Source organism: Oncorhynchus kisutch, linkage group LG7 (genome assembly GCF_002021735.2).
Source record: "Oncorhynchus kisutch isolate 150728-3 linkage group LG7, Okis_V2, whole genome shotgun sequence".
Classification (NCBI taxonomy): domain Eukaryota; kingdom Metazoa; phylum Chordata; class Actinopteri; order Salmoniformes; family Salmonidae; genus Oncorhynchus; species Oncorhynchus kisutch.
In genome coordinates, this window is record NC_034180.2 from 3,339,416 (window position 1) to 3,627,773 (window position 288,358).

Consider the following 288,358-nt stretch of genomic DNA (forward strand, 5'->3'; position numbering starts at 1 on the left):
GATTCTGAACTCAATTTCAAATCACACATTAGGAATGTGACCATAATAGGTTTCTACCACCTGAGGAATATTGCCAAGCTGTGGTTGTTTCTATACCAGGCTGACACAGAGAAACTCATCCATGCTTTTATTACAAGCAGGCTTGACTACTGTAATGCTCTCCTGTCTGGTCCACTCAAGAAAGCCATTGGTCAACTGTAAAACATACAGAATGCTACAGCACGGGTACTGACCAAGACCAGACAGTGAGGACACATTACACCGGTTTTAAGGTCTCTGTACTGTAAAACATACAGAATGCTACAGCACGGGTACTGACCAAGACCAGACGGTGAGGACACATTACCCCGGTTTTAAGGTCTCTGCACTGTAAAACATACAGAATGCTGCAGCACGGGTACTGACCAAGACCAGATGGAGAGGACACATTACACTGGTTTTAAGGTCTCTGTACTGTAAAACATACAGAATGCTGCAGCACGGGTACTGACCAAGACCAGACGGTGAGGACACATTACACCGGTTTTAAGGTCTCTGCACTGTAAAACATACAGAATGCTGCAGCACGGGTACTGACCAAGACCAGATGGAGAGGACACATTACACTGGTTTTAAGGTCTCTGTACTGTAAAACATACAGAATGCTGCAGCACGGGTACTGACCAAGACCAGATGGAGAGGACACATTACACTGGTTTTAAGGTCTCTGTACTGTAAAACATACAGAATGCTGCAGCACGGGTACTGACCAAGACCAGACGGTGAGGACACATTACACCGGTTTTAAGGTCTCTGCACTGTAAAACATACAGAATGCTGCAGCACGGGTACTGACCAAGACCAGATGGAGAGGACACATTACACTGGTTTTAAGGTCTCTGTACTGTAAAACATACAGAATGCTGCAGCACGGGTACTGACCAAGACCAGACGGTGAGGACACATTACACTGGTTTTAAGGTCTCTGTACTGTAAAACATACAGAATGCTACAGCACGGGTACTGACCAAGACCAGATGGTGAGGACACATTACACCCGTTTTAAGGTCTCTGTACTGTAAAACATACAGAATGCTACAGCACGGGTACTGACCAAGACCAGACGGTGAGGACACATTACACCGGTTTTAAGGTCTCTGCACTGTAAAACATACAGAATGCTGCAGCACGGGTACTGACCAAGACCAGATGGAGAGGACACATTACACTGGTTTTAAGGTCTCTGTACTGTAAAACATACAGAATGCTGCAGCACGGGTACTGACCAAGACCAGATGGAGAGGACACATTACACTGGTTTTAAGGTCTCTGTACTGTAAAACATACAGAATGCTGCAGCACGGGTACTGACCAAGACCAGACGGTGAGGACACATTACACCGGTTTTAAGGTCTCTGCACTGTAAAACATACAGAATGCTGCAGCACGGGTACTGACCAAGACCAGATGGAGAGGACACATTACACTGGTTTTAAGGTCTCTGTACTGTAAAACATACAGAATGCTGCAGCACGGGTACTGACCAAGACCAGACGGTGAGGACACATTACACTGGTTTTAAGGTCTCTGTACTGTAAAACATACAGAATGCTACAGCACGGGTACTGACCAAGACCAGATGGTGAGGACACATTACACCGGTTTTAAGGTCTCTGTACTGTAAAACATACAGAATGCTACAGCACGGGTACTGACCAAGACCAGACGGTGAGGACACATTACACCGGTTTTAAGGTCTCTGCACTGTAAAACATACAGAATGCTGCAGCACGGGTACTGACCAAGACCAGATGGAGAGGACACATTACACTGGTTTTAAGGTCTCTGTACTGTAAAACATACAGAATGCTGCAGCACGGGTACTGACCAAGACCAGACGGTGAGGACACATTACACCGGTTTTAAGGTCTCTGTACTGTAAAACATACAGAATGCTGCAGCACGGGTACTGACCAAGACCAGACGGTGAGGACACATTACACTGGTTTTAAGGTCTCTGTACTGTAAAACATACAGAATGCTGCAGCACGGGTACTGACCAAGACCAGATGGAGAGGACACATTACACTGGTTTTAAGGTCTCTGTACTGTAAAACATACAGAATGCTGCAGCACGGGTACTGACCAAGACCAGACGGTGAGGACACATTACACCGGTTTTAAGGTCTCTGTACTGTAAAACATACAGAATGCTACAGCACGGGTACTGACCAAGACCAGACGGTGAGGACACATTACACCGGTTTTAAGGTCTCTGCACTGTAAAACATACAGAATGCTGCAGCACGGGTACTGACCAAGACCAGATGGAGAGGACACATTACACTGGTTTTAAGGTCTCTGTACTGTAAAACATACAGAATGCTGCAGCACGGGTACTGACCAAGACCAGACGGTGAGGACACATTACACTGGTTTTAAGGTCTCTGTACTGTAAAACATACAGAATGCTACAGCACGGGTACTGACCAAGACCAGATGGTGAGGACACATTACACCGGTTTTAAGGTCTCTGTACTGTAAAACATACAGAATGCTACAGCACGGGTACTGACCAAGACCAGACGGTGAGGACACATTACACCGGTTTTAAGGTCTCTGCACTGTAAAACATACAGAATGCTGCAGCACGGGTACTGACCAAGACCAGATGGAGAGGACACATTACACTGGTTTTAAGGTCTCTGTACTGTAAAACATACAGAATGCTGCAGCACGGGTACTGACCAAGACCAGACGGTGAGGACACATTACACCGGTTTTAAGGTCTCTGTACTGTAAAACATACAGAATGCTGCAGCACGGGTACTGACCAAGACCAGACGGTGAGGACACATTACACTGGTTTTAAGGTCTCTGTACTGTAAAACATACAGAATGCTACAGCACGGGTACTGACCAAGACCAGATGGTGAGGACACATTACACCGGTTTTAAGGTCTCTGTACTGTAAAACATACAGAATGCTACAGCACGGGTACTGACCAAGACCAGACGGTGAGGACACATTACACCGGTTTTAAGGTCTCTGCACTGGCTGCCTGTGAGTTTAAGAATTTATTTGCAGATTCTTCTATTGGTTTTTGAATCAATCTACGATTGTGTACCCCTTTTAAGTTATATACCCAGTAGGTTCCTCAGGTTCTCTGGCACTGGCCTTTTAACTATCCCAAAGCCTAGGACCAAGAGGCATGGAGAGACAGCCTTTTAAATATCCCAAAGCCTAGGACCAAGAGGCATGGAGAGACAGCCTTTTAAATATCCCAAAGCCTAGGACCAAGAGGCATGGAGAGGTAGCCTTTTAAATATCCCAAAGCCTAGGACCAAGAGGCATGGAGAGACAGCCTTTTAAATATCCCAAAGCCTAGGACCAAGAGGCATGGAGAGGTAGCCTTTTAACTATCCCAAAGCCTAGGACCAAGAGGCATGGAGAGGTAGCCTTTTAACTATCCCAAAGCCTAGGACCAAGAGGCATGGAGAGACAGCATTTTAAATATCCCAAAGCCTAGGACCAAGAGGCATGGAGAGACAGCCTTTTAAATATCCCAAAGCCTAGGACCAAGAGGCATGGAGAGTTAGCCTTTTAAATATCCCAAAGCCTAGGACCAAGAGGCATGGAGAGGTAGCCTTTTAAATATCCCAAAGCCTAGGACCAAGAGGCATGGAGAGGTAGCCTTTTAACTATCCCAAAGCCTAGGACCAAGAGGCATGGAGAGGTAGCCTTTTAAATATCCCAAAGCCTAGGACCAAGAGGCATGGAGAGGTAGCCTTTTAACTATCCCAAAGCCTAGGACCAAGAGGCATGGAGAGGTAGCCTTTTAAATATCCCAAAGCCTAGGACCAAGAGGCATGGAGAGGTAGCCTTTTAAATATCCCAAAGCCTAGGACCAAGAGGCATGGAGAGACAGCCTTTTAAATATCCCAAAGCCTAGGACCAAGAGGCATGGAGAGGTAGCCTTTTAAATATCCCAAAGCCTAGGACCAAGAGGCATGGAGAGGTAGCCTTTTAACTATCCCAAAGCCTAGGACCAAGAGGCATGGAGAGGTAGCCTTTTAAATATCCCAAAGCCTAGGACCAAGAGGCATGGAGAGGTAGCCTGCCTCTGGAATAGCCTGCCAGAGAACCTGCGGGGGCCGAAACTGTGGATATATTTAAAAGAGATCTTAAAACACAGCTTTTCAGCTTTGCTTTTCCACTGGGTGCTTTTTTAGTTTTTTATCCTCTTATGTTTCTTGTGTAGTAAACATTTCAGTTTTTCTTTTCATTGTTTGTTTTTTCCTGTGAAATACACTGTGTTGTCTGAAATGTGCTATATAAATAAAGCTGGATTTGGTTTTATTTGATATCTCTGCCCAACCTGTATCCTGTCTTTCTAACTCTAGTCTTGCCATGTGTTGACAGTCTGCCCTGCCTGTCTATGTGCTGTCTTCCTATCTCTGCCCTGCCTGTCTATCTCTGCTCTACATGTCTATGTGATGTCTTTCTATCTCTGCTCTACATGTCTATGTGATGTCTTTCTATCTCTGCTCTACATGGCTATGTGATGTCTTTCTATCTCTGCCCTACCTGTCTATGTGCTGTCTTTCTATCTCTGCCCTACCTGTCTATGTGCTGTCTTTCTATCTCTGACCTACCTGTCTATGTGCCGTCTTTCTATTTGCCGTCTTTCTATCTCTCCCTTTGAAGTTCACAAGCTTTCCTTTCAACACTCTTGATGTACTCGTCATTAATAGCCGAAACTCCCTCCATCTGCTTTCACTCAGGGTGCATGTCCTAAATGGTACCCTATTCCCTATATAGTGCACTACTTTTGACCAGATGCCTATGGGCCCTGGTCAAAGGTAGTGCACTACATAGGGAATAGGATGCTATTTGGGGCACAGGCCAGGGATCTCAGCTCATAATAATGACTCGTTGATCAAGTCCCTGAGGTACCAAGTATGATATTAATACGCTAGCTTTCAACACTGCAGTCGCGAACAAAAGCGCCCCAGTCTTTTTCATTAGCGGCCAATTTCAAAATCCTGTCAGAAAGTAGAACGGATCCCCTTATTCACCCATCACACACACACTTATTCACCTCCAATTCATTCATTGAGACTGCTGAAGAGGTGAAACACATACAGCCCCCAAGAATGAGCAGGAAAGCAAGACAAGAGTTGAAATAAAATATATTCTCCATATAAAAGAAATATGAACATCACAAATGCAGGAGAAATGTCTACAGTAATTATGGTGTCGTACCTCATATGTATTGGTGAGCCGTTTGTTTTCAGTTTGGAGAGGAAAACCTCAAAATCAATAGTTACCACGCAGTCCAGTATCTATACTGAACAAAAATATTTAAAATGCAACATGGAACAATTTCAAAGATTTTGCTGAGTTACAGTTCATATATGGAAAAAAGTCAATTGAAATCAATTCATTAGGCCCTAATCTATGGATTTCACATGACTGGGCAGGGGTGCAGCCATTGGTGGCTCTGAGAGGGCATAGGCCCACCCACTTGGAAGCCAGGTTCACCCACTGTAGAGCCAGGCCCAGCTAATCAGAATGAGTTTTTCCCCACAAAAGGGTTTTATTACAGACAGAAATACTCCTCAGCACCCCTTCTTTCTGCCCTCTGATGATCCCGCAAGTGAAGAACGTTGAGGTCCTGGGCTGGCGTGGTTACACGTGGTCTGCTGTTGTGAGGCCTGTTGGACGTACTGCCAAATTCTCTAAAACTACGTTGGATGTGGCTTATGGTAGAGAAATTAACATTAAATTATCTAGAAACAGCTCTAGTGGACATTTCTGCAGTCAGCATGCCAATTGCGTGCTCCCTTAAAACTTGAGGCGTCTGTAGATTTGTGTTGCATGACAAAACAACACATTTTAGAATGGCCTTTTATTGTCCCCAGCACAAGGTGCACCTGTGTAATGATCATGCTGTTTAATCAGCTTGTTTAAATGCCACACCTGTCAGGTGGATGGATAACCTTGGCAAATGAGAAAATGCTCACTAACACGGATGTAAACAAATTTGTGCACAAAATTTGAGAGAATTTTTTTTGTGTGTATGTAACATTTCTGGGATATTTTCTTTGAGCTCATGAAACCAACATTTCACATGTTGAGTTTTTATTTTTGTTTCAGTATAGCAGTCAGACAGCATTTTGCATGTAAGAAACCTCGTTACCCTGTTGGACTGGGACTATAATGAAAAGGTGCTAATGAGGGGTCATGAAAAGGTCAAACTAATCTATTCTCTTGATAAATATCTGCTTCTGACCTCTGACCTTTCCCCATCAGCCCTGAGATAACACAGCATTGGTCACAATGTATAGTTAATGCCGTGTTGACATTGCCTGATGAGCATTTTTGCTACACCCGCGATAACATCTGCTAAATATATGTACGTGACCAATACAATTTGATTTGACTGACCCTGAATTGAATTCTGCTGCTCGATTGATCTCTACATACATTCAGTCTGAATCTGCCATCCTAGAAGTGGTTTGTGTGACTTCAAAATAACGGGACGTTGCACAAAACAAATGAGTCAGTGATTGGATCAAGTCTAACCAATCAACAGTGGTGTAAAGTACTTAAGTAGTACTTTAAAGTATTTTTACTAAAGTTGTTTTTTAGGGTATCTGTACTTCACTTTATTATTTATATTTTTGCCAACTTTTACTTTTACTTCACTACATTCCGAAAGAAAAGAATGTACTTTTTACTGCATGCATTTACCCCAAAACACTCAAAAGTACATTTTGACAGGAAAATTGTCAAATTCACACCCTTAACAAGGGAACATCCCTGGTCATCCCTACTGTCTCCGATCTGGCAGATTCATTAAACACAAATGCTTCGTTTGTAAATGATGTCTGAGTGTTGGAGTGTACCCCTGGCTATCCGTCAATATAAAAAAAGATCATAAAATTAGGCCGTCTGGTATGCTTAATATAAGGAATTTGAAATTATTTTTGACTTTTGATACTTAAATACATTTTAGCTATTACATTTACTTTTGATACTTAAGTATATTTTAAACCAAATACTTTTAGACTTTTACTCAAGTAGTATTTTACTGGGTGACTTTCACTTTTACTTGAGTCATTTTCTATCAAGGTATCTTTACTTTTACTCAAGTATGACAATTGAGTACTTTTTCCACCACTGCCAATCAGAGTATCAAAGTTGACAACATCATCATAGAGGCTGGCTCTGATCAAATCCATTGGTTTCTCGGACCAATCAGAACGGTCAGAATGTGTTTGCATTCTAGAAATCGTAGGGCAGGGAGGCAAATCCAGACACATCGTGGAGAAGTAATATCAGTTTGGCCAGAGCCATGTGGATGGGTATTCAGGCACGTGATGTCACAACCCGCCATAAAAGTTAATTAAACCTTAAATAACGGAGTGACATAACTCATGCTCGTGGCTACACTCTCAGGGGAAAAAAGTGCCTTCTAGAACATAACATGGGTCTTCAGCTGTCCCCCTGGGAGAACTCTTTGTGGTTCCAGGTAGAACCATTTCCACAGAGGGTTCTACTTAGAAACAAAAAGGGTTCTCCTATGGGGACAGCTGGAGAACCCTTTTGGAACCGTTTTTTCTTAGAGTGTAAGATGGCAAGTGCCCCTAAGTAGTGGGCAAGTGAGAGTGTCATCCGAAATCAGATAGTAATATATAACTACAGTACTATACCAGGAGTGAGGTTGACCACAGTCATTAGTATTCTCTTATTAAATACAAGTTAGAGATAAACTGTTTCCCCCCAGGGTGAGGTATGCTGTTGAACGTATATTAACATAGATGTCTTGGGAATCATCTAGCGATGTGTTACAGATGGTGGATATAATTAGTGTCCTTGTATTGGAGGCACTTCTCCCTGTAATTGCTGAATGGTCTCTCTCGCTCCCCCCCCCCATCTCAAGCCTCTCTCTCTTTCTCCTCATCTCTTCTTTTCTGTGTACCTCAAGCTTCTCCTGTCTCTCTTTATTTCTCTCTCTCCCTTCCTGTCTCTCTGCTCGAGTTGTGAGCAGTGCCCCAGAAGGGTTTGTTCTGCCATAGCTGTGCCTGTGGCGCTTGCCTCTTCAGGAACTGTCAGTAGCACTGTTTTCCTGCCAAGGTATAGAGGGCAAAGACACACACACACACACACACACACACACACACACACACACACACACACACACACACACACACACACACAGGTGCATGCATAGACACACACAGGTGCATGCATAGACACGAACGCATGCACGCGCGTAAGGTCACACCCTGTTCTTACATTTTTAAGACAAGCATCGACCCAAGAGTAATATAGTGTACAGTATAAACCCACACACACACTTAACAGTGCAGTCACGCACTCACCCACTGAAACACACACACTGCAGTCTGACCAGTCAGGTAGAGAATATTGAGTGAGTAACACAAATTTGAGGGGGAGAACAAAATAGATGACTCATTTCCTCTACGACACACACACACATACACACACACACACCTCATGTGCTGACCAGCTGGCAAGTGTCTTCACTGACAGTCTGTAATACCTTTCTAATCTCAATGTGTCTTACCTGGTTAAATAATGTTTCATGCAGACCATAGTTTCTGTGCCCAAGAACGCCAAGGTAACCGGTCTAAATTACTATCACCATATAGCACTCACATATGTAGCCATGAAATGCTTTGAAATACTGGTGATGGCTCACATCAACACCATTATCCCAGACATCCTGGACCCACTCCAATTCACATACCGCCCCAACAGATCCACAGATGATGCTCTTGTTAACGTCTTGTTAAGCACATTACCAAATTAATTTCCCCCTGGTGGGATAATAAAGTTGATCTGAATCTATTGCACTACACACTGCCCTTTCCTACCTGGACAAAATAACACCCACGTGAGAATGCTGTTCATTGACGACAGCTCAGCGTTCAACATCATAGTGCCCTTCAAGCTCAACACCAAGCTAAGGACCCTGGGACCGAACACCTCCCTCTGCAACTGGATCCTAGACTTGCTGACGGGCCGCCCCCAGGTGGTGAGAGTAGGCAACAACACATCAGCCACGCTGACCCTCAACACAGGGGCCCCTCAGGGGTGCGTGCTTAGTCCCCTCCTGTACTCCCTATTCACCCACGACATCATTAAGTCTGCTGACGACACGACGGTGGCAGGCTTAATCACTGATGACGAGGCAGCCTATAGGGAGGACAACCTCTCCCTCAACGTCAACAAGACAAAGTAGCTGATCGTGGGCGACAGGAAACGGAGGGCCGAGCACACCCCCATTCACATGGATGGGGCTGAAGAGAAGCAGGTCGAGAGACAACACATCTTCCCCCTCGGGAGGCTGAAAATATTTGGCATGGGCCCTCAGATGCTCCAAAGGTTCTACAGCTGCACCATTGAGAACATCTTGACTGGCTGCATCACAGCTTGGTATGGCAAATGCTTGGCATCTGACCGCAAATCAGTACAGAGGGTAGTGTCGATGTCCCAGTACATCACTGGGGCCGAGTTTCCTGCCATCCAGGACCTCTATACCAGGCGGTGTCAGAGGAAGGCCCTAAGAATTGTCAAAGACTCCATCCACCCAAGTCTCTGTTACCACACGACAAGCGGTACCGATGAACCAAGTCTGGAACCAACAGCACGCTGAACAGATTCTACCCCCCAAGCCACAACACTGCTAACTAGTTAGTGAAATAGTTAACCAAATAGCTACCCTGGATATGTGCATTGACCATTTTTGCGCCAACTTTTTTGTCTCATCACATACGCTGCTGCTACTGTTTACTATCTGTCACTTTATTCTTAGTTATATGTAGATATCTACGTCAATTACCTCGTTCTCCTGCATATCAACTGCTACTGTTTACTATCTGTCACTTTATTCATAGTTATATGTAGATATCTACCTCAATTACCTCGTTCTCCTGCATATCAACTGGTACTGTTTACTATCTGTCACTTTATTCTTAGTTATATGTAGATATCTACCTCAATTACCTCGTACCCCTACACATCAACTGGTACTGTTTACTATCTCTTACTTTATTCTTAGTTATATGTAGATATCTACCTCAATTACCTCGTACCCCTACATATCAATTCAGTACTGGTACCTTGTGTATATAGTCAAGTTATTGTTATTCATTGTGTATTTATTACTGGTTTCACTTTTCCATTATTTCTCTATTTTCTTTCTCTCTGCGTTGTTGGGAAGGGCCTGTAAGTAAACATTTCACTGTTCGTCTACACCGGTTGTTTACTAAGCATGTGATTTGACCTTAATTATCAAACACACAAGGTTCTCTCATGGACAGGTGGTCCTCCATCATCAGATGCTGTGACTATACATATCAGTGTGTGTGTGTGTGCCCTCCCTGTGGCAGCATGTCCCCTGCCACTCTCCACCCACGCACAGTAGTGCTGTACAGATGGGCTCTGGCGTAGTGCGAGTGTGTATGCTCATTTCAAGTCCCCCACACTGAGAGAACACACACACCTCAGCTTGCTGTTCCACCTCCAAGTTCTCAACTCCAAAGGTCAGTCAAACTAAACCAGGTGGGTGGATTTAACAGTCCAATAACTACTCAAACTAAATGAGTAAACATACTGCTGTGTCAGTGTTCCAAACCATTGGTGATACTCAAATGAATCAGTAAACATACTGTGTCTGTGTTCCAAACCATTGGTGATACTCAAATGAATCAGTAAACATACTGTGTCTGTGTTCCAAACCATTGGTGATACTCAAATGAATCAGTAAACATACTGTGTCTGTGTTCCAAACCATTGGTGATACTCAAATGAATCAGTAAACATACTGTGTCTGTGTTCCAAACCATTGGTGATAGACTAGAGGACATCTTGAGAGCAGCTTAGTTTGACTGTGAAATTAGTTCATGTATCTCAGCCCTAGAGTTGTTGGGATTATTGGAAAGCAGGTCACCATAACCGTGTGTGTGTGGGGGTATACCCGAGTAGCCTAGCTCCCATCCTAGCTCTAAATGTTACTGCACTTGAGGGCTTTTGGAAAATAGAGCAGATGAATTGAGAAAAGCCACTCTTTCCCTCTCCGTATGCATGCCAACCATTGTGCCCAGTTCTAGATATGCCAGAAGGCCAAGGTCGTCCCTTGTGCGCCAATCAATCATGAATCCCAACAGATCAAAGAGGCTATAAGCCAAGCTGGAGACCGACGGTTACTCTCCTGAGATTAGTGATGCCTGGCATGCCGCTGGGTATACTATCAGCCATGCCTGCCACGCCACACAAGGGAAGGGAAGTGCACAACTGTGAATATGAATGTGTTGGAGCCTTCACATGCAATTGTTCTCAAAATCTAGGCCCTATTCATTAGGCACCAAACGGAAGAAAACTGATTGAAACAGGACGGGACAACCTGAAGTTCTCCAATAAGAAACGCTCGGTTTAGTCTTCTGTTGCAAAGTATTTTGCTACCGTGTGCCCTAATGAACACGGCCCGCCTTGTGAATCGTCTCATTGTGCGGTGCTCTATCAGATGTGATGTGACCCTCCATCTTGTCTTTCCTGAACCCAAGAAGTCAGAAACTCATTCTAAAAGGCCAATTAGAGAAATTACAAACCTAACTAGCATCACAATGGGGTTTTCAATATCTTGTTAGAGTCCAACCTTGCCAGGGCAAAAAGAGGGGAAGGTCAGGAAAGTCAAACACACACCTCTGGTTTCCCAGCAACAAGGGAGTGTTGGGTGGCGATTACCCTCATGTCAACCTCAGTGTGTGTGTCGTGTTCATTCACAACTGGTCTCCATAGGGCCACCCTAGGTGACAAGATGAACGACTAGCACGTTAGCTTCAGTGTGTGTGTCGTGTTCATTCACAACTAGTCTCCATAGGGCCACCCTAGGTGACAAGAAGAACGACTAGCACATCAGCTTCGGTGTGTGTGTCCATTCACAACTAGTCTCCATAGGGCCACCCTAGGTGACAAGATGAATGACTAGCACATCAGCTTCGGTGTGTGTCCATTCACAACTAGTCTCCATAGGGCCACCCTAGGTGACAAGATGAACGACTAGCACATCAGCTCCCAAAGGAATCAGGGCTATATGGTTCTCTATTTATTCCCATCTCAAATGGCTCTGAGGAACTACATCATGTTCCCTTTATGGAGCTCTGCTAGTTAGCACTTTCCCCACGAAGGAAAGATACCCAACCCCCCACTGGGGTCTCCCCTGCCTGGGTAAAATAAGTATAGCAGGGCCCCTTAGATGGAGGCTAGCTACGGAGCTGTGTCGCATAGAGTTAGCCTAGCCTAGCACTGGCCAGTTTACAGGCCCTGGTTTTGAGCATCTCCTGGCACTAGTACACTAGTGATAGAACTATCCCTGCAGGGCAGGATTACTGAACAAAGGGACGAGAGGGAGGAGAGGGAGCAGGGATCCTCCTTCCAACCCCTCCATCCCAACTCCTTTACATTAAACCCTTCATCTTTTCCCCCTCCTCCACCCTCCAAACACAAGACCTCATCCCCCCATCAAAACCAATCTATATCACTGTAAAACAGTAGCACCCCTCCCCCTTCCCTTCCCACCAAACCTTTCCAGCCCCATCTCTTATTTTATCACCCCTAGCTGGGTCTAGCGATGTATCCCAAATGCACCCCATTCCCTGCAGAGACCCACGAGCCCTGGTCAAAAGTAGTGCACTATAAAGGGAATAGGGTGCTATTGATCTCTCCTGTTTATTTTACCACCCCTGGTTAGCACACCAGGCTATGTTTTGTGTGAGTGGATGGGAATAGGATACATCCATCAATGGGCACTGGCTGCACTGCATATATGCAGAGTGAATTACAAGGCAGAGAAATGAATCCTGCCTGGGGGGTAGGAGAAGGGGGGGGGGGGGGGGTAGAAGGTAGATTAATAGCTAATAACTTGAAGGAATAGAGCCGATTCATCACGTCCCAAAATGAAGTGCTTTAAGAGTGGCTGTGGATCTACATCAGTGTCTTGTAATGAAGCTACTGTATCTTTGCTATCCACTCAGAAACCTGTCGGCCTCAACTTCCATTGGTTGAAATGTACCTGCAGGGAGGCTTTTCAGAATGACTTTTCGTTGCGTGTTACCTTTCACTATATATCCTGTCAGTAAAATGAGTGTAGAATGTATGAAACTTGTTCCAGTGCTGTTGCCGGTCTTAAAAATATAAATAGTGTTGTCTTGTCTTTACAGGTATGAAACTGAAGCCCAAACATCACAAAAACCTTTAGAGATTCATATCAGGAAATATCACCAAATCTTACTAAATTGCACTCAGGCATATAAGAGTACATCTATCTTCCCCCCTGTCCCCAAATCATCATTCTTTAAAGAAAAAATAAATCGCAACTACAACCACAGTCTGTATGCATCACAACAACTGCAGTCTCAGATGGAATAGGCATGAAGGGATACTTTACCTACAGTCTTCTTGCCTTCATAGGCCGTCATTGTAAAATAGGAATTTGTTCTTAACTGACTTGCCTAGTTAAAAATAAAATATTTATTTTTAGTCTTTTATAATGCAGCCTGAATAAGAAAAGGAGATATCACTAGCCAACATGCAGATGAGAAACCACAGCTTTAAAACTGGAAGTTGCCTGAACAAACGAACCACTCTGGATTTCAACAGTGCAGGTGCATATTAGATGTCCATAGTGGAACACAGTGAAGTTGAGGAGGTAGTCCATGTTCCCATAGGAATACATTAGTTTTATATGCTAACAGGTTCTAATGTGGAGGTCAAGTGCTAGATAGCAAAACGGGATACAGAATGAAACTAGTGATATAGGTGCGGTTAGGCGCTTCTGTCGTCACGGTAAATTAAATACTGTGGAGACTTCCGACACCACAAGGAACACTGGTGCGGAGAAGAACCAAGCACCAGCACGCTACTTAACCGTGACTGCAGTTCCGTGAACCTCATTTGTTCAACATGCTAGTAATCTCAAACTTGATCTCTTACATGTTGTCGTGGTTACCGGGTTTCATTTGCGATGCGAATGTGTGTGTGTTGAAACGTGCGCCCAAGACAAAGTACTTGAAAGTATTCCTCTCAGTAATGTAATAAACCGAAGAGGCTTTATTGAACACATAACACAGTGAAAAACAGACAACTGAAATGCTTGAAATTAAAATAAAAAAGAACGCACATTTTATTGCACTTAAGTTATAAGAAAATAAAAATTCTAAGTTGAATCAAACAAATACACAATCCCTTTCAGGTTTTTTTTCTCTGTCCGTTTTCTTTTAGCCAGGCAGTTACATGAATGAACTGAAAAAATAAAAACACCTGCGGCATCTGATTTCTCAAACCAGATCATAAATTAAAACAGATTCAAGAATAAAACGAGAGAGGAGAAAGAACAAGATTGGTTTTTTTTTAATATACAGTGTTAAACCACTTTCACAGTTCTGCTTGAGTTGTGTGTGACTCCTTTCTTGGGAGATTGAGTTTAACTAATCGTTTTGGCTGCAATGTTCTGTTCTGTTCACTTGAAGCCAGGTTGCCTGTAGGTACTTTTTCCATTCACAAACCATTAGACTGCTAACTGCTATGCGAGCTAGCTAGCGCTTAACAGTTTGACTGTAACGTGTAATATGTCATATTTATAACACTAAGACTGTCCCGCCTTCTACTGTAGTTGTCAGTTTGCACCCATTCAACAATGTTGCTTCAAACATTTGAATGGAAACAAATCACATATGGATGGACAGTTTTCTTTCATTCACTCTTTAAAAAAACAAACAAACCAAACAAATTTGCTATTTTCTTTTTTCTCTTTGCCAGTCCACACAGCATCTAGACAGTTCCCCACAAAACAGGCTGAAAGCGCTTTGTCCCAAGGAATGTGTTAACAATTTGCCCAAAAACACACACACACGCACGCACACACACTACACCCAATCGTTTAGCCTATGCAGGCAGACCTGTCTTTGTCCAACTCTCTCTCCTCTCAGCCTGGCTGAGGCATGTTTGGCTCAAAGTTTCAGTGGCAGAAACAAAACCACGGTTGTTATTGTCATGTTTCTCTCTCTCTCTCTCTTTTGTGTGTCGTCTGTTTAAAACATTAGAAGAGTCCATTTTGGAATTTAGTCTGGGACTAAAACGTCACAGCGAGTAAAAGTTCCATCTTTATTTCAGTTTTATCTAGCAGCATAAATACAGTTTACCCACTGGGAAAACAGTACTGGGAGGGAGGGAGGACACTATTCCACACGAAGCGCTCCGAGAAGAGAACCCCTAGAACCCCAACCCCCCCCCCCCCCACGTAAGAACCAGCATTGAGGAACCAACCCAGCCAGACTCGTTGAAAAACACAGGACAGCATCGTGTCTAAATCTGGAGATGTCTTCAGATTTCAGCTATGAAGAAGAAAAGAAGAATGTAAAGAACAACCCAAACAGAAATAAAACGTGGTGAGTTAACAAAAGCAAAGAAGTGAGTGGAACAGGTTAATACTGGGACTTGTTGCTGTTGGCAACAACAGGCAACCAAAAAACAAACGAACAACAAAAATCCTTGTCTTTGAACTGATTGAAAGAACAGCTACAAAAGGAAAGCAAATTCACAGTTGTACGTGTGCTCCTATGTGTTTTTTGAAGAAATCAAACCCTGGAACTAAAAGACTGAAGAACAATAAGACTGGAACAAACAGAGAACAGGATATAGGGCCTGATGTTATAGGCTCATACCTGGTTTGGGGACCAATCAGATTCTTGGCATGTCGTTTCTCTCATTCTCTCCCCGACGACAAGAACCTCCTTATTTAGCTAATATTGTGTGTCTGTGTGTTCTAAGAAAACCCTTTTTCCAATACACTTAATTTCATCAGATGAGAATTTATGTTTCCCTGTGTCTTTGCCTTGTGTACTGTATACAGTGTTGTTCTTCTATTAAATAGTCGGTTGGCGCTTTATGTGGGGGATAAAAAATGATATATCTTTATACATCTGAACAAATGCTTGAGTCAGGCTTGAGTGAACAAGTCTCTGTTTTGCGAAGAAGCTGCCTCTAAAGCCGCAGAGTTATTTCTTCAAGAGTTCCTGTCTTTCTTCTCTTCCTCCTTTATTGGACGAGTCTGTTCCTCCCCCTCTTCCTCCCAGTCTACCGCAGAGGTGCGGGCAAGCCACACCCCTGTTCCAAGCCACACCCACTTCCACCCCTTCGGATTCGGACCCCACCCCCTTAAGGTGGGAGGGGTAACAAGTACGGGTGCTGGCCGGCGAGGTTGGCGACTGTGGCTTTGTCAGAAACGGCCACCGACGGGGGGAGGGGAGAGGCAAGGAGGGGGTTGAGGGTAGGGTGGGGCGGGGCTGTTTCTGAGTGTGGGAGTGAAGAGTTTAGGGCACGTTCACCCTCGATGTTGAGCCATCTCATCCTCGTCTCCCTTTAACCCTCCCCTCACTTCTCCCCATCTCGACCGGTTCCTCTCCTCTCATTTCATGTCCACGTCAAAGTCTAGCACCAGTAGTTTTGTCTCCTCGGTGCCGTTGCGGCTTCCCACGGCACACACCAGCTTGGTGTTGGAGGCGCGGATACGCCACACCACCCCGCCGCTGCCGCCGCTCTCCAGCGTCACCAGGTTACGGATGAACTCGCCCGTCTTCAGGTCCCACAGCTTCACCGTGCCGTCGTCCGAGCTGGTGATGACAAAGTTCTTGTTGAACTGCAGGCACGTCACGGCGCTCTGGTGCTTGTGGGGACCTGGTGGTAGAGAGGGAGAGAGAGAGAGGAGGGGGAGAAGAGTGAGCGAATGTGTGAAAGAGATAAATAGCTAGTTTCTCATTTTCACTGTAGTGTCCCTTTAACGTCTACTTCCCCAGAGTCAGATGAACTCAGATACCATTTTTGTGTCTCTGAAGTTGCTAACTAGCGTTAGCACAATTAATTGAAGTCGATGTGACTTGCCTCAATTGCGCTAACGCTAGTTAGCATTGGGTGGCGAAACTACCTCTAACTTCCTTCATACTGGACACAGAGACATAAAAATGGCACCAATGAGTTCATCCGACTCTCGGAAAGTAGATGAAGGGCCCAGTTGACAAAATCCCGTAATATCCCTTCACGAACGTAGAGAGAGGCAGAGAGTTAGATGGACTCAACGAGTGAGGGGAGAAAAGGAAACCAACAAAGAGAAAAGGCGTGATAGAAAGAGATCATTGGTTGCGAGGTCATTGGTGGAAGACCTGGTAGAGATGGTAAACACTATACTGTTTATTTCTGAAGAGTGTTAAGGCAGGGGAATAAGGCACCCTGCCTGGTCCTCGTCTGCCATGGAAAATCCTGGGCTAGTAGAGAGGAGCCCAGGGTATAGAGCTGTAACCATCTACAGCTGCTGACTAGCTCTGCTGACTGCAGCCTTCTGGCACTACAGCGGTGTGTGGTGAGTGTGTGGTGAGTGTGTGGTGTGTGTGTGTGTGGCAGCATCACCCATTTGGTATGCAGATTGTAGTGTCTGTGGCCTCCTCTTCCGATGAGATGCCCCTGTGTGTGTATGTGTGCCTGTGTGACTGACTAATATTCCCTTAGGATATGCAGATGATAAATCCCCCACATATACACTATTAAAACAAACCCAGAATCCCAGTTTCAGAGATGTGGCTGGCAACATTAAAATACCTTCTAGCAGTTATTCCACAACTCTAAACAGTGAGTACTAATCAGGATGAAATCTCTAATATGATGAACTACAGTCCACAATGTGTTCATTATGAATGCAAAATCATTCGTTGTATGAAGTACACTAGGAATTGTGTTCATTAGCCTACCAACAGATCTCATTTGAACAGAGCTCTAGTGGCAGCCAGCAGTGTAAACCCTCATCCCCTCCCTTCGTCTGTCTCTAGTGTTTTCAAAGGGCTAGACATTTTGCACTGCGCGTTTCTTGCAAAGATTGGGCAATGTACCCGGCCAACCCCCACATCTCTCCCCCATTTCATTTCCACAACAAAGCAGCTGTCTACATCGTTACCTATCCTCTCAGCTTAAGTACCTCATCTGTGTCTGCCAGTGAGTTGCCTGTTAGGCTATTGTCTTATCTAAATGCCCTAATGAATGAATGGCAGAAATTGCCCATTGACCCAATAACATGACCTACATAATCCCTGCCCCACCCCCCTCCATACCCCCTTAGCCTAACGTCACCCCCCCCTTGTCATGCCCCTCATGGGCCAGGCTCCCGACAAGACAGGACCTGGGCCAGGCTCCCCGACAAGACAGGACCTGGGCCAGGCTCCCCGACAAGACAGGACCTGGGCCAGGCTCCCCGACAAGACAGGACCTGGGCCAGGCTCCCCGACAAGACAGGACCTGGGCCAGGCTCCCCGACAAGACAGGACCTGGGCCAGGCTCCCCGACAAGACAGGACCTGGGCCAGGCTCCCCGACAAGACAGGACCTGGGCCAGGCTCCCCGACAAGACAGGACCTGGGCCAGGCTCCCCGACAAGACAGGACCTGGGCCAGGCTCCCCGACAAGACAGGACCCCATCCACTTTTCTTCATCCCTCATCCTCCTTTCAATTCAATTACATTTCAATGTAAGGGGCTTTATTGGCATGGGACACATATGCAAGTGAAATAGATAACAAAAAATGAACTCACAAAAGTTCCAAAAGAATAAAGACATTTCAAATGTCATGTCTATATACAGTGTTGTAAAGATGTGCAAATAGTTCAACTACAAAAGGGAAAATAAATATAGGTTGTATTTGTTCTTCACTGGTTGGCCTTTTCTTGCAGCAATATGTTACAAATATTGCTGCTGTGATGGCACACTGTAGTATTTCACCCAACAGATATGGGAGTTTATCAAAATTGGGTTTGTTCTCAAATTCTTTGTGGGTCTGTGTAATCAGAGGGAAATATGTCTCTCTAATATGGTCATACATTTGGCAGGAGGTTAGGAAGTACAGCTCAGTTTCCACCTCATTTTGTGGTCAGGTCTGCCTTTAGTGGCCTTTCTCAATAGCAAGGCTATGCTCACAGAGTCTGTACAAAATCAAATATTTCCTTAAGTTTGGGTCAGTCACAGTGTTCAGGTATTCTGCCACTGTGTAGTCTCTGTTCAGGGCCAAACACCATTCTAGTCCGCAGTTTTTTTGTAAAGTCATTCCAACGTGTCAAGTAATTAGCTTTTTGTTTTCTCATGATTTGGTTGGGTCTAATTGTGTTGCTGTCCTGGGGATCTGTTTGTGTTTGTGAGCAGAGCCCCAGGACCAGCTTGCTTAAGGGGCTCTTCTCTAGATTTATTTCTCTGTCGGGGAAGGCTTTGTTATGGAAGGTTTGGGAATCGCTTCCTTTTAGGTGGTTGTAGAATTTAACGTCTCTTTTCTGGATTTTGATAATTAGCGGTTATTGGCCTAATTCTGCTCTGCATGCATTATTTGGTGTTTTACGTTGTACACAGAGGATATTTTTGTAGAATTCTGCATGCAGTCTCAATTTGGTGTTTGTCCCATTTTGTGAATTCTTGGTTAGTGAGTGGACCCCAGACCTCACAACCATAAAAGGAAATGGGTTCCATTACTGATTCAAGTACTTTTTTTTAGCTAGATCCTAATTGGAATGTCGAATTTTATGTTCCTTTTGATAGCATAGAATGCTCTTCTTGCCTTCTCTCATCCTCATGCAGGACCATCACCCCTTCTTTCACCTCTCTCACATACTCCCCTCTTCTCTCTCATCCTCATGCAGGGCCATCACCCCTTCTTTCACCCCTCTCATATCCTCCCTTTTCTCGCTCATTCTAAAACAGGGCGATATCTATTCCCTTTGTTCCAAGGGGAGGGGACACGTGTGAGTTGTAGTTCCATGGGAATCGTTGGGTTTGTAGTTCACTAATAAGGCCATTTGGGGGGGGAAATTAGCATTGGCAGAAAACAGTGCAGCTGCACAGTAAGTGTTTCTCCATTTCTCCCCATTCAAGGTAACAGTACTTAGTGCTAATGGCTGAGAGAACTGTTACACTAACATCCTGAGCCAGGGAAATGATCCCTATCTGGAGAGTGGCTGGCCGGCTGGCCCACGTGTTGGCTCTGTTTGGCCATGCACAGCCAAGCACATCATTGAGTGAATATCTCGGAGCAACAGCCTTTTGCTCGGGTCCAAAATTGGCCAATTCCAGACATTTTCCCCACTTACAGATAAAAGGGGGAGTTTGTAGAGTTGTCTGTGGTAGAGTTTGAAGGGAGTTTCCCCCCATACAATGTAAAGCATTTTGAGAGTCAAGAACGCACTATATAAGTCATATCAAATCAACCAATCAATCAAACATGGTTGTATTTACAAACCACCAAACAGAAGAAAACGATTCAGTGGCAGACGTTCCATTGCAAAGCGTTTTACTTCGTTGTTCCTTAATGAATACAACCCTGTTCCAACGAGGGCGTTGACGACCCGGCGACAGACACGCCTTGCAACGTCTGCAGGCACTATGTGTGTCTGTGGGAAGGACGAAGACTCACCTTGCAACGTCTGCAGGCACTACGTGTGTGTGTGTGTGTGTGTGTGTGTGTGTGTGTGTGTGTGTGTGTGTGGGAAGGACGAAGACTCACCTTGCAACGTCTGCAGGCACTGTCCCGTCTTGATGTCCCAGATCTTGACGGTGGAGTCGGCGTTGCCCGAGACCAGGATGTTGTCTTTGAGCTCCATGCCGCTGGTGAGGGACTGGTGACCCGTCAGAGTGTGGATGCAGTTACCCGTCTCCACATCCCACACCCGGATAGACGTGTCCAGGCTACCACTCACCACGTGGATCCCATCAAACTGGAGGGGTGGAAGGATGATCCAGTTATTGAAATTCATTCCGTTTGACACCAACAGATTCCAGTCATTTCTATTCTAGCATGGAATCAATCAATAGAATGTATTCATGAAGCCCTTTTTCCATCAGCAGTTATCAGAGAGACTGGGACAGAGACCCTGGGACAGAACACAAAGAGCAAACCAAACAGAGGAGGAAAGAGGAGGATCCAGTTACATGTTACAATAAAATGTTGTGTAAAATAATTAATTGCACATTGAAATTCAGATCAGATGTGTCTGATGAATCCATTGAAACGGAGTCAAATAAAGCTTTTCTAGATTATATTCCATTAGATATAATGAATTCAATTCATTAGCATTCATTTAATATAGCATTAATTCATTAGATCTAATTAATTGTACAGATATGCACAGCTTTTTCAAAGTCCGTGTCACAGAGTATATAGAGTGGAGGGCATCTGTCCATCTGAACAGTAAACCTCTCTCTCCTATTCCCTATTCAGATGAACTACCTTTGAGCCTGGTCTAAAGCAGTGCACTATGAAGGGAAAAGGGAGCCATTTGGGATGCAGCCTCTCTCGCTGAAGGTGATAGTTGTGGCTCTAAACTGCTCCGTCATCACAGAGCGAGAGATGTAAAGGGAGAGGACATCTTCGAGGACACGAGGCAGAGGAATCCATTAGCCTTCTAACACTACTACTGCTGTGTGTGTGTGTGTGACCCAGACTCACACCAATGTTCTGTTTATATAATGTTACTGCAACGTAGAAAGAGAAGGAGTTGAGAAAAACACATCGTACTGCTGCCTTGGATACAACAGACAGTGGGACTATTTTGTTGTGGCTCTTTCCCAACCAGTGTGGTTCACATGGCAACCACCTTATTATATTGTGGAATGACGGCTCAAAGCACCAACTGCAAACACTATTTTAAAGGGCTCTGGGTTCTCTAAGTACTCCGAGCTCTATCGTTCTTGTTTTATGGACGAGTTAGGCACTGTAGGAACCAGATGAGACCCAGTTGTACACTTTCAAAAGAGATTATCATCATTTACACCGAACTGTACAGTGGATATATGAAGGGATTTGATTTGAGTAGAGGACTTCTATGACGGCGTGTTAAATTGATTCGTTTCGTGTTTTATTCCTAGAGGGCTGCCAAATAGTGGGTCATAAAAGGAATGTAAAAATAGTGAAGTTTGAGTTTGGGCGGGGCGCTCTTTGATGAGAAGGGCTTGATTTTGCAGAGTTTAAATGCACAGTTTAAATACACGGTTCAATTAAAGGACTGTAGATTAAAATCCAATAGACTAAGTCACTATACAAATCTTCAGACGAATTCAGATGAAATGATGGACTCTGTGGTGTGTATAAGTGTAAGTGAGCGTGTGCGGCAGGTAGCCTAGCGGTTAAGAGCGTTTGGCAAATAACTGAAAGGTTGCTGGTTCAAATCCCCGAGTCGACTAGGTGAAAAATATGCCGATGTGCCCTTGAGCAAGGCACGTAACCCTAATTGCTCCTGTAAGTCTCTGGATACGAGCGTCTGCTAAATGACTCAAATGTAAATAAATACGAGACAGCGCGTGTACACAGACCTGTAGTGAGTAGACTCTGTTGGTGTGGCCCTGCAGCGTGTGGAGGCAGGTCTCAGTCTCGGGGTCCCAGACCTTGACCATGAAGTCGTAGGCCCCGCTGACCACCCTGCGGCCGTCGTACTGGACGCAGCGCACCGCCGCCACGTGGCCCATGAGGACGTGTAAACACTGGCCCGTCTCCACGTTCCACACGCGCAGCGTGGCGTCGCGAGAACCACTCACCACCCTTGGAGAAGAAAGAGGAGACGGATTGACGAGACATTCAAAACACTAGTCTATTCTTGCGGGACTTTATTAAAGCTAGCTGGCTGGCAGGCTGGCTGGCTCAATGTCTGAGAATTACACGCTGAGAGTTGTTACTGGTTAGATTGGATTCATATAGGATCAAGGCAATTTCTTTCATGTTTACCAGAGTTAATGACAGCTTTGATGGGAATCTTGACAAACTTAATAGTGTTTTTTCCAGGGCCTTGCAGACACGTAACCTTCATGGTTGTGATTTACTGGCAGTAAATTCAAGAGGTTGACCTCTAGCCCTCATTCCCATGATGACAGTTGATGAAAGCAAAACAGGAAATACATAAATAAGATAGTAGCCTTCTCATTCTCAAGACCATATTGGAGTTTCGCCATCGTCATGCTGGTAACATGAACATACACAAAATCTCCAGGACACAATACCAACCCCTCCTACACCTGCAACCCCTCCTACACCTGCAACCCCTCCTACACCTGCAACCCCTCCTACACCTGCAACCCCTCCTACACCTGCAACCCCTCCTACACCTGCAACCCCTCCTACACCTGCAACCCCTCCTACACCTGCAACCCCTCCTACACCTGCAACCCCTCCTACACCTGCAACCCCTCCTACACCTGCAACCCCTCCTACACCTGCAACCCATCCTAAACTTGCAACCCCGCCAGCACAGAAAGCGGAAAAACAGGTTCATAAAGAATTGGGAGGCGTACTCCACGAGTTACAAAACGGCTTCCGGCATCAAGCACTGACAAAGATGGAAATCACCGTTCTTCCACTGTCAAGCCCTGCAGCCGCCAGAGGCCCTTCACTTCCTCTGAGTGAGTAATCTAAATGTTACACAAAACCTCATCGGCCCCGAGGCAGGAAGAGCACTAGAGAGGAGTGGCGGATCACTTCGACGGCCACTTTGGTTCTATTCAGGGTTCTATTCAGTCCCTATGAGACCCTAAGTACACTTCATGAGGCACATTGGCATGTTGTGGTGTTGAGGCTGATGTGTTTTTTTTACTGCCTGGGTACAGTATACTTGTAGTACATGCTGTTTTGATACCAGGAATAGAATAGGAATGTTTCTCAACTCGTGTCGGACAACGACTGGTCCATTTGAAAGATCACAACCTGTTGGGTAAACAGTCACTCAGTACATACGTTTTCTCGTGCAGGTGCATACAGCGCACCGTTGAGGTATGCCCGTACAGGGTGTGGATACAGTCGCCCGTCTCCGCGTTCCAGACCTTGAGCGTCCGGTCGGTGGAGCCGCTGATGATGATGTTGTCCCTCATCTGGGACGACCACACGCCCCCCGTGTGGCCCACCAACGTCCTCAGACACTGCAGAGAGACCAGAGAGAGATGTCTCAGTCTAGATACTTCACAATGACAAACAGAAAACACACCTCATTATGCATACTCCATACTATGACATATTCAGATAGATGGGAGCCACACATTGGTGGAGGACGTGGTGAAGTTCCCCTCCCTTCCCATGTAATTATATAAATCCATTCAAACAAGTTTGACATACCTCTGCTCTTTAAAAAAAAACTCCAAAACATCACCTCAGTCTCATATACATACACTGCTAAAAAAATAAAGGGAACACTTAAACAACACAATGTAACTCCAAGTCAATCGCACTTCTGTGAAATCAAACTGTCCACTTAGGAAGCAACACTGATTGACAATAAATTTCACATGCTGTTGTGCAAATGGAAGACAACAGGTGGAAATTATAGGCATTAGCAAGACACCCCCAATAAAGGAGTGGTTCTGCAGGTGGTGACCACAGACCACTTCTCAGTTCCTATGCTTCTTGGCTGATGTTTTGGTCACTTTTGAATGCTGGCGGTGCTTTCACTCTAGTGGTAGCATGAGACGGAGTCTACAACCCACACAAGTGGCTCAGGTAGTGCAGCTCATCCAGGATGGCACATCAATGCGAGCTGTGGCAAGAAGGTTTGCTGTGTGTCAGCGTAGTGTCCAGAGCATGGAGGCGCTACCAGGAGACAGGCCAGTACATCAGGAGACGTGGAGGAGGCCATAAGCAGGAACCCAGCAGCAGGACCGCTACCTCCACCTTTGTGCAAGGAGGAGCACTGCCAGAACCCTGCAAAATGACCTCCAGCGGGCCACAAATGTGCACGTGTCTGCTCAAACGGTCAGAAACAGACTCCATGAGGGTGGTATGAGGGCCCGAGGTCCACAGGTGGGGGTTGTGCTTACAGCCCAACACCGTGCAGGAGGTTTGGCATTTGCCAGAGAACACCAAGATTGGCAAATTCGCCACTGGTTGCCCTGTGCTCTTCACAGATGAAAGCAGGTTCACACTGAGCACATGTGACAGACGTGACAGAGTCTGGAGACGCGGTGGAGAACATTCTGCTGCCTGCAACATCCTCCAGCATGACCGGTTTGGCGGTGGGTCAGTCATGGTGTGGGGTGGCATTTCTTTGGGGTGCCGCACAGCCCTCCATGTGCTCGCCAGAGGTAGCCTGACTGCCATTAGGTACCGAGATGAGATCCTCAGACCCCTTGTGAGACCATATGCTGGTGCGGTTGGCCCTGGGTTCCTCCTAATGCAAGACAATGCTAGACCTCATGTGGCTGGAGTGTGTCAGCAGTTCCTGCAAGAGGAAGGCATTGATGCTATGGACTGGCCCGCCCGTTCCCCAGACCTGAATCCAATTGAGCACATCATGTCTCGCTCCATCCACCAACGCCACGTTGCACCACAGACTGTCCAGGAGTTGGCGGATGCTTTAGTCCAGGTCTGGGAGGAGATCCCTCAGGAGACCATCCGCCACCTAATCAGGAGCATGCCCAGGCGTTGTAGGGAGGTCATAAAGGCACGTGGAGGCCACACACACTACTGAGCCTCATTTGGACTTGTTTTAAGGACATTACATCAAAGTTGGATCAGCCTGTAGTGTGGTTTTCCACTTTAATTTAGAGTGTGACTCCAAATCCAGACCTCCATAGGTTGATACATTTGATTTTGTGCTGAATGTGCTGATTTTGTTGTCAGCACATTCAACTATGTAAAGAAAAAAGTATTTAATAAGAATATTTCATTCATTCAGATCTAGGATTATTTTAGTGTTCCCTTTATTTTTTTGAGGAGAGTATTTTATATATATATACCCTCCGATGACCCTCCGATGATTGGATGAAAGTCTAGTTGAAGACAGGATGGGATATCAGGCTGAGATCACGTTCCATTCAGAAGGTATAACAAAGTGAATTTAAATTGTTCTGACCTTTCCTAAAAACCTTTAGTCAAGTCAATCCACATGTAACTGCAGAACAGGAGGGGGATAAAATGTATTATATTGACCTTTCCTCCGTCTAAGGGAATTGATTTGTACTCATCTACAGTTGAATGAGGAGCCATTTCCTTCTGTTGTTCCAAGAAGATGGAAGTCCTGGGGTTCAAATACTTTCTCTGGGCTTTGCTGGTGCAATCTAACCAACACATTAGCTGGAAACGTGTAAAACCCGACCGTCTGACACGCTAGGCAGACTCGAGCAACCACTAAGTATTTGAAAGAGTTCAAATAGTATTTGAACCCAAGTCTGGAGTACAGGTGGTGACAAAGCCTTCACAAAAAAGAGACCCATTCTTCCTAATTTGCAAAGCTAGATTAGCTATTGATTACAGTACAGTGATTAAAGAAATCTTTCCAATCTATTCTATTCAATTTGTAACGGCCTCCATAGCCATTATCCCGCTAAACGTAATTATCCCTCGAATTTAATTAGATTTTTTGGGGTGGGATGGTAAACCGGAGGAACCGGTCTGTTCCCGGGGGCGTTATGACGGGACGTGTCGCGGAGGGTGTAAAACACGTGACCTCCTGACTGAAGCTGATAAAGTGGTGAGCGTCTAGCGACCGTCAAGGCAAGGCGGGGGCAGGGGTTTTATTGAGGTGAGTGAGTTGGGTGTAACTGCAGTCTCTCTCTCACTCTCCCATCTCAGTTCCACTCTCCATCCATCTCCCTTGCTCTCCTGTGATAAACAGGGACGCTTCATTAACTTTGGGACGTAACCTTTTCTCGCCAATGTCACAAGCTATTTATCTAACTGCAGTCAGGCCTCCATTTGCTCAGCTTCATAACGGTTATATTGTGGGAAGAGGAGGAGAGGGGGGGGGGGGCAATTAGTAATGGTTCAAATCAGGATATAATGAGATGAAAGCTTCTGCTACGACTGAGCAAGTTGATCACCAACTAACAGTGACTGTCAACAACAGTAAACTGTCAAATAAATAGTGGGTAAAATACAGTGGAGTTTCTTGGCATGTTGTTCGTTCAGCTGTCAACATAGTACCAGGCTGGGGTCATGAATGCATTGAATGAGATCAGTATTATATGTATACATATTTTCGACTGCATCACATCAAAACACAGTCCTGAGTCAATGTACTCAACACACAGCAAGTCTGTTACCAGGGTGATGGATTCCCAAGCAAAACAAGCCCAGGGTTCTGACATTCGGGTTCCAAGAACGTGGAAGCTTTCTCTCCTGCTCTCGGGTGATTACAGCCTACTTCAGAGTCAAGGAGGGAAGGACCCCTGGAAGTGGAGGCTAAGGTGACTATTTATCTGCCTGTGTTGAACAAATATTAAGAGGTATCTCTCTGCGTCTCAGAGGAAGATTGGACATTCTTCCTCGAGGGCCTGTTAGGGGCTGTTTTGAAGACCAAGGGTTTGATCAAGTGCTCCATTTTTGCATTACACTTCCTTCCTGAATCCTTTGATCCTTGGTGTTAAAATGTTGGAAAAGTACCCTGTATTGCTCTTCCCCACAGTTATCTTTCAATTGGGGAGACCATGTTGTTTTTCTACTGCGACTGCTGACAGTTGTCTCCTTCCCATAATGGTCACCTTTCCCAGAACAAGTCTTCAGAACACAAAATAAAACAACAAAACCAGGTCGGCTGACTGACTAAGCGAGGATGCCAACAGACAGGTGATGCTAACTGAAGGTAAAAGGCTAGCCCGCTAGCCCCGGGAGATAAACAAACAGGGTCTATTACAAGGCTATGAGAAAGCTGCACAGTGCAAAATAACAAGATGGTCACATATACGAGGCTAGACGACGTTAGCGGGAAACTCAGACAGAGCTCACAGCCCAGCAGAGGTCGGATGTAAGGAGCCTATATGCTGGAGAGGAATGTTTGTGAACTGAGGTGTTTTTCTTGCTGCCGCCTGCATTTGAACAGACCTGGTGGTTACCCAAGATCTCATTATGACTCAGAGGTACAGAGAGAGTGAGAGAGAGAGTGGGGGAGGGAGAGGGAGGGAGAAGGTGGGAGGGAGAGGGAGGGAGAAGGAGAGGGAGGGAGAGGGTGGGAGAGGGAGAGAGTGGGGGAGGGAGAGAGTGGGGGAGGGAGAGGGTGGGGGAGGGAGAGGGTGGGGGGGAGGGAGAGGGTGGGGAGGGAGAGAGAGGGTGGGGAGGGAGAGAGGGTGGGGAGGGAGAGAGGGTGGGGAGGGAGAGAGGGTGGGAGGGAGAGAGGGTGGGGAGGGAGAGGGTGGGGGAGGGGGAGGGTGGGGGAGGGAGAGGGTGGGAGAGGGGGGAGAGGGTGGGGGAGGGAGGGGGGGGGAGAGGGTGGGGGAGGGAGAGGGTGGGGGAGGGAGAGGGTGGGGGAGGGAGAGGGAGAGGGAGGGAGAGGGTGGGGGAGGGAGAGGGAGAGGGAGGGAGAGGGTGGGGGAGGGAGAGGGTGGGGGAGGGAGAGGGTGGGGAGGGAGAGAGGGAGAGAGGGTGGGGAGGGAGAGAGGGTGGGGAGGGAGAGGGTGGGGGAGGGAGAGGGTGGGGAGGGAGAGGGTGGGGGAGGGAGAGGGTGGGGGAGGGAGAGGGTGGGGGAGGGAGAGGGAGAGGGAGGGAGAGGGTGGGGGAGGGGGAGGGTGGGGGAGGGAGAGGGTGGGAGAGGGGGGAGAGGGTGGGGGAGGGAGGGTGGGGGAGAGGGTGGGGGAGGGAGAGGGTGGGGGAGGGAGAGGGTGGGGAGGGAGAGGGAGAGGGAGGGAGAGGGTGGGGGAGGGAGAGGGAGAGGGAGGGAGAGGGTGGGGGAGGGAGAGGGTGGGGGAGGGAGAGGGTGGGGAGGGAGAGAGGGAGAGAGGGTGGGGAGGGAGAGAGGGTGGGGAGGGAGAGGGTGGGGGAGGGAGAGGGTGGGGGAGGGAGAGGGTGGGGGAGGGAGAGGGTGGGGGAGGGAGAGGGTGGGGGAGGGAGAGGGTGGGGGAGGGAGAGGGTGGGGGAGGGAGAGGGAGAGGGAGGGAGAGGGTGGGGGAGGGAGAGGGTGGGGGAGGGAGAGGGTGGGGGAGGGGGAGGGAGAGGGTGGGGAGGGAGGGAGAGAGAGGGTGGGGGAGGGAGAGAGTGGGAGAGAGAGAGAGTGGAGAGAGTGGGGGAGGGAGGGAAAACATGAAAAAGAGAGATGTCCTTTCAAGGACAATGAGGGAGGGATAAAGTGAATAAACCGAGGAGAACAAGGTTTTCCCAGCACTGTGCAAATGGCCCCGTGACACACAGGAGAAGGGTGTAAACTCTACGTGATAAGACCTCCGCATGCATTCCTGGGTCTTGATGATACGGCCTCAGAAGTTTCTGTTTTGACGGTCAACACAGACCTGGCGTTGATCTATATTAGTCACACTCTCAGCTGTGATTCCACATCTAGCTTGTGGGGACATGCCAGGTCTGGATACAACAATTAGTATGAACATAATAACATAGGCTAACAGTTTCTCACAACGACACACATGTCAAAACACAGTCTACAAAGATGAGACATGACCCCAACCAGAACAATCCATTTAGATTTCAATCAAATAAACATTGAATGTAGAAAGAGGAGGAAGGGAAGCGCGACTAAGGTACACAATAGTACATTTTGGTAGACAGAAGGTGCTCTTTGGTAAAAGGGTAAATTGGTCATCAAAAAGAAAGGAGGACCAAGGCACTCTTCATATCATTAATTAAAATGCCTTTATTTGTATGGCATGTTCGACCTTTTTAAGTGTTCCTATACTTCTAGCTTGGAGTTGTATTTTTATGATAACTTAGCTACAGTATTTCACTTTTTAATGTGTATAGTATTGCTTACTAGGTGTTGTCCAATACATTTTCTAACCACTCCTTCTTCCAATTAGGGCTAATTGGAAAAGCTGTTCAAAAGAGGACATTGTATTATTTCTTTGTACTCCCTGACAAAAGGCCATGCAGCCGAAACTGATTTTTAAAAACATTGAATGTGTTGCTTCAGTTCAATACATGTAGTTCTCATATACAAGGAGATCAATGGCCTCATTATGAGGCATACACTCAATTAGTAATGTCTGGAGCTCCTCATGTTATTATCTGAGGTGAAGGTGAACCAGGAATACACAGCTAGAGTGTGTGTGTGTGTGTGTGTGTTGCCTTTCCTCTCTGTGATAGAGGGAATCTGCCTGCCATTTCAGATCAGCCTGACAGGCAGCGGAGTGTGTGTGACAGGCAGCAGAGTTGTCTGTTGACGGGCACAAGGACTTTCACTGCTCCAGCTCACAGACAGACAGCCTTTGAAGCACTGGCTGCGTGTACAGTGTGTGTGTACCGTGTGTGGAGATCGAAGCTTGACAGCTCTCATTGAAAGCGAAGGGCAGCAAAGACAAAGGTGCAGGCCTCAGACGGACTCAGCAGCCAGCACCATATTCCACGACAACATCCGATCGCTAGGCTACTGAAGACAGACAGACTGAGGAAAACTAACAGACAATTTAAAAGTCTGGGGCTGCAGTAAGCAAAATGCTAATATGTAAAAAAAAAAGATCTAAGAAAGAGCATCAACAATGAAGCCAAACCGAAGCAGCTCTCAGTCTAAGCCCAGACCATCATTTCACGGCATTGTGGTTTCTAGCCTCCTCTTCTTCAGTCTCAAAGCAAACGGTCTTAACAGAACTCCAATGGCATCCTGTTATCTTACTTAGCCGCAGAGCAATGCGGAATTCCAGGTGTGTACTTCCCAAATGGCACCCTACGGTGGGCCCTGGTCAAAAGTAGTGCACTATAAAGGGCATAGGTTGCCATTTGGGACGCAAGCCAGTCTCTCAAGGAGATGAGTAAGGAAGCGTTTGTTGAGTAATCTGCTGGTGCAATCATGTCTTGATTGCTCACAGTTGGGGTGTCCTGAATCACTCCCATACTGTATGATAGTACTGACGGAGTGAGAGAGAAACCCCTCTGGTATCTAAAGGACAAGAATAACAATCCTAGTCTTAGATAATGATGGAATCTTTCATTGGCGACATGAAAGGCTACATTCCACAACAGTGGAAGATCCATTATCTGATCTGAAGAATGTCTGCTGGATGGGATACGCTGTACATGCGAGCCATGTCTAACAGGGAAAATCTATGGAGGACATGGCAGCACCAGACACGTGTCTTGTTTCATTTTGTTCCAAGTGATGTATCAATGCCAGGTGCTACTTTGAGAAATGCAACTGTTGGACTGAACATGCCATAAAAGGAATAGAGGTCCATCACATTCGTTCTAAACAGTAGGCTTTGCACTGTGTTTGTTCTCTACATTAGAACATGTTCAGCAGAATATTTCATTCACTTGACTACTCCCCTCTCTACCGGTCAGGGACAGAACCCTCGCCAAAAGTAGTGCACTATATACGGAATAGGGTGCCATTTTGGACACAAGCTTGGTCTAATCACTGAATCCAGTGGCTGGGATAACGAAGTCATATTCAGACTGCACATCCTCTTTGGGACAGAGGAATTCAAAGCACTCGGGTTGTGACATTCCTGTCTGTGCCAGCTCATCTTTATCAAAATAAAAGCGTTCCCAAACCAAACAGTCCGGACCGAGACCTTGTGGGCCGCAGCTGAAGGACAACAGAACTAAAAAAAATACAAATGAATTGGGGATAGATGCTTCAGACGGACATGGAGGCCAGTCTAGAGAGGGGAGTCAACATTGTCTCTCTGTAATATCCCAGTAAAACAACAACGGAAGAGCGAAAACCTTCTCAAAGGAGCACCTGGCATTGACACATCACTTTGAAAAAGAGTGAAAAGCATGTCTTTCGAGGTCCATTTTCAAGCGTGGGTTTCTCTCTATCTCCTATTGATCCAGTGGTGAATAAAGCCCTTAGTCTGGATGTTAGCTGCTGAAAGCTGGGCAGGAATAGGCTTCCCTGAGCTCCTGTGAGGCTGAAGGTTTACGCCACTTAAGCTGGGACTTGGAGTGGAACACCAAGGTAGGAGAGGAAACACACAAGCGAGGGCACACACACATACACTCCGACGCATGTACTCCCACACACGCGCGCACTCACCCCCACGCGCGCACTCACCCCCACGCGCGCACTCACCCCCACGTACTCCCACACCCATGTTCTCCCACACGTACTCCTACGCACTCCCACACACACACACTCCCGTACACACTCCTGCGCGCACACACACACTCCCACCCACCCACACGTACGTACTCCCACACGTACGTACTCCCACCCACCCACACGTACGTACTCCCACCCACACACACACACGCAAGAATAAATAAGAACACCCACAACCCAAGGTCAGACAATCTGTAAAGAAAGAGGAGAGAGAGAAGCTAAAGTCCTGTCTGGCAGCCAGGCAGACATTTTGGCTATTTGCTGTGGAAACAGAAGCAGGATCAGGAAGAAGAATCCGGTAGCAGCTCTGGACTATTCTTTGGCAGGGGTCATCCAGGGGTCAGGTCAAAACAAGCCTGGCTTGTCACGGCGAGAGATGATTGATGGTGAATGTAAGGGCACTGCAGAGAGCGAGAGCGGGCAAAAGAGCGAGAGAGTGAGCGCGAGAGAGCAAAAGAGAGAGCGAGAGAGCAAAAGAGAGAGCGCGAGAGAGCAAAAGAGAGAGCGCGAGAGAGCAAAAGAGAGAGCGCAAAAGAGAGAGCGAGAGAGCAAAAGAGAGAGCGAGAGAGCAAAAGAGAGAGCGAGAGAGAACAAAAGAGAGCGCGAGAGAGCAAAAGAGAGCGCGAGAGAGCAAAAGAGAGCGCGAGAGAGCAAAAGAGAGCGCGAGAGAGCAAAAGAGAGCGCGAGAGAGAGAGCAAGAGAGCACAAATAAAGGAAATCTGTTTTTTCCTCTTCTTGCAATGGAGATCTATCCACCAGCGGTTTAAAGACTGATCTAGGATCAGCTCAAATTGCTTCAGTCCTGACTTCAACAAACAAGAGCAAACTTACTAATCTGGCTCAGGCGAAGATGGTCTCTAGATTCTTCTAAACTGATTTAGGATCAGCACACCTTTCTACAGCTCTGACCTCGACTGTCATAGTGAAATTAACAAATCTGGCACACGAACAGCTGGTTGGGGCATAAAAGGTAACCAACCACACGGCAGGGAGGGAGGGGTGGGGGCGGTGTTTGTGGATCCAGCCCAGGTGCATCGTGGGACGTGGGAAAAGAATGGCCTCGGGCCAGCCTGCTGGGTTACGATGACTAATCACGCACACACCTGTTCTGACCTCTGTCGTCACAGCATGGTGTGAGCAAGTCACTGCAGCACTAACCTGAGAGTTACAAGTCATCCGGATGGACATTACCCTAATGTTGGTGGTGTGAAGAGAGACAATCCGCATGGCTTCACGATCAGATGCCTTTGGTACTGATCTGTTCACATCAGCACAACGCTGAGAGAGACCGACAGACTGTATAATCACTGCTTGGCTGAGTGCCCAATTCAATCAACAGGGAGGAAGCTTTTCTGCTATGAGACACGATGCTGCCTCTTTTTTCAGTGTTTCATGCACCTGGGCACCACTGACGCATTCAGAGTGAATTTGTAATTGTCCATGCAAGGATAGAACCATGTCTAAAACGTGTTGTTCCTTCCCTTTAGTCGTTCTCCTTGCACTTTAAAAAGCCAGAGAGCTTTGTCCTAAAGGAGAAATTTCATTAAGAGCTCCAGTGAAAATGGAGTCGGCGAAGACCAGGGAAGAGGTGATTTACAATACTCCCTGAGACTCCCTACCTCTTGCTCTCCCTCTCTCAGCGAGGCCCACACCAACACCACCATTTTAGTAGACCCTATAAACCATCAACACAAGGCACGTGTCCCGCATCAGTCCCAGCCATGAATACCATCAGCCCCTCCCTCGCCTGTCTGACGACACAGATCTTTCACTGGCTCTCCGCACAATGGCTAAGGCTGGATCTCCAACGGTACCCTGTCCCCTATGTAGTGCACTACTTTTGACCAGGGCCCATAGGTGGCTGGTCAAAAGTAGTGCACTACATAGAGAATAGGGTGACATTTGGGACAAAAACAAAATGCAGGAGGAGGGAAGAGAGAACAAAATGGATTCCAGACAATATGCTGCAGTATTGCAGGACAGGTGGTGTTATGTGCCAATGTTGAATGATGTCACTAATCAATTGCAATCTGGTCAGGGTCTCAGGGAGATTCTGGAGCATCAAGCTGTATCATTTGTATAAAATCTCCAGTATGCAGTATACTGTAGCCTATGAATTTGAGTAAACCTTAAATGCAAAAATCAATACAAACCCATGATCATGAATCTGAGGTATTGAGTGAAGACACACTCAGACATTTAAAGAGCTGCCATAGCATGTGGATTGACTTCCTGCTAACATGCTTCATTACAGATCAATGAGACGGTAATGAGAAATAGACCAGCTGTAATGTGTTCCTTCAGAACAGGAACTCATTACAATGTGTATTGTATTCCACATAACACTGAGATGCAGTGGGATGGAACAACCAATGAGACTTAGAGACACTATCCCTTTTTAAACTCCTATTCATAATCTCCAGAACCAAACAATACCAATCTACATACCAGCACCATACCAGTCTACAACTGAGACAAAGGCGATTTTCTACATTCTGTGGTCAAAAAGGTTTGGACTAGTTTCAATGTGGGGGTTGGAGAGCGAGGGATGAGTGACAGTCGTACCTTTCCTGTGACAGCCGACCAGACCTTGAGCGAGTTGTCGTCGGAGCCGCTGACGATGCGGTTACCACAGAACTGGAGGCAGGTGATGACATGGTCATCATGACCCTTAAGCACCTAGAGAGGACAGAGGGATGGAGAGGAGAAGAGGGAGGGAAGGAGAGAGAGATGGATGACAGGGAGAAGGAGAGGACGGAGTGAAGGAGAATAAGATAAAATGTCAAGAACCAAACAGGAACAATGACAAGGCTGCATTTCTCCAGAGATCAAAGACTTGAGGTAAATGTCACGACGGCGCTTTGCAGGTGTACAAAGACCCCATGTTCAAAAATAATTGTGAGTGTATGTGTGTGTAAACTCAGCTGTGCGTGTATGTGTGTGTAAACTCAGCTGTGAGTGTATGTGTGTGTAAACTCAGCTGTGCGTGTATGTGTGTGTAAACTCAGCTATGAGTGTATGTGTGTGTGTAAACTCAGCTGTGAGTGTGTGTGTGTGTGTAAACTCAGCTGTGAGTGTGTGTGTGTGTGTAAACTCAGCTGTGAGTGTATGTGTGTGTAAACTCAGCTGACGGACACGGGGGCCACAGAACTGCAGACTCGGCCAATGACAGAGCGCCTTACAGACAGACACAGGGGAGTGTGAAGAGCAAGCGGGGTAACCACGGTTATGTCAGCCACTACTCCGTCTACAGTCACAAAAGGACCTGAGGGCTTTTTGAAATGAGCTAAATTAGCCATACGAGGCATATTAGGAAGATCACTCTCCCTTGCTAGTCAAGCTCAATTTAAACTCTGAAAACACTCAAGAAACAGCAGGTTGATGTAGAAGTAGAATTGAGGTCATGTCGAGCTCTAGAGAAGAACAACCATAAAAAATAACTATCTATAAGAACTGTCACTACCAAAATCTTCTTTAGGAGAGGTTGAGAACTGACCCACCTATGGCTTCTAATAAAACCCAGCATAAGAGCCTTATCGACTTGGACGTCTGATCTAATTCAAAGCCGCTTTATATAAGATCCATACGAGTCTCAAGGGAGTGTTAAGATATAATGAAACCGTCTAATAAGGAACGAAGAAAGGCTTTAGATTCTAAGTTTTATACAAAACCACCAACTCCAAAGTTGAGAACTGAAGCGGAATTAAATACTGTGGGCTAATGATATTTTTATTTGCCACACAGTATTATCTATATTATAAACTGGGTGGTTTTAGCCCTAAATGTTGATTGGCTGACAGCTGTGGTATATCAGACTGCATACCCCGGGTATGACAAAACATGCATTTTTACATTGGTAATCAGTTTATAATAGCAATAAGGCAACTCGGGGGTTTGTGGTATACGGCCAATACACAACGGCTAAAGGCTGTATCCAGGCACTCCGCGTTGCGTTGTGCATAAGAACAGCCCTTAGCCGTGGTATATTGGCCGTACACCACAAACCCCCGAGGTGCCTTACTGCTTAATTATATAAAATGTTGAGAATAAGGGGAAGCAAAGACAAAATGTCTACCTTGGGTGATCGGAGGTCTCCTCTCCTCCAGTTGGTGTCTATCCTATGCTGCCTGATGTACGCACACTTCCAGGGGCTGTGGGTGAAGCCCGGCTTGGTGATTTTCCTCTTCTTGAAGGCTAGAGGCTCATCAATGCCTGCTTGTGGAGAGATGAGAGGAGAGGAGCAGTGTTAGTCCGAGACTGCGTCAGAACGCAGAATATCTACCGTTTGCTCAAGGCCATGGTCAATCTAGTCTGACCATTGTTCAAGATTGATCATATTGGCCAATGCTGGTGTCAATCATGGTCTGAAACTACTTCAGCATGTTCCTTTTGGCCAGTGCTTGTGCCTGTCATGCCTGTATACCGGTTCAGTGATTCCTATTGGCTAAGTGCGTCTAGACTGACCCTCCTCCCGGCACTTCTCCCTCCAGAGGAGGTTGTCCTCAGCCAGGATCCTCCAGTAACGACAGGTCTGAGCGGCCTGCAGCAGGTCCTTGGGCTCAAGGAATGACAGCACGTACAGGGCCAACTGACGGAGGAGAGGAAGGAGAGAGAGAAAGGAAGAGAGAATGTTATTTTACAGCGTAAGGGCGTGGCCGTGGTTGAGTGGGTGGTCTGGGTCTAGTTGACCAGCCCCACACCTCCTAAAATACCAGTGCTCTATAATTCAATAGCAGTGCTCTACAACTCAAACATACCTCATCCCCAAGCCATTATTGACGATCCAGAGCAATTGAGAGCATTAGAAAGTGTTTCATCGATGCAGCACAGCAGAACCCCTGATTGTGTATTGAGTTGGTTACATAACAGGGTACTACAGGGTGTCTTCGTCTTACTACATGTCTCAGTCTCATCCATATATGGATACCACTGAACTGCCCCCAGGGCTTGTTCTGTTGCCGCTTCTTTACTCTGCCTAGTGCCTACCACACCCTATCACACTCCAGCCTGAGAGACTGAGAAAAACGAGAGAAAGAGCGAGAGAGAAAAAGAGCGAGAGAAAAAGAGCGAGAGAGGAGAGAAAAGAGTGAGAGAGAAAAAGAGCGAGAGAGAAAAAGAGCGAGAGGAGAGAAGAGCAAGAAAAAAGTGAAGAGCGAGGAGAAACAGAGGAGAAAAGAGTGAGAGAAAAGAGTGAGAGAAAAGAGTGAGAGTGAGAGAAAAGAGAAAAAATGGGGAGCAAAGCAGAAACAGCTTAAATGGGAAGAAACAAGTTAACAGTGAGAGGGAACAAGACAGGTTGGCTCATGCTCCAACCTCTGCTAAACAAGGCAACAGTGAGAGGGAGCAAGACAGGCTGCCTCATGCTCCAACCTCTGCTAAACAAGGCAACAGTGAGAGGGAGCAAGACAGGTTGCCTCATGCTCCAACCTCTGCTAAACAAACAGTCTGAAGGGGCTTGGCCACTGGAGCAAGCTGAGGGGAGGCTATTTAGACCATTATGGAACATTCCAGACTACTTCCCACACATCTCCCTTCACACACTCCCTCCCCCATTACAGACTACTTCCCACACATCTCCCTTCACTCACTCCCTCCCCCATTACAGACGATTCCACATTTTGCCTTTCTCTCCCCTCCCGGGCCAGACCTCCCTCACACCTGACAGACAGGAGGCAGGTGCCAGACTGAGACAGTCACTGATAAGGACCTCTCTGAGGAGTGACAGGAGGCTGTTTAAGATAGATCCCCCTGAGACCATAAAGTCCTGAACAGACACATTGGCCTGGTGTTATTAGTCCTCAGTTTGAGCAAAGGGTGACACACCCACCGAAAGGTGCCATTATGGCTATTTCCAATGAGTTAAGTGGAGATAAGAAGACAGCTCAGGGAGCTTTCAGTTCTCACCTCTTTGGGCAACAGGGATGGATGGGGAGATGGGAGCCTGCAGTTGGGGGAGTTAAATAGGTGGTAAGGGAGCTTTGGTTCTCACTTCTTTAGGGATTAGAAAGCGAGAGGGAGGAGGAAGGGGCTAGAAAGCGAGAGGGAGGAGGAAGGGGCTAGAAAGCGAGAGGGAGGAGGAAGGGGTTAGAAAGCGAGAGGGAGGAGGAAGGGGCTAGAAAGCGAGAGGGAGGAGGAAGGGGCTAGAAAGCGAGAGGGAGGAGGAAGGGGCTAGAAAGCGAGAGTGAGGAGGAAGGGGCTAGAAAGCGAGAGGGAGGAGGAAGGGGCTAGAAAGCGAGAGGGAGGAGGAAGGGGCTAGAAAGCGAGAGGGAGGAGGAAGGGGCTAGAAAGCGAGAGGGAGGAGGAAGGGGCTAGAAAGCGAGAGGGAGGAGGAAGGGGCTAGAAAGCGAGAGGGAGGAGGAAGGGGCTAGAAAGCGAGAGGGAGGAGGAAGGGGCTAGAAAGCGAGAGGGAGGAGGAAGGGGCTAGAAAGCGAGAGGGAGGAGGAAGGGGCTAGAAAGCGAGAGGGAGGAGGAAGGGGATAGAAAGCGAGAGGGAGGAGGAAGGGGCTAGAAAGCGAGAGGGAGGAGGAAGGGGCTAGAAAGCGAGAGCTATAAAGGGGTTGTCACCTCTTTGGGCAGCAGGGAGATGAAGTCGCGTTGGAACTGCGGCTCAATGACCTGCATCATGTGTTTGACATGCGTGGGCTCACAGCTGTCGATCAACTCATCCAGCGCCATCAGCTTCTCTGGGCCACTCCAGCTCTGAAAAACACACAGGAGGACGAGGGAGAGCAGGGTTAGATGGGATGTGTTGATGGTACACTACTCCAGCTGTGGAATACACAGGACTGGTCAGGAGAGAAGTACATGGAGAGGACTTTATATGTTGGTTATGTTGATGGTACTTGATTGTAAAAGTAGTTGTTTTTAGTGTGTTGCATTGTATTGGCATACAAGGGTGCTTGCTGTAAGTGTGGTGGAATGTAAAAGTGTTTGAAGCCAATTTGCATAGGTGTAGAAGTGTGTATATTTGTGTGCCAATGCATACACTATATATACAAAAGTATATGGACATCCCTTCAAATGAGTGGACTCGGCTATTTCAGCCACACCCGTTGCTGACAGGTGTATAAAGTCGAGAACACCGCCATGCAATCTCCATAGACAAATACTGGCAGTAGAATGGCCTGACTGAAGAGCTGTGACTTAACGTGGCACACTGTCATAGGATGCCACCTTCCCAACAAGTCAGTTCATCAAATTTCTGCCCTGGTCAACTGTAAGTTCTGTTACTGCGAATTGGAAACATCTAGGAGCAACAACGGCTTAGCCACAAAGTGGTAGGCCACACAAGAACGGGACCGCCGTTCACAGAACGGGACCGACCGAGTGATGAAGCATGTAGTGTGTAAAAATAGTCTGTCCTTGGTTGCAACACTCAATACCTAGTTCCAAACGGCCTCTGGAAGCAACGTCAGCACAAGAACAGCTTCATGAAATGGGTTTCCATGGCCGAGCAGCGGCACACAAGCGTAAGATCACCATGCTCAATGCCAAGCGTCAGCTGGAGTGGTGTAAAGCTTGCTGCCATTGGACTCTGGAGCAGTGGAAGCATGTTCTCTGGAGTGATGAATCACGTTATCCGGCAGTCCGACAGACAAATCTGGGTTTGGAAGATACCATGAGAGCACCACCTGCCCCAATGAATAGTGCCAACTGTAACGTTTGGTGGAGGAGGAATAATGGGCTGGGGCTGTTTTTCATGGTTTCAGGCCCCTTAATTCCAGTGAAGGGATTATCTTAACACTACAGCATACAATGACATTCTAAACGATTCTGTGCTTCCAACTTTGTGGCAGTTTGGTCCATAGAGAAATGGAATTTGACTGGTCTGCACAGAGCCCTGAACTCAAACCCATCGAACACCTTTGGGATGAATTGGAACGCCGACTGTGAGCTGGGCCTAATCGCCCAACAACAGTGCACGACCTCACGAATGCCGTTTTGGCTAAATGGAAACAAGTCCCCGCAGCAATGTTCCAACATCTAGTGGAAAACCTTTCCAGATGAGTGGAGGCTGTTAAAGCAGCAAAGGGGGGGACCAACTCCATATTAATGCTCATGATTTTGGAATAAAATGTTTGACAAGCAGGTGTCCACATACTTTTGGTCATGTGTACGCAAGTGAATAACACATTCCCTCAACAGAAGCCAGTTAGCCCAAGGCACCTCGCCACTAACTACACTGGCAACAGGCACATTAAAAGGCCATTTCCACGTCAAGCGCCTGGCCTTCATCAGCACTGTTATTACCTAGCTATGCTCCGTTGGGGATTTCTCCTGGCTGAATATTCAGCACCACTCACAGCCTGAAGCTCAAAGCCAAACTGTTGAGCTTAGCTAGCAAAGGCTGTAGTTGTAACTAGACCAAGTGTCTAGATGCTGGGGCCAACGTTGTTTTCCTTTTGGGAGAGCGCTCAAATGTAACACAGTGATTATAAGAGAGAAGGATGGAGGATGGAAAGCATTGGGCATGTAAAGCATCTGTAATTTGGCAGTTAGACTGACGCCACCGGAGGAGCTGGCGGTGCCGGTAGTTAGGAAGGTAATCAGGGAGTTGGGTTCAAAGCAGTACTTCTCGAACCAGGGCAAAGGGTTGGATTACTGAATGGTTACTCAGCGCTGGCTGGCAGGCGACTTAACACCCTTTGGTTATGCCTCTGGGAATTAGCTTTCTGGGTAGAAACACTGCTAGCTACAAAGCTTGCTTATGCTTGGCGGGTAACGCACCGAATGAAGGCACTGATTACAAAGCATGGGTCAGTCAACCCTGGTTTTCAACCAGACGACATAAAACCATGTTTCTTTCCAGTGTTATGACATTTGGATAGCATTATCGTCTGGCTTCACTCATCTTAAAACCTCTTAAAGAGGATTCATTGAATTTCTCTCTCACTCCACAGGAAGCACAAAAGGGGCTGAGCATGCCAGGACAGGAAAGAGAATGTACAGAATGCACGTTGGTGGGTTTAGCTGCGTCTAATACAGGCTGTCAGACGAAAGGCAAAAATGGGGCCATAGCAGGTGAACTACGTCAATAGTCTCCCCCCCCCCACACACACACACACACACAGAGGGCGAGTTCTCACATGGACAAGCTATTTCACAGGATTAGTGGTTTTTGGGAACGATTAAGCGATAAATGCAATGTTACAATATTTGACAACGGATGTCTGACTGAATTGTTTGATGCCGTGCCATGTCCCGGAGAGGCAGGTACTGATCTTACAGGTAGTTGTTGCAGAAGTAAACAGAGCGGAAAAGCCCGACCATGAACACAACATTGTTCCAAACAGCTGCGGAATCTTAACATCCTGAAGTAAGACTTACAGGCATCCAATTGTTAAATGAACTTGGCCTGAAATCTCTATGCTGCAGTCTGGCTTCTGTGGCTGGAAATCTCTACAGGATGGGATTACATTTCACAATAGCAGTAAACTGGTTTATTCACCAAACAGAGACGTGAAGAAAGTTAATCACCGCAATATTAGCAGAAAGATGTTGCCGACAGGAATGTTATTAGCAAATTGCCATTTTTCGAATAAAAGATTTCTTGACATTTTGTGGCAGTTATGCAGCCATTACCTTCAGAGAATGCTTTGAAGACGGAGCTAAAGCTCTAATTTCTTTCCTGTTTATTTCCCCAAAGATTTGGCCTTTATGACGGGCAAAGTCAATACAGTCACAAAGCCTGCTGTAAAACACACTTCAACGAAGAAGGCAGCAGCATTACAGCGAGTTGGTTGCCAAGTCAAATAAACTCAGCATTGTTCCCATTTCGGATGAAAGTGGTGCTTACTGACGATGAATTTGATATTAACAAAATGCTAGAAACAAATCTCTGATGTCTGACCACTAGTCATCATTGTGGAGTTGCCTCAACAAGGCTTTTGTTGCCCTATCAAACAGCAGAGAAGGAACATTACGGCCGTGCCTGAAATGGCAACCTATTCCCTATATAATAAACTATTTCTGACCTGAGGCACTACAGGAAGTACCTGAAAGACAAAAGGATTTCTCTATCGACTATTGGCTGTGACGTTAGAACTCGACCATAGGCTAATATGTCATACGAAGCTGACTGGCCTAAAATACTATGTGGCTTTGAAAGATTTACCTGAACAAAGATCACACCTGTTCAACTGTTGACATAGTATACATCGGGCGTTGGCTGCACAAATACAATATTGGAGCCTGTATTCTAAACAGGTAGGCTAAATCCTATCCCATGCTACAGTGCATATGGTAATGTGTGGGCCAAAACATCAAGGCAGCAATTACCTTCAAGGCTTGAGGAAACATTGATTGGGCGCAACGTCAGCTTTTTGATGAGCTCGCGCTCCAGGGCTTCGAAGGAAGGCGGCCAAGGGAGGGGGAGGGGAGACATATGTAACAAAGGAGTTGGGAGGAACTCTGGAGCAACTAGGAACTACCTACTTAATTAGCTACTTAGTTAGAACCATCACTCCTCAGGGAGCAGAGGCCAATTAGGAACAGAGCTAGTGGGTAGGAACTAACTCACCTGAAATGACCACTAGGAAGGGGAGGATGAACGTGACAGGAAGACATTGGAGGAGCTAAGTGGGAACTAATCACCTGAAATTACCACTAGGAAGGGGAGGTTGGACGTGACAGGAAGACATTGGAGGAGCTAAGTGGGAACTAACTCACCTGAAATGACCACTAGGAAGGGGAGGATGGACGTGACAGGAAGACATTGGAGGAGCTAAGTGGGAACTAATCACCTGAAATTACCACTAGGAAGGAGAGGATGGACGTGACAGGAAGATATTGGAGGAGCTAAGTGGGAACTAACTCACCTGAAATGACCACTAGGAAGGGGAGGATGGACGTGACAGGAAGACATTGGAGGAGCGAAGGGGGAACTCACCTGAAATGTCCGGAGCCATTCCTGGAGACCTGTGGGAGAAGGGATGGAGGTGATACGTCGCCTGTGCTGCCCCTGACCGTTAGCTGTCCTGATGTGCCCAAACGTGGTGGGGGTGGCTGGGTAGGGGACCAGCCCTGTAGCACTGTGGGGAGAAATATGGAGAGATGGGGAGGGAAATTTACATTTAAATTTTTCATGAGAAAAGATAACCAGACACTATACTGAAGAAAAACAATTTCTCCTGTTCTTCTGAGGAGAAGGATGAGGGTTATATTGATAGCGAGGAACACGGAGGTCATTATGAATAGTTTCAAATGCGGGCAAAGTGCAGGTGCTGCAGCAGTAGCAGCTTCTGCAGTTATCTTCCACGCCGCTCACTAATTACAATAGCAGTGAGAAGGAGTACAAAAGTTGGGTGTGGAGAAGCAAACAAAAGATACTAATGAGAGAAACAGCCCTGGGACTAACTGGGTTTCTATAGCTGGGGTGTGTTCATTGGTGCACAACGTAGCAAAACATTTTGCAATGAAAACAGCGTGATCTATTGGGCAACTGCAGGTAGGTTCCTACCCGTTTGATTTAGTTTGCTTCCGTTTGGTTCCTAGTGAATACCCCTGCGCTCTTCTCAATGTAACAGTTTCTCTGGAATTGAACTGGAACCAAGGTCGTATTCACTAGGCACAAACGGGAAGGTACTACCTGAAAGTCAATTAAGAAACGTGCATTAAAAATGTCCGTTGCTAAACGTTTCAGCACGCCGTGCATGAATAAATATGTACCTGCTCTCATCAAGAGTTTCTCTGGAACTGAAACCCGCTGTTCATTCCCATGTTTCCATTATCAATAATCAACTAAATGCATCTGCACACAAGCTTGATTCAATTTGGTTTGGGATACTAACTTGTTAACTTATTCAACAAAAAATATTTTAAAAGAGACTTGATTTAGGGGAAAGAGAACTGCTATTGGAATGTGAATTTTAGGGGTATTTCTATCAGTGTGCCTCTCGCCCTCAGACTTCAAAGTGCACATAGTTCCAAAGAATTAAGTTCAATGTCAACCCCCCCCAAAGGGAAGCCACAAGGCGTGCGCTCATTCGGTACTAGCCAAACGCCACACCAACCATTCAGCAGTTCCTCACACCGTACTGCTTAGTGACAAAAGTATGAGGCAAGAGAATGAGGTCTGTTTCATAACGGGTTTATTTTTAACGGGATTGAGAGCTAGACCAACGTGTGGCAATTACAAGTCTGCAGAAGCAGCACAGTGCTGCCAGTGAGTGAGGCAGCAGTGCTTCGTCAGGGTCCTCAGGAAGGCATGAAGTACACTTTAATGGGCAAGGAACACGCTGCGGTGAGCACTTCTTATGAGGATTATGTCTTAGTGTGAATAACTCCATAATATTCTGACTTACAGGGACAACGGGGGCTGCCTGCTGGATCCTGTCTGTGATACAACAGAACTGGGTCAGGGTTTCTTTACTATTTGCATTGCTGGGTCTACTGGGTAGGAAGGCTAAATCTATTCGTTAACTGGTAGGAAGGTGGGAACAGGGGTTGGTTCTTTACCTTGGATACTGGATAACAGGGTAGGGGTCTTTACCTTGGATACTGGATAACAGGGTAGGGGAGGTAGGTACGGGGGGAGGGGGTCTTTACCTTGGATACTGCATAACAGGGTAGGGGTGGTAGGTACGGGGGGGAGGGGGTCTTTACCTTGGATACTCAGAGCCTTTGCAGGGCTTTTTTCCTGAAGGGAAAGATCGGACCTCTGGGCCATGGTCCAACTTTCTCTTCATCTGCAAAACAAGAGAGGTGAAAGGAGAGAAAGGAGAAGAGATGTTAGGAGGCAGTAGAGCAAGACAGACACCACAGAGGTAGACCCTTGTGTGCGTGTGCACGTTCCTTCGTTCTTGCACCTCTCTATAAGAAAATAATGACAGGGCCCAAAACTAAAAACCTCCCTGCAGCAACCTAGCATTTGGTGAAAGATGAGACCTGGCTCGAGTGTAAATGATAATTCCTGCCTCACTCTCCAGATTACTTCTCCTCAAAGACAGAAGATATGAGTCATCTCTGCCATTAACATTTGCAGGCTGTACTCCTGAGGAGAACGAAGCAGCGCCTCACTTTGAGAACAGGGAAAGAACTATTTTGTTGTTGAGTAACTGGTATTGCAAACAAACGCAGACTTGAATGCTTTTGAGGCTCACAGCAGGAAAGCACTGACTGTTTACTTCAGAAAATGATTTGAACACAACTGTTGTCCTTTTTGTGCCCACGGCACAGATCCTCACAAGAATAAAACAAAATGAAGATAGTTCTCTTGCCTCGCCACGTGAACCAACCATTTCCACGTGAGCAAACGTAAATTATGAGCAAAAGCCGAAGGTTCCCAACTTATTAAGCCTATAGATAAAAAGACAAAAGAATTTTGAAGTTTTCATTCATTCTCAATGCAGATGATAGGAGCTGCATAACACAGGCTAGGCTGGCTCCAGCTGAGAGAAAGAACAGGGTGAGGTGTGGTAGAGGTTGGCTAAAACTGAAAGAAATGATGATTTATTTTTATTAGGCTCCCCATTAGCCAACTCCAAATGAAAAGGCAGGGCTGAGGTGTGGTCGTTTTTTATTTATTTTTTTAACACTGATGAGCTTCACTCCAATAGGTTTGCATTCCATACTGAGAGCCTCTGACAGGTGTGGAGGATTCCAAAAAAGAGCGGGGGACGCAAACACACACTCACTGAAACAATCATTGGGGAGCAGCTATATGCTACAGGATGGGCAACGACTGGATCCTTCGCTAGAAAGCACACCTTGATTAGAATAGCTCGATTTATACATGGGTGGTTCAAGGGAAACCACACACACACACACACCACAACCTCTCCTGCCTCAGTGGGTGCATAGTCAGAGCCTGGATAATGAACATCATTGTACAGTGAGTCTCAAATGGATTTTTATGCACTTGGTGAATTGAATGCCCGATTAGGAAGGAGCACTGGGGGGTTTCAAAAGACAAAGCCTCTTTCGTGTTGTGTTTGCTTTACTCCACTTTGGTAGTGTCTGTGACTGGTACATCGTGACATAAACAGACATTTAGCCTATTTTATATGGGACGTTAACCCACATCGATGCAATGTCCACCACACACTGGACTATAATAACAGACCAAGAATACCTATTAACTATTCATATCACTGCACTCTGACCGTCGGGACTCACACATGCATGGAACACTAGCAAGATGCACTGAGAGACAGACAGAAACTACACCAAGGACAAGTTCAGAATGCAAAATATTTCATTTGTTGCCAATTCTGGAGCCACAGAAAAATAGACAATATGGCCTAGCCTGCAATGTGGCTATAGAACTGCAATGAGGTCTGTATGGAGGGAGGCCTACTTTAAAAAATTAACTTTGCCTATACCTGAATAAAGTTTGACTGATAAACAATGATCGTTTAACTTCTACCCAACACCAGATTATTTGACAGCTGGGGATGTGGCCTAGTTGATTGGAGGACCAACCAACGATACTGATATCAAAGACTATTGATTATAGTTGAATTTCCACCAGATCAATTGGCACCGAGTGTGTGTGTGGTGGTCTAACTGAGCTGAGGGAAGTGGTTCTGGTTTCTCATTCTTGTGAGGAGCTGGCTGGGTTTTGATTAGGGGCCCCGTAGTGGGATGGTTCCCAGCGCGTTGACGAGACAGTCGGGTCAGATCAAGAACTGTTCAAATAAATGAAAGCCATCTCTCTGGGAGAGAGAGAGACAGGAGAGACAAATGAATCAGATTTTGATGGGATGCACTGCAGAGAAGGCAATGAAAAGGGATTCTGGAAGAGAAATGGCAGATAGAAATAAAATAAGTCTAGAATGACAACATTCCAAATTTAGGTGAAGAACAGAAGATTTATCATCAATGTGTTTTCCATCTAGTTAAAATATTCTCTCTCAAGGAAGCAGTTGGGTTGGATATAGCAGTTGGATATTCTCTGATTGTTAGGGGGTTCATTCTCAACCCCAATCCCTTGTTCTCCAAGGAATGACCTCACTGCAATGGCAGTTCAAGTACTAGGGAGAGTTTGGGTGTGTGTGTGGGGGCGCGCGTGCGCGGGGGGGGTACAGGGGGTGGTGGCTGACGAGGGAATCTCCCAAGCGCAGGCGTTGAAAACACAGAGCGCAACCAGTCTCTTGTGTTTCAGCCGTGGGAAAAGGTAACCCAAGACGAGACGGAGAATGTTGTGTGTAGACAGCTACTAATCAGTCACTGTGTCTCACACCTCTGACCTCCCTAACTGTGAGAAGGAGGACAAGAGCTGGATAGAGAGATAAGGACATTTTGAAAAGCAGTGTGAGAGCGTGAGAGAGAATGAAAGCGAGAATGAAAGCGTACCTCATAAGATCTGAGGAAATCATTCTCTTATTATAAACTGGGTGGTGAATGAATGCCGATTGGCTGACAGCAGTGGGAAATCAGACCATACCACGGGTATGACAAAACATTCATTTTTACTGCTCTAAATACATTGGTACCCAGTTTATAATAGACAAAAATAAAGATTTGCTCCCCGTCGGTCTGAAAAGACAGATAAACCAACTGTAATGTGTTATTACTCATTGGAATGTAGACCTTATGAAAATATTGCTAATTGGAATAATGTTCTCCGTGCACGCCACAGTTATTCAATTACCATGTCAAGCAGCCATGAAATCATTTCAAGATCTCCATTGGAGAAACAAATAGAATTGCAACATAACTAGAAAGAGATGGGGCACCCGTAACATCCATTTGCACAGAACAGATAGCAAAGGGACCTATTGAGAAATTAATGTCAAACTGGATTTTCTATTAGGCTTTGAAAAAGCAGCTTGTCTCCCACTCTGTGCCTATGGGGATGTTAAAAAAAACAATTCTTACAACACTGAGACTACCTTCCCTTCAGAGTAGAACACGCTCCCTATAACAGCAGCTGAGTGGATGGCAGAGAAAGAGCATCGACTCTGTAGAATAGCCGATTGAATGTGAGAGAATATGAAATGAGAGGAAGAGTCGGCTACTCACTGAGAAGAATTTGCTACAACAGGAGCTCACAGTGAATGACAGAAAAATATAATTTGGGTATGAAATTATAGCCGCCTACTTGATACCTCTTGAAATGGAAATAACAAACGATAATGAGCCTATCTGAATAGAGGTGGGAAACGCCTTGCCCGGCTGAACACAACAGTTCACATTTTAATCCCACTAATTAAAAACGTGAAATGCATCCAAAACCCAGCAGCCCAGTCAATTTGACTAGCCGGCACTTTTCTCCTTGGATTTTGTGCAAATGAATTTGAAGTGATTACCCAATTTGTTTACATAATATGATCCACTATAAATCATCAACAGCTGCACGTTCCCTTTCGTAGTTTCGGGAGGACGTGCCGAAACTGTTTAACGGTAACCGATGGTGGACACGGACACAGGAGGTGTGGGACGTTCCGCTGCCCGGTAACAGACGTTATTCAGATTTCCCGGTGTGCTCAGTTCATACCGGTTGATTGCCTCTCATAGGGCTCGCTTTCCACACAGCCAAGATATTAAGCGGATCAGCAACCGCATTCGTCAATGTTATCCGCACTTGAAACCGTAATCGCTTTTAAGAGACGCTGTGATGCTGGTTGCAGCAAACGACTTGCAGTCTTTCAACCTCATCACCAAAGTCTATGAAAAAGTCCACCACAATAAGCGTGCATTTCTGGATGACATTCTATGATGGATAACAATCTGTCATAAACGCTGTTTTGCCTTATACACAGCAGTCTGACACAGTGACCCATAATTTGTGCTTGAAGCCTCAAGCAAGTCTACAGTGTAAGGAATATAGTCTCTTCAACAGGCAATTGAACAGACACAAATCAGATAGCCTACAGGTAACTATGCAGTGAGACACTTGGCAACACAAGATGCCCACAACTGCATATGTAATAGCCTGATGCATAACACATAGGCAGACCAAGGGAAATATTTGGAATAGGTTAACAGAATAGCTACAAACTAACCTAAAAGCACTGATTAAAAATACAACATATTGCTCACTATAACCTGGAAATGGAGGTTATATTCTATGCGGAAATGGGAGGAAAATTCCATCCGCCATAAACACATCAAAAAACAAAGTATCTAGTCGAATCATTCCTTCTGATGTTAGAGCACTCTGTGCGGGTAAATAATGAAGCATTGTAGCCTATTGGTTAATATGCCGTGATGCAAAGGAACACACTGCTCACACGGTCAGTGTGACACGCAAGTGCAGTTAATTGATGGGCAGATAGGCTGGGTCACCGCGTTTTCAACAACGGGCATAATCCATGGTAAAGGAATGAATGCTCATTGCTCAAATATTACAGTGGGAAAATCTGAAGCTACGACAGCAAACCTCACGTGTAATTATTATGCAATAGGCCTATGCATAAAACCCAATGTATTTCATAAGCAACATTGATTTGTTCTGTTGCCGACATCCCTGTACCCTGAATGTCATAACGAAAACGAGGACCGATGTGCTCAGTATGAATCTCTCAGTCATTCTAATATATTAATCAAATCGGCTTTGATATGAGCCCCGCATAATTTCCCTGCTGTTCCCCGTTCATCCTCTGCAGTGCCTGCCCATTCAATCTGCTGATGTACACAGCGGCGCGTCATTTTCAGCCATTCGATTCGCAACTGGCAGAAAATGATTTCCCAGGCGCTCGGTCAATATGCCAACCATGCAACGATATGACAGCAAGATTGTGCGGCATGATGATGCATATAGACGTAGAAATCCTACTCACTTTATAGAAAATCATCTTTAAAGTGCCGTAGAACCCCATGTTTGGTAATCCGGCTGTGGGTTCCTATTCCTTCACTGCGAATCGTTGAATCCCCAATATGTCAGAGTGGTAGAATCGCAGTGCAAAGGGGAGCAGGGCAGGGTGCTCGCGGGTAGATCCGTGACAATCTCTGATGTGGACATGCTCGAGCACGTCACCGAACGGGCGTGCGTGCTTGACGGTAGGTGTAGTAGAATTATCTGTATGGAATAGCTCCGTCCGTGCCACACCGACTGATTTTTCTCAGTAACGATTCAAATACAGAACGATGAAGCTAGGCGGCTCTCACTACCGATTGCCCCACAGGACTGCACAAGCAAGGATAATGAGCAAGGAGAGAGGGATGATAAAAAAGGGGAAGTTGCAACTCGGGAGAAAGGGGAGGGCCATGCCCTCTTCAGAGCCTTTACAACGCTAGCTTCTGTGTAGAGCTCGGATTACATTTTCCCCGGCGGTGAGGAGCCGAATGGTGCAGTCCAACAATCAACAGTATGCGCAGCGCATCAATTATTGGTGCGAATACACAGCAGCCAGGCAGGAAAAGGGAGGGGAAATCACGGATGTGACTAGATGGCGTACAGCTACGACCGGAAGTGACTTTTCGTTGAGATATTGAGGTTGAGAGATGTGTTTCACCAACCAACCTAATTATCCTAACCTGCCGTGTTAATTATTCCAACTTGCTGTGCAAATTCGTGTAAATTCTCCTAACCTGCTATGAAAAAGTCACTTTCTGGTCATAGCTGTATACCATCTAGTCCCCCCCCCCCCTCACTTGTTGCAGTCCACCCACACACCCCATGGTATGGCAGCTAATGTTCTTTCCCCATCACTGGGCAGGAGGTATTTATCACAACTTGCTTTGAATAGGATATTCTGTATAATCAGTGCTCTGCTTAGGGCAGTCAGACAAATTACATCCCGAAAAGTGAGAAACTAATATAAATATTAGAGGGAGAATGTGATATTGAATAAACAATTTAAAAAAAACTTTATTATGCATGGGCTGAAATATTAACGCATAACATTCATATATTATATTCCACACTTCATTCAGCCCGGGGATAAAGAGAAATCCATTATTCTCTAGTCGGCAGCGGTACATAATATGCACTTCAGGTGCAGCACCTGATTTACACACGAAATGAACGCTAATTCCTTTTCAATATGGGCAAAAACAATGATAGGCCTTTGTTAACATAACTAGAACATAGATGGCTTCACAACTGGGAAAGGGCTATCACATGCAAATTATACTGCTGTCGAGGGGAAATAAAAACAACTAAACTACTGGTTTGGGTCCAAAACAAAACAAAGTCACAGCTGAACAAACTAATCAATAATAATGGTTGAGGTGAATAAACATTGTTAAAAGAAAATACTTTATAGTATTTGTCACCTCCAAGGTAAGAGGGAAGCTTTTCACAGGGATATCCAGCTATCTGGTAAACAAATCCTGCACTGGCAGGTAGCTAGCTCAACTATTGTTATTCAAATAATGCCTTGTGTAGAAAATAAATACACATGAAAAGCCCTTTCGCTTACGTTGATCAATTTGGACAAATGGGAAACTAGTCTGGGGATCTTGCATTAGGTCTGCAAACACCTGCAAGGTAAAAGCAACGAGCCTGCAGTCCTGCAATTCTCTGAACATGTTGAGACTTGTTCTCTATAGGGGCCGATTCACAAAAAAGCTGTTGCAGTGGCCATATTTCCTATTGTGAGTGTCATTGGCAACATGGGAGCTACATTGTTTTATTATCTTGTTAGAACATCTCTTTAGACATCTGTCAGCACATTACCAGTGAAGGTTGATAAAAAAAAAAAAAACTATCCATTTCCCTCTCATCAACACCTTGGAGATTCCCTGAAAACACACCACTTCGATTCAGCTACGACCGGAAATGACTTTTTCATAGCAGGTTACGGGAACTTACGCAGCAGGTTAGGAGAATTAGGTTAAGGTTAAGAAACATTTTTTTGTTATACTTTTGTTTTTATCCTGTGATTGTTGTGTAGTAATTATTTCTGGTTTAATTTCATTGTTATTTATCAACGTTTTTTCCTGTGAAGCGCGTTGCATTCCTGTCTGAAATGTGTATATAAATAAAGCCGGATTATGATTTGATTAGGGTTAGCAAAAATACTCTCCTAAACTGCTACGAAAAGTCACTTCCACGAGGGTTCCCGAGTGCACTGCAGTGAAAGAGTTTTTACTACAGACCCTGGTTTGATCCCAGGCTGTATCACAACCGGCCGTGATTGGAAGTCCCATAGGGCGACGGCCCAGCATCAGCCGGGTTAGGGTTTGGCTGAGGTAGGCCGTCACTGTAAATAAGAATGTGTTCTTAACTGACTTGCTAGGTTAAATAAAAAAAAATCCCATCGTAGATGTATTGAAGTGCTGTGTTTTTTTAGGGAGTCTCCAACACCTTGAGTTCTTGCCCCTGTTCCACAGTCCACCTCCCTAACAGCCTCTGTATTAGTCAGTCAAGATGATAACCACACAGAGATAATGGAGGAGGATCACAGGAAGGCCCTCTTCACAGGTTACTGACTGGGAATCAGATTTACCAGCTCTAAAGGCCATTAAGACACTCGACACCTGTCATTATCCAATCATCTGGATTCAGGTGGGAAATCGGGGGTTTGGAGGGGAGAGGTGAGGAGAGGCACTTGTCGAATTGGTGAGACAAGAAAGAGAGGAGAGAAAATGTGCCAGTATCCCAAAACCATTTGAAGGAAATCAGAAAACTCATACAAGGCAGGCCATAGAGCAACGCCTTAGAAAAGCAAGCCACCTTGATAATCAGATGTTAGTTTAATAGAGATAGTAAACCATGTACACACACAGCTATTTATGTTTTATGACAAGGACTTGCATGTATGACACAAACTACCTTTAAAGGGTACAATTGAGGCCTTAGAGAGGGGCCTCACTGCAGCCTCACCTGCTCCCCATGTAATCTAGTGTTGGAGGGGTTAAAGGTGGCAAGGTGCAGTATAACTAAGATAGTCTGGAGCGCCGTGTGTGTGTGTGTGTGTGTGTCCCTTCTCCCTGCACTGAAAATCTTTCCTCGTTTGTTTTTGTTGCCACAGCAACAGCAAGCAGCACACGAGACAATGTGTGTGTATGTGTGTGTGTTGGGGCCTCTTGAGAACAACCCCCTCGCTGCCCAACCTTAACACAGTACATTGGAATGCGTGGAACGCGAGAGCGGTGGCGCCCCAGCCTTTGAAGAGCCTGTGACCTCTGTTGCTCCCCTTCTGCCGCTCGGTAAAGCATTAACAGACAGCGGCGCTAGGCTCTTACCTCATAACACTTATCAAAACCTCTTAAAAACCCTCCCCACCCAGACATGGGGCTTCCACAAATCAAATCAAAGTTTATTTGTCAAGTGCACCGAATACAACAGGTGTAGACCTTACATTGAAATGCTTACTTACAGGCTCCAACAGTGCAAAATACCAACAGTGCAAAAAAAGGTGTTAGGTGACAATAGGTAAGTAAAGAAAGGCTATAAGAGTAGCGAGGCTATAACAGTAGCGAGGCTACACACAGACACCATTTAGTCAGGCTGATTGAGGTAGTATATACACATGTAGATATTGTTAAAGTGAAAACGCATATATGATGAACAGAGAGTAGCAGTAGCATAAAAGAGGGGTTGTCAGGTGGGACACAATGCAGATATCCCAGTTAGCAAATGTGCGGGAGCACTGGTTGGTCAGCCCAATTGAGGTAGTATGTACATGAATGTATCGTTAGTGACTATGCATATATGATAAACAGAGAGTAGCAGCAGTGTAAAAAGGGGGGTTGGGGGGGGCACACAATGCAAATACTCCCGGTAACCATTTGGTTACCTGTTCAGGAGTCTTATGGCTTGGGGGTAAAAACTGTAGAGATGCCTTTTTGTCCTAGACTTGGCACTCCGGTACAGGTGTCCTCCGAAGTAAACTCATTTCAGACTGATATCTCAGCCTTGTCTGCGTTTTGTCTTCTCGTCTTTAAGTGATAGACCTCCGGGAGAGAGACGGACAGATCTCTCTCTCTATAGATCTATAAATATATCTAGATATAGATCTATCTATATAGAGAGCGATATATAGAGACAGAGAGAGGAGCGAGAGCGAGAAGGATAATATATGATGAATGGTTCTCGGTGTTGGAATATATATTGGGAACTAGAATGGAGAATGTAGTAAAATTACTATCTTGTAACAGCGCAGTGGTATGTCTGGAGGGCAAATGCAAATGCTCGGTTCCCTTTGTCTCTCCTCTCTCTCTCTCGTATGGAGCTTCCTACACAAACAGTAGGCTACAGCATGTGGATGTATGAATTTCTATGGCAGTGTTTCAGCCAACAGAATAGAAATTCGCTTATGAGTTCTTCAGGAAAAACTGAGCACCCATGACTGTTTTTTTTATTTTATGTACGTGACACTGCAGTATTTAAAAAGAGAAAAGGAACTGCAGAACTGATTCAACGGAACTCATCATTCTTCATGAGGTTTCATTACATAAAGGGTAAGAACTTAACCCTCTCTATAGGTGGATTAGATGGACTTGGACATTGAGCTTTTCAAAGGCAACAGATAGGTGGGAAAATACCCTGGCTCAAGCTATAGGAGAATGGCCTCCTTGATCAAATGTTTCAACGTGGGGCCTTGTTGAACTTGAAGCAGCAAATACGTCTTGGGCAGTGGTGCGTCGCTGAACAACCGCCGTGTCATTGTCCTGGCGGTGACAAAATAGGGGACCGTGGGCGGGGGGCCTTCGATCTCAATGGCCGCTCACCGAGAGAGCAATAGCAGGGTGCAATTCCAACCAGACATATGACATGCGATCGACGGACGACCACGGGGAGAGGTGTGACGAATAGAACCTTGGTCCATCGGTGCAGCATTCCATTCTGGGGATCATTATTCTGAATAATGACATCTGCCTGTGGCTGCTTGGGGCCATTAGCATAACAGCCTTTAGCCACCCACGCGACTGCAACCCAAGAGTCCAGGCCTCTATTGGGGTCAGGTCAACAAGGAAATTAAAGTGAGGAGGACTGACATCTCCTATTGTGACATCACGAGTGTTCCATGGGAAATGACATGGACAGAATAGAGGATAGAAGGGCAATGTCCATTACTGCCAATCACACGCTGTTAAGAGTCAAATAGTAACTTAACCTGGACCCAAGGTTGTTCTCAGGCTTGATATCTGGCTTCCTGAAAGTCTGGGAAGCCCATCGGAAATTCCAGAGACCAATAGTCTCCACTACAGTGAGTTTTGGAGAGGAGAAAGTGTATAAAACTCTGTACTATGGAGAACAAAAGTTGAACTCCCCTTAGACAACCTACTGGCCAGGGTACGCACCCCCCCCCCCCTCCCCTCCAAGACACCAGGGGCGACTGGGTGTGCTATGGACCCGTGATAATAACACCATAAATTACTGTGACAAAACTAATATCGAGCTTTATTAGTTGTTTATCCACCATCAGGATCTAAAATTGGACTTTCTATTTCCCTGCTGAAAGCCATTGAAGGTCAGGCTTCACAATAACACCACGAGGCATTCCCACTTCCTGGAAGGAATACTTAATAAGTAAGTAAATAAGAAATCAAACCGCTGACTAAAGACTTTGATATTTTTCTGCCCCGGGGTTCAAGTGAGAAGAGAGACGTCGGACGTCACTGTGACATTCATCTAACCAACTGTGCCTCTCTTTGGATTACAACCGAGAGAAACGGAACTAAACCCCTGGCTGACAAAAAGGTCACCTGGACTATTTTCCTAATCAAAAGAAACCAGTGCTTTATCTATTAGCAGGAACCAGGTAGCAGGCTCGTGTTTAACTTCCAGCGGCATTGTAGGAAAAAGTATATCTGGGTGGTGGGCTCCTGCAGTTTCTCAGTGGATGGGGGGGGCTAGAGGCTTCTTCCTGAACTCCCATCTGGAGCCTTCCCTTGTGGGGTTGGCCAGGCACGGCACCTCCCAGCTATGGAGGCCCGGCCAGATCTGAGAACAGCAACCATCGCTTACCTCGTATTTTCCCACTGCCTACTGATATAGTGCATCACTGATCTGTGACCTGCCTTTAGAGAGGGATTTCAAATGAAAATGGGGGAGGAGGAAGCTGTTGACCTTGTCGAGTAGTGCGAATAAATCAGACAGCAGGAAGTGTTGTGTCCTTTGTGAATGGGTTGAATTAACCCTTTGGCACTGAACTACAGCAAAGCCGACACGCACGCATACAGAGTTAGAAGGCCGAACACGAGGGCTCCCTCGGATTCTTCAAAGCCAGTCTTGACCTTTACCCATCGTCAATTAATACAGAGATCTTCTGCTAGCTACGAACGGCGGCTATAAGCAAGATCAGTCAGAGCATGACTTATGTACCAGACAGCCACGCAGGAAAACAATGTCAGGGGTTGATAATGTTTCTGGGAGCATTTATATAACATCGTTATATGATTTAGGTGCAGGCCTGTACCATGAACAGGGAACTTACTGACACTGCCACTCTAATAACGCAGTTAACGTGAATAATACCCCTCTGTCCCATCCCTACTGTGTTGCGGTTTAGCATGTTTTGCATTTACCGCATCAATATTTCACATGGACATGAACACGGAGAGAAGAGGGTTACAGAACTGGCAGCCGTAAGCCAGGTGAAACTTGGCCTGCGCGGGTGTCAACATTTACAGAGGAACGGATAAACCCCCTTTAATTATTCAAAAGTGCCACTCCACAGCCCAGATTAGGCAGAACGAGCCAAATTGCAAAAAAGCAGCGGTGGTTTGCTGGCTGTTGGCTCTGGGTGTCTGGATGAGCTAGTTGGAGGAGGAGGAGTGTGAGGAGCCCAACTGTGTCTGAGTTACCTTGGACCTTCCTGGGTCTCTGGGTTCTGCCCAGTGCTCAATAGGGGACCATAGCTCCACCTCCTTTTTCACATCACATATTTTTCAGATCTCAACCTCTCCTAACCACAGTCCCACAACACCCCACCTCTCCCAACACAGGAACAGGCCTCTATGGGGAACTATTGCCCTCTCCTAATAGGATCAGAAAGAGCAGGCTATTCAATCCAGACCTCTGCAAATAACAGATATGAAGCAGGAAGCCAGACTCTGTTGCGCTCCATCTTTCTGTTGTCAACATGGGGGAATGGGGAAATAGGCATGTATATTGGTCACCCTCCCACCACCAAGGCGTTTACCTTCATCTGGAGAATAATTTATAAAGCCAGTATCTCGGCGTGTAGTAAAATGCCATGGGAGAATGCAGATCGGCTGGCCATGTCCATATTATCAAGCTTCAGCATCTTAATAAACGGTGACCTTTAAATGCAGAGTGGTGTGTGGGTGTGAAGCACTTTGCCAAGATGTGGGACTGTTCATTGAGTTATGAATGCGTGGCCGTGGCTCTGTACATCCGGAGCGCACACAACACACACACACACACACTGAGTATCTCCCACCCACGCTCACACTTCAGCAGATGTCACTTTCTCCTTTAAAAATAGCTCCAAATTACACCCCTGCTGCTCCCCTAACAATACCCAAGGACTAATAGGCATTCTCCTAGACCCTGCACTGGAAGGGGCAAGGCAGGGAAGAAGGAGGAGGAGGAAGAGGAGATGCCAGGGTAAAGGAATCTCACTAGAACACACAGCATGATTCTCATGTACAGTTTTCTAGAAAAAGCCACAACTACACCATACCGGAGCCAACTCCATACTACAAAACATCCCTCTCAAAAGGAGAAGATAACTATATAGGGTCCGAACCGGAGCAAAATCTATTCTCTGAGATGTAATTGGAGTGGATGGAGCAGCTGGCAACTTAGGGCTTGGGATCTCAGAAAAGCTTGAGAGTGGGATAGTTTTCTCCAGAGTAGAGGAAAAAGAAAGACATAGGACTCAAAAGCTGAGGCTAGCAGAGAAGACACGAAACTGAACGAGGACGGAGAAGCAATTTGGAGCGGAGAGGGTGAGGTAGCCGTTGTTTTTCATTTTGCGGTCTTTTTGAAGATTACGGCGTGATGAATCAGGAAGACAGGTGAGCCTGAAGGACGGTGTAACATGGAAGGAATGCAGGTGGAGGATCCAGGAACGTCTTGACGTGTTTAGCTGAGCTACGACCAGCAACAACAGCTCTTTGTACCAGAAAACCCATTGTACTTGCAGTCCGGAAGCATTGCTATATTTCAATACCGCTGTTCTCCCATACTTGACAGTTTACTTACCCAATGTCCTAAATGCCATCTCCACAGCATCCAGCTACAAATAGAGGAGGCAAAGTCAAACACATAAACAAGGGTCTCATGATAAGAAGGATAAGAAGGAGGTCAATATGAAAGAAGCAGCCATTTTTAACCTCTGTCCAATTACCAGAGACTCGGGGGACAACGCTTGATCTTGTTTAGATGTTGGCCATTGGCTTAGCCTTTGAAAAGTACAGGCTCTTTGTCTAAATGGAATTTGAGGAATTAGACTTATCTATAACAGGCTAACAGCAGGAGTGAGTGATAGTGTTGTGATGAGTCAGGTGGTAAAAATGCTGCCGCCACACACACACACACACACACACACACACACACACACGTTGCCATGTCTTGTGTTCAAAGTGAAAGAGACATAAATGGAATTTGTTTTGGGTGGTTTGTCAGTGGAATGTGACTGACGCAACTCAACAGCAATGCAACCTGGTCTGAGTAGTTGAGGAATGCCCCTAACCCCAGCCATGTTTGAAATATTCTCCTCCACTCCTGAGTATGCAAGTACAGTATATTAACATGACAGTGTATGCTTGTGTAAGGAAGCATGTGTGTGTTTGTCAGTTAGTGAGAAGGTGTGTGTGTCGGTGAGAGTTTATGCATGAATGCGTTTGTGTGTGTACTGTAGCTGAACCTGAAGCAGTAATCTGCTAGTGTGTGTGTACGTGTGAACGTTTGGTGGGTTTTAACACATGCTCCCTGATAGCGGAATCCTGCCGTCTTTCTGCATGACTGGCTGAGCCAGCAGTGGTGTGGAAGAGCATCCTCCCGTTCTGGGAACACACTCGTCACACTTCCTCGGTTAACCCGGTTAGCATCACCACACATGAACGCAGACACACACAATCACACACACACACTCGGTGGTCTGCCCTTCAGGTGCATCGCTCCCTTACACAGTACGCAATCCTCCCTTTTTCCACACGTCTCAGACTCAAGTAGTCACCATATCCCCTGAGGAGAAGCTAGGTAGAACCCAAAAACATCTCTATGTTGAGAGCACCTGGGTCTGTATCCATGCTGCCTGTAGCCTAGCGGTTAGAGAGGTGAGTCAGCAACCGTTTGAATCCCGGGTACGACAGAAAAAAAATCTGGCAGGAAGTGACCCGGTATTAAATCCTAGATGCCTTCACCTGCCTTTGTGCCCTTGCACCCAGTGTGGAAGCCTCCAGAAGCGGTACGTGTCTTTGGTAGGGGTTGGGTTTAAAGCAGAGGTCAAATTTCTGACTGCCCAATAGTGACGTTAAATCATATTTAGAGTGGCCGGCCAGACCTCGCAGGTCTTTCACCACCTCCACTATTCATCCTCTGCCCTGCGGCTGCAGTGCTACAGTCAGCTAACAGTCTGCTAGAGTATTCCAGCCCAACACTACACTACAGCTATAATATTACAGTACTACAGTCAGCTAACACTCTGCTAGAGTATTCCAGCCCAACACTACAGCTATAATATTACAGTACTACAGTCAGCTAACACTCTGCTAGAGTATTCCAGCCCAACACTACAGCTATAATATTGCAGTACTACAGTCAGCTAACACTCTGCTAGAGTATTCCAGCCCAACACTACAGCTATAATATTGCAGTACTACAGTCAGCTAACACTCTGCTAGAGTATTCCAGCCCAACACTACAGCTATAATATTGCAGTACTACAGTCAGCTAACACTCTGCTAGAGTATTCCAGCCCAACACTACAGCTATAATATTGCAGTACTACAGTCAGCTAACACTCTGCTAGAGTATTCCAGCCCAACACTACAGCTATAATATTGCAGTACTACAGTCAGCTAACACTCTGCAAGAGTATTCCAGCCCAACACTACAGCTATAATATTACAGTACTACAGTCAGCTAACACTCTGCTAGAGTATTCCAGCCCAACACTACACTACAGCTATAATATTACAGTACTACAGTCAGCTAACAGTCTGCTAGAGTATTCCAGCCCAACACTACACTACAGCTATAATATTACAGTACTACAGTCAGCTAACAGTCTGCTAGAGTATTCCAGCCCAACACTACACTACAGCTATAATATTACAGTACTACAGTCAGCTAACACTCTGCTAGAGTATTCCAGCCCAACACTACAGCTATAATATTACAGTACTACAGTCAGCTAACACTCTGCTAGAGTATTCCAGCCCAACACTACAGCTATAATATTACAGTACTAGTCAGCTAACACTCTGCTAGAGTATTCCAGCCCAACACTACAGCTATAATATTACAGTACTACAGTCAGCTAACAGTCTGCTAGAGTATTCCAGCCCAACACTACAGCTATAATATTACAGTACTACAGTCAGCTAACACTCTGCTAGAGTATTCCAGCCCAACACTACAGCTATAATATTACAGTACTACAGTCAGCTAACAGTCTGCTAGAGTATTCCAGCCCAACACTACAGCTATAATATTACAGTACTACAGTCAGCTAACAGTCTGCTAGAGTATTCCAGCCCAACACTACACTACAGCTATAATATTACAGTACTACAGTCAGCTAACACTCTGCTAGAGTATTCCAGCCCAACACTACACTACAGCTATAATATTACAGTACAACAGTCAGCTAACACTCTGCTAGAGTATTCCAGCCCAACACTACAGCTATAATATTACAGTACTACAGTCAGCTAACACTCTGCTAGAGTATTCCAGCCCAACACTACACTACAGCTATAATATTACAGTACTACAGTCAGCTAACAGTCTGCTAGAGTATTCCAGCCCAACACTACAGCTATAATATTACAGTACTACAGTCAGCTAACACTCTGCTAGAGTATTCCAGCCCAACACTACAGCTATAATATTACAGTACTACAGTCAGCTAACACTCTGCTAGAGTATTCCAGCCCAACACTACACTACAGCTATAATATTGCAGTACTACAGTCAGCTAACACTCTGCTAGAGTATTCCAGCCCAACACTACAGCTATAATATTACAGTACTACAGTCAGCTAACAGTCTGCTAGAGTATTCCAGCCCAACACTACACTACAGCTATAATATTACAGTACTACAGTCAGCTAACAGTCTGCTAGAGTATTCCAGCCCAACCCTACACTACAGCTATAATATTACAGTACTACAGTCAGCTAACACTCTGCTAGAGTATTCCAGCCCAACACTACACTACAGCTATAATATTACAGTACTACAGTCAGCTAACAGTCTGCTAGAGTATTCCAGCCCAACACTACAGCTATAATATTGCAGTACTACAGTCAGCTAACACTCTGCTAGAGTATTCCAGCCCAACACTACAGCTATAATATTGCAGTACTACAGTCAGCTAACACTCTCCTAGAGTATTCCAGCCCAACACTACACTACAGCTATAATATTACAGTACTACAGTCAGCTAACAGTCTGCTAGAGTATTCCAGCCCAACACTACACTACAGCTATAATATTACAGTACTACAGTCAGCTAACAGTCTGCTAGAGTATTCCAGCCCAACACTACACTACAGCTATAATATTACAGTACTACAGTCAGCTAACACTCTGCTAGAGTATTCCAGCCCAACACTACAGCTATAATATTACAGTACTACAGTCAGCTAACACTCTGCTAGAGTATTCCAGCCCAACACTACAGCTATAATATTACAGTACTAGTCAGCTAACACTCTGCTAGAGTATTCCAGCCCAACACTACAGCTATAATATTACAGTACTACAGTCAGCTAACAGTCTGCTAGAGTATTCCAGCCCAACACTACAGCTATAATATTACAGTACTACAGTCAGCTAACACACTGCTAGAGTATTCCAGCCCAACACTACAGCTATAATATTACAGTACTACAGTCAGCTAACAGTCTGCTAGAGTATTCCAGCCCAACACTACAGCTATAATATTACAGTACTACAGTCAGCTAACAGTCTGCTAGAGTATTCCAGCCCAACACTACACTACAGCTATAATATTACAGTACTACAGTCAGCTAACACTCTGCTAGAGTATTCCAGCCCAACACTACACTACAGCTATAATATTACAGTACAACAGTCAGCTAACACTCTGCTAGAGTATTCCAGCCCAACACTACAGCTATAATATTACAGTACTACAGTCAGCTAACACTCTGCTAGAGTATTCCAGCCCAACACTACACTACAGCTATAATATTACAGTACTACAGTCAGCTAACAGTCTGCTAGAGTATTCCAGCCCAACACTACAGCTATAATATTACAGTACTACAGTCAGCTAACACTCTGCTAGAGTATTCCAGCCCAACACTACAGCTATAATATTACAGTACTACAGTCAGCTAACACTCTGCTAGAGTATTCCAGCCCAACACTACACTACAGCTATAATATTGCAGTACTACAGTCAGCTAACACTCTGCTAGAGTATTCCAGCCCAACACTACAGCTATAATATTACAGTACTACAGTCAGCTAACAGTCTGCTAGAGTATTCCAGCCCAACACTACACTACAGCTATAATATTACAGTACTACAGTCAGCTAACAGTCTGCTAGAGTATTCCAGCCCAACCCTACACTACAGCTATAATATTACAGTACTACAGTCAGCTAACACTCTGCTAGAGTATTCCAGCCCAACACTACACTACAGCTATAATATTACAGTACTACAGTCAGCTAACAGTCTGCTAGAGTATTCCAGCCCAACACTACAGCTATAATATTGCAGTACTACAGTCAGCTAACACTCTGCTAGAGTATTCCAGCCCAACACTACAGCTATAATATTGCAGTACTACAGTCAGCTAACACTCTGCTAGAGTATTCCAGCCCAACACTACAGCTATAATATTGCAGTACTACAGTCAGCTAACACTCTCCTAGAGTATTCCAGCCCAACACTACACTACAGCTATAATATTACAGTACTACAGTCAGCTAACAGTCTGCTAGAGTATTCCAGCCCAACACTACAGCTATAATATTACAGTACTACAGTCAGCTAACAGTCTGCTAGAGTATTCCAGCCCAACACTACACTACAGCTATAATATTACAGTACTACAGTCAGCTAACAGTCTGCTAGAGTATTCCAGCCCAACACTACAGCTATAATATTACAGTACTACAGTCAGCTAACAGTCTGCTAGAGTATTCCAGCCCAACACTACAGCTATAATATTACAGTACTACAGTCAGCTAACACTCTGCTAGAGTATTCCAGCCCAACACTACACTACAGCTATAATATTACAGTACTACAGTCAGCTAACACTCTGCTAGAGTATTCCAGCCCAACACTACACTACAGCTATAATATTACAGTACTACAGTCAGCTAACACTCTGCTAGAGTATTCCAGCCCAACACTACACTACAGCTATAATATTACAGTACTACAGTCAGCTAACACTCTGCTAGAGTATTCCAGCCCAACACTACAGCTATAATATTACAGTACTACAGTCAGCTAACACTCTGCTAGAGTATTCCAGCCCAACACTACACTACAGCTATAATATTACAGTACTACAGTCAGCTAACAGTCTGCTAGAGTATTCCAGCCCAACACTACAGCTATAATATTACAGTACTACAGTCAGCTAACACTCTGCTAGAGTATTCCAGCCCAACACTACAGCTATAATATTACAGTACTACAGTCAGCTAACACTCTGCTAGAGTATTCCAGCCCAACACTACAGCTATAATATTGCAGTACTACAGTCAGCTAACACTCTGCTAGAGTATTCCAGCCCAACACTACAGCTATAATATTACAGTACTACAGTCAGCTAACACTCTGCTAGAGTATTCCAGCCCAACACTACAGCTATAATATTGCAGTACTACAGTCAGCTAACACTCTGCTAGAGTATTCCAGCCCAACACTAGCTATAATATTGCAGTACTACAGTCAGCTAACACTCTGCTAGAGTATTCCAGCCCGACACTACAGCTATAATATTGCAGTACTACAGTCAGCTAACACTCTGCTAGAGTATTCCAGCCCGACACTACAGCTATAATATTGCAGTACTACAGTCAGCTAACACTCTGCTAGAGTATTCCAGCCCAACACTACACTACAGCTATAATATTACAGTACTACAGTCAGCTAACAGTCTGCTAGAGTATTCCAGCCCAACACTACACTACAGCTATAATATTACAGTACTACAGTCAGCTAACAGTCTGCTAGAGTATTCCAGCCCAACACTACACTACAGCTATAATATTACAGTACTACAGTCAGCTAACACTCTGCTAGAGTATTCCAGCCCAACACTACAGCTATAATATTACAGTACTACAGTCAGCTAACACTCTGCTAGAGTATTCCAGCCCAACACTACAGCTATAATATTACAGTACTAGTCAGCTAACACTCTGCTAGAGTATTCCAGCCCAACACTACAGCTATAATATTACAGTACTACAGTCAGCTAACAGTCTGCTAGAGTATTCCAGCCCAACACTACAGCTATAATATTACAGTACTACAGTCAGCTAACACTCTGCTAGAGTATTCCAGCCCAACACTACAGCTATAATATTACAGTACTACAGTCAGCTAACAGTCTGCTAGAGTATTCCAGCCCAACACTACAGCTATAATATTACAGTACTACAGTCAGCTAACAGTCTGCTAGAGTATTCCAGCCCAACACTACACTACAGCTATAATATTACAGTACTACAGTCAGCTAACACTCTGCTAGAGTATTCCAGCCCAACACTACACTACAGCTATAATATTACAGTACAACAGTCAGCTAACACTCTGCTAGAGTATTCCAGCCCAACACTACAGCTATAATATTACAGTACTACAGTCAGCTAACACTCTGCTAGAGTATTCCAGCCCAACACTACACTACAGCTATAATATTACAGTACTACAGTCAGCTAACAGTCTGCTAGAGTATTCCAGCCCAACACTACAGCTATAATATTACAGTACTACAGTCAGCTAACACTCTGCTAGAGTATTCCAGCCCAACACTACAGCTATAATATTACAGTACTACAGTCAGCTAACACTCTGCTAGAGTATTCCAGCCCAACACTACACTACAGCTATAATATTGCAGTACTACAGTCAGCTAACACTCTGCTAGAGTATTCCAGCCCAACACTACAGCTATAATATTACAGTACTACAGTCAGCTAACAGTCTGCTAGAGTATTCCAGCCCAACACTACACTACAGCTATAATATTACAGTACTACAGTCAGCTAACAGTCTGCTAGAGTATTCCAGCCCAACCCTACACTACAGCTATAATATTACAGTACTACAGTCAGCTAACACTCTGCTAGAGTATTCCAGCCCAACACTACACTACAGCTATAATATTACAGTACTACAGTCAGCTAACAGTCTGCTAGAGTATTCCAGCCCAACACTACAGCTATAATATTGCAGTACTACAGTCAGCTAACACTCTGCTAGAGTATTCCAGCCCAACACTACAGCTATAATATTGCAGTACTACAGTCAGCTAACACTCTGCTAGAGTATTCCAGCCCAACACTACAGCTATAATATTGCAGTACTACAGTCAGCTAACACTCTCCTAGAGTATTCCAGCCCAACACTACACTACAGCTATAATATTACAGTACTACAGTCAGCTAACAGTCTGCTAGAGTATTCCAGCCCAACACTACAGCTATAATATTACAGTACTACAGTCAGCTAACAGTCTGCTAGAGTATTCCAGCCCAACACTACACTACAGCTATAATATTACAGTACTACAGTCAGCTAACAGTCTGCTAGAGTATTCCAGCCCAACACTACAGCTATAATATTACAGTACTACAGTCAGCTAACAGTCTGCTAGAGTATTCCAGCCCAACACTACAGCTATAATATTACAGTACTACAGTCAGCTAACACTCTGCTAGAGTATTCCAGCCCAACACTACACTACAGCTATAATATTACAGTACTACAGTCAGCTAACACTCTGCTAGAGTATTCCAGCCCAACACTACACTACAGCTATAATATTACAGTACTACAGTCAGCTAACACTCTGCTAGAGTATTCCAGCCCAACACTACACTACAGCTATAATATTACAGTACTACAGTCAGCTAACACTCTGCTAGAGTATTCCAGCCCAACACTACAGCTATAATATTACAGTACTACAGTCAGCTAACACTCTGCTAGAGTATTCCAGCCCAACACTACACTACAGCTATAATATTACAGTACTACAGTCAGCTAACAGTCTGCTAGAGTATTCCAGCCCAACACTACAGCTATAATATTACAGTACTACAGTCAGCTAACACTCTGCTAGAGTATTCCAGCCCAACACTACAGCTATAATATTGCAGTACTACAGTCAGCTAACACTCTGCTAGAGTATTCCAGCCCAACACTACAGCTATAATATTACAGTACTACAGTCAGCTAACACTCTGCTAGAGTATTCCAGCCCAACACTACAGCTATAATATTACAGTACTACAGTCAGCTAACAGTCTGCTAGAGTATTCCAGCCCAACACTACACTACAGCTATAATATTACAGTACTACAGTCAGCTAACACTCTGCTAGAGTATTCCAGCCCAACACTACACTACAGCTATAATATTACAGTACAACAGTCAGCTAACACTCTGCTAGAGTATTCCAGCCCAACACTACAGCTATAATATTACAGTACTACAGTCAGCTAACACTCTGCTAGAGTATTCCAGCCCAACACTACACTACAGCTATAATATTACAGTACTACAGTCAGCTAACAGTCTGCTAGAGTATTCCAGCCCAACACTACAGCTATAATATTACAGTACTACAGTCAGCTAACACTCTGCTAGAGTATTCCAGCCCAACACTACAGCTATAATATTACAGTACTACAGTCAGCTAACACTCTGCTAGAGTATTCCAGCCCAACACTACACTACAGCTATAATATTGCAGTACTACAGTCAGCTAACACTCTGCTAGAGTATTCCAGCCCAACACTACAGCTATAATATTACAGTACTACAGTCAGCTAACAGTCTGCTAGAGTATTCCAGCCCAACACTACACTACAGCTATAATATTACAGTACTACAGTCAGCTAACAGTCTGCTAGAGTATTCCAGCCCAACCCTACACTACAGCTATAATATTACAGTACTACAGTCAGCTAACACTCTGCTAGAGTATTCCAGCCCAACACTACACTACAGCTATAATATTACAGTACTACAGTCAGCTAACAGTCTGCTAGAGTATTCCAGCCCAACACTACAGCTATAATATTGCAGTACTACAGTCAGCTAACACTCTGCTAGAGTATTCCAGCCCAACACTACAGCTATAATATTGCAGTACTACAGTCAGCTAACACTCTGCTAGAGTATTCCAGCCCAACACTACAGCTATAATATTGCAGTACTACAGTCAGCTAACACTCTCCTAGAGTATTCCAGCCCAACACTACACTACAGCTATAATATTACAGTACTACAGTCAGCTAACAGTCTGCTAGAGTATTCCAGCCCAACACTACAGCTATAATATTACAGTACTACAGTCAGCTAACAGTCTGCTAGAGTATTCCAGCCCAACACTACACTACAGCTATAATATTACAGTACTACAGTCAGCTAACAGTCTGCTAGAGTATTCCAGCCCAACACTACAGCTATAATATTACAGTACTACAGTCAGCTAACAGTCTGCTAGAGTATTCCAGCCCAACACTACAGCTATAATATTACAGTACTACAGTCAGCTAACACTCTGCTAGAGTATTCCAGCCCAACACTACACTACAGCTATAATATTACAGTACTACAGTCAGCTAACACTCTGCTAGAGTATTCCAGCCCAACACTACACTACAGCTATAATATTACAGTACTACAGTCAGCTAACACTCTGCTAGAGTATTCCAGCCCAACACTACACTACAGCTATAATATTACAGTACTACAGTCAGCTAACACTCTGCTAGAGTATTCCAGCCCAACACTACAGCTATAATATTACAGTACTACAGTCAGCTAACACTCTGCTAGAGTATTCCAGCCCAACACTACACTACAGCTATAATATTACAGTACTACAGTCAGCTAACAGTCTGCTAGAGTATTCCAGCCCAACACTACAGCTATAATATTACAGTACTACAGTCAGCTAACACTCTGCTAGAGTATTCCAGCCCAACACTACAGCTATAATATTACAGTACTACAGTCAGCTAACACTCTGCTAGAGTATTCCAGCCCAACACTACAGCTATAATATTGCAGTACTACAGTCAGCTAACACTCTGCTAGAGTATTCCAGCCCAACACTACAGCTATAATATTACAGTACTACAGTCAGCTAACACTCTGCTAGAGTATTCCAGCCCAACACTACAGCTATAATATTGCAGTACTACAGTCAGCTAACACTCTGCTAGAGTATTCCAGCCCAACACTAGCTATAATATTGCAGTACTACAGTCAGCTAACACTCTGCTAGAGTATTCCAGCCCGACACTACAGCTATAATATTGCAGTACTACAGTCAGCTAACACTCTGCTAGAGTATTCCAGCCCGACACTACAGCTATAATATTGCAGTACTACAGTCAGCTAACACTCTGCTAGAGTATTCCAGCCCAACACTACACTACAGCTATAATATTACAGTACTACAGTCAGCTAACAGTCTGCTAGAGTATTCCAGCCCAACACTACACTACAGCTATAATATTACAGTACTACAGTCAGCTAACAGTCTGCTAGAGTATTCCAGCCCAACACTACACTACAGCTATAATATTACAGTACTACAGTCAGCTAACACTCTGCTAGAGTATTCCAGCCCAACACTACAGCTATAATATTACAGTACTACAGTCAGCTAACACTCTGCTAGAGTATTCCAGCCCAACACTACAGCTATAATATTACAGTACTAGTCAGCTAACACTCTGCTAGAGTATTCCAGCCCAACACTACAGCTATAATATTACAGTACTACAGTCAGCTAACAGTCTGCTAGAGTATTCCAGCCCAACACTACAGCTATAATATTACAGTACTACAGTCAGCTAACACTCTGCTAGAGTATTCCAGCCCAACACTACAGCTATAATATTACAGTACTACAGTCAGCTAACAGTCTGCTAGAGTATTCCAGCCCAACACTACAGCTATAATATTACAGTACTACAGTCAGCTAACAGTCTGCTAGAGTATTCCAGCCCAACACTACACTACAGCTATAATATTACAGTACTACAGTCAGCTAACACTCTGCTAGAGTATTCCAGCCCAACACTACACTACAGCTATAATATTACAGTACAACAGTCAGCTAACACTCTGCTAGAGTATTCCAGCCCAACACTACAGCTATAATATTACAGTACTACAGTCAGCTAACACTCTGCTAGAGTATTCCAGCCCAACACTACACTACAGCTATAATATTACAGTACTACAGTCAGCTAACAGTCTGCTAGAGTATTCCAGCCCAACACTACAGCTATAATATTACAGTACTACAGTCAGCTAACACTCTGCTAGAGTATTCCAGCCCAACACTACAGCTATAATATTACAGTACTACAGTCAGCTAACACTCTGCTAGAGTATTCCAGCCCAACACTACACTACAGCTATAATATTGCAGTACTACAGTCAGCTAACACTCTGCTAGAGTATTCCAGCCCAACACTACAGCTATAATATTACAGTACTACAGTCAGCTAACAGTCTGCTAGAGTATTCCAGCCCAACACTACACTACAGCTATAATATTACAGTACTACAGTCAGCTAACAGTCTGCTAGAGTATTCCAGCCCAACCCTACACTACAGCTATAATATTACAGTACTACAGTCAGCTAACACTCTGCTAGAGTATTCCAGCCCAACACTACACTACAGCTATAATATTACAGTACTACAGTCAGCTAACAGTCTGCTAGAGTATTCCAGCCCAACACTACAGCTATAATATTGCAGTACTACAGTCAGCTAACACTCTGCTAGAGTATTCCAGCCCAACACTACAGCTATAATATTGCAGTACTACAGTCAGCTAACACTCTGCTAGAGTATTCCAGCCCAACACTACAGCTATAATATTGCAGTACTACAGTCAGCTAACACTCTCCTAGAGTATTCCAGCCCAACACTACACTACAGCTATAATATTACAGTACTACAGTCAGCTAACAGTCTGCTAGAGTATTCCAGCCCAACACTACAGCTATAATATTACAGTACTACAGTCAGCTAACAGTCTGCTAGAGTATTCCAGCCCAACACTACACTACAGCTATAATATTACAGTACTACAGTCAGCTAACAGTCTGCTAGAGTATTCCAGCCCAACACTACAGCTATAATATTACAGTACTACAGTCAGCTAACAGTCTGCTAGAGTATTCCAGCCCAACACTACAGCTATAATATTACAGTACTACAGTCAGCTAACACTCTGCTAGAGTATTCCAGCCCAACACTACACTACAGCTATAATATTACAGTACTACAGTCAGCTAACACTCTGCTAGAGTATTCCAGCCCAACACTACACTACAGCTATAATATTACAGTACTACAGTCAGCTAACACTCTGCTAGAGTATTCCAGCCCAACACTACACTACAGCTATAATATTGCAGTACTACAGTCAGCTAACACTCTGCTAGAGTATTCCAGCCCAACACTACAGCTATAATATTACAGTACTACAGTCAGCTAACAGTCTGCTAGAGTATTCCAGCCCAACACTACACTACAGCTATAATATTACAGTACTACAGTCAGCTAACAGTCTGCTAGAGTATTCCAGCCCAACCCTACACTACAGCTATAATATTACAGTACTACAGTCAGCTAACACTCTGCTAGAGTATTCCAGCCCAACACTACACTACAGCTATAATATTACAGTACTACAGTCAGCTAACAGTCTGCTAGAGTATTCCAGCCCAACACTACAGCTATAATATTGCAGTACTACAGTCAGCTAACACTCTGCTAGAGTATTCCAGCCCAACACTACAGCTATAATATTGCAGTACTACAGTCAGCTAACACTCTGCTAGAGTATTCCAGCCCAACACTACAGCTATAATATTGCAGTACTACAGTCAGCTAACACTCTCCTAGAGTATTCCAGCCCAACACTACACTACAGCTATAATATTACAGTACTACAGTCAGCTAACAGTCTGCTAGAGTATTCCAGCCCAACACTACAGCTATAATATTACAGTACTACAGTCAGCTAACAGTCTGCTAGAGTATTCCAGCCCAACACTACACTACAGCTATAATATTACAGTACTACAGTCAGCTAACAGTCTGCTAGAGTATTCCAGCCCAACACTACAGCTATAATATTACAGTACTACAGTCAGCTAACAGTCTGCTAGAGTATTCCAGCCCAACACTACAGCTATAATATTACAGTACTACAGTCAGCTAACACTCTGCTAGAGTATTCCAGCCCAACACTACACTACAGCTATAATATTACAGTACTACAGTCAGCTAACACTCTGCTAGAGTATTCCAGCCCAACACTACACTACAGCTATAATATTACAGTACTACAGTCAGCTAACACTCTGCTAGAGTATTCCAGCCCAACACTACACTACAGCTATAATATTACAGTACTACAGTCAGCTAACACTCTGCTAGAGTATTCCAGCCCAACACTACAGCTATAATATTACAGTACTACAGTCAGCTAACACTCTGCTAGAGTATTCCAGCCCAACACTACACTACAGCTATAATATTACAGTACTACAGTCAGCTAACAGTCTGCTAGAGTATTCCAGCCCAACACTACAGCTATAATATTACAGTACTACAGTCAGCTAACACTCTGCTAGAGTATTCCAGCCCAACACTACAGCTATAATATTACAGTACTACAGTCAGCTAACACTCTGCTAGAGTATTCCAGCCCAACACTACAGCTATAATATTGCAGTACTACAGTCAGCTAACACTCTGCTAGAGTATTCCAGCCCAACACTACAGCTATAATATTACAGTACTACAGTCAGCTAACACTCTGCTAGAGTATTCCAGCCCAACACTACAGCTATAATATTGCAGTACTACAGTCAGCTAACACTCTGCTAGAGTATTCCAGCCCAACACTAGCTATAATATTGCAGTACTACAGTCAGCTAACACTCTGCTAGAGTATTCCAGCCCGACACTACAGCTATAATATTGCAGTACTACAGTCAGCTAACACTCTGCTAGAGTATTCCAGCCCGACACTACAGCTATAATATTGCAGTACTACAGTCAGCTAACACTCTGCTAGAGTATTCCAGCCCAACACTACACTACAGCTATAATATTGCAGTACTACAGTCAGCTAACACTCTGCTAGAGTATTCCAGCCCAACACTACAGCTATAATATTACAGTACTACAGTCAGCTAACACTCTGCTAGAGTATTCCAGCCCAACACTACAGCTATAATATTACAGTACTACAGTCAGCTAACACTCTGCTAGAGTATTCCAGCCCAACACTACAGCTATAATATTACAGTACTACAGTCAGCTAACACTCTGCTAGAGTATTCCAGCCCAACACTACAGCTATAATATTGCAGTACTACAGTCAGCTAACACTCTGCTAGAGTATTCCAGCCCAACACTAGCTATAATATTGCAGTACTACAGTCAGCTAACACTCTGCTAGAGTATTCCAGCCCGACACTACAGCTATAATATTGCAGTACTACAGTCAGCTAACACTCTGCTAGAGTATTCCAGCCCGACACTACAGCTATAATATTGCAGTACTACAGTCAGCTAACACTCTGCTAGAGTATTCCAGCCCAACACTACACTACAGCTATAATATTGCAGTACTACAGTCAGCTAACACTCTGCTAGAGTATTCCAGCCCAACACTACAGCTATAATATTACAGTACTACAGTCAGCTAACAGTCTGCTAGAGTATTCCAGCCCAACACTACACTACAGCTATAATATTGCAGTACTACAGTCAGCTAACACTCTGCTAGAGTATTCCAGCCCAACACTACAGCTATAATATTACAGTACTACAGTCAGCTAACAGTATGCTAGAGTATTCCAGCCCAACACTACAGCTATAATATTACAGTACTACAGTCAGCTAACACTCTGCTAGAGTATTCCAGCCCAACACTACAGCTATAATATTACAGTACTACAGTCAGCTAACAGTATGCTAGAGTATTCCAGCCCAACACTACAGCTATAATATTACAGTACTACAGTCAGCTAACAGTCTGCTAGAGTATTCCAGCCCAACACTACACTACAGCTATAATATTACAGTACTACAGTCAGCTAACAGTCTGCTAGAGTATTCCAGCCCAACACTACACTACAGCTATAATATTACAGTACTACAGTCAGCTAACACTCTGCTAGAGTATTCCAGCCCAACACTACACTACAGCTATAATATGACAGTACTACAGTCAGCTAACAGTCTGCTAGAGTATTCCAGCCCAACACTACAGCTATAATATTGCAGTACTACAGTCAGCTAACACTCTGCTAGAGTATTCCATCCCAACACAACAGTTATAATATTGCAGTACTACAGTCAGCTAACACACTGCTAGAGTATTCCAGCCCAACACTACAGCTATAATATTGCAGTACTACAGTCAGCTAACACTCTGCTAGAGTATTCCAGCCCAACACTACAGCTATAATATTGCAGTAGTACAGTCAGCTAACACTCTGCTAGAGTATTCCAGCCCAACACTACACTACAGCTATAATATTGCAGTACTACAGTCAGCTAAGTCTGCTAGAGTATTCCAGCCCAACACTACAGCTATAATATTACAGTACTACAGTCAGCTAACACTCTCCTAGAGTATTCCAGCCCAACACTACACTACAGCTATAATATTACAGTACTACAGTCAGCTAACACTCTGCTAGAGTATTCCAGCCCAACACTACACTACAGCTATAATATTACAGTACTACAGTCAGCTAACAGTCTGCTAAAGTATTCCAGCCCAACACTACAGCTATAATATTGCAGTACTACAGTCAGCTAACACTCTGCTAGAGTATTCCAGCCCAACACTACAGCTATAATATTACAGTACTACAGTCAGCTAACAGTCTGCTAGAGTATTCCAGCCCAACACTACAGCTATAATATTACAGTACTACAGTCAGCTAACACTCTGCTAGAGTATTCCAGCCCAACACTACAGCTATAATATTACAGTACTACAGTCAGCTAACACTCTGCTAGAGTATTCCAGCCCAACACTACACTACAGCTATAATATTACAGTACTACAGTCAGCTAACAGTCTGCTAGAGTATTCCAGCCCAACACTACACTACAGCTATAATATTACAGTACTACAGTCAGCTAACACTCTGCTAGAGTATTCCAGCCCGACACTACAGCTATAATATTGCAGTACTACAGTCAGCTAACACTCTGCTAGAGTATTCCAGCCCGACACTACAGCTATAATATTGCAGTACTACAGTCAGCTAACACTCTGCTAGAGTATTCCAGCCCAACACTACACTACAGCTATAATATTGCAGTACTACAGTCAGCTAACACTCTGCTAGAGTATTCCAGCCCAACACTACAGCTATAATATTACAGTACTACAGTCAGCTAACACTCTGCTAGAGTATTCCAGCCCAACACTACAGCTATAATATTACAGTACTACAGTCAGCTAACACTCTGCTAGAGTATTCCAGCCCAACACTACAGCTATAATATTACAGTACTACAGTCAGCTAACACTCTGCTAGAGTATTCCAGCCCAACACTACAGCTATAATATTGCAGTACTACAGTCAGCTAACACTCTGCTAGAGTATTCCAGCCCAACACTAGCTATAATATTGCAGTACTACAGTCAGCTAACACTCTGCTAGAGTATTCCAGCCCGACACTACAGCTATAATATTGCAGTACTACAGTCAGCTAACACTCTGCTAGAGTATTCCAGCCCGACACTACAGCTATAATATTGCAGTACTACAGTCAGCTAACACTCTGCTAGAGTATTCCAGCCCAACACTACACTACAGCTATAATATTGCAGTACTACAGTCAGCTAACACTCTGCTAGAGTATTCCAGCCCAACACTACAGCTATAATATTACAGTACTACAGTCAGCTAACACTCTGCTAGAGTATTCCAGCCCAACACTACAGCTATAATATTACAGTACTACAGTCAGCTAACAGTCTGCTAGAGTATTCCAGCCCAACACTACACTACAGCTATAATATTGCAGTACTACAGTCAGCTAACACTCTGCTAGAGTATTCCAGCCCAACACTACAGCTATAATATTACAGTACTACAGTCAGCTAACAGTATGCTAGAGTATTCCAGCCCAACACTACAGCTATAATATTACAGTACTACAGTCAGCTAACACTCTGCTAGAGTATTCCAGCCCAACACTACAGCTATAATATTACAGTACTACAGTCAGCTAACAGTATGCTAGAGTATTCCAGCCCAACACTACAGCTATAATATTACAGTACTACAGTCAGCTAACAGTCTGCTAGAGTATTCCAGCCCAACACTACACTACAGCTATAATATTACAGTACTACAGTCAGCTAACAGTCTGCTAGAGTATTCCAGCCCAACACTACACTACAGCTATAATATTACAGTACTACAGTCAGCTAACACTCTGCTAGAGTATTCCAGCCCAACACTACACTACAGCTATAATATGACAGTACTACAGTCAGCTAACAGTCTGCTAGAGTATTCCAGCCCAACACTACAGCTATAATATTGCAGTACTACAGTCAGCTAACACTCTGCTAGAGTATTCCATCCCAACACAACAGTTATAATATTGCAGTACTACAGTCAGCTAACACACTGCTAGAGTATTCCAGCCCAACACTACAGCTATAATATTGCAGTACTACAGTCAGCTAACACTCTGCTAGAGTATTCCAGCCCAACACTACAGCTATAATATTGCAGTAGTACAGTCAGCTAACACTCTGCTAGAGTATTCCAGCCCAACACTACACTACAGCTATAATATTGCAGTACTACAGTCAGCTAAGTCTGCTAGAGTATTCCAGCCCAACACTACAGCTATAATATTACAGTACTACAGTCAGCTAACACTCTCCTAGAGTATTCCAGCCCAACACTACACTACAGCTATAATATTACAGTACTACAGTCAGCTAACACTCTGCTAGAGTATTCCAGCCCAACACTACACTACAGCTATAATATTACAGTACTACAGTCAGCTAACAGTCTGCTAAAGTATTCCAGCCCAACACTACAGCTATAATATTGCAGTACTACAGTCAGCTAACACTCTGCTAGAGTATTCCAGCCCAACACTACAGCTATAATATTACAGTACTACAGTCAGCTAACAGTCTGCTAGAGTATTCCAGCCCAACACTACAGCTATAATATTACAGTACTACAGTCAGCTAACACTCTGCTAGAGTATTCCAGCCCAACACTACAGCTATAATATTACAGTACTACAGTCAGCTAACAGTCTGCTAGAGTATTCCAGCCCAACACTACAGCTATAATATTACAGTACTACAGTCAGCTAACAGTCTGCTAGAGTATTCCAGCCCAACACTACACTACAGCTATAATATTACAGTACTACAGTCAGCTAACACTCTGCTAGAGTATTCCAGCCCAACACTACACTACAGCTATAATATTACAGTACTACAGTCAGCTAACACTCTGCTAGAGTATTCCAGCCCAACACTACAGCTATAATATTACAGTACTACAGTCAGCTAACACTCTGCTAGAGTATTCCAGCCCAACACTACAGCTATAATATTACAGTACTACAGTCAGCTAACACTCTGCTAGAGTATTCCAGCCCAACACTACAGCTATAATATTACAGTACTACAGTCAGCTAACAGTCTGCTAGAGTATTCCAGCCCAACACTACAGCTATAATATTACAGTACTACAGTCAGCTAACAGTCTGCTAGAGTATTCCAGCCCAACACTACAGCTATAATATTACAGTACTACAGTCAGCTAACACTCTGCTAGAGTATTCCAGCCCAACACTACACTACAGCTATAATATTACAGTACTACAGTCAGCTAACACTCTGCTAGAGTATTCCAGCCCAACACTACAGCTATAATATTGCAGTACTACAGTCAGCTAACACTCTGCTAGAGTATTCCATCCCAACACAACAGTTATAATATTGCAGTACTACAGTCAGCTAACACTCTGCTAGAGTATTCCAGCCCAACACTACAGCTATAATATTACAGTACTACAGTCAGCTAACACTCTGCTAGAGTATTCCAGCCCAACACTACAGCTATAATATTACAGTACTACAGTCTCTATGCTCCAAACACTTACCCCTCTAATGGACAAATAATAGTGTGATAGTGTTTCAGTTTGGTTCAAATTGCCCAGAGGGGGCTGTGTGGCTTCCAAAACTTTAATGGATGCATTTCATAAACAGATACATTTTTACAAGCACAACAAACACTGGTCCATCGTTTAGGAGGCATGAGCTGAGGTGTGTGTGTGTGTGAGTGAGGGGGGTGACTTGCTTGACTCAACAGCCTGAGGCAAACAGAGTGCCACTAGGGGAGGAAGTGTGTGTAAACAGCAGCATTGACAAGGCTCAATGGCCTGCCATGTGTCATGGGACTCTCCTCATGTAACATGTTTAAGTCTACCGTGAGGAGGGGTTAGATTAGGGAGGACAGAAGGTCACAGTGAACGTACGACATATTGGTTTTAATATGAGGAAGCAGAAATAACAAGTGTGGGTACACAAATGTCTAGGTAAGTGTGTTGGTTGGGAAATAAACTGTAAATAAAATGGTTGAGCATTGTGTGTGTTTACAGTCCTACAGTCCTATTAACCAACTGAACTGAGACAGTTGAGGGCAGGGATGGCTGGGAGGGAGGGAGGGATGGCTGGGAGGGGAGGGAGGGATGGCTGGGAGGGATGGCTGAGAGGGAGGTTGAGACTGAGGCCTTGAGAGAGGTGAGGTGTCTTGCTGGGATTCAGAGTGCTGGATGTGAGAGTAGAGGGTCAGAGTTGGGGCTGTTACGGTGACTAGGCTTCTCCAAAACGGCATTCCTAATATTAAGAACATTGCTTCGCTTTACAACAGGATTATAGTAGGCTTGTCATGATACCAACATTTTACAAACATGATACCAGGCCAAGTATGACCATACCGATTTAGTATCGGGATACCAAGGTGGGATTATTTTATTTTTTTAAATCAGTGGCTTAGCATCCTGTTCGGCTTGTGAAATGATATAAAATGTGTAAAAATCCTGATAGAAAGACCAAAAAAAGGAACCTCCGGTAATATGGGTCATATTTTTTAAAGTTTAGGTTAAAGAAGATTTTTTTGCTGTAAAGCTACAAGCATGCCTGTCGCGAAGCGGTGCTCCACTTACTCAGACTGGTCAGTGCGCTTGGTTTTAACAGGCGATGAAATTATACAATTTCGAGCTGCTCCAATGTAACAAATGTATAAATCAGGGTCTGGATCCCAGCTCGCCATCACAGGTAAATTCTATTTTTTTTTTTTACGGATGGAGGAATACACTCATGAAGAGAGAACGGAGAGAAGCAGGTGAGTGAAGGCTGGTAGGGGATGAGGCTGGCTGATCACAGCTGCCACACCTGATATGCGCATGAAAGTGAAGTGGATATTATTGGACAAGTGCAGACAAGAGACTAGTGGCTGTTAACAATTTATAAACAAAATTGACTTGATAAACATTTTATAACAGGTGCCAGGAGGTTCTTGAGATCAGCAGGGCTGAAAAAGTCGGTAGTATCATATGTAATGGTACTATGGGGTTCTAAAATGTTGGTATCATAAGTATCATGACGTTTTGGTACCTGGCTGGCATGAAAACGAACCACGGGAAAAGCGTCCTCCGTTCGTTATTTAAGTGCACAGATGACATTTGTTTTCCCCCTGCCCTTGTTCAGTCCGGTCCGATTCATTTCACACATATATTAGTTAGTATATGTAAAGACGAGACTAAATGAAGAATAGTCTGATGCGTGACAATATCACTTGGGAATGTTGCCCAGCGTGTGCAGTAAGGCAAGAAACAGCGCCTGCCTTTCTTTGCAGTTTTTCAAATCATAGTTGCCCACATGTAGCCTGGCCCATAGGCCTATATGTTCTGATGAGGTTTGTATCAACTAAAATGGCCAAATAACTTCAAACGTAGCCTGTAGACCTAGGACCTATACGGTTAGAGTACAGAACCTACAGAGCCTAGTGACACGCGTTCTTAGAGACCCAGTCACTGCGTAATCACATGTGAAAACAGAGTTTTGACTGACCACTTTTGAGAGTTTTGAGGATCCCAGCTTTCTCATGCTACTATATTTATTCATTGCTAAAGCCCACAGCCATATGGCTCAGCCAGATCAGGACCTAACATAAGGACAACTCAGAGTATGCTATTCTGTTCTTCTGAAATAGACTACATTTTCTTCATACCATGATTATTCACACCTGTAAAATAAATAAGGGATTCATTGTGATGTGTCGGCTATATTACATGGACTTAGTGGACTGTTTGAAAATGTAGATGCTCCAAAAGGTGTGGATCAGTGACTTGTAGGTCAAGCGTGGGAAGCTACGGGATGCTAAACGGGCTTATGTTCATTAATGGTCACTTACCGTGAGACCAGCAGTTATTTGCATGACAATTACCTGCTGACAAAATTTCAGGACTGCTACAGCCCTAGGTCAGAGCCAGTTAATTTGAGAGAAGGTAGATAGAGGTCCCTGCAGCATGTGTACAGTGTGTGTAGCACACATTGTGTACACACACACACCTGTCAAGTCCTCTGAGACCAGATAGACCAGGGATGGGCAACTCCATTCCTCAGGGCCGGAGTGTTGTCGCCCTTCCCCCACATCCCTAGCAAACACAGCTGACTACACTGCATTCTAAACTGAAGACCAAGATTAGTTGAATATTGGAGTCAGGTGTGTTAACTGGGGCAAAACTGTGACACCAATCAGCCCCCCCCCCCCCCCCCCCCCGAGGACTGGTGTTGCACGTCCCCGAAATAGAGCAAGCAGCAAGAGGAAAGTGGCAGACTGCAGGGGAAAATATTAGTGATGTGTGTGTTAGTGGGAAAAGGGGACAAAGGGAGAGAGAGAGAAAGAAAGAGAGAGAGCATTGCTGACATGTCACCCAGGCAACAAAACCTAGCAGAGAGTTCTCTTATGACTATAAAAAGCCCTTGGCTATAGTCACCACAGCACAGATCGAGCACCACTCAGAGAAACCGGTTACTACCCACAGGCAGAGACAGAGAAACACTGGTTACTACCCACAGGCAGACAGAGACAGAGAGACAGAGAGACAGAGAGAGAGAGGAGGGAGAGAAACACTGGTTACTACCCACAGGCAGAGAGAGAGGAGGGAGAGAAACACTGGTTACTACCCACAGGCAGAGAGAGGAGGTAGAGAAACACTGGTTACTACCCACAGGCAGAGAGAGGAGGGAGAGAAACACTGGTTACGACCCACAGGCGCACAGAGAGAGAGACAGAGAGAGAGAGAGAGGAGGGAGAGAAACACTGGCTACTACCCACAGGCAGAGAGAGAGAGAGGGAGAGAAACACTGGTTACTACCCACAGGCAGAGAGAGAGAGAGGAGGGAGAGAAACACTGGTTACTACCCACAGGCAGAGAGAGAGAGAGCGAGAGGAGGGAGAGAAACACTGGTTTACTACCCACAGGCAGAGAGAGAGAGGGGAGGGAGAGAAACACTGGTTACTACCCACGGGCAGAGAGAGAGAGGAGGGAGCGCAAGATAGAGAAGAGAGGCCATGCTCCAACGCTCCATGCTGTCAGTCCTGCTTGGAGTCTGAGGTAAGCAGAGATTTGTGATTGGCAGGTAGAGAGACTGGAGTTAAACCTGAAGCAGCGGTAATGTGACCAGCCTGGTGGAGGTGAACACTGCCCTGAAATAGACACCGGTAAGGAGCAGACTGGAGATGCCAAGCAACATATGGGAGAGAGAAGAAACTGCTACAGCTACTGTCAAGTAGCTACCAGTTAGTAAAGTCACAGATACTAGACCTTGACAGTAAGATGAAAACGACAAGAATGAACGTTGAAGGATTGTTACACCCACAGAAACATTGACTTGAAATGGAAATTCCCATTCTAGCCTAGTCTATTTCTATGGTTATTGCAACTGTCTCTGTTGGTGGTTCCCTCTTGCTTTCCAGAGCTGATAGGGCTGACCAGACGTTAACAGTTACAAACCTGGGGTGTATTCAAATTGGCGCCCTATTCCCTATATAGTGCACTACTTTTGACCAGAGCCCTAGTTGAATGTAGTGCACTATGACACAGCCCTGGACTGAGACAGTGCAGAGGAAGACCCCAGCTGCTGCATGGGGAGAACATGGGGTCTGGATTTAGGATATCCTGTTGAGGAGAGCCAAGGGCTGAGGTGAAGAGGATTCTCCTCCCCTCTTCCTATTTGTCCCTCCCCCTCTCTCCTTTTTGTCAGCAGCGAAAGGTCAGCGTTAGACAACCCCTTGCTATTCTCCCCCTCTCAGTTCCTCCTTTTAGTACAGCAGTGGAGAGACAACCATCTTGCTTTCCCTCCATTTCTTCTTGCAAGAAACTTTTACGTAGCTCATTAATTTCTTTGCCCATCTCAATTTGGGAGAATAAATGCCGGCCCACCGGAAGGACATTTTTCCAATTAAGCCGCTTAGATAACTGCTGTGTTTTAATGTAGTTATCGGAAATGACACCGGGCACAACAGCGACTTTAATAATGTGTCTTTCATTATCATGAGGAAGGGGATGAGTTCTTTCTGTCCTTCAGAACAAGTCTCCAACTGGGCCTCAATTAATGCTGTAGATAAACACCAGAAAAACCTGTTTCTAACATTGAAAAAGTTAACAAGGCTGAAATTCTCATGCAGTTAATGCGGAGCATGAGTCAGCGTTTGAGTCAGAGTCTTGGTGGAGAAAGCGCTGGGACAGGGCTGGTTGGGTAGGCCTCGCAGGTCGAGAGGGGCTGCTGAAGGGCTCAGGAGGTGGGACAGGGCAGGTATGGTAGGCCTCGCAGGTCCAGAATGGCTGAACGAGGCCCCCAAGGACAAGCCTGAGGCGGGGAAGGCGGGGCTGCAGTGCGGCAAACACGGCTACACAACAAGCCCTTGTATTATTGAGAATGGCAATCTGCTGGTCATTATTTATACATGTGGGGCTGGTGGATACAGAAATTTAAGTGCTCATGTATACTTAGAGGCCCATGGGGTTGATGAGCCACCTCACTCTCCTAAACGGCCGCCCCTGTGGGAGAAGCAGTAATGATTCCACGTTAGTACACTTGATTTCATTCCGCCACCCCTACTGCCACCCCCTCCCCTTCTTTCAGCACTCAGTAGATAGTCCATAGCGGTACTGTACACAGCCCACACAGCTCTCAGAAAGACTGCAGGAGAAGACCGCATCATCAGGAACACTCATACACTCCCTCCATCTTGTGTTTCTAAGTGTGTGTGTGTGCCTTTCTTTCTATCTGGAGTGGTATTCAAACATCCAACCAGAGCCAAGCCCCTTGGAATTCTAATCAGTTGTTCATCTTTGACTTCTCCCATCTCTCCATATTGGTCTTCTCTTCATTCTTTGCAGTGTTTTCCACAGGCTGCCCGTTTTGCTTGTCTTTTCACTCTGACAGCTCCCCTCAGTCCGTATTGTGCGGAGGGCATTTTGTTTTCAGAGTGAGGCTGTTGCTACGAGTCCAACGAACTTCAATAGCCGGCGTCATTCAAAGCTACAGCCTACGTCTTTGGGGAGAGGGACGGGAAGAGGGTGACGAATAAAGAAGTGAAACAAACAAACATCGAAGGATGTCCATTGTTGAAAAACCGCAGAGCGGCTGGCAGTTAATTCACTCGTTTCATTGTTGTGGCGACCATTTTCTCACCTTGTCCTCAGAAAAATGTGACGGGACTGCAAACACTGAATACTGCTACCCCTTCTCTCCTTAGCCATTCATACTAGACTGCTGTAATCAGTGAGAATAATCAGCCTTTCAATCCAAGGTTACAATGTCAAGGATGCTGCATTGACTACGAACCTGGTCATAATTTGTAAAGTAATTTGCTATTCATCTTCATACGCACTATTGTATGCAGAAAATGTCAGGGTAGTAAGAATACAAACATCACTTAAAGGGGTACACAAACAGAGTTCTTTGAGCGTCATACTCCCTTGTAAGAATGTTTTTGTTATTTAGTACAATGCAAAATCAATTCCATTGTGGAGAAATGACAATACCAGTCCTTTCACACACAATCTTTTTATCAGGACAGGGCAAGAGACAGGAGGGACTGAGCAGCCCATCTTTCTTGCTAGTGACTCTGGGGTTGAAAAGATGCAGCAACTCAATGGACGTTTTCTTTAAAAAAAAAAATCACGCTAAGCGATTCCAGGGTTCAAATCCCTGCGTAAGATTGCCTCTGGGTTAGTTTGGTCACAGTGACCCAACAGCACCCAAGGACACAGAGGAACGTGTGACATGACCCAGCTAGGCCTGTGAGGGAAAGGAAGCTGGCATGCGTGCTGACAAGCTAGAGGACACAGCAAGCGTTCACGCCGACCGTGTCACCGCCACACTGCTGTAGTGACGTCGGGGCATGTCACAACACGTGTCATATCCTTCAGCTGTAGAATGGCTCAACGGGTTGCCCACCCTTTCTACAATCAAAACGTCAGCTACTCCGACCCCGGCAAACCATTCTTGGACCTTCCCCACTCTATACATTAATCATCGCTATTCATAAGCATGCCCAGTGTAAGTTTCTCACCCATTCCACGCTGAGGTGTAGACCTGAACCCATTGGCAATAAAAGCCTTTTTGACAAAATATTTTAACATTAGCTACAGAACAGAAAAGCCATTTCAAAAACGACGGCCGTCATAATGGAAACTAACGAACAGAGAAACAAAACAAGCAGTCATTTTAAGAGACTGTCTCTTTTGGTCTCTCCCCTTCCCTAAATCCCATGCTTTGCGTAGATGAGATGGTTGGTGGAGCCTTTCCAGCGCAGAGCTCTAAAAATAAAGCCTTTAAAATGCTACTCCGTGTCACAGTGTATTCTCATCATGGTGGGGAGGCCAGGCCTCTGCTGAGAGGACCGTCTGTGTGGCAGCAATCTCTTCAGGGCAAAAAACAAAAGCAAAAAAAATGCCAGTTTCACTGTGGACAGTGTTGCTCTGTACTGATGTCATTTCATCTTCTCGCTCTATGGTCCAGCTGTGAAGCGACCTTAGCTGTGACCTCCAAAGGAGAAGGGCAGAACATTGTCCAGCAAGCTTTCAGTTCAAGCCGTGCTCTGCAGTCCGCACGCACCTGTAATCCGTACGGATGTGGGGCATCACTACGAGTAAAAGCATTGCTTGTGCAGAGGGACTGAATAACAGAGATGCTGATGATATGTTGAGTGGTGGCGTGTTCCTAAATGCAGGGAAAGAGCATGCATTATGTGGCAAGAATTATTAGTCTGTCAGCGCTAGGGAGTCTGCAGCGTCGCTTCCCTTTCTCTGAAAACAACCAGCTGTTTTTTCCCTTCTCTCTCTCCCTCTATCGTCTCCACCCAAAGTAGCGCGTCTACCGTGAGTCTTGATAAATCATGTCAAATTCCAATTTGGTCTCTTAGCAGGGAAACGATTGCCTTTGGAACGACTTTCAGTCAATTACGTCCAAAACGATTGAAGTTGTCAGGTCTATACAGAGCTCAGTTTTCCTTCGTTTGGTGCGAAACACAACATGACCCCTTTCAACCTGCCTCTGACGGGAGACTGAAGGGTTGCTGCGACAACTTACGTAAGGCTCAATGACAGTGAGTTTTACTCCACTCTCCACCCTGCAGAAGTCAGAACATCCCTCCGCACCTCCTGAGCCAGCTGACCTCTGAGAATGAGATCTAGAGACGCTGCTGGAAACGGGGAAGGAGTGAGGTTGGTTGGACTAGCAGACGGAGTCTTGCCTCATACCACAACAGCAGTACATTTTCCGAAGGAGGATCCTGAGGTTTTCCGGCTCTGGTGCCACACTCACTGCCTTCTTAGTGGTCGTGGTTACTGCTGCATTTCAAGACCAGCGGAACAGAGCCGGAGGGGGGCAACAGTCAGTCCTCTTTCTCAGGTAGAGAGAAAAAGCTAGAAAGACATTTTCTACGATTTTAATAATCTAAGAGGGTAGTCACTCCCGTTATATCCTGGCCCCTATATTTCCTCTCCGCTCTCCACAGGGCTTTAGGTCTGAGGGTGAACAGACCTTGAGTGGGCGTTGACACTGCATTTGTTTTGCACACAGCACAGGTCAGAGTCCGCCCCTCGGCAGGTCGGACAGGGCTACTAACGGGTGATCATTATCACACCAGTCAAAAAGACCAATCTGTTGCCTTTGGCACTAGTCAATAGTGCTGTTTAAGGATCAATACTCTCTGGAAAGGTCCAATAGCAGCAAGCAGTAATACAACAGCCAGTCCATCTCAGCTTGCTTCCCCCTCAGGCTATGGAAACAACCAGGGCAAACAAGCTGGGGTCAAGAATGATGATTCTGACCTCTAACTCCTGGGGTATGACCTTTGATTTTTTAAGTCATGCCCCCCTCGGTCCTTGACTTTTCATAAATAAGCCTATATAACAAGCCGCCATTGTCAGAATCTTAATATCAAGAACAGAACCAGTTTTAGGAGGGCAAGTCATTTTAAAAATTGGTTTACCCCCATTCCCCCTCCCAACAGTAGGGCCTGCTCCATTCCCCCTCCCGACAGTAGGGCCTGCTCCATTCCCTCTCCCGACAGTAGGGCCTGCTCCATTCCCCCTCCCGACAGTAGGGCCTGCTCCATTCCCCCTCCCGACAGTAGGGCCTGCTCCATTCCCTCTCCCGACAGTAGGGCCTGCTCCATTCCCTCTCCCGACAGTAGGGCCTGCTCCACTCCTTCTCCCAAAAGTAGGGCCTGCTCCACTCCTTCTCCCAACAGTAGGGCCCGCTCCACTCCTTCTCCCAACAGTAGGGCCCGCTCCACTCCTTCTCCCAACAGTAGGGCCCGCTCCACTCCTTTTCCCAACAGTAGGGCCCGCTCCATTCCTTCTCCCAACAGTAGGGCCTGCTCCATTCCTTCTCCCAACAGTAGGGCCTGCTCCACTCCTTCTCCTGACAGTTGAAAGTGCAGTGCCCAGCTGATAATCACTCCAATAATTGCCTCGAAACTGAACCTAAACTAACCCAAAACTAATTTCACACATAACAGAGGAAATAAATGAAGCAAAGTATGAAGGGGAGAAAAGGGGGAGAATGGGTGAGTTGAGCAGCGAGTGGAAGCGAATGAGGCATAATTATGTAATCACCAATTGAAGAACAGTGCGGACCATTCTATTGTATTAATCGAGTCTAATTATAGGCCTAATCTCAAAATGGTATGTACCCTATATTAGTTCACCCAATCAAAGCAGTCTTATCGGTCTCCTCTGGCCTCCTTGGAGTAGGCTACACAGTGAGAGAGTGCGTAATTGTACACGCTGAACGGCTTTCAATGTCTGGGAAAATATCCACACCGGCATTCGGTGCGAATGTGGTGATGATGCTTGTGGAACCTCACATTGGCAAGGGAAGCAATGTCACCACGGACATTTTCTTCACTTCACTGTCATTGGCGAACAAGTTGCTTGAAAAGAAAACCAGTCTGGCCGGCACCATGAACAAAGTGAGACGAGAGCTCCCTCCCTCTATGGAAAATAAGGCACCTGCACAGCCGCTGTGGTACAAATGTCAACGGGACACAATAAAAGGAGACTATTCCGCACTGAAACCAAACAAAGGTACATTCTGGAGAGGCAACTGAAGGAGACAGCCAACCTGTTGGTTGTTTGATCAATAGGACTCAAGGTCACAAAAGTAAGACTTGTGTGGTATTTACATATTTGCACGAAACCATTTGAGTTTCTTGTGACTTTTGCTTGCAACTGCTTTCTAAACAATGACCTGAACAGAACGGTGCTGTACTGGCTGCCTGTACAGTGGAGCTCAACATCAAAGTGACAGGCATATGACCATATGGCACAGCTATTTGCATAATAGGCCAACTCTAGCTGTGATTGGTTGACGCACCAGTCTGTGTAGAGTCCAGGCCTGGACAAGACTGACAATCTATGAATGTATATATAAAAAAAATATTCGTATGCATTTGCTCTTTGATCACAAAATTTGAAGTGAAAATAATTGAGTCATATTCTGAGGGTGGATATGAACATATTTTAATAAGATGGTGCTAAATCTGTGTCAGTAGCCTTCCTCAGTCTTCCGAGGAACTAACAGGTGATCATTATCATACCAGTCAAATAGACCCAATCTGTTGCTTTTAGCACATTCAACAGTGCCGTTTAATGATCAATACTCTCTGGAAAGGTCCAATAGCAACAAGTAGTAATACCACAGCCAGTCCATCTCAGCTTTTTCCCCCTCAGGCTGTGGAAACAACCAGGGCAAGCGAGCTGGGCTCAGAATCATCATCATCCTTGACCTCTAGAACTCCTGGGGTATGACCTTTGATGTCACAAAGACCTCACAATGGCTGCCATGTGCCTAATGGCTTAATTCCCAGAGTCCATCTGCTTGCTGCAGACCCGACCCTGCTTGAGGAGTGTCTGTGGGAGAGGAAAGGGCCAAGGCAAGCATGCTCTGCCTCAGCTCCTGGGTGGCACCCTGTTCCCTATATAGTCCACTACGTTTGACCAGGGCCCATGGGGAATAGGATGCCATTTGGGACAAATCCTCTGTCTGCCTGGTCGCCTCTGGAGGCAGCTGTATTGTAATGACTCAGGCAGAGGTCCGGGACAAGCGGCACTGTCACAAGGACCGCCCGGCATCGCTGGAAACAAGGACCCCCTTCTCAGCGGCCAGCCCCAGGCATGAACTTGGCAGATTAGCCATTCAGGAAACAAATAAGGCCTCCACACAGACGGCCCCCCCTGAAATGAACAAAAACAATCCACCGCCCGGGACCGGAGACAAGGAAGCGCCTTGGAAAGAAACAGCTTTTTCCCCTCTAAAGCCTTTTGTCTGAGGGAGTGAAAAACCCTCTGCCTGCCATCTTGTTGTTGTCCTCTTCCACTCTCTAATAAGAAATAGGAAACATACTCTTGGTGCAGTAGTTCAGCCACACTGCAGTATAGACATCTTCGTGGAGTTCATTTATGGGCTACTGGCTTCTATCTTGCTCTCTGTCCGTCAAAAGGTGGTTAAGACCCAAAGGAGGAAATCGAAGCTCAAGAATAGCAGAGGCACGCTATCAGGTTTCTAGTAGGGAGAGCAAACTGCTTTGATCAAACTGACTGGCCCCTGTTGTCACTGTAACTTTACTGTCTTGACCCTGTTCTGTTGGGGAAACAATATTCTACTCGCCCACCTCTGGTGCTGGGATTCAGCCAGTGGGGGTTTATCTCTTAGGGAGAGGCTGGGTCAGGGGAACTGACTATGTTTACTTGCTAGGGAGGCCAGATACATGGCCCTGGGAGGTTGGATCCTTCCACGATGCTGGTTATCATAGATATTAAATTCCACGAGCCAAGGTCTTTGGGAGCTTGAGAGGCCAGGCTAGGCGAGTGGCCGATCTGCTCCTTATGTGTCATCTCGCTGCCCGGGCCTGTTACGAGGGACGGGCGGGGGCGGCAGCCACAGGCGAGACCCCACCACCCTCCCTCCATCCATCTGTAAACGGTTGCCTGGCAACACTGACGGAGAGCTCTGGGCTGGCCTCCGGGCTGCAGTGAGTTAGCTGCAGCTCCAGAATGAGGATGAGGGGGGCTCGTCTTGTTTGCGGTCAGAGACCCAGTCCAGTCCGGGCAATGGCCGCAGGTCTTGAACCTTTCAGTAATGAATTCTGCTAATGAAGTCCTCTTTCACAGCATCACTGTAATTCAGAGGCCCCCAGTCTGTCATACAGGAAGACAGGCACTGATTACTTTGGCAAATCAACAACACCAAATCCAATAGGGGTAAAGGGTACGTTGGAGGGAGAATCAAGGTTGGTAAAAAGAGAAAAAAGAAAGCTGAACAGAGCAGCAGCGGCAGCTACACAACTACATTTTCAGATGTTCCGCTTAACTGATTTGCAGTGATGCCACGCTTATTAGCCCAATCATTCACTTCCCTTCAGCTAACAAAGCCACGTACAAGCGACAGGGCATCGCCCCCCCCCCCGTAGTCAGCGTTCAGAGTCCCATCCCGCTGAGGTGGAAATGCCTCTGATACACTTTAGAGGCAACAGCCAACCTTTAGAGTTTCTCCCTCCTCTTCCCCTCCCTGGTCTACGGTCTGCCATCTGTCTCTGATTCAGACCATGATAATGTAGGTTAATTATTATGCAGGAGAGGAAAGTCATACTCTACCAAGAGGCAAGCTCCACAGCAGCCCGGTCCATGAAGGAGCCACATCAACTGCTCTGTATATACAGTTGAAGTCGGAAGTTCACATACACTTCGGTTGGAGTCATTAAAACGCGTTTCTCAACCACACCACAAGTTTCTTGTTAACAAACTATAGTTTTGGCAAGTCGGTTAGGACATCTACTTTGTGCATGACAAGTCATTCTTCCAACAATTGTTTACAGACAGATTATTTCACTTATAATTCACTGTATCACAATTCCAGTGGGTCAGAAGTTTAAATACACTAAGATGACTGTGCCTTAAAACAGCTTGGAAAATTCCAGAAAATGATGTCATGGCTTTAGAAGCTTCCGATAGGCTAATTGACATCATTTGCGTCAAAGCTACCAAATACTAAATGAGTGTAAACTTCTGACCCGCTGGGAATGTGATGAAAGAAATAAAAACTGAAATAAATCATTCTCTATACTATTATTCTGACATTTCACATTCTTAAAATAAAGTGGTGATCCTAACTGACCTAAAACAGGGCATTTTTACTAGGATTAAATGTCAAATTGTGAAAAACTGAGTTTAAATGTATTTGGCTAAGGTGTATGTAAACTTCCGACTTCAACTGTATATGACAGTAAAGGATAGGCTATAAATGACAGTAAAGGACAACCTATATATGCAGTAAAGGACAGCCTATATATGCAGTAAAAGACAGCCTATATATGCAGTAAAGGACAGCCTATATATGCAGTAAAGGACAGCCTATATATGCAGTAAAGGACAGCCTATATATGCAGTAAAGGACAGCCTATATATGCAGTAAAGGACAGCCTATATATGCAGTAAAGGACAGCCTATATATGCAGTAAAGGACAGCCTATATATGCAGTAAAAGACAGCCTATATATGCAGTAAAGGACAGCCTATATATGCAGTAAAGGACAGCCTATATATGCAGTAAAGGACAGCCTATATATGCAGTAAAGGACAGCCTATATATGCAGTAAAGGACAGCCTATATATGCAGTAAAGGACAGCCTATATATGCAGTAAAGGACAGCCTATATATGCAGTAAAGGACAGCCTATATATGCAGTATGCTGAATAAGCATGACCCAAGATGAGAAGGGATAGGGATAGCCTCCACCTCGTTAGGGATGGGAGACAAGTGAGCCGCTGTCAGGGATTCCCCCTCTAGAACAAGGGTCTGTTTGTAGGACGCTCACATTCCAGGATGTAAAAGGGTAAACAGAGGGTGGGAGGTTGGACCTCATCAACCCCCGATTCCACTCCATCAATCCCTGACACCTGGCTGGGCATCTCTGCTTTGCAGCAGTCCGGGCGGACACTGCAGTCTGCCGCAATTTAACCACACCATGGTGTGGCCTAGAAACAATGTACAAAAACAACAGCACCGTATTTATGCTCATTAATGTCTCTGACGGACGGAGAAGAGGGGAGGGTGGGGAAGAGGGGGGTGGAGTGGAGATCATTTGGGCTACCAGGAAAAGTGCTGAGAATCAAAAAGCTGACCATGCGAATAATAAACATACTATGTAAAAGGGCTTTGTGGTAGGGATAGCTTTAAGGCAACATTTGCCTTGACTCTGGGTGCTAATGAACCTTAGTGGGAGGAAGAAGAGGAGAGCTTTTAGCTTTTTAAAGGGCCTGTCAGGATCGGCCCATGAAGCCTGAAACAATTCCAAAGCATCTTTACAGAGGAGCCGAGAAAATAACTCTCCAGAGGATATGTGGAAAGGCGGCCCACTTTTAATTAAAACGCGCTCCCAGCGAACGCTTTCATGCACCGAACTCCTACGTATTAATTTCTCCCCCTTTTACTTGAAGGGGGCACTTTATTTTAGGTCCCCGCATGACCCACATGACTACACTCCCTAACCCCCTCTGTTTGGGACACACTTTCAGGAAGTAAGATCCTGGTCCTATTAGGAGAAGTAGCTCCAGGGTTCTGCTACCCTCTCATGTGAGAGCAAAGATAGACTTGTAAGACTTGGCTGTTTAAAAAAAACCAACATGGAACAGAAACAGAAGTTAAAACATTAAGTCCCCACAGAGCTAATAAAGTTTCAATTGGCCTCTTTCCCCTTATACCTTCCATCAATCAGAGGCTTTCAAATGTTTTATTCACAAGTGAACATGGCAAAACCGATAATACTTGAGCTCTGCAGACCCCTTCCAAGGGAGGCCATTTTAACCAGCTCTCGTCTTCCATTGATGACAGGAGAACTGCTATAAGTGTAAGCAAGCAGCAGTTATAGGCAGCACTGCAGCAAACAGACGCCCCCATTGGCAGCCCTCACTGGTCTCTTTCCAAACATTGCCACTGCCGCCCCCCCCACCAACAAAGGGAGAAAAGATTCCACACACACACACCTGCGTTTGATGTGGGGATGGCTTCGCTCAAGGTCGGTTTACTGTTCTGAGCCCGTGTGCGCACGTTGTGTGTGTGTGCGCACGTTGTGTGTAGGTGTGTGTGTTCGAGGGCTTCCTGTTTGTTCTGCCAGCCTGCCACCTGAGAGTCTGATGCAGGCCCGCCTCCATCTACCAGCTCCTGTCTGGGGAATAGACTTCTCGCCTCCTGCCTGCCACACTGAAACAAAGCAGTAACACAGGGACACCAGATTCATCAAAAGGGCAAAGGGATTGTGTGTGTTGTATTCTGGAGGGGAGACTCGTCTTATTACAGTTGACACAACAAGCCTCAGAGAGGGGCTGATGGGAGAGGACATACCACTCAGGTACATAGTGTGTACCTTGGTATTGGCCTAGGGTGATTGTGTACGCACACACACACACACACACACAATATTCAGGAGAGAGAACAAGAAAACCTTTCAATTACCAGTACTGCAGAACACACAATGGGTACAGAACCTGGTCATACAAAGGTATAAGGTGACCTGGAGCTACAATGAATGGAAAGACAAACTAATACAGAAATCTCTTCATTGTGTTACCTTGTTTTCCTGTAGAGAAAACTGTAACTAACTTGTCCCTCAATGCACTTTGTCCTGTACAATATGCTGCTTGTATTACCAAAGATAAATAACAGGGCTCTGTGACTCCTCTTCACACTGTAGTAAATGACCTGGGGACGTGAGGCCGACTCAGCAGGTGCTGCTCCACAGCCGGTCTGAAACCCAGCAGCACAAGCTGGCCACCAGGCTCTCCGCTTGCTTACCCCCAGGGGGCTCCGGCTCTCCCACACTCAAATTAAAGAGGGCAGTCGGGCCACATCAGCACTTTCTCTTTCTCCCTCCCTCCGTCTGTCTCGGCTGCTGTGTTGGGACAGGTAGGAGGTAGCCATACCCAGAGAGACAGTGGTGGTGTCCATAGAAATGGAATTACTAGAATGGGGATTCCTCATTCAAGGTAATGTACTGTGCTAGGTAGTAATTATATTTATTTGGTGGTGGTGGTGCCCAGCCCATGTGAGCAGCCTGAGCCTTCGAGCAACAACTCTGCTCAACCAGGACCAATTCCCCTCTCTCTCCCTCTCCTCTCTCCTCAGTGGAGAATGAAAAGCTACCCACAGGCAAGAAGACAAGTGATTAAAAATCTAATAGTTCTCCTCTCAGCTAAATGATTTGTGGTCTTGTCGCCTCTTGGTTTTGTTTACATGTGTCAAAGTAATCCTCGGCACGGAAATAACGAGCTTGATAGAAGGAGGAGGCCAGATTTAACAAAGTTAGAAACCACAGATGGCCAGCGTCTCACTTATGACTCATCCTTCTCATTAAGCGCTGGTTGGTGACAGTTCAGGCAGCTTTGGATGGTGCACTACGGCGAAAGGAAAATCCCGGTTCCTTCCCCCCCAGTGTTTGCCTGTTTCGAGGACTCGTGCCTACTTACAATGGACACCAACTGAGAAGGACCATTATCCCAGTCCATGGAGTGTGAAGTCAGCAAAATATACTACAAATATACAAGTATACTAAAATATACTAATGTCCAGATGGCAAAATGTGAAGTCTGTCCTCAAAATGGCTGACATATTTCACAGGGGTAATGGTAAACAAGTAGTGGCCTGGCGTAATGAAGGGAGTAATGAGGCCCTGCTAATCACATTAGCAGTCCAGTAGTCTGTCGAACAGGAGGCCTGCTGATGCTGCTGGGACCGGGACAGGGTGGGCGGAGAATCAAATGTAGCCATGGAGTCCCTGCTCATTATCATCCATCACGCTAACACAATAGAATACGCCGAGGCTCACACAACTGGGGCATCAGAGATTTATTAAAACCCCCGTATTCAAAACAATGCTATCTGGCCCAGGCTGTATCTGAAGCTGAGAGGGAAGACAGGATACACCAGCTCGCCTAGTCGGCGGATGTTGTTGTTGAGATCCACCTGGGGTACTTATGGAGTGTGTCGGGGGGGCGTACCATTGATTTTCCATTATGTATTAGTAAATGAATCCCTACGACGTGCTCCCTCTATCCTCAGCGGAGGACTTGATATCGATTGCTGTGTTATATCGCCGTTAAGGAGGGGGCTGCGTTGCTAATCAAAATCTAAGTTCTGCTGGGAATAGTGTCGGTGTAATATGTAATTCTGGGCCATGCAAAACAAACCCTGGATAAACTGCTGGGGGGGATTCGGTGGGGAATTTCGTGGCGTCCAAAAAAATGTGCCCTTGCATTTTGTTTGGGTTCATTTGACTGTCTGGTATGGCCGTTGTCCAAGTATTTCTCAAAGACAAATACTGTAAATTCTCCCAGATACCAGCTCATTTCATTCAAAGATAAATGCATTCTAAATTCCACACTGTGGTTTGGGGCTTATAGTCATTATTCTACCATTGTCACGAAAACAGTTCCCTCATCAGTCATGTTCTAAACACATCCCGTCCACAAGGACTGTAATCTCATTAGGGTTCCGGAACCCCCATGACACTCAGCAACTGATCCAAGAACAGATGTTGTACTTCGCCGTCTTGGCTGTTCTGTTGCTGCTAGCGTCCATTTCTCTGGGTTTTAATGATCAGTGTGTGGGGAGAGGAGCAGCCTTCTGGACATGGATGGGGGTACAGCTACACAGCACCTTTCAGTTCAGCCAAGGGGTGGTCCAAAATGGCACCCCATTCCATATGTCATGCAAGACTTTCGACCAGAGCCCCGTAGGCTCGTGTCAAAAGTAGTGCACTATATAGGGAATAGGGTGCCATTTCAGATGCAGGCGAGGGAACATCACCGCATCAAGGGAAATCCATCCGTTTTAATGGGAATTGGAAGGAGAAGACGCAGAGGGAGGGGGAAAAAACCTTCAGCAAAGAAGAATGTAATGAAGAGTAATGAAGCAATAGTGGCTAGGAGCTAATTAAATATTACTGCAGTGGGTTACTACTGCAGGATGCTGTCGGACTTGACTGGGGTCAATCTGAGGGAGAAGGCTGTTGATAATATTGAGTCGACCACCTCCTCCCATTCACCTTGCCGATATTCTCCTTTTCACCTCGCATAGCGAGCGCCTGATGAAGGATGATTCGTTTCAGTCCGAAAGGACAAGGACTCGGCTAAAAGTAGTACGGCTGAGGTACATTGTTTTATTCTTACTAACCACACATTGTGCAGCCATTGTTCTTCAAATCACACCGTCACTGCCACTTAGACATGCAAGAAAAGTTACAAAACAAGTATATATTCTGATTCTAATGTCCAATAGAGCCGAACAGGCAAGTTGACAAACTGTGATTATTAGGGCAATTAAATAGGAAAACGTTTGAAGAAATATAACACGTCCTGATCATTTTAAGAACTATCTTATAAAAGGTTAGCAGCGGGTTGAAGAGGGTACAGATGGAAATAGTCTCTGTAACCAAGTGTTTGACAACGCTATATAAAACCGGCGGACCAGCCTACATGTTCAGGACAGAAACACGGTTCCGGATCCCAGAAAAGGAAGACGATAATATTACAGTGTTCGTTTGGCAGCAGTGTCACGGTATGTTCGACAATTACAAGTGATATCATCTCTTTTTCCCTTCGGGTCCACCACTTTCTCTTCTTTTCAAATGCCATCTTCAGAGTCTGAAAGCCCCCCCGGTGGCCAGCGGTGCTGATGCCACACCAGGGGACATTGGGCTGTTTGAAGTGCTGCCTTTTACAGGCACCTGGTACTCATTGATATTCCAACGGTTACTTTCCCCGCCTCAACTCAGAAATGTGGCCCCTCAAATTGAGAACCTGTGTGTGGGGGGATAATGGTGTGTGTGTGTGCTAACAGTTGGCTCAAGTGGAGTGTCACAATGAGATCGAAAGCTGAGGCTCAGTCAGTGATGTTTTTGTTCTACAGAGGACAGGTGCCAGCTGATCCTGAAGACATTGCTTCTGGGTGGAAGTGGAGGCAACTGCTGAGGTGAGAGCCGTAATGGTGTGTGGATAGGAAGCATGCAGGTCCCCTGTAGAGGTTGGCCAACTGGGTTGTTGTGGTAACATGGTAAAGCCATGGGGGGGGGGGGGCATTTTTCAAGTGGCCAGTTGAATGCACACTGAGATTGGAGAAAAGGGGACTCCATGGGGAGCCTCCAGGAAGAATAGGAGTTGTGGTGTTATTGGGGATTGCCGTGCCACCAGAAGGGCTTTCTCAGTGCCTTCTGTCACAATATAGTTAAGTTCAGGTCTCACACCAATCAAACTCCTTACATAGACTAACCCCAGGCTCAATAGAAAAGTGTAGGCCATCCAAGAGTTCAAAGAGGATGGAGTCTTGAGACCAGACTACCACGGTACAATAAATAACACAACCAGTTCTGAGACCAGACTACCATGGTATACTTAAGCCTTGACACCCTTAGCAGCAGTATATTGGCCATATATCACAAACCCGAGGTTCCTTATTGCTATTATTAACTGGTTACCAACATAATTAGAGCAGTAACAATATATGTTTGGTTATACCCGTGGTATACGTTCTGATACCAGCATTCAGGGCTCGAACCACTCAGGTCATAATAAATCACATATAATCCGTTCGGAGGTTGGAGCTTTGGTGGTTCTCCAAAGTTGTGCAGAGTTACAAATCACTCAGACACAGCACAGCAGGTTGGGTACAGGCCCAGTCTGTAAACTGTTGTATTGAATTTGGCCCAAGTCTAAAAAGGACAGTGTGGATATCACCGGTCAGCAGACAGAGAGAAGGCCTCAGCAGCATCTCTCTCAGTAGAGGCCTAGTGCCATTGTCCTGGTTTGAATAAAGGATGGTCTAGAAATAGAAACACTTAAACATCTCTTAAGTGCACGTCCTCCATCAAATCACTATTCGCAAGCACACACACCGCAAACAATGACTGGATTGCAAAAGTAATGTATTTTTTGGCAAGCACCCCAATTTGAAAATAAAAGAGAGCCGCACACTCTAGGAGCTCAGATGCAAAAATGTAATACCAACGTTTCGACAGCCAAGCTGTCTTCCACACGGTATAAGCTCCCCAACTTGCCCACAACTAGAGATTTATGCTGGTCCAGGCCTGCAAGGGGCTGTTTAACTCCAAAGTTAAACGCATAAACGTAAATAGCTTAATTTCATCTGCCACTGACTGGACTAATTAACTGCGGTTGGTTTGTTTGTCTTATCGCGCTGTGTGGAGGCTCAACTCAATTCACAGACCTGACCAAGAAGTCTACAGAACAACCCTAGGAATGACAACGTCCTAGTTATAAACACAGGTGACTAGAGCTTTTAAAAAGTAACAGAGGAATATAACAAGCCTTGCAGCTCTTCTAGTTAACATTCCCATTCAATTTGGCTGTCGTTGACTTTAATCTATTAGGTAGAAGCTTCTAAACAGAGGCTCCTGTTGCGCTGCTATCTAAGGCAGGTGTGTGTGTACACGTGTTACTCCTACAGCCTCACCGTAGGGGTTCTCAGTGGAGGGGGGATCCGTGACCCCGCAGCGGCCTCTTCCGTGACAAGAGGCAGACTACCTGCGGCGAGTCAGGCTCCTGTGTGTGTGTGTGTGTGTGTGTATCGAGAGCGAAGGAGACAACAGAGAGGTGGCTTTTGGACCCGCACTTATGTCGAGTTGCCCGTCGCATAAACTTCATTGATGCCTCGCCAGGCTCCCCACTCAGCCCCCGCCATCCCACGCTGTGCCGGGGCAGTGTGCCGCTGGGTTGGCAGTCAAACGACCCCCATCATGCGGTGGTGACGCGTGGCCCTCTTTCCTGTGCTGGGACCCAGGGGGACCACCCCTCCCGCCGGGAGGCCAAGCCGTGGGGCCTGAATACACTGGCCCCTCTGTCCCCTGATCTTTGCCTATAGCTAATCGTGTCGGTGGACAAATGCAATTATCAGATGGCTTTACTTGACCTGACTGACACAAATGGTCTGCAGGTTGAGCCAACACTTCATCCATCACACCACTGTATAATTACAACAGCACTATCACCACAATGGCCAGCTTGTCCACAGAGCGGAATCTATAGACCATCACCCGGGGACTGCAGCACATTTCACTGAGCACGGACTGAATGCAGTTCAGTCTCGCTCTCCTTTGAGTGGTTAACAGAGCTCAGTAATATGTAAGAGGGGCCAATAACGCTGTTAAGTCAAATGGGAACACAGTTGGTGGTCCCCTTCCCTCTCCATTGAATGACGATTCGTCTACATTAACAAGTCAGTTAAACGGGCTTCTCTCTACAAAAACACATATTTGCTTGATTTCCATTTACTATGAATGTAGCTAAAGACCATAATGTCCTCTTTCTTTCACTAATAGTTTAACTGAGAATATTCATCCAATGCATTCAATTCAAAACAGCCTGTCACACTATTAATATATGTAGCCTTCGCAATGGAAATTGATGTTCAAAGAAATACTGCTGAAGAAATAGGCTAAATTCAAAACTTTTCTGGAAAAAAATAACATTTCTCATCCACATCGTATTTTTCCTGGTATGGTGAATCTCAGACAGTGTGACAGAGAGACAGAGTGACAGAGTGACAGAGAGACAGAGTGACAGAGAGACAGAGTGACAGAGAGACAGAGAGAGTGACAGAGAGAGAGAGATACACAGGCAGAGAGAGAGAGAGAGAGAGAGAGAGAGAGAGAGAGAGAGACAGACAGACAGAAAGTGTCCCTCAACATCCTAATGCAAGACTGAGCGCTGCATGCACTTGTAGTTGTCATAACAACATGCACATTCAATGGGGCTATAAATCGTGTGTGTGTGTGTGCGTATAGAGGGTCACTCTGCGTACATACAAATGTGTGTGTATGGGAGTTGGCCAGTTGGCAGACAGCAGAACAGGCACTGTCTCAAAGCACGCAAAGTGGTTGCTGGGAAAGGTCCACACTGCTACAGTCAGACAAAACCAAACGATGACCCGAGGGGTTCTCTTCAGGGTGTCACTGCCCTAATCCAATCAACTGCAGCTCATTTAAATCAGCCTAGCCTGGCGCGTTCCCACAGCATCTTGTTAAAACGCACAGGTACAAAGCACCTCTAATGCGGTCCACTGGTAAATAGAACAGGGACAGGCAATTAAGCAGAGGGCTGAATGAGCCGTGGTGCCACAACCAACCACAGGTCAGGTTGAGTAACAGAGGAGTAACATGAGGACGGGGAAGGGGTGGGGTGTCACTGGGCTGAGCTGCTGCATGCTTTTCTCCCCCTCTAAGTGAGCATGTAGGTAAGTATTGCCCCCTAGTGGTGATTAAACACCCGTTCACCCTGGTCACAAAGGGTATTATGACAAAGGTGCATGTTTGACTGACAAATGATGCATAGCGGAGTCCGAGGACAAGGAGCTTGGAGGGTTGTGTAGCTTACACATATAGAAAACAAAGTGAACAAACACAAGATCTGCTTACCTGAGTTAGCAGGAATCAACCACGGCAGGAAGGAGGAGGAACATGGAGAGAGAGAGAGAGAGAGAGAGAGAGAGAGAGAGAGAGAGAGAGAGAAGAGAGTTAGGCATTGGACACGTCATTAACAGCCATTATGAGGCAAAGCTCTCTTCGTATTGAAGCAATGTACACACTACTATTCCTACATAATGGTAGGTTTGCATTCATTGTCCTCTCCCAGACAGGCACAAAGCCACCCCATGTTCCCCTTCCAGAAAGGAAACAGGTGGTGATTTCACTGAATGAAAAGCCAACGTGTTCCTTCTATGAAGATGACTGCTAGTGATCAGGGGCGAAGAATTGATAGTTACATATCTGAATATTATTTTTGACGATGTATCGTATTGTTTTGACAGTATCACAATGTTATTTGTGTGCTAGTTGACTGTACCTGCTCCAAAACTCCAGGATTTTCCCCTAATAGCTTGTTCTCCATCTTCTTTTTAAATAGGGAGCCAAGATGTTTTCAGCACTTTTATTTTCCTGACTGATCAAGACTCCTGTTGTCATGTCTCTCTCTCTCTCTCGTCTCTCTGCAGCAGACATATTGTGAGCAATATGTTTGGAACATCAAATCGCAATCAAATCCGTATCGGATCGCAAAACATATAGAATAATGAGAATCGCAATGCATATCGTGTCTGCACCTTAGTATAGTGATACTATTGTGTGGTGAGGTCCCTGGCAATTCCCACAGCCCTAATGACTACCAGACAAATGCACACAGTGTGACAAACGGCACAGAGATACAATATCCGTCCAAGACTGCTTCTTAGAATAAATATACCATGCCAGATTCCCCATCATACAGTAGTGAATCAGATAGGAGACAAGAGCCTGAGCTATGCTAGAAGACTGGGACAATTCGTCATGATCCGCAGAGAGGTTAAACCACTCAAAGAAGAAGAACTATGAAAACAGTGAACTATTGCTATTCTATAAGGATGGATGACGAGCAGACTTCCTTTAAAAATCTCTCAGACTCGTAACCTGAAGACTCAGTAATAACCCAAAGACTTGGACTACGCCAGTTTAACGTTGTTATTTTGGGTATCAGCTCTTTGCTTTAGATGGTCTGTCTCAATGATAAAGCTTGGGGTTGGTTGGGAATCATCAGAGTGCACCCAAATAAAGAGGAGGCGGTGCTTTCCAGACTAATGGACGCATTTGAATGCGGAGAGGAACGGAGAAAGGAGTTTTTGGGGGGAGGGAGGGAAGGGAAGCAGGCCACTTGAGTAGGAACATTCGAGGATGCGCTTAAAGCACTGTGATTAACAAACAAAGGAAAACAGAAGGTTTAGCATAAGCTATTCAGTTGGGGTGTGAAGAAATCAGAAAGTGTGAGAAATGAATGCTTGTCCATCGCTGACCGAAATAAACTTGTCATATTTGGGAAGAGACTTCAGGTGACATCCATTCCAACAACGAATCTGTCAAATGGCAAATTAAGCCATCAGTCACATTATTGCACCTCAGATTTTCTGAGTTCCTTTGCATCTCACTGGCAACAAACCACATTTAATTCTCAAAGAATAGAGGGAACATTCAGTCCAGTGTTTGTTGGGAGGGAGAATTCTCACCAGGGTGTATAGTACGGTCCACCAGGGGCTGACAGTGGGGACCTGGTCCGCACAGAGCCTGACAGCCCTGCCTCCCTACCTGGCTGGCTGACATCTTGCCTGACTGACCGCAGGGTATTTAGTGATTCCAATGCCTTTCCAAAAGGTGGGGCCGGCCAAAGAGACAACATCCGCTTCCTCTGATCTCTGTACAAGGCGGGAGTTGCACAGCCTAAGTTAGCTAGAACCTTGGCACAGCCTAAGTTAGCTAGAACCTTGGCACAGCCTAAGATAGATTGGACTTACTGGAATACAGATGGCAGGACTAACTATTGCAATCTGATGGCTGAATAGACCACAAGGAAAAAAATATACATTTTTCTCCCCAATGTCGTGGTATCCAATTGGTAGTTACAGTCTTGTACGGACTCGGGAAAGGCAAAGGTCGAGAGCCGTGCATCCTCCAAAACACGACCCAGCCAAGCCGCACTGCTTCTTGAGCCCACTTAACCCGGAAGCACCAATGTGTCGGAGGAAACACTGTACACCCGGCGACCGTGTCAGCACGCATGCGCCCGGTCCAGGAGTCTCTAGAGCGCGATGGGACAAGGATATTCCGTCCGGCCAAACCCTCCCCTAACCCGGACGACGCTGGGCCAATTGTCCGCCGCCCCATGGTTCTCTTGGTCGTGGCCGGCTGCGACAGAGCCTGGACTCTAACCAGGATCTCTAGTGGCACAGCTAGCACTGCGGTGCAGTGTCTTAGACCACAGCGCCACTCGGGAGGCCCAAAATAGGAAACATTTTTCAAATGGATAGTAAGAGTGATCCTTCTCCCTGAAGGGGTTTAGGGGAGGGTGGGCACTGGGCAGAAATGACTCACATATGACCTTGAAGAAGTACCTTGCTCTAAGTTACTGGAGAAACTCATTGGGGCCAGATAAATGTGTTCCTAGAAGTGGTAAGGAGGAAAACAAGGGGAGTAATCGGGGTGTCGTCACAAAGGGAGACTGAGCGATGCAGAGGGCTATGATGAACCAATCACCCATAGGGTCACAACCCTCAATTTCAGATCCCCCGTTCTTCAAGCATTAGAGACCACAAAATGGCATCTAGGGTGACTCTTAATAGAGAATTGTCCTAACACTGTGTGAAAAGGCACTCTTTTTCAGAATGTTTGGACTTCCAGAGCTGCACGACCAGTCAGACATTTTGACTGAGCACAGTGCGAGAGTGCAGTAAATGTCAATCTAGGCTCCTGGGAGAAGAATGAGAAAGCTAGAAGTCTTCACAACAATGACAGAAGTCTCCTCAGATCAACAAGATGGGACCCAAACAAAGTGATACTGAAATGATTTCTTGAAATTAGCATAAGTTGTAGCTACACATGTCATTCAGTTGCATTGCTCCTTCTTCATAACAAACTCTGCACTATTGTCCACTGGCAATAGGTCCTTTGGTTTGCCTTTGTTTGAGATCTACCCAGTGGAGGCAGAGACATTTTCTCTAGTTATGAATGTTTCATATAGGTCACTTATGCAATGGTAAATAGCATTAATGTTTCAAAGCACTGTTCGCACTCGGCCATCAATAATAGTCAAAACAATAGGCTCTATGAATATTTTACTTCTGAAAGAAATGTCTCCCCAGAGTGTTTTCTTGATGGCTGCTTTTGAACAAGTTAAAGACAGCAGCAATTAACATTCTGTGCGATAGTTTCTAGTGTAAACAAAAGTCTCTTATCCAAGTCGTGAGTCTCAAAGCATTAGTGGAACGCCGAGTGAAAAATCGCATGCAGAAATCGCATCCGTCGATTGGTAATATCATTATAGCCGTATCAAATGAAACAAACACAAAAACATCACGGTTGAATGTTAATCACTGCAAATCTACTTTCTGGAGCAGTGCGGAACTAGCTAATCAACTCGCAGGCATCAAACAGTATGACAGACTACCTCTTTGCATGCAGTCTTCCAATTAGAATTCTTAATGAAGAACTACTGCCAGAGTCTAGAAATCTGAATGTAGCTGCAGAGGAAGAGGGAAGAGTCATTTTCCTATACCACTCAGAGAAGGCACTGCAGCATACTGCACTGTTAGAAAAACAAAAAAACGCCTTGATTTACCAAGCAGAGTTCATCTACAGCTGTTCTACACAAACTGTTCTACCCAGAAGGGTATTTTTCTGGCAGCTGTCATAACAAATTTTGTTTCGGTGAAGTTCACATTTTACGCTACTTGGGAAAGTCTCGCAGCAATCAAATGGCCGACAGTCTTTGTTCAGTAAGTTTGAGCTCTACGGATATTAGACAAGACTAATGGAAACGGTAACAGGAGGACTTGTCAAACCCTTAAGTCTTAATCCTCAACCACATTACACAGCAAGTAGCCCAGAAATGACTTTTAGGTCAATATTAATCACTCCCAGCGTTGGTCTGTAGTTTTTATGAATGCTAGTTCAAACTGCATTTGCGACAGGGACAGTTGAGGAACGCAGTGGCATTCAGAAATAAAGTCAACCTCATCATGGGTTTAGAGACTGAATGATTCCATTAAGCTACGGCTAATGAAGAGCCCACCCAGTCCACAGGAAAGGGAGGATCGGGGTGCTGTTGGCCGGAGATAAGACAAGTCCATAGAGAGAGAGATGGAAGGAAGGAGAGAGAGGATGAGGACGGGTAATATGTGGTAAGGCGAGAGAGAGGGTGAAGGAGAGAGTGGGAGCGGGTGGGGACTGTGTGGGGAAAATAGAGGGAGCCACTGGACCTACATACAGACACAATCAATACTCTAAGACATGCAGCTCTCGCCCCTCTGCTCAGTACGGTGCTTTGAACGAGAAAATGGGGGAAATGGGGGGTGAAAGTAATTGCATTCCTCCTCCCTCAGTAAACTAACTGTAAGGCTATTCAAAGTCGAATGACGAAGTGGGTCCTGTATGTCCTTGAGTCTGTAAACGTGAGAGAGCTGTGTCACTGTACTACTAAACCAGAATGATTTTTTAAGGAAATACGGAGAGTGCAAGTGGTCTGCAGTAACAACCAACACAAAACGGAAATGCCCCTAGCCGCGACGTGGAGAGGTGCGAAAGGGTTGCCTTGACATACAGATGTAGGAGCCTACAGGCAGAACGAGAGATGCCAGAAACAGAGAGAGATGGGAATGTCCAGCTGAAGCCCATTAAGTTGCATATCCTATCCTCCTCCATTATTCCTTGGCTGGTTGGTTTTCTTCAGAGAATGCTCTTCCAGACGTCTCCTGACCTGACTTTTTAAAACATGGCAACAAGCGGCTGCTCGGAACTCCCGCTTCTTCCTCATCAATCTACTGGCCCCGGTGGGGCCAGAATCTAAGGTTGACAGCGTTCCCTAAACATTCCAGCTACTGGAAATGGCCCCAGTGGGAATAGTGGGAATGGGCCTTTGACTAATGGTGGGAATGTACCCTTCTGTAACATGGCGAAAAGGGCTGGTGTGACGAAGAGTCGGAAAGTTGATGTAAAACACAAGTGAACCTGACGGTGAGGAAACAGACCTTAGACAAGGTCAGTGATGTCAACAAGTCCCTGCGGTGGTTAGCTATAGGTGGGGTTTAAATGGCTGCCTTGATCTAGGCTAGTCTTCCAACAGATGGAGTCACTCATACGCAACAACGCCAGTCCCTCAACTTACAGTCGCAGACGAATGTTGCACTGTGACACAAGACAATGACGGCCGTCATGCCAACGTGTGTTCAGTCTTCTCTGCTGCCAAGGACGGTCCGCTACGGTACGGCAGAGGAGAGCGGCTGGACGATGAGCATTGTTGTATCACTGCACACAAAGCCTTAGGGCTGAAGGAACTGACAGGCAGGGTCCTATTAATAGCCGGCTGAGTCACCGGAGCTACATTAGTGAGAGGCTGGCGACTCGCTTTTACATAGAAAACGCATCCATCTCACCCCTGTGCCTGGGTGCCTTGATGTTATGTATAATTAAATACAGAGAAAGCCAAGAGGGGGCAGGGGGAAGCTGTCCTTAATTGGACAGGGAGCTTGAGTAACAAGTTTAGAGAGAAGACGGGCTGGAAGGAAGGCCTGGTTGGTTGGGTAGGCAGGCAATGGTGGAGGTGGACAAAGTTCAGGCTGCTAAAGAGATGTGGGAGTTGGGCTGCGTCTGAAATGGCACCCTGTTCCCCGTATAGTGCAATACTTCTGAGCAGGGCCCTGGTCAAATGTAGTGCACTACACAGGGAATAGGGTGCCACTTGGGACAAACCCGTGGCCTTCTGAACTGAAGGGATGCGATGTGCCACTTGCCTTTACTTGGGTGATGACGGAGGTCTCTCAGACGGGGAGGTGGACGGCACAGCGAGCCCAGGCAAGGGGAGACATTTCTAAAATGGCGCAGGGTTTATAAATAGGGGGGAAGTTGAAACCTGGCGTAACATCTCCCACATGATACACGGTTATAATCAAATGTGAGAAGAGACCTCGGGTTTCCAACGTCTTCAAAACATGGTCAGCTAACTGTGTGTGTGTGTGTGTGTGTGTGTGTGAGTCCGCTAACTACGGCAGACACGAAAATCCTCATGAGTCATTGTGTTTCCTTGGATAAGTCGTTCCTTACTTTATCACGACATGCAACAAGTTTCTGTCTGCCTTTCTGCCTCGATTCTTTCTAACAGAGACATTAACATTGTCCTGCACACATTGGTTTCCCTCTGCATGCTAAACGTTAGTCTTAGGAGGCCTTCAGTTGTAGACACGTCGGTAGAGGACATGTGGAGATCGATGGAAGCGTGAGAGGTCTGTCTGTATTCAGAATGAATACGCAGTACATCTGATGATCTGATAACCACAAGGCCCCTTCGTGCTCCTTCACATCCAGGGATGCAGACTAACTAATACAATGGGAGAGCGCGCACACACACACACACACACACAATCACACTCTTTCCAAGGACACTCATATAGCGGTATTAAAAGCAGAAACAAAAAGGAAGGAATTGTGAGCCGCCCTATGCGACTCCCAATCACGGCCGGTTGTGATACAGCCTGGATTCGGACCAGGGTGTCTGTAGTGACGCCTTAAGCACCGAGGGTAAAGGGTAATAAAGAGCCACTTTATATGCATGTGCAAGACCAGGAGGAGCAAGGCAGGCTCCAAGGAGCCTCTTCTTTTTTTAAAGCCTCAGTGTGTGAAGAGCATTAAAGGGCACAGTGTTTTGTTAGCGGAGTGGGCGAGGCACTATTCAACTGACCCCAGTAACAAGGTTTCCAGGATTACAAAAATTAAATGTATTTTTCCTACAATGTTTCTTTTGAACTAAAATGAAAAGTCCATTTTCACGCTGTAGCATAAACATTGTTTAGATATCAATGTATAGTAAAATAATCCAAACCTGTATTAAGTCCATGGGATATTACAGAAATCCTACTACAAGGTTGGATAGGGTCCTGCGTACACGCATTCTGTATGCCAGAGCCAAGATGGCAGACCAGCTGGCACCAGACTCTGCCTGTGCTGCAGAAACCGCTGGCTGTCCAGCTGTTCACCGCGGAGCCCTTAGCAGGCAAGCCCCGAGACACTAGCATGGCCGCCAGACACGAATAAAGGGCAGGGTGAAGTCGTGGGCTAAAAGTCAGCCTACACTTCACCAACGACGTCAGTCACGACTCGTTCGGTGCTACTGAACAAATCAAATCACATTTTAAATTGTCACATACACATGGTTAGCAGACGTTAATGCGAGCGTAGCGAAATGCTAGTGGATGTGACGCGTCTCGAGTAAGGTTGAAGGCATAAAAAGTTAGACTAGCCTGTACTTTAAATCAATGACCTTTGATCATTAACGACTGGTCTCAACTAGTTTGGTACCACTGAATGGTGAGAGCTCATCTGATACTGGGGATCCGTTAGACAGAGCAGCCTAAGCAGCTCCACTCTAGCCAAGGCATGGAGGGAATCATTACCCGCGCTGGTGACAGGCATGACGAGGCACTCTACAGTGAGCCTGACAAATGGGTGAACTGAACCCACTATATTAGATACTTGACAGAATACCAGCCAACCCGGACTGACCAGGACCGTTGTTCAAAACCAAAGTCTACCTGAACGTCTCATTCAAATCACACACTCAATCAAGGAACAAAGGCTCTCCACTCCTTGATCAAACTGCCCGGAGGTACTTGTTTAGTCTTTCTTTAGTCTGTACAATACACTGGAGTTTCAGCCGTCTGCAACAACAGAACAAGCAATAACGCTCCTTCTTTCCTCTCTATATTCTGCAGGCTGTGCAAGGCTATCTTTATTACTACCAATGCTGAGCCTGGCTGCACTCCACAGTGGGTTCACTGTGGGTGGCGGAGAGAGAGAGCGAGAGAAACTATGTGCACATAATATGACATTTGAAATCTCTTTATTCTTTCTCTCTTTATTCTTTCTGGAGTGTAACTGTTCGTTCATTGTCTATTTCACTTTTGTTTGTTATCCATTTCACTGGCTTTGGCAATGTTAACATTGGTTTCCCATGCTAATAAAGCCCCTTACATTGAGATGGAGAGAGGAGAGAGAGTGGGCAGGGAGGGGTAGAGGCAACATCGCCTGCCAGCTCATAGCTCATAGGATCCTATGACCGTTATGTCTTGCATCCAAGCCTTTCGCCTAAGAAATGCCCACCACTCTCCCTCCCCCTCTATTTATCCGTCCTTCAGTCTCCGTCTCTCGCTCTGCAGCTCTTTCTTTTGGCATGTCTCTCTAAACTCTCAGCACCTGCACCCTCAGAGCAGCGGCAGGGGGACCACACACAGAGGACGAGGGACGGAGGGGTTATGCACAGATTAAACAAACCATGCAGACAGCCGCATCAATTACAGCTGGCCGGTTGGCTATCTATTCACCGGCTGCGTCCGACTGCCTGCTGACGACCCAATTATGTGCCTGCTAGGCGCGCAAGCCAGAGCAACAGAGAGATGGGTGGGTGGGTTTTAAAAGGGGAGTAGCAACAGATACTGAGGCTTGGAAAGGAGGACCAGACAGACATTTAACCAGCTCATTCCCAACCAGGGGATCCCAGCCCAGAACACAAGACTGTGGAGGCGGGGAGTCGGGGCAGTGTTGCACAGGGATAATTACACAAATGAGAGAGAAATCTATAATGGGGGGACATTGAGACAACAGAGACAACAGATCAATGAGGAAGATTGATTCTCTATATATACAGTGGGGCAAAAAAGTATTTAGTCAGCCACCAATTGTGCAAGTTCTCCCACTTAAAAAGATGAGGCCTGTAATTTATCATCATAGGTACACTTCAACTATGACAGACAAAATGAGAAAAAAAATCCAGAAAATCACTGTAGGATTTTTAATGAATTTATTTGCAAACAATAACAAGCTTCTCAATACTTTGTTATATACCCTTTGTTGGCAATGACAGAGGTCAAACGTTTTCTGTAAGTCTTCACAAGGTTTTCACACACTGTTGCTGGTATTTTGGCCCATTCCTCCATGCAGATCTCCTCTAGAGCAGTGATGTTTTGGGGCTGTTGCTGGGCAACACGGACTTTCAACTCCCTCCAAAGATTTTCTATGGGGTTGAGATCTGGAGACTGGCTAGGCCACTCCAGGACCTTGAAATGCTTCTTACGAAGCTACTCCTTCGTTGCCCGGGCGGTGTGTTTGGGATCATTGTCATGCTGAAAGACCCAGCCACGGTTCATCTTCAATGCCCTTGCTGATGGAAGGAGGTTTTCACTCAAAATCTCACGATACATGGCCCCATTCATTCTTTCCTTTACACGGATAAGTCGTCCTGGTCCCTTTGCAGAAAAACAGCCCCAAAGGATGATGTTTCCACTCCCATGCTTCATAGTAGGTATGGTGTTCTTTGGATGCAACTCAGCATTCTTTGTCCTCCAAACACGACGAGTTGAGTCCCTGGCGGCGTAGTGTGTTACTGATGGTAGGCTTTGTTACTTTGGTCCCAGCTCTCTGCAGGTCATTCACTAGGTCCCCCCGTGTGGTTCTGGGATTTTTGCTCACCGTTCTTGTGATCATTTTGACCCCACGGGGTGAGATCATACGTGGAGCCCCAGATCGAGGGAGATTATCAGTGGTCTTGTATGTCTTCCATTTCCTAATAATTGCTCCCACAGTTGATTTCTTCAAACCAAGCTGCTTACCTATTGCAGATTCAGTCTTCCCAGCCTGATGCAGGTCTACAATTTTGTTTCTGGTGTCCTTTGACAGCTCTTTGGTCTTGGCCATAGTGGAGTTTGGAGTGTGACTGTTTGAGGTTATGGACAGGTGTCTTTTATACTGATAACAAGTTCAAACAGGTGCTATTAATACAGGTAACGAGTGGAGGACAGAGGAGCCTCTTAAATCCTACAATGTGATTTTCTGGATTTTTTTTCTCATTTTGTCTGTCATAGTTGTACCTATGATGAAAATTACAGGCCTCTCTCTTTTTAAGTCGGAGAACTTGCACAATTGGTGGCTGACTAAATACTTTTTTGCCCCACTTTATATACACACACATACTGTTAGAGTGAGAGCTGTGGCGCGAGGGGCCCAGTGAGAAGCATAGCACCGGTTCCTTGGAAACCGTTAATTGAAAATAAACAGTCCAGTTTTGGTGGAAGAGGTAACAGGGTAGCTTAGCCACTCTGCTCTCAGGCTGGCAGCTTAGAGACGCCGGCACAAACAACGCCCAGATATCCCAAACCTCATAGAGCAGCTCGGCCCCGTGTGGCTCCTGACACAAGTGCTTAGCAATACTAGATCACAGGTAAGGAGCAGGGGCCCCGATACACTACGCCTCTGACTCACTTCAAAAACAGACTCCCAAACAAACCGTTAGTGAAGCAGCAAGGAGAAAACAGGCTACGACAACGCAGTCTTGTTTAACCTCAGGTGTACTTATTGGATGTAGTTGTTGGTAATGATGACTCTCAGTCATGTGAGTAGACCCTGAGGTACTGTACACCAGACACGATAACTGAGAAGCAGAGCAGTGTGTATCTGTGTGCGTGTAGAGGGGTTTTAAAAGCTGCCACCCCAACTTCAGTTTCTCTCCGGTTGGGGAACATGGCGATGCTTAGGCCCCGTGACGCATTCCTGAGGGAGGGGAACGCCTCTTATTAACCCCTCTTGCCCCCGTCTGCCATGGGAAATGTCAGTGCCTCCAGGCAGCCCTGCTGCAGGTGGGAAGGGCCGTGACTAAAGTACGACCTGAACCAGTCGGTCGTGAGCCGACTGAGCAGGTCTTGGTCACACTGCGTCGCGTACAGCATACCACAGGAAAGACTGCATGCAGCGTTTAGAGAGAGAACTCATATTCACCTTTAAACGCTACAGTGTCGAGACATGCATGCGTGTCGAGACAAGATATGCACGCGAGAGAGATCGCCGTGTCATCAATGATGACCAGGCTAATTTATGTTACTCAGAAACAAGTCAATGTTTTCCAGCACACTCTGATGAACATTGATAAGGAACAGTGTTTGTTTACCATGATTCGTTGTGAGTAAAGAGAACAGAAATCTCATATTGTTTGATTAGATCAGAGGAAATCAAACAAAATCAGGTCAAGAGGTAGTGATGATGGCAGATAATTCGATAAGACAACAAACCAGAAACATGAAAACCGACCGCCCTCCCTGGCTACCGAATCCTTGCCTCTTCATTTTCTTAGTGGGGGACAGAACAGCTTGGTTGGGCCGAACTGCTGGCTGGCTCTCTCCCGCTCTCTGCCCTGGAATTGGTCTGCCTAGAATAGCATGGAGCAGATGCCTTCCTCCCTTCCACCCCCCTTCGGTGTTATTTGGAGCCCAAGGGCAATGGAATCCCAGCACCTCTTCCAGGAGTGAGGGAGCAGAGCTCTGGTCCTTGCCTCAGGAGAGAGAGTGGGGGTTGAACGGGGCCGGGCATCAGCTGTCCAGATCACAAATCCAGAGATGAATGTGGCAGCCAGCCGCCCATATAGACATTACAGATATGGTCAAATACGCCAAGGTGCGGGAAGGGAGGAAGGCGCTAGTGAGCGAGGCTAGCTAGCGAGACGGCTAACACCAGGGGAACGCCCCATGAGTCCACACCCAACAAATCCTTTTGACATGATTTGACATCATTTCGCCATCACTTCTTCCTTGGCTTTGAACTGAAGGGGAGGTCAGTACGTCTGAGGCAAACGTGTTGTGGGTTTCTCTCAGCAGCTGAGCCATAACGACAGAGAGGAGCTCTTCTTATGTGGGTTCTATTAATAGAGAGTAAAGGAGCAGCAGGACAGATGGTTGTGATGCGCAGCCAGAATGCCATGGGTATCCATCACACTGCAACACTTAGTTGGTGATGGGGACTTACGGTCAGTTTGTGAGCGAAGACCGGATTGTCTACTGATAATGGGAAAAAGTGCATTTAGAGCTGGAGGGTGATGAATAAAAGCCTTAAGAGTATAATCTGTAATAGAAAAATGACAAGATGGACAATGAAGGATTAGAAGTGGGCGTGGGTGCCATGAAGAGCTCCCAGATAGCACTTATCTCTCGTGAACTTGTCGGGAAAGGAGAGACTGCAGATACAACGGACCGACTGCCCAGTGGCAGGGCATGTCTTACACCAACGAGGCCCATTGAAGGGACATAACAGGCGGCTCCCCCGTGAGAGCAACACCGCTCTCTGGGAGTCTGTGTTTCATCCTCTGCTCAAAGCTGTGTCCCAGCCCAGCAGGATACAGAGTAAAAACCAGCGTACGGGTCTGTTCAATACACTGTAACCTATTCTACTTGGTAGGGAATAGACAGGCGATCAGTCGGAGGGACCTTGGATTTCTAGTGTGTGGGGAGAGCGTGACGTTGTGAATGCGGTCCCCAGTGGCAGACTACATTTTTAAAAGGTCATCATTTTGAAGCGTGACACTATACTGACACAATAGAAACAAATAGCTAAATATGTAATAATTCATCCAAAAAGAAAGCCAGAACTCAGAAGGTCTTGGAGTGGTAATGTAGCGTGCTTTATTATTCCAGCATAAGCCCTGTCGTATTGCAGTCTATTGCATCAGCAAATGGACCATCTTCAGTGCTTCTCCAGGCCCTCCATTTTAACGGCATCTCTCCTGCAATGACACCTTGCTGTCAACTGCAATAACGTGAACAGGGCCGCTAAAGCGATGCGGCGAGGAGACGATTGTTTCGGTGGGCCATGATGCAGAGTCGAGGGATTGCGAGTCCCATTTTGATCTATGTAGCACCAAATGAGTACAGGGTGAAGCTCCTCAAATCCAAAAGGTCTTATCTGAACCGCCCGCCGCAGGCACCTTAACACATGGCTGGGCCCGACCGGCAAGAAGTTGGTCAATGTGTTTACTAGAAGATGGATTTGAGAAATAATCCACTGCAGAGATTGGAGTCTTGGGAGGAGCGTGAGGGAGTTAAAAGGGAGTCAACTGGCCGTGCACTGATCTCTAAGGCCTGGTGTGGGCTTTTCTGAACATCTCTTCGTCAGCATAAAGGTGCAAACTTTTCTTGTGCTTTCTCTGCAAATAACTTGTTTGAAAGTATGATGAATGAAGCACAGTAGTGCTAAGCAGTTAGCACGCAAGGGCATATACAGTATTCAAACAGCACACTGGCGAAGTTGAATTTAACAGCCTAAAATTGGTGCCATCTCATATCCATTTTATCCAACACTCTTGGAAATGAAAATGTTTTTGAAATGTGACCGAAGACATGACAGCGAGGTTGCAATCTGCGCCTGGCTTGCAGCATGCATCATAGGCCGCACCTACCAAGAGTGTCACGTCGCCCTGCTTCACACACACAGACACCTTACAAACAAACAAAAAGGCCACATGAGCACTCAATTACAACATCTTGTTTTATACTAGATACTTGGTTGATTAACGGGTAAATCCACAACAGTTTACATGTCCCCGTGAGCCTATACAAAACTACTTTGAAGGCAAAGAAGGGATGTATAACGGACAAAATAGCAAAGTGTTTCCTTCCGTGGCTTTTGAGATCTAGCTATTAGCTCATCCACTTTGTACTTGATATCAGAGTCTCTAGGGAAAGTTGTCGCCTATACTGAGCGAAAGTCCAAGCAGCTGATGGCCCTGGCTGATGGCAGGGGACAGGACACATAGCTGTAATGGGCAGGTCCAGATCATCTTACTCAAAATGGCATGGCAGCAGGATGAGCCAGGAAAGTAACACCAAGTCTCAAATGCACTGCTGTGTAAGTCTAATTCCCGATAACCATCAGCAGCTGGATACCTGTTCTGAGCCTGGCAAACGAGTCTTGCGTAACCTGTTGGCACATTTGAATTGGAAACTCATGCCAAGTCTCTATGTTATTTATATATCAGGAGATACAAAAGATCCTGGAGATGTCCTCAGACAAGGACCGTATTTAAGCTTGTGTGCCTACATTTCAGGAGACACATTATTGCTAAGCTATTATAGAGGAAACAAATGTTATGTAACATTATTGCTGAGCGATAAACCAAGATTTCGTTTTCTTTTGGGTGGGTTTATTAAAACAACTAATTGACAGATGTCAGTTCAATTGCTCGAATTCCATTCAGGAATTGTGTGTGAGCCCAACGCGCCGTATCTTTAGAGAGAAATCCAATTATTCTCGACAGAAATGCTGGCCTGAAGGGGAGTTGTAGTTTGCATTAAGCAAATATTCAACATAGTTCAGTGCAGAAACCTGGTAATTAACTACAATTAATCTTAGTTTAATTACATACGACCTTGCTGTGAAACGCTTACTTAAGCTCTTAAACAACAATGCAGTTCAAGAAATAGTCAAGAACATCCATTGTACCTGTTCTTTCCGGCTTGGACAGAGACACTTTTACGCACGTTAGGTTAGATACACACGGAACGCATGAGAGAGGAATGTACACAACAACGAGAGGGATAGAGACCGTTTGTGCATGTATACCTCATCTACTTTGAAGAAGCAGAATTTTTTTTGGTCAGGCTAGCCTAGCTGAATAGGATGACTGAAGATCCGTACAGTATGGGGAGCACCGAGATAACGTTAGATGGTCTGGCTGGCTGCTATTCCCTGAGCAGAGATGAGATGATTACTTTAAGGAATGAAAAAAAAAACGTCATAAAATAAAAAACTTTTAAAATATTTGATTATTTCATAGTCATTTCCTATTTCTCTATTGACCCGACTGAAAATATTTCATCGTCTCTATGTTTTTGCAATTGAATGTTCATAATGATTGACTTCGGAATTTCCATAAAAAAAATATATATATATTATCTGTCAATAATCCATAATGCATTTAATGTATAATCGAAACCGTTATTAAAAAAATAGTCAAACTACCTCAAATCACTAAATCGCTCCGTACTATGGAACATATGATAATATATTCAGTTAAATAAGTTTATTAACTTAACAGTTTTGTTAAAATAACTAAACTTTTCTGCAATTATCTCAGCAGCAACACTGTCGCATTAGAAATGACAGAAATGTCTTGTGAAAGCTCCTGGGACTCTGAGGAATGAGCTCTCTTGAAAGCAGAAGCTCCGGGGACTTAAGTTCTAACGTCCCATAAAGACCAGAGAAATACCAGCAATTCCATTCACTGCAGCCAGCTGCTGCCTCCACAGTAGAGTCTGATGGAGTCTGCGTGGCACACCAGCAAGAGCAGCCCCACAACTGGGCATGGGGGACCTAGCTACTGTTTGGTTTGGTCTACAGAGACAACGTTCTTCCAGAAGGCAGCCAGTGGCAAAGTTTAGACTGTTTTTCAGTTCGGGGCTTGGAACTCTCTCCTCGCAAGGTACCATTTTAACACAGCGACGAAGACTCAAAAACAAAAGGAACTTGTTCTTGAACACGACCCACTAAAGAACAAAAGGGGAAGCCTGTAAGGGCCCATTTTGTCTTGTCATACAAAGTTAATCTTACTGGGGGAATGTGTGCAAGTTGCTGATAGAACACCTGTATTCTGCAGTGTTTTAGTTAGTGGGAGAGAGTGAAAGAGGTAGAGAGGGAAGGCAAAGATCCCCTGATGGAGGAGGGGTCGGCATGCCGAGGGCGCTGCTCTGCTTTTGGAGGGGGAAACTGCACTCTCGCAACGGGAAGCCAGGGATTAAGCTCGACCGGCAACAGTGCCGTAATCCTACATTTAAAAGATATATATATATATAAACCAATTACCATCCGGAGGCTGCCAGAGGTGGGGGCTTAACTAACTTTATTCTTCCCGTGTTCGGTTCCCTGGGCCAGGGGTGTCTCGTTTCATGCTCCTCTGGAGGCCTAGGTCTGGTTGGTACCAAAAGGTGTATTTCACCTTCAGCTCAAACGATGAAATCCTAATTAGCGTCAAGGCTGAGTTTCCCTAGCAGTTGTAGAAAACAGGGCACAGAACATTCCTTACCAAAGGAGAGGGCGGTAAGGAATGAAGGGAGGGATGAACTAGAAAGAGGGAGGGAGCAAGAGAATGAGAGAACACAGAAGGTACCCAGTGGGGCACCTTATTTACAGTTATAACACCCTCAACACCATTTTACAGCCCACAACACATCTGAAACAGTACAAATTAACACTTGTTGGATGGAGGTCAAGACATTCCGCTTTCATGAAGTTCCTTTCAAAGGGCTAGAGTACCGGGTCCAAACCAACCACTGAGTTTAACAGGTTAAAGGGCTAGAGTACCGGGTCCAAACCAACCACTGAGTTTAACAGGTTAAAGGGCTAGAGTACCGGGTCCAAACCAACCACTGAGTTTAACAGGTTAAAGGGCTATAGCCATCGTATGCCTGGACAGTTGCTCATCCTGCTTTGTGATGTGTGCGTTGACTGTGAACCTAGTTTGGTCTCCCTTTTTGTTAGTCATGCGGTGTAACAGAGGAATGTAACAGTCTGTTTTACCTTGCAAAAAATGATTATGGTGATTATTATGAGTACCACTTGAATCCCATTGGACAGTGAGCGATACACTTACAAAGAGAAACATCTTTAATTCTGACTCTGTGGCCAGGAAAGACGGAGCATAGTGGATATTATCCTGCCTAGCCACCCCCTTAGATCCCTTTCGGCTCAGCTTTTGAACCTGCAGCTAGCGCGTAAACAGCACTAATGAAGGACAAATTACCATTCTGATCCCTTTGTCTCGGAGCTGTTTTACCCAGTGGCTGACTTTGATCTCAGACAGAAGAGAGAGAGAGAGAGAGAGAGATTGGGAGAGCAAGAGACAGGGGGAGCGGGGTAGATGGAGCGGGCAGGGAGAGGGAGAATGGGGGAGACAAAATGTGGGGAGGAAGAGAGAGGGGGCAGGGCGAGTGGGGGGGCGGGGAGAGCGAGTGAGAGGCGAGCGAGAGGGGGGCGGGGAGAGCGAGAGGAGAGCGAGAGGGGGGCGGGGAGAGCGAGCGAGCGAGAGGGGGGCGGGGAGAGCGAGCGAGAGGGGGGCGGGGAGAGCGAGCGAGAGGGGGGCGGGGAGAGCGAGCGAGAGGGGGGCGGGGGAGAGCGAGCGAGTGGGGGGCGGGGAGAGCGAGCGAGCGAGCGAGAGGGGGGGGCGGGGAGAGCGAGCGAGTGGGGGGCGGGGAGAGCGAGCGAGAGGGGGGGCGGGGAGAGCGAGCGAGAGGCGAGCGAGAGGGGGGGCGGGGAGAGCGAGAGGCGAGCAAGAGGGGGGGCGGGGAGAGCGAGAGGCGAGCAAGAGGGGGGCGGGGAAGGCGAGCGAGCGGCGAGCGAGAGGGGGGTGGGGAGAGCGAGCGAGCGAGAGGGGGGGCGGGGAGAGCGAGAGGCGAGCGAGAGGGGGGGCGGGGAGAGCGAGAGGCGAGCGAGAGGGGGGGCGGGGAGAGCGAGAGGCGAGCGAGAGGGCTGCAGTCTCCTCAGTCACTGTTTTAGCTGTGTCCTCTCCTCATTCTCTCTCCATCCTTTACTCTGTCCCTCAACTCCCTCTGTGAAAGCTGCAGAAGCGGAGGTGGAAAGAGGACAATTATATTCTCTCAATCTTTTATGTCCTCTCCCATCCTTCCCTCAGCAACCCCTATAAAAAAAGAGCCCTTCGTCTAAGCGCCAAGGCATTTTTACTATGATATAGCCAACACTCAAACATTGAGGTGCCAGTCTAATTTGACAAGAAAATACCAATGCTGTTAGCGGTAGTCAATTCAATTCCCCAAAGTGATGGAGTTTTTTTTAAGGGTTCACATCAGTACAATGTCACAAAAGTGCAAATTGCCCATCAAGGGCTGCCAACATTTCCCACGTCACAGACAGGTACAAAAGCTGTGGTACGTCTGATTCCTTACAGACAGGGGGTACAAAAGCTGTGGTACATGCTGCTGTTCCAGTTTCAACTGACCTGAGCCCTAGGACCATGCCCCAGGACTACCTGACATGACTCCTTGCTGTCCCCAGTCCACCTGGCCATGCTGCTGCTCCAGTTTCAACTTCCACCTGACTGTGCTGCTGCTCCAGTTTCAACTGTTCTGCCTTATTATTATTCGACCATGCTGGTCATTTATGAACATTTGAACATCTTGGCCATGTTCTGTTATAATCTCCACCCGGCACAGCCAGAAGAGGACTGGCCACCCCACATAGCCTGGTTCCTCTCTAGGTTTCTTCCTAGGTATTGGCCTTTCTAGGGAGTTTTTCCTAGCCACCGTGCTTCTACACCTGCATTGCTTGCTGTTTGGGGTTTTAGGCTGGGTTTCTGTACAGCACTTTGAGATATCAGCTGATGTACGAAGGGCTATATAAATAAATTTGATTTGGTACTTCTGATTCCTTACAGGGGAACAACTAGAAAAAAAGGTTGCGTGGGCCGCAATTCAATTTGGCAGGATAACAGCTCAACATGGCAGTCAAAGCCTTGATCAGCCTTCTCCACTTGTTGCCGCAGTGCGCCACACACATAAATAAAAACGCGTGTACGTGTAAGGATGCTGGACTGGTACGAGCGTGGGATAAGTGGTGCATAAACAGACTGGGTTCTCAAAATGGAAGCCAAATTAGCGGCAGGATATGCTTGCCTAAACTCGAGAAAAGTAATGTTCCTACGCCCATTCCCCCCCCCCCCCCCCGAAACATTAGAACGGCTTCATTTAGGTTGCTGAGCATAAGGAGTAAAGCCGCAGGCCAGTTGTCGAGGTGTAACGTTCCATCGCGTCCGATATCATTGAACTGTCCTGGCCGTCACTGGCCCCCCTACTATCTAGCAGCACCTTCCGTTTAATCGGATGACATCACTGAAACACGTCAGCAATAAAAAAGACTACTGAAGGGAGAGGACATCCAGAGCCTGTGTCTTTTATGCACTTGTCCCTGTAAAACGTTCAACTTTACGTTCTTGACACATCGACATCCGATATTTCCTTGGACTACAGAAGCTGCCAGGTGTTTATCCCTGCGATCAATACATTTGGTCACCGTCTCCTAAACATAACCTATAAATAGAGAGATACCATGCAGCCTTTTTAAGGTCACATGTAGGAGTCCTGAACGGCGCTTTGGGCGAGGCTGCCCGGGCACATGACTGCGTCAACAAGAGCATTGTTGCGCCCAGCAGTCTACCCACGACACAAGAGCATAAAACCGTGTTTTAGAGAGACACCGAATACTTAAATACAAATAAATTGGTTGAAAGCTATTTGCTGAAGTAGGCACATGATTAAGGATTGGGTAGTGTGCATTTGTTAGCATTACACAACATGGTACAATGTCATTGTGACAAACACTGACTATCGCTGTTATCTTTCCATCTTGATTTAATGAAACAAGACGAGACACAACAGTACAGGTAACAAATGACTGTTTGTTGACTGAAGAGGGGAGAGATGTAGTAGGTACAGTGTTTATACAGTGTTTATATTCACGTTGAGAAGGCTTGTGGGTCAGAGGTCAGACTATTTTTGAGACGGCCTCCAGTGTTTCACTTTGACAATATACAACCCTGGGAAGAAACAAGTCTCTTGTTGAACATTTCAAAAACAAAAGAAAAAAGTCACCAGAGCAGAAACAAAAAGAGGAAAAACAAACCTCTGTCAGATGGAGACAAAAACTGTCACCTTGATTAACTACAAACACAGCAACACTGAGAAACTGACAACGTGCAATTCAACAGAAGAGAGGAAACGGGGAAGAGACCTTGACGCTAAAACAGAATCACAGTTGCACTAGTCCCGCAGACAGTTGTGCTTTCGTCAGTCCCGTCTCACAGATGAGCCAGCAGGGTGCGGAATGACCCCTTGACATTTTATGTGGGTGACAGGCGAGATTCCTTGGTCATGTCTGTAAGCATCTGGCCTACCCCAACCCCCCTTAACACACCTTGGGCCCAAGCCCGGCAGCACTCACCCGTCTGCGACAGAAGGGCAGCCCCTGAGTGATGATGTTGATGCTGAAGAGCCGGAGCACTTTCTGCGGGGGCAGTGGTGGCTCCTTAGCCACCTTGACCACCACCTTTGGGTCTGCCACTATGTCCAGGGCCTGGCTCTCCGGTGTTGCCAGGGGGGCCTTCTCTTTCCCAGAGGCCTTGGGCATCTTCTTTCGGGATCCGGAAGATGCGAAAAGGGGTATGGGGCAATGCCTCAGCATTGCAAGAACAGGGGCTAGTAGGTCATATCCCAGAGGAGTAATCAGGGTGGGTCGGCTCAGGGAGCAGGTTGTTGTACGAAGTGGCCGGGGGGAATTCAACTCTTCTCTCTGGAGCTCTTGAAAACACTAATGCAACCCTCACGGTGCTCTGTTGATGCTGGTCTGTCCACTACGAGCTCGCTCCCCAGCTCATCGGCCCTCTTTAAATTATCCCAGGGTGTGATGTCACCGCTGCGGTCCCTGCCAGGCAGAGCAGCTGTCTGCCATGCCTCAGGATAGGCCACGCCCCCCCGGAACGACGAGTCACTGTGGAATCCGGCTCCCTGACCCCCTGGGGAGGAATGAGTTCCACCGGTCGTCCAAAACTGCAGTTATGAGGAAGCTCAATGGGGTGACATGTGCAATCCCCCAGACAAGCCCCCTCCTGGCCTGTCTGCTCCTCCCTGACTTACCACTGTAATCAGCTGCTTTGACATGGTCTCTTAACACAGTGGTTCCCAAACGGTGGGGCCCTTTTTTTTTTTGGGAACTCAGTCGGACTTTCAACATACTCTTGAAACCTGCGATAGTAGAATGCACAAGGTGACATTTCTAAATTGGTTAGTGCATCAGCAGTTCTTCTTGTCATGTCAGTCATTACATACCTTAGAAAGCTATTTACAATTTGTCAGAAATGTCCAGATCAGCTAGTCCGTGCCATGTAACTTTTTTGGGGAGGGGGAGGGGGGGGGGGGGGCATAATGTAACAGTGTCGCAGTGGGACATGGGCGGGCATAACGTTACAGTATCACAGTGGGACATGGGGGGCATAATGTTACAGTATCACAGTGGGGCATAATGTTACAGTATCACAGTGGGACATGGGGGGCATAATGTTACAGTATCACAGTGGGGCATGGGGGGCATAATGTTACAGTATCACAGTGGGACATGGGGGGCATAATGTTACAGTATCACAGTGGGGCATGGGGGGCTTAATGTTACAGTATCACAGTGGGGCATGGGGGGCTTAATGTTACAGTATCACAGTGGGACATGGGGGGCATAATGTTACAGTATCACAGTGGGACACGGGGGCATAATGTTACAGTATCAGTGAGACATGGGGGGCATAATGTTACAGTATCACAGTGGGACATGGGGGGCATAATGTTACAGTATCACAGTGGGACATGGGGGGCATAATGTTACAGTATCCCAGTGGGACATAATGTTACAGTATCACAGTGGGGCATAATGTTACAGTATCACAGTGGGACATGGGGGCATAATGTTACAGTATCACAGTGGGGCATAATGTTACAGTATCACAGTGGGACATGGGGGGCATATTGTTACAGTATCACAGTGGGGCATAATGTTACAGTATCACAGTGGGGCATAATGTTACAGTATCACAGTGGGACATGGGGGGCATAATGTTACAGTATCACAGTGGGACATGGGGGGGCATAATGTTACAGTATCACATTGGGGCATAATGTTACAGTATCACAGTGGGACATGGGGGGCATAATGTTACAGTATCACAGTGGGACATGGGGGGCATAATGTTACAGTATCACAGTGGGGCATAATGTTACAGTATCACAGTGGGACATGGGGGGCATAATGTTACAGTATCACAGTGGGACATGGGGGGCATAATGTTACAGTATCACATTGGGGCATAATGTTACAGTATCACAGTGGGACACGGGGGGCATAATGTTACAGTATCAGTGAGACATGGGGGGCATAATGTTACAGTATCACAGTGGGACATGGGGGGCATAATATTACAGTATCACAGTGGGACATGGGGGGCATAATGTTACAGTATCACAGTGGGACATGGGGGGCATAATGTTACAGTATCACAGTGGGACATGGGGGGCATAATGTTACAGTATCACAGTGGGGCATAATGTTACAGTATCACAGTGGGACATGGGGGGCATAATGTTACAGTATCACAGTGGGGCATGGGGGGCATAATGTTACAGTATCACAGTGGGACATGGGGGGCATAATGTTACAGTATCACAGTGGGGCATGGGGGGCTTAATGTTACAGTATCACAGTGGGGCATGGGGGGCTTAATGTTACAGTATCACAGTGGGACATGGGGGGCATAATGTTACAGTATCACAGTGGGACACGGGGGCATAATGTTACAGTATCAGTGAGACATGGGGGGCATAATGTTACAGTATCACAGTGGGACATGGGGGGCATAATGTTACAGTATCACAGTGGGACATGGGGGGCATAATGTTACAGTATCCCAGTGGGACATAATGTTACAGTATCACAGTGGGGCATAATGTTACAGTATCACAGTGGGACATGGGGGCATAATGTTACAGTATCACAGTGGGGCATAATGTTACAGTATCACAGTGGGACATGGGGGGCATATTGTTACAGTATCACAGTGGGGCATAATGTTACAGTATCACAGTGGGGCATAATGTTACAGTATCACAGTGGGACATGGGGGGCATAATGTTACAGTATCACAGTGGGACATGGGGGGGCATAATGTTACAGTATCACATTGGGGCATAATGTTACAGTATCACAGTGGGACATGGGGGGCATAATGTTACAGTATCACAGTGGGACATGGGGGGCATAATGTTACAGTATCACAGTGGGGCATAATGTTACAGTATCACAGTGGGACATGGGGGGCATAATGTTACAGTATCACATTGGGGCATAATGTTACAGTATCACAGTGGGACACGGGGGGCATAATGTTACAGTATCAGTGAGACATGGGGGGCATAATGTTACAGTATCACAGTGGGACATGGGGGGCATAATATTACAGTATCACAGTGGGACATGGGGGGCATAATGTTACAGTATCACAGTGGGACATGGGGGGCATAATGTTACAGTATCACAGTGGGACATGGGGGGCATAATGTTACAGTATCACAGTGGGACATGGGGGGCATAATGTTACAGTATCACAGTGGGACATGGGGGGCATAATGTTACAGTATCACAGTGGGACATGGGGGGCATAATGTTACAGTATCACAGTGGGACATGGGGGGCATAATGTTACAGTATCACAGTGGGACATGGGGGGCATAATGTTACAGTATCACAGTGGGACATAATGTTACAGTATCACAGTGGGGCATAATGTTACAGTATCACAGTGGGACATGGGGGGCATAATGTTACAGTATCACAGTGGGGCATAATGTTACAGTATCACAGTGGGGCATAATGTTACAGTATCACAGTGGGACATGGGGGCATGATGTTACAGTATCACAGTGGGACATGGGGGGGCATAATGTTACAGTATCACATTGGGGCATAATGTTACAGTATCACAGTGGGACATGGGGGGCATAATGTTACAGTATCACAGTGGGACATGGGGGCATAATGTTACAGTATCACAGTGGGGCATAATGTTACAGTATCACAGTGGGGCATAATGTTACAGTATCACAGTGGGACATGGGGGGCATAATGTTACAGTATCACAGTGGGGCATGGGGGGCATAATGTTACAGTATCACAGTGGGGCATAATGTTACAGTATCACAGTGGGACATGGGGGGCATAATGTTACAGTATCACAGTGGGGCATGGGGGGCATAATGTTACAGTATCACAGTGGGGCATAATGTTACAGTATCACAGTGGGACATGGGGGGGCATAATGTTACAGTATCACAGTGGGGCATGGGGGGCATAATGTTACAGTATCACAGTGGGGCATGGGTGGGCATAACGTTACAGTATCACAGTGGGACATGGGGGGGCATAATGTTACAGTATCACCGTGGGGCATAATGTTACAGTGGGGCATGGGGGGCATAATGTTACAGTGGGGCATGGGGGGCATAATGTTACAGTATCACAGTGGGGCATAATGTTACAGTATCACAGTGGGGCATAATGTTACAGTATCACAGTGGGGCATAATGTTACAGTATCACAGTGGGGCATAATGTTACAGTATCACAGTGGGGCATAATGTTACAGTATCACAGTGGGGCATAATGTTACAGTATCACAGTGGGGCATAATGTTACAGTATCACAGTGGGGCATAATGTTACAGTATCACAGTGGGGCATAATGTTACAGTATCACAGTGGGGCATAATGTTACAGTATCACAGTGGGACATAATGTTACAGTATCACAGTGGGACAATGTTACAGTATCACAGTGGGGCATAATGTTACAGTACCACAGTGGGACATGGAGGGCATAATGTTACAGTATCACAGTGGGACATGGGGGGCATAATGTTACAGTATCACAGTGGGGCATGGGCGGGCATAACGTTACAGTATCACAGTGGGACATGGGGGGCATAATGTTACAGTATCACAGTGGGGCATAATGTTACAGTATCACAGTGGGACATTGGGGGCATAATGTTACAGTATCACAGTGGGGCATGGGGGGCATAATGTTACAGTATCACAGTGGGGCATGGGGGGCATAATGTTACAGTATCACAGTGGGGCATGGGCGGGCATAACGTTACAGTATCACAGTGGGGCATGGGCGGGCATAACGTTACAGTATCACAGTGGGACATGGGGGGGCATAATGTTACAGTATCACAGTGGGGCATGGGGGGCATAATGTTACAGTATCACAGTGGGACATGGGGGGCATAATGTTACAGTATCACAGTGGGACATGGGGGGCATAATGTTACAGTATCACAGTGGGGCATAATGTTACAGTATCACAGTGGGACATAATGTTACAGTATCACAGTGGGGCATAATGTTACAGTATCACAGTGGGGCATAATGTTACAGTATCACAGTGGGGCATAATGTTACAGTATCACAGTGGGGCATAATGTTACAGTATCACAGTGGGGCATAATGTTACAGTATCACAGTGGGACATGGGGGGCATAATGTTACAGTATCACAGTGGGACATGGGGGGCATAATGTTACAGCATCACAGTGGGACATGGGGGGGCATAATGTCACAGTATCACAGTGGGACATGGGGGGCATAACGTTACAGTATCACAGTGGGGCATGGGCGGGCATAACGTTACAGTATCACAGTGGGACATGGGGGGCATAACGTTACAGTATCACAGTGGGACATGGGGGGCATAATGTTACAGTATCACAGTGGGGCATGGGCGGGCATAACGTTACAGTATCACAGTGGGACATGGGGGGCATAATGTTACAGTATCACAGTGGGACATGGGGGGCATAATGTTACAGTATCACAGTGGGGCATGGGGGGCTTAATGTTACAGTATCACAGTGGGGCATAATGTTACAGTATCACAGTGGGACATGGGGGGGCATAATGTTACAGTATGACAGTGGGACATGGGGGGGCATAATGTTACAGTATCACAGTGGGACATGGGGGGCATAATGTTACAGTATCACAGTGGGACATGGGGGGCATAATGTTACAGTATCACAGTGGGGCATGGGGGGCATAATGTTACAGTATCACAGTGGGGGCATAATGTTACAGTATCACAGTGGGGGCATAATGTTACAGTATCACAGTGGGGGCATAATGTTACAGTATCACAGTGGGGGCATAATGTTACAGTATCACAGTGGGGGCATAATGTTACAGTATCACAGTGGGGGCATAATGTTACAGTATCACAGTGGGACATGGGGGGCATAATGTTACAGTATCACAGTGGGACATGGGGGGCATAATGTTACAGTATCACAGTGGGGCATAATGTTACAGTATCACAGTGGGACATAATGTTACAGTATCACAGTGGGGCATAATGTTACAGTATCACAGTGGGGCATAATGTTACAGTATCACAGTGGGGCATAATGTTACAGTATCACAGTGGGGCATAATGTTACAGTATCACAGTGGGACATGGGGGGCATAATGTCACAGCATCACAGTGGGACATGGGGGGCATAATGTCACAGCATCACAGTGGGACATGGGGGGGCATAATGTCACAGTATCACAGTGGGACATGGGGGGCATAACGTTACAGTATCACAGTGGGGCATGGGCGGGCATAACGTTACAGTATCACAGTGGGACATGGGGGGCATAATGTTACAGTATCACAGTGGGACATGGGGGGCATAATGTTACAGTATCACAGTGGGGCATGGGGGGCTTAATGTTACAGTATCACAGTGGGGCATAATGTTACAGTATCACAGTGGGACATGGGGGGGGCATAATGTTACAGTATCACAGTGGGGCATAATGTTACAGTATCACAGTGGGACATGGGGGGCATAATGTTACAGTATCACAGTGGGACATGGGGGGCATAATGTTACAGTATCACAGTGGGGCATGGGGGGCATAATGTTACAGTATCACAGTGGGGGCATAATGTTACAGTATCACAGTGGGGGCATAATGTTACAGTATCACAGTGGGACATGGGGGGCATAATGTTACAGTATCACAGTGGGACATGGGGGGCATAATGTTACAGTATCACAGTGGGGCATAATGTTACAGTATCACAGTGGGGCATAATGTTACAGTATCACAGTGGGGCATAATGTTACAGTATCACAGTGGGGCATAATGTTACAGTATCACAGTGGGACATGGGGGGCATAATGTTACAGTATCAGTGGGACATGGGGGGCATAATGTTACAGTATCACAGTGGGACATGGGGGGCATAATGTTACAGTATCACAGTGGGACATGGGGGGCATAATGTTACAGTATCAGTGGGACATGGGGGGCATAATGTTACAGTATCACAGTGGGACATGGGGGGCATAATGTTACAGTATCACAGTGGGACATGGGGGCATAATCTTTGTCAATAAAAAAAAAACATTTTTATTGGAGTGACGCCGTTTCCCAACTTTTCGAGAACTTGGGATTTAATTTGAAGGTCGAAATCTCCCTTCTTCTGGGACGATGTTGTCCACAGAATGTGCTGCTGCATGCCGGCTAGGACATTTCTCAATATAGTGTGTCAACCTATTGGGAATAGACGCCATTACCATAGGTCACATCTCAGCACGTGGAACTTCCTCAAATTCTAATCAAAAGGCTGGAGAAAAGAAGGCTGGAGAAATAAATAATTGCTATGGGAAAATGTAACTACAGAAGAAGAAATCGGTCTGGATCAGTGGGGATGACAGTCTTCACAACTCGGCAGAACTGACTGACAAAGAATGCTGACTCCCCCCTGATCAATAAAGATGTAATGAAAAACAAAGCCCTAGTCCTCTTGAACCGAGAGGCCTCTTCATTGTGTGTTGCTTCTGGATGTTGGCAGGCTACTGAATAATTCATAAATACAAAATAACTCCCCGCTGTATAAGTGTGTGAGTCTGAATGCGAAGCTAGCAGCATTAGTACCTTTCCCACAGAGGTTTAGTGTAAACAGTCAAGAGTGCAGACACATCGGTGATGGTGGACAGAGACACCAGCAAAACTGCTCGTTTCCGAACACATCCTGAATAGGCTACAGCAAATGTATCTCCCATGTCTATATTCCGGCTACATGAGCTTTTTGGCTAATCTCCAACATCCAAACTATGTGCCATGGACCCACTGCGAAGGGCGTATGTCTGTTAACATGATAGGCCCAAGGTAAACAGTAGGAATGTCAGCCATGAGGGTTTTAACCTTGGGTCCTGGGGAATTCAAGCCCAAAGCCTTCGGTTTGAGGGAATCTCTTATCCTGAATGCCATGCAGTTTAAAACAGCCTCCAGACGGATGTTAACTTCCAAGACTTGAGGAGATTTAGAGGTCAGGGTTTAAGGTAGAACGGGGGGGGGATGTGAGATCAACTGAGCGGTACTAGAAAAAAGGTTCATGGTTGTGGTTACAGTTCAAGTGGACGTCAATATGCTAACTCCGATGGGCTATATCAGCCTATAGGATCTTAACCTACGGTCTGATCTTCTTAATGAGAATATGCTACCTCCGATGGGCTATATCTATAGGATCTTAACCTACGGTCTGATCTTCTTAATGAGAATATGCTAACTCCGATGGGCTATATTAGCCTATAGGATCTTAACCTACGGTCTGATCTTCTTAATGAGAATATGCTAACTCCGATGGGCTATATCAGCCTATAGGATCTTAACCTACGGTCTGATCTTCTTAATGAGAATATGCTAACTCCGATGGGCTATATTAGCCTATAGGATCTTAACCTACGGTCTGATCTTCTTAATGAGAATATGCTAACGCCGATGGGCTATATTAGCCTATAGGATCTTAACCTACGGTCTGATCTTCTTCATGAGAATATGCTAACTCCGATGGGCTATATTAGCCTATAGGATCTTAACCTACAGTCTGATCTTCTTAATGAGAATATGCTAACTCCGATGGGCTATATCAGCCTATAGGATCTTAACCTACGGTCTGATCTTCTTAATGAGAATCTGCTAACTCCGATGGGCTATATTAGCCTATAGGATCTTAACCTACGGTCTGATCTTCTTCATGAGAATATGCTAACTCCGATGGGCTATATTAGCCTATAGGATCTTAACCTACAGTCTGATCTTCTTAATGAGAATATGCTAACTCCGATGGGCTATATCAGCCTATAGGATCTTAACCTACGGTCTGATCTTCTTAATGAGAATATGCTAACTCCGATGGGCTATATTAGCCTATAGGATCTTAACCTACGGTCTGATCTTCTTAATGAGAATATGCTAACGCCGATGGGCTATATTAGCCTATAGGATCTTAACCTACGGTCTGATCTTCTTCATGAGAATATGCTAACTCCGATGGGCTATATTAGCCTATAGGATCTTAACCTACAGTCTGATCTTCTTAATGAGAATATGCTAACACCGATGGGAGTTACGGTCTGATCTTCTCAATGAGAATAGGTTTACCTGCGTGGTGGTAACTCATCCCCAGTAAACAAAGCAATTTACTTGCTCAAGCATTTTGGTCAAAAGCAACAAGCGCACACACACACACACACACACACACACACCACCCAGTGATCTCTCACACACACCCTGTCAGCAGAGCTATTCCAGAACACACTTCACTCCAGTCGTCTATACCTTCAGGATCCCTTAGGTTGCATTCTGTGAGGAGAAACGCTGATGTGTCAAAAGGTCCAGCGTTTTTGGTACCTCGAGTTACTCAGCACACTTACACACGTTTCTGACCATGACAGCCAATGCTGCTAAGACTGGGACCTATATTACCGAAACTTCAAGAACAAGTCAAAATGTGTCTAAAAACTGAGTGAATGTATTGGTGGATGTTAGCCTGTGACTTAAAGATGGAATCCACCGTAGGGGGAAACGGTGCCACTGTTCACCCCCCCCCCTCCCCCCACCACCGTTGTCGTTTTTGTCGCCGAGCTGAGAAGCGTGGCGCACCACAGTCAACTGCAGTACATATTGTCCTTCTATAGCACATGAAAGGATTTACAGGGAGGGGGAAAAGGGTGCTGTTTGCAGTACATATTGTCCTTCTATAGCACATGAAAGGATTTACAGGGAGGGGGAAAAGGGTGCTGTTTGCAGTACCTTTTTTGATGTTGTAACATCCCAAATGGACATGGCTGTCTCACCATTAAAGACACCAGCTTCATTTCAAGTGCTTAAAGCATCAGGGCAACTTGTGTTTTAGAAGACATAAGACTAAGCATGCTTGCAAATCCATTAGAATATGAAACAAATACGGTACATCAGACTACTCAGAAACAGGGAACCTGTTTACGTGTAACCGTAGCAACACATTCCCTTATTTCACACATCTGGAAGGCACCGAGAGCCAAATCAGACAAAGCATAACAAGGCTCTTCTGGCCTGGGCTTGTATGGGGACTGGGCATGATGGATCGCTGGGAAGGCTCAAACCGGACCACACACAGACCGTTTCCTCGATGTTTACATTATAACACACTTGCAGTCACACCTCCCTTGCAACAGTGAGTGATTAGCCGATCCACTCTACACAACACATGCTAGAACACAAAGTTGATGAATGAGTAATCACACACACGCTTTTCACTACACTCGCAATAACATCTGCTTACCATGTGTATGTGACCAATAAAATTGGACTTGATTTGAATGAGTCGTCCAGCCCCTTGAACAGCGACAGCCTGCCACTGTGTACAAGTGTGGGTTGAGGTTCCTTCCTGTTTACATTAGCATCCTCCGCTGGGCATAAACACCAGTCGACAGCCAGCGATTACGGTCGCAGAAGCTATAACCCTATAAACAATAGCATTGAAGATACAGGCAAACGTTAAAATGACATTCACATGGATCGGACGCCGGAGTGAAGAGGAAGGGAGATACCTAGTCATTTGGTACAACTGAATGCATTCAACTAAGAACATTCTACACAGTATTTAGAAAAAGAGTTTGGCCGAGAGAAAATAACATCCACAGAGGATTAAGAAAAACCCTTCTGGTTGGCGTTTGATTAGTTCCTAAGACAACCAGCTGAAGTTTAAATAGACACTGTTGAGACATAGGGCTGTGTTCAGCTCTGCAGAGGCACAGGGCCATTTCCAGATCCTAATTGCTAGACATTGTACTGCTTCAAATTCTGAAAACGTCCATGGAGGTAAGTCAAAAAGCCAACAGCTATTTAGCAGAATGAAGACGAGTGGCAGAGCTTCCTGTTGCACTACTGGCCTGGGAGCAGCAACGTGTCAACTCTGTCAAGTGGTTTAAACCTGCCTCCAGTCTTTCCAATAGGAATCCAGACCTTCTCTCCCACACTCAGTATATACACACACACACACACACACACACACTAAAAGCGCAACAGAAAGCTCATTTGAGAGAAGAATAACTAGCTGAAAATCATAAAAATTGCACGCAGCCATTAATCTTTAATGTCTAGGGCGGCTTTTGTGAGAAATAGTCCTTAAAACACATTTCTCCAAGGCCAAACAAAATGACAAATTGGATAGATATATAAATGCATATGCATGCCTATCTATCTATCTCATAATCCTGAATGGCCATAATGTACAATGGAAAGTTCGGATGTGTGTTCTAAAAACGTGGTGCTCAACGAGGCGGGTGCCCCCTAAAATAAAGGGCACTGTGGCTTTGCCACTGGGGCCTAATAATTGCCCCAATGCTCACTCCCAACGCAAAGAGGCCTGGGGCCAGACAGTTGTCAACCTAATCCCGGGTGGCGAGTGTCATAAAGCTGTGGCTTGTCAGTCAAGCCGGGTGGCGAGCAACCGAGGCTCTGCTGCTACAGGGGTGAGGCAGGCGGCAGGGGAAATGCCACAGTCAATTTGCGTAGAGATGGAAATGGGTGAGGGAGGTAGGGACGAGGGGACGTGTGCGCGGGGGCAGTGTGTTCATTGAGCCAAACGTTTATCCGTGTTACTCAGTGATCCCAACTGTTTGGCTCCACTCTACCTCTCGACATGTTGTGTCTGGAGTGTGCCTACGAGCTGCCACAACTACGGTATGGCCCAGAGTAGGAGGTGTGTGTGTGTGTGTGTGTGTGTGTTTTCCGCCAATTTAATGAGTACCTTTGCATTCACCACGTGTTTGAGAGGAGGTCATTTAAAAGCTGGGATTGAGTTCATGCTTCCTCTTTAATGAAGAGGTTGTCAGTGAAATAAACAAATCTACTGTAGGCCTACACCCGACAGTAGAATTCATCCAGGCTCCCATCAAGTCCCCAGCCGTTGACCCTCATCGTATCCACACAGCCGACCTCTCCCAGTACCTCCATCCCCCTGCATTGTGCACCAGAGTGGCTCTGTGTCTGAGGCTCTGACGCTACCCCAGAGGAGCTGACAGGGTGGGCCCACACACACACAGCTGAATGAGGCTGTCCAGTGACAGCGGGTAGCAGATGAGAAACAGACGATTTGTGTGTGAAGCCTGGGATGCTGCTCTGGCGGCACAGCTGCAGCAGACAGTCTGAGCCTATAGAGCACTGCCTCCCTCTGGTGGACATTGTTGGAACTGCATCATGATTCTGAGCAGTTTTCTATGCTGTGTTTTATTCGGGCTACATTGAATCCAAGTTTATTTGTGGCGTACACAGATTAGCAGATGTTGAAACAGATGTTAAATCAGGTGCAGTGAAATGCTTCGTGACCGTGTAATACCATCTTAGGGAGATTTCTTCACAGGAAGCTTGATCCTCAGTCACTCTTTCCCTGAGACGCCCCCTAAAGGGGAGTCTTGCGGGGTTTGGATGAAATGGACTGGCACTAGGGTGGAATCATGAGAGTCGCATAGCAACAGTTAGCAGGGTCAGGATTTTTATTAAAACATCCAACCACTGTGGGAGGGAGGGAGACATGGAGCAGGCTGCCTGTCACCTACAGACCACACAGCCATCAGCAGCCAGGGCCGTTGTCATAGAGACCTGGTGCCATAGCCAATCATCCCTCCCTCCCTCCCACACCACAGTAGGGGTCCAGATACAGTGGTGTGCAACACACAAGCTAGGTTTAATGATTCAAGTCTAGTCAGTGACGTGCAAAAATTCAACCTCCGTTATTATTGCACATTGTAGCTAGCTCACAATGCCCTCTGATGACGGGTTCAATTAACGTGAGGCGGCAGGAGATTGTCTGCCATCTCCATGTGTCCAGGCCGGCCAGGTTTCCATGAGAGCTAGCGTGAGATTGCGTCGGCGTGGGCTGAGGCACAGCGGTGCCAGCAGCAGGAGAGTTGGACGGGAGTTCAGCTGCATTTGCCTTGGCGTGGGCGGATGGGTGCACGTGACCTTTTGCGGCTCAGCTCTGCCGGGTCTTGTCTCTGACGGGCAGCCGGCGAGTTGGAAAACACCACCTACACCACGACAGGCTGGCTTCTCAGAGTTAATTCCACATAACAGGTGGGATAGAGGGAGGACATAGCAGAGCCACCTCCGTCACAGAAGTCAGGCAGACCTGAGTTTACAGAGCTGTTCAGGGGTACACTTATTCATTTCCTGTACCGCCGTATGCATATCCCTAGACATTTACCAATATGATTGGATGCTAAAATGGACTTCAGCTCACACGCTTGCAGACGTCTGTTTGCAAGCAGGCAGACTTGTGAGTAAGCGCGTGGGCTGAAGTGTCCAAAACTCGCAAGTACAGACAGGCAGAGTGTTCCTGTGGCCTGGGCCAATAAAGCAGTCAGTGTGGCGTCAGGACCGGCCTCGGTGGCGGCAGGACAGGGTGACACTAGTGTCTCCCAAGGTCAAGGAGGAAAGCCATGACTGAGCTGCAGCAGAGTGCAGCCCTGTCCTGGAGATGGCAGACCAACTCCAACCGGTCTCCACAGAGCATAACATGGAGCCCACTGAGTCTCCTGTAATGAGGTGGCCCAAAGAGACACATGACAGGAAAGGGAGGGAGAGCGGGATAGAAAGAGAGAGAAAAGGGCCCCGTTTTGTTCAGACTTCACAAGTCCCCTAGTTTTACAAAAGCACTGTAGCAAAGCACAGATCGATAAGAGCATACTGTGGAACTAGTCAATGTCACTACTGCTACACTACCAACACAAAGCTGAGGCTATGGAACCCTGACCAGTTCACCGAACATGCTGCCTTGTCCCGGACCTGCTGTTTTCAACTCCCTCTCGGACTGTCTCAAAGTCTGAATGCTCGGCTATGAACAGCCAACTGACATTTACTCCCGAGGTACCCGATGAAATCAAAAGTTTTAAAAACAGTGATTTTCATACCCTCCCATGGGCTAGAAACTAGCTTTTAAGATCAACTGTGTTGTACTTTTAATCCTACCCTGTGAAAGAGAAGCATTGTTTTAGGACCCATTTTCGTTTTTAACCACCCGTCATAGAAAGGCTCGGTCTTCACATTATGTAGACACTGGTTTAGTGCTGGAGACAACGATCCGGAGGTTGAAAAGTGGCTAATTAATTGCTCTTTAAGCAATGTAATGTTCTGAGAGTACCTGAACACCCCTGTGGAGGCTGTGTTGGCCTTGTTACCTGGCAACCTGTTGGGGAGAACTAGGAGAGATAAAAAGGGAGGAAGAGATGGAGGGATGGGCGATTGAGAATGACTCGACGCAATGAGTTGTTGCAACTCCGACAAAATGATGGCATCTATCTAGGGCTAGCACTTTTAGCTGGACATCCAGGTCGCAGCCGGAGGCAAATCACACACAGGAGGACCCAGGTGCCATCTTGTTGATATCCATAGCGTAGGAGTGATGGACGAGGCAATCAGCATTGACATTCTCCTCAGGCCTGGCTAGAGCTGGCCTGCTTTGTTAGATCAAACAAACAGGAAAAGCACTAGTATTTAGCCTAACAAGGTTCCAGTTCTCCCCAAAAACATAATTTACTGCCAAAAATAGGTCCATAAACGAGCATTTGAACACAGAGCACAGAGTTTAAAATGGTGTGAGAATTCAGCTTCCATGAGGGATAGAATGCTCATTAACTCTCCAGAGAGAAGGCTAAGTTTTGGGTGAACTCTAAATACCGACAACCAGTGTTTATCACACCAAGTCAATGCTACATCACGCTAGTCGTCGACTAGTAAGCCAAATAATATTGTCTGGATTTAATTTAACTAACTTTCACCTCCAAAGTATAACTGTCTGAAACATTTTTCATGCTCTTATTTTCAGACTTAGACTAAAGCTACAAACAAGGTTCCTATGGACAGCAGTTGAACAGCCCCCGTCCATTTAAAACACTTCAGAGTGACTTCTCATTAATGAGACGCACAAATGTAATTTTCTAAAGTTCGAAGGTTGAGGTATAAACTTTAATGAATTAGACCCATTGAGTTTATTAAACACTGAAAATGGGAGACCAAAAACAAATCCAGGTTTTTCCTCTGATCCTCTATCCTAGCAGGCTTGGATCAACAAGCTGGCATTCCAGAGACAGCTGGGACGGTTCCCATTACCGTCCGTAGAATCAGTAGAGTAGGGGTGTGGAGGCTATTTTGTTTGAAGGACGCGCGCAGAGCTCCAACCGGGCGGCGCAGAGCTCCAACCGGGCGGCGCAGAGCTCCAACCGGGCGGCGCAGAGCTCCAACCAGAGCTCCAACCGGGCGGCGCAGAGCTCCAACCGGGCGGCGCAGAGCTCCAACCGGGCGGCGCAGAGCTCCAACCGGGCGACGCAGAGCTCCAACCGGGCGACGCAGAGCTCCAACCGGGCGACGCAGAGCTCCAACCGGGCGACGCAGAGCTCCAACCGGGCGACGCAGAGCTCCAACCGGGCGACGCAGAGCTCCAACCGGGAGACGGAAGAGCTCCTTGACAGCAAAACAACAACCATGGCTGCGTAGCCTTGAAGCCGGCAGGGGCCCCGGCTCAGGAGAATAGCAGTGCATCGTCTCCAGTAAAAGGGCATAGTTAATTAGGCCGGTATCAAATATTCAAACACCATGTCTGTGAAGTGCCTGCTCCGGGCAGCACAGTACAACCAACAGATGGGGCAGAGGGAGGGGGGACAACTCTGCTGGTCTCAGCCCAGGCTGGCCTCCCCTCACCTGGGGAGCAGACAGGAATATGACCCAGCCCCCCTCCAGAGAACTAGGGGGAGACTATAGAGAACAGCGATGGGGAGCGATTCACTGTCGGATGTTCCAATTGATTGAAGCCACCAGACTTGATTTCTATGATCAGTGCAAGTGGGCTTTATTTTGAGTCATGGTTAAGAGGATGGAGGAAGTTAGAGTAGGTTTCTACACAAAATCCAAACGGTAGCCTAGCAACACAGTAAACATTGATTGTTTTTTTACTCAACGTCTCAATGTTATGAAAAGTACAAATTCAATTCGCAATAACTTTATTAATCGGGCCTTTTAAGCCACTTAAACGATCAAACGACTCGAATCCATCCGGACTCTTAATTCTTCTGCTAATTCGAGCTCTGCTTATCAAAACTTGAGAGCCCTTCTTTCTCCATCCGCCGCAGAACCAACAAAAAACTAGAGTAATCCATGAGGAAACAGAAAGAGACTGTGCCTTTAAGTGTTTGCATAGCAGGTAGCATTGCTACTCACACTGCAGAACAGATGTCAGTCACAGTGTGGTGGAGCAGCAGGGTTACGCCAACAGCGTTGCTTGCTCTGCTGCACTCAGAGTCCCTCCATTGATTTATAGGGGAAATCTCTCTCCTCTGTCGCACCGGAGACACAGAGGGACTAACACAGCAGGGGCCACGGGCGCACAACCAGATATCCGACGCGTCGTAAGGCAACACTCAACTGGTGTATCATGTCTCGGGTTGTATCATGGGTGGACATGGCTGCCTGTGTTATATGTACTGTGTGACCAGATTTCTGTGCCGAAAGGCAATACTCGCAACCGTTAAGGCCTGTTTATTTGTATTAGCAGAGTAGGCATGGCTGTGTTATTGACCATGATCCAGAAAAGTGCCGTAAGGTAACACTGAATTGTTACAGCCTGTTGTGCTTTTCTGTTTTGTGTTATTGGCTGTGTTATTGGCCTTGATCCAAAAGGCCTTTAATCCCATAGAGCCAGGGTCAATGACTCAATGGTCCAATCACACAGTAGTGGTGCCATGTCACAGACATGTACTCCTGCCTCCACTTTGGTCCTACTCTAGTCCTTATCTGGGTCCTGCAGCACAGACCATGCTACAACGGACATCTGCCCTGCTCTGGCCCACGGACTGACTGGCAGAAAAAACACTAGTTTTCATTCAAAAAACCATCTAGCAACAACACTAAGAGTAGACTAACCATCCGAGCTGGCAGTGTTGATCATGTCAGGGCTGTGCTTTAATTCAAAGAGGACAAGTTTGCGTTAAGATTCACCAGAGCAGAGCACCACATCAAGAGACACTTGGGTAGTTGTTTGATGATCAAACTCCAATTCAATTTATTCCCCAAACAGTCATCTGGAATTCCTTCAGTTGAATTTTTAAGAGGTTTCTTTTAACTGTCAAGCTGATTTTTTTTTTTAAGCAGCAGGATGGCTATTTACGAGGAAGAAAGGATCAACTTCCCTGTTGACAAACTGAGGGGTTAGAGTGTTAACTGCTTTAAACAAAAATCCCCTGAACAATAAACAAGCAAGTGAGATAAATATATTTATAACAAGAAAAATTGTCTTTAAAAAACAACGCTCATTAGTCGGTAATTAAGAACACAGCGTCATGTAAACAAACATTGTTAGACTTAGTAGGTTGATGGAATCCTATGGGCATTCCTTCTTACGCAATCTGTTAATTACTGAAATGGTTTACCCGCTTCAATTTTAATAGGATTCTAACTCTGGGATGATAAAGTTCAAGTGTGTATCTAGAAAGCGTAGTGGAAAACTAGTCTCCCATTAAGCCTCTCATTAGGTCTAGCAAGTAAATAACAGGCTTCGGGTTCGACAGGATAATTCGTACAATGTACCTTTAACAAGTCTAAGTAAATCCTTATATTGAGTCTCAAGTGAAAATAACAAATTAATTTGATGAAGATTATGATCTATTCACAGCACAGCGAGGTCATACATTTAGTATTAGCATGTGATTCCAGCACCATGCTCTTACGAACTGAGTGACACAGGACCACATATCAGTACTTAAGGATGTAACGTTGCTCCCAGACAAGGCCCAAATCCACATCATTTACATGAAGAAAATAAGGAAATATAGGGGGGGGGGGGGGGGGGGGGGGGGTGGAGATTAGGGTGCCTTGTGAGAATTTGTCGGCGAGTGGGTAACCAGACTCCAGCATCCATTCTATCGGCTGCCGTGCTGGAGAATAAACTGGTTGAGCGCCGTTGAGACTATCCTACCGACAGGATTTTCAAAAATGTAAAATCTTATGTTTCAACCGAGTCGTGGCTGAACGACAACACAGATAATATACAGTTGGCTGGGTTTTCCGTGCATCGGCAGGGCAGAACAGCTATGTCCGGTAAGATGAGGGGTGGGGATCTGTGTCTATTTGTCAATAACAGCTGGTGCATGATGCCTAAAATTAAGGTAGTCTCGAGGTATTGCTCGCATGAGATCTAGTACCTCATGATAAGATCTAGACCACACTAAGAGAAATCTCACCTATATTTTTTTTGTAGCTGTCTATTTACCACCATAAACTGATGCTGGCACTAGGACCGCACTCAACTAGCTGTATAAGGCCATAAGCAAACAAGAAAATGCTGATTCAGAAGCGCTCCTAGTGGTCAGGGACTTTAATGCAGGCCAACTTAAATCCGTTTTACCTGATTCCTACCAGCATGTCACATGTGGAACCAGAGGTAAAAAGACCACCTTTACTCCACACACAGAGATGCTCTCTCTCATTCTCCTTTTGGAAAATCTGACCATAATTCTATCCTCCTGATTCCTGCTTACAAGCAAAAACAAGAAAAAGGAAGTACAAATGACTCGCTCAATAAGGAAGTGGTCAGATGATGTGGATGCTACACTAAAGGTCTGTTTTACTAGCACAGACTGGAATATGTTCCGGGATTCATCCAATGGCATTGAGGAGTATACCACATCAGTCACCGGCTTCATCAATACGTGCGTCGATGACGTCGTCCACAGTGACCGTACGTACATATCTCAACCAGAAGCCATGGATTACTGGCAACATCCTCACCGATCTAAAGACTAGAGCTGCCGCTTTCAAGGGGCGGGACACTAATCCGGACCCTTATAAGAAGTCCCGCTATGCCCTCAGACGAACCATCAAACAGGCAAAGCATCAATACCGGATTAAGATCAAATCGTACTACACCGGCGCTGACGCTCATCAAATGTGGCAGGGCTTGCAAGCTATTGCAGACTACAAAAGGGAAACCCAGCCGCGAGCAGCCCAGTGATGCGAGCCTGCCAGACAGGATATTGACTTTTAGAATCACTACGAGGCAAGCAACACTGAAGCATGCATGAGAGCACGCATGAGAGCACCAGCCGTTCTAGAGGAACAGCGGCTTTCCGTAGCCAATGTAAGCAAGACCCTTTAAACAGGTCAACATTCACAAAGCCGCGGGGCCAGACGGATTAACAGGACGTGTACTCCGAGCATGCGCAAAGCAACTGGCAAGTGTCTTCACTAACATGTTCAACCTCTCCCAGACCGAGTCCTTAATACCTACATGTTTCAAGCAGACCACCATAGTCCCTGTACCCAAGAAAGCAAAGGTAACCTGCCTAAATGACTACCACCCCGTAGCTTTGAAAGGCTGGACATGGCTCACATCAACACCATCATCCCGGAAACCCTAGACCCACTCCAACAGAACCACAGATGACGCCATCTCAATACTGGCCTTTCCCACCAGGACAAAAGGGGGAAAAAAACAGCCAATGGGGAGGAGGTCAGAGACCTGGCAGTGTGGTGCCAGGACTACAACCTCTCCCTCAACATGAGCAAGACAAAGGAGATGATTGTGGACTACAGGAAAAGGAGGGCCGAACATCACTCCATTCACACCCCCTGTATATAGCTTCATTATTGTTATTTTATTGTGAAACTTTTGGGGGGGGTTTATTTAGTCAATATTGTTGGTTAAAAACCTCTTAAAGCTCTCCTGCATTTTTTCAATATTTTGTTAAAAATCGCGCAAAATTTCAACGTCCTGCTACTCATGCCAGGAATATAGAATATGCATATGATTAGTATGTGTGGATAGAAAACACTCTGAAGTTTCTAAAACGGGTTAAATCATGTCTGTGACTATAACAGAACGTGAATAGCAGGCACAATCCCAAGAAAAAGTATCCATCCGCCAGTCTCTGTATTGTCTATGGCAAGGGAAAATAGATAGCTTTCAGTTTACAGTTCCTACAGATTCCACACGATGTCGCCAGTACTGGCAATTACTTTGAAGTTCATCCTTGGTGGAATGACAAATAGGCACATCCTGTCATCCAGTACACACAGGAAGTTTCTGGAAGAGAGAATTTGGACCATGATTTCAAGAGTAGCTGCTATTGAATACAGATCGCCCCGTGATCAATTTGATCGATTATTAACGTCTCACCTGGCCCTAAGAGGTTTTAAGGGCTTGTAAGTAAACGTTTCACGTAAGGTAAGGTCTATTGTTGTATTCCAGGTGTAAGGTAAGGTCTATTGTTGTATTCCAGGTCTCACGTAAGGTAAGGTCTATTGTTGTATTCCAGGTCTCACGTAAGGTAAGGTCTATTGTTGTATTCCAGGTCTCACGTAAGGTAAGGTCTATTGTTGTATTCCAGGTCTCACGTAAGGTCTATTGTTGTATTCCAGGTCTCACGTAAGGTCTATTGTTGTATTCCAGGTCTCACGTAAGGTCTATTGTTGTATTCCAGATCTATTGTTGTATTCGACGCATGTGACAAATAAAACGTGATTTGAAACATGGACATGTCCCGTTTCCTTTTCTTTTCAATTGAACCTTTATTTAACTAGGCAAGTCAGTTAAGAACAAATTCTTATTTACAATGACAGCCTATCGGGGAACAGTGGGTTAATTGCCTTGTTCAGGGGCAGAACGACAGATTTGAACCTAGTCAGCTTAGTGATTCGATCCAGCAACCTTTCAATTACTGGCCCAACACGGTAACCACTAGGTTACCTGCTGCCTCTATTCATCACAGGGGCGATATACCTAGTACCTACCCTACTTGCATGAACTCAGTGTTCAGATGCCATCTGGGCTGACCCCTGGCTGTCAAACAGGCATATAAAAAGGCCTCCCTCCCCCAGAAGGGCCTTGGCCTTGACTGCCCCTGGGGCATTGTCTGGAGAGGATCCAGGTCCAAAATGGGGCTGAACAATGCTGGTGACATGTGTGGCGAGACACACACACACACAGTAGAGGTCTATGTGATGTCTGTACATAGGCCTACACACCTCATCCACATAGAAATTAAGACATTTGCAAGCCAGGCAGCAAGGCCGACACAGCCTGGCCCCCCTCCCCAGACCCAGGCTGGCCCCCTCCCTCTCTATGCCAGAACACAGAGGTGTGTCATTGAGATCACCAACAGTGGATTCCAATTGTTCACATGTTCAAAAGTGTGCCCCCCCCCCCACCCCCCACCCCACAGAGATTAGAGCAGTTAAAGGGTACACACACACACACACCGGCAGGCAGACAGTCAAAAGGCGGCTCAGTCACCATGGAAGCCTAATCTCCTGTTCTGTCTAATCCACCACCCCAGATGGTTTATGGGGGATTTATTGTCAGGGCTAATGGGGAATCCCAGAGGAGGGAAGTGCATATGCATATTCCACATAAATCATCTGTGATGTGGTGTTGAGACTAAAGGTTTAGAAAACAACTAAATACCAAGGAGGATAGTTTTATGATATCATAAGCCATCTACCACAGTCTGACCGATGCTAGTTTATGTTAAGCCTATTGCAATGAAGTAACCTTGTCCTTTAAATATACACACAGTAGACAAACTGCACGACAGCGGCCAAACGGACAGCAGTCATATCTAACCCCTACACATCCACTACGGCATTCATGAACCATCACGTTGTAATACTGTTTGATGGAATGCCTCTTTAATTGCTTGGAACAGAAAGGCATCTGTTGTAGAGAATACAATAGAAGTTGATCAGAGTGCTACAAGCAGGTTAGTTACAGGTTTAGTTAGAGGTTGTCAGTGGTGTAGAGGTCATTAATGCACAGCATGTGAGTAGTCATGGAGCGGAGGTTAAATCCCAGAGTTCACTGTACCTTGTGGGAAACATGACCCCACTGGGAGAGTGCTTTCTGTCTCTGACTCTCTCTGTGTGTGTGTGTGTGTGTGTGTGTGTGTGTGTGTGTGTGTGTGTGTGTGTGTGTGTGTGTGTGTGTGTGTGTGTGTGTGTGTGTGTGTGTGTGAAGCAGCAGAGGAACTTGGCAGGCAGTCAGGTTGAGAGTGATGGAGAGTAAGAGGAGGAAGAGAGGGTCTAATTCAGGAGCCTCTCCTAACCCAGGCCATGTAGTTCAGAGAGCCACAAGCCCCCATCTGTCCCCCTCTCAAGACATGCCAGGCAGAACAGCTTACTGATACATTCCTCCACACAGGCAGCAGCCTACTCAGACTTTAACACAGGGCTGTTTCTACATACCAGCCCCGTGTTGGTTCCAGCACTTCCACACCTCTCACGGTGTTTACTGTATCACACACATACGTCCATCCCACCGTGATTCAAAACACTTGTATTCCAATAGCAAAGCACATAAAGCCAAAAGATGCACAGCAATCAAGGCTGTTTCTACATTCAGGCCTGATGTTGGGAGCAACACTTGAACCTCTCACAGTTTGCCATCTCTGCTCAATCACATACACCATTGACCACCACACCACGATTGGAAACACTGGTTATATAAGTATAGCATATGACTTAGCACAGCCTTATTTAGTCCACACACCGCTAACATGCACATAGGCTTGTTTAAAAGCACTTCTCCTGTCTCCTGAATATAGGATATTTGACCCTGTTCAGTTCCTCCTTATTACAAACAGACTGAGTCTCCAGCTGTGAAAATATATCTCAGACAGACTCCAAAAGGCAACACAAAAGGACTGAATACACTCTGTTGGGGGGACAGGGGGGGGGGCTTGATCACCAGAGGCACTTTTTGCCAGTCTAAAATACCCAACTGGTTGTCATCAATTCTAAAACGAGAGCTCTCGGTCAGAGAACTCCAACAGCTTATTTTCTACATTAAATATTTATTTTCTCACGCGGTTTGGCTTCTGGAGATTTAAATTCTGATTGCATATTCTCGACAATGAAAGAGCATTCTCGTTATCCCACTAAGCCATACTTCAGGATCTGCCTGCCAAGGACATCTCAACAAACAGTGAGCCAGAGAAAGACACTCGTCTTAACGTTACACACACTATAAAAACACTGGTATTATCAACTAGCTTTAGACTCAGATCGTTCCTCCTGAATACATAATGGAACTAAGAATCCAAGTTTAATCCATGATTAACTCTTTCTTGGTACTAAAAACCAGCGATTCTCAACTGGTGGGAGGTTTTGAGTGTGTCGCGGGTGTCTGAGCAAAAAATAAATAGTCCAGTCTGAACTGAAACAACTTAAACCAGGTATTAGTTGTGTAGAAATTATAATGAACTTACATTTAATTATTGAATCGTTTAACAATTTTTCTTCAATCATAATATTTTGAATATAGAACTATTAGCAGCGCTGTGTTGGTTGGTTTTGTGGTCTCAAGCCAGTGAGTTAATTAACATTCTTCATCAAGAATATGGGCCTCATTTAATTACCAACAATGAAAGAGGTGGGAACGTTGCTCCCTCGTCATATAACTGCTACATTTACTACTAGTATAGAATTCAAAATAGTTTCCAGATTGTATTTGTGATTATTTTTTTGCGATACTACTATTGGGTCGCGACAGAGACAACCTTGTGCAATTTGGGTTCCGAGGCAAAACCAGTTGAGAACCACTGCTATAAACTGAGGTCTATGATTAGATATAGGACAATGCCTGCGGGGGCAGAGCTAATCTAGATAACCAGGGCATCGTCTGACATCTACTCAAAACTATGTCCATTATCACAGCCTAGGCTCTTGTACAGCAACCTTTTATCAAACCTTTATTTAACTGATTGCTGGTGTTGCTGGCCATTTGGCGCTAACGTGGTGAGAACCAGGGGGGGGGGCTGTGATAATGACTTTGGGGTCGTGCTGTGACAGAGGCCGAGGTCAATTGCTCACGGCCAGTCGTGGGTCCGTGGGAATTCTGGGTCTTCTGCGTTTAGTCTCCTTCACCCGTGAAGAGATGTCTTTTCTTTCAAAACAATAACTAAGGAGGATGGAAGTAAGGAGCATGTGGTGGGTTGAACTTATCCCTGACCAGAGCTTCTGGGCTGGCCACTATGGGAGAATTCAGAGCAGATGTGCTGTTCTCCAGTTCTATTTCTCCCAACCTCCCTCTTCATAAAGACGGACTGTCTAAAAACACATGTTGGAGTTTACGTGTTCTAAGAAAGTCTCCAACTGTAACGCACAACGAGAAATAACAAATACTCTAAGAGATGAAACTGAATCGAGGTCAATTGCAGAGCAATTTGAATCCCCAGCTGGACGTTAGCTTTCCTCGAGGTCCGGCAGCAGTTGAACTTGTGTCTTGTCGCAAAGTCAGCACAGGCAGCAACACCAGACAGTCCGACACACACCAAGCAAATTGAAAACGCTTGACACTTGGAGATAATTACATGAGAAGAGAAACATAGCCGATAACAACATCTCCACATCAATATACAAATACTTCAGAGAGCAGGTCACTCCGTTACAGACCATTACATCACTGATATTGAAATGTGTAACCTTCCAGGATTAAGAAACTGCAGCCGTTAGTGGTCCTGTGAGGCCGCTGCTCCTAGCCTCGTAAGACATGAGTGTCAGCTGGCGCGCCGATACCCACCACACACAATCGAGATCGACAGTTAGGTCAAAGTATTTCAGGACAATGTTAGCTGTGTATAAGTCAAGCACAACCAGCCGTCTCGAGAAAACCAACCTAGAGACACACACACAGCAGTAACAACTCCACACATGCTCACCAGTAGCAGCGCCACCTTCTTCATGGTGCGATTCCCCATTGCAGGAGGAAGACTGGTCAGGCTGGACTGGAGGATGAGGAGCAGTTAGTTCTAGAGCTGTTCAGTAACAGTGAGACAGACGGGCCACTTCCCTGTTGTTGACAAGCGTTACTGTCACAGCTCCCCGGCTTGTGGCTCGCTCGGATGTGAATGGATTCGCTGCTACAGTAGCTCTCCCTCCCCCTTCTCTCTCTCCATCTCTCCAAGGTGTTTGACTGCTACAGCTCGATCACGCTCACAGGAGAGAAGGGGGTGGGTTGGTATGGCAAAAACAACGTGGCACACGTGTGAAAGGTGAACAGAGCCACGTGGCTCGGCACAACGAGACTCCAGGACTGCCTGAAGGAAAGGTGAACAGAGCCACGTGGCTCGGCACAACGAGAGACTCCAGGACTGCCTGAAGGAAAGGTGAACAGAGCCACGTGGCTCGGCACAACGAGAGACTCCAGGACTGCCTGAAGGAAAGGTGAACAGAGCCACGTGGCTCGGCACAACGAGAGACTCCAGGACTGCCTGAAGGAAAGGTGAACAGAGCCACGTGGCTCGGCACAACGAGAGACTCCAGGACTGCCTGAAGGAAAGGTGAACAGGTGACACTTGCCCGAGGACAAAACGGGGGGGGGGGGGTAGATGACACACATTCGTCCTTCTCTGGAGTGATAAATCTAGTCCAATAAAATGGTCTGCTGCCTGGTCTCCTCGTCTTTCAGGGGAGGCTCTGTCCTTGTAGCAGAGGGCTACCCCGGGTCCAAGGCTACCAGGCGGGCCGAGTTTGTCACTTTAATGCAGTTCATTACTTCTCCGGACTAATTAAAGAGTGATTTCCGAAGGCGGCGGAATAGATTTGCCTTCACGGGTTTCCTGGGTGATTTGAGAAGAGCAGCGGGGAATGGATGACCTGTCAGTCCAACACAGCACTGTGTCGATCGTGTTGCCTAGACAGACAGCAAGATGTGGTTCGACGAGAACACACTAGAGTAGGTGGGCGGCCAAGCACTGGGCTGGGTCCTTGCTGAATGCTCCAGTCTCTCAACTGACTGAGCTGGACTTGAAGTACTACAGGCCTGCTTAAATGGCCTGCTTCTCCAGGCCTGCTTCTCCAGAGAACGCTGGAGTTTTGCGAGCATTGGCTCGCAAAACTACCGCCAACTTCCCTCACACTGGACAGAGACATAAATGACACGAGTTCATCCGACTATGGGAAGTAGATAAAGGGCCTCATTGCCAAAATCTTACAATCAGTCTTACAATCAGAAATATTATTTGAGTCAACAACCTCAGTATATTGACGACCCATAACCTGATATGAAATTAGAGTAGAAGTAAAGCTCAGCTGAAGTAAACACCGTGGTGCTCAACAACGACAGAAGCGTCGCTGGGAACAATCTTTCAAGACACTCCATCTTCACTTATGGATCCTCAAAATAGAAGGTACGGCTTCTTGAAGTCAGCACCTTTGCTGCTTCTACCAAGAGGGAATGTCCCAGACACGGGTCAGGCATGCAACCCAAGAAAAGGTTGCCAGCTACTGCTATATGTCAATCAGCACATAACATTCTCCCTGTATGACCTATGCATTGTAGAGTATAGAAATAGAAATGACTAGAAATTCTATCTATGAAGATCAGCTGTATTCAACTCTTACCGTACGAGGTTCAGAGCCTGCTGGTTTTCTGTTCTACCTGATATTTCATTGCACCCACCTGATGTCCAAGGTCTAAAATCAGTCTGATTCGAGGGGAACAAATGAAAAAAAAAATGGGGGGAAAAAAACGCAGTGGGACTGGCTCAGAGGTCCAGAGTTGAGTTGAGGGTTGTAGACCTTCTCATAGTACCTACTACAGAATACTGTAAATGTTCTCTTAGAAGTTTAATAGGCCGATAAGCTATAATTGCTTGATATGGCATTAATGCATTGCTGTAGCATTGCAAGTTGACCACAGATACAGCATGACAAATGGGGTACACCTAGCAGAGTGTAGAGGGCATGTGAAATAGCATTTCAAGACCAAAATCGCAGGCCTTTTTATTGGCATTTTCAACAGTCAAGAAGTTAACTCCATTAATTTAAAGATGTAGTAACTTCTTTTGAACACAAGAGGGAGCCATTGGATTAGAAATACAGCAATACCGTACTGCTCAACAAGAGTTGTGGATCATGTTCAGTATCAACAACATGTCATGCCTGGAGGAAAGGGTCGCTAGATTATTAGACGCTGTTAGAGGTTTTGCACATTTCTGAAAGTGTCTGCTTTGAAACAGAGCTGGGCTGCTTATCGCCACCTTCTCAGGGATGTGGAAAAGCAAGGAGCATAACTTACTTTGATCCTATTCACACAATACTGTACCTGTTTCTATGTACATTAAGACCATCACATTAGGACACACACAACAAACTGACCACAGGTTAGTGATGTCACAATACCAGAATTTTGTCTTTGATACGGACACCAGGTTCAGTGTCATAATACTAGATACCAGCATGATACCAAGGGGAAAAAGAAGGCCTATTAGCCATTCACAGAATGCTACTTGATCCAGACAGATCTTTAGGAGTTCAATATTTTCTTTATTTAACTAGGCAATATCATTACATTTGACATAGATTTGGATTATACAATCAATTTGACTTTGTTTTTACCAATCTAACTACATAACAGAAAGGTAATCATTTATTTGAATGGGAAATCTCTATAGATAAATTGGGGAAATCAAGATGTAGCCTTGGCCTAGTCACAATACAGGTGTGTGCATGCATTGAGTTATTGTTTTGGCTGATTTCACAGGGCTACAGATGACAAACAAATCTGTTACCCTTCCATTCGGGACTTATTTTATTGTACTGATCAACAACATTTGCATAGAAGAAGAAAAATATTTGATCAAATGTGTGCGTTGTCTCTTTAAGGCCCATGATGTCATTCACACTCAGTTTGTGGCTCCAGCAAAGACAATATTGACTGGAAGAGACATGAGACGAGGGAGATTACATGAATGAATACATTTTTTGGAGACAATCAGCAGTAGTATGTGTTATGGTTTGCATATTATCGCCAACAAGGTACTAGGGTAGTGAACTGATGTATGCATCAGCTGGAAGCTAGCAAGGAAACTTAGCTTACAAAGCTGGAAGCTAGCAGTATCTTCTTGTTCTAGCCTGTAATGGACATTGTTGCCGTTTTGCAATATTCACAGGTGTTAACTTCTGTTCAGCACAAGTGGTGATGCAGCCCAGACTCCCAGGGAGTGCACTGGTTCCTCAGGCCAGGCTAGAGACAGTATGAGTGGGGAGTTAATGTGATGCAGCCCAGACTCCCAGGGTGTGCACTGGTTCCTCAGGCCAGGCTAGAGACAGTATGAGTGGGGAGTTAATGTGATGCAGCCCAGACTCCCAGGGTGTGCACTGGTTCCTCAGGCCAGGCTAGAGCTAGCAATGAGGAAGCGGACTAGGTACGATAAGGCGATGTCGGCTGCGCTGATACAGACTTGATCCTCTCTCAAATCAGAAGACGGCGTGAGACATTTGACAAAAGAACGAAAGTAACAATTCTAGTAGAGAACCGTTTTTGAAGGTTCTATTATCTAGTAAGTTCTGGTATACTGTGAAACATGAATACTGGTCAGGTCTTACCTTCTTCTTGATGGGTGAGCTTTGGTGTTGGCATCCCGAGGACTGGTCCAGGTTGTTGTTGGGGACAGACACATCACTCCTGAGGGAGGGTGAGTGGAGGCCATCCTCCCCCTCCTCCTCCTCTTCCTCCTCCCTCCCACTCTCCTCCGAATGCTCAAAGTCATCACTGTCCTGGTCCATCTCCTCCTCGTCCTCCTCATCCCTCCCCGTTCGCTCTCCTCCCTCTGTCCTTTCCTCCTCCTCCTCTCCCTGCTGGCTGCCACTGTTGTTGTTCTCCTCTTCCTCCTCCTCGTCGTCATCCCGCCCCTGTTGCCGTCGCTCCGCCTCCCACATCCACCGGCCGCCCTTAGTCACTCCTCCGTTCACCTCGTTGGGTACTCCTCCTCCATCCTCCTCCTCCCCATCTCCCTGGGGTCCATTCTGCCTGGAGGTCCATGGCTCTTCCACTCCTTCCCCCCCTGCCGAGGCCGCAGGCTGGACTCTGGACTGCTGGTGTTCTTGGTCCTCCACCACCCGGTTCATGTGCTCCTCCTCGTCGGCCTCCTCTCCAGGCTGCTGGCCCTGGGGCGTCCGGGCCGAGGAGGAGGCGTTACCTCGCTGGGCCCCCGGGCCCCCTCGCCGGCCCCCCAGGCCCCGCCTGCTGCCCCCCGACAGCAGATCCTGGTTCATTTCCAAAAGCCAGCTTGCTACCTCCTGGACCTTCACTAGGCTGTCTGAGGAGGAGAAGGGCTTGGCATTCTGTAGGAGAGAGATACGAAACGGGCGAGAGACAGAGGGGGGGGGGGGGGAGAGAGAGGAGATATTAGAGTTATCCATCTCATACACACAGACAATTGCAATGCTGACGCTCACCAAAATAAAGTGGAAATAACCCCTTCATCTTTTATTCATAACGGTAGAAATAAAACAAAGCATTTGTGCTGGGAGATGCATGAAATGGTTGCATTTTGGTGGGGAGACAATAGAGGAAAGCTTTGGCTCACACAGCACGGGCCTTGGAACTTCTACAATAACTAACTACCGAGCCTCAACGTGACACACACACACACACACACACACACACACACAGGTATTCTAGCCTCTGACACAGCCAATGAACACAGCCCATCTGTCATGATATGAAAGCAGCGACAATCCTGGCTCCGTATGGGAGAATCCAGTCCAACTACTGTTCTTAACCATTGGGGTAGTTTGGAGTTGGATGGCGGCTGTGGAACGTTGTTCAGAATGAGAAAGTCCAGCTGTTATGTTTAGAGCTGTTTATCATCCGAGGCTGCTGGTCTACTGACAGTGAATCTGGTGGTGGTTCCCAGAAACTTTAGCCTAATCAAAATAAATCTAAATATGCTGGGCTGAGGAATTTAACTCTCGTCTTGGTAAACATACTGTAGGCTTGTGTCAGACAGCTTGTTCATGCTGTTTGAAGCCTGCCGTTATTCACAAAACTATAGAAGTTAATCACGCAAGCATGATATGATGTGGCCTGTTTGTGCCGTTTTGCCAACTCCTACTGGCAGCACAAACAGATCTGGGACCAGGTTGAGGGTGTAAGCCTACATCAGAATATAAGGCCACGTTAGCTAGTTAGATGACAGGGACTCTGTACCCGAAACTGATGGAGCCAAGTTACCCAACATGACACCACCTTCACTCTGAAGCCAAAGTGTCAGAAAGCTCATTATGTACGGCCTGAATATGAGAATGAGTTTGGAAAGACAAGTGAGGGACTGAGTGAGGGAGAGGAGGAGTGCAGGCTAGAGGAGAAGGAGTGAGGGAGCAGGGAGGAGTGCAGGCCAGGGGAACAGTGGAAAAGCTCCATCCCAGCCATGTTGTTTCATTAGCCTCTTGGGTGATCACAGTGATGGTCTATGTGGCAGTCTAGAACAGGACACATTCACCTTGCCCAGGCACGCAGACAAAGTTGAACCTGAATGAGTTCACTCCGAGCCATGCATTTAGAGAAATGCATGACTGAGTTCACGGTCAGTGTCCCTCACTCTTATAGGAGATTACAGTAGGAAGGTTGTCTGACACACACACACACACCAAACCTATCTATCACCTGGTGGAAAATAGCCTAGCATAACCTACATGCCATCCCCTCCTTTTGAAGTCGGCCACATTCTGTCTCCTGTTCCCCAGGAGAGGCGACTGTTTGAGAGACTGGACCACCTCCATTGATACCAACAGGAAGTGAGTGCACTCCGTTAGAACAGGAATAGACCCGGCCTGCCTGTGAACTCCATTCAGAGGACGAGTCAATCTGACAACGGCTGACAGTGCATTTGATAAACTGGATAAACTGGCAGGACACTGGCAGGACACAGACACTACGCCAAAGCAATGAATCAGCCACTGAAAGAAGAGCCAAGAGAACAGGAATCTGTAGCCTAAACAGGGGTGTCAAGAACATTATTATTATTTTTACCTTTACTTTACTAGGCAAGTCAGTTAAGAACAAATTCTTGCCTTGTTCAGGGGCAGAACCTTGTCAGCTCGGGGATTCGATCTTGCAACCTTTTGGTTACCAGTCCAACGCTCTAACCACTAGGGTACGTGCCGCCCCTTATAACCATAGATGTGACCAACATGTGAGAGCACAGATAGTTTTTAATCCGAATCTAGCGTCAGAAACATCCTTGATGTTCATTCTGAGAAGAGGTATCCTCTTCCAGTACTTGACTGAAGAACCAGCAGAGGGAGTACTTGTACAGAGTCCCGCTGAAATCCCATTCAAATCAACCAGAGAAGACTTCCAAAACCATAGGTCAGAGTTTCCAAAACTCCTTCCTGGGGAACCTAAGGGGTGCACGTTTTGGTTTTTGCCCTAACACTACACAGCTGGTTCAAATTAAAGCTTGATTATCAGTTGGTTATTTGAAATCAGCTGTGTCGTGCTAGGGCAGAAACCAAAACGTGCACCCCTTAGGGTCCCCAGGACAGAGCTCGGGAAACCCCGTCATAGATCATTCATCATAACGTTGACACCAGATATCATTCATCATAACGTCGACACCAGAGATCATTCATCATAACGTCGACACCAGAGATCATTCATCATAACGTCGACACCAGAGATCATTCATCATAACGTCGGCACCAGAGATCATTCATCATAACGTCGGCACCAGAGATCATTCATCATAACGTCGACACCAGAGATCATTCATCATAACGTCGACACCAGAGATCATTCATCATAACGTCGACACCAGAGATCATTCATCCACTATGATCACCATGACTAAGATGCTTAAGATGATACTGGACCAGTATAATGGTCCATAGACAGATAGCAGCCTACGCTTCATTAAGACAACCTGTATGGCTGCTAATGAGATCATATAAAAGGTCAAAGGTAACGGGTGAGCAGCAGAGGTGTTACATGCATAGAACTGGAATTACATTGTGCTTTTTACCATTCTAGTATTTATATTTCTATGGTTATAAGGGCAGTGTTAAGACGGAATAAAACATTTGTCAGCGTTAATCAGACAGCGGAAACAGTGGGAGGTCGATACAAATTCTATAAGCCAACAACGGCCCTGGGAGAGCGCGCGCACACACACAGTTGGAGCTGTGGTGTGTAATGACAGGATGCCATTAGGTTGTGTGTAACAAGGTAGAAGGTGACAAGAATAAAATGGCAGCACTCAGGACAAGAGGGCCAGACTCTCTCCATAGCATATAATGTGGCACAGAGCTGGCCCTTCTGTGGGAGCGGGGCCCATTCAAACATGGCCAACTGTTGCTTTACTGTTATGGTTAGACCTATTCTTTACTGAGCAGGTGCCTCTAGTGGAGCATACACAACACAGGTACCTTTCAGCAGCAGTTAAGAAAACACATAATTATCCAGCTGCACATTTACTACTACAGCAATAACCTGGAAGTACGGAGCCCCAAGGCCCTGGGGCGTCCGGGCTACCTGGAATTTCTATCAGTCACAAGTACCTGCTCTAGCTAGTTTATTTCCTAACCAAATACAAATGACTATTTCCTTCTTCAGATGTATTTTTCATTTTGGGCTTGTTTTATGATAGCGGCAACTTCTCGTTTGATGACTTCAACCTTGGACAATCAGCGGGGGCTCCTCCAGCAACGTTTAATCAACCTCCAATTAATGTAAGAGAATGTTTTCCGACCGCCGTACCGACCAGTGCTTTGCTTGTTAGCGTAACCCCTCTGATTAATGTTGTCTCCAACAGGAGGTGAAATGTTAGTGCTAATTAGACCACCCAATCAAGAGAGAGAGCCCAGCCAGAAGGCGGGCGGAGGTTAGAGTTTGAAACACTGGCTAGTGTTTTAAAAACAGAAGCTCTCACTATTCCCCTCCCCCTGCTTGATGTAATTGAGGATGGTTAAAGCGTTCGTCGTTTCATGTTTGGCTTTGATCTGTTGGGCCCTAAAGCCTGCTGTGAACACATTGCTAAAAATCAGCCACAGGGGCAGGAATTACAGTACAGCAGAGGGATTATCCACCGCAGGGCAGATCCAGGGCTGAATGGAGAGATGCAGCAGGGCAGATCCAGGGCTGAATGGAGAGATGCAGCAGGGCAGATCCAGGGCTGAATGGAGAGATGCAGCAGGGCAGATCCAGGGCTGAATGGAGAGATGCAGCAGGGCAGATCCAGGGCTGAATGGAGAGATGCAGCAGGGCAGATCCAGGGCTGAATGGAGGACTGCAGCAGGGCAGATCCAGGGCTGAATGGAGAGATGCAGCAGGGCAGATCCAGGGCTGAATGGAGAGATGCAGCAGGGCAGATCCAGGGCTGAATGGAGAGATGCAGCAGGGCAGATCCAGGGCTGAATGGAGGACTGCAGCAGGGCAGATCCAGGGCTGAATGGAGGACTGCAGCAGGGCAGATCCAGGGCTGAATGGAGGACTGCAGCAGGGCAGATCCAGGGCTGAATGGAGGACTGCAGCAGGGCAGCACAGCTGGGGGACTGATGGAGGAAGCTATTAAAACGCTGGTTAGGGGAGGTGGAGGGGGGAGTCGATGCACCTGTTGGGAACCGTGGGAAAATACACTAAGTCCTAAATGGCACCCTAGTCCCCATATAGTGCACTACTTTTGACCAGGGCTCGTAGTGTTCTACGGGACAGGGTGCTATTTGGGACGCATCCCTAATGTGCTTAACTTTTCCTGGAAGGACGCTTGATTGGTCGACGTCCCTCGTCTTTATAGGAGCAGTTGGAGGACAATGTTGCTGTTCCAACATGCCTTGCACTGAGGTTATTTCCGTGTGACTGAACAGATGTGCTTAGACCTTAAGACTGTTTGTGCTATTGAGAATATTACTAACTCAAATACTGTTCTCTCTCGCCCACCCTTCCTGCCTGCCTCGCTCTCACACAGTTCTCAATGGAACATGACTGAGCCACTCTCTCCGGCCAGTGACATACTGCATCTGTAAATATGTCCTGAATGGTGCCCCATACTGGCCATCAGCTCTCTGGGGACACAGGCATCCGGGCATGGGGTCACCCCTGTAACCCCTCAATGCCCCCGAGGAAGGAGGCTTTCCCAGTACACTAGGGCTTGGGAAATGACCTTTATCTAGGCAGGGTTCCTCCATTTCATTCAGTCATCCACTCTTCACTGGTTATGCTCTAGCTCGACAGACTCCTGGTGGGAAGACGGTCTCATCTTTAACCCCTGACACTCCAGGGAATTGGCCTTTATGGATAGGGCTAAACTGAACTGTTTCTTACAGAAGAAATATGGTAAGAGTTTGCATAACCACGGTAGCAATTAGAAATTAACAGTTTGAAGATCATGGGAAAATTAGACTAAAAAGGTGAGAACAGCAGCTCACCCGACAAGACTAAATCCAAACATGATGATGTTGTGTGCTGCCTGTTACATTTATTGTACATTTCGCGGGATTTGTTGATAACGAAAGCGGAAAAAACACTCTGGATACATTCAGTAACATAAGAACATTCCTGGGAAATGTGAGGTACGTGCAACATAAGACCAAACAAATCACAAGGGGTTTGAGTGAGAGGTCTAACTGGTGTTTCCAAGTCGCAACACACCTCTCCAAAGTGTGCACAGTTGACTCAGAAAAAGGGTCTTCAACTCTAGGGGGCTTTTGGAGCTCTCCTAGCTGTGCCGTTGAGGAACTAGAGCAAGCACACTCGTAGTCGTTTCGTTTGGAACACAACCCTGCATCCCCGCCATCACACAATTACTGTTGTTTACGCAATCCAGAAATGGTCCATTATAAATCGCAAATCAGGGTCAGGCAGACATCTGGAAGCGTGTTCCATTGCCGACATGACTAGATAAATGACGAAATCCGATTTTACAGTGTTAGGCTTTCACAAAGCAATTCAGAGAAGCAGATCGGTGCACAAAGAACGGAGTTGCTTGCATTCAGGTGTGGTCCGTTGCAAATGTTCTTCACAATACAACATAGGTGTTTATTCTGTTCGGAACAACCCAGGGTAGAACGCCAAGTAGTCTTGAAACTACATCAAACAGTGATCAGAAATGTTGACACTATGACGTGACATTTTATGTGGCAATGTAAAGTGCACATTTGGATACAATTGCTTGGCTTGCTTGTATGACATCAAAGTGGTATTTGTTATAATCCTCAATGTCTCATCTTTTAAAATATATAGTCCTTGTAATTTACAGCATTTCCTTCAATCAGACAAATTTATTTGCAGACGTTGGCCCAATTAGCGGGAGGGATGAGGGCAACTTCTTGTCACATGAGCGGTGCTAAAATTCAGAACAGCTGTCAGTCAAATCCCATCTAGCGAAGTGAAGCACAGAGCCAGAGCTCTGACGTCACGTATAGCATGCTACTGTAGCGCCACTACGTTCCAATTTAGGCGCGTATCCGTGTGAATATGGACTTATCATGACTGTATGCAGTGTGACCACTTCAGCTCCCTGATCTGAGTTACTATGCAGCCCAGCCCTGGTGTCAGTTCAAAACACAGCCAGTGTTATTTCTCTGTGGATGAGAGAGCACAGCCTCTGATTCGGAGGCGTCAGGACCTGGCACAACGTCAAGAGTTTAAGAGGAAGCAGGAGAAAGTGAGGTAGGGAGAGAGACAAGACAAAGCTGCATCTCTCAAGCCAGCCTCCCGGCTTGCACTAAGAAGTGGAGTACGTGGGTGTGTAGTGTTTCTGCAGGGGGAGGGGTTCTTGTGTACACATCTCCATTGCAAACGCAACATTGTAATAACCATCCAGCATGTAAAATAGCAGACTGTCTGGTTAGCAAGTCGAGGTCTGGCCACTGCATCAGAGGATTCTACTTTTATCTTCACAAGAAGGTTATCGGCCAGTAGTCAGGCTGTCCCTATAATACTAAGCTAGCGATGTCTATTCTCTGATGTCAGGGTCTTTGACGGTGGGGGATAGGGGATACTCTCTCTGGTGGTGTGGGCACCTGTCACTAGGCAACTCTGGGGATCAGAGAGGTGACCACCTGACAGTCTCCTCACCACATCACTGACAAAACAGCCCCCAGTCCCACATCACTGAACTGTGCCAATTAGGCCTACTAGAACACAAGACAATAGTAAAGCATCGTACTTAGTGACCTGAATAATGTTTAGTTCTCAGAAACGCCAGTAGCAAATGCTTGATTAAATAAATATATCCTGAGAAAGCGGCAGATGGTGATTTCTCCAAGTGGTGTGTCCACTCTAGCGCGCCAGATTTACAGCAGACATAGCTTAGATAAAGAGGGTAAAGCCTTGAAGGTCCATTCAGCCTGGTCAGCTGTTCTGGATTGACGAGTGCCATGGGGGCAGAATGGGATGTCCGTTTGGATCGCCACAGCGACAAATGATGGCCACGCAGTCACACACACACACAACTTGGATACAGCAGTTGGTTTCCACAGGTGACAGTGCTGAAGGAGTTCAAATCTAAATTTGTCAAGCGCCGAATACAGCAAGTGTAGACCTTAACGTGAAATGCGTCCTTACAAGCCCTTAACCAACAGTGCAGTTCAAGAAGAGTTAAGAAAAGATTCACCAAATAAACTAAAGTAAAAAATTATTGAAAAAACAACAATAACAAGGCTATATACAGGGATCACCGGTGCCGAGTCAGTGTGCAGGTTAGAGGTCATGTGTACATGTAGGTAGGGGTGAAGTGACTATGCATAGATAATAAACAGAGAGTAGCAGCAGTGTAAAAACAAAATGGAGGGGGGTCAAAGCAATAGTCCGGTGGCCATTTGATTAACTGTTCAGCTTACTTATGGATGGGAGATAGAAGTTGTTAGGGAGCCTTTTGGTCCTAGACTTGGCGATCCGCTACTGCTTGTCATGCGGTAGCAGAGGAAACAGTCTATGACTTGGGTGACTGGAGTCTCTGACAATTTCATGGGCTTTCCTCTGACACCACCTATTATATAGGTCCTGGATTGCAGGAAGCTTGGCCCCAGTGATGTACTGGGCCGTACGCACTAGAGGTCGACCGATTATGATTTTTCATCGCCGATACCGATGATTGGAGGACCAGAAAAAGCAGAAATCAAAAAAAGCTAAATCGGGCGATTTTAATATATATGTATTTGTAATAATGACAATTACAACAATACTGAATAAACAATGAACACTTATTTTAACTTAGTATAATACATATATATAATCTATTTAGTCTCAAATAATGAAACATGCTGAATTTGGTTTAAATAATGCAAAAGTACAGCGTTGGAGAAGAAAGTAAAAGTGCAATATGTGCCATGTAAAAAAGCTGATGTTTAAGTTCCTTGCGCAGAACATGAGAACATATGAAAGCTGGTGGTTCAATATTCCCAGTAAAGAAGTTTTAGGTTGTAGTTATAGGAATTATGACGCATCAACTCTCTCTCTCTCTATACCATTTGTATTTCAGATACCTTTGACTATTGGATGTTCTACTAGACACTTTAGTATTGCCAGCCTAATCTCAGGAGTTGACAGGCTTGAAGTCATAAACAGTGCTGTGAAGCAAGCATTGCTAAGAGCTGCTGGCAAACGCAGTAAAGTTTGAATGAATGCTTACGAGCCTGCTGCTGCCTACCACCGCTCAGACTGCTCTATCAAATCATAGACTTAATTATAATATAACAACACACAGAAATATGATCCTTAGGTCATTAATATGGTCAAATCCGGAAACTATCATTTCGAAAACAAAACGTTTATTCTTTCAGTGAAATACGGAACCGATCCGTATTTTATTGAACGGGCGGCAACCCGAAGTCTAAATATTGCTGTTCCATTGCACAACCTTCAATGTTATGTAATAATTATGTAAAATACTGGCAAATTAGTTCGCAACAAGCCAGGCGGCTCAAACTTTTGCATATACCTTGACTCTGCGTGCAATGAACGCAAGAGACGTGTAGTTAACCTAGTGATATCAACCATGTGTAGTTAACTAGTGATTATGTGAAGATTGATAGTTTTTTACAAGATAAGTTTAATGCTAGCTAGCAACTTACCGTGGCTCCTTGCTGCACTCGCGTAACAGGTGGTCAGCCTGCCACGCAGTTTCCTTGTGGAATGCAATGGGTGTCCAAAAATGCAGATTACAGATTGTTATGAAAACTTGAGAATCGGCCCTAATTAAAATCGACCATGCCTATTAAAGATCGGTCGACCTCTAGTACGCACTACCCTGTGTAGCGCCTTACGGTCAGATGCCGAGCAGTTGCCATACCAGTCGGTGATGCAACCGGTCAGGTTCTCTCGAAGGTGCAGCTGTAGAACTTCTTGAGGATCTCAGGACCCATGCCAAATTCTTTCAGTCTCCTGATGGGGAAAAGTTGTTTGGCCCACCTTTTCCTGTAGTCCATGACCACCTCCTTTGTCTTGCGCTCACATTGAGAGGTTGTTGTCCTGGCACCACACTGCCAGTTCTCTGACCACCTTCCTATTGGCTGTCTCATCGTTGCCTGTGATCAGGCCTACCACTGTTGTGTAGTCAGCAAAATTAATGGTGTTGAGGTCGTGTTTGGCCACGCAGTTGTGGGTGAACAGGGAATACAGGAGGGGACTCGGTGTTGAGGATCAGCGAGGCAGATGTGTTGTTGACTACCCTTACCACCTGGGGGTGACCCGTCAGGAAGTCCAGGATCCAGTTGCAGAGGGAGGTGTTTATTTCCAGAGTCCTTAGCGTAGTGATGAGCTTGAGATTGCGTCATCTGTGGATATGTCGGGGTAGTACGCGAATTGGAGTGGGTCTAGGGTATCCAGGAGGATGCGGTTGATGTGGGCCATGACCAACCTTTCTAAGCACTTCATGGTGACCGACGTGAGTGCTATGGGGCGGTAATCATTTAGGCAGGTTACCTTCGCTTCCTTGGGCACAGGGACTATGGTGGTCTGCTTGAAACATGTAGGTATTACAGAGTCAGTCAGGGAGAGAAAATGTCAGTGAAGACACTTGCCAGTTAGTCGGAACAAGTCCTGGTAATCAATCTGTCCCCGGGGCTTTGTCCTCTTAGTTTTCACATTGTTAACGCTCCTAAAAAGGTGCACACCATTGGAAGTGATAACATCTTGCAGAAACCTTGCAATGTGTTTTTCAAGTTGACCTTTGATCAGTCATGGACGTAAGCATTTATTTTTGTTACCATGTACCTGATACATATGACAGAATATAAAAATCAAACCTCAAACCAGTTCTTACCAGTCGTCCACTGGCAAAATGTGACGAGCATGACACACCAAAGCCATGTTCGATTCAGATGGACACATTGATATTCCGGTCGAGCGATACTTGTCTGCCAGACTGAAAAGAGGGCAAGGCCAGAAAGACAAGACGGAATAGCATGTCTCATCCAGTTTCCCTGAACACTAATCATTCCATAATGGATGACTGATATCTTCAAATTCAGCACCGGGTGGGACAGAACTCTCTCCAGTTAACATGGTCTCATGGACTGGACTGTTGGGACAACAAGTCATGGACTGTTTGGACTGTTGAAACAGCAAGTGAACAGTTAAGAGGGGTGCAGTGTGTGTCATTTTCCTCTTGCTTTCTCCCTCTTATTACTGTGGCCAATGCTTCTTTGGCAGGACATTTGTCTCTGAGGAAGCTGGGCCATGGGAGACTGCAGAGCTTCTAAACTACTCCCGCCAAATGGCGTACACACCACACAGTACCCTGCCCTGAACTCAGTCACTGTTACTAGCCGGCACCACTCGGGACTCAACCCTGCACCTTAGACACTGCTGCCCTATGTACATAGTCATTGAACACTGGTCACGTTAATAATGTTTACATACGGTTTTACCCACTTCATATGTATATACTATATTCTGGTCAAGGCTCATTATATAATTACTGCAGTACACACCTTTTCTATTCATATATTGTCCATCATGTCTATACACACACACCATTATACACATATATATTTCTATGTATAAATTAACTTTTTTTGATGTGTGCATTGTTTTGTATTGTTGGGTATTACTGCACTGTTGGAGCTAGAGAAACAAGCATTTCGCTGCACCTGCGATAAGACCGGCAAAATATGTGTACGTACGCGACCAATAGAATCAGAAAACAAGCCGTTTCTGTGGTTACCGGTAAGCTTCCCTTTAAAAGAAATGTTTCAGAGCAATCATCTCTCCAGCTCACCTCTAGTGTCTGAGCCACTGGATGAATGGATGATAATGAAAGTAAAAGGAAGAAGTAAAAATATAAAAAAAGGGACTAAAGTTCTCATTTCAGATCATTCTGTTTCCTGTAACATTCACAAGATCTGGGACACACAGATCCCCTTGCTTTAGCCCACTGACAAAATGAGACACCAGCCAGGTACATTTCTCTAGCCACACTTCACCTCCTACAGAGACACAGTCGCAGGCTACACACTCAAAAGGAAAATAATGCGCTTTCGACTCTGTCAATCACCATATTCTTATCGGCAGACTCAGTAGCCTCGGTTTTTCGGATGACTGCCTTGCCTGGTTCACCAATTACTTTGCAGACAGAGTTCAGTGTGTCAAATCGGAGGGCATGCTGTCCGGTCCTCTGGCAGTCTCTATGGGGGTGCCACAGGGTTCAATTCTCGGGCCGACTCTTTTCTCTGTGTATATCAATGATGTTGCTCTTGCTGCGGGCGATTCCCTGATCCACCTCTACGCAGACGACACCATTCTATATACTTTCGGCCCGTCCTTGGACACTGTGCTATCTAACCTCCAAACAAGCTTTAATGCCATACAACACTCCTTCCGTGGCCTCCAACTGCTCTTAAACGCTAGTAAAACCAAATGCATGCTTTTCAACCGGTCGCTGCCTGCACCTGCATGCCCGACTAGCATCACCACCCTGGATGGTTCCGACCTAGAATATGTGGACGTCTATAAGTACCTAGGTGTCTGGCTAGACTGCAAACTCTCCTTCCAGACTCATATCAAACATCTCCAATCGAAAATCAAATCAAGAGTCGGCTTTCTATTCCGCAACAAAGCCTCCTTCACTCAAGCCGCCAAGCTTACCCTAGTAAAACTGACTATCCTACCGATCCTCGACTTCGGCGATGTCATCTACAAAATGGCTTCCAACACTCTACTCAGCAAACTGGATGCAGTCTATCACAGTGCCATCCGTTTTGTCACTAAAGCACCTTATACTACCCACCACTGCGACTTGTATGCTCTAGTCGGCTGGCCCTCGCTACATATTCGTCGCCAGACCCACTGGCTCCAGGTCATCTACAAGTCTATGCTAGGTAAAGCTCCGCCTTATCTCAGCTCACTGGTCACGATGGCAACACCCATCCGTAGCACGCGCTCCAGCAGGTGTATCTCACTGATCATCCCTAAAGCCAACACCTCATTTGGCCGCCTTTCGTTCCAGTACTCTGCTGCCTGTGACTGGAACGAATTGCAAAAATCGCTGAAGTTGGAGACTTTTATCTCCCTCACCAACTTCAAACATCAGCTATCTGAGCAGCTAACCGATCGCTGCAGCTGTACATAGTCTATTGGTAAATAGCCCACCCTTTTCACCTACCTCATCCCCTTACTGTTTTTATTTATTTACTTTTCTGCTCTTCTGCACACCAATATCTCTACCTGTACATGACCATCTGATCATTTATCACTCCAGTGTTAATCTGCAAAATTGTAATTATTTGCCTACCTCCTCATGCCTTTTGCACACATTGTATATAGACCCCCCCTTCGTTTTCTACTGTGTTATTGACTTGTTAATTGTTTACTCCATGTGTAACTCTTTGTTGTATGCTCACACTGCTATGCTTTATCTTGGCCAGGTCGCAGTTGCAAATGAGAACTTGTTCTCAACTAGCCTACCTGGTTAAATAAAGGTGAAATGAAAAAAATGAAATGTGTTGTGGGGCTACATGCGCCGGCTGGCATTGACAAAGTGACGAGTGGATAGATGGCCGGCCATTTTGTGTCCGTTTCCCTGAAACTCCTTTTCTTTTGTGACCTCCAGGAAAGAAACTGGGTTGGCTGAGTGGCTCAGTGTGTGGATGCCTGGCTCTCCAAGTCTCAAGCGCTGTGGTGGACACTGGAGCATTAGCACCATCTCAGATTGCAGGGCTCCCCCTGGGACCTGTATTTCAGAGCTGTGAGCTCGACAGAGGAAGGCTATGAATATCTGAACCCGGTATGCCTCCTATAAGGGAATCGTCAAGGTTCTGTAGTTCTTAAACATCACATGAAATATGTTTGGTTATTGTTGCCGAAAACAATCGCGGAGGAACACACACGACAAGAGCGCATATCCGCGAGAGACAGTGAGGTATTGAATCACAGGAGGGATGAAGGTAATTATTTCTGGTTCATTTAGTGACCCCCCCCACTCCCCAAAATATATACTTCCCATTCACAGTGAGCCAGTATAAACTGTGTATCATTAGGCTTGACGAGTTGAAATAAGCCTCTACAAAGCGTGGACCACCAGTGAGACACCTCCACCAGCTAACACTACAACAAAGGATTTTTACTCTAGGTTGAGGTCAGAGGGTGAGAGCAGAACGTATCCCTAGGAAGTGGGTGATGCAGGTGTGAGCTTGGTTTTCCTGTGGCAAAGAGTGACTCTCAGCCCAAATGGGTACTGTACAGAGTCATCTCATACAGGAAACAGGTAGGATGAGGTCACTAGGACCAAAAAAACAACTGCCTGGCAGACTTCCTGTTCAGACTGTGGCAACCTGCCCGTAGGTGGTAGAGGGTAAGAAAGCAGCAATTATTTCCTTATTAAATAACAGAAATGGCAGAATGCTTCAGTTGCTGACAGAAAAAGTTCCACGTTTTTTTTTTTACTTAACTCTTATTTGAGGTAATTGGTGGAGGTGTATATGAAAAGTGTAGAAATAATTCTATTTCTATGGTGGGAACTAAGTTACCTCCGTCAGCAGAAAACTCCTGAGGAGTAATCTCAGCAACATCCCGAATTCCATTACCATGTGCTTTAATGCGATTTAAGAGACAGAACTTACAGAAGTGGGAATCCCCCGCGGCAAAACAAATGTTTGTCATTCGTAATATCCCCTAGGCACATTGCAGTTTGTCTTCATCCACAACTTTGCTGGATAAACACAAAAACACAAGCTTGACTTGCTTTCTAATAAGCCTACAGATGGTTTCAAGTTAATACTACAGTTATGGGATTTTAGACTTCAGAATATGGCTATTGCAACAAACAATATTGGCATGCTGGCATCCTGCTAAATGAAAGCGGTGTTGAATTTAGTACGGCAAGGGTTTATAAAAGGCTGAGATCGTATAGGATGATAAAATACTTCTGGCACAAAGAACTGGAAAAGTTACCTGAGTGTTTAAAACAGAAGCCATTATCTGAAAAGGTTGTGCATATCAGAGCATCTTGCAAGATGACCAAGTGAAAGCAGAAACAGAACACCATTAGAGCTTAATCATTAAGCTTGGGGTTTTATGCTCTTCCTATCAGACCACAATTGCATGGGAACTTTCACGGTCTCCGTTTAATGGACAATGAGCGAGAAGCAATAATGGGGTTGTAACGAGCTGGTATCGTTCGAAAATATGCTTTGATTGCGCTCCGAAATAAAATTTTAAAAACGAGCCAGCCATTGGCCGCTTTATCGACCGACCAAAAGCTTTTTCTCCATCCACAGGAATAATATAAATGGGTGTGAATGTTTATAGTTTAAGGCCGGGTCTTGTTAGTTAGCCTAGCGCACAGAACTGTGGCAGCTGGGACCAAAACAGCACCCAGTGTAGCTGCTGATAACAGGGGTTGTTGGGCTTCTGTGGCGTGCCGTGCCAAGTCTGCAGCTCCAGAGACAAAAGACACAGCTGTGTACGGCACACCCAGGCACAGTGCCCTCATCTGGGGGCACTTCAGACCGGCAGAATGCCCCTATGGTGGACTGCTGGGCTGCTTCAGGCCGGGCCAACTTCTCCATGGGCCATGAGGGGTGGCCAATGGGTAAGCACTTGTGAAGGCCCTATTTTGCACAGCGGGCAGTTGGTCAGTGGGCATGCTTGGCCTCTCCCCTCGGCAATCTCCCTGTGTTTAACACATACGTATTAGGCTCTCTAGCCAACCAGCTGGCAGACTGCTGAAGATCTATTTCTCAAGCAAGAATTTAGCTAGGACTGTCTGGGAGTGGTCTGAGTGGGCAGGGGGAAACCAGATGTTTTTGGCAGAGGTTTGGACCTCTTATTGGTCTATTAACTGCTGAAAACATCACCTCGCCAAAAACAGGCTGAAATTTCATGTAGTCTTTTCAAACAGCTCTTATACTAAATAGGCATGATCATTTTCACAGTATTACTCCAACGACAGTGTGGGAATATATATAAATAAACAGGAAATCACATTTCATTTTATCAAAGCTGGGGGGGAAAAAGTCATTTTCTCTCTTGCTGATGGGACACAATCTATTCAACCACAGACAACCACATATCGCCTGCCATCCTCACGACCTGCTCTTTACGGAGCATCGGACACATGGTCGGTCCATCATTACAGACGTTGGACGTTTATTCTGACGCTTAAAATCAGTAAGTTAAGACAAGCCGAGACTCGCTGTGAAACATTCATAAAAACCAACAATAATTCTCTCCTGCGGAGCATGTCAAGCAAGTCGTTGGAGGGAGTTGGATCCTGCCACAATCAGCCTGTATGGGTCACATAAATGATTTTGCAAAACAAGAACTTCTATTCTCACTTGCTGTGCACAGAAGACGGCAGGCTCGAGGCAACACCACAGCCTACATACTGATCCTGAGTGTTTCCCTGTTGTCCAAAGGGGGGTGGTTGAAATACCCCACTGGGGTTGCAGGGACTTTCTCTACAGACTTATGCTAATACCTAAAGTGAAGTATGAAAAGACAAAAGCAGAGTTGCTGAGAGAGCCCATCTATCAAAAGGGTTACGGTGTTGTGACCAGTGAGACATGGGCACGCCAACGAAGAGCAAATTAGAGAGCACATCCCCTTTGAAACTGCGGCAATAAATCAAACAGATGGGATCTGAACAGAGCAAAAAGGAGAGGAGTGGAACAACATTCACTATGAACTCAGTCCATAAAAAGATCACCAGCAACAGATAGCTGGAGGAGCTGCCACCGTATTGGATAAATAATACAAATGTACATTGATGAAAGCATAACCTCCCGATGTTCCATTGCATTGGTGACTAACTCCGTGAATGGGGGGCGGGAGACAAAAAAAACAGCAATCGAATTAAGTGTCAGACAGATAAATGCCAGATTTGGGCTGAACAAAACATGTTCCATGCTGAGAGATGAATTATATTATGCAACATGCCAACCGCCTAATCAGTGGTAATAAAGGGATGTTAATATTTAGAATTATGAATTTCTGCCCAGCCGCCATGGGCTGTTATATACAGGCCTTCTTTAGAAGCAGTAATCCTTTAAATACAGAGCTTAGTGCTCAGTGGGACCTCCTGGGTCTACATTTCATTGCAGAGGCTATTAATCGATCTCTCTATTTAAAGCTGGTGCCCCTTGGTGCATCAAAAGAGGGGAACTGAAACCGTTCAGGCCTGTAAAAAAGGACGGAAAGAGGGGAATTATTTCTCCTCGAATTTGACAATGAAACACTTAACTCGATAACAAACGGATTAATGGTAGAGAGACGTTTTAATGTTACCTCTCATACCGTTTGTTTAACAACACAGAGCTGTTTTAAAGAGAACTCTCCCTCACTCAATAGTTGGCATGCGGGCAACAGATGACAACCAACCAGACATCCATTATTTTCCTTTGCGGTACTTTCTCACCTTCCATCAGGACATAAAAATCTCTCCAATGGAAAACAGGATCAGTCTTGTACAAAGTGAAAATGGCCAACTGCCAAACCCAGCCCAGGCCGCTCCCCGTCAAAACGGGAAGAAGCCACTCAGTCAATACCGGTAAACGACCAAAAACAATACTGGGGAACAAGTGGGGAACTATGAAAAGGAGCCGAAAGCCGTAGGGTAAGGGAGAGAAGAGAACAGGGTGGAGGCTAGTGATAAGGGTCAGAGCCCTAACTTCTTCTTCTTCAGTGGTACCCGTCGTCTCCTCTCCCTTCCACTCACCGTTCTTCTTGTACCATCTTGAAGTTTGCTCCATTCCTCAAAAAGATTTTTCTCCAATTGAGGCGAAGCAGCAATCACTCAGTGTTAAACCACCAGGATGTCTGAAGGCATCCACTTAGAAAACAGGACAGTTTCAAAGCAAGCCCTACGGTTGGCACGGCAACAAAGCTAGACAGCCATTAAATCACCTGGTTCCATTACAAAATCAATTACTGCAGTGCACTTCCAACAGCTCCGCATGCAGCCCGATAATGGGAGAAATAATCTTGGATAACCAAAAGCAAGGTCAGTCTGACCAAAACATACATAATCAATATGATTCTCAGTCCATCCTGTATTACTAGTAGTAATAGCTTAGTATTTTCTATAGTACTAGGATGGAATGCTAGTAGCTTACTAGCCTATAAGCCCAAGCACAGATTGTGAATGACTAGTACTTCCTCACTCCATTCTAGTACGCACACCGCATCGTTACACAGATAAGTCGTAAACAACAGAGATCCAGTCAAATCCATATAAGTGCCCTGTCTATGCCATGGATGTGGGTGGCAATGTGGGCAGGCATCGCGTTAGGCATCGTTACCTTGGGGGGCGGTGGGCAGCCGGTGGCCAGGCGCTGCAGCTGCTCGGAGGTATGGCTGCAGGAGAGGAGGTCTGAGCAACAGGCTGTGCGGCCCAGCCTCTTCATCAGAGAGGAGATGAAGCTGCAGCCACAGCCACACATTGACTTGCTCATTAGTGGCCTCTCTGCTCCAGAGGAAAAGATGATGACGACGACAAGGGGAGAATGAGGGATGAGAGAGGGAGAGCTAAAGACTAATGCTGTCCTGTCGGGTGGGTCCTCCTTTAGTTCCTTTCACAGTTGCTCCTCACAGCATTCGTTTAGTTCCCAGATCAAATAACTGCCCCGTCCCGAGTCGCTCAGAGTCCTCCAGAGACACCCGACGCTTCCGGGTTCTCGTGTGTGTCAAGCCACAGGCTGCAGTTGCAATGTCACTTCTCCAGTCAGTAAAATCTCTGATGGGAAGCAGGCTCCGCGGTCATGCCTGGTGGGAAGGCCGGAGGCAGCTCAACTCACTACATACCGGGGAGGCTCAAGTCTGCCGCTACAATACGGATGCTCCAGTCCATTCCCCTTGTGACTCCCTCCTCCTTCCACTCTCTTCTTCTCTTTGCAGAATCCAGACACATGCCTCTTCTCCGAGGCTCCTCCCTCTGCCCAGCTCACTCTGGAGCAGGATGCTGCTGGGGATACTGCCGCTACTACCGTCTTCTACTCTCTCGCTTTGTCTCCCCCCCCCTCCCCGGATGAGACTGCTTACGTGATGTGGATGTTGTCCCTGTCAACGCTGCTGACTCCCACAGCTGTACCTGCCTACTCCCCCCTCCAGCAGCTCTGGCAATAAGCCACTCAGAGCCGATACACCGAGTCGCCAATCAAAGTATGTTGCACTTTTATGACACGGGTGCTCCCGGGAGCCTGTCAATCAACCCAGTGCTGCGTGGATAGAGCGGAGTGGAGTTAGGAGAAATCCAAACCGTGGCTCTGCTCCTTCCCTCCACAAGGTTTGACAGCTGGATACAAAGGAGAGGGTTAGAAGGGAGCATCTAAGTAGCTGAGTAATGGAGCAGCAGAGCACCAGACAGCGTTATTATCCTAATTATATGCCACTCTCGGGTCACAGGAAAGTAATCAGACGAAAGCAAGAGAGAGAGACAGCCGATCAATGTAAAATTCACCTCCATATTCCACACAATACATACTGAGCAAAAATATAAAACGCAACATGTGCCGGTCCCATGTTTCATGAGCTGAAATAAAATATCCTAAAAGAAGCGTATTGCTCCAATGTTGTGCACAAATTTCTTTACATCCATTAATGAGCATTTCTCCTTTGCCAAGAAAATCCATCCAATTGACAGGTGTGGCATACCAAGAAGCTGATTAAACAGCATGACCATTACACAGGTGCACCTTGTGCTGGGGACAGTAAAAGGCCGCTCAAATGTGCAGTTGTGTCACACATCACAATGCCACGGATGTCTCAAGTTGAGAGGGTGCATGGAATTTGCATGCTGACTGCAGGAATATCCACCAGAGCTGTTGCCAGAGAATTGAATGTAAAGTTATCCACCATAAGCCGCCTCAAACGTCATTTTAGAGAATTTGGCAGTACGTCCAGCCAGCCTTACAACCGCAGACCACGTCTAACCACGCAAGCCCAGGACCTCTAGTGAAATCACCTAAAACCAGCCACCAGGAGAGCTGATAAAACTGTGGGTTTGCACAAAAAAAGAATTTCTGCACAAACTATCAGACATCAGGTTTGCTGATGTGAACGTTGTGTACCGAGTGCCCCATGGTGGAGGTGAGGTTATGGTATGAGAAGTATAAGCTACAGACAACGAAAACAATTGCATTTTATCAATGGCAATTGGAATGTGACGAGATCCTGTGGTCCATTGTTGTGTCATTCATCCACCGTCATCATCTCATTGTTTCAGCATGATAATGCACGGCCCCATGTCACAAGGATCTGTACACAATTCCTGGAAGCTGAAAAGGTCCCAGTTCTTCCATGGCTTGCATACTCACCCATTGAGCATGTTTGGGATGCTCTGGATCGAACACGTACGACAGCGTGCTCCAGTTCAGGATAATAACCAGCAACTTCGCACAGCCATTGAAGAGGAGAGGGACAACATTCCACAGGCCACAATCAACAGCCTGATCAACTTTTCTGATCCACGCCCCTACCTTTTTAAGGAATCTGATTTCCTTATATGAACTATAAAATCTTTGATATTGTTGCATTTATATTTTTGTTCAGTGTAAGATTCTCTCTCTGCTGTGGTGAAGGTGAGGCAAGCCATTTGGAAGTGCATACGGGGGAGAACCACAGCACCAGTGCTTGCATTTAAAGCTCGAGCACCGTGAGAAAATGCACAGATAAAATAAATGGAGAGAGAGAGAGAAAGAAGCCTAGATGGAAGGGACTTGCTTTCCCGACTCTGTGGGGGCGCTCGGTACAGCCTCTGTCTCCAGGGATAGTCAGGTTAAACGCCCGAGATAAGGTGAGCGAGCAGTGCTGTAGAAGGGAGGGAGGGAGGGGAGGCAGGATGAACAAAAAAATAAACATATCTTAGACAGGTACCATTTCCAGCAGCATCTCCCCTCTTCTACACTACTCCTCAACAACACTGCTCACTCACCTTATCAGGCATTTAACCCGATTAGCCCTGGAGATGGAGCCTGCACCGATGCGTCCCCACAGAGTAGGAGACGATGACAGGCAAATCATTCACCTCATCACTGAATAGTAATCAGAGTTGATGAAGCCATGAGGCCTTGAGAGGAGAATGATAGGTTGGGGAGGGAGAGAGAGGCCATGGTGAGGGTGGAGATGAGTTGAGGCAGAATGAGAGAAGGAGAATAGGGCTTGTGCTCGAGGCACCCTGCCAGCTCGATATAAATAGCCACAGAATAAGCAGATAAAAAAGATAATCACCTTTAAGAGTACAATCACCACCACCAATGTGCAGACAGAAGACTAGGCCAAATCGGTAAAGGAGAAAACAGAGAATTTCAGTACCATACAAAACAGAGCGCGATAACATTTAAATGGTGTCGTATGAAATAGGATGGGGTGGTGAATATCCCAGTATAACATCCCAAAAGATAGGTGGACTAGGTTACTGTGCTGAGCAGTACGTCTCGACCTTATCAGAAGTGTTATCGCACCGCATATAGCAGAAGCCAAGTAAGAGACCACAACAGTCCCTCTCCGCCGCAGGCTGGGCCTGGCTGTTCAGTATTCAGCTGGTTCGGCTGTGTTCAGTGGGGCGATAAGAGGGGACTTTAGCTAGAAATCAACAGCAGTTAGCCTCTCTCCAGGTGACGACTGTGAAAAGGACAGAGGCTGCTTGAAGTCATGACTGATCGTTGTATATGGTGAGAGATATTTCACTTGCATTGGCAATGTAAACATGTTTCCCATGTCAATAAAGCCCATTGAATAGAATTGAGAGAAGGGGTGAGAGTATATATATATACTATATATATACACTTCTGTGAGTGTAATGTTTACTGTTCATTTTTATTGTTTGTTTATTTCACTTTTGTTTACCATCTACTTCACTTGCTTTGGCAGCGTCAACATATGTTTCCCATGCCAATAAAAGCCCTCAATTTGAATTGAAATTAAAATTGAGAGCGAGAGGGTGAGATTGATCCCCTATTGCCACCTCACTGGAACAAACAGTGCAAATCAACAAGCCTACTGCCTGGAACAGTGTGCCCAGAGACATCCTGAAATGAAAAGAGGCTGTTTAAATCAAAAAGATCCAGATGTAGCATGAGAAAAACAGTAAGACCACAACCAGCTGTTCAAACAAACATGACACATGTAAACATCACAAGAACATTGAGAAACAGCTTTTGTTTGAGTGGAGAGAACAAAGTTATTTTCCTCAACTCTCCAGTCACAATTTCTCTATGCAAAGCAAACATTAAAAAGGTCTCTGTCCTTGTGATTCGCATGCACTCTGCTCAGAGGGAACAAAAAGCCACTTAGGAAACTTCAAAACTTGGCAACAACGATACAGACCCTTCTCTCTCTCCCTCGGTTAGTTCTGCATGGCTGATGCAGGCTACCGTGCGGGAAAGACAGGACTGTGCACACCTCAGCACACCATTATTATTCTGGGTTCAATAATCCCCTATTTGAGCATTTAGTCATTTTCCTCTCTAGAGAGAACGAGAGAGCGGGTGAACGAACGTCCAGTTCATTATTTATAAATATTGCTTTTCACTGCGTCAGCTCCCGGCTTCGATATTGATCCCTGGGGCGGAGCGGCTCGCTGCACCACAGTACCGGGGGAGGTTTTCAGAGGGAAGAGAGGGAGAGATGGACTGAACGGGATGAAAGGGGAACTGGATTTTCTTTGCTTATAGTTGGAGTGAGTGAAGGAAAGCGCATTAGACTGTACTTTAAAAGGATCCCGTTTATATTTCTGCAGCCAGGATGTGGAGGCAAGGCTTTTAGTGCAGTCTAGGATCATTTAGCCTAAACATAAACACTTGCGAGGCGGAAGAGGCAGCCACGCAGTCATAAAAAAAAGGCCACATCTCCAACTGTTCTCCCGAATTAGACTAAAAAAAGAGGTCACCACATCTTTTGAGAGCGTGCATTTCAAGAAATACAGAAACACACACAAAGCGTAAAAGGTGGCAGGCGGCAAGCTTCAGGAAAATCCAACCATTGTTTTGACCGGAAGCTATTTTCCACAACAGCCATTGTGTGTGTGGCGAGGAGCAAGGGCTGACGGAGGTATCAGTCACCAGCAATCAGGAATACGCGGCTAGCCTCCAACACCATACAATTACAGCTCCATTGTGTGGAGCCAGACCAGGCTACAAAAGCTTTCCTCTTCTGCAGATGGTGTACAGACTGGGCTGGGCCTGGAGTTGCAAGGTCTATGTTCAGGTGATGAGGTTTCCCCATTCATTGCATTGGGTGTTTCTTCAACCCTGAAAATAAATCTTTGAGGGGAGATGACAAGTGTCAGGACTAAACGCAATAAGCAACAGGTAGGTTGGAAACAAAAATGAAGGGAACTGAAAAAGGGGTGTAAAATAAAAGAGAAGCAGAAAACCAGGCTCATGACGAAGGCCAATAAATCCGGTCTACACACCACATTAAAGTCTCCTTGTGAAATTCCAGACTTTAGCACAGGGCAAGATCAGCTGTTGACGGGCTTCATTTCCACGGAATCACATGGACACCACATAAAACAAAGCAAAGCAAGAGTGTCACTGACAAGATGGCACTTGTCATCTCCATCACTTGCCCTAGCTTGAGTACCTATTGTCACCTCAGTCGGCCTCTGAGCTGACTAGTCAGTTGACACGTAAGACGTGAGTCTTGGGCGTACACTACTGTTGTGCAAATTTCAACGAGACGCGGGCATCTCAGCACACCATTTACAGTGAGGCAGTGCTACTTTAATGCACCCCAGATTCAATTACCTCACACAAACCATGTTAGCCGACATCCAGATGAAGCATCACCGCTCCTCCCACTGTGGAGACAACAGACAACTAATACACCACAAGGTGACACTGTTAGGCCACTTCTACCTGTCTACCACAAGCTGTGTGTCTTTCCCAGTCCTCTGAAACAGTCTCAACCGTCCAAAACAGTGAAGAGGAGTCTTAGAGAGATGGAACTGTGTCAGAGGTTACCCATGACATAATACTGCCTGGTCAAGATTTAAGTCTGATCTGAAAGGCCTGGCAACCTGGCACACAGTCTCATCCTGCCAGAGTGGAGGGTGGAGCGAGGGAGGTGGATGCTGCCAAGTACAGAATGAGAGGCAGTCACTCCTCCATATGGAGCCTGGAGCAGCATGGGTTCATTAGCTGTAGTTTACTACTCAGGCCAAGCCGGCAACACAGCAAGCAACCGACCCACTCCCCCGCAACAACCACAGAGCAGACACGCACACACACACACACTCCAACTTTAGATTGGAAACATTTCATTTTGGGACTATAGCTATATTTCTAGAGTTCAGCCCTACCCGTATGGTGGCTCTAGTCTTGTTACAGGCGAGGCTAAATCTTCTCCCAGCACCTGCGAGTCTACTGATGTGTGTGTATAATATGTTTGACTAAGATGCAGAGTAGACACCACATAACATGATTCAGACAGACATAACTCAGACAGGAATAAACCCATTAAAATAATCACCTCAGCCTGGTGTCTGACCTTCCGGCTTCATATGAAATTAATTTTACCTGCCATGTTAACGCCATGTTAACGCTACCAAATACCTTTTCCGAAGCCTAGCTATCTATCAGAACTTTTCATTGAATAAATGAATTTCAGACACTTGAGTGGGTATAATTCACCTATAGGGTAAGATCTAGGGCAGGGTTCTCCAACCTTGTTCCTGGGGAGCTACCGTCCTGTAGGTTCACTCCAACCCTGTTCCTGGGGAGCTACTGTCCTGTAGGTTCACTCCAACCCTGTTCCTGGAGAGCTACAGTCCTGTAGGTTCACTCCAACCCTGTTCCTGGAGAGCTACAGTCCTGTAGGTTCACTCCAACCCTGTTCCTGGAGAGCTACCGTCCTGTAGGTTCACTCCAACCCTGTTCCTGGAGAGCTACTGTCCTGTAGGTTCACTCCAACCTTAATCTAGAGCACCTGATTCTAGCTCTCCAGGAACAGGGTTGGAGAGGCCTGCCCTAGGGAGTACATAGAGTCCTTACAAAGCAGCATGTATTTTTTTCATCATAACAGAAATCGTTCACTGAATGTGTTTAAATGCTTTTGGACACTTGTGCGAGTGCAATTCCCCTATGCAGTAGTACCTAGGGAGTGCTTTGATCACGGTGCAGCTGCAGTAGCCGGAGGCTGTGTGATGCTGGCTATCATCCTCCTGTGTGATCAGACTTGTTCAATCCCTGGAGAGAGGGGGATTGTGGGTGACTAGTACACGGCTGTGGGAACAGGTGTGTCTGCGCGGGGGGGGGCTGGCATCGCTCACGACGGCAGCGTTGCAGTATGTCAGGACTACACCTTCACACATTGTACAGAAACAGAGTTTAATAAGAAGGACACCTTTGTAACAACTAACAGGAGGAGACCTAGGGCTAAATCTGACACCAGGATATTAAGAAGGCTCTGTGTTTCTTTTTATAGCACTGAGGTCAAAAATAAATAAAACGCACAATACTTGAATCATGACCCATTTCATCAAATCGTCAAGTTAAACTGTCATTATAATGTTGGAAAACACAAGCTTTCAATGGTAAAACACAAGGAGCATGGTTAGAACCTCAGACCTATTTCCCGTTTGAGTTGATGTATTTCGTTTATTTAGACAGGGACAACGTGCAACATACAGTCTCAGAGCACTGAGAAGTTGCACCACATTTAGCTAAGCGTTAATTTACAGCTGTAGTCCGATGATGGCAATGATGTTCCACTGACAATATCATGCTATGGGAAAATGTATTCACTGACAACATTTACCCTACAGCTACTTTCATTGCCACTGAGTCTTACTCTGCTAAGTCAATTAAGGAGCCCAGGCAGAAAGCAGGCATTTGTCAAGGACATCTGAACAGTCTTTTGTTTGTTTCCGATGGAGGAAACCACCTGTGAAGACATGATCCCAAGTATTAATTGTGATGCGGTTGTAAAGACGGACAGTAAATCTTCAGTCTGTCTAGATGTTGACCGCAGGCCTGGCCACCGACCAGACAGCCAAACATAGGGCTAGGGTGGGTTGAGCTTAGCCTGGCTTCGGCGCTGAAGGGAAGTGAAACAGCGAAATATCTAGCAAATTCAGTTAGGACACCAGGCTAGGGGTGCGCTGCATTGAGCCATGGGAATTCCCAGATTGGCCTAGGGACTTTAAAATGGAGAAAAGTGAGAGTGCATTAAAAACTCCACAAATCCTTGGCCGCAAAATCATTATTCACTTGTGTCACTGGGCCTGATGTGATGAGGCGTTTTATAGAGCGTTTGTCCAGCGTTTTCCCACTTTCTAGGAGTGGTTTGCGGACAGTGGATCTGGGGAATAAGCATGGATTCCAACCTTTCCTTTTACAAAGTAGTGACTTGTAAACAGATTATTCAATGATCTAATTACCATCGTCGTTCTATATCAAGAAAGGTCTGGGTCCTTCATTAAAATCTCTGCCTTTTTCCTTGATCATTAATCTCCTCCCAACTAATTCATGGCGAAGTATGCAAAGTATGTATGTTTCAGGATCATTTTTCCCTCATTGATCCTGCTGAAGGCTCCCCTCACACCGCTGATACTCTGGGAGAAAGGAGAGTTCTGGGGAATAGGAGGAGTTCTGGGGAATAATTAGGCATTGTTATGTATCAAACTATGTTATGTGTGACTTGAGACTGGAGCCCCCTTTTAAGACGAGCCTAAATGTCAACAAGTACCAGCTTCAAAAAACGCGAATACCGGTCGGCAAATCTTACTACAATCTAGCTAACGGGACTCCCTAATTTTTATTTCGTTTTTTATAAAAAACTTTTTAAAAAGTGACTTTTTGTTAAAACCTAACTCTTTTCCTAACATTAACCTTATTCTCCTAACCTGCAACTAAAAAGTTGTAGCCGTATCGAAGTGGCGTGTTTTCAGGGAATCTCTCTGGCGAACAGTAACCGCCCCAATGACATTGTAGAGAGAGACCCAATAGGAGCCAGTGAAGAATGATTCTCTCCACTCCATCTGACCAGGCTTGCAGTGTCCATTTCCTCTGACTAGACTGTCCTCTAGTGGGGAAAGACGGTACAATGCCTTTCCCTCCACTACAGCATGAGAATCACAGGTACTACTACTTCCTCTATTCTCAACAGAAATGTGTCCGATTTAGGCCCACTGACTGCATGACGTCCTCAGCAACAACAAACCAAAATACCTAGGCCGAGTAACCCACAGGCCTACAAGCGGCTATCCTCTTCTATTTTCAACAGAGAGGAATGTCACATTTGGGCTAAGTCCACTGACTGCCTGCATGACACGTTGAACAACAACAACAACGTTCTGGGTGGACCGGGTGGGCACTCCAAGAGTGAACGATGCCTGTGAAGCCACAGTTTCCTGCCGCCCCAGGAACAGAACAGTGCAGGGTGGTTTCCTGTTTTCGTCCGGAGCTTCCGAAGCATGAATGACTGGGTTGAAGCGTGTGACTGAACGCCTTTTTTCTCTGACGAGGGAACGTACACACAGCGCCACCTACAAACAGCACCATCCTACCAGCTCTCACAGTAACAGCAAAGAACACGCCACAGCAAACAGTGTGTGTTTGAGTCATTTCACCCCTGTTCCCCACAATAGAGAAGCAACATCTAAAAGCAGAAACAAAATGGCCAGCAGGTTTTACTCCAGTGCCATTTAAACACATTACCCTCAAGTGGTATTGTAGTCAGGATCCCAGTATAACCTAAGATGTGGGCCTACAGGAAACTAAGGCATTTGTATTCTGTTGGGCCAATAGATCATCAAGAGAGGAGATGGTTCTCTCAACATGTTGTAGTATTTCTTACAGTCTACATTTCTTCCCACTGCATGGATCCATTCACGATAAACTTTTCCAACGTTAAACAAAAAAAGCGCAGCGGATTAAATACCTACCGAGCAGCCCTTCCATTACGCCCAAATGTAAGCTGACAGCGTGACGCGGCCATTCCAAGTTGTTTAACGCCTCGCCACGAACAGAGAGTTCATCTGCAGCTAGTTTTACTATCCGACCCTGTTAGCAATTGCTGAAAGCCGTAGAGTGCAACTGAAATGGCCCTACGGGCCCTGGTCAAACGTGTTGCACTACATAGAGAATAGGGTGCAATTTCAGATGCTGCCTTAGTATATCAGCAGCCATTTCTGCTGTCCTGTGTCATCAATTGTGCGCTGGCCATTGTCTTCACCTGGCTGCTGGGCTGGCGAAAGGAAAGGGCCTTTAAATTATTTACATGGGATGTGTGTGGGTTGTGGGCGCTGGGGGACTGATTAAGGAGTGACACAAAGAACGACTGGTTGAATCCCAGACCTCTTCTCTTCTGCTGCTCTGCTTTTTGTGGAAAGTGCCTCGCTTTCACCTCAGGATATGACAAAGCCACGGTCTACTTGTGTTCCCCCTGTGCTCAGTCTGTACTTGTGAAGAAATGCTCACCTCTTCCAGGAACTGAGCCCACATTTCCCAGACACCACTGCTTCACACCTCTTCTAAATAAACGTCACAGCCTGAAATTCCAACTACGACCTGCCTCTTCAGGTGAATGAAACTCATCCATTAAAAAGAAAACAAGAATCAGATATTTTTTTCTTTTTTCAGAGGAATGAAGTCCAGTACCTCCTTGTACCTTGAGGAGAAGATGAAAGCGACCGTGCCTGTTGTGACGGGCACAGCAGTTCCCGTGGATATTACCTAATTACTATATCAAACATGGGGAGGTAACCAAGCTGGTGCTCTTCCCACCCTCTCTTGCAATTTACAGACTGTAATTAAGTTACTTCCTTCAGTAGAGAGAGGCACCAACAGCCCTGCAGCCGGGACTCTGCAGCAAAAACACAGACAGGCAGTGTGAGAACCAGAGGGAGCAGGCGGTGCCACCAAACACACACAGTGTGAGAACCAGAGGGAGCAGGCGGTGCCACCCACAGTGTGAGAGCAACAAACACTAGAGCCATTCTTAACTGGGCACACACACAAACAACTGTATTTTGATCATTGAAATAAGCAAGTGATGACTGATAGCTGACATGACATCCATTCATTGTAGCCTACACTGTTCTAATATTGATGGCAAGGTGAAAAGCCTTACACGCTAACCTCACTGGCCACGTGGATGTTTGAAATACAAAAGAAAATAACTGTTGCGTTGGAGTAGAAACACACAAATAATACGCTAAAAACAATGACCATAAGCATGGTCAGCAACAGCTAGCTTAGTTAAATGTCCATGAACATTTCATGTGTTTCAACCTGCCACCAAATGAATATAGTTAGTTTTGATATTTTAACCTGCGTGTCATGATCGACTCTGGACAGACAAAATCAACTACACGTAGCCAGTGTAGTCTGCATGTTATTCAAACAACCCAACTTGCATACTTCTATTGCAACTGTTCTTTAAAGAAAAAAGCGTGCACCTTTAACTCCGCTCACCTGCTTCGACACGGTTTCTCACCAGTGAGCCCAGACGTATCAACCTTAGCTTGGGTTGAGGTAACATCCAGCTAGCATCCTGAGGAAACTGCATTGGAAGAATGAAGACTGTGCTCCCCTGGGATTCCAATCCAAACCTACCCATTATTAACACCCCCAGGTATGGTGTCACATTAGAAAACCGTCAGAGAGCCTCAGAATTGTAGTTTTAGAAGGCAATATAGCCTAAAGAGGTGACTGACTGGCTGGGGTTAGCAGTCAGGACCATCCCTTTAAATATTTAGCAGAGAGAGCACCCCGTATGAGGCTCTCTGTATGCTATCCAATCGCTTTACCTTTAATTCACAAAAGCGTGCCAGCAATGAATTATTCAGGGTCTAGGCTGGCTGCACTTTCGTCTGTAAGGAGGTAGAGCTCCCCACAGCACACACACACATCGGACAGATACAAGCATACTAAAAGGTGAACCCATTCTGCATGAATTCACATATTTGCTCTTTCATTAATCTTAAGTGGCTGGGGAGAGGCCGATATGAGAATCCACTTTCAAACTGGGGAATACACATCAGGAAACAAAGATGAACGCCTACTTCAAATTAATTAAAGTTCTTACCAAAACAATTGTGCATGCATGTGCACAGGAAAGGCATTGCTTCTATACGCCTTTGCTCCAACAGTGGGACAGACACACACACTACTCCTCATTAGTGATCTCATCCCCTCGAGGTTCCCTCCCTATTTGCCCACAGATGAGCCTGAGCAACACCGACAGCGACGCTTCAAAGTTAATAAACCTCCTGTTTCTTCATTGGTAGTTGTAAAAAATAAATAAATAAAAAATCCCCTGACGCAGAAGTGTGAATGTGAGGCTTCCTGTCTCTATCACTGAGAAAAATGAGAAAGGCTGGGAGGGTGGATCTCACTCCACTCCCCTGTTCATTCTCTCTCCCTCCCTCCTGCACTCACTCACTCTCTCCCTCCCTCCTGCACTCACTCACTCACTCTCTCCTGCACTCCCTCACTCCCTCTCTCCTGCACTCACTCACTCCCTCTCTCTCCTGCACTCACTCACTCCCTCTCTCTCCTGCACTCACTCACTCCCTCGCTCTCCTGCACTCACTCACTCACTCCCTCGCTCTCCTGCACTCACTCACTCACTCACTCCCTCGCTCTCCTGCACTCACTCACTCACTCACTCACTCCCTCGCTCTCCTGCACTCACTCACTCACGCCCCTCTCTCTCTCCTGCACTCACTCACTCACTCCCTCTCTCTCTCTCCTGCACTCACTCACTCACTCCCTCTCTCTCTCTCCTGCACTCACTCACTCACTCCCTCTCTCTCTCTCTCTCCTGCACTCACTCACTCTCTCTCTCTCTCTCCTGCACTCACTCCCTCTCTCTCTCTCCTGCACTCACTCCCTCTCTCTCTCTCCTGCACTCACTCCCTCTCTCTCTCTCCTGCACTCACTCCCTCTCTCTCTCTCCTGCACTCACTCCCTCTCTCTCTCTCCTGCACTCACTCCCTCTCTCTCTCTCCTGCACTCACTCCCTCTCTCTCTCTCCTGCACTCACTCCCTCGCTCTCCTGCACTCACTCCCTCGCTCTCCTGCACTCACTCACTCACTCACTCCCTCGCTCTCCTGCACTCACTCACTCACTCACTCCCTCTCTCTCTCTCCTGCACTCACTCACTCACTCACTCCCTCTCTCTCTCTCCTGCACTCACTCACTCACTCCCTCTCTCTCTCTCCTGCACTCACTCACTCACTCCCTCTCTCTCTCTCCTGCACTCACTCACTCACTCCCTCTCTCTCTCCTCCTCCTGCACTCACTCCCTCTCTCTCTCTCCTGCACTCACTCCCTCTCTCTCTCTCCTGCACTCACTCCCTCTCTCTCTCCTCCTGCACTCACTCCCTCTCTCTCTCTCCTGCACTCACTCCCTCTCTCTCTCTCCTGCACTCACTCCCTCTCTCTCTCTCCTGCACTCACTCCCTCTCTCTCTCTCTCTCCTGCACTCACTCACTCTCTCCTCTCTCTCTCTCTCTCTCCTGCACTCACTCCCTCTCTCTCTCTCTCCTGCACTCACTCCCTCTCTCTCTCTCCTGCACTCACTCCCTCTCTCTCTCTCCTGCACTCACTCCCTCTCTCTCTCTCCTGCACTCACTCCCTCTCTCTCTCTCCTGCACTCACTCCCTCTCTCTCTCTCCTGCACTCACTCCCTCTCTCTCTCTCCTGCACTCACTCCTCTCTCTCTCTCCTGCACTCACTCCCTCTCCTCTCTCTCTCCTGCACTCACTCCCTCTCTCTCTCTCCTGCACTCACTCACTCACTCCTCCCTCTCTCTCTCTCCTGCACTCACTCACTCACTCCCTCTCTCTCTCTCCTGCACTCACTCACTCACTCCCTCTCTCTCTCTCCTGCACTCACTCACTCACTCCCTCTCTCTCTCTCTCTCCTGCACTCACTCCCTCTCTCTCGCTCCTGCACTCACTCCCTCTCTCTCTCTCCTGCACTCACTCCCTCTCTCTCTCTCCTGCACTCACTCCCTCTCTCTCTCTCCTGCACTCACTCCCTCTCTCTCTCTCCTGCACTCACTCCCTCTCTCTCTCTCTCTCCTGCACTCACTCACTCTCTCTCTCTCTCTCCTGCACTCACTCCCTCTCTCTCTCTCTCTCCTGCACTCACTCCCTCTCTCTCTCTCCTGCACTCACTCACTCACTCCCTCTCTCTCTCTCTCCTGCACTCACTCACTCACTCCTCTCTCTCTCTCTCTCCCACTCCCTCTCTCTCTCCTGCACTCACTCCCTCTCTCTCTCTCCTGCACTCACTCCCTCTCTCTCTCTCCTGCACTCACTCCCTCTCTCTCGCTCCTGCACTCACTCCCTCTCTCTCGCTCCTGCACTCACTCCCTCTCTCTCGCTCCTGCACTCACTCCCTCTCTCTCGCTCCTGCACTCACTCCCTCTCTCTCGCTCCTGCACTCACTCCCTCTCTCTCGCTCCTGCACTCACTCCCTCTCTCTCGCTCCTGCACTCACTCCCTCTCTCTCGCTCCTGCACTCACTCCCTCTCTCTCGCTCCTGCACTCACTCCCTCTCTCTCGCTCCTGCACTCACTCCCTCTCTCTCGCTCCTGCACTCACTCCCTCTCTCTCGCTCCTGCACTCACTCCCTCTCTCTCGCTCCTGCACTCACTCCCTCTCTCTCGCTCCTGCACTCACTCCCTCCTCTCTCTCTCCTGCACTCACTCCCTCTCTCTCTCTCCTGCACTCACTCCCTCTCTCTCTCTCCTGCACTCACTCCCTCTCTCTCTCTCCTGCACTCACTCCCTCTCTCTCTCTCCTGCACTCACTCCCTCTCTCTCTCTCCTGCACTCACTCCCTCTCTCTCTCTCTCCTGCACTCACTCCCTCTCTCTCTCTCCTGCACTCACTCCCTCTCTCTCTCTCTCCTGCACTCACTCCCTCTCTCTCTCTCTCCTGCACTCACTCCCTCCTCTCTCTCTCTCCTGCACTCACTCCCTCTCTCTCTCTCCTGCACTCACTCCCTCTCTCTCTCTCCCTGCACTCACTCCCCTCTCTCTCTCTCCTGCACTCACTCCCTCTCTCTCTCTCCTGCACTCACTCCCTCTCTCTCTCTCCTGCACTCACTCCCTCTCTCTCTCTCCTGCACTCACTCCCTCTCTCTCTCTCCTGCACTCAACTCACTCCCTCTCTCTCTCTCCTGCACTCACTCCCTCTCTCTCTCTCCTGCACTCACTCCCTCTCTCTCTCTCCTGCACTCACTCCCTCTCTCTCCTGCACTCACTCCCTCTCTCTCCTGCACTCACTCCCTCTCTCTCCTGCACTCACTCCCTCTCTCTCCTGCACTCACTCCCTCTCTCTCCTGCACTCACTCCCTCTCTCTCCTGCACTCACTCCCTCTCTCTCCTGCACTCACTCCCTCTCTCTCCTGCACTCACTCCCTCTCTCTCCTGCACTCACTCCCCTCTCTCTCTCTGCACTCACTCCCTCTCTCTCCTGCACTCACTCCCTCTCTCTCCTGCCACTCACTCCCTCTCTCTCCTGCACTCACTCCCTCTCTCTCCTGCACTCACTCCCTCTCTCTCCTGCACTCACTCCCTCTCTCTCCTGCACTCACTCTCCCTCTCTCTCCTGCACTCACTCTCCCTCCCTCCTCCTCGCCCTTTCTCTCCTGCACTCACTCTCCCTCCCTCCTCCTCGCCCTTTCTCTCCTGCACTCACTCTCCCTCCCTCCTCCTCGCCCTCTCCCTCCTGCACTCGCACCTCCTCGCCCTCTCCCTCCTGCACTCGCACCTCCTCGCCCTCTCCCTCCTGCACTCGCCGCTCCTCCTCGCCCTCTCCCTCCTGCACTCGCCGCTCCTCCTCGCCCTCTCCCTCCTGCACTCGCTCCTCCTCGCCCCTCCCTCCTGCACTCGCTCCTCCTCGCCCCTCCCTCCTGCACTCGCTCCTCCTTGCTCGTTCCCACTCACTCCCTCCCTCCCGCCTGCCTGCCCACTCCCTCCCTCCCTCCCGCCTGCCTGCCCACTCCCTCCCTCCCTCCCGCCTGCCTGCCCACTCCCCCCCCCCCTCACTCTCCCCCTCACTCCTCCCACTCCCCCCCCCTCTCCCCCTCACTCCTCCCACTCCCCCCCCCTCACTCCTCCCACTCCCCCCCCCCCTCACTCCTCCCACTCCCCCCCCTCACTCCTCCCACTCCCCCCCCTCTCCCCCTCACTCCTCCCACTCACTCTCCCCACTCCCCCCCACTCTCCCCCCCCCCCTCCCACTCTCCCCACTCCCCCCCCCCCCGCCATCCCACCCCCCCCCCCACTCTCCCACCCCCTCCCACTCTCCCCCCCCCCCGCCATCCCACCCCCCCCCACTCTCCCACCCACTCTCCCACCCTCCCCCCCACTCTCCCTCCCTCCCACTCTCCCTCCCCCCCTCCCTCCCTCCCACTCTCCCTCCCCCCCTCCCTCCCTCCCACTCTCCCTCCCACCCACCCTCCCTCCCTCCCACTCTCCCTCCCACCCACTCTCCCTCCCACCCTCCCCGTGTATCATTTCTCTCCCTCTTTCGACATTGTTCCCTTCCCTTTCATTCCGGTGGAACGACACATGGCTAACGCTTCCTGAGGAGAGATATGGTACAATAAACGCCTCTTCAAATGGTTCAGGGGGAGCCTGCCAGAGGATGCTGTTAAACAATGAACTGCTTACCCTGGTAGTCAAAGGGATGCTTCGGGATTTTGGCTATGAGGCCCTTTATCTACTTTCTCAGAGTCTGATGAACTCGTAGATAAACATGCATGTCTCTGCGAGTGGTTTGAAGGAAGTTGCTAAGTAGCGTAATTGCTAACTGGCATTAGCGCAATGACTGGAAGTCTATTTAATACTTAAGTCTAAGACTGCTAGCTAGCAGATCCCCATAGACTTCCAGTCATTGCACTGATGCTAGTTAGCAACTTCCTTCAAGCTGCTCGCAAAGACATAAAAATGGTATCCATGAATTCATCAGACCCTGGAGAAGCATTGCCAAAATCTTGAAGTATCACTGTAAATTCATTGTCAGAGCAGGTCTAAGAGCAGGACCCAACTCTCACAACTAATGTTCAAACTTGGTAGGCTCATTTTGATGTTAACTGTTCCTGGAGATATGTCGCAATGTGAAAAGTAGTCAAATGTTGGAGTGACTCATCATATTAAGTTAAATATTGTTTGATATTCCTATATGGAAGTTATGGGAACAAAGGTACAGGTTAGTGTTGATTTTATTCTCTCAACTAGAGACTAAGCATAACAGAAGCAGTCCTCAGTAACATAAAGAGGCTGTAATAACGTATCAGGATATCTCTGTACTGGAGGAGATGGGGGCAGGAGGTAAATCACGAGGCGCTGTTGAGTGGGCTCACAGTTGAAAGCAGAATGAAGTCGTGGTAAAATGGCCACACTGTGGAAAGGCGGTCATGAATACTAAGATAGTGAAAAGACAGGACGAGGGAGGGATAAATCACAGCCTAAAAAGGGGGAAGCTTAATTGAGCATTAAGCCTCCCCTGAAAAGTCAATGAAGGAGAAAGAAAGGAGTCTAATTAGCTAGCTATTAAATATCTGTCTAGTTTCCTGTAGCCTCAACCCAAAAGAAACACACACGCCTCAACCCCCCCCATTCCCATGGGAGCGTAAGTGAAGCAGTTAGGATTCTCCTTGTCAGCTCCACACAGTGCACATACACACTTAACATCTGTACTGTGCATAAAGGTATGCAGCTGGTGATCATGGAAAAATCCACCACACCCACCCTCCCCAATCCCCAGGGAGAGGAAGTGAAGCGGTTACTCACAAGTCTCTCGGTCAGGCCACACTGGGGGTTGCTCTCCTCTCCTCTCCCGGCCTGGCCCCTCTGTTAGGGCTGTCAGTGGAGGCTGAGTAGAGAGAAGGGGATGTCAGTGCATCGTGTGTTAAACAATCTGAGGTCATCAGAGTCAACATGCCACAGGGCCGTCTGGGGTGAGAGAAAGTAATGATCTCCCCTCTCTCAGGGCTCTAGGGGTCTCTCAGTTCCATGTGTTTTGGTCTCATCCTGGTATCTCAGTTTATCCCCCTGAAATCCAGATCCCATAACAGATACAGCACACCTCCACTCTCCCACAGACGGGCCCAGTTAGTCACAACATAGGCTCAAACAGGGCGATAACACAAAGGTAACAAATGCACAAAGACGCCTTAAGACAGTGAATAAGTCACACACTCTGGACTTACATAGAGATAGTGGGGCAAGAAAGTATTTAGTCAGTCACCAATTGTGCAAGTTCTCCCACTTAAAAAGATGAGGCCTGTAATTTTCATCATAGGTACACTTCAACTATGAGAGACAAAATGAGAAAAATCCAGAAAATCACATTGTAGGATTTTTATGAATTTATTTGCAAATTATGGTGGAAAATAAGTATTTGGTCAATAACAAAAGTTTCTCAATAGTTTGTTATATACCCTTTCTTGGCAATGACAGAGGTCAAACATTTTCTGTAAGTCTTCACAAGGTTTTCACACATTGTTGCTGGTATTTTGGCCCATTCCTCCATGCAGATCTCCTCTAGAGCAGTGATGTTTTGGGGCTGTTGCTTGGCAACACGGACTTTCAACTCCCTCCAAAGATTTTCTATGGGGTTGACATCTGGAGACTGGCTAGGCCACTCCAGGACCTTGAAATGCTTCTTACGAAGCCACTCCTTCGTTGCCCGGGCAGTGTGTTTGGAATCATTGTCATGCTGAAAGACCCAGCCACGTTTCATCTTCAATGCCCTTGCTGATGGAAGGAGGTTCACTCAAAATCTCACGATACATGGCCCCATTCATTCTTTCCTTTACACGGATAAGTCGTCCTGGTCCCTTTGCAGAAAAACAGCCCCAAAGGATGATGTTTCCACTCCCATGCTTCACAGTAGGTATGGTGTTCTTTGGATGCAACTCAGCATTCTTTGTCCTCCAAACACGAGTTGAGTTTTTACCAAAAATTTATATTTTGGTTTCATCTGACCATATGACATTCTCCCAATCTTCTTCCGGATCATCCAAATGCTCTCTAGCAAACTTCAGACGGGCCTGGACATGTACTGGCTTAAGCAGGGGGACACGTCTGGCACTGCAGGATTTGAGTCCCTGGCGGTGTAGTGTGTTACTGATGGTAGGCTTTGTTACTTTGGTCCCAGCTCTCTGCAGGTCATTCACTAGGATTTTTGCTCACCGTTCTTGTGATCATTTTGACCTCACGGGTGAGATCTTGCGTGGAGCCCCAGATCAAAGGAGATTACCAGTGGTCTTGTGTCTTCCATTTCCTAATAATTGCTCCCACAGTTGATTTCTTCAAACCAAGCTGCATACCTATTGCAGATTGTCTTCACAGCCTGGTGCAGGTCTACAATTTTGTTTCTGGTGTCCTTTGACAGCTCTTTGGTCTTGGCCATAGTGGAGTTTGGAGTGTGACGGTTTGAGGTTATGGACAGGTGTCTTTTATACTGACAAGTTCAAACAGGTGCCATTAATACAGGTAACGAGTGGAGGACAGAGGAGCCTCTTAAAGAAGAAGTTACAGGTCTGTGAGAGACAGAAATCTTGCTTGTTTGTAGGTGACCAAATACTTATTTTCCACCATAATTTGCAAATAAATTCATTAAAAATCCTACAATGTGATTTTCTGGATTATTTTTCTAATTTTGTCTGTCATTAATTGAAGTGTACCTATGATAAAAATTACAGGCCTCTCATCTTTTTAAGTGGGAGAACTTGCACTGTGGCTGACTAAATACTTTTTTGCCCCACTGTACAGACAGAGAGCTATGCAAAGAAATAGAGTCGTATGTAGCAGGAAACGGGCAATCTAGGATCTACGACGTATAGGTGAACATTCCCATGTGAAGGTGAGGCCTTACAACTCGACTACATAACATGACCCTACACCTTAATTAAAGCACTACTTTACTTCTACAGTGGCTATACGAAGTAACAGGGGTGCTTCGGAAATGGCACCCTATTCCACATCAAGGAAGCTCCTTGATCTTTCTGACACCGAAGGTGTGGGGAATTCCTTCCGGGAGAAAGCTAGAGAATAAAAAACAAAAAACAACAGGTAGACTATAAGTCAAAAACCCAGGCAGGAACAGACCGGCTGAATACACCCGTGTCAACATGCAACAGTGCATCACCACTGCACCTGTGAGGCAGATTGGTTTACCCGCTGATAGTGGCTCATTAACATGTAGTATTCAGCCATTCATTCACAAGGGGCAGCTGCACACTTAGGGCCTAGGCCCTACTGGCTGGGTAATCTCGTGCAGCAGGAAAGCAGCATTCGGCTATACAGTGTGCAGGTCTTCCCTTGTCTTATCTGCAGTATATGGTTACCCAGCAACTGGGTTTGGTAAGTCTGGGATGTGCATGTCATGTCACTCTTGCATGTTCCCTTTTCATACTGCAGTCGGTTGCCATAATCAACTAGGCAAAACCTCCTGAAATCAGTACTGGCGGACGGTTGTTTGGCATAAAAACCATTATGCTACGGAAACACTGACGACATTCTCAACAAGGCAACTCTATCGGATAAGAGCTCTCTTCCCATAGTGTGCGTAGACGAGGGCCTTGCTGTTAACCGTCGGAAGCAGACCGACAGTTGCTGTTGGACAGCCACTTTGATGCACCCCCCCAGGTTCTCTGAGCCTCTCTAATCCCTCTGGTGACACTAACCCAGTCCTTATGGTAAAGTGTTCAACTTTCCACCCAGTTGAAAGAGAAGACAGGAACGCGAGCTGGGTCAGGCTACTCTAATTTGGTTCTCTGGTCAAGTTAGTTTCTTCATGGACCAATTTGGTTTGAGACAGACAAAAAAAGTGCAGTTTGATATGGGAAGCGGTCGGAGCTCAAGTCGGGCAAAATTCAACATGTAACTTGAGCAGCCACTGGGGATCTTTTGGCAAGGCACACCAGTTGTACGAGGCACAATTATCGGCTTCCAAATCCCGTCGGTTTCTACCTCTGAGCGGCTGCCAGTGCCTAGAAAATAACCCCTAGATATGACAGGCTATCCCATCACAACAGCACTAGGGAACATGGACAGTGCCAAGGGAACAGGCCAGGGCTTGCTGTTGGCTAACTGGGTGTTAACACCAGACAGAGCTGGACAGGAGTCCTGGGAAAGACATTGAGAATAGCAGAGGCAGACTATTCAGCTGGTTAACAGTGGATCACAGTGAGACAGGAGTGAGTGTGCATGTTTGAGACAGCAGATCACTGTGGCTGCGTTTAGACAGGCAACTCAATTCTGATATTTTTTACACTAATTGGTCTATTGAACAATCAGATCTTTTTACATCAAGAAAGCAGTTGGGTTATGACTCCCAGGAGCCTATGGAATTATAGGAGACGAGAGAGGGAAGTCAAGGTTAGTTTGTAGCTCCATTATGTAACTTTGCAGCACAGCAGCTGGGAGATGTTTACAGATTCTGATGAGAGGTTCCAGACACACACTGAGACTGAGACAGCACAAGAAAGAAAAAAAAAAGAGAAAGAGAGAGACCCCCGAGGGAGCGAGAGAGCCCCCGAGGGAGCGAGAGAGCCCCCGAGGGAGCGAGAGAGCCCCCGAGAACGAGAGAGACCACGAGAGAGATGGGAGAACGAGAGAGAGAAAGAGGGAGAGCGAAAGAGACCAAGAGAGAGAGCGCGAGAACAAGACCATCATCATACCACCCAGCTGTGGAACAGAAACTCTGTTCATCTCATCGTTGAGCCAAGAGGCCAAATAAACTTGAGCTGCTGATAGTAAGAGAATGAGCAAATCCATCTTATTTCACAGGTTTCCTTAAGTTTGACCTTTCCCAGCATTCCTTTCCTGTTTTCAGATGACCGTTTGTAGTCAAACGACAACTGGATCCATTTCCATTTTCTATTTATAGAAATAAAATACAGAAAGATAAAAACTTGGGAATGACCACATGAAGTCATTGCTCCAAAGTTCACAGAGTCCAACATACCAGGACCACCGTCGACAAGGACAAATATTGCAAACCATCCAAAGAAAACATTGAATATATCAGGGTCAAATATGTATTGTTGGACATGAAGAGAGAAAAGATTCCCAGACAGTGCCAAGATCATCTACAGCCTTCCGTTGACGTCAGCTGCTCGCCAGGCCAGACGTTAATATTTATATTACAAAACAGAGTGTTGGCGGGGGTGACTGCTGTTCACCGTCAGTTTGGTCTGACTCTAATCGTGCTGTTAAAGTGAGCACAAAGAGAGTGCTGTCGGAAAAACGCTGAACAATAGGTTAAACAGGTACACTGGTTTCAGGACGAGTCGGCCCTCGTTCTTCAATGACAACATGTGGTCTTATAGACAGCCACAGGCATCACAAAATACATCACGAAAGTCGATTGAGAGTCCCTGTATACATACTGGTTCTATTGAATCCCTATTGATTTGTTCTCTCGTAAAAAAAAAAATCGGTCATTGAATGAAGCTGAAGCATGTCTCCCCAGCAGGAGGGAAGCATGCGGTGTTGAGTCGTTGGGTAATTTCAGAATCTGATTCAAAGCAGAGCGCAGCATGTATCAAATCAAAGTCACTTTGATTCAGAATGGCAACAAGTACGTACACACACACACACACACAGAGTGACCCACTTACAGAGAGTCAGTGGAATCGAAAGTGGAGATGCAGGCTTCCACATTGACCAGGGAGGGTTTTTGTGAGTGCAAGCAGTAGACCTTTCCTTGTTATGGTCGCAGTTGGCCAGAGAGAAGCACTAGGACAAGTGCACTGCGTGAAAGGTTGTACGGTCCAAAATAGAGAAGTTCTCTCCCCTTCTCCTCTCAACAGGCCTGTAACACATGCTGCCAAGCTTGGAGTTCCATAAACCAACAGGCTGACATCGTGACCACAATATCAGGTGGATAACAAGGAGCACTTTCTAGGAAAAGCTCAGAGGTTCCCGGAGACAGACGGGCGGGCGTGCGTGTCAACACAGTACAGAGGTAGAAGACTCCTGTCCAGGTCAGCTGTAGTCTGTAGAATTGAAAGACTGCCAACAGAAGACTTGCAATGAGTTCTAGAATCTTGGTCCATTGTCAAGACATTCTGTTAAACCCTGGGTGAGGAGCATTAGGGTGTAGAACGACATAACCAGAGATGAACACAACATTCTTACCCAAAAAGGTTTTCGGGATGTAGGCCTACCTATTACCCTATTTAACAACACTAATTCAAGGTCTTCAAAATAGCCTTAGGTCTTCAAAATGGATGAATTTGCTTATTTAATTAAAGTAATTTAACCTCAGTCAAATCAGCCTGGCTACATCTCATTAACCCGCATTGGTTTCCAGTTGAGTACTGTACATCTTTAGAAGAGCATTACTCACTTCAGGCCTCAAGAGAAACCTGGCAGGCTATACGCTACGGGAGAGGAGACCGGGAGACAACTGCAGCCAAAGCAGCTCTTGATGGGATACTTTGTTCACAGGGACTCAGTCTATGGTCATAATGAGCCCCAACTTCAACCTGGTTGTGTACTGTGACCATTTCACACTACGAAGGCAAACCGAGCCATATTGGGCTGACCTGGTTACCACATCCACCATAGCTGGACAATGTGAAGAGAAAACATCAGAGGCAGCAAGGTATGGGTCACCCAATAATGTGAAATCAGCCAAACGCCTAACTGGATCCCAGGAAGACCTCACTTATTAACAGGTGGTTAGTCTAGAGGCCAATCACCCAGCAGTATCCAACCCCAGCCTGGGCTCTGGCTAATCCAGGTTAGACTGTAGAGGAGCTGAAGTATCCCCAGACACACTGTCATCCAGATGGAGGACACCTGGCCAAGGCACATGCTTAGAGCTGCTCAGGCACACACACACACACACACACACACACGTGAAACAGATGGGCCAAGACTAGGGGTGTATGTACGTATGCATGGACAAAGCCATCGATCACGTGACACCACTCATTCCCATGTGTTAAGATGTTAAGATGGCGTCTCCTGGAGACATAACTTGCACCGTTAGAACTACTCCAGGAAGTGACGTTGCAGGCTAGCTCAGTGCTGCCCACTCTCATCAAGTAACTCAAAGTGAAGGCCGACCGGAGTACTGCAGGCTGCCATTAGCAACTAAATGATCATTATAACTTGTGCGATTTTAAAATAATCAGTTCAAAAGACATACATTTGGTTTATTAGAAGCAATTATTGGTACTGATTGTGTAAATACATATTTTTTTTGAAGACAAACGTTTTTTAATTCACCCTAATGAGTGATCCTGTTTTCTGCTAACAATGCGTGCAGTACCATGGTCGGCCTTGAACCTTCGTGGCTACAATGTGAGGGGCAGTCGTTTTCTCCTAGCTGGTACAATTACCATAACCATGTAACCAATGGTTACAGATGAAATTAAATAACCATTACAGTTTATTTTTTTAAATTATGCAATACAGTATTTAGTTTGCAGAATGAACAGCTGACTGAAGACTGGATAGCCGGGCATTCGCGTGTCAATTTTGACTTGTAAACTCATGGGTACACTCACAATGGCTGCCTGGTATGGTCTTGCAATAATTTATGGAAATGTAGAATGTCCATTCAAATGATGCTAACTGATGTGGCTCATGCAATGGAATGTATTTTTTGTAATGTCAGTTGAGTTGAATCAACAAATCACAGGACATATTGATGGGTACACTTCCTGCTTTGCTCCTTGCCAGTCCACCCATTATGCCATCATTGACTTAAAATGGGGACACCCGATCCGTTCATTCTATTTCTATGGCAGCACATGCAGTCAGGAGCGGAGGAGAGGAGAAAATGTGCATCCACATCAAAATGTTTTAATAAATAGCTATTCGAACAGTTATTGCAGTTACTGTGGTCATTTGGCTGGCCAATTAGTCATTCAAAATTTCATGACAGTCACAGCCCTAGCCAAGACACAGGTAGCCACTGGGAAGCCCCTGATTTTGACGCAGTTACCTTGTCCAGGGACCTTGGCCAGCACAACAAACAGGCATTATAGCTGGACTGGACAGAAGCTAGTGGAGGGAATTAACCAAGAGAAAGTTCAAATTCCAGACAGAGTTTATACAAAGTCCTTTTTGTTGAATGAAGACAATGCATCCTCCTTCCCTTTATACACTAAGGGAGAAAAACATGACATGGGTTACACTAGGCATCCTTATACCAATCACACCAGTATGCAAACTGAAATGAGCGGTTATTGGCAGAGAGGTTTGTAACTCTTTAATGGTCTACGGCCATATGTTGACGGCACCAGGAAGGCCCCCCAAAAAAATCTCCACCAAAACAGGATGAAATTTCAGATGGTTTTTTAAAACTGATTTTACACTAAAAAGGCTGTTATCATTTTCACGGTACTATTCCAACCTCCGTGTTAATGAAGTATGTGCGCGCGCATGGACACCTACTCATTCAAGCGTTCCTTTCAACTATTTTCTACATTGCAGAATAATAATGAAGACATCAAAACTACAAAATAACACATAGAATCATGTAGTAACCCAAAAAAAAGAAGTGTTAAACTATTCAAAATAGGTTTTAAATTCGAGATTAGTAGCCACTCTTTGCCTTGATGACAGCTTTGCACACTCTTGGCATTCACTCAACCAGCTTTATGAGGTAGTCACCTGGAACGCAATTCAATTAACAATTAAAAGTTCATTTGTGGAATTTCTTTCTTTCTGAATGCATTTGAGCCAAATCAGTTGAGTTGTAACGAGGTAGGGTTGGTATTCAGAAGATGGCCTTTTACCAAATATGGCTAAGTCCATATTATGGCATTTACAGCTCAAATAAGCAAAGAGAAACAGTTCATCATTACTTTAAGACATGAAGTTCAGTCAATCTGGAAAATGTCAAGAACTTTGAAAGTTTCCTCAAGTGCATTCGGAAAAACCATCAAGCGCTATGATGAAACTAGCTCTCATGAGGACCGCCACAGGAAAGGAAGACCCAGAGTTACATCTGCTGCAGAGGACAAGTTCATTAGAGTTACCAGCCTCAGATACTGCAGCCCAAATAAATGACTCTTAGTTTAACAGATATCTCAACATCAACTGTTCAGAGAGTGTGTGAATCAGGCCTTTATGGTCAAATTGCTGCAAAGAACCACTACTAAGGGACACCAATAAGAAGAAGGGACTTGCTTGGACCAAGAAACATGAGCAATGGACATTAGACAAGTGGAAATATGTCCTTTGGTCTGATGAGTCCACATTTTTTATTCCAACCGCAGTGTTATGCGAGACGCAAAGTAGGTGAACGGATTATCTCCGCATGTGTGGTTCTCACTGTGAAGCATGGAGGAAGTGTGATGGTGCTTTGCTGGTGACAGTCAGTGATTTATTTAGAATTTAAGGCACACTTAACCAGCATGGCCACCACAGCATTCTGCAGCGATACGCCATCCCATCTGGTTTGGGCTTAGTGGGACTATAATATGCTTTTCAACAGGACAATGACCCAAAACACACCTCCAAGCTGTGTAAGGGCTATTTGACCAAGAAGGAGAGTGATGGAGTGCTGCATCAGATGACATGGCCTCCACAATCAGCCGACCTCAACCCAATTGAGATGGTTTGGGATGAGTTGGACCGCAGAGTGAGGGAAAAGCAGCCAACGTGCTATTCTTGTGCTATTATTTTATTTAACTAGGCAAGTCAGTTTAAAAATATTAAAATTTTCATGAAATCACAAGTGCAATATAGCAAAACACAGCTTAGCTTGTTAATCCACCTGGCTTGTCAGATTTCAAAAAAGCTTTGACGAAAGCATACCAAGCATTTACGTAAGGACATCTCTCTCAGCAGACAAAACATACAAACAGCTAGCAGCAGACACCTCACGAAAGTCAGAAAAGCAATAAAATGAATTGCTTACCTTTGATGATCTTCGGATGTTTGCACTCACGAGACTCCCAGTTACACAATAAATGTTTATTTTGTTCCATAAAGATGATTTTATATCCAAAATACCTCAATTTGGTCGGCGCGTTATGTTCAGAAATCCACCGGCTCGAGCGGTCACGACGGGGCAGACACAAATTCAAAATCGTATCCGTAAAGTTCGTAGAAACATGTCAAACGGTTTTTATAATCAATCCTTGTTGTTTTTACAATATATAATCGATAATATTTCGACCAGAACGTAGCTTTTCACCTGCAAAATAAGTTCTGTTATACTCACAGACAATATTTAGGCTGTTTTGGGAACTTGAGTGTTTTCTATCCTAAGCTGACAATTATATGCATATTATAGATTCTGGGCCTGAGGAATAGGCAGTTTCATTTGGGTACGTTTTTCATCCAAACATCAAAATACTGCCCCCCTACACTCAACAAGTAAAGAACAAATTCTTATTTACAATGTCCTCCTAAACCAGCCAAACCCGGACGACGCTGGGCCAATTGTGCGCTGCCCTATGGGACGCCTAATCACGAGCAGTTGTGAAACAGCCTGGATTCGAACCAGGGTGTCTGTCGTGACACCTCTAGCACCGAGATGCAGTGCCTTAGACTGCTGCGCCACTCGGGAGCCCCCCTGAGTAAAAAGCCTTCCAGGTGAAACTGGTTGTGAGAATGCCATGAGTGCGCAAAGCTGTCAAGGCAAAGGGTGGCTATTTGAAGAATCTCAAACATTTTGATTTGTTTATCACTTTTTTGGTTACTACATGACTCCATATGTGTTATTTCATAGTTTCGATGTCTTCACTATTATACATTGTAGAAAATAGTTAAAATAAAGAAAAATCTTTGAATAAGTAGGTGTCCAAAATGACTGCACTGGGCCTTTAATGTTCTTTGTGTTATTAACAGGAGGTTTGTGACAGGCTTTCTTTGAACACCTGACGTGACAGGCCAATCAGCTTCACAGTCCTATGAAGTGCTAGATTGTTCTCCGTAGAGGAAGAGGAAATAAGTTACGACATGAGCCAGAATAACCAGTACACATTATCAACCACACAACGAGGCTAGTTTAAGGATAATCCAAAGAAAATAAGCTACTGGGAACTACAGTAAATCTGTATGCTGAACGCGAGGCATCAGAAAACACACTCAACGGTCCTACGGTTGAGTAAAGTAACATCCATCACTATACATGGGTGGAAGATGCCATAGAAACAAACTAACACTCTCTCCTTACAAGGACCATGCTACAGTTTCTCCTTTGCCACCCACACCATGAGGCTGCTGAGGCAATCTGAGGGCCATAAGAGTCGACACATTTCAAATCAACAGCGCAAGGTCTCTCGAGTGGCAAACAGGTGGCTCTGCGTACGTGCGCACACACCGGACTAAAGAAGAGAAAAGTACATCATGCACACACACACAGGCCTATGCAATACGTCAACAAACATCCTACTTCAGAAAAATGCTGCAAGGCTGCCAAGACAGATGTACTGTAACGTCTGTAACGCAGACAACGTCTGTGATTTGATGTGTGTGTAATTCCCAGACCGTTTCCAGATGTGCTAGACTGAACCTAGCCAGGGCCTGTATTCACAAAAGCGTCTCAGAGTACGAGTGCTGCTGGTCTAGGGCCTAGTTTTTGACTAATGAATAAAACCGAGGGACCTGATCCTAGATCAGATGCTTTGTGAATACGGGCCGAGCCCTTTTGCTGCACCTTGAATTTGTTTTTTAATGCACGGTAACTGGACTGAGGTCTGTGTTTACTAAACAAGTCCAGGCCCCAATGAGGGCCATGGGACAAGGAGGAATCTCCACTTATAAAACAAACTATTCCTACACGTCTATCAACAGTGAACCACCTTGACCAACGGGGGACAGTAGACATCGCAAACAATGTATGAGCATGTACAGGATGCCTTTAGAAGGTTTGGATCAAAGGGAGTGTATTTTTGTTACAGGCCCTTAACGTACCATGATGTGTGCAAGTAGACATTTCACGGTAAACATACACCTGTAGTCATACACGTGTTGTATTCAGCACGTGACAAATAAAATGTGATTTATTTACCTAACTTTTTTTTGACCCGGTATGGAGGACAATGTCTTCTGAGCTCGGACTCTTCTACAATAACAGTCTAGGCTTAGTGGCGTAAGATCCCTGGTCATGTCCTCATAACAGAGAGTTCCCTGTAAAGGAGTGATCTTTGGGAGGTCTGGTATTTCTCTATTTCGCTATTTACTGAAACCACACAGCAAGAAAAGGTAAAAGAGCAGGTAGGTGAGAGCCTAACCACTGAATAATAAGCAAGTTCTTGTAAGGTCACACCCGACATGACCTAGGTGCGTGCACTAGACCTGGGTTCACATACTATTTGAAATCATTTAAAATACTGTACCCGTGCTTGACTGAGCTTGCCTGTTCCAAAGGAACCAACGGTCGAAGTGCAAACGCCACCCACCTGGCACTCCAGCAAACACTCAAAGTATTTAAAAGATTTAAAATAGTATTTGAACCCAGGTCTAACTGTGAGAGGTGACGCATTCCGCCGCCAGTCTGTTGTCGTGTTACTCAGGCTTGGTAGTCATGACATAGCAGAAGTCAAGATATTTTTCCTGACTCAAAACCACAGTCTGGAACATGGGGATGCCAAGCTAAAGGTGTAAGGGGTTATAAAAGCCTTAATGCAAGGGCATTAAAACCATGTATGTAATGTGTGTGTAAAACCTATTAGTCAACAGTGAACAGAAAGGCCACGTGACTTAATGTTGACCTTTTCGATATCAGGTTCTTTTTTCTTTTTTCTTTAAATCAGTGAGGTTATTAGTTTGGGCAATATACATAATAGTTCAACAGGAACCTCAGTCATTAATTGCCTCTCTTTCAGCTGTATTTTCATAGGGTGAAAATCTTTTTCCAATTGGCCTTACAGGGAGGGAAAAAAACTTTTGATCCCCTGCTGATTTTGTACGTTTGCCCACTGACAAAGAAATGGTCCGTCTATAATTTTAATGGTAGGTTTATTTGAACAGTGAGAGACAGAATAACAAAAATATCCAGAAAAGCACGTCAGAAAAACACATGCATTTTAATGAGGGAAATAAGTATTTGACCCCATCTCAATCAGAAAGATTTCTGGCTCCCAGGTGTCTTTTATACAGGTAACGAGCTGAGATTAGGAGCACACTCTTAAAGGGAGTGGTAACACACTACGCCGTGGAGGACTGAAATCCTGCAGCGCCCGCAAGGTCCCCCTGCTCAAGAAAGCACATATACATGCCCGTCTGAAGTTTGCCAATGAACATCTGAATGAGTCAGAGGACAACTGGGTGAAAGTCTTGTAGTCAGATGAGACCAAAATTGAGCTCTTTGGCATCAACTCAACTCGCCGTGTTTGGAGGAGAAGGAATGCTGCCTATGACCCCAAGAACACGATCCCCACTGTCAAACACGGAGGTGGAAACATTATGCTTTGGGTGTGTTTTTCTGCTAAGGGGACAGGACAACATCACCGCATCAAAGGGACAATGAACGGGGCCATGTACCGTCAAATCTTGGGTGAGAACCTCCTTCCCTCAGCCAGGGCATTGAAAATGGGTAGTGGATGGGTAATTCCAGCATGACAATGACCCAAAACACACGACCAAGGCAACAAAGGAGTGGCTCAAGAAGAAGCACGTTAACATCTTCGATATAGGGGGCGCTCTTTTAATTTTTGGATTAAAAAAAACGTTCCCGTTTTAAACAAGATATTTTGTCACAAAAAGATGCTCGACTATGCATATAATTGACAGCTTTGGAAAGAAAACACTGATGTTTCCAAAACTGCAAAGATATTATCTGTGAGTGCCACAGAACTGATGCTACAGGCGAAACCAAGATGAAATTTCAAACAGGAAATGCCCCAGATTTTGAAGGCACTGTGTTCCAATGTCTCCTTATATGGCTGTGAATGCGCAAGGAATGAGCCTACACTTTCTGTCGTTTCCCCAAGGTGTCTGCAGCATTGTGACGTATTTGTAGGCATATCATTGGAAGATTGACCATAAGAGACTACATTTACCAGGTGCTCGCTTGGTGTCCTCCGTTGCAATTATTGCGTAATCTCCAGCGTCGTGTATTTTTCCATTTGCTTCAGAGGAGAAACCCAACTGCCACGAATGACTTATCATCGAATAGATATGTGAAAAACACCTTGAGGATTGATTCTAAACAACGTTTGCCATGTTTCTGTTAATTTGAGTTAATTTGGAGTTAATTTGGTTAATTTGGAAAAAAGTTCGCCGTTGTAATGACTGAATTTTCAGCAGGTTTTCTTAGCTAAACGTGATGAACAAAACGGAGCGATTTTTCCTACACAAATAATATTTTTGTAAAAACGGAACATTTGCTATCTAACAGAGTCTCCTCATTGAAAACATCCGAAGTTCTTCAAAGGTAAATTATTTTATTTGAATGCTTTTCTTGTTTATGTGAAAATGTTGCCTGCTGAATGCTAGGCTTAATGCTATGCTAGCTATCAATACTCTTACACAAATGCTTGTGTAGCTATGGTTGAAAAGCATAATTTGAAAATCTGAGATGACAGTGTTGTTAACAAAAGGCTAAGCTTGTGAGCCAATATATTTATTTCATTTGCGATTTTCATGAATAGTTAACGTTGCGTTATGGTAATGAGCTTGAGGCTATGATTACGCTCCCGAATACGGGATTGCTCGACGCAAGAAGTTAAGGTCCTGGAGTGGCCAGTCTCCAGACCATAATCCCATAGAAAATCTGGAGGGAGCTGAAGGTTCGAGTTGCCAAACGTCAGCCTCGAAACCTTAATGACTTGGAGAAGATCTGCAAAGAGGAGTGGGTCAAAATCCCTCCTGAGATGTGTGCAAATCTGGTGGCCAACTACAAGAAACGTCTGACCTTTGATTGCCAACAAGGGTTCTGCCACCAAGTACTAAGTCATGTTTTGCAGAGGGGTCAAATAGTTATTTCCCTCATTAAAATGAAAATCAAGTCTAACATTTTTGACATGCGTTTTTCAGGATTTTTTGTTGTTGTTATTCATTCTCACTGTTCAAATAAACCTACCATTAAATTTCTAGACTGATCATTTCTTTGTCAGTGGGCAAACATACAAAATCAGCAGGGGATCAAATACTTTCTCCCCCTCGCTGTATGCTTTAGCTGTATATGCCAAGTTGGGCAGCAGTGCCATATGGAAAAGAGACCTGCGTCATGGGAGCCTCTCCTAGTGAAGGAACATAATAACTAGTCCTACTACAGCTAGCCTAGCCCAGCTGTAAACACCAGGCAGTAAGGAGAAAGACATGGGAGTCTCTCCTAGTGAATGAACATAATAACTAGTCCTACTACAGCTAGCCTAACCCAGCTGTAAACACCAGGCAGTAAGGAGAAAGACATGGGAGCCTCTCCTAGTGAATGAACATAATAACTAGTCCTACTACAGCTAGCCTAGCCCAGCTGCAAACACCAGGAAGTAAGGAGAAAGCAAGGAGGAGAGACGGTCCTCAACAGCGGAGGTCTCTACCAGCAAAACACGGATCACATTTCATCCACACCGGGTAATGATAATGAACGCCGGGACGGGCTGCCAAAAGCTTCAGTTACGGAGGAGAAGATTGGTGAGAAGAAGTAATAAAGAGAATGAGTGGGGCGGGGGTGGGAATGAAAGAATGGAATAATACATGTTGAAGAGAGGAATGACCACAAAGACTTTCCAACACAACACGCCTTGATACCATCCATTTCAAGACGGGTTTGTTACGGTTCTTCTAGTGCCGGTTTTTCAGACACAACCTTACTGCACAAGGTTGGGGTCTTGGGCAATGACAACCATATTTCCTTCCCAGTCAAATGAATAATAGATCTTACTTTGGAATATGTATTGTGTACATCTTGAGGCAAGGCCCGACACGTGTCGGAAGGAAACTTGGTACGGACTACCAAAGAACTAGAACATTTTAAATGAACACATCAACTTGCTAAGTGAAACAGTTAAAGATCGACGGAACTTCCTGATTTGGCCTCATTTTGAAGATTGCCCATTAAGAAACGCTAGCGGCCATGACTCAAGACAAACTGGGGTTGATGTTTGATGTTGGTGTGTTACACATATCGTACCCTGGCAGGTACCGTTTGTCCCTCCTGAGTCACCGTAGCAACAACATAGCCACTTCCTCAAAATAGTCACCTCAAAATAGTCCAAAGATATTCATCTTGGACTCAAGAAAAATGTAATTAATTTAGACATTTTTGTTGAAGTTTGTCATGCAATTTTACATCTAGCTATGGTGTTTGGTGCAGTATTTCTCAAGTAAAAACAGAAACCAGTCAGTGCACTGCATACAGTCAACCGAATCGGGACAGATTCCTGAGAACAATAACATGTCCACAACTTAATCAGCTGAAAGTTGTCAAACTATTGTAAATAAAGCATAAGCTGCTACAAGCTGTTTATCAGTGCCCAAAATCACTAGCTAGCTAGCCAAGTTACATTTCTGTTAAGCTAGCTAGTAGTAGCTAGCAGGTACATCTAGCAGCCAGGGAACAATCAAGTTGTCAAGTCCCATGTGATTTGTTACCATTCTGTTTAATACAACCTAACTATCTATTACCAGAATGTGAGTGTGTCTGGCAGTGTTTCATAGGGATTCATGTCGTTACAAAACAGGCCGGACACAAGACACTCGCAAATGGGGCGGCAGGTAGCCTAGTGGTTAAAGCGTTGGACTAGTAACTGAAAGGTTGCAAGATCGAATCCCCGAGCTGACATGGTAAAAATCTGTCGTTCTGCCCCTGAACAAAGCAGTTAACCCACTGTTCCTAGGCCGCCATTGAAAATAAGAATTTATCCTTAACTGACTTGTCTAGTACACACATCGATATGTGACCACTATCACACACATCAGCAAGAGGCCACTCCATAAAGGGCTTAGGGCCCAGGGGTATTTCAACATAACATTGTGTTGTGTTGTCTTACGTAAATTCTGAGGCGCTGTGTAATGTGACAGGTCTGTCTCACTGTCTGGAGGTTTGGGCAGCTCTGATTGGATGAAGCGTGCGCAGTTGATAGAGTGCAATCAGCACAGCTGCTTCTCTTGTGGTAGTGGGCACCTGGGCATGATCGTCATTCAACCCAACACTCAGTAAGTTGTGAAGAACTCATAAATCTCAGTTTTGGACGAGATTACCAAAACTATCCTATTTTTACCTTGTAGTCAATTTTGCCACTAGAATAAATGTGACTAATATCGATGCCACTGAGGCCGTTTAAAACCAACGAAGTTGTGTAATGCCATTAAGCTGCTCTTTAGCACAGAGTTGATTTACAAACAGAACTGCATCACCAAGAAAGCCCAACTCATCTCAAAGCTATCTATCTCAGATTAAGTTACTAAACTAGCACCTATGACACACCAGTGTGCTTAAATAACACCCATGTGACATATGACATTCGCTGTAAAGACTGATCTCTTCAATTCTTACAAAGAGGAGCATAGACAATAGGCCTATTGATAGGCCAGCATTTGCCAGGCATATGGTTCCTCTTTCTATGTTTTTCTAAGGGCCATGCCCCCCCCTCCCAAGGCAGAAAGGAATGGACAGTGGGAGGAGTTTTGAGACAAACCCATTATGGGTCAGGGGCCCCTTTGAGTGGCAGGGTTGACAGTATCTGGATAGATTGGTAGTGTAGGGGGATAAAGGAATGTAGAAAGAAGGTTAAGATAGGGAGAGGCCTGAGTGATAATGGGAGAAAAAGTTAGAAGCAAGAGCTAAACATTTGAAAATATAAAGATAAATAATTATGACGATTGATTACGACTCGTAGTGTCGTGGAAAGTAAACGCAAGTAAACAGTTCACCCACCATTGTTATGCCCAACAGTTCACCCACCTTTTGCAGAAAAACACATTGAAAGTATAGGAAGGACTTTTTTTCCCTCTGCGACCAGCGTTCAGAGTTTACCCACCTATTTCTTTAACCACTATGTCACTGATTACAATGATGATTAAGACAGGCTTCTCTACATATGAGGTAGCCTCCATAACTAAACAACTGATCTCTCGTGGCCCTACGCCTCTGCTTTGGGGGCCACAGCAGAACAGAGCAACAGTCAAGCCTCTTCAGGGAGAAGCAGAGCTCTGGCCTGACTCCAGCCACCCCTCTCTCCCCTCTCTGGAGTTCACAGGCAGACAGATGGGGCTACCCTACCCAGCTCAAAAAAGGCATGTCTTCATTAGGCCAGACACGATGAATAAACAGACCCGGGCGGAAACACTCTGCCAACCATTCCCTTCTTCCCTGCCATCTCTTAACCTCCCTCTCCCTCCCTCACTCAGCTCATAAACACTGAATCCTAATCGACTGTTTCACACAACCGCCGGTCTCTGGCACATTCACCCACCCCAACTTTGAGAGCTCGGCCGTACAGAAGACTGCCCCTCTACTCCCACTCGTTCTCCTTTCATGTGAAGAAGTAGAGACTGCACCAGTTAGTGATCCACTGACAATGAAGGAAAAGGAAGGAAATATCAGATCCATTTTTGGCTGAGTGGCAACAGTCAGAGCTGGAGACTAACAGGCTACTACTTATACAGCAAAATATAACAATTTTAAAAATCAATACCCTACTGCGGCATGCCTTTTAAGCTATCTAGCCAAAGTCTCTTCGTTGAATGTTGAAGTAGCAAGTGTGCCTAAAAAAGACAAAGCATGTGGATGGGTCCCAGAGCGCTGACGTGTATAGTCTTAAACCTATCAACAGCTATTCATCATTTCCCCCCAAAGTGATTCTGGAGACGAGGAGAAAATGCAGATTACATTTCCTAAGGCAACAGGAACCATCATCGCAGTGGCTGAAATCCAACACTGTCAGCCAAATTTAAAGCACACACAGAAAAGTACAGACACCCTATTTCTCAAAAAGGTGATGGAGAGTTGGAGGTAGACCAATGGAGACAAAAGGTTCCCACTCCCTTAAAGAAACCGAACAATGCAAACCCACAATCCTATCCATTCCGGCGTAGACTAGGACTGGATCAAGAGGATGGTAACCCATGCTACTGTGGGAACCGGTGTCGTAAGACAGTCACTTTTACATGTACTGCTGCTAGGCTTAGCATCATGGGGAAGTGAAAATAGGACTTTAATACACAGGCCTAGACAAAGCCACACTAAGACGTTCTAAACGTAAGAGTCACCTCAGAGCTCTAGTAATAGACGTAGGCCACTAGAATGCTCCAATTCATCTGTTAAATCTCTAAAAAGCTCAGAATCAGACCGGATAGTAAAAATGCTGTGCTGTTATCGTCGCTGTGAAATCCGGAGAGGAGTATGAGCTCCAGATGTTGAAGGTCAGGAATGTCTTGAGTCGCTAAATCAAATTCATGCTGCTGTTGGAACGTTCTACGATCATCAAAGCACAAACAATTGTGCTACCACAACAAATTCTCAAGCAGCTGCAAATCAGTCATTTTGCGGAAGGGAATTTTTGGGGGAGTTGGCAGTGTTAAGACACATCTAGGTTGATAAAGGCCTACACGAGTCATGTTGTTAAAGCATTTGCCACGATCTTCCAGAACCTAGATCACGTGTCAAACTCATTCCACGGAGGGCCGAGTGTGTTGGGTTTTCGCTCCTCCATTGTACTGGACTGATGCAGGCACTAACTAGGCCCTCCATGGAATGAGTTTGACAGCCCTGTCCTAGATGCACTGCATCTCAATGTGATCTAACATGGTATCATTACAATGAGTTTCATGCATTTCCTTGCCGATTAAAAGCCAGATGTCGAGTGCAGCGACAACCAGGCAGCATTTATAAGCCACAGACCACATCATGGCATTGGTTGTTTCAGTGGCAGGGCACAGTGCAGTGGAGGGAGCTGCCTCGTAATTACAGAGTGGCAGCTGCTAGAGGCTTAGATGGGATTGAACTCATCATCGGACACACCATCCCAGCCCTGTAATGATCTGGGCCTGTACCTTCCACACAGATGTACTTTTGCCCGTGGCGAGCGATCAAGCTGGCTCACCCCAAGGCCTCCCCTGGCTTTGGATTACACAGGTGACAGTAACCGCGCTGTCTAAATAAAAAAAAGGTTGTAGAGGTAAAAGCCTGTCACCATAGAGCTTTTCACACTACTGAGGCGAACAGAGCAGAGCCACACATCAAGCTGTACTAAGCTGGCCTGGTTACACATCCAATATGCTGTGAAAAGTGAACATCTCTTCATCTCTGGGAACTTTTCCTCCTGTGGTCCCTCTCTGAAGCGTCCTTACATCTTCTTCCATAACTCCCAGGTCCACTGGGAATACTAGCAGAGCATTCAAGTGTCTGCCTTATCCTACTAGGCTAGAAAGTAGCCAATCATTCAGTCACTGATGGAAACAGAGGGGCTCTTTCACCTGCTCTGGAGGAGGGAAAGTTAAGCTAGGTGAGGGGCTTTAAAAAATAAATAAAAAAGGAGCCTGACTGGAAGACACACTGGCCCTCATTGTCAGGATTTGCTGTCCTGACAGCCAGGGAGAACTGTGGGAATTATGAAGCTGAAGAGGTGCAGGGAAGGAGTCCTCTCACCCGGTCTCCATGCTCTGTCCATCTTCCCAACTCAAAACTGATACTCACCAAAAACGACTTAGTCTGATTCGATAGCCTCTGAATTTCCTAACTAGGCCCAATGCATGTTTTAGAGGTCAACCACCACTGGTAAACAGGGGCAGGGTATGATAAATATCCATAGAAATAGAATGAATAGAACGGGCATGGAACCTCTATACCCAAGAGTTTACCAATCGAAATTGCCACAGTTACTCACAATGGCTCCCTGGTGTTGTGATGCAATAATTTCCAGGCTAATGTAGAACGTTGAAGCAAATTATGCAAACTGATGTGGCTTATGGAATGGATTTTTGTAATGTCAGTTGATTGATTCAACAAATCCCAGCACAGATTGATGGGTCCACTTCCTGCGTTGCTCCTATGCGTACACTCAAAATTGCAGTCAGTTCATCCATTACGCCATAATTTACTTGCCCATTCTATTAATTATATTTCTATGATTATTTCACCCAATTAAACATCCAAACCTCTGGCCTTTCCCTTGCCAGGCATCACTTAATATGCTTAAGTTAAGAGTATCTGGGAGGAAACAGAAACTGTTTGGCCTTGTATCCAAGCTGTTAGTTATAAACAGGCTACAGCCACACAAAGGGCTGGGTTAAACTAGTCTGTAAACAGTACCATGCCTCCCTTTGAGGAAAAAGAGAAAACAGAGATTGACTTAACACCTCTAGATTAGTACAAAACAGTTATTTCAAGGGACAGCGAATCAAAATTGATGACTGTTCTAAAGCAACTGTATTTAAACACTAAGAATCATATTTTAAAAAAATGTAATTTCAAGGGAATAGAGTCCAAGGACTACAGGACACCTGACTGACTATTATTACTGTAGGCCTACCACAAAGCTAGCACATACAGTTCCTGTTTAAAACACACTACTGCCCTGTTAATTCTGGTGTAGGGTAACAACATTCCGGGAACTTTCAATCAATTCCTGGTTTTCCTGAAATCCCGGATTGAGGATCCCGGGATCAGGAGGGAATAAGCAGTACATTTTGCAACCCAATTCTGGTGACCTGTCCTCACCATAGGGGACTATTCCTTTTGGTATAAAGAGAGTTTCACATAGTCCCGCTATGCAGCTCATACATCCAGTCCAACGCCAGAAGCTACAATTCAATTATGTTCGAGGAGGGCCAAACACTAGGCCAGTTAAGTCTTATGTTTTTGTTATTCAAGGCAAGTCAGTAAATAAGTATTTTTTTCTTAACTACGACGGCCTACCCCGGCCAACGCTGTGACAATTGTGCGCCCCCCCCTATGGGACTCCCAATCACGGCCGGATGCAACGCAGCCTGGATGTGTCGCACTAAATCATACACACCAACAAGAACTGTGAATGACAACATTGGAGTTATTTAGCAGACGTTCTTATCCAGAGCAAATTAGGGTGGCTTGCTCAAGGGCACAGACAAGATTCAGCTTGGGGATTTGAACCAGCGACCTTTCAGTTACTGGCTCAATGCTCTTAACCACTAGGCTGTGCATAGGCCAATAAAAGACTCCGTGTTTGACGACAGTCATTTCTTCTGTCATTCGCATCATCAAGAATATAGGGTACAGATTCCTGTCTGTTGACATGTGATGCCAGATAGCTGAGAGAGAACCCAACATACATAACGACCCAAATCAAGCAACCGCGATGGGAGGTGATTTAAAACTGCTTCCCACTGACATACATAATGTTCCAACACAGACCTCCAGCCGCTTCACTTCCTTACCAATACAAGTCTCTGCACTCTGTGTTCGAGTGGCTCTTGCGAAAGAACGGGGGCTGAATCCCAGACCTATAGCCACCTGCTGGGCCCAGAGGAGAGAAAGGGAGCACGATCTGGGTTCAAATACTATTCAAAATCATTTAAAATACCTTCTCTGTGCTTGATTGAGCTTGCCTGGCTTACTGGATGAATAGCATAGTCCCAAAACTGCAAACGCCACCCATCTGGCACCCTAGGCAAATGCCCAAAGTTCATGAAATATTTCGATTAGTATTTGAACCCTGTGTCTGCAGAGGAGTAGTCCAGCTGGGAAGGCTAATAGCATGGGGCTTGGGATTAGCCTCTCCCCGCTCTGCCTCTGGTCTAAGGGCAAGGGGAGGCAAGCGCATCCTGATAAGACACAAAGTAGAGAAGAGGGTCACACAGCCAAAAGTCTGGCAGTGGCAGCATGTAGCCCTAGCTGACAGCAAGGACTATGCTATCCCAGATAGTCGCGGTAGAACAATGTGTCAATGTGTTGCTACATACATGGAATACTTCATTCCTTTCCCGAGTGGCGCAGCGGTCCAAGGCACTGCATCTCAGTGCAAGAGGTGTCACTACAGTCCCTGGTCAGATTCAGGCTGCATCACATCTGACCGTGATTGTGAGTCCCATAGGATGGCGCACAATTGGCTCAGTGTGGTCCGGGTTTGGCCGTCATTGTAAATAAGAATTTGTTCTTAACCAACTTGACTAGTTCAATAAAAAAAGGTTACATTTTTAAAAAATACAAAATTTAGTGAAGTTTGATCAAGCCACAAGCATAAGATGAATGGAGCTAATAAAAGCCCAAGCATATAAAGCCCATACTTAGAAAGACATCATGAGCGTAAAGCTGGAGTGTTTGAGGGCCTTTGGATGTTGAAAAGCCAGATCCCTCCTTATTGCCTTTTTTCGGGATCCCCATTAGTTTTTGCGGAAGCAGAAGCTATTCTTCCTGAGGGTCTTCGAGAGAATACTAGACGCTGTTACAAAACGGTAGATAATGGTAAAGCAGCAGAACAGGCTATAGGGGAAACATCTAACCGTAGGGCTCAAGTCACATTGGCTACTTAACCTTCCAAGTGGAACGGTCCGACTTTCTACTATCAGAGATTAGCATTTTGCAACCAATGATTGCATAGAAGTGATAATTGAGGCAAATTGGATTAGGCTAATATCAGAGTGCACATTAAGCTTATCAAAGCATGGCAATAAAGAAAGTGCCCATAAGTTTAGAAGACCCAATAAACCCAGTGTGTTCCACACTGTGCTGCAGAGGAAGCCCAGACAGCTGCTGTCACTGACGGATAAACTATTGTGCAAAAAAACGATTTCACCGAAACATTCTTTTAGGGACTGTCCTATGCTGCACAGCATACTTTTCCCAGGCAAAGCCATGCGGGCTGCCGTCCTACAGCTCACTGAGAGACTTCTGCCCCAGAGGTACCGGGTGGGTGTGTCTTGTCCGTCCGTACATCTGTCTGTACCAGGTGTGTGTACCCGGAACTAGGGTTGTCAGTACTTCAAAATCCCCTGCTATACGGTGTATTGTCCAAGCCTACCCAGAACTCTGGTCTCCACGGGTGCTTCCCAAATGGGGAATAGGGTGTAGGGAATAGGGTGCCAATGCCATTTGGGGTGTAGCCCCTGTGAAACACAAGAGCCCATCTATAACCCCCTACATAAAAAGGACAGCGGTCTCTACAGTGACAAGAAAATGAGTTACGATACACCGGGCAGCAGCCAGGCATGGGCTCTTCTGAACATACTTTCCCCCTAAAATGAGAGCATTAAGGGGTGAGGGCTTTGTCCGCCCCCTTGGTCTCAGTTCTCTGGGACTAGTCTAGGACTGCATAATACCCCTTAATCAGATGGTCTGGGGTAGAGTGGTGCAGAGAAACACTTAAGTGACTTGAGTGGGGTGTTTGCACACACACACAGCATAGTAATATAGCCTCAAAATACATATTTTCCTGTCCTGGTTATAGCAAGTCAATGGCTATCGATCCACTTGGTTGGGAACAATGAAGGGTTGAAACCAAAAGTCATACCAGTCGGGGTCTGACAAAGCTGCCACTATGTCTAAGCCGATAATCCTATTGGCTCGCTTAATCTTCTAATATAAAAAATTAGACGTGTCAGTGTAAAAAATAAATTAAAAAAAGAGTTAACGATTATGCACTCTTTACATCGTTCATATGCTCCTATGCTTTTGAGGACTACTTCCCGCGTCAGTCAAAATGAGAGAACCCGGGAGAAGCTTAGTCCGTTGCCTTATAGCGTGATATTGTTGGGGACCTGGACCCTGTATAGACCCCCAATACAGAGGTGGGCTGTTCCGTTTGGGCCCTAATGAATGTGTGGCACAGCCCACCCAGGGAGACAAAGGGGGGAGATTATCCAGCCCTGCTGCAATGAGCAACGGTTAGAACCTCAATAACACGAAAGCGCTCAACTCCACGTCAATAATAGGATTATGCTAATATTGCTAATCATCTGATCACTCATCCGACGCCTGATGTTAGACATGCCACAGTGCTCTGACTACAGCCACAGAGCACAGGTGAACAAAAATCCCTTCTAACTACCCGTCAAATGATATGCAGAAGTGAATGTGTATTTCTTGGATGAAAAGAACCTCAATTGACAAATGACACTACTTCAGGAGGCTGACAAACACACACATCCCTCAAATTGAGTTTCAGATCATACACCACATTCTTGCCAGAATGTCAAACACTGGAGAGAAGAAACCAAAATCAGACGGGTGTTGATCTGCGCTACAGCTCATCAGAAATGACCTGATTAGTGCTGCTTTACGCTGCTGTCTACTACCCCACAGAGATGAAAGGAGAGAGCAGATTAAAGTGGCCAATGCAACAAACTGGAGGCTAAGGCTCTGTGATGCTGCGATCTAAGGGAGATCCTGAACAGTGGGTGGCCTGGCATCTCGATATGAAGTCCTCGACTAGCGAGTGTGCTTCAACGTCAATTCACAAGACAACAATCAACAGAGCTAGAGAGCTAGACGTAGGCCTGCTTTTATATTAGTGCAAGAGGTGAGGAGTAACACTACATACAAAAGTCAATGTAGCACCTATTTCTCAATGCCAAAAAAAAACATAAAAAGAAGCAGTAAGACCAGATGGGGTGTGGTATATGGCCAATATACCAAGGCTCAGGACTGTTAAGCACGCAATGCAGAGTGCCTGGATTCAGCCCTTAGCCTTGTTATATTAGTCATACACCACAATTCCCAGAGGTGCCTTATTGCGATTATAAACTGGTTACCAACGTAACTCGAGCAGTAAAAATAAAATGTTATTATATTGTTGAGTTTCTCTACAAGGTTCTCTACAAAAAAAAAGAAACATTCCCACATGTTTCCGTGAGCGTCTCACGGTAAATGGAAAACTTTTGTGAGAATGAGGCGGGCGAATTGTGTGTCTACTCGTCAATCTGTAAGGTACATTTCAACCCAGAGACATTCCACAGCGATCAACAATAACTGGTATGGGCTAGTAAATATCCTAAACCTAGCCACTAAACCTAGCCAGTTAGTGAGCAAGCTAAAACGGGGAGAGGGAGGAAATCATTTATTTAATCTGCTGCTTGCTTGCTAATACATTTTTACACAAATAACATTTCCCACATAATATCGGAAATTAGATTTATAAAAGATTGTAATTGTGTCAATATGCTGTGAATATTGTACAAAAATCTTCAGCCATTTTCCATATAAAAATGTGAAGTGCCACTTATAGTAAGCTACAGGCAACACGCTCCTCCACCGTGTACAGTAGGCTACACGCTCCTCCACCGTGTACAGTAGGCTACACGCTCCTCCACCGTGTACAGTAGGCTACACGCTCCTCCACCGTGTACAGTAGGCTACACGCTCCTCCACCGTGTACAGTAGGCTACACGCTCCTCCACCGTGTACAGTAGGCTACACGCTCCTCCACCGTGTACAGTAGGCTACACGCTCCTCCACCGTGTACAGTAGGCTACACGCTCCTCCACCGTGTACAGTAGGCTACACGCTCCTCCACCGTGTACAGTAGGCTACACGCTCCTCCACCGTGTACAGTAGGCTACACGCTCCTCCACCGTGTACAGTAGGCTACACGCTCCTCCACCGTGTAGTAGGCTACACGCTCCTCCACCGTGTACAGTAGGCTACAGACAATACGTTCCTCCACCGTGTACAGTAGGCTACAGACAATACGTTCCTCCACCGTGTACAGTAGGCTACACGCTCCTCCACCGTGTACAGTAGGCTACAAACAATATGTTCCTCCACCATGTAAGTCATAGAAATTTCAAATTTGCTTTCGGGGGTTTTCCTGCAGTCTGAATGGTTTTTATATGCAGGGACCACAAATTGTAAAGTAAGAAATCCTTGTTCCAGTGAGAACCAATGTAAAGTAGTTCATATACAGCACATACTAAAAAAAAAAAGTTAAAAAGGGAGATGCATTATCTGCTACCTGGACTAAAAAAATTTATATATTTCTTTAAAAAAATATAAATATATATTTTTTAAGTACAACAGGCAGAAATCACTTCCTGATTGCAAAAATTGTGTTTGCCTGATTTCAGTTTGAGACCAAACAAGCAATGAAGTGTAGAGAATCAGTGTACCAAAAACAAGGCTTGGGAGGTATACCGTATACCGGGGCATCTGGAAATAGCCACGGGATGGTTTTTCAATAAATGTTAAAGCTACTTTAAGTAAATACTTGCAGTCGACATGTAAAATAGTGTGACAGGTAAAATGAAAGCAATCTGCTTTATCTCCTAACATATTGTACATTATGACGCTTACCGTAGTTCCCCAGAACAGTTTAGCCAGTCACCGGTTTGTTTGTAAACAGCACAACACGAGAAAGCGAGAGCAGGCGAGTCCAGCTGTGACAGGGTTGTGTTTTATTGAAAGTCTTTTTTTTTTTTTGCTTCAATAGGAATTATCAGGGATGTGCAATTATGGTTTTCCTTCACAGAAAAACACACATTCGGCAGAAAATAGCTTTGTTTTCCTCAGATGACAACAGAAGCGCAACGCTATTTGGCTGACACACACACACACACACACACACACACACACACACGTAGGCCTAAATGAGCTTACAATGAAAAACCAAGGTATTTTTGTAAAATAATGTGTGGCCATCATATTTCTAATGTTTATCGTAGAAAGAATGTAGCCAGCTACATTTCCTAATGTTTTGCTTGAAGTTTTATATTTCATTTTACCGGAGAAAAGTAGGCTGGCTACACCAAGAAAATTACTGTAGAAGAGTAGGCTGGCTACACCAAGGAAAGTACCGGAGAAAGGTAGGCTGGCTACACCAAGAAAAGTACCGGAGGAAAGTTTGTAGCTAAATAAAAGGGTAAATAAAAAATAAACCTACACATCAGAGCGCTGTCTACTGATAGAATGCCAGGGTGTGAATTCTCATAGGAGTGGAGAATTGACACTGAAGCACAAAACGTGTCTGGTACCGAGCAGAATTTAGAATAAATAACACTTTAGATCTGCGAATTTATCCTTTGCCACGATAATCCATCCACCTGACAGGTGTGGCATATCAAAAACCTGATTAAATAGCATGAATATCACACAGGTGCACCTTGTGCTGGGGACAACAAAAGGCAATAAAAAAAATGTGCAGCTGTGTCACACAACGTCACAGATATCTCAAGTTCAGGGAGTGTGCAATTGGCATGCTGACTGCAGGAATGTCCACCAGAGCTGTTGCTAGAGAGTTGAATGTTGATTTCTCTACCATAAGCCGCCTCCATTTTAGATAATTTTTCAGTACTTCCAACCGGCCTGAAACATAAGTATTTTTGTCTTTAATAAAAGCCCTTTTGTGGGGGGGAAAAAAAGTAATTCTGGTTGGCTGGGCCTGGCTCCCCAGTCATGTGAAAATCCATAGATTAAGACCTAATTTATTTATTTCAATTGACTGATTTCCTTATGAACTGTATCTCAGTAAAACCGTTTAAATTTTTGTTCAGTAGATATAATTTTATGAGCTGGATTTCCTGTCTTTGGAATTAGTTTATTTTTGTTGGCACTCGTTAGCATATTTAGCTAGCAGCGTGTGTACGCTGGTATCCAACAACTGTACGTGTATGGTTTAGTTGTGCTTATGAAAAAGTCATAAACCATTTAGGCTACATTGACTATTGCTATGGGAAGTAGCTCAATTCTCTCACACACTAGCCAGAATAGTGAGGAGGTCTCTAGCCCCAACAGCCACATTATTCATTTGTGTGCATCCCAAATGGCCCCTTCCCTATTCGCAAAGGGCTCGGATCAAAAATAGTCCATCGTGCAATTAGGGACGGAGACGGTGTAGTAGGCCCTCCTCTATAGACGAGCTGGCTTGTTAAGAGCTGGATGGCTCACGTCCCAAAATGGCACCCTATTCCCTTTATAGCGCACTACTATGAACCAGAGCCCCATATGCCCAATATAGGGAATATGGTGCCATTTGAGACCATTACTTGATGTAGTTAGTTGGGCAAAGCCATGCTAGTCTACACAGATAATCATTTGTTTACAGAGGTGCCTGTGGAATACAAAGTGTGTTGAAAAGAATGCAGCCGTGACACAAGGTGCTATACCCCAGAGGAAATTATGGGGGAAATTGAGAGGCAAGAAGAACCTGCTACCATGGCAACAGTGATATGGCAACTGGCCTCATCTGTTGGAGCTTTGTTTGTCCATCCCTCTGATGGAAATTAATTAAAAGGAAACCAAATAACCAAAACATGGGCTACTAACAACAGGCTCAGATTGATACCTATACCATTTGCGTGTGCCAAATCAAAACGCCACAAGAGAAAGCATACAGGCCTATTAATCACTTTGTTTTGTTTTTTGTCCAATAAGGTGAAACGGACCATTCGGTGGCTGTAGAAGGCAAACGTATTAGAGTGCTGTGTTGGACAACAGTGTTTAGCCTGTGTGTCTGTCAGTGCAAAGGGGTGGCTGTATAGACAATGGCACGAGGTAATCTTCACAGAACAGGTTCGCGAGCAGCGCCGAGATAAGACAGACACAGCCAGCATAGCAACCCCCATTATGGGGAAACAGAAAGGCACAGCACTACTCCTTCCAATGAGACGCACTAGCTTCACATCCCCCGGTTCCTCTCGAACAGAGTTAAAACGCTGCATGAGGTGACTGCCAGCCAGCCGAGGGGAACAGTCACTGTAGACAAACGGCTGGGGACACACGCCTTATTACCTGGGCTGTAGGCAGCTGGAAACAATGGAACACTAAATGTTGCCTGAAGGGGGAGGGAAACCATTACTAAAGATGGGAAGAGCAGAGTTAGCAAAAGGGGGAAAGAACAGGTACGAGTCAGTCTTTACCACTGGATGACAAAGACATACCTTAGACCTGGGGGGGGGGGGGCTCAGTGGTACAGCGTGTTATTCTTGAGCTCTGGGGGGGGGGGGGGGGGGGGGGGAAACAGGGCAGGGGTGACAAAGGGAGAGCATGGGTAGAACTACAAGGAAAACACTTCTCACATCTATATAGAAATAGGATTGGGGGGGGGGGGGTGGAACTTACCTGGAAAAATAACAGATATATTAAAAAAATTGAAAACCCTGGAAAGTGTCAAGCACTAAATGTAATCATCCATCTCAATAGCCTCATTAAGACCAGTGTGTTTGCAAATGGTGCCGTGAGGACAACTATTTAATCAACAAAAATATATTACAGCTATAAATACATGAGGTTAATACAAGTTATAATTGTCAATTGAAACAATTGCACACTTCTTACCAAAACATTGCATTCTAGCTATGCTGGACAGAGGTTCGCATTAACCTCCCCTCTGAAGAACTAAATGCTTCCCTAAGAGAAAGAGTTCACTGCATGAAGTTGCGTTCTCCCACCAACATAACATTCCATTGCAAAATGGGATGACACACGACTATGTTGTTTGCTGTATCGGTCAGAAAAACCTGAGATGGTGTTTGCTTGCCCTGTCGTTCTGCGGGCTGGCTTTCCTTGTAGTGGAAAGGAGAGTAATCTGGAAAGCAGATGGTTGCCATGCGTTAGAGAAAGTCTTTCTGCACTGAGGGAAGGCGCGAGCAGGGTGTTGGGGGGTATAGAGTAATATATTATTGAGAGAGAGAGAGGGGTACATAGTGATATTTATACTGACTTTGTCGTCCTCTCTTCTCCACTCTATCCACTGCTGGACTGGACTCTCCCTAGAGGATTATCCTCCCTAATAGACCTTAAGGCATTTTGACTGAGCTGCCCATCTCTGCCAGCATAGCCTGCAAAACACACACACATGGGCTAGGCCAGATATCGTCACTGCTGGTCGACCTGTTCGCAGGTCCTCAATAACATTGCAGCAGGGGGTAGCCACATAACGCTACGTTGCAGCACAATACGGCTGCAGCATTGCAGTAACGTATTAACTACGCAATGTCACTGACCCTGCCGTGTTACTGTGTGTTATATCACCCAGCAGGCTCGGCGGCCGGCTCGCCTTCACCAGGGCATAATTAAGTTACCCCTCCTTGAGACTACAGAAGAGAGAGTGTGTGTGTCCACAGTCAATGACTGTGAGAAGAGGCCTGCTGTGCCTCACACTGCGAAACATTCTCATCAGGTGAGATCCGACCAAGGCCTCTCCTGTCTCAGCTTAGAATTTTGATAAGCAGTAAATAATTCATGGTGCGCAGGGAGGGGAATGTGGGGCAGAGCAACCATGATTTAAATAAATAAAAACTTTAGATGTTCCAAATGGCACCCTATTCCCGATATAGTGCACTACTCTTGACAAAGGCCCACTGCACTATACACCCTTTGGAACGCAACAGACACGTAATTACAGGATCTCTGAAATTTCTGAGAATTTGAAACGGTGTCGGCATTCCTCTCCGTTTAAATTTTATGGTATGTTTCAAGATCTGTAATGTCGTTGTTTCGATGTTACATCACATCAATATGAGAGCTAGTCTAGACCTGTGTAGTAAGAGTGAGCGTTTTTCACATTATGTAAGATTTGGCTTTGTCCTTTAGTTTGTGGAAATTTGTGCAACTGAGCTTCAACAGTACAAAATAATAATACAGTTCGAACACCCCCAACAGTATTTCATAAGAGCAAAGACCCAAACAAAAAGCCTTCAAGTTCTGGAGTTCAGGAGTTAATCATCAGAGCAAACCACGCTGTGGAGCTCGCTGTGGGGCACAGGTTTCCTGCAGTAGAGGGTGGGAGGCCTGCTGTCTCTGACCAGGGCTTGTCAGGGAGGCCTCTCCATTCACAAAGACAGGCGTTTCTATGTGAACAGGCCCTCAGCTGGAGGGGGGGGGGGGGGGGGTCCTCCTTTCATGGGGATATCGTCCTGCTCCCTCAGCCTCAGAAAGAGGGGTGGTGGGGATTTCTTTTAAGGACAGGGGCTGGGGTGAGGAAGGGGGGAAGAGTGTAATTATGCACCACCAAGACAGTCACAGACACTGATAGCACCATGAGAGACATGAAGGGGCTGCCTGCTTCGCTTAAACAATCAGCGGTGCTCCAAGCTCAAGAGTGCTGGTCGGGAGGGAAGTGCACTTAGGAACAGAGAGACATCCCAGAGATCCACTGACAGGAAAGGAAGAGCATAGGGGGCATAGAAGGCACCACACCAGGATGAGCCTGGTCTGGGCGAGGTCTGTTCCCAATGATGAAAGGGCCAGCTTCCTGTCCGAAATATCACAGGAAGGTACATCCAGGCATAGAAATATAGTTACTAGAACAGACATAGTGTTCTACCCATTAGTGTTTCAGTCAAAGAAGGATCATGGCATAGAAATAAGTATTAGAACAGGAATCAAGTGTACCCATGTGTTCTATCCCATCACATTGGCATGGTCTGGCGTTTCCTGTTCTTGTAATTCTATTTCTATGGGGATGGGGACAGTGCAGCTGTTTTGAGACAGACTGTGGACTGTGAAAATGTTCAATGCCAGAGAGAAGCGCAGAGAACAAAAAGAAAAACCTCAGCAGCACTGGCCGGCGAGAGGCAAGACAATGCCGTGGTTTCCCTTTCACCCCATTTCAGAGGTCCATTGAATTAGACTGCCAGCACTCTTGTGGAGGTAATCCTTTTAGATAACTTTAAGAGAGGCAAAACAACGCTAGGACAGCGAAATGTGGGAATAGGAAAAATAGATTTTTCTTTATAACGGGGTTGGTGGAAGAGGCAGGGGGTTTTCCATTCAACACATCTCAAACGTCGATGTCTAGCTAGCTACCACGGCCCTCTTCAAATATAGACCCACATTTTGGCTAAGTAGGATTTTCTTCAGCCCAAGTATTGCTCTCTTTCATTAGAAATAGAAGCTGAATGTGTCAACGAAGAACAATGAATAAATTATTTGGATTCACTTTGATGTTAGTGGGCCAATTCCAGATGCCTCTGCAATGGGCGGAAAAGAAAATCTTTAAGGAATTTAAAGTTCTGGTAGGAGGCTCCATTTATACTGAACAAAAATATAAAACACAATATGTAAAATGTTGGTCACGTTTCATGAGCTGAAATAAAAGAACCCAGAAATGTTCCATACGCACAAAAATGTGTTTACATCCCTGTTCGTTGTGTATTTCTCCTTTGTCCAGATAATCCTTCCACCTGACAGCATGATCATTACACACCTTGTGCTGGGGACAATAAAAGGCCACTAAAATGTGCAGTTTAATCACAAAACACAATGCCACAGATGTCTCAAGTTGAGGGAGCCAGCAATAGACATGCTGACTTCAGGAATGTCCACCAGAGCTGATGCCAGAGAATTTAATGTTAATTTCTACCATAAGCCACCTCCTACCTCATTTTAGAGAATTGTTTTAACCAAGCCAGTCCCTCCACATCCGGCTTCTTTACCTGAGGCCAGCCACCTGGGCAGCTGAAACTGAGGAGTAGATCTGTCTGTAATAAAGCCCTTTACAGGGAACTCATTCTGATTGGCTGGGCGTGGCTCGCCAATAGGAGCGCTTGGTTCCCTATTCTCTTCCCAGGCCCACCCATGGCTGCGTCCATGCCCAGTCGTGTGAAATCCATAAAATATTTCAATTGACTGATTCCTTACATGAACTGTAACTCAGTAAAATCCTTGAAATTGTTGCATGATGCGTTTCTATTTTTGTTTTGTCATCTTATGAAATTATATTTGCCCTGAAATTAATAACTCCTCTAGAAAGTCAGGGGGAAAGATAATAATGCACAAGCCATTTTAACTGTAAAAACCATACTTTATCTACAAGTATGCCATCTCCTTATCAAATGGGGTTCACCACAGTGGTCAGAAAGAACCCGGCATACTCTTCATAGAAAATTCCTTTAATAAATAAAATGTACTGTTCTATCAGTTGTAATCATCCTGAGATGTATCTATCAGAATCGCCCCCTCCTCCCCCAGTCCCTTGACTCACTGTGTCCCATACATAGGCTAGTATTCAAAACAGAAGCCCACATCAAAGCACAGGCTGCCTTGCTAGGAGACTCCTCAGTGATCCCAGCCCCAGAGAGGCATGCATGGCAGGGCTCTGAATTATTTACATGGTCCTTCTCGCTCACCACCGCAGATAGGGAGCTGCATGAAGCCATTCACAATGGGTCACCTGGGCCCTACTGTGGAACGGATGATGCTCCTGCTCCAACTTTCATGACGTCACGGTTTAAAAATGAGACGAGAAGAGGTGGAGGGGAGAAAATAACATTCCACCTTGATCCTGTAAAGTCTTAGGTCTGAGAGGATGTCATCGTGGCGGGCAGGGTCGCCTGGCTAAAGTTAAAAGAGGTAGCCTATTCTGTTTGTTGGAGGCGACTTTTCCAAGACACACAGGAGACCGGTCTACAGTATGAAGGACACACCAGGGTCGCCTCAGTCAGTTCAATGGTCGGCTTGGAGCAGTCATAAGAGCCAGCTGGTCTTCTTGATTAGCGAGACCCCTCTGACATACGTTTATCAGAAAGTCGGCTTTCAGAAACTCTGCCTTCACTCGGAAATTGGAGTGAAGTAGTAAGACGAACGTTCTTTCCACTAGGCAAGCCCCCATGGTCTCAGTCACACATACATAAAACGACACCTGCACATCAAGAGAACAGAGATACACAGCTACACCCTTTGCCAAGCCCCCTTTCATCTCCCCGGTGTTGTGGCAACATCTACTTCAAAGCCAGGGCCGTGGATGAGAATGCTTTTAGCAGAGCCCAGGGGTCAATATCCTACCGTCTGAAACAGCCGTGGGTGACAGAGAATGTGGATAAGCCATACTTCACAGTAAGACAAAACCATTAGAGCAAGACAACATTCTATAGGCCCCTGCTTCCAGAAAATGTTCTCTAACCCATAGTACCAGAAGGTCAGTCAGCACGAGACAAACCCATTAGACGTGTTTGCATTATAGAATGCTTTCTACAAGACTGCAGTCCAAGGCTGGATCTGTAACCTACTGAAACCAACCGGTTGTCCACACAAGCAAGAGAAACATTAGCTACATCCTCCATTTACAAAGATAAAAATTAAAAAGGCAGGCCCATGAATGTCTATGACGATCCATGATGCATGAATGCCCTCTATCAAATGTTTTCACTGACCTTATTCTGGAAAGCTGTGAGTGGAGAAAATCCCTCAGTGTGAGAGGTAGGAAACTGAAAATCGCCATTACAGCTCATAATCCAGTAGGAATATAGTTCTCGAAAGCCATGTGAAGTTCCTCAATTTTGGCAAACGACATTAATGCATAAACCCATCAACGCCACCCTTGACCTTAACCAAAGTCATTTGAGAACCTGAAGAATGCCATTGTGTGGCTAACACACAGGCCTAAATTAAATGTGAAACGTCTTGTGACAATGGCCTCTCCCTCACTGAAGCCCCCCTCTAGCATTACCAGAAGAACGGCCCTATAGTTTTGCCCAAGGAGGTTCCACTTCCACCCAACAGTTACAGCTTCATTGATAGACAACCTTAAACAGCAAGGCACATTCTTTCCACCTGGATCTGCCCAATACATCACTCTGCAAACACTGCAGCTACCTCAAACTTAGATTGTATATCATATTTAACCTGTAGGAGCCAGACTCGTATCATAAAGGATTATATGAACCGTCAAACCACCACTGTTCTGCTGCCTGGTCCTCAGCCGTCAAAATAACTTTTCAATCCCTGCAAATTGTAGAGCTGCAGAGACAGCGACGGAGGGTTGAGCTCAGGAAAACAAGTAGGCTTTTTGCTGTGGGCTCGAATGCAAACACTCTGTCACAGGGGTCAGGTCGATCTCAAGCTACAGTAGCCCGCAGCCCACCTATGAATAGCTCGCAAATAATTCTGAAAGTAAAATAAAATCTGGACATGTTCCACTGCAAAACAAATCTCACAAGTATCAGACACCGCAAGCTCCCAGCTACTATCTAATCACCACAACATTCTCACCCTTGGTTAGTCAACCCGAATACATGTTTGCCAATTAATTTCCAGCAATATTGTCCGTCTGTCTGGTGCGAGTTTGTCTATCACTCAATGTTTAGCCAGTTGATGTGATAACCGGCTTGTGGGTTGACAGAAATACTTTAACCAAAATCTTCAATTAAAACAGTAACTGAAAAGTAAGCTTACCTGGAAGAAGTATATCATGAGTGAGTATATCATTTCTATTAGGGATGCACAATATATTGGTGAACATATCGGAATCGGACGATATTAGCTAAAAATGCCAACATCGATGTCGCCCGGTGTCTAGTTTAACGCCGGTGCGCAAAACCGATGTCATGAAGTGCATACCTAGATAACGTCATTACGTCATGTACCAACATCACAAATTTTGCACAACACGGGCAACACAGCATTCCTAACCTAGCCCACAATGTCTGCTATGTGGATCGAGCAGTCAACAAGTCGAGCAGTCATTTGAAATAGCAAGAACATTTCAGAGAGACAACTCAGAAGGCGAAATCCATTAAAGCCATAATGGAATTAATTGCCCTTGAAAATCAAACGTTCTCTGTCGTAGGCGATGTTGGCTTTCGCCAACTGGTCGAGCACTAGTACACACTACCAAGTGTGCTATTTTTCAGATGTTGCCCTATCGGAGTTAAACTAATAGCGTCGATGCTATTAGCTTCATGACATGCATACTATGGAAAGCTGTTTGGGTCTTGCGTATCAAAAAAGATCGTAGCACTGTCAAAGCTGTACAAAAGTCTGCAAACAAGCAAACACCGGCCACAAACGAACGATGTGCTTACAATACCGCGTTGGTAATAAAGCATCATTTGTTTGACCGCAACTTCTGGGGTAGCTAGCTAGCACCAATACACCAGCCGGAAAACATTGACCAGTAGAAACTGCTGTCATTTACATTATTCTTAGCAATGATTTCTGAATCCTTGTGAGTAAGTATTAGCTAGGTAGCCACTTGTTCGCCTATTGAAATTGAACTTCAGATCATGAAAATAAATAGCTAGCCAGCTACTTAACTTCTTGGCGCACCCATCCAGTTAGCGGGATCATTTGTCAACAATCGCTGAATTGCAGAGCGCCAAATTCAAATTAAATTACTAAAAATATTAAATTTTCATGAAATCACAAGTGCAATATAGCAAAACACAGTGTAGCTTGTTGTTAATCCACCTGGCGTGTCAGATTTCAAAAAAGCTTTACAGCAAAAGCTTTCCAAGCGTTTATGTTAGGACATCTCTCTCAGCAGACAAAACATTACAAACAGCTAAAGTAGACACCTCACAAAAATCAAAAGATATAAAATGAATTGCTTACCTTTGATGATCTTCGGATGTTTGCACTCACGAGACTCCCAGTTACACAATAAAATGTTCCTTTTGTTCGATAAAGATTATTTTTAAATCCAAAAACCTCCATTTGGTTGGCACGTTTTGTTCAGAAATCCACAGGCTCGTGCAGACGAAAATTACAAATAGTATCCGTAAAGTTCGTAGAAACATGTCAAACGTTTTTTTAATAATCAATCCTCAGGTTGTTTTTACAAAAAAATAAATAGATAATATATCAACCGGACCGTAGCTTTTTCAATAGGAGAGAGAAAATGTCTGCTCCAAGCTGTTGCACATGCAAAACTCTGCTGGCACCCAGCCATCCACTGATGTGATCGTTCTCGCTAATTTTTCAGAATAAAAGCCTGAAACTGGATCCAACCATTAATCAAATAAGAACAGTATTATAAATTAGGGTTATTTTAGATGACACCTAGCTTTTTACAGTTGAAGTTGGAAGTGTTCACCTTCGCCAAATACATTAAACTCAGTTTTTCACAGTTTCTGACATTTAATCCTAGTAAATAGTCAGTTAGGATCACCACTTTATTTTAAGAATGTGAAATGTCAGAATAAAAGTAGAGATGTATTTTAGCTTTTATTTTGTTCATCACATTCCCAGTGGGTCAGAAGTTTACATACACTCAATTAGTATTTGGTAGTATTGCCTTCAAAATTTTTTACTTGGGTCAAACGTTCTGGGTAGCCAACCACAAGCTTTGGCCCATTCCACCTGACAGAGCTGGTGTAACTGAGTCAGGTTTGTAGGCCTCCTTGCTTGCACACGCCTTTTCAGTTCTGCTCACACATTTTCTATAGAATTGAGGTCAGGGCTTTGTGATGGCCACTCCAATACCTTGACTTTGTTGTCCTTAAGCCATTTTGCCACAAGAAGTATGCTTGGGGTCATTGTCCATTTGGAAGACCCATTTGAGGCCAAGCTTTAATTTCCTGACTGATGTCTTGAGAGAATGCGTCAATATACCCACATAATTTTCCTGCCACATGCCATTTATTTTGTGAAGTGCACTAGTACCTCCTGCAGCAAAGCATCCCCACAACATTATGCTGCCACCCTCGTGCGTCACGGTTGGGATGGTGTTCTTCGGCTTGCAAGCTTCCCCCTTTTTCTTCCAAACATAATTATGGTCATTATGGCCAAACAGTTCTATTTTTGTTTCATCTGACCAGAGGACATTTCTCCAAAAAGTACAATCTTTGTCCCCATGTGCAGTTGCAAACCATATTCTGGTTTTGGAGCAATGGCTTCTTCCTTGCTGAGCGGCCTTTCAGGTTCTGTGGATATAGATACTTTTGTACCCGTTTCCTCCAGCATCTTCACACGGTCCTTTTCTGTTGTTCTGGGACACTGGGTCCATGTGTGTGTGTTAACTACTTAACTGCACTAGAAAGCTTTTTAAAAAAGGCAGCTAAAATTTTGACAAATGGTCATCAGTATCGTTCTTTTGGCAAGGAAAATATCAGATATCGGCCAAAAATGTCATATCGGTGCATCACTCATTTGTATCTATTATTTGCAAACTTCATCATGAAATGAACAGCAGCAATACAAAACCATCACATTAGAGAGTACATTTCTCACACACTAGATGTGTAATTAAAGGGGAATTGCATTCAAATCAAAATGTGTTCATTTTCCTCCAGAAAACTGAGAAAATTGAATTTGGGAAAATAAAGAGAGCATTTCTTTTTTTGCTTTACCCAAGAAGGTTCCACTTCCAACCAACATGTACAGATTCATTTTGAGACAAACATTTTTAATTTTTTTTAGAAGTAACCATTATTAACCATTATAGTAGTATATGTATACTACCATTCAAAAGTTAGGGGCCACCTAGAAATGTTCTTGTTTTTGAAAGAAAAGCACATTTTTGTCCCTTAAAATAACATAAAATGTATCAGAAATACAGTGCAGACATTGTTAATGACTATTGTAGCTGGAAACAGCTGATTTAATGGAATATCTACATAGTTGCTGATAATGGGCCTATCACTCCTGTGTTCCAGCACGTTGTGTTAGCTAATCCAAGTTTATCATTTAAAAAAAGCTAATTGATCATTAGATATATATTAGCACAGCTGAAAACTGTTGTCCTGATTAAAGAAGGAATAAAACTGTCCTTCTTTAGACTAGTTGAGTATCTGGAGCATCAGCATTTGTGGGTTCGATTATAGGCTCAAAATGGCTAGAAACAAATTGTTCTGAGAAATGAAGCCTAATGAAGCCTATTCCATTCTAGGTTGAGAAACAGACAACTCACAAGTCCTCAACTGGCAGCTTCATTAAATAGTACCCGCGAACACCAGTCTCAACGTCAACAGTGAAGAGGCGACTCCGGGATGCTGTCCTTTTAGGCAGAGTTCCTCTGTCCAGCGTCTGTTCTTTTGCCCATCTTAAATTTTTATTGGCTAGTCTGAGATATGTTTTTTTCTTTGCAACTCTGTCTAGAAGGCCAACATCCCAGAGTCACCTCTTCACTGTTGACGTTGAGACTGTTTTTTTGCAGGTACTATTTAAAATGATGATAAACTTGGATTAGCTAACACAACATGCCGTTGGAACACAGGAGTGATGGTTGCTGATAATGGGCCTCTGTACGCCTATACACTTATTCCATTAAAAATCAGCAGTTTCCAGCTACAATAGTCATTTAAAACATTAACAATGTCTACACTGTATTTCTGATCAATTTGAAGTTATTTTAATGGACAAAAATGTGCTTTTCTTTAAAAAACAAGGACATTTCTAAGTGACCCCAGCGGTAATGTATATTGACACGAGGAAGGGGAGAGAAGAAGAATGTGCCTATTTAAAAAGATACATATTTTTGTTGTGTAGCTCTCGTGCTAAAAAAGGTTGGAGACCCCTGCTCTTTTACAACTCCCATAAAAAGGAGACTTATGTAGCCTATATTCATGACCTAATATTAATGGTATAGACTAAAGAAAAAACACCTGACGAGGTTAACCTCGCAAAGCAATCACACAGGCATTGAAGTGAGTAAGAGTCAGGCTATACATTACATGACTTGTGCGTATAAGATGTTGGTCAATCTGTTATTGAGTAGCGACAGGCAGTATCACCTTGGTAATTCCAAGCACAAACTGTACTGAGAATCGTGTGTGTACATGTTTTTATGCTGTGAGAGCAGCAGCAATGATTTTGTTATCTGTTATTTGCATGGCTGTAAGAGCATGATGCAAACGCTCTTGGATAAATCACCACTCGACACCAAAGGGTATTAAATGAGTGGACAATTTAATAACCAGGCCCGTAGGCTTAGAGTTTCAGAGGCCCTCAAAGAAACATCCAGACAGTCCACATTAACAATTTGGATTAATTAACATGAATGTGTTCCATCACTCATCTCTTACCAACATTTCTCCATCACCACCACAATCACTGTGAAAAAAGCTGTTATTCAGAGAGAGAAAAAACCTTTGGTTGTCCCACTTCCCGGCTTTCATTAGAGAGAAGAGTACTGCATTGTTTTATATATCTCTTGGAGTCCTTAAGGGCTTTCTCTCTCCCTCCCGCCTCTCTTCTTCCTTTCTGTTAGTCTGTGGAGGGCCTGAGCTCCGAGGAGTTATTGAGGACTCACTGTGCAGGGAGAGAGTAGAGAGGCTCTAAGCCTTATGAAGACAGAGGGACTGAGGGAGAAAGAGCAAGAGGAAAGCACAGAGGGAGTGTTAAAATAAATTAATTAGTTGAGCAGGAAAAGAAAAGGGTTTCCTTCATCTTACGTTCCTACGTTTAAGTTAACTTTATTTTGTCTTGTGCAGGGGACAACACAAAAAGGGACCACACTGAACTGCATGAGAACCCTCAGCACCAAGTCTTGAGAAGAAAGAAACTGGCTGTAGAGACTAGCAGTATGTACCTGCCTACAGGACAGTGCATTGTTATAGGCATACACCTTTATTTTGAGGAACTATAGGTAGCTATTCATGGGGCCCAGATTTGTTAGGGGAGAAACACAGCTGAAAAGACTATACAACTGGTGTCTTGTTTAACATTCCTAAGTGCTGCATCACATATCCTTACAGTTGTTAGAGAGGAGTCATCCGGTACATTCCATAAGGAAAATGGCACATACAGGAAGGGCAATAATACATTTGACAATAGTGATTACATAAGAAGAAAATGCAGGTATTGCCGACATGACACCTTATAGTCAGTCTTTCATAAGAGTAGACACCAAGTTTTGAAATGCACCGTTTACTTTACTTGATTCAGTGTGGCAACTCAGTCAAGTATGACAGTTAGTGATACTGGGAAGGTAACAGTAGTTACCTCAAAACCGCACATCAAACCTAACCCATCTCTCGCTCCCCATCATTGTAAATGGACCGTGCACACTTTGGCTAGTTTTTGTAACTATTGTTGTGTGATATCTAGGCTAGTTTGATACGTTTGCAACGTTACCCATACATAAAATCTTAAAGTGACAACAATATTATTTCAGTCCGTTTAAAAACAAATAACTAGCCAATATGAGAACTCACTGTGCTTGGACGTTTTGCCTAGGTGTACAGATATTGCTGTATTAGCTAGATGTATAGTTAGCAGGTGTTTGTTTTTATGCATGGTTTTTATGAAATGGTACATTTACAAAGAAAGAGTTGCATTTGCTATCCTCGCTTGATAATCTCGAATTTCTACATTCTCTGACTGATGCCATAGCCAGGAGCATGTGCTCGGATCACACTGGCGCTGTTCCTCGCGACTAGTAAAATGCACTCCAACACGTTAACCTTGCTTCACCAAACTTACGAAAAAACACGAAGAAAAATAAAATGTGATAAAGTACAATCGGATAAACGTTAGCTAGCGATGGTATCGAACTCGAAAGTAAGCTCTTACAAACTAAACGTTATTGTGCTTGCATGCTGTGTTGTAGCGAGTAAGTCAGGATGTTATGCTATCAGAAATTGGATGATTAGCATTAGCATAACAAAAGGAGACTGGCTTAGCGTGCGGTGCAATCTAGCTGGAAAGCTAACTCACTCTCCAACGAATCACTGAAATTATAAGCCAACACTAACGTTAGCATTCTCCCGAAACAAAACAAGCAAAATAAACATTAGACTTGTTTTTCGTGCAATGAAAGTGTCTTGTCAGCCAGCAAGATAGCTAGCTAGTGCTAGTTAAAGTCCAGCAGTTGGTTGGTAGCTAGCTACTAATGTTAGCCGATATGGACTACATTAGCTAGCCCCATTAGCTAGGTCAAGGTGGTCATGTTATTAATAACAAATGTATCCGTTTAACACATTTAATTCGTTCTCAATGTATATGCAAAACTGATGTTTACAAATAGCTTCATTTAGTGAAAAACACTTGCAGCTGGCTAGCAAGGAATTGCTAGCTATCTCGCTAAAGTTAGATAAACATTCCGCCGCTGACTGTCTGGCCCAGCGCTCTATTGTAACGATTTCTACGCCGGGACCGTCCACCCGTTTCCTTGTACCTCTTACCTCCGAAATTATCAGAGTAGAACACAGCAAAATGGACTCCGGCTCCTCTTGATGTGTCCAGAAAAACGGAGCGCTCCTCTTCAGGATACAGCTCACGTCGATGGCCCTTTTTGCCGCTGGGGTCTCCCTCCGCTTCGTATTTTCTCAGCAGTAGCTAGCTAGGCAACCTTCCCAGTTAGCCAACTGGCTAACCTCGGATACCACTCTCAATACTTTCGTTCCTGCTTAGATATGATGCCAAATTATAACATATTTCAATTCGTCCAACAGTTCGGGTCACCCACAGACAAAAAAAAATCCACTTGGGGATGGTGTATGGTCCGTGTCCAACCAGCATTGAAGGGGAATTAGCTGAAAATTAGACAGAGTTTATCCGCTTGATGCTCTCCGCTACCTCAAGCGATAGTGCTGTCGGTTCTCCGTTCACTGACTAGTAGAGAGTTGGTAGTCGCAGGATGATGACGACGCCAAAAACATTTTTTTTTAGAACGACGCAAACATGTTACGTCCGAAATAGTTGCTTGAACCTGTACTGTTTAGGGTAGTTATTATAATGAATATGATTGTTTTCACATAATTGGTCCAGTCTATTGGCTACTGTTTCTTATATTTCATACAAAGTGTGTGTGTGTGTGTGTGTGTGTGTGTGTGTGTGTGTGTGTGTGTGTGTGTGTGTGTGTGTGTGTGTGTGTGTGTGTGTGTGTGTGTGTGTGTGTGTGTGTGTGTGTGTGTGTGTGTGTGTGTGTGTGTGTGTGTGTGTGTGATTGTGCTCTTTATGTTTGTATCTTTTATTATTTTGTATTGTTGTTGCATTTTTTGGGATGATGTATACCATGTGTATCCAGTACATATGACTAATACAACTTGAAACTTGAAATGCATCTGTGTGAAAAACCCAGGAGATTCATACCAACCAATTTGAGTATAACGCTATTTCCTGGACCAGTGTCTAGCACAGCGCTGAAGCGAAGCGGCTGTGTGCCCGTCATTGTTTTGCTTTGTTTTACGGTCATTTCCATGTCCTGTATCTTAATCTGCCAGGGGGAGCTAGTCTGAAGGCCTGAGATATCACTAAGCGCCAAAGAATGTGATTCTGAGGAGCATGGAATTGACACTGGCACTGAGCCAACGAAAGCTGAAAAATATGCCTCAGAGTGAGAGTGAGTGAGGGAGAGCTTTTCCAGGCCAGGCAGACACAAATAAACTAAGAGCCTCTGTGGATAGCAGAGCAGCCCGGCAGTTGAAACCTCCACACGCAGGGAATCCTTATGTGGAAATTGAAAAGTCCCTCTGACTTGTCTGTCTTCATATTCTAATAGTACATTAGGTTTATTTGAGTATCCAGACAAAGTCAGAGGAATCAGTATGGTCATATTAGTTTTCACATTGAAATACAAAAGGCTTTGTTGGTGTTATATGTTTAGGCCACATCGCATCGTGCAACATGGAGTTGCGGAATATGAAGGGAAATGAATAACGTTAACATCCTATATGTCTCATGTCTCGGGACAGACCCAGGCTCCATAGAACATATGTCTCAGACCCAGGCTCCATAGAACATATGTCTCAGACCCAGGCTCCATAGAACATATGTCTCAGACCCAGGCTCCATAGAACATATGTCTCAGACCCAGGCTCCATAGAACATATGTCTCAGACCCAGGCTCCATAGAACATATGTCTCAGACCCAGTCTCCATAGAACATATGTCTCAGACCCAGGCACCATAGAACATATGTCTCAGACCCAGGCTCCATAGAACATATGTCTCAGACCCAGGCTCCATAGAACATATGTCTCAGACCCAGGCTCCATAGAACATATGTCTCAGACCCAGGCTCCATAGAACATATGTCTCAGACCCAGTCTCCATAGAACATATGTCTCAGACCCAGACTCCATAGAACATATGTCTCAGACCCAGTCTCCATATAACATTTAGAATACGGCAGGAATCCAACAATGACATAGTGTCAGCTCTGTATGTTAAACCTCTGGACAGGGACACAACAGGACAGCTTATTGCTGTGACGATTCTCAATTTACACCGCGATATTCCTCACATAACTGCACACATTACTCCGATTAACATGGAGCCTAGGCTAGGCTGTCCAGACCACAGCTACAGAGGGGGAAAAACACAACAAATGGCTTCCATCTGTTTCTATGACTGCTCCACCACTAGCATCCAGACCAGTGCTGCTGGAGAGTGTTCAGCCACGTTTGGCTGTTAAGACACTCACTGGAATTGGGTCTGGCCTGTGCATTCTCATTGTGCCTTTTTCTTACAAATCATAACTCCGCTCTCAGAAACAGACAAGGCTTCCCATTCTATTTGCGTCATATGTTGTTTAAAGACCAATGACAAATCCCAGATGCCTTTCATCTCGCTCACAAAGTCTGAACTGAGTCTCGACTTGCGCCGCAGAGTTCATAGTTTGACACACACCCAATGTCCATTGATGGGCTTCTGTGTTGTGTTGAGAAATAGAGGGTCGTAGTCAGTGATGGTGAACTGCTGTTGTCTGCTGACCATTAGGTTGGATGGTGGTCATGTGGCTAGTCTGTGTAATGATGGATGGAATGTGGGTTTCATCATAATAATACAAAGCTTTCTCACATTCAGGAACTTCTTTGCTCTGTTTTGACTAGATTAAACCATTACTCTGAGGTCAAGCCCTTACAACTGCCAACATGACCATAGGGAAACACAGCTCTTACTCTGTACAATAGGGAAGATGACATTGGTATTGTTTGTATAGGCCTTTCCCTGTGCAGTAGTTAAATAAGCTCACAGAGGAAGAATATAGCTCAGTTGGCTGCATCAGGGTTTCTTGCTGTGAATGAAAGGGTTAACCCAGTATTGCCGGGAAAGGATCATGTGTTGCTCATCGGGCGTGCTGTGCCACACACAGCAGCAGCAGAGTGCAGTGTGGGATCTCATTTCTTTGATGATGAGTGCGGGAAGGAAGGGGGCTTTTCTCTTCTCGCCAGACATGACTCTTCAAGAGGGCCTAGGCCTGGAGGAAAAGTGTGTCACTATCATAGAGGATGATACCACACACACACACACACACACACACACACACACACACACACACACACACACACACACACACACACACACACACACACACACACACACGCGTCTGTTTCCCCGGTGCGTACTGTGGCTGTGTGGGATTACCCTCTGCCCACTGGTTCAGTGTAGTAGGTAGCATAGATAAGCCACACACAAACAGAAAGATGAAGAGATGAGAAAGAGGTCGCCTCAGAACACCGCAGCCTCTCTGGAAAAGGAAAACATGACTGACTGTGTGGCTGAGAGAGAGAATTGATTAGAGGTGACAGTAACAATGGCTCAGGCCAGATAATGATACAGTGCACTACAGTAAGCCATGAATCCAGTACAGGGCAGAACAGACTGAGGATAGTGAACACAGAGAGAGAAACAGAAACCTGATATGGCATTTGAATTGAATGTACAGTGTTGATATCACAGATTTCATGGATTTCAGATAAATATATTTTTATGCTCTGGCAGGGCAGAATGAACACAGACAAAACAAGGGGGACTTGATGAATGTATTGATCTCTCAGAGAGATGTATTTACGTATCTCTGTGAACCGTCATTCATCAGTCTGTAGATTCACTTATTAGTTTCCCATGAATAGATACTGTATCGTTTGTATAAAGAAAAGTTATTTGCAAGTTGACCCAAATCTCAGAAGAACACTTCTAGCTAATCATCTTGTCTTCTATTTTTCTCACGCACAAGAAGTCGTCTTGTCATCTTGGCTGGTCTCCTATCTCTTTGGATTATCTCATCTGTTTATTTTAAGTGGCCTTTGTCTGATATCAGTGAGCGTCAACATTAGGCTTAGGTCATGTTTAGGTTGTGTCAGATCACCTTGTATGAGCGGCCCTTTCTGCTACGTACAAAGACACAACACAAAACAGAGCAACCAGAATCTAGCTCTGACTGTGAGAACAATGCTCACAGCCCTGGAAATGCCCATATTTTCACATACACTGCTGTCATGAAGGTTACATATGAAGCAGTCTGAGGTCAACTACCATACACTGCAGGCTGTCATGAAGGTTACATATGAAGCAGTCTGAGGTCAACTACCATACACCGCTGTCATGAAGGTTACATATGAATCCGTCTGAGGTCAACTACCATACACCGCTGTCATGAAGGTTACATATGAATCCGTCTGAGGTCAACTACCATACACCGCTGTCATGAAGGTTACATATGAATCCGTCTGAGGTCAACTACCATACACCGCTGTCATGAAGTTTACATATGAATCCGTCTGAGGTCAACTACCACACGCTGCTGTCATGAAGGTTACATATGAATCCGTCTGAGGTCAACTACCATACACCGCTGTCATGAAGTTTACATATGAATCCGTCTGAGGTCAACTACCACACACTGCTGTCATGAAGGTTACATATGAAGCAGTCTGAGGTCAACTACCAGTCCAGTGTAATATGTGGTAGTATAATAGTTATTAGCTGATCCTTTTTGCATTTCAACTGTTAACAATTACAGTAAGTTCAGAATCAGGTAAAGTAATATTTAGGGGCAACCTTTCCCTGGGGTGTGCAGTAGAGTTCCAACACACGCAGTGCTATATCAACTAGATGTTTATTTATTTATTTCACTAGGCAAGTCAGTTAAGAACAAATTCTTATTTAACAATGTCGGCCTACCCCAGACAACGCTGGGCCAAGTGTTCCCCACCCTATGGGACTCCCAATCACAGCCAGATGTGATAAAGCCTGGACTTGAACCAGGGACTGTAGTGACGCCTCTTTCACAGAGATATAGTGCCTTAGACCGCTGCGCCACTCGGGAGCCCAAACTATATCAGATATATCTGACGAGATGTATTTATTTTTTGATCAAATGTTTATTTAGTTTAATTTATATTGACATAGGGGTACAAATAAAATTTGGAGGAGACACATTAACCCTCCTCCCTGCCCCCCCAACCTCCTTCACTCAACACTATTTATAAAGTAGATCTATGGACTTCTTAAATGACTTTAAAAGGTCTCCTCTAGACACTCATCAAAAACCGCCAGACATTTCAATGATCTAAAGAGATAAAAACATGTTTATATGCCATATACTGGCACTGTAACTGTCCAGGTGAAAAGCAGAAACACTGGTGGGAGACCTTGAGCTGGTGTTTCAGACAGCACATTGGTAATGATGTAACGAGAGAGAGAGAGAGAGAGAGAGAGAGAGAGAGAGAGAGAGGAGAGAGAATAGCGACTCCATCTCTCCTGGCGTTTATTCCTTATTGATATGCATAGCTTTCCAGGATGTCTGTCCTTGCTGCTCTTCGCCAGCCTCCTCTAATATGAATTCCATTACCATCCAATGAGCGTCCATCAGGTATATGGAGGGAAGAGAGGGTAGAGAGAGGGTAGAGGGAGGGGGATGGGGGATGGGTTTCTGGCTCTACCACACACACCGGTGGAGGCTGCTGAGGGGAGGACGGCTCATAACAATGGCTGGAACGGAGCATATGGTCCGTCCTCCCCAATTAAGTTGCCACCAACCTCCTGTGACGCATACAGGGACAGACGAAGTGGCACACATTAATGGGCCCGCGCACGCAAACAAAATAGCGCGTCACAGATTTATTGAGGATTTACAAATATGCAAATATATTGGCAGGACAGTTGGTTCCTTATTGAAATGACTATAACTACTGCTGTAACACTTGGATTACTGACAAGTATGAGAACCTAACAGAGATTGAGGGACCACATTCACTCCTATGACCATAAGCAAATATCAATATTTGTATCAAATCAAGCACAATATACACAGTTAAAAAATATACATGCGAGTAAAAAAAATATCTTCCACATATTTACAATGAAAGTTACTGCAAAATACTGACTGTCACGTAGAGCTGAGCAAAACATTTATACATCGATGTGACGAGAATTTGTAGATTCAGATTGCATATCAACAACACCACTATCATTGGAGGAAAAACATATTCAACCAATGAAAGACAGTGTACCATCAACAGGAATTACATGCTTAGGATGTAATGACAGTAATTGTGAAATACTGTTTCTCAAAGAAAATAATGGAAAACAAAACATCACAAGACCGTCACTATATATAACAACCAAACAGAAATTTGCACTCTGTGAAAATATCTCACAGACTATCTCAGAAATTACCTTCCCGAATCCCTCTTGAATTCTAAACAGCTTTAGCATTGCGTGATGCGCATATACCAAAGCAAAGCAGTGTACCAGCAGTTCTCAGTTATCTCATGCATAAAACAATAGACAGGGTTTCGTAATTAGAGTCGGAGTTTGTGAGAGAGAGAGAGACAGAGAGATAGATCCACATGCAGTCTGTGTAACTACAACCAGAAGGGACAGAGCAGAGGAGAGGAGGAGACATTAGTCTTTAGCATAAACATTTGAGCCATCATATCTATCATGGGACTGGGTTAGAGCCATCATATCTATCATGGGACTGGGTTAGAGCCATCATATCTATCATGGGACTGGGTTAGCTGGCCATTGGAATAAGGCTATATACCATCTGGTCTGGCTTTACTGTGGGCATGGAATATGTGTTTATGTTGTAAAGGGGAGGGCCTGTAGGATCTTTGGAGGTCAAGTCCTGATATTGTTGTCTGGGTGTCAGAACATGGCTACCGACACCCGCTTTCAGCAATAGTTTTACACGTTTTACTCCACAGGAGGCTGCTGAGGGGAGGACAGCTCATAATAATGGCTGGAACGGAGCGAATGGAATGGCATCAAACGCATGGAAACCAAGTGTCTGATGCATTTGATACCATTCCACTCATTCTGCTCCAGCCATTACCCCGAGCCTGTCCTCCTCAATAAAGGTGCCACCAACCTCCTGTGTTTTACAAAAGACAGTAAAACAATGACATAAAAAGTGTATATGAAGTTGAAACAATGACTAAAAAGGCACAGTACTGAGTTGAAGGCGTTGCAAAAAGCATTCATTATTAGGCCGACCACAATCAGGATCCGTGTAGTGAAAGGACTATTGCCACACACTGTTTCTCCAGAGAGTCGATACCACAGTACATTTGATGCAGATTTTAAGATGTTACGTTCTAAAAACATTTAACTTGTGCATTTATTGTTTCTTGTCTTTTGTTTATGCTGAAATGGAAAATAAATTCAGCATTTCCTGTTTTTTTGCAGTCACCTTGGCGGAGGTGTTGCTTTCTTGTTGTCAATGTGGTCGGTTGATGACGTTGCTTTGACATTGACATGAATAGAAGAAGCCTACAGTGCTGCTGGGTAACAGAATGTCCTTCCCTGCGATGGGGAAATGTCCTTTGTCACCGGCAGTACAGCAAGAGGACGGTTGGGAGAGAGAATTGACTGACTCCGTGACTCTTTAGGGACTAGCCTATAGGAGACAGACAGGGAGAGGTCATGTGACGACATACAGTACAGTACATGTTCATTCAATCAATAGAATAACATCCTTCATCGGAAGGAGTGACGTGATGTTTTAACATTCGTTTGGTTGTCACACCGGACCCTCTGACCTACAGTATGTAACTCACAAAGGTCCTTGGGAAGGAATGAGAATGATGTCATTTCACAATCAGCTGGCATGTTGATCTAGTCTACACCAAACAGTCAATAAATCCCCCGTTGGAAACAGATATTTACAGTTGATTTTTATGTAGTTACAGTAGGTCTACAATAGGGCAGGCTGTCTACAGCAGTGGAGGCTGGTGGGAGGAGCTATTGGAGGACAGGCTCATTGTAATGGCTGGAATGGAATTATGGAACGGGGTCAAAAAAGTGGTTTCCATATGTCTGATGTGTTTTATACCGTTCCATTTATTACATTCCAGCCATCACAATGAGCCCGTCCTCCAAATAGCTCCTCCCACCAGCATCCACTGGTCTACAGTAGGCCTGCCCTACACAGTTAACTGAGAGTAGTCTATGACCCTCCATAAGGTGGACCCTTATGGCACGCTGCAAACCAACAGAACCCTGGGGGTAAAAAAGCTGTGTGTGAATGGCGTGAGCTCACAGCTAGTCTAATGGACCTTGACCCTCCCAGCCTTTCTGAGAGAGAGAACAAGGGGCCATCCCAACGCCCTGTTGCGCCACACTTCCATGCATGCCTGTGGTAATCACTAACAGATGTCAGGACTCTTCCTGCTTCAGAGGGTTAGAAGGTTACGATGGGTACAGAGGACTAGGGGACAGAGTTCAGCAGCCACTGTGTGTGTGTGTGCCCTTATATCAGTAAGTGAGGCAGTAAGTGAGGCATGTGTTTGTGCAGTCATGTGTATATTTCTGTGCGTGTGAGTGTTTGTGTGGGAGTATGTGAGACTCTGTCTCGCTCTGTATCTGTATTTGTTTGTGTGTGTGTGTGTGTGTGTGTGTGTGTGTGTGTGTATATGTATGTGTGTGTGGCCACCACATATCAAAACAAACTATGCAAGGGGAACAGAAATGACTATTGTGGTAGGCCAGGTGACTGCAGGCTGACTTCGGTCGTTAGTTGAGCGGTGTTTCCTCTGAGATTGGTGCAGATGGCTTCCGGGTTAGGCAGGCGGGTGTTAAGAATTGAGGTTTGGCGGGTCATGTTTCGGAGGATGCATGACTCAATCTTCGCCTCTCCCAAGCCCGTTAGGGAGTTGCAGCGATGAGAAAAGATCGCAATTGGATATCACAAAATTGTGGGAAAAAAACAGGGTAAAATACAAACCCCCCCCAAAAAACAGAAATTACTGTTGCTAAATTGGGCTCCCGAGTGGCACAGCAGTCTAAGACACTGCGTCTCAGTGCAAGAAGCGTCACTGCAATCCCTGGTTTGAATCCAGGCTGCATCACATCTGGCCGTGATTGGGTGGCGCACAATTGGCCCAGCGTCATCTGGGTTTGGCCGTCATTGTAAATAAGAATTTGTTCTTAACTGATTTTCCTAAATATCTGCACATGATGAGTATGTACACTACCATTCAAAAGTTTGGGATCACTTAGAAATGTCCTTGTTTTTTGAAAGAAAAGCAAAAAAAATGGTCCATTAAAATAACATCAAATTGATCAGAAATACAGTGTAGACATTGTTAATGTTGCAAATGACTATTGTAGCTGGAAACGGTAGATTTTTTATTGAATATCTGCATAGGCGTACCGATGCCCATTATCAGCAACCATCACTCCTGTGTTCCAATGGCATGTTGTGTTAGCAAATCCAAATTTATCATTTTAAAAAGGCTAATTGATCATTAAAATAACGTTTTGCAATTATGTTAGCACAGCTGAAAACTGCTGTTCTGATTAAAGAAGCAATAAAACTGGCCTTCTTTAGACTAGTTGAGTATCTGGAGCATCAGCATTTGTGGGTTCGATTACAGGCTCAAAATGGCCAGAAACAAAGACCTTTCTTCTGAAACTCATCAGTCTATTCTTGTTCTGAGAAATGAAGGCTATTCCATGCTAGAAATTGCCAAGAAACTGAAGATCTCGTACAACGCTGTGTATTACTCCCTTCACAGAACAGCGCAAACTGTCCCTAACCAGAATAGAAAGAGGAGTGGAAGGCCCCGGTGCACAACTGAACAAGAGGACAAGAGCATTAGAGTGTCTAGTTTGAGAAACAGACGCCTCACAAGTCCTCAACTGGCAGCTTTATTAATCGTACCTGCAGGTTGGTGGCACCTTAATTGGGGAGGACGGGCTCTTGGTAATGGCTGGAGCGGTATAGGTGGAATGGTATCAAATACATCAAACAAGGGGCGAACCTTTCAATGGGGACAGAGGGGACATGTCCCCCGCCACATTCTGAAATTGCATTTTTGTTCCCCCGAGCTTTATCATTGGAATGTGATACAAAACGAGGCAATGGTGTGCTTTAGGACCATGTGGACGCCTCCGAGCGGTCAGGTAGGCTGTTTAGAGTATTTATCCGACTGGATAAAAAATACAAAATAATGTCCCTCCCACTTCTAAAACAAAAGTTGCACCACTGCATCAAAAATGTTGTTTTCAAGTGTTTGATGCCATTCCATTTGCTCCCTTCGGGGCATTGTTATGAGCCGTCCTCCCCTCAGCAGCCTCCACTGACCAAGGCCTGTATTTATAAAGTATCACAGAGTATGTGTGCTGATCTAGGATCAGGTCTCCCCATCCATGTCCATCTTATTACTTATGATCTAAAAGGCTAAACTGATCCTAGATCCTTTCTCTTAATCAAATGATAGACTGTTGAGTTTCATGTTACAGTAACAGCAGGACAGGTCAACCCACGTCAACAGCAACAGGTCATGTTATTATGTCACCAGAACAGCACATTATGTCATCACCAGGCTGTCTGTCCTCCCTCCCTGTTCCTGAGTTCCATTGATGGGTGTGACTGACGCATTCGCCAGTCACCACCTTGGACTCTATTCAATCCGTATTACAGATATTCAGCGTTAAAGCGTGATTGAAATGTAAATGAAATATTCCGCTATAGCGGAGACTACGTTCACGGTGAACGCTGCCTTTGTTGGCACAATCGGGATTACCTTTACATTTATATCGCGCAATCTGTAACGATACAGTGATGCATATTGAGCCCATTATCTTATCCTGCAGCGTTGCTACATTAACAGCAAAGTACAGTAGAGTTGACTACTATAGTGTTAGTAAATAACAGGTGTATGTTTACCATGATCTCATGTTAGATCCCTTGTCCAGAGTCCATTCGAACGCCACCTAAAAGAAACAAATTGACAGCTCATGTGACGAATACAATATCCCTGTATAAATCTCAAACAATATGGACATTTACTGTCTACGAATAGCTTTCCTATCAGTATGGACTTAGATATTTAAAAGTGCACATATAAAAGGAATTGACTCCAGTCTAGTCCATGCATGAACGCTATCGTCACACTTGCAGTGGCTCAGTAGTAAAGTATACAATGGCGCCCTCTATTGGAGAAAAGTTACACTCAACCAACCTGTTTTCACAGTGGCATTTATCAGGGAAAGGCATGTGATTGCACATGTCCAAATTTCAATGACAAAACAGGAGTGAGCAGTCAACAGAGTTTACAACAGACAGATCTTCGTATTGTGAACCAAGAGTAGTCTAATGCTTGGAGAACAAGGACGACTATTGCCAACTAACATACAAGATATACAGCCTCAGCTCAGATGGTTCCAGTTATATATTATTGTCAAAGATCATTATTAGTGGGCTGCTATACATTTTCTTTTGGGGTTTTAAGATGACTCACCATCTTTATTCATCCACTGTTCCAGGTCTTCCATCTCCAGCTCCAACACAGAGGGGACATCATCCTCAAACATGGGCCTGGAAAACAACATCGTCAGCCCGTCGTATTAGAGTTTTGGCATTAGAAAATGACAAAATACAAACATCTACTGTTGAGGTATAAAGACAATCCAAAACAGTTGAGGGGTTTCTCACACGGTGTACTGGTCTCAAATTAAACTCCTTAGGAATATGCTGTTTTTCACTGATTTCCACCCAAAACTGTTCGTATTTGAATAAGCACTGTCCTTCCCTCCAATAGAGTTTGACATGATTTTCTACTCAAGGCCATTTGAGTGGTAGTATTGCTGTTTCCCACAGGGGGGCGCTCTCGTCATTGACTATAGTTTTCTGTCAATGCGCTGAAGTCATCATGGACACATGATTGGCTTAGAGAGAGAGAGAGAGAGCACTCATGTGCAGTGTAAAGTTTTGACAGGAGATCGTTTTTGACGATGTTAGTCTTTCTCTTACACTAAAGATACCTTAGTCATACCGTACATTCTCACTCACATGGTGGCTGGTTACCAGGGAAAGTGTGTCATGTCATAGCAGGAGGAACTTGAGCTTTGCCATATTTCTGCTGAAATGCTTTTCATTAGTTCAAACACTTCAATTAACACATGACTATATACTTTATGTCAGATATGAGAGACTGGTGCATGTGTGTTTGTGTGAAACAACTTGTTGAGGAAAAGAGCACACACACACACACACACCCCCACACAAACAGAGAGAGAGAGACACACACACGGCACACGCACACACACGCCTGTTTCAAACTCCACAACATCTTTCTTTCTAAACAGGAAATATCAAACAGAGGCGAGAAAGGGTGAGGTCAAAATCATACCAAGGAAACAGATTTACCGCCATATATGAATTTAAGTGACTGCAACTTCAAACGTATAGAGAGCACAGTCAAGACAGCAGTAGCCTAGATACAGTGCATTCGGAAAGTATTCAGACCCCTTGACTTTTTCCACATTTTGTTATGTTACAGCCTTATTCTAAAATGGATTAAATTGTTTTGTCCCTTCATCAATCTACACACAATAACCCATAATGACAAAGCAAAACCAGTTTTTTAGACATCTTTGCAAATGTATAAAAAATATCACATTTACTTAAGTATTCAGACCCTTTACTCAGTACTTTGTTGAAACACCTTTGGCAGTGATTACAGCCTTGAGTCTTTTTGGATATGACGCTACAAGCTTGGCACACCTGTATTTGGGGATTTTCAGGTCTCTCCAGAGATATTCAATCGGGTTCAAGTCCGGGCTCTGGCTGGGCCACTCAAGGACATTCAGACTTGTCCCGGTGTGCTTAGGGTCATTGTCCTGTTGGAAGGTGAACCTTCGCCCCAGTCTGAGGTCCTGAGCGCTCTGGAGCAGGTTTTCGTCAAGGATCTCTCTGTACTTTTCTCCGTTCATCTTTATCTCAATCCTGACTAGTCTCCCAGTCCCTGCCGCTGAAAAACATCCCCACAGCATGACGCTGCCACCACCATACTTCACCGTAGGGATGGTGCCAGGTTTCCTCCAGACGTGACACTTGGCATTCAGGCCAAAGAGTTCAATCTTGGTTTCATCAGACCAGAGAATCCTTTTTATTATGGTCTGAGAGTCCCATAGGTACTGTTTGGCAAACTCCAAATGGGCTATCATGTGCCTTTTACTGAGGAGTGACTTCTGTCTGGCCACTCTACCATAAAGGTCTGGTTGGTGGAGCGCTGCAGATATGGATGTTCTTCTGGAAACTTCTCCCATCTCCACAGATGAACTATGGAGCAATGTCAGAGTGACTATCGGGTTCTTGGTCACCTCCCTGACATTGGCCCCACTCCCCTGATCGCTCAGTTTGGCCGAGCGGCCAGCTCTAGGAAGAGTCTTGGTGGATCCAAACCTCTTCCATTTAAGAATCTATTTAGTGTTTTTTTAGGTTTACAGTTTTGGACCCTTGTGTACTAGGCAGTAAGTGAAACTCACTACACATTAGCACAGTTTACCTGATTTATTTCTGCTGTGTTCTTGTGGACCTTCAATGCTTTTCCAAATCATGTCCAATCAATTGAATTTACCACAGGTGGACTCCAAGTTGTAGAAACATCTCAAGGATGATCAATGGAAACAGGATGCACCTGAGCTCGATTTCGAGTCTCATAGCAAAGGGTCTATATACTTACAGTATGTAAATAAGGAATTTCTGTTTTTTTGCCCCAAAAAATGTAAAACCTGTTCTCACCTTGTCATTATGTGGTATTGATTGTAGATTGATGAGGGAAATACATTTAAAAACATATATATATACATTTTAGAATAAGGCTGTAATGTAACAAAATGTGGAAAAAGTCAAGGGGTCTGAAAACTTTCCGAATGCACTATATAACTTCATAGTACAGTGTTCAACACTTACATTGGAACTTTTTCTGTGTCATCGCTACCATGCAAATATTTATCCTCTTCTACGTTATCTGGAATAGGAAACCATCATTATAGCCAACATCGTGCACCACCTAATAAAGTCATGTCAAAGTATATTAACAATATCCCCTGTATTGTGGTTGAGTACACAACTGTAGGCCTACAGACTATTCTAAATAAGTGTGCACAAAGCTAAACATACCCCAACTCAGAGCTGTTTTTCACGTCATAGTGTTGTAAAGTACCCATGCAATGAAAAGTACAACTGAATTGTACAGTACATCTAGTCATAAGCAGATCTGTCATGGTGTATGAGAATGGGGTCATGTCGCCTGTTGCTTCTCATCACGTGGACATATTTCCAGCTATAGCACAGTTCTCATGACTTACCAGAATTGCTCTTTCCTTTCTGATTCCATCTGCGGTTGATTATGACTACTCCCACTACCATGGCGATTATCACAACCACCAGCACAACAGGAACCAGGACGAAGGTGAGACTCAGACTGTCCTCCAGTGATGCTTCAGAGGATTTGAGATGATCCTCTGTCGTGGAAATTTCCTCTATTTACCAAATCATGGGAGCAAACCACACACACAAGTCAGAGTTAGTTATCAAAGTCCATCTTTAATTATATGAGCTCTATCACAATCCTGTGACTCTCAGGCAATTCAGTGTCTAACCATGAATTCTCTGAGAAACCCTTCCACATTTCAAATGAGGTCCTTTATAGCAAAGACACACACAGGATAAGACAGCATCGGCATAATTCATCGTTCAGCTTTGTCTCCTTTCTCAAACCCCAGAACCATAAACCAACCCTCCATATCAACAGGCATATATCAAATTGTCATTTAGATACAACCAACTCTAAATACAACCAATCCTATCTTGACAAGATCACAGAGACACACTGACTGGCACACAGACATTGTGGAGCCAAGAGATATGTTTACACATGATGATACTTTGACCTCTCCCCTCTCTGCGGCCCATGCAACTTAGTCTTGACATAGAACAGATACTGCAAACCCTGCCACAGTATTATACAAAAATAACATTCTTGATGAGAAGTAATTTACACACATTTGATGAATATAAAACATCTTACATATGTTACCAACAAATTCTGATTCTTCCACGACACCTCCCCTGGAGGAGGAACCATCATGGTGGGAAACTGATCATGACGCTACACATGTAACACCAGCTTGTCTGCAATGTTTCTGCAATTATTTTCACCATCTCAATAACTGTTTCTAACACACGGTTTTCTTAAACACTACATCAGTGTTGTTGTTTGTGTTCAATCAATCAAATCAACCAAGTTTATTTTATAAAGCCCCTTTTACATCAGCAGTTGTTACAAAGTGCTGATGTACTGATGTAATATACCTTCTATATTGACACCTGGACTGAATCCAGAACCAGATTCAGCTTCAGTCTCATATCCCTCTGAAATGACATGAAATGAAATGAAAAACCAGAGGGCTTTTTTTTGTTGTCATGCAAGGCTCTGATGGAAATCAGGTAATGGAATTGTGTTATGGAGACAGGTGTAATCTCACCTGAAGGACTCTCAGATGATAGGTATGAGTCTGGTGTAGGGGTAGCATCACTTACAGTTGGGATCACTGGGGACATTGAGAAAAGTATCAACACAAACACAACTACTGCCAAACCCGTTGGAAAGGGACAGTTATGAGCTATTGCCACCAGGTTGTGTTGGAGGAGTATGCACATGGGGGAGCAGACAACAGCTAAAGCTCACCTGAGAACCAAGCATCATTTTCTGTTTGTGTTTCTTCAACAGTACTTGTGTCCTCATCACCCTGGCAGAACACTGCAATGAATGAAAGAGTCCATGGTTAAGCAACATAGGGCCAGGAGTTCTTCATTATAACACGTCCTGACCTCAAGCCTACGGTATAACGAGAGCCAAGAGTTTTCCCGGGTCACTTGGCCAGGAAAAGAAAAATCATCATCCTAGTTTTATGCAATTTAGAATATTGCGGATTCATAAAAAAACCCACGAAAGACTCCACTATGTGCAAACTACACTCAGTCAGACAGTGTGATACTGTTTCCTAGAAAAGGGAGTTTAAACAGTCATCAGATCTTTGGATGTGAATCAGTTTGGGCCTGTCAGTAGTGTACTTGGTTGAGAGCTGTGGCCTTAATCATGTTTAACTAAATGAGCCGATGTGTCATACACTCTTCCAAAAAAGGGTTCCAAAGGGGTTCTTCAGCTGTCCCCATAGGTAACCTTTTTTGATTTCAGGTAGAACCCTTTTTGGTTAAAGGTAGTACCCCTTTGGGGTACATGTAGAACCCCAAAAGCGTTCTATCTGGAACCAAAAAGGGTTCTTCAAAGGGTTATACTATGGGGACAGCCTGATAGCACCTTGATAGCACCTTTCTTTGTGTAGGTTAACCCCAGACATTCCAAGAAGCATCACAGACACATCTTACTGTAAATGTTTGGGCGTGTACAGTGTAATTCAAAATGAATGTGTTGAGGAGACATGGACATGGCATTAAAAACCCTTCCAAATGAACGTATCCCTTGGTTACCCGCCAGTGGATACAGTGATAAAGGCAAGGCACATACAGTATACTGGCAGTAGACTCTATGACTCTTTCAACTCAAAAGAAGTATCACACAGATGGAAATAACGTGCACCACAGAGGGAACAAACTGTGCCATTAGAACCTGGGTAATGCCATTAGAACCTGGGTAATGCCATTAGAACCTGGGTAATGCCATTAGAACCTGGGTAATGCCATTAGAACCTGGGTAATGCCATTAGAACCTGGGTAATGCCATTGCGAAAATGTTTCTGTTAATGGTTTTCCTACCGACAAAACACAATGTTCTCGTTCTTTTGGGTCTTTTGAAGATGGGTCTTTTGAAATGAAACAGGAACATCAACGTTTCACTGTGTTTATAGCTGATTCTTATCGTTCGTAACTAACTACCTGTTGCAAGAAGGGATGTGAACTCAGCCTCTTTCACAACTGACATGTGACAGAAATGTACAAAGACAATCACATTCGTTTGAATAGAAGTGAACAAGCTCTCGGAGAGCTATTCAAATATTCAACTTCAGAAAGCATTGTGAAGCCACTCAAAGGCACATGTAACCATACAGCAGGTACAGTGTGTAAGACCTACTGGATAGAATACCATGTAGTCAAAAGGCCTAGAACTTTCACTATCTCTTCATAAAACGTGTCCACACATATTTCAGCAGCCACCACCCGCCAATATCAACCACATTTCAGCAGACTATTACATTCTCAGGCAAACTGGAAAAAAAGAACAGAACAGAGAGACACCAAGAGAAAACAGACAGGTCATGAAAGTGAGTGAATGTAGGAGAGTAGAGAAAGCCATGAAAGCTCTGTTTCCATTGAGCAGTAAGGGCAAATAATCTTTCCAATCCACAGTCCACACCTACCAGTCCCAGCCAGGCAGGCTGTCAGAGCCAGCAGCAACATGATCGACGATGGGGTCATTTCCCTGTGGCCTCTCCTCCCTCTCGTCCTTGTGTTACCATGGACAGGATCAGCAGCAGACATAGTGACATTGTGTGGTGGTGGTGCCCATTTCCTTCTGCCTACTCATGTCTGTCACGGCATCCTACTTCCTGATTCTGGGCTGCTTTTGACTCACCTAGAGGGGGAGGGAGAGAATGAGAGAGAGGGCGAGGGAGGGAGGGAGGGAGGGAGGGAGGGAGGGAGGGAGGGAGGGAGGGAGGGAGGGAGGGAGGGAGGGAGGGAGGGAGGGAGGGAGGGAGGGAGGGAGGGAGGGAGGGAGAAAAAAAGAGATGGAGAGAAAGAGAAAGAGTACACAGCCACATAGCTACACACACCCAGCTGGATCACTCTTGCGGATGTGATGCAATTAACTGTGTGCCTGTAGCCACAAGCCTGGCAGCTCCTCTGCTCTCTGCGGAAGCAAAATCCTCCCAGTTAAGGTATTCAAGCACTCTGGGCATACCAAAGAGAAGACAAGAGCACAGCAAACTTACTAAATGGGGGAAAGGAAAATGTTTTGCTTAGTTACATTCAGTAAGGAGCAGCTGGTAGTTGTTCCCTGTTACACTGGTCTCCTGAAGGACCAGGTAAACTTCTGTTTGGGTTTGAATTCAAACCGCTAACAGGGTCAGAACTGAGCTCTGAAAGTTGTATACTGTACTATCTATGGATATGTCGTTATAGCTCATTAACCTTCCCCCATACCCTTATCCACCTATCCCATAAAGCATAGCCCCGGCCATGACAAGTTTAGACATGATGTCACAGGTGAAAGATTTTTCTGAGTTGAAACACGTTCAGAGTTGAGACTATAAACACAGAAGCGTCCAACTGATACAGACTTTTAAAGAGATGTTGGCCCGGCAAATAAAAAGTAACAGTACACACCAATGCGAATGAGGGTTTGGTGATGCATAGTTAGGGTTGGGGTTATCCATTGTACTTAAATCGTTTTTTACAATGATTATTTTATACATGTGTATTGATGATGCAATGTATTATAGACATGTACCATGTTTGACCATGATTGTTTTCAGTGTCTCAAAAGTTGGAGTGTTCCACAATGTGTTTCAGTATTGTGTATTATTGTATCATTGTCGAGTGCCACTTTAATACATGTTTCTAACTCTAAATCTAGTTGTGATTCATGGATGATGTAATTCAGGAAAACCACAGAGACATAATCCACCAGTCAATGTAGGCTTTGGTAGATTAATATATTTCCTCTTTCTATCAATACTGAAGGCTTTTAAACATATTTATGTATTTACCAGCTGTGTCTAGTCTGGCAAGAGAACTAGGAGGCCTGCATGCCAGCGGATTTAATACGTCTAACTTCTATGGCCCATTAGCGCCACCATGTGGTAAAGTGTAATATGAGTTAATGTGCTCCCTCCCATTCGACCTCAGATAAAGTCATCTCTTCTACCTCTAACTCTAGTGGAGTTGCAAGTCTGTGACCACTCAATTATATTATTTCCACAATAATGAACTAAGCTGTTGGTGATCCCAGTTGGCCTGTTTAGAGATAACCTTGAAGGAACTTTAATTAGCATACATTGTCTGTGTAAGATTATGACCGCAGTTAGAGTTCAGAGCGCTGAGGAGATTAATATTGAACGTTTCCATGGTTTTAATTAATTAGGCTAAACAGAAAATGCTTTCGCTCTAAAAGGCCGTGAGTGTGGAGATGAAATGCTTGTTCACATCAAGCGTTACACAGAGACATAGTGGAGTCAGCCTTAACCTCTATGGGATTGGTGTCCCCCCCTCCCCCACGGGACGGTTGAGTTAACGTAGGCTAATGTGTTTAGCATGAGTTTGTAAGTAACAAAAACATTTCCCAGGACATAGACACATCTGATATGGGCAGAAAGCATAAATTCTTGATAATCAAACTGCACTTTCCAATTTACAGAAGCTATTTCAGTGAAATAATACCATGATACTGTTTGAGGAGAGTGCACAATGATGAACTTGAACATGTATTAATGAACCAATTAGGCACATCTGGGCAGTCTTGATACAACATCTTGAACAGATATACAATGGTTCATTGGATCAGTCTAAAACACATACACTGCTGCCATCTAGTGGCCAAAATATAAATTGTGCCAGGGCTGGAATAATACATTATGACATTTCTCTTGCATTTCAAAGATGATGGTACAAAAAAATACAAAAAAACACACAATATTTTCTTTGTATTATCTTTTACCTGATCTAATGTGTTATATTCATCTACATGAATTTCACATTTCCACAAAATTCAATGTGTTTCCTTTTAAATGGTATCAAGAATGTGCATGTCTTTGCTTCAGGTCCTGAGCTACAGGCAGTTAGATTTGGGTATGTCATTTTAGGCTAAATTAAAAAATTAAATTAAAAAGGTCAGATCCTTAGTCAGCCTTAAAGGGATGTGCTATGATTTAGTGAATTGTATTGTTTCAAAAAACATTTAGGAATATCAACCATTACTACTAGGCGTGCGTTAAGTAGCTTAGTGGTTAGCAGGTTTTGAGAGGCGAGCTAGAGATTTGACAGTTCGAATCCTGGGTCTGACAGAAAAATCTTTCAGGAAGTGAGCTTAGCGTACCGGAAGATTGCTGGTATCAAATCCTAGATGGCGTTGTCTTCCGTTGTGCTATTGAGCAATCGACAACAACTGCTCCACGAGTGCCCAGTGTGGCAGCCCCCCTGCTCCAACCTGTAGGCCTATACGTGTCTTTCAGAGGGGTTAGGATAAAGCAGAAGTCACATTTTAGAGTGGATCAAGCAGATTCAGGGTCTCTAGTCACTTTGTTTTCATGTATTTATTGATGTTTAATGACCATCCCTCTGTGTTAAAATAGATGTGGTCAGAAGCTGCCAAAGTGGATGATGTTATTCCTTTCTGTTTCCATGGAGACGTCAATATCTACAGCTATGCAAATTAATCGTATCAGCAGTGAATGGGAGGATTTTATAACCATCGCTACCTAGGTCAACCAGCAAATTATTTTCATGACAAAACTGTTATGAAGAAGCAAAGCCACTACCGCTAATAATCAAATGAAACCTTTAACATGCATCCCTCCCTCCCTCATAAAATATATGATCAATTGGTGCATAAGCACCAAGCATAATAAGTGAATTCAAGGAAGGGAGGAAGAAGGCAATTTTATGTACTGGTTGCAGTGGGATAGATTGTCCACTGGAGGGCAGTCCAGCCCACCGTCCTGTTGGTCATACTTAGAGCGCTGCAGCCTCTATCAGTCAATTAAACCACTAACCTTCCCTGTCTCTCAACAGAGAGGGAACAACACACTGGAGAAATAAAAGTGACCAATAAATCTAAGACTTAATAATGCATTCAGCACAACTTTTTACCCCTTTTACCTCAACACATCTCTCACTGCAATACAATATCGATCCTTAAAGAAACAGCCGCTGCTCCTTCCTGCTAGAGGGACAGAAAATAATGCAAAAGAGAAGAACAATATCTCACTTCTAAAGAGGGAAAGCTCATAGTGCACTACTTTGACCAGAGCCCTGTTCAAAGTAATGCACTACATAGGGAATAGGGTGCCATTTCAGATGCAACCATTGAATGCTATTGACTGTGGATGTTAGTGTGAGGATAATTGTCTAGCTGATATACGGCATTGACAGACATTGTGCCGTACTGGAGGACTTTGTCGAGTCAGAGAGACAGACTGTCTGATGCCCAAGTCTATCTCTTTATAGTTGTTTTCTGTTTCTCTTTCCTCCGTCATCCCTCGTCATCCCTCCGTCATCCCTCCGTCATCCCTCCGTCATCCCTCCGTCACTATCAGAGCAGGCTGGTGGGAGGAGCTATAGGAGGACGGGTTCATTGTATTGGCTGAAATGGAATGAATGGAACGGAGTCTAACATGGTTTCCATATGTTTGATACCGTTCCATGAATTCCATTCCTGCCGGTACAATGAGACTGTCCTCCTATAGCTCCTCCTGCCAACTTCCTCTGTTCACCACTCCTTCTTTCCATGGTTGGGTTCCCTTAGTCACTCTGTAAAGCTCACATGGCCACATGCCATATTAATGCTGGAGTTATTGTACTGAGTCTCATACCTTCAGATCATGATATTTAAAATATATTCACAGGGGACTCCACTGAGATTGCTATAAAGGCAACCGTTCCTAAATCATTGTTATATGTGAATATCTCCAGGGAGAATTGGGGAATAGGCAGTTGGCATTATGAATTCCTCAATGGATTATTGGGTTGTAGACAGCTGCAAGATGACTGGGTGGTTTTTGCTGACTTCCATTTCACCCAAACACATCCATTATTAGTAACTACAGAGTGTAGTTATCCTTTTAATAGCCCCATGCTGTGTGAGGCTGTTGATGATGACGGAGGAAGGACAGGTTTGCAGTGACAGAGAGGACCGCTGCTTTCTTCCTGCTGGTTGTGATGAGGCGGCGTGGGAGGGACAGACAGGGAGTCCGAGAGAGAGGCCCACAGAGAGAGAGAGAGGAGGAAGAGAGAGTGAGAGAGAGATAGAGACTGAGAGAGAGAGAGAAAAAGAAAGAACGAGAGAGGGGGAGAGAGAGAGACTAACCAATATCTGTTGTTTGTCAGCCAGAGATACTGTGCTCTCTGTCTCCCCCTGTCTTTTTTCTCTTCTCTTTCCTTCTCTCTTTCTCTCTCTCTCTTTTTTTATCTTCTTCTCTCTCTCTCGTTACTTTACTGACCTAGCCTCTTTCTCCTTGTACAGTCATGGCCAAACGTTTTGAGAATGACACAAATATACATTTTCACAAAGTCTGCTGCCTCAGTTTGTAAGATGGCAATTTGCATATACTCCAGAATGTTATGAAGAATGATCAGATGAATTGCAATTAATTGCAAAGTCCCTCTTTGCCATGCACATGAACTGAATCCCACCAAAACAGTTCCACTGCATTTCAGTCCTGCCACAAAAGGACCAGCTGACATCATGTCAGTGATTCTCTCGTTAACACAGGTGTGAGTGTTGACAAGGACAAGGCTGGAGATCACTCTGTCATGCTGATTGAGTTCGAATAACAGACTGGAATCTTCAAAATGAGGGTGGTGCTTGGAATAATTGTTCTTCCTCTGTCAACCATGGTTACCTGGAAGGAAACACGCTGTCATCATTGCTTTGCACAAAAAGGGCTTAACAGGCAAGGATATTGCTGCCAGTAAGATTGCACCTAAATCAACCATTTATCGGATCATCAAGAGCTTCAAGGAGAGCGGTTCAATTGTTGTGAAGAAGGCTTCAGGGCGCCCAAGAAAGTCCAGCAAGCGCCAAGACTGTCTCCTAAAGTTGATTCAGCTGCGGGATCGGGGCACCACCAGTACAGAGCTTGCTCAGGAATGGCAGCAGGCAGGTGTGAGTGCATCTGAATGCACAGTGAGGCGAAGCCTGGTGTCAAGAAGGGCAGCAAAGAAGCCACTTCTCTCCAGGAAAAACATCAGGGACAGACTGATATTCTGCAAAAGGTACAGGGATTGGACTGCTGAGGACTGGGGTAAAATAATTTTCTCTGATGAATCCCCTTTCCGATTGTTTGGGGCAAAAAAGCTTGTCCGGAGAAGACAAGGTGAGCGCTACCATCAGTCCTGTGTCATGCCAACAGTAAAGCATCCTGAGACCATTCATGTGTGGGGTTGCTTCTCAGTCAAGGGAGTGGGCTCACTCACAATTTTGCCTAAGAACACAGCCATGAATAAAAAATGGTATCAACACAACCTCCGAGAGCAACTTCTCCCAACCATCCAGGAACAGTTTGGTGACGAACAATGCATTTTCCAGCATGATGGAGCACCTTGCCATAAGGCAAAAGTGATAACCAAGTGGCTCGGGGAACAAAACATCGATATTTTGGGTCCATGGCCAGGAAACTCCCCAGACCTTAATCCCATTAAGAATTTGTGGTCAATCCTCAAGAGGCGGGTGGACAAACAAAAACCCAGAAATTCTAACAAATTCCAAGCATTGATTATGCAAGAATGGGCTGCCATCAGTCAGGATGTGGCCCAGAAGTTAATTGACAGCATGCCAGGGCGGATTGCAGTGGTCTTGAAAAAGAAGGGTCAACACTGCAAATATTGACTCTTTGCATCAACTTCATGTAATTGTCAATAAAAGCCTTTGACACTTATGAAATGCTTGTAATTATACTTCAGTATTCCATAGTAACATCTGACAAACATATCTAAACACAATGAAGCAGCAAACTTTGTGGAAATTAATATTTGTGTCATTCTCAAAACTTTTGGCCACGACTGTAGACTCCAGAGGTTAGAGAATATAGCCTGGTAATGTGTTACGTGTCTCCTCATTATCACAAACCAGTGCATGCAGGTAATGAGGGACATTTTGAATGGCTTCATTAGGATCAATAATGTATGACATGTTATACGATCTTATGGACTTTCCATCAGCTATAATAGATTAGTGGATTTCCACTGCTCTCTTTTGCATTGGAATTCCCCATTAGTCTTCAGGGAGCTTCCCATCTGTACGGTCACTTCCTCCATCAGAGATTTCTTAATAATTTCTTCCTAGGACGTGGATCAGCAGGGGCGTATTCATTAGTGGACACTGTAGCAACCCCTTTTTCCCCCTCCAACATAAACAAGAGTTTCTATTGAACAAATTCAGGTAGATCCCTCCCTATGTTGTCCCGTTTGGTTCCTAGTGAGTACATCCCAGGCTTCTCCAGTCCTCTGAGGGTTATTAGGAAGAGGTTAGTAGTGAATTAATAGGAATGGGAACATTACTTTAGCAGGAGAGGGTGTTCACAAATGTCCTTGCCTGCTGACATCTGAATAAACCAACATTAGCCCAAGCAGCATAATCATCATTCTGCCCGGATACGGCCTGGATATAGTATACGAATTAGATGGAGCGGCTAATAGCAATGTCGTGACATTACAAGGGCTCTTGGATGCTTTAATACAGTGTGATGAGGAGGGTATATCAAATGCTCTCAGGCTAACATTGGTTGGGGAAATGCTTTCCATGAAACCAGGGGGGGGGGGGAAGCCAAGGCAAGGAGAAGGTTACTTCATGTAATAGAAGGGGATGTCTCTCTATGGTTTATAAAGCAGCTGATGTCACAAAGTGCTATACAGAAACCCAGCATTAAACCCAAAATAGCAAGCAATCCATTGTCTCACTACGAGTCGTTTGTTGGGAGAATTTCCTGAACATGTGAGATTTGGCAAATTAAAGAGTAAGACTACGAGTGAATTGAATTGAGTAGTTATTGGTAAAGGACGAAGGGGTATATTTTAGTGGATTTAGATTTCAGTTGTAATTTTTATGTACATGTGCATGCACACTATTTTATACAATTGTATCTCATTTTCTTGAGCGTGTAATTTAGCTCAGTGTTTGTATTGTTTCTTTTATAGTGTTTTCTTCCTCATCTTTATCAAGGTGCCAATGATTTTGGAGGTGACTGCATTTAAGACCTGTAGTTCTTTGCCGATGAATAATATTATGCTTCTGTCGGTCAGAGCTTCAGTTGAACAATTGAGGGAAGTCATATAATATAACACTGACGTCATGACGCTACATTGTATGACTGTTTCAAACCATAAAACTACAGAAGCTCAAATATTCATCAATATAGATAGCAAATATGTTATCGGAAGACTGTTGTTGATCGACGTTGGGGTATCTGAGGATACAATTCAAACTCATCCCTTCATAGACTCAGCAACACAACAGAAGGTCACACATATTGTCAAATGGGACATGTCAGGCTATCGATTTCACATTAGGCCTCAAACCTTTCTGGTCCTACCTGGCATAAAACAACCGTTTCATACACTTCACTACAGAGTTATGAATCAAGAAAAATAAGAAACCTCCGAAAATGTCAACAAAACTTCAAATTGATGTTGTATTTTTTTACGATATAAAACTCTTATAAAAGGCACAGATCTGGGGAAGGGTACCAAAGAATCTCTGCAGCATTGAAGGTCCCCAAGAACACAGTGGCCTCGTTTGGACGTTTGGAACCAAGACTCTTCCTAGAGCTGGCTGCCTGGCCAAACTGAACAATCGGGGGAGAAGGGCCTTGCTCAGGGAGGTGAACAAGAGCCCAATGGTCACTCTGACAGAGCTCCAGAGTTCCTCTGCGGAGATGGGAAAACCTTCCAGAAGGACAACCATCTCTGCAGCACTCCACCAATCAGGCATTTATGGTAGAGTGGCCAGACGGAAGCCACTCCCCAGTAAAAAGCACATGACAGCCCTCTTGGAGACACCTAAAGGACTCACAGACCATGAGAAACAAGATTATCTGGTCTGATGAAATCACGATTGAACTCTTTGGCCTGATTGCCAAGTGTCACGTCTGGATGAAACCTGGCACCATCCCTACGGTGAAGTAAAGTGGTCGCAGCATCATGCTGTGGGGATGTTTTTCAACGGCAGGGACTGGAAGACTAGTCAGGATCGAGGGAAAGACAAACGGAGCAAAGTACAGAGAGATCCTTGATAAAAACCTGCTCCAGAGCGCTCAGGACCTCAGACTGGGGCGAAGGTTCACCTTCCAACAGGACAATGACCCTAAGCACACAGCCAAGACAATGCAGGTTTGGCTTTGGAACTTGAACCCGATCGAACAACCTTTGGAGAGACCTGAAAATAGCTGTATAGCGACGCTCCCCATCCAACCTGAAAGTGCTTGAGAGGATCTGCAGAGAAGAATGGGAGAATCTCCACAAATACAGGTGTGCCAAGCTTGTAGCGTCATACCCAAGAAGACTCGAGGCTGTAATCGCTGCCAAAGGATCTTCAACAAAGTACTGAGTAAATGGTCTGAATATTTATGTAAATGTGATATTTCAGTTGTTTTTGCAATAAGACGGTTTTTGCTTTGTCATTATGGGGTAATGTGTGTAGATCGATGAGGATAAAAAACGATTTAATCCATTTTACAATGAAGCTGTGAACGTAACAAAATGTGGAAAAAGTCACAGGGTCTGAATACTTTCTGAATGCACTGTATACAACATCTCTATATGAATTTACTATTTGACAACATCCATCCGGCTTTGAGGTTGCTGTTCGTGATGCTCAGTAAAGCCAGCTTGAGCACAGAGCTTGTCTATTGATTTACGATCTGCCCCAGGTTCAAGGTTGAGGTGAAAGGTACCCTGACATTCCTTCTCAATCAAATTCAGAAGCAATTCAATCACATGCTGTTGCTCTAAAAGGTATTCATCTGATCTCCAGCGGTTTGTAAAGGCTCTGGCCCGTGCACTGCATGTTGAAAGAAGAGTACAGACATGTCACACAGCACAGTCATGTCTTTTCACCTCTAAAATGGAATAGCACATCCGAAATGCACGTCATAGATAAATATATTTGAAACGTGTGAAGTATAGGTGAAATACGTGTGAAATAATTATGGAATACTGTATGTAATTGAAAGGTTGAAAAGCAATATCGGAGGCTAGTGTAAGTCGACTACTAGGCGATACACTTTGATCTATTTTGATCTTTGATCTATTTCCCTAAGCTATTCCCCCTCTTACACGTCCACTCTCTTTGAGCGTGTGACGTTTGAAAGTAAGATCGGTAGAGGCAGATTGTCTTCAAGCCTGTCTAGGGGTTGTATCCCCAGATGACCTCTTCATACAGGCCAGCGAGCGGTGTCAGAGACTCAGGAGAGAAGCACCATCACATTTAGAACAGACAACTTTGGGAAAGGAAGGGGAGGAAGGGGAGGAAGGATCAACGTCTTTGGAAGTTAACTCTACTTTTCTAAGAAGATGAAGCTGTTTGTCAAAGGAAGGCGTGGGACAATGAACGATTACATCTTTTTTCATCCACTCTCCACTTTCTCTCTCTATCTTCCTCTCAGCGGGGAGTTTTTGGGGATGAGAAAGAATGTCAAATGACACTTAAAAAAACTAGACGAAATGGAAGACTACAGTTACAAGCTCTCTTGACATACACTGCACAAAACATTAAGAACACCTGATCTTTCCATGACATAGACTGACCAGGGGAATCGAGGTGAAAGCTATGATCCCTTATTGATGTCACTTGTTAAATCCACTTCAATCCGTGTAGATGAAGGGGAAGAGACAGGTTAAAGAAGGATTTTAAGCCTTGAGACAATTGAGACATGGATTGTGTATCTGTGCCATTCAGAGGGTGAATGGGCAAGACAAAAAGATTTAAGTGTCTTTGAATGGGGTAGGTGCCATGCTGGGTTTATCACGCCCAATAGTTTCCCATGTGTATCAAGAATGGTTCACCACCCACAGGACATTCAACGCTTCCCACACAATTGTGGTTGTGTTGTTTTCTCAGTGTATATTCTACTGCATGCTACTACAGTCGGTCACAGAGAGGGTGCTTTGCAACCCAATCATCTCCCACAATAACTCTGCTGTGTCACAGCAGTACACATGTAGTAATTACAACTAATTGTGTGACAGCAATTATTGCTGCACAATTTGTCTGTCTGTTGATTCAGTCTGCCAAACAGATGCTAATGATGTGTCATTATGACATCATATCGAGCACATTGTTGACACATAGTTGAATATGATTGGGGCACAGAACCACAATGGGGCAAATATTAAGTCCATATCAAGGCTGTTCTATGATAATGAAATGTTTGCATGCGGTTAACACTTGTGTGCAGACAGTTATTGCTTGTTTCTCACAAAACTCTAAACTCAAAATTCTAAAGAAAAACCTCTCTCTATGTCTGGGGTCCTCAATGACATTAATCTGTGGGCCGATTGTTTCTTGAGCAGATGGTCTGTGAGCAGGAACATAATTATAAATCATTTTAACACTGCAAATTGTCCACAGGAAGCCCAAACAGATCATATCTGACAAAACATAATGATTTCAAATCTTGATTACACTGGAATATGATCACATCTGCCTCTCTAGAAATGTGTGGGAGTACTTGTGAACAGATTTCCTGAATTAAAATCAGTTTGAGATGATTTTACAGTCTTTTATGTCCAACAGTGAAAATGATAATTTATTGGCCTGTGGATCGCCTATTGGGGAACCCTGCTCTATGTCAATGAAGGACAGCCACTTATTGGGCAAAGAGATAACCCACTGGGCAAACACTGGTTGTTTCGGGCATCATAAAATAAATAAATAAATGTGATGACATTGAATCAACTTTGATAATGGATTTGCAAAAAGTCATCAACATAAGGGAATTGTTTATTTTTTCCACCTAACTAAATCCAGTGACATGGTGATTTTTGTTGTTGATTTTACGTTAGTTGACAACTCAATCAAATGTAAGTCAAAACTAGACGTTGAAATGCATAGGGGAGGTTATAATCATCGTCCACATAAGAACTGATATCACAAGCTGTCAGAAAAGAGCTTGTGTCCTGACGAGCTAGCGGACATACGCGTTAGCCTTCGAGATAAACGGAAAAGCTCGAATATCAACACTTTGAATTACTTTGAATTATAAAAAAAAAAAAATGGTGACAGTAACTATATTCCTTAATCAGTCACTGATTTAATGGCAGCACTCAATTCAAATCAAATCAATCATATCATTTCAAATTTGTATTCAATACAAATCCCCAAATGAAGCGTGACCACTGATGAGCAACCAGAAATGGTCAAAATATCCATTATAATTGGCCACTGGAGAGTTCTGTCTTCATCTCTCCGTGACTGTCACACTGTTCCGTCGGACCCGCTTTAGTGTCACAATCGATGACCGATACGTGTCACAGACCCCCCAATCGATACTAAACACATATACTCTCTTGGAAGACATGGTGGCGACATCTTGTTAGACTTGAGTTGTACAGGGATAACCTACTCTCGCTACAGACCTGCAGAGCCAACAGGGTTTAATAAAGGAATGTTAGGGGTTTAGTTCATTTGATGCGTGATTAGAAGAGCCCCTCCTGTTATTGGTGGATTCGGGGAGAGGGCGGGCTTGTCTGGCAGTGACAGTGGTTATGTCATGTAATGAGATTTGTAGGCAGGCCCACAGGCCAAAGTGAAGGACAATGACAGAGATTGAATTGAAAGTGGCTGTCTTGAGGAATAGACTGGGGTGGTAATGGTACTAGTCTATGCAATGCACATTTTGACTATATACAGTATACTAGAATGGGTACAAAAATGACAGGCTAAGTCTGCTTGCACACATTTGTGACAGATCAGGTGCCTCTGTTGACAAATGAAATAAAATGATCCTGAGAACATTATATTCAAGTAGACAGTGTGCTGTGGGTGGAGGCATTATGTTGCTACCAATCATATAAGTAGCAACGGGCGTCGAAATAGTTCAAATGTTTTCAAAACAATTCTAATAAATGCAACAGTTGGACAATGGATGAAGATGCTCCAAACTCATAACTTTTTTAAATAATCCGTTAGATATTGACTGAATTATATATAGCATTAAATATTTTATAGGCAAGGACAAATAATGAATGGAGTTCAGGAATTTAATTTATTGTCAAATGTATTTATTTCTTAGAATGCTCTCATATACATTTTCTTACTGTAGCAGGTATTTTTTATATATGTTATGTTAAAATAAATGAAATTATATGTGGCTAATTTGAGTGAATACACCAGGTGTATTTGCATATATGATTTGTTTATCCTATCTGCACACACCTGTGCTGTCTAGACTGACTCATTATTTACTGCTGTTTTCACATTCTCTTGCATAATTCAACAATTGTGTCAATAGCAGGATACCCTCAGATTAAAAATCAACATGCTTGGCTGTAGAGGACACCTATTTAATCTATTTAGACATAATATCACTATAATCCGAGTGTTCATCTTCGGAAGTTGCTTTCATTTCAGCACATTTAATTTGTAAACATTTTGACTGTACTAAACAATTACTTTGTTCAATTGCACATACTAGGAAAGTTATCTTTCTTCTCTTTCTTGTGATGTAAGTGTCGAGTGTCGGCGTTATATCCCCGACAACACTTTAGCGCTCTTATAGATACAACAGAAGGATAATGTATTCAATTGAGCCCATTTCAGCCATTACCAGGGTGTGTTTGACAGGTCATTACAAACAGGTCATTACAGAGTATGAAAGAGTCACAGGAGCAAAATGAAATCAATCAGTCCTGTGAGATTTAAGTTACAAGAGGATTTTGCACTTGCACCTTTATTTAACCAGGGAGGCCAGCTGAGAACAAGTTCTCATTTACAACTGCGACCTGGCCAAGATAAAGCAAAGCAGTGCAAACAACAACACAGAGTTACACATGGAGTAAACAAACATACAGTCAATAACACAATAGAAAAAGTATATATATATATGTTGCTAAAGCAAGACATCCAAATTACATACACAGTTATTCTTGTGTACAATTGATGAGAGATTAACATGACATACAACTTTGAACAAAGAAAGGGGAACTGTGATTTACAGTGGATTTACATAAGCATTTTCACTTCCTACTGCACTGTTGACATTGTAGCAATTATCATGACATTACCCACAAACCCCCATCCTGAGGTACTGCCTCTTATGACTAACAAGCAACCTAAGTCAGGGTTCATGGAGTTATTTAACAAGGTCTGCATGTCCTACTCCCTGTGGTGTGTGTGTGTGTGTGTGCGCGTGTGCGTGCGTGCGTGTGTGTGTGCGCGCCAGGTTGAATCTTAGTTCAGCAGGTCTCAGCACACTAGGGAAAGACACACAAAAAAGCCCCATGAATGCTTTATTTGCCAGAGAAAATGTGCATGCATCTGTGAAAATGCAGTGTGCATTAGCATATATGTGCATGATTACCCAAGTTCTAAGGCTGTGTTTACACCCAGGAACCTAATTCTGTTATTTCTTTCCACTGATTGGTCTTTTGACCAATCACATCAGATCTTTTCACATCAGACTTTCTTCAGAGCTGATTGGTCAAAATACTAATTAGTGAAAAAAGATCTGTATTGGGCTGCCTGTGTACACGCAGCCTATTTGTGTTAGATGTGTAATGTGAATTGATCAGCCATATCATTATAGGGACTACTGTTTATGACTATATGACATTTATGTATTGTAATTAGACTTCCCTGTCCAAAAAGATTCAAGGACATTAGCACAGAAATTCCAATAAGAATATCTCATTGCATTAACACTCATCTCACATTGACTTCTTCAGTGTCCCTACTACTGTACCTAGACACAACTCCTCTTCACCAGTGTCCTCATATTCCTTCATCCGCTACAGTTCACTAGAGTGAGGTCTCACCTTTAATTAGTTGACTTTGCTGCCAAAAAATATTCTCCGCTCTCCTATAATTGAATGTGAAGTCAAACACCACTCTGTAATGTGTACTCATTAAGTGTATTTGTGATATTCATGAGGCTCCATGGTCTAAGAGAAAATCGCTCATCACAGACTGAGGGTACGTCCCAAATGGCACCCTTTACCCCTACATAGTAGATTAATTATGACCAGGGCCCGTAGGGTGCCATTTGGGATGCGACCCACCTTGCTCATGAGGATGAGGAGCCATTTTGAATATACATTCATTTGCCATCCATCCCCTTCTGTTCCATCAATGCTCTCCTCCGGCTCCACAACAATGATAAAAAGCACTCAGCAGCAACACAACACCATGAATCACTACTCCACAGTACTTTATGTTAGCTTACTCGAGATGCTGACAATTTAGCAGAAAATAGCTATGAATTGAAACCTACAATCTTAAAAGTTAGCAGTATGCACACGTAGATACATTACGAAGTATCTTTGTGATACAGGTTGTCTATCATGTTATGCTACAGATTCTGGGGAGAGTCGAAGAAGTGACGTTGTATGTACTGTACTGTGTACACAGCCGAAGGTGCTGAGAGTGCCTCGTTAAATTGTTCCACATAGTTCATCCATCATAAAACCCACAAAGGATGACATCCCAGAGATCAATAATAACCCACTGTACACTTGAATCAAAATCTAATCCTATCTCTTCCCTTGCGCCCTCCTAAAGACCTAACCAGAGCTACAGGGAAGCCAGCCATCATTAACCACATACACTTTGGTTGGAAACAAAACAACACCGTGGTCACAATGAATAACCCATATGGTAATGAGGCTTGCAGAGATCCTGCTGACAAGTACAATCTAATTGAGTCTCTGAGGAGTATATTGCCATTGCACTTTCTGAGTGAACCGCACCACAAAGGGAAAAATAAGTACTGGGTAGATTCAGAATGACATCATCTCTAAAAGTTGGAAAGAGAGTAGACATTTTTGTAAGATTTAATGGTTGGCAGTAGTCTACAGTTCATGTATCACATACATAAGTGCATGCACAAATGTACGCATGCACGCACACACACACACACACACACACACACACACACACACACACACACACACACACACACACACACACACACACACACACACACACACACACACACACACACACACACACACACACACACACACACACACACACACACACACACACACACACACGGTCTACGGTCTACAGTAGATGGAGCTGTTGTCCTGGTCTATTGAACCAGATGAAGACTTTACACAATCTAACAGCTGTTTCTGTCAACCTCCCTCAATGTACAATAAAACAGAACTCCTTCAGCAACATATCAGCTGGTTGTTACAGGTGTAGGATCATAATTTGGGTCAGTTTTCTACTGCAGGGCAACAATCCTACAGCAACCGGAAATGAAAAATGTCAGCTGGTTGTTAGAAACAAGTCAGTATCTTTCTTTGTAGGCTTTATCAAATCATTATGATTGATAAGGATGATAAATCAATCAATCAAATGTATTTATAAATCCATTTTTACACCAGCAGTTGTCACAAAGTGCTGTACAGATACCCAGCCTAAAACACCAAAGAGCAAGCACCTCTGCATTGTATCTGCAAACGTATCTTAATCACTTTTTTAAAGATATAAATGGCTGAAATAGTTTCACCTGACAATACCACTACTGTTTAATACTGTATGATTGCTATATGATTGGGTACTGGCATATAAGTGGACTAGACTCTGTAGATAGAGAAACTACTACTAGCTAATAATCATATCAATACTGTTTCCCCTTTGGCAAGACATCTGTGTTGAATGAAAGGTGTTGGGGAGTAGTGAACTACATGTAGTCATTAAATTACATTATGCTGTAGCTTGGTGGTAGTTGAACTAAATTCAAATCTTGGTAGTGTTTTCAGTTCTTAATGACTTTTTTTCCCATGTAGCGGTGTTGCTAACTACTGGAACTACACACCTCCTTTTTTTTTGTTTCAAAAAATTGAATAAAAGATGGGAAGTAGACAATAATTTCCTTTCTTTTTCGACATCAGACCCGCCTAATTCTCACCTGAAACAGAGGTTTTTGTGTTTAAAACCCCCCAGAGTCGAGATGTGTCAATCTAAGTAACATAATAAAGAAATCCCATCAAAATCTGTCTGCTTAAACTAGAGATATCAGTTTGGGCTACCAACTAATATGATACCACTGTGGAAAGGGGAGATTTTGCTCCATTTTGCTCTGAGACCCCCACAAGTGTCACGGGAGTCATCTGAAGGTAACCGGCTCCGGTTTAAAAATGTATGACGATAGTTTTGTGCCTATTCAAAAAAGGGGTTAAATATGTGTAAAAAACATAACCCTAAATATTTCCTAAGCTTTCTTATATCTCCTAGATATATGGAATTGAATTGAATTTATTTTGGGCAACATACATATACAACAAAATGCACAATGTGGACCCAGAGGACATCACTTGAAAGAATGAATTCAAACGCTTGTTTCCAAAGTGGTCCTCGATGGTAAAAACAATAACACATATAATGATTAAAAGACAAGATAAAATTACACACAACCACAAATACATTCATTTACATTGACATCCTAAAAAGTGTCACTATTCACTGCACTTCTCCCTAACCTTAAAAATCAACCATATTCATTTCACATTAAAACAATCTATTCATTGCACGATCATTTAAGATGTCAAACATATGATTAAGTTTAAGTTACTCTACTCTGAACTCCACAGGCAACAAGCCTCCCAGAACTCCTGTACCCCTATGTACCCCTATGTGGGTCTTAGGGGAGGCATTCAGCATATACATGATAACATTATTTTGCATGACCTGCATTCTCCTTTTCTGCTTTTTTGATAGCTTACTATACCAAGCAGAGAAGGCATAATCAAAATGACACTGAATAAAGGTTGAGACAAGCAGTTTCTTAACTTTAATGTCAAAATATCTAGTGTTACAATATAAACATTTCAATTTCTTTGCCATTTTAGAAAGAATTTTAGCGGCAATCAGGTTTCCAGAAAGGGATTGAGCTAGGGACACACCAAGATAAGATACACTTGTTTTAGATTCATTCTCCTTGCCTGCACAGTTTACCGTTATCTTGTCAGCCCTAAGCAATCTACGTTTTGTTCCAAACCAAATCGATTAAGTTTTTCCCCAAATGTAGTGACAATTTGTTGTCAGACAACCAATCTCTTACAAAATGTAATTCCTTACACAGGGTCTCCTCTATGTAAACTGTATCGTTCCTGATACCAGGATACCAGTATGGCTGAATCATCAGCATAAAGCAGGAGTTTGCACTTTACTGTATCTGGCATATCATTAAAGTATATAAGAAATAAGAGAGGCCCTAAAATGTATCCCTGCGGTACTCCACAGGATATTTCTTTGACCTCTGACAGAACATCACCAACATTACATACTTGTGTTCTGTTGGTCAGATAAGACCTAAACCAATTCACTGCTACATCATTTAGACCCATGCATTAAAGTTTCATCAGGAGAATAACATGGTCCACAGTGTCAAAAGCTTTCTGCAAGTCTAACTAACATGACCGTACCTGTATAGTTCCACTTCTCACTTTTCTGCGTAATGTGGTCAAAAATGTGGATAAGGCAAGTATCAGAGGAATGAGCTGTTCTAAAGCCAGATTATAGCTCATAAAGAAGTTTGTGCTCAAGAAGGCATGCCTGAAGTTGATTAAAACTAATCTCTCAACAACTTTGGATGAGGTGCTGAGGATTGACACAGGCCTGTAGGGTCCTACATTTGCGTATCTGCTCTTCTTGTGGAGTGGAAACACCCCGGCTGTTTTGACATCCTTGGGAAATGTACCACTACTAATAGCAAGGTTTACAATATGAGTTATCATTTTAGCAGTGACACAAGCACTATACTTTATGAATCTTGCAGGAAGGTTATCCAGCCCAATTGATTTGTTTGTTCTCATTAAGCAGTGTAGATTGGAAACTTTGTCCTCTACTACCATGCACAGTGCAAACAAATCATTTGCGATACCTTTGCTATGTAAAAGTTGTTAAAGAAAGACTGGCCATAGTGTCCAGAGAAGGTGGGTAACTTCTTAACCAGAGATGAGGCTACAGTGGTAAAAAAATGTGGTAAAATTGTTTTCAACCTTTGCCTGGTCGTGGTATAAAACATCATCAATATCCAGGCCAATACTACAGGATTTTACCTTACGGGAGTTTTTGAGCCAATGTCCTTTACAACTTTCCACAGTTTATGAGGCTGATGTAAGTTGTCATTAATGGCGTCTACATAATGTTGGGATTTGACCTATCCATTTTGTGTCTTGCCTGGTTTCTACAGTTAACTTCTTATGGCTGCAGGGGCAGTATTGAGTAGCTTGGATGAAAGGTGCCCAGAGTAAACGGGCCTGCTCCTCAGCCACAGTTGCTAATATATGCATATTATTATTAGTATAGGATAGAAAACACTCTGAAGTTTCTAAAACTGTTTGAATGATGTCTGTGAGTATAACAGAACTCATATGGCAGGCAAAAACCTGAGAAGAAATCCAAACAGGAAGTGGGAAATCTGAGGTTGGTCGATTTTCAACCCAGCCCCTATTAAATACACAGTGGGATATTGGTTATGTTGCACTTCCTAAGGCTTCCACTAGATGTCAACCGTCTTTAGACACTTGAATGAGGCTTCTACTGTGTTGTGGAGCCGAATGGGAGCTGTTTGAGTCAGTGGTCTGGCAGAGAGCCAGGTCCTGGTCATGCGCATTTCACATGATAGCAACCTGCGTTACATGGCTTTTCTACAGACATAGGAATTCTCCGGTTGGAATGTTATTGAAGAGTTATGATGGCAACATCCCAAAGATTGATTCTATACATAGTTTGACACTGTGGTGGGAATAACAACAAGATTACCTTTAAAACGTTATAAAATACATGTATGTTTGAGGAATTTTAATTATGAGATTTCTGTTGTTTTGAATTTGGCGGCCTGCACTTTCACTGGCTATTGTCATATCGATCCCGTTAACGGGATTGCAGCCCTAAGAAGTTTTAATATAACCATCATAATCTTGTGGTAGATTTGTCCTTCTGAATCTGGCCACGAAGCGATCCCTTTTCCTTATGAGGTCAAAGATCACAGAAGTGATCCATTTCCCTGACAGCTGTTTGATTCTAATTTGTTTTATCGGAGCCAGAGAGTCGAGTGCAGACAGAAACAGATATTTAAACAGATACAAAGCTTGATCAACATCATCACAGTTTTGTACATGAGACCGATCCAAAATTCCAAGTCCTTCTACAAAACGTTATTTTGAGTATTGTTTCATAGACCGTAGCTTCCTGTAGTTATTACCTGGCTCTAGAAGCATTTTTGGTTTCTTACGGGTACAGTAGGTTACCATATGATCCCTAAAACCAATATTTAAGACTTTTATTGTCAATACACACCCGGGTTGGCTCAACAATCTGTTATCAAACACCTTCAAAACCTTGTTCTTTATGATTAGTTTTTTGACTGTCTTTATAGCCATTTATGAATGTGTTATTCAATGCGTTTCTCTGGACTATAGTAGTAAAGGCCAAACTCATTATTTTATCAAATCATTTTCAAATATTTTTTTTGTAGACATAAAGGGGGTCCTAAAATTCAAAATCAAATAGTTAAATTATCCATAGTATGACCTTAGTATGATCTTAAAACAATTCCATATGTCAGCTTACATCCTGTACATGCGATGACTTTGAATCAACAAGGAAAATTTATTGGATTTGCAAAAAGTTGTCAACGTAAGGGCATTGCCTTTTTCTCACCCAACCTTTAACCTAAATCCAATGACATTGTGATTTTTTGTTGTTGATTTCATCTTGAATTCACGATAGTTGACCACTCAACCAAATGTAAATCAAAACTAGACGTTGAACTGACTGACGTCTGTTCCCAGTCAGAGCCTATAACATTTCTGATTAGGACGTGATAGCTTTATAGATATGAAAAACATTGCAAAGTAACTTTAGTTAAGTAAGCTATATTTTTCTTAAGGGTAGCTTTAGTGTAGCTTGGTAAACTATATTTTCAGAGTAGCTGTGAAACAAGCAAACATTGTGAATGAATGATACGACTCATCTAATTTCACCAATCTATATCATCATCATATCATCCTCATGGGGCCACCCACACGTAAAATGGATGCATGCATGAATGTAAGTCACTTTGGATAAAAGTGTCTGCTAAATGACATATTTCAATGAAATTACGTAGAACCAATGTGGAATAGACGTTGAATTGACGTCTGTGCCCAATGGGACGTCAATATCCCCATTGGGATATAACCAATGGAATATAACTGAGGTATCCATAGTGCTTCTTCTAAAAAGCACAGCAATATCATATTTTCCTTCATGGACTCATATACTGTAGCCTACCTTGCTGATGTGTGATATTAGTCCTTCGAAAAGCTAGCAGATCTCCTTTGATGGTATGTCTCCGAGCACGATATCTTTCTTATATTGATCGAGGTGATGTTTTCCTTTCATTTATTAATGTTGAACTTTACCTGCAACGTTATATTGTGTCTCTAGGGACACCACCTTGCCTGGGCAGATTATTTGTTACATCAACTGGGTTTCCATGGTTCCTGTACTCAAAGTGGGATTTGAAGGTTTAAGGATAATATGGGAACCACAGTTGCAAAGATACTCTAGGTGTTTTATTTTACATTTTGCTTGAGTAGGAAGGAATTCAGAATGGGGTAATTGTGTTCAGCATCTTCGATGTCATGCATCCAACCGTTCAACCTGTTCAGTTTGATTGTCAAGAGCAACAATAACATAACATTGGACTCCATTATGAGCCAGCCTCAACTGATATAATTATATGTCTGTCATATTGAGGAACCTTCATTTAACTAGACAAGTCAGTTAAGAACAAATTCTTATTTACAATGCAGAACAACCGATTTTTACCTTGGGGATTTAATCTAGCAACCTTTCAGTTACTGACCCAACACTCTAACCACTAGGCTACCTGCCACCAATGGTAGATACCATTCCATTCACTCCATGCCCAGATTGAGCCATCCTCCCCTCAGCAGCCTCCACTGAACTATATGTATAGCTAACAACTAGCTAACGTTAGATCTAAATCTGTCTAGTTATCTAATAGAAATGAACTGCTTAACGTTACCCTGAATTGTGAATTTCTCTGAATGTTGCGCCTCTTGTCGAGATCAGTGGTGTCCATACAAATGTGCTCAGCCGCGACATTCAAACGAGCCTGCAAAGAAAACGAATGGGACTTCAAAATCTGGGGTGTGTCTCCCGGGTGGCGCAGTGGTTAAGGGCGCTGTACTGCAGCGCCAACTGTGCCACCAGAGACTCTGGGTTTGCGCCCAGGCTCTGTCGTAACTGGCCGCGACCGGAAGGTTCGTGGTGCGACGCACAATTGGCCTAGCATCGTCATCGGTTTGGCCGGTAGGGAAATCCTTGTCTCATCGCGCACCAGCGACTTCTGTGGCAGGCTGGGCGCAGTGCGTGCTAACCAAGGTTGCCAGGTCAAAAACATTGTCTTCGGAGAGCAATAATAATTTTGCGAGACTGAGTGAGCGTTTATGAGGTGAAAGAGAAGGAGAACTGCCAGCATCCTCCTTCCTTCGTGACCGCTACGAGGTAAAATAGAGCCAAGCAACCAGTTCAGTAACGGACGCTTTGGTTCATTACATAATCCGGTCAGAATGTTGCAAGTTCAAGCAACAGCCCTAGCAACAGAAGATATAACTCATTGAATCCCATTATGATGTAGTGGGGGACACTATTTGGCAAGACAGGCCCCCTAATATCCGGGGGCCCCAAGCGACCGCTTATGTCGCTTATGCCTGGAGCCGGCCCTGCATAGACCTTGGTTTTTCACTAACATTTGCGAACATACCAATAGAAACCAAAAGCTACTTAAATCAAGACAACTGTGTTTTATATTATGAGCAGGTAGAGAGATTCATCTATGGAACATTTTTATTTTATACCTAACTAAACATTCCACTAATTTGTTTCTTCCCTGCAGTGACCTTATGAAAATGACTGAACATTCCATTCTTCAGAAGCATACGAGACACACATTATTTAAATATTGCTTTCATAATCGAAAGGCTTTATGATTGGTTCTTGTCCAATGTGTGATGCAAGGAGGCATTCATCATTGCTAGACTGAGAACAAGGCACGTTTCACAAGCAATGCCTTCCCCATGGTTCAGCAGCCATGCCATATTAATAAAAGCAAGGACAAACATGAGAATTTAAAAGCTTGTGTTTAGCTCTTCAGTAAAAGGTGGATAAGAGAATGATGTAATGTAATTAAAAATTCAATACTCAAACTGAATTGGTTGAGTAATTGGTTTGCTACTCACTATTGACAGGTAGGCATACAGCAGAATGCAAATTTATTTTTTATAGAAGGCTACAGCATGCAGTTGTAGGATAAGGCAATAGTCCTAGACTATGAGACAATTGAGTTCCATAATGTAATTAGCTGATTCTGTGAGAAAGGCTGACCTCTGTTCTGCAAAGGGAATACATCTCTTATGCTATATGTCGTTAATAGTATGTCGGATTGCATATCATGAAAATAACATTTCATATGAAAGAAATTAAGTATCTAGTTGGCTATTTGGAATGATGCTCTGCAATTTAAATCGGGAAAACAGATGTAGTTAGGTGGCAAAAGCACGTAGCTGTATTCATTTATATCCACTAGATGGCACTGTCCCTTTAAGAGATCCATAAATAAGGTGTGTGTAGTGCGTAAGAGTGAGCGCAAGCAATTACACTGGAGAGCTGTTGAAATCCACCGTGGGTCCAACGCTACTTTAGATGGGTAAATTAACCTTTTTATCTTACTCTTGTACCAGAATATATCATATTTTGCATAATCTGCAGTGTATAAGAGTTTGTTTTGTAATATTTATGGCAGATGGCCATGTTAGCCTGTTGATACTTTCAGATTGACATGAGGATGTTAGCTTCTTGCTAGCTGAATACCAGTGCTCTCGGGACCACGTTGTGGAGTTGATGATAACATTATTTGAAGTGTGAGTAATTATCAGAATTACATTCTATTTCGTGTAAAGCTATAGGGTGTTGTATTTTGTTTCATTTTTGAATTGTAACTGTTGATATGACATTTCCCCCAGTGCAGTATGGGTCAGATGACGGTCTACTGTTCCGTGTGGTGTTAGGGTATCACCTGGACAGAGTCTTTGTAAGTATTCATATTGTTTTATGGCAGCATTTATTTTTGTTTTTCATGCATAATGTCATTTTATTTATAGACATCTTGTACCCAGATATTTGAAATGTCAGAAAGTCCATTCTAACTGTGAACATTACGGTCTCTGTATTTTCTTGTGTTATTCTATAGAAAGCAGAGCCACTACCGTTTAGACATTTCACTTTGTACTTATTGTACTCAGATTGTTTTCATGCAGATTTATTTCACTTGATTGTGATTTAGACTGAACTTTACTTGATGGTGACTTCCCTTCTACGTTATCTTATTTTAAATGTAAGCTTCGACCGAATAAACAACCCCAAATGAGTTTGTGTCCTGTGCTGCGTTTACTTTCGCCAGGCTACACAGACTTATGAGTATTGTGGAATCTGCACTCCTTAAAATAATTTATCTTCTGCAGTGAAAAACTGTTCATAGGGAGTTTGAGTGTTCATTTTGAGGGAGGAAGAGAGGAAAAGGAAGGGAGGAAGAAGACTGTCAATGATTTCCCAGCATAATTGATAATAGATTGGCAAGATCTCAATTGCATACTCCTCCCATTCTCTCGCCTCTCGACCCTTCTCCTCCAATGGGTTTTGAGAAGGAGACGATGGAGAGAACGCCAGATCATCCCATTGGCTAACAAGCGCCCCTGCTAATTCAACTGACTTTCCCTCCACTTTATTTAAGTTTAAGTGCCTGTAGAATTGCTCCACCTGATAAATTAATTTAATTATGGCGTAACTGCATATCACGAGCCTTGGCAGGCTAGTCAGTGACTAAATAAGATTGATTTGATAAAGGTCGGGAAAGGCAATGCTAAAGCGCTTCAACAAACAGAAAAAGGCCATGTGTGTTTTACTCTTAGCTGAATATTGCTGCCAGAGAGCAATTCATTTAAATGTTGCAGCAATGTCTTCGCATCATATTAATTAACCAGATGCTTTCACAGTTCCGAATGGTTCTTTAGTGGAGAGCATATGGCGGTACAAATGATCACCATTAAAACGCCAATGTAAGTAAAGTTTTGTCTGAAACAGTATGTTGTCCCAGGGACACATCATACCCATGTTGTTGCCTTTTCTGCTGTTGTTGGAGAAAAGTTTCAAATTTCATCACGCTGTCTGATTCTAACGAGGTGTAAGGTATTTTGACACAGATGTGTGCTCTGTTGGAGCCACAACAATGTTGCACCGTGCCTTGAAGATCTTTGACGGGACTTTGATATTTGCATAGAGACACATACTGTATGCTCAGTGAGTGAACACATGATAACTCACAAGGAACATTTGTTGGACCACTGACTGTGAAAAGAAAGCAGATTGAAGCTTCTTTCCTCTAAGGCAATCAGTGAGCTGTTCCGTTTTCACTTTCAAATTGTCACTGCTCGCAAATACAGCACATCCATCATTCTTCGACCTATGGACACGGAAAACAAGTTCTGTCATGCAGGAGATTCTCAGATTGCCATGGGGATTTCAACATACTTTGATGCAAAGCCAAAACACCACCTCTCATTCTTATGAAGATTTCTACAACAATATTAGCACCACAGCACTTCATGAGGACAGTGAAAATACAGCCCGACGTAATGATTCCCACACAAAGCAGTGGATGGCATATACAGTAGATAAATAGATAGATAGATGTAGATGATCATTTAAAACACAGTACAACCACACATGTGGACAATGCGTTTCAAATAATGGAGGATGACACAAAAAGATCTGAAAACGTATTTCCATTGTGGTCGTCTTGACACAGTAGACCTAACCTACTAGGCATACTTAGGTTACAGATACAATAATAATGAATACAATATTTTACTTGTATAGTGCTTTTCAAAGAATCTCAAAGCCCATAAATAAATAACAAACAAACAATGGAAAATATTGAGCTTGAAAGTCTCAGTCGGCTTCAGATGATGTTGAGGCTGTTTGCGCTGGTGGAGGCAGTGGAGGTTCAGTGGAGGTTCAGTGGAGGTTCAGTGTAGATTCAGTGTAGCTTCAGTAGAGTTTCAGTGGAGTTTCAGTGGAGTTTCAGCATAGGTACCGTGTAGGTTCAGCGGAGGTTCAGCGTAGGTTTAGTGGAGGTTTAGTGTCGGTTCAGCGGAGGTTCAGAGTAGGTTTAGTGGAGGTTTAGTGTCGGTTCAGCGGAGGTTCAGAGTAGGTTTAGTGGAGGTTTAGTGTCGGTTCAGCGGAGGTTCAGAGTAAGTTTAGTGGAGGTTTAGTGTCGGTTCAGCGGAGGTTCAGAGTAGGTTTAGTGTAGGTTTAGTGTCGGTTCAGCGGAGGTTCAGTGGAGGTTTAATGGAGGTTTAGTGTCGGTTCAGCGGAGAGGGCATTGATGGGACAGCCAAGGAGAAACAAAGACAGTCTGAACAGTCCTTGGACTTCCTCTGTTACCCCTGGACACAGCATGCAGTCCTTGGTGTAATACTTTCAAACAGATGAAACAAAAAGCTACATGATTTGAATCTAAACAGCCAGCTAGCTAGCTGTCAAGCCAAAAGATTGACTTTTCATCACGATCCTGCATCAATCTTTTCCAAAAAATACTGAGTGTACAAAACATTAGTCGGGGAAGGTGTCGAAAGCATTCCACAGAGATGCTGGCCTATGTTGACTCCAAATCTTCCCACAGTTGTGTCAAGTTGGCAGGATGTCCTTTGAGTGGTGACTCATTCTTGATACACATGGGAAACTGTTGAATGTGAAAAACCCAACAGCGTTTCAGTTCTTGACACATTCAAACCGGTGCACCTGGCACCTAATACCATGCCCCGTTCAAAGGCACTTAAATATTTTGTCAATGTCTCAAACCTGTCTCCTTCCCTTCATCAACACTGATTCAAGTTGATTTAACAGGTGACATCAATAAGGGTTCATAGTGTTCACCTGTATTTACCTGGTCAGTCAATGTCATGGAAAGTGCAGGTGTTCCTAATGTGTATGTACAATATTTACAAAGCTCTCTGACTAGGATACCTCACAGCGCCATGGCAACAACAGAATAATATCTGGGGATGACTGATTTTTCCCACAACAACAACCAGCCACTATATGTATGTTTGTAGTGATTGTGTCTCTCTCTGGGGGCACATATACAGGAAGTGTAAATTGGGTTATTCAAAGGCTGGATGAGAATGATCTGTCCCCAGGCCTCTGTGGCCTCAGAGCAGCAGACCGTGTGTAAACGTCTGAGTCACCTCCTCTCTCTGGAGGCGTTAGTGGAGCAACTTACACACTGAGATGGATGAGAAGGCCTTCAGCCAGCCATTCTCTATAGTCGATATACTATCACCAGACCAGAGGAGTTACTCACTCTGACTGGCTCATCTACATGATATACACATGGAATGTATGTACGCGCGCGCACACACACACACACACACAACCACACACACATACACACATAGATGAATGTACATACTTACCTAACTAATGTAATCGCACATTCTCAATGAGCTGGAGGAGAGGTCTAAGAGGAGGGAATATATTTTGAAAGGCAATGGATCCTCTCATTATCAGTCCAGTCCTGTCCTTTTAGTAAATGGAGAATATGTTATGGCCTTGGTGTTAATTCTTATTATTACTAATACAGTCCCTACAGGTGCGCGCACACACACACACACAGACACAGACACAGACACACACACACACACACACACACACACACACACACACACACACACACACACACACACACACACACACACACACACACACACACACACACACACACACACACACACACACACACACACACACACACACACACCCCTTGGGGGATAGATTCAGCTGTAGGGTAGAGCAGCAGCTGTGCCCATCTGGTGTCCCACCGTGATTACTGTGGTCCCAGAGAGCCTCAACTCACTGAGAATCTGCCAGCTCTAACACTGATCCCACAACACACACCTATAGGCCCAAACCTGCCAAAGTTACCATTCCCACTCAAAGCCTCTCCCTGAGGAACCAGCACAGATACACAGATGAAAACCAGGGCCTCAAAGTAATGTGTGAACACTGGGTTTAGACAAAAGTTTCCATCTAAATCAATCAACACCGGACATGAAGACGATCCATTCACCCACATGAATAATAGATACAACATCCATATAATGCCCCTATATCAGTCTATAGATTCAGATGCAACTACAGCCTGACAGAATAATTGTTTACCATGCCACTAAAGCCTTGCTATCTTCAGGTTTATACCACAGAACACTAACAGTGTTCCAGAACACACACTGAGAGCCACCGGCATATTCTGGGTCCTGTGAATAAACACTCTGGCTCCAGGCATATCAACTGATATGTGTGTGTGTGTGTGTGTGTGTGTGTGTGTGTGTGTGTGTGTGTGTGTGTGTGTGTGTGTGTGTGTGTGTGTGTGTACTGTACCTGTGACATTGTGTTTGCCTTGCCATGCGAGAAACTCATTGCTAAGCCATGGGGAGGTTTTAGGCATCTTGATTGTTGTCGATGGGGGGGGACGAATGCAGACACGCATGGGAGAGAGCTGTGAAATGATTCATGAAAGACGCGTTCTAGTCATTGATGTGCTGCCGTCGACTTTGGATGAATTGAGTACTTAGCTGAGAGAGAGAGAGGGTAACAGAATGGAATATGGAGTTTGTTTTTGCTTTAGCGGCTTACCATGGATATGTTGTATACATAAAGTTTACCTTAATGTACTGTGTATGACATCACACATGGACATTTGCTGTATTATTAGCTGTGTGTACACTCACTGATCTAAAATCCCAAAATATAAAACATGCATTGGGTGTACTCTTGTCTAAAGAAGTGTGAGTATTTTTTGCCATTTGGTGGAATCTGTACATGCTGCACTCTTGAGTCCATTTTCGGGTTCTGAATCCGGACCCTCCTCTGTTAAAGTTTGAGTCCTGGACTGAGTCGTGAAACGTCAGAAAGACACTGTGTGAATAGTGGCGGGAGGTGGCCTAGCAGTTAGAGTGTTGGACCATTAACTAGTTCAAGTCCCGAGGTGAAACATCTGTCCGTGGCACTTGAGTAAGGCACTTAGCCTTAATTGCTCCAGGGTCGCTGTTGATAATGGCTGATCAAAACACACATTTCCAATTCACATGTGTGAAAAAGGACAAATATAAGCACCCACCAAATTCTTATTGTAGTGACTGAATCATTGGCTCACACTCTGGATTGTGCATTACTGCAATGAGCTTGACTAAATACCCACCATGAATCAAGCCCCGGGGGCCCCGGCACCGAAGGGAAGGCGTTACATATCACTTAAGCTGCCAATCACACTTGACTGACAGCTTGTCTTTCACCTAATTAAAACGTTCACCTCACCTCAGACTTCAGGTCAGGATAAGAGTGTCCACACATTCTACCCTAGATGATCCAGCAGTAAACTGCAACCAGATTAAAAAACGGATCTGGACATTTCAACCAGCTTTTCCCACTGGGATAGAATCCCAAAACAGCAATATAATACTTCTCGACAAGTAATGTTTCAGGGGGTTTGGGAAATGTATACAAGACTAATACATCGGAATTCAGTGGCAGAGTTCAGAGTTCAAGGGTTACCAGGGCAAATTAAACTGATTGACTGAACAGCTGGTGGATATGTCCTGGTGAAAATAGAGACCAGTTAAGGTTATCGGTGAAAACAGACCAGCTCCTCTCACACACAATTACAGAACCCCACCCAACACCCACATCAGAGCAAGAGAGAGAAAGTTAGAGACAGCGAGTACCAGGAAAGAGAGTTAGAGATACAGAGAGAGAGAGAGAGAGAGAGAGAGAGAGAGAGAGAGAGAGAGAAGAGAGAAAGATAGTTAGAGAGAGAGAATAGAGAAATATAGTTGGAGAGAGAGAGAACAGAGAGAGAGAGGTAACTTCCACAAAGCTGTGAATGAGCTGAGAGACAAGGCAAGAAGGGCCTTCTATGCCATCAAAGGGAAAATAAAATTTGAAATACCAATTAGGATCTGGCTAAAAATGTTTGAATCAGTTATAGATACTATTGCCCTTTGTGGTTGTGAGGTTTGGGGTCCTCTCACCAACCAGGAATTCAAAATGGGACAAACACCAAATTGAGACTCTGCATGTAGAATTCTGCAAAAATATACTCCGTGTACAACGTAAAACACCAAATAATACATGCAGAGCAGAATTAGGCTGATACCCACTAATTATCCAAATCCAGAAAAGAGCAGTCAAATTCTACAACTAACTAAAAGGAAGCGATTCCCAAACCTTCCATAACAAAGCCATCACCTACAGAGAGATGAACCTGGAGAAGAGTCCCCTAAGCAAGCTGGTCCTGGGGCTCTGTTCACAAACACAAACACACCCCACAGAGCCCAAGGAGAGCAGCACAATTAGACCCAACCAAATTATGAGAAAGCAAACAATAACTAGTTGACACACTGGAAAGAATTAACCCCAAAAAACGAGCAAATTGGAATGCTATCTGGAATACCTACTTCTACAGTTTGATATTGTAGTATAATAACAACGAAGGCGGGAGACTATGGGGGAATTAATCATTCCTGACCTCTGACCATGTACAGACTCAGTGAGCATAGCCTTGCACACTGCCCACAAAATGAGGCGGAAACTGAGCTGCACTTCCTAACCTCTTGCCAAATGTATGACCCCCTTAGAGATACATATTTCCCACAGATTGTATGGACTCACAAATATGTTTTTTTTTTTATCAAACGATGATAAACTCCCATATGTGTTAAGGGAAATGCAGCAACGTGCAGTAAGATTTGTGGCCTATTGCCATGAGAAAAGGGCAGCCAGTACATCACAAACAACATTGTAAATACTACCAATATGTATCTGTTTATTTATCTTCCACTACTACAGCTATTTGCACATAGCTAAAACCCTGTACATAGCTGATAATATAACACTTTATCTCTTTATCTTCAGCTGCAATGTTTACTGTTCATTTGTTGTTTAACTTGTTTTGTGTCTTCTCACTTTTGTTTATTGTTTATTTCACTTGCTTTGGCAATGTAAACACATGTTTACCATGCCAATAAAGCCTCTTTGAATTTAATTAAAAGATAGAGGACGAGAGAGAGAGACTACCACAGAGAGAGAGAGAGTACCAGAGAGAGTTAGAGAGAGAGCGAGAGAGAGAGAGTACCAGAGAGAGAGAGAGAGAGAGACTACCAGAGAGAGAGAGAGTACCAGAGAGAGTTAGAGAGAGAGAGAGAGAGTACCAGAGAGAGAGAGAGAGTACCAGAGAGAGTTAGCGAGAGAGCGAGAGAGAGAGTACCAGAGAGAGAGAGAGAGAGAGAGACTACCAGAGAGAGAGAGAGAGTACCAGAGAGAGTTAGAGAGAGAGCGAGAGAGTGTACCAGAGAGAGAGAGAGAGTACCAGAGAGAGTTAGAGAGATTGAGACTACCAGAGAGAGAGAGAGAGAGTACCATAGAGAGAGAGAGAGACTACCAGAGAGAGAGAGAGAGAGAGAGAGAGAGTACCAGAGAGAGTTAGAGAGAGAGAGAGCGAGAGAGAGAGAGAGAGAGAGAGTACGAGAGAGAGTTAGAGAGAGAGAGAGTACCAGAGAGAGTTAGAGAGAGAGCACGAGAGAGCGAGAGAGAGAGAGAGAGTACCAGAGAGAGTTAGAGAGGTGTCCAAACACCCAGCGTGCCCTAGACCTTCTGTCTGAGGCCAAACTAGGCTCACCCAGCCACATAATAATACACACAGGCACAAACGACCTGAGAGCACAGCAGGAAAGAGTGGCCACAGCACTGAAGGGAGTGATTGAAAAGGCTTCTTCTACTTTCCCCAACGCACAAGTGGTTATCTCCACCCTGCTACCACGAAAAGACTTCCACCCCGCCACAATACAGCGGGTAAATGCAAGTATTTCCCGTGACTGTGCCTCAAAACCAAACGTTTTCCTGGCCCACCACTCCACCCTGGACTTGAACAGCCTCTATGACCAGGTCCACCTCTACAAGGCAGCAGTGCCCACCTTTGCCCGGACTCTAAAGGACATCGCTCTCAAACGCATCCCCAACACTCCACACAGGAGCAACAGATCAATAGACACCCCACCCAGACCAGCGAGACACCCTCCCAGATCTGCAGGACCTCCCCCTGGACCTACACATAGAGGACCCACACCAAGAGGAATTACATCCAGACCACAGTACACCCAGACACATCCACACCCCCACCCCAACCAATCAACACCCCCCACGTCAACCATGCCCACACTCCATTTAGGCCCCCTCAGATCAGACCTATGACACTCCTGCCCACCCCATGCACCCCACCCCTGCAAAGAGGGCCTCAACATGGAAGCCACACATACGCCCAGGTAGTGAGCGGGCAAACAGTCCCAACCCCCACTCTCACACTCGCCCAAGCCAATGGCATGTACCAGATGCTCAGCAGGCTCTGCTCACACTTACTGGCCTGAGGCTAAACCACGACCAACAACATTGGACACTCTATGGAACAAAAAGCCTTCACTATATTATCCTGGAATATCCAAGGCCTGAGGTCATCTGCCTTTGGCCTAAAGAGCAGAAACCCGGACTTCACCAAAGAAATCGGTAATACAGACATTGTCATCCTGCAAGAAACCTGGTATAGAGGAGATGGACCCACTGGTTGCCCTCTAGGTTACAGAGAGCTGGTAGTCCCATCCACCAAACTACCAGGTGTGAAACAGGGAAGGGACTCAGGGGGTATGCTAATTTGGTATAGAGCAGACCTAACTCACTCCATTAAATTAATCAAAACAGGAACATTCTACATTTGGCTAGAAATTCAAAAAGAAATTATCCTAACAGAGAAAAATGTCCTCCTGTGTGCTACCTATATCCCCCCACTAGAATCCCCATATTTTAATGAAGACAGCTTCTCCATCCTGGAGGGGGAAATCAATCACTTCCAGGCCCAGGGACATGTACTAGTCTGTGGTGACCTAAATGCCAGAACCGGACAAGAACCTGACACCCTCAGCACACAGGGGGACAAACACCTGCCTGGAGCTGACAGCATTCCCTCCCCCATATGCCCCCCTAGGCACAACTATGACAACATAACCAACAAAAACGGGTCACAACTCCTGCAGCTCTGTCGCACGCTGGGTATGTACATAGTCAACGGTAGGCTTCGAGGGGACTCCTATGGTAGGTTCACCTATAGCTCATCTCTTGGCAGTAGTACTGTAGACTACTTTATCACTGACCTCAACCCAGAGTCTCTCAGAGCGTTCACAGTCAGCCCACTGACACCCCTATCAGACCACAGCAAAATCACAGTCTACTTGAACAGAGCAATAGTCAATCATGAGGCATCAAAGCCAAAGGAACTGAGTAACATTAAGAAATGCTATAGATGGAAGGAATGCAGTTTGGAAACCTACCAAAAAACAATTAGGCAACAACAAATTCAATCCCTCTTAGACAATTTCCTGGGAAAAACGTTCCACTGTAATAGTGAAGGTGTAAACTTGGCAGTAGAAAATCTTAACAGTATATTTGACCTCTCAGCTTCCCTATCAAATCTAAAAATCTCAAATAGAAAACCGAAGAAAATTAACAATAATGACAAATGGTTTGATGAAGAATGCAAAAATCTAAGAAAGAAATTGAGAAACCTGTCCAACCAAAAACATAGAGACCCGGAAAACCTGAGTCTACGCCTTCACTATGGTGAATCACTAAAACAATACAGAAATACACTACGGAAAAAGAAGGAACAGCATGTCAGAAATCAGCTCAATGCAATTGAAGAATCCATAGACTCTAACCACTTCTGGGAAAATTGGAAAACACTAAACACGAAGAATTATCTATCCAAAATGGAGATGTATGGGTAAACCACTTCTCCAATCTTTTTGGCTCTATAACAAAGAATAAAGAGCAAAAACATATACATGATCAAACACAGATTTTAGAATCAACTATTAAAGACTACCAGAACCCACTGGATTCTCCAATTACATTGAAAGAGTTACAGGACGAAATAAAAACCCTCCAACCCAAAAAGGCCTGTGGTGTTGATGGTATCCTCAATGAAATGATCAAATATACAGACAACAAATTCCAATTGGCTATACTAAAACTCTTTAACATCATACTTAGCTCTGGCATCTTCCCCAATATTTGGAACCAAGGACTGATCACCCCAATCCACAAAAGTGGAGACAAATTTGACCCCAATAACTACCGTGGAATATGTGTCAACAGTAACCTCGGGAAAATCCTCTGCATTATTATTAACAGCAGACTCGTACATTTCCTCAATGAAAACAATGTACTGAGCAAATGTCAAATTGGCTTTTTACCAAATTACCGTACAACAGACCACGTATTCACCCTGCACACCCTAATTGACAATCAAACAAACCAAAACAAAGGCAAAGTCTTCTCATGCTTTGTTGATTTCAAAAAAGCCTTCGACTCAATCTGGCATGAGGGTCTGCTATACAAACTGATGGAAAGCGGTGTTGGGGGTAAAACATACGACATTATAAAATCCATGTACACAAACAACAAGTGTGCGGTTAAAATTGGCAAAAAACACACACATTTCTTCACACAGGGTCGTGGGGTTAGACAGGGATGCAGCTTAAGCCCCACCCTCTTCAACATATATATCAACGAATTGGCGAGGGCACTAGAAAAGTCTGCAGCACCCGGCCTCCCCCTGCTAGAATCCGAAGTCAAATGTCTGCTGTTTGCTGATGATCTGGTGCTTCTGTCACCAACCAAGGAGGGCCTACAGCAGCACCTAGATCTTATGCACAGATTCTGTCAGACCTGGGCCCTGACAGTAAATCTCAGTAAGACCAAAATAATGGTGTTCCAAAAAAGGTCCAGTCACCAGGACCACAAATACAAATTCCATCTAGACACTGTTGCCCTAGAGCACACAAAAAACTATACATACCTTGGCCTAAACATCAGCACCACAGGTAACTTCCACAAAGCTGTGAACGATCTGAGAGACAAGGCAAGAAGGGCATTCTATGCCATCAAAAGAAACATAAATTTCAACATACCAATTAGGATTTGGCTAAAAATACTTGAATCAGTCATAGAGCCCATTGCCCTTTATGGTTGTGAGGTCTGGGGTCCGCTCACCAACCAAGACTTCACAAAATGGGACAAACACCAAATTGAGACTCTGCACGCAGAATTCTGCAAAAATATCCTCCGTGTACAACGTAGAACACCAAATAATGCATGCAGAGCAGAATTAGGCCGATACCCACTAATTATCAAAATCCAGAAAAGAGCTGTTAAATTCTACAACCACCTAAAAGGAAGCGATTCACAAACCTTCCATAACAAAGCCATCACCTACAGAGAGATGAACCTGGAGAAGAGTCCCCTAAGCAAGCTGGTCCTGGGGCTCTGTTCACAAACACAAACACACACTACAGAGCCCCAGGACAGCAGTACAATTAGACCCAACCAAATTATGAGAAAGCAAACAATAACTAGTTGACACACTGGAAAGAATTAACCCCAAAAAACGAGCAAATTGGAATGCTATCTGGAATACCTACTTCTACAGTTTGATATTGTAGTATAATAACAACGAAGGCGGGAGACTATGGGGGAATTAATCATTCCTGACCTCCACAAAATGAGGTGGAAACTGAGCTGCACTTCCTAACCTCCTGCCCAATGTATGACCATATTAGAGAGACATATTACAGATTACACAGATCCACAAAGAATTCGAAAACAAATCCAATTTTGAAAAACTCCCATATCTACTGGGTGAAATTCCAGTGTGCCATCACAGCAGCAAGATTTGTGACCTGTTGCCACGAGAAAAGGGCAACCAGTGAAGAACAAACACCATTGTAAATACAACCCATATTTATGCTTATTTATTTTATCTTGTGTCCTTTAGCCATTTGTACATTGTTAGAACACTGTATATATATATAATATGACATTTGTAATGTCTTTACTGTTTTGAAACTTCTGTATGTGTAATGTTTACTGTTAATTTTTGTTGTTTTTCACTTTATATATTCACTTTGTATGTTGTCTACCTCACTTGCTTTGGCAATGTTAACACATGTTTCCCATGCCAAAAAGCCCTTGAATTGAATTGAATTGAATTGAGAGAGACAGAGAGAGAGTACCAGAGAGAGTTAGAGAAAGAGAGAGAGAGAGAGAGAGAGAGAGAGAGCGAGAGAGAGAGAGAGAGAGAGAGAGTACCAGAGAGAGTTAGAGAGAGAGAGTGAGAGAGTACCAGAGAGAGTTAGAGAGAGAGAGAGAGAGACTACCAGAGAGAGAGAGAGAGAGAGAGAGAGAGTACCAGAGAGAGTTAGAGAGAGAGAGAGAGAGACTACCAGAGAGAGAGAGAGAGAGAGAGAGAGAGAGAGAGAGAGAGTACCAGAGAGAGTTAGAGAGGCAAATTATTCATAATAAAAATGATATATTCCTACTACACCCACACATTAATTTTCAACATTAATGTTTTGCGCCCTTTGCTTTGGAATAGTTACTTCTACAGTTTGATATAGTAATATAATAACAACGAAGGTGGGAGACTGTGGGGGAATTAATCCTTTTCTAAAGGTACACGCCACAAAAGTTCAAAGATCTCCGAAATACAACAACATGAAAACTTCATTGATGAAGTCTGGTTTTTGCGTACCACAAGCTCACACTATGCTACTGTAATAATAATACTGTATGCTTAGTATTCAATTGGATTAATACAGTGTAATGGAAATTCCTTTGAATTGTTCCAAGATCCAAGGTAACTCCTTCTATGGGTTATGTGATAAGATAAGCTTAGTGAACAACGGTTCAGTAAAACTGAGGGGATAGACACATTCATTTTCTATTTTCTCTGTGTGTAGCCTCCACGGATGAAATGTGTGCTAATGTATTTGATGTTGGCTTTACAGGAGGCAGAAAAATATGTTTGAATTGCACATTTATATGTCTTCGAGCAATTTGATACTGGACATCATGACAGAACTGGGTCAAGGAGACTCCTGGATGAGTCATCAAAGAATGAATACAACACTTTTATCTTAGGACCCCCTGTCGTTTCCTTCATGAACAACGAATGGTCTGTTACTGAACTTATACAACATGACCAGTTGAGAGAGGTCAACACCAGGCTACCTAGGCGTTTAGCTCTGTGGTCTAACACAGGCTTGTGGCCAGCAGGACTTGAACATGCAAAACTTGAGACCCTGTTAATGACACCCTAAAGCTCTGATATTTTACTTGAAAAGTACTACTTGGCCGACACAGGCCATTGTCAAATATTTGTGCTCAGTGACCGACCTCTTCTAATATATGTGAAACTTAAACGAGAGCATAAAACATTTTTAATGTTTTAAATGGTTAGTCATAGTCTTGGATGAAACAGAACATAGTAAGGTATTTAAGTTTTCACCCTCAAGGCAATATATCTCTTTAGCACCCCAGCTTCTACCGTACCAGAATCATAACAGAACCAAATGGAACACTATCAATACACACTAAATTCAAATCGATCAATACTTGTCTTGCCAAGGGGCCTACCCAAGGACTAGCTACAATTTATTGCCATGGTGATAATTCTGAAAATCCCCCAAAGCCTAAAATGGGAAACTATCACCATAAAAACTCTTTAAGGCTCGGTTTGAGTGATTTGTTTGGACATTTGTGATGTGAGGTTTCAGCTCGCTGTGCGAAGAGTGAAAAGTCTTTAGCTACAGGCAGTGTTGTAAAATACAGCAGGTAGCCTAGCGGTTTAGAGAGCTGGGCTAGTAACTGAAAGGTCGCTGGTTTGAATCCCCGAGTTGACTAGGTGAAAAATCCATGGATGTGCTCTTGAGCAAGGCACTTAACCCTAGTGGCTCTGGATAAGGTTTCTGTTAAATGACTAAAATGTAATGAAAAGGATGTAATGTCCTGTTCCTGTATGCGATGTCTCAGATTGACGTATACATGATTTGTGCGCATGGTTTAATAATGAGTGTACTTGGCTGCTGTGGTCCCCTGTAATTTGAGCAGATGTTTCATCTTCCTGTAGAGGAGGTGAATGGTGCTCTACTTCATCAGGCTGGAGTCCTTCTCCCTGCGGATGGCTGGAGGTGCACGTAGAAGTCACAGCAGCATGGGACGCATGTAATCCTGCTGCACCTCGCTGCCTGCCCTCCACACGCAGACACACACTTTTCCTATCTCTCCCACACTCTGCAGACCATTTCCAAATTACAGTCACACTTGTCTTTAATTTGATTAATTCTCAGGCTTTTAAACCCCATTTCTCCCTGGGACACTATTCATTTCACAAAAGCTCATTTTCTCTGGATCATTCCCCTGAAATGATAACTTCAAATGTCTGCTCTCTGAAACCTCTTTCTCTTATCAGTCCCTTTCTCTCATTAGGCCTATTGGAGAACCTGCACATTAGCTTTACATTCATGGAGTAATACTTCATAAAGTCTCATTCAGTGGAGAGCACTTGCCTCCCTGTTAAACCTACTGTTTAACATCTATCGTATCTGAAATTAGAAGGGAGGAAAGTCCTGACTTACTGCCTTTACAGTATGCTGGGGGAGTGACGTTACGTGGTGAAATGCTGCTTTTGCTGATAAGAAAGCCAATGAAAATCAAACGTAAAGAGTTGTTCTGTTGTTATTGGTTACGCAAAGGAAGCGGTGATGGAGCAAAGCCGTGTATGACTTGCCTGTGAGCTCTATACTATACACAACAAGTACCACACATACTGTAACTGAGCTCTGGAGAGAACGATAGGTGTAGTTGCCCCTTATGTGAGAATATACGTTGTGCTAATATGACATTTCAGTGTACTGTATGTTTACCAGGGCGAGGACTGGTTTAAGTGCTATTTACTGTCAGTGTTTGCAATATGTTGAGTAATGAAAAACAGTAACATAACCAGCATGTCATTCCATCTACTTTAATGCAGAGACTAGAAACAGAGACCATGCCAGATTGCAGTCCCTGTTCCCTGTCTTGGAAGATAGCGTTGTCAGTCGAACAGTTGGATAGGAAAGATGTTGTTAACGCCAAAACGAGATGTTGAGCGATGTTGACGAGAATCCAATTTACTTCAATATGCTCCCTGAAAAGCCTAATTAGTTTGAAAATGTCAACTTTCAAACTGAAGCGGAAAGGCACGCGCACTGATCATCTCCACCAGATCTGGGCAGGCTGCTGTGCTCAGCCTCTCCTCATTAACCGTCTTTCTGTTCGAAAGTGTTTCATTTTTAGAGAAGATGAGCTTCACTCTTCCAAGTGGCTTGGCTTCAATTTGTTTTTGGAACCGTGATCAAAGCAACGTTTCAGGAGACACTTTCTCCTCCTTCCTTCAGTTCAAACAACAAAGGTGTCTCTGATTCAAACCTTCCAACTCTCCCTACTCTTAGCAAAGGTGACCTGCCTGATATGCCTCAGTACTTTGAACCACTGTGGCAGTATGATACCATAGATCGTAGGTTAACACTCGTCTGGCTGTGGAGGGCCTATCCTTCATTCCCCCTTCACCTGATGCCCTGACTGCAGCATTGAACCCTGAATGCAACCCAGGATGACAGACTGACAAACCCCTGCCTCCTGAGGTTAGCTGATACTCTTATTCCACCCACTCTTATTGGATGCATCCCAAACGGCACCATATTCCTATGCTCTACTTTTTTACCAGGGATACCATTTGGGATACATAATTTCTATCCAATCTTATTAAGTCCCTTCTGAATGAACCAGCCCTGCAGGCTGGAGATACCACATGACAGAGCTCTTAACAGCTTGCTTGATTACTTCGCCCTTCCCAGCAGCCTTAGCAGCTTGTGTTCCACCATGTTCCCTTGCCCGAGTCGCTGCTGCTTCTTTTCCTTCACACACTGAGGAGAAGGAAGAGGTGATGTGGTGTGGTTTATCCAGCATGTTCTAGGTCGGACCCACTTTAGTGGGCGGCTAATGATATGTCTGAAACACTGTGAGTGAGTGACCTGCCCTAAGTCAGTCAGCATGTTATAGACAGACTGGTGGTGTTTTCGTCATAAGTATGCTCACCACACACACACACACACACACACACACACACACACACACACACACACACACACACACACACACACACACACACACACACACACACACACACACACACACACACACACACACACACACACACACACACACACACACACACACACACACACACACTCTGACACTCACGATTACATATGCAAAAGTGCATGAGCTCATTGAGAAAAGAGCACAACCTTCCATCTCCATATAACAGGCTGACTGATTCTGATCAGTCATTTAACATAAGAATCCATAGAATCACATATGTGGGAATGTGCAGGATTGCAACTCCTGAGCATGCAGTACAGAGAAACCACACCTCAGTCTTCTCCTATTGTTTACTCAGTACAACCTCCCTCCTAGAAGAAGAATGGGCGGACACACCTATTTATGAATTCCAGTCAATTTGTCACAGTGACACATTTATTGTTTGGCTGGGGGAGTGTATTAAAGTGTGGTGTTGCTGGTGTAATAAATGTTACCGTTCTTCTCCTTTGATGAGCACCTACGGCTATATAGTCTGTAATTTAGTGTGTAGAGAAACTACACCGTGGACAGTTCATCTTAGAAATATGATCATTACTACTGGGCAATTAGATTTAAGAAAGCACAACCTTCTCCCAAAATGAGGGTTCTTGTTATTACTGTTAGAAACGTGTTTCAGGGAAAATAATAATACCTTTTCTTGTTTTATCGTCTGCTTTTGGCTCACAGTATTATTTTCAGACCCAAGTTCTACCCACACATTTCTAACGGGTAGACCGTAAAATGTTTGAAAGAATAACAATAACCTCAAATAAAGTTGACTTGAGGATACAATGTTCTCAGAGTAAAGAAAATGTTTGGCATTGTATCTATTGTGAAGGAGGTCTATATGCTGAGAGTAATATTCAATGCTAATGCAGTGCCATCATGTACAACAACAGTTCATTCCAGGCTATCTCTGATAATAATCATTTAAAAAATGTACACAATGACTGAGAAAAGAGCTCAAAATAGGTATTTGTACGTTCACGAGGAGCCTTGTCTAACAATCCAACTGTTTCAAGATCTACTGGTGAACTCTAGCTTAACCTTTGTACATCAATGGCCTCTTTCAATGTCTTTTCTTACACAGCTTCGATGTTTGCAATGGATTATTTTTGCGTCGTTTGCATTGCCAGGCTGACTGGTCATGCCGATTGTCATGCCTATTGAGAAGGTCTTGAAACCTTGTGTTTGACTGAAGGGACCGTAATCAAATGCGTTCAGTTCATGTTGATGATTATTGTCTTGCTTGGTAAGATCCACCCCAATATGAAGTGGAACTTCAGTGGATCATCAAAAGGACATTGGAAATTAATCATGTAACAATTAACTCATTAGGAATTTGGGGCACCATGGAAGAAGTTGTTTAACGAGTTACCGTCTCCCGATTTAAACTCTTAGAAGATAAATAATATATATATCGATAACAGTCACTTATTAATCATTACCTAATATCAGTCTCATTATGAACGTCGCATACTCCTTGATATCTGCAAGAACTTTAGAACTTGAAATGTTCTAAAGTACTCTACATGCCAGATGCAGATTGATATGATAAGGTCTAGTGAGTTCATCTTCTTGTGTAGAGGCTGAGAGCTTCAGAATTTCTAACCATTTCAACGTGTGGACCACGGTCTCACGTATTTTGGTCTCAATGGTTGATTATTCAGGGTTCAGCTCCCGACCACTTTACACGCCAGTAGTAACCCGGCAATGTACTGGTCTCACCATTTTTCAACCGTGTAGCCAACGCTCCACACTGTCTGGTCTAGTATTTAACCATTCGTAACTTCCCGCTCACACCGTCAGTCTGTTTGGTCTAATATGTTCATTCTTAGTGAGTCCTTTTAAGCATTCTGGCCAAAGTGGGCGTTCTGTCATGCTGACATGAACTCTGAGCTCACTTGTGTGTGGCTACTGACTGTGCATAGCTTATATGAAAAACAATTATCTCATTAGAAAACTAAAATTACATTTCTATCTTTCCAAAAATACTCTCATACTTAATAATTTATTTTATACAACATTTAGATGTAAACTTGACAGATATAATATGTTTCCTTCCTAAGTTACAGTTATTTCGTTATACCATCCTTAATGACATCATAAAATAATAAACAATATGACAGGATTATTCTTTAGATCCCCACAGACAATTCTTAACCTTTGGATGTCAGGAATAATGTTCCAATATTTCCCTTTTATTGACGTAAAAGTTTTGGCGGCAAATAGTCTGGAACAAAGATGTTTCAGTCTTCTCATACCAGAGAGCCAGATGGAGAGTTTCTGCAAACTATTTATGACTGGGCGTTAAGAGTCAGAAAACCGGCCCAATTCCCCCCTCTCCTCTTCTGTTGATCCTCACCAAGGAGAGAGTGTCATGACACTGTTAAGGGATATTTGAGCAAGAAGGAGATGGAGTGGTGCATCAGATGACCTGGCCTCCACAATCACCCAACAACCCATTTGGGATGAGTTGGACTGCAGAGTGAAGGAAAAGCAGCCAATAAGTGCTCAGTATATGTAGGATCTCCTTCAAGACTTTTAGAAAAGGATTCCAGGTGAAGCTGGTTGAGATAATGCCAAGAGAGTGTAAGGCAAAGGGTGCTACTTTGTTTAACACTTATTTGGTTACTACATGTGTTATTTCATAGTTTTGATGCCTTCTCTATTATTCTACAATGTAGAAAATAGTCAAAATAAAGTAAATCCCTTGAGTAGGTGTGCCCAAACTTTTGACTGGTACTGTATATATATGTAATACATTTAACTAAACTAAAATGTGCTTATCCCTCCAATAGGTCCACAGACGACGCAATTACAACCACACTGCGCACTGCCCTAACCCATCTGGACAAGATGAATACCTATGTGAGAATGCTGTTCATCAATTTAACACCATAGCTCAGCATTTAACACCATAGTACCCTCCAAACTCGTCATCAAGCTCGAGACCCTGGGTCTCGACCCCGCCCTGTGCAACTGGGTACTGGACTTCCTGACGGGCCGCCCCCAGGTGGTGAGGGTAGGTAACAACATCTCCACCCCGCTGATCCTCAACACTGGGGCCCCACAAGGTTGTGTTCTCAGCCCTCTCCTGTACTCCCTGTTCACCCACGACTGCGTGGCCATGCGCGCCTCCAACTCAATCATCAAGTTTGCAGACGACACTACAGTGGTAGGCTTGATTACCAACAACGACGAGACGGCCTACAGGGAGGAGGTGAGGGCCCTCAGAGTGTGGTGTCAGGAAAATAACCTCACACTCAATGTCAACAAAACAAAGGAGATGATCGTGGACTTCAGGAAACAGCAGAGGGAGCACCCCCCTATCCACGGGACAGTAGTGGAGAGGGGAGAAAGTTAAGTTCCTCGGCGTACACATCACGGACAAACTGAATTGGTCCACCCACACAGACAGCGTGGTGAAGAAGGCGCAGAAGCGCCTCTTCAATCTCAAGAGGCCGAAGAAATTCGTCTTGTCACCAAAAGCACTCATAAACTTTTACAGATGCACAATCGAGAGCATCCTGTCGGGCTGTATCACCGCCTGGTACGGCAACTGCTCCGCCCACAACCGTAAGGCTCTCTAGAGGGTAGTGAGGTCTGCACAACGCATCACCGGGGGCAAACTACCTGTCCTCCAGGACACCTACACCACCCGATGTCACAGGAAGGCTATGAAGATCATCAAGGACAACAACCACCCGAGCCACTGCCTGTTCACCCCGCTATCATCCAGAAGGCGAGGTCAGTACAGGTGCATCAAAGCAGGGACAGAGAGACTGAAAAACAGCTTCTATCTCAAGGCCATCAGACTGTTAAACAGCCACCACTAACATTGAGTGGCTGCTGCCATACATGTAAAAAATGTATCACTAGCCACTAAACAATGCCACTTAATATAATGTTTACATAGCCTACATTACTCATCTCATATGTGTATACTGTACTCTATACCATCTACTGCATCTTGCCTATGCCGTTCTGTACCATCACTCATTCATATATCTTTATGTACATATTCTTCATCCCTCAGCCAGGGCTGAGTCACTGGCTTACTAGGGCACTTTCATACCGTCCCTAGGAGGGGTGCGTCACTTGAGTGGGTTGAGTCACTGATGTGATCTTCCTGTCTGGGTTGGCGCTCCCCCTTGGGTTGTGCCGTGGTGGAGATCTTTGTGGGCTATACTCGGCCTTGTCTCAGGATGGTAGGTTGGTGGTCGAAGATATCCCTCTAGTGGTGTGGGGGCTGTGCTTTGGCAAAGTGGGTGGGGTTATATCCTTCCTGTTTGGCCCTGTCCGGGTGTGTCATCAGATGGGGCCACAGTGTCTCCTGACCCCTCCTGTCTTAGCCTCCAGTATTTATGCTGCAGTAGTTTATGTGTCGGGGGGCTAGGGTCAGTTTGTTATATCTGGAGTACTTCTCCTGTCCTATCCGGTGTCCTGTGTGAATTTAAGTATGCTCTCTCTAATTCTCTCTTTCTCTCTTTCTTTCTCTCTCTCGGAGGACCTGAGCCCTAGGACCATGCCTCAGGACTACCTGACATGATGACTCCTTGCTGTCCCCAGTCCACCTGGCCGTGCTGCTGCTCCAGTTTCAACTGTTCTGCCTGTGATTATTATTATTTGACCATGCTGGTCATTTATGAACATTTGAACATCTTGGCCATGTTCTGTTATAATCTCCACCCGGCACAGCCAGAAGAGGACTGGCCACCCCACATAGCCTGGTTCCTCTCTAGGTTTCTTCCTAGGTTTTGGCCTTTCTAGGGAGTTTTTCCTAGCCACCGTGCTTCTACACCTGCATTGTTTGCTATTTTGGGTTTTAGGCTGGGTTTCTGTACAGCACTTTGAGATATCAGCTGATGTACGAAGGGCTATATAAATACATTTGATTTGATTTACACTTGTGTGTATAAGGTAGCTGTTGTGAAATTGTTAGGTTAGATTACCCGTTGGTTATTACTGCATTGTCGGAACTAGAAGCACAAGCATTTCGCTACACTCGCATTAACATCTGCCAACCATGTGTGTGTGACAAATAAAATTGGATTCGATTTGATTTTAATTTACATTTTAACAACACTTACCATGGCACATTAGAACAACATCCAGCTATTTAGCCCACACACCATGCTGTGAAGACAGCAGAGAGGAATGAAGCTTGGTCGAAAAAAAACAGGTCATGTAAACAAATCAAAATGTTCCTATTGTGGCTAATGGCAGTGCAGTCAGTATAATGTGCAGTTTGGTGGAGGCGTACAATTATGTAAAAAAATTGCTAGCGTACAGCATAGTGGACTTAAATATATTAGCATTTTCCATATAAGAGGAACATAGTGCATCCGGTTCCATTTAAAATCTGTTAAATATCATTATCATCTGCCATACTACCATTTTAGTCAAAAGTATCCTTCTTATCCACAATCAGTGAACCTAGAAAGAACAGCCAGAATTGCTACTAGAAACGTAGCCTTGAGTGGCCTTGCAGCTAGCGTCCACAGTGTATCGAAAAATGCATGCGTCAAGTACTGCAACTGACCCAATAATTCTGATGAACGTTCTTTACATTCTCTTCAGGGGAGATTACCTCATACGCAAACACAGACGTCTCTTGAAAACCCCTCGGCAGCAAATCACCAGTTTGTTCATGACTTTTGTCAGCAACTCAGCGGATACAGAGATGTCACAGCAAACTGTAATTACATTTCTAATCCCCGAGCTGTGAAGATGAACACTCGTGCCGTCTAAATGAATATAGGTGAGGGGAGAACTCATCCACAAGAGTGCTGTTGCACAAACATCACGCCAATAAAAGGTTGTTTGTAACCCGAACAGAAGCACAGGAGAAATTGTTTGAGGTTTGTCTCCCTGCTTCGCTGGCGCTGCCTCGCTGGGTTTCAATAACTTCTTCTCTGTAAGCTTTGACAAGGTAACAGTTATATTTTTGTGCTAAAATTAATTTCAAATACTAAAGCTTTGTCCAGAACAGAATGTCCTTTTGATATATGTAGGCTATCAGTTTTTGGCATTATACTCATTATTCACAATCTGTGAAGATGGTAAACACCAGATTGGGTATTATTGCTCATCATTGTGGAATCCTGGACATTGGGGATCACATCATTATACAGTCAAGTGCGGTAAGCAGAGTTTCTTCCTGGTCACAGAAATATTCCTGGCCCTAGTCATATCAGAAGTGTAATTGTACAATATGCCATGGGTTGTTCCAAGGATTTGCAAATGTTTGTGTGATGTCACACATTACTGTTTACTTGTACGCCAGCCATCTGTCCACCTCTTTAAATAGATATTTGCGTATGCTTTGAGGTCTACAGTCTGCAATATGCTTTGAGATTTACAACATTATCA

The 288,358-nt window shown here is 44.9% G+C and overlaps 3 protein-coding genes across 9 annotated transcripts; all 3 read right to left on the bottom strand.

Moving 5' to 3' along the window:
* Positions 1 to 14,095: 14,095 nt before the first annotated feature.
* LOC109894742 (F-box/WD repeat-containing protein 7-like) lies at positions 14,096 to 119,725 on the bottom strand. Of its 5 annotated transcripts, none has more exons than XM_031828385.1 (11): positions 119,263 to 119,725; positions 44,652 to 44,734; positions 42,937 to 43,078; positions 38,613 to 38,747; positions 36,513 to 36,636; positions 36,124 to 36,263; positions 34,614 to 34,727; positions 23,813 to 23,994; positions 22,402 to 22,627; positions 20,597 to 20,807; positions 14,096 to 16,747 (listed from the first exon to the last, which is right to left on the bottom strand). In XM_031828385.1, exons 1-11 carry the CDS (start codon positions 119,527 to 119,529, stop codon positions 16,479 to 16,481), a joined length of 1,893 nt encoding a protein of 630 aa, XP_031684245.1. In that variant the 5' UTR covers positions 119,530 to 119,725; the 3' UTR covers positions 14,096 to 16,478. The 5 variants fall into 5 exon arrangements, with proteins under 5 accessions (XP_031684245.1, XP_031684247.1, XP_031684246.1 ...); XM_031828387.1 differs by having other exon boundaries at positions 36,124 to 36,260; positions 119,290 to 119,724; XM_031828386.1 differs by having other exon boundaries at positions 119,290 to 119,724.
* Positions 91,093 to 225,491, bottom strand: LOC116374666 (F-box/WD repeat-containing protein 7-like). Of its 2 annotated transcripts, none has more exons than XM_031828390.1 (4): positions 225,047 to 225,491; positions 183,221 to 183,302; positions 147,634 to 148,371; positions 91,093 to 92,153 (listed from the first exon to the last, which is right to left on the bottom strand). In XM_031828390.1, exons 3-4 carry the CDS (start codon positions 148,300 to 148,302, stop codon positions 91,860 to 91,862), a joined length of 963 nt encoding a protein of 320 aa, XP_031684250.1. In that variant the 5' UTR covers positions 148,303 to 148,371; positions 183,221 to 183,302; positions 225,047 to 225,491; the 3' UTR covers positions 91,093 to 91,859. The 2 variants fall into 2 exon arrangements, with proteins under 2 accessions (XP_031684250.1, XP_031684252.1); XM_031828392.1 differs by lacking the exon at positions 91,093 to 92,153 and adding an exon at positions 146,549 to 146,962 and having other exon boundaries at positions 225,047 to 225,488.
* Positions 225,492 to 230,696: 5,205 nt separating this feature from the next.
* On the bottom strand, positions 230,697 to 242,494 carry LOC109894022 (transmembrane protein 154). Of its 2 annotated transcripts, XM_031828393.1 has the most exons (9): positions 242,268 to 242,494; positions 240,578 to 240,649; positions 240,375 to 240,440; positions 240,202 to 240,261; positions 239,196 to 239,369; positions 238,798 to 238,855; positions 236,342 to 236,418; positions 235,768 to 235,814; positions 230,697 to 232,494 (listed from the first exon to the last, which is right to left on the bottom strand). In XM_031828393.1, the coding sequence occupies exons 1-8, from the start codon at positions 242,386 to 242,388 to the stop codon at positions 235,780 to 235,782; spliced, it is 663 nt and encodes a 220-aa protein (XP_031684253.1). In that variant the 5' UTR covers positions 242,389 to 242,494; the 3' UTR covers positions 230,697 to 232,494; positions 235,768 to 235,779. The 2 variants fall into 2 exon arrangements, with proteins under 2 accessions (XP_031684253.1, XP_031684254.1); XM_031828394.1 differs by lacking the exon at positions 240,202 to 240,261.
* Between the last annotated feature and the right edge of the window lie 45,864 nt (positions 242,495 to 288,358).

What these genes read in the sequence shown, in the direction of transcription:
- LOC109894742 (XM_031828385.1), bottom strand. Translation starts at nt 119,529, where the DNA reads ATGCTGAGGCATTGCCCCATACCCCTTTTCGCATCTTCCGGATCCCGA. An exon ending in AATGGCTCCGGACATTTCAG is followed by an intron (nt 38,748 to 42,936) that starts GTGAGTTCCCCC and finishes TGTGTTTTTCAG; the next exon opens with AGCTGGAGTGGCCCAGAGAA. An exon ending in GAGACCTCCGATCACCCAAG is followed by an intron (nt 34,728 to 36,123) that starts GTAGACATTTTG and finishes TGTCCTCTCTAG; the next exon opens with GTGCTTAAGGGTCATGATGA.
- LOC116374666 (XM_031828390.1), bottom strand. Translation starts at nt 148,302, where the DNA reads ATGAACCAGGATCTGCTGTCGGGGGGCAGCAGGCGGGGCCTGGGGGGC. An exon ending in GCTCACCCATCAAGAAGAAG is followed by an intron (nt 92,154 to 147,633) that starts GTAAGACCTGAC and finishes GCTTTGTTTCAG; the next exon opens with TGTGGCAGGCAGGAGGCGAG.
- LOC109894022 (XM_031828393.1), bottom strand. Translation starts at nt 242,388, where the DNA reads ATGTCTGCTGCTGATCCTGTCCATGGTAACACAAGGACGAGAGGGAGG. An exon ending in TCCAGGTGTCAATATAGAAG is followed by an intron (nt 239,370 to 240,201) that starts GTATATTACATC and finishes TTTGGTAAATAG; the next exon opens with AGGAAATTTCCACGACAGAG. An exon ending in ACAGTGGATGAATAAAGATG is followed by an intron (nt 235,815 to 236,341) that starts GTGAGTCATCTT and finishes TGTTTCTTTTAG; the next exon opens with GTGGCGTTCGAATGGACTCT.